The sequence below is a fragment of the Chiroxiphia lanceolata genome, chromosome 5 (genome assembly GCF_009829145.1).
Source record: "Chiroxiphia lanceolata isolate bChiLan1 chromosome 5, bChiLan1.pri, whole genome shotgun sequence".
Classification (NCBI taxonomy): Eukaryota; Metazoa; Chordata; class Aves; order Passeriformes; family Pipridae; genus Chiroxiphia; species Chiroxiphia lanceolata.
In genome coordinates, this window is record NC_045641.1 from 14,205,651 (window position 1) to 14,494,008 (window position 288,358).

The 288,358-nt window shown below is 39.6% G+C and overlaps 5 protein-coding genes and 2 long non-coding RNA genes across 13 annotated transcripts in view; 4 read left to right on the forward strand and 3 right to left on the reverse strand.

The window, feature by feature from the left end:
• Positions 1-18,281: 18,281 nt before the first annotated feature.
• CCDC71L (coiled-coil domain containing 71 like) lies at positions 18,282-20,505 on the reverse strand. Its single transcript, XM_032689201.1, has one exon. The coding sequence runs from the start codon at positions 20,376-20,378 to the stop codon at positions 19,539-19,541; it is 840 nt and encodes a 279-aa protein (XP_032545092.1). The 5' UTR covers positions 20,379-20,505; the 3' UTR covers positions 18,282-19,538.
• Positions 20,506-20,626: 121 nt separating this feature from the next.
• On the forward strand, positions 20,627-28,634 carry LOC116786907. Of its 3 annotated transcripts, none has more exons than XR_004357112.1 (4): positions 20,627-20,902; positions 25,191-25,466; positions 26,128-26,257; positions 26,444-28,634. It is a non-coding gene; the product is annotated as an uncharacterized LOC116786907 (long non-coding RNA). The 3 variants fall into 3 exon arrangements; XR_004357111.1 differs by having other exon boundaries at positions 20,627-20,845; XR_004357113.1 differs by having other exon boundaries at positions 20,627-20,845; positions 26,128-26,244.
• Positions 28,635-46,578: 17,944 nt separating this feature from the next.
• PIK3CG (phosphatidylinositol-4,5-bisphosphate 3-kinase catalytic subunit gamma) lies at positions 46,579-80,475 on the forward strand. Of its 4 annotated transcripts, none has more exons than XM_032688050.1 (12): positions 46,579-46,865; positions 51,745-51,983; positions 53,212-55,227; positions 59,501-59,566; positions 59,671-59,896; positions 63,735-63,838; positions 65,336-65,482; positions 66,711-66,801; positions 69,890-70,020; positions 70,632-70,743; positions 72,639-72,796; positions 78,468-80,475. In XM_032688050.1, the coding sequence occupies exons 3-12, from the start codon at positions 53,224-53,226 to the stop codon at positions 78,747-78,749; spliced, it is 3,321 nt and encodes a 1,106-aa protein (XP_032543941.1). In that variant the 5' UTR covers positions 46,579-46,865; positions 51,745-51,983; positions 53,212-53,223; the 3' UTR covers positions 78,750-80,475. The 4 variants fall into 4 exon arrangements, with proteins under 4 accessions (XP_032543941.1, XP_032543942.1, XP_032543940.1 ...); XM_032688049.1 differs by lacking the exon at positions 46,579-46,865 and adding an exon at positions 47,218-47,413; XM_032688051.1 differs by lacking the exon at positions 51,745-51,983.
• A 13,282-nt stretch (positions 80,476-93,757) lies between these two features.
• Positions 93,758-100,181, reverse strand: LOC116787153. The gene is made up of 3 exons (XR_004357192.1): positions 100,087-100,181; positions 97,365-97,469; positions 93,758-96,372 (listed from the first exon to the last, which is right to left on the reverse strand). It is a non-coding gene; the product is annotated as an uncharacterized LOC116787153 (long non-coding RNA).
• A 272-nt stretch (positions 100,182-100,453) lies between these two features.
• On the forward strand, positions 100,454-186,342 carry PRKAR2B (protein kinase cAMP-dependent type II regulatory subunit beta). Its single transcript, XM_032689052.1, has 11 exons — positions 100,454-100,953; positions 131,910-131,945; positions 164,849-164,901; positions 165,955-166,038; positions 178,078-178,184; positions 180,354-180,507; positions 181,715-181,816; positions 182,242-182,316; positions 183,068-183,133; positions 183,303-183,441; positions 184,130-186,342. The coding sequence occupies exons 1-11, from the start codon at positions 100,632-100,634 to the stop codon at positions 184,261-184,263; spliced, it is 1,272 nt and encodes a 423-aa protein (XP_032544943.1). The 5' UTR covers positions 100,454-100,631; the 3' UTR covers positions 184,264-186,342.
• A 7,083-nt stretch (positions 186,343-193,425) lies between these two features.
• Positions 193,426-211,027, forward strand: HBP1 (HMG-box transcription factor 1). Of its 2 annotated transcripts, none has more exons than XM_032688797.1 (11): positions 193,426-193,516; positions 197,424-197,616; positions 198,687-198,921; positions 199,838-199,970; positions 200,763-200,874; positions 200,992-201,104; positions 201,428-201,584; positions 202,148-202,292; positions 204,711-205,040; positions 208,305-208,446; positions 209,914-211,027. In XM_032688797.1, exons 1-11 carry the CDS (start codon positions 193,502-193,504, stop codon positions 209,929-209,931), a joined length of 1,593 nt encoding a protein of 530 aa, XP_032544688.1. In that variant the 5' UTR covers positions 193,426-193,501; the 3' UTR covers positions 209,932-211,027. The 2 variants fall into 2 exon arrangements, with proteins under 2 accessions (XP_032544688.1, XP_032544689.1); XM_032688798.1 differs by having other exon boundaries at positions 193,465-193,516; positions 197,428-197,616.
• A 630-nt stretch (positions 211,028-211,657) lies between these two features.
• COG5 (component of oligomeric golgi complex 5) overlaps positions 211,658-288,358 on the reverse strand; it is a 104,661-nt gene continuing 27,960 nt past the window's right edge. The window contains exons 2-16 of the mRNA XM_032688796.1: positions 274,062-274,227; positions 272,876-272,988; positions 272,704-272,781; positions 258,331-258,412; positions 255,767-255,971; positions 254,899-255,060; positions 253,048-253,147; positions 235,141-235,251; positions 233,861-233,923; positions 232,973-233,076; positions 231,416-231,653; positions 222,601-222,677; positions 221,989-222,115; positions 221,551-221,630; positions 211,658-211,889 (exon numbers count right to left, since the gene is read on the reverse strand). Of these exons, the coding sequence (XP_032544687.1) occupies positions 211,775-211,889; positions 221,551-221,630; positions 221,989-222,115; positions 222,601-222,677; positions 231,416-231,653; positions 232,973-233,076; positions 233,861-233,923; positions 235,141-235,251; positions 253,048-253,147; positions 254,899-255,060; positions 255,767-255,971; positions 258,331-258,412; positions 272,704-272,781; positions 272,876-272,968 (1,635 nt within the window). The 5' untranslated portion in view covers positions 272,969-272,988; positions 274,062-274,227 and the 3' untranslated portion in view covers positions 211,658-211,774. The remainder of the gene's footprint in view (positions 211,890-221,550; positions 221,631-221,988; positions 222,116-222,600; positions 222,678-231,415; positions 231,654-232,972; positions 233,077-233,860; positions 233,924-235,140; positions 235,252-253,047; positions 253,148-254,898; positions 255,061-255,766; positions 255,972-258,330; positions 258,413-272,703; positions 272,782-272,875; positions 272,989-274,061; positions 274,228-288,358) is intronic.

Sequence of the window (288,358 nt, forward strand, 5' to 3'; positions counted from 1 at the left end):
TTAAATTAGGAGGAGAGACCCCACTCCCCTACAGTAGGTGTTGCATTCGAAAGAATTGCTGGAACACCTGCCTTATAGCTCAGTAAGCACCAGAGCCCACAAAACATTGCTGAGGGCCTGCAGCAAACATACATGCTGGAGCTGAAAACCAAAAGCCACAGCCCTAATGAGCCAGAGGAAGTGAGCACAAAGATGAAAGGCATCACCAGCATCCCAGACCCCTGCAATGCTGAACAATGCTGTCTTTGTTACGAGTCGCTGTTTCAACCCTGCTTCCACTGAATTCAGAGGGATTTTCATCATCGATTTCAGTAGGGGAAGAAGAGAGTTCTGTGCAGAACAGAGCCAAAATCATCCTCCTTCTTGCGCAGAAACCATGGCTGTGTTGTGCTTAAGATAACCATTAGAACATGAAGATGATGAAATACTTGTGAAAGCATGTTCAAGTCTAGCTGTTGTCTCTAGAAGCAGATAATTTTCTTAAGGATGAGAAGCACAATATGCCAGGTGAAAAAAACCCCAACAAATAAGTCCTGAAAATCCTGTGCTTGATCCAACCATTAGACTTTAAAACAAATAAAAATTAGAATTGTCTTCTTTTTTAAGAGATTGGAATTCACATGCTCCACAGTTGTAAGGTCTGTGCATGCACCTTTTTTCCCCCTCTCTTAATCAAAATTTAGTCTCACATAATAATAGAACACTGTGAAAAAATATTTTGAAGTGTAAGACAGTATTATTGGGGGGAGCGACAGGACAACCACTCACACAGACCTGCTCATTGAAGGTGTTCTGTGGTTCACTGGAAATACTGAACACAGTGATTTTCTTGCATAACTGGAGTTCCTTATGAGAGTTCAAGGAAAGTCTTCTTTCTCACCAGTCCCTCACCACAATTTGAAATTTGTCAGTATATCACAATTTGAATTTTGAGTTCCTGTGCTGAAATAATAATAAAAAACACCCTCCATATTTTACTAAAATGAGTAAGAATTTCTCCTGGAATGAAATGCAGACCCTTTTTCCAAGAATTGCACTCTTTTTCAGAAAGGAGAAAAGACTAATAGGGACTTACTCAAAGGAGTCTTATCCTTTGCACATCCAATGAAAGGAATCCAAATCTAAAAATACTTCATATTAGAGCTGAATTTGTGTGAGGTATTTGTTGCCAAGAATTCTCAGACTCTGTGCATCTACTTTATTGTTCTTGGCACAAAGGGCACTTCCATTCTGTTGCTATTGTTATTTGAGCAGTCTGAAACAAGATGTAAAGTAATACCAAGTCTATCTCTATGTTAATTCTCCCCAGCAATGCTGTTGCCATAGCAAGGTTATACATGGGTTTCAATGGGCACACACAAATTGAAATTTATTGGCTTTTAAAGTCAGTTCAGCATGTTTACAAGTCCTGTATCTGCCTTTCCGATTCCTTGCAAACTTCACAACCTCATTTTCTGTATATAAGAATGTTTCTCTGTTTGTATAAGAAAATAAGTTATTAATTAACTACTTACTTTCTAGTAGAAAAGAAAGAATGAAAATTACAATGTCTAACATCTTGTCAAATGTGTAAAAATCCCAAACCTGATTTTTCATACCCATTTCTGGCATTAATTTCTTAAAGGAGTATATTATTTTTTTAGAGACTAGATGAACCATGACTTGTAATTGAAAGATATTCAATTAAGGAGGTGCTGTAGTCACCACATATTAAATCTGTCTTTATACGCACACAGAGACAGGCACACACACATATATATCTATAACTATTAATGACCAGCTATTTGAGTCATAACATTTCCCATATTACAAGGATTCTACAATGTGTTTTGTTTGTGTGCTGATATGTGAAATATATTCTGAAGTTTATTAGGCTTTCAGTATATTAAAAATTGCTACCTTTCCATTTTGAAAAATTTTTTGTGAGCTTTTATTTAATTTTGAATGCTTTATAATTAAAATATGAAAATACCAAAATAGAAAATGGAAGAAGATACATGTTTAGATTTGAGAAGATTGTATACTTACAAAATAAAATCTTGACAAGCTCCTAGAATACTTTTAGCCAATGTGGACTATTAGTGTTTCAACTACAGCAAAAGACTGAAAAGCTTCATGAACAAATATTTACTAAAAGGTGTTGGGTTTGTACTCTCTAGTTCATAAATCAAAGAATTCATTCTTGTTCAACCTTGTGTCCAAGCCTCCCACTGCATAATGATTCATTTTCTCCGAAGTTAAGAAGAAAACAGAAGAATTCTCCCACCAACAAAACCAAACATAAATTCTGAAGATAAATCCTATTTCTTTGGAACTTTCAGTCTGCAGAGAAGGAACACTATCAATTAGAGGTGAGTGGAAGAGCAAGGGCTGGCCCCTTCTTCTCCAAGATTCATGGAGGGTATAAACATGGACATGCCATAAACTAAACAAGATGAGTTTTCACTCCCAGGTTCTGACATTTTTTACTTCTAGATTGGAAACTATTTTCTGGTCTTGCTAAGGGATTCCTGAAACCCAGATCACACAAGTGTCTGAGTGCCAAATACAATACTATCTCATAGGATTACCATCACTGGAGCCTGCCTTTCACCACTCTAAGCACTGGCACATACTGTACTGTTGTGGCTCTTTCCCTGTAGATTTTTTTTTTAACTTGTTCCAAGTTCTTGCATCCAAAACCATATTCTTGAAGGGTAGATCTGGCTCTGCCATATGTAGTAATGACTTCCCAGTAAGGCATTACACAGTCAAGGGCCAGTGACCAAGGACACCTTGTCTCCAGTGCGGGGAAATTTGGCCTTGGATAGAGGGAGATGATGTGCATCAGCAGGCAGCAGGGGTCAGACCACAGAGATGGACAAGGACTGGGAATCAAGACAGAAAACAATTGTGTTGTTTGATGTCACCAGTGCATAAATCCATCATGTCTAGATGTTGTTTAAACTGGCTGAGAAGTGTAGTCAAGTCTTTTGGTAATAAATTATGGGGAAGCACTGCTGCAGCCACAAACCCTTCCTCACCATCCCCTTGCCAAGCCCCCAGTGCCCAGAGCTTGTGCAGTGACCATGTTTAGCTCAGAGATACAATGAGCACTCAGTCAGGTGAACATCTCATGCCTCATTCCTGAGTCAGTGCCACCCATGGGTGTCAAACCACCATTTCTCTGCAGACAGAAGGTGACACTTCTCACAGAGAGCCCCTAAATTCATCACAAGTGTGGAAAAGGAAAAAGCATATACAGCACAATGTAAGCATGTAAGAAACTGGGCAACTACAGACTGACAATTAGGGAGGATGTAAGAGCAATGAATCACTCAGTGATACATCTTTTGAAGAACAAACAGTCTTTAGGAGTGTGGCAACACTCAGAAAAACTCCTGAAGAAACACCAGTGCTGCCTTGGCTGGAAGGAGTGTGACAACTGAAGAACTCGAGAGAGGTATGCGCACACAAGTGCCAAACCAAGAAAAGGGACAGCCCCACAAGCTACATTTGATTTTCTTATTCAACTTGCATCGACTCATCAACTTGCCATCGACCAGGACCCCCAGATCCCTTTCCATGGCACTGCTTTCCAGCATCTCATTCCCCAGTCTGTACGGACATCCAGGGTTGCCCCATCCCTGTTGCAGAATCTGGCACTTCTTGAACTTCATATGAAGTGATTGTCCAGGTCAGGGTCTCTCTGCAGGGCCTCCCTGCCTTTGAGAGAGCCAACAGCTCCTCCCAGTTTTTTGTCATCTGCAAACTTGCTCAGTATCCCTTCCAGTCCTGCATCCAAGTCATTTATGAAGATGTTGAAGAGCACAGGACCCAAGATGGAGCCCTGCAGAACCCCACTAGTGACAGGTCTCCAGTCTGATGTTCCCCCATTCACTATTACCCTCTGTGCTCCACCCGTGAGCCAATTGCTCACCCACCACATGGTGTGTTTATCCAGCTGTGTGCTGGACATTTTGTCCAGAAGGATCCTGTGAGAGACAGTATGGAAAGCTTTACTCAAATGCAAAAAGATTACATCCACTGGCTTCTCTTGCCTTAAAAGGAAATCAAGTTTGATAAGCGGGACTTTCCTCTCATGAAGCTGTGCTGACTGTGACCAATGACTGCGTTGTCTTTCAGGTGTTTTTCAATACTTCCTAGAATAATCTTCTCTGTAACTTTACCAGGCACTGAAGTGAGACTCACAGGCCTGTAGTTTCCCAACAGCTGTTTCTAAAATCCCAGACAAAGTAACAGCCCACAAAAAAGTCTGGGCTAGAAGGAAAAGCTGTTTCTCCAGGATGTTTCATCACTCCAGCATAAACATGTTGGTTTTGGGTAATAAGCAAAAGAATAGATTTAAGGTAAAACCAAAGGGATTGGAATTGGCAGTTTAAACAGACAGAGGCTTTCAAGTGGCCACCATCACAGAAGGTTCAGGGGAGCAGACAGGGTGACAACCCATTAGCCCAACCTTAAAGGAAATTCTGAGGATTTGCCCTGGACAATGCAAGCAGAGTTACGCTTGAACTGGAGCCTCCAGCTAGGATAGAAGAAAGGATCCCAGGTGAAAGACATCAAGCTACTAAAAATGCCCCTGGTTGTTAAGGGTTAGGCATGTAGAATTGCATTTACTCAATAATTTTGCTTCCAGTCTTGAAACTAGATGCCATGACTTCAGCTGACACTGGAAGTGAAGTCAGCAAAGATGAAAAACATTTAAGCCTACTCTGCTAGGAAGCAATTTGTCCTCTAAAGCCACGTACCCATGGTGCCTCATGTCTGTTTGCCAGGACTAGGGTGGGAGCAGGTTTGGCCAAGTTAGAGTGAAAAACACTTCAAGCATGCTGCAACCAGCACACTTCTGAATACTGGCAGGCAGCAGAGGTACATGGCAATGGAGAAAGAGCCAGGCAAACCTCTGAGCACCTCACCAGGCTGCCTCTGGGTCCTCCCAGTATTTTTGTAGGAGGGTTTCACACCTTCTGCACAAGACTGAGATGGGCAAAAGTTAACTCCCAGAGATCAAAACATTTATGTAGGAGTGTAAAAGTTTGGCTACTAAACTGAATGTATCCATAGCTCCCAGTAACTAACTTTGTAGGCTGAAATGGAATTATGTCACTGCAATGTTTTAAGTTCTGCCTTATTTCTAAGGCTCTCCAGCAGTGCTCAGAAACTCAGTGTATTCCAACAGCCATCTTTAAATCCTTTAGATTACTAGAAACTACTCCCAAGAAATAGGGCTCCTGTTTTCTTGTAGCAGAGATTATAGGAGACAAGAACTAAAAAGTCCCTGTGAAGCCATGCATGAGCAGTATAATCTCCTCATAACACAGCCTTCCAGTTGTTCTCATATAACATTAGATGGTGGGTTTTGGTCTTTCCGGTCTGTGACCTATAAGAGGGCCAAAACTTTCTCTCAAAATGCACTACACCCAGTGCTTTATGGATGCAAGCCCAGAGGGGTGTAAATACTGAGGAAATATTTGCCTATTCTGCAAGAAGCAGAACAACAACCAAATGAAAAGATGGACTGGAAAAGCAAAAATTGTTGCTCTTTATTTCCAACAATTATATTCTCAGACCGTCTAGGTATATTCAAAGGTATTTTGCTTATTAAGGACTTGTACTCCTTTGGTAATTTGTTCTGCTGCTCAGAGCTTTTCTCTTGAGAACGTCTCTCTAAAATCTGTCCCTAGAAAACAGTGAGCTATTTTTATCTCCGAGCTAGACAAAATAATTCTGCTGGGGGAAAATGAGGATGGCTGAGAGGCTAGTTTAGCAGAAGGCAGGAGAGATGTGGCTCACATTTCACACTTGAACAGTCTGCAAGCTCTACTGTGCTTACAGGTACCAGAGTGGGGAAAGACTGGGTTGTGGCAGGTACCTGGAAAACCCTCTGCATCAGGGGCTGTGGTCTGCAAAAGCAGCAAAGGGGAGACTGACCTGTGCAGGAATGTAGAGGACACTGGGGCTTCCTAAGCAAATAAAAAATGCTACTTTATCCCTTTCCACTCTTTGAAAGCGCAAAAATTAGACTGTCAGAAAATGGTTGCCACTAGTAACAAGGTGTTTTAACATGATGGTAGTTTCAATAGTAGTGAGAGCTCATGAGCACAGTTTTATGGGGACATATATTCTGCCTGGGACACAGTCACAGCCCTGACATCAGTTCCATGGGATTTGGAAAGACAAAAGGAAAGCTCCTGTCTTTAGTCACTTTGTGAGACAATTTATATTTATCACCTCCTCCCCCATTTTGAGCTCCATCTCACCAGGAAGGGGTAGTGTGAAGGAAGGAAGAGAAGGTTGAAATAGCAAGGAGTGGATGGTGAAGGAATGGTGCTGTTGTCGCTCACAGATGTACAGCACCAGAGCTGATCACCAACATACTGCTGGGGCTGGAAGATGGTCCATTGATGCTGCTCCCCTGATTCCAGCTGGGTTGGGGAAGAGGACAAAAGATATATCCCTTGATGTGTCCTTGCATGGCTCTTCAGTGGAATCCAGGGGCCCCAGAACTGTGCCAGAAGAAGCAAGCCCCTTCAAACTCTTCCGGTACTGAACAGGCTGGGTGGTTTGCTCCCGCCAAAGATTGATTTGAGCTGTCTGCATTGGAGACACTTTAGTCATGCCACCCCAAACATTTGCCTGGATCTTCAAGAGCAAGGCCATCACCTTCCCTTCATTCCTTCAGTTTAATGAGGCAGCATTCAGCAGTTACAGGCCTCCTGGTACTGCTACCGGGTTATGTTGCTGTTGGGTACACTGACAGTCCTCTCAAAGCACAGTTAATGGGTTGCATCAGTTTCTCAGGGTGTACAGTTGCACATCCACTGTATTTCTGGGATGCTGATGGCATGGATGTCACCACTGAAGAAGAGAACAATAGGAAAGAGAAAATAATAGAGAAGAACAGCAAAGGCTGGGGAAAGCAACAGAAGTCAGGGTTTCCAAGAAAAAAGATAAGGTAGGTGGAAGGAACAAAAGGAACAAAAGAGCCACAAGGAACTGAGGGCTCACAGTTGCAAGGAAATCTGAAAATGCAGCAGGTCCTTTGTACAGCAGGAGACACATTCGGGGTTTTGCGGAAGTATTTTCTGGTTTCGGGAGATTTCTAGTAATTTGTGCATGTTCAGTACATGCCAGAGGGCTTTGTGGTTGTGCAGCCTGCTCATTGGTTCACATCCTAGTATTCACAAGGGGCTGGAGCACATTTGGTGTTGCAGTTGGGTTTCAGCTTCTGATTCAGCTCCTCTTAAAGGAAGCTACCTCACAGACACCAAAACTGTTTAGCATGCCAAATCAACTCACGTACTATAGCTTTGAACCAAAACATTTATGCAGACACAGCCTTAGGCATTTAATTCATTGCTTAATGTTAGCGAACATCTGAAAGCATCTGAAAATATCTGAAATGCCCATGTTCTCTGGTAAGTTACGGAAGGGAGGCTGGTGCTTTTCAAGACCTACTGGAGGAGATATTATCCATTTACATATCTGTACCTGTGTTGATGGTGTGGATCTTTCTGACAAATACCAGGAAAGATAGTAAAAATTTTTAAGTGGCTGCTTAAAGCGTGGGCAGATCATCAGATGGGTAGAGGAACAGGAGCTCTTCACTCACAGTACTCACACTCTACTATGGTATTATTAACCACATTCACAAGCTGCTGCCCACCTCAGTAGGTCACTATGTGAGCAGCAGTCATTGCCTTTGGGTCCAACTCTGCTATTTGCACTTGCACATGGAGGCACCATGCGAGTAAGAGGGTGCACATCCTGTCAAGCCTACCACACCCTCAGATGTTGTCCCAGCCTCCATGATCAGCCAGCTCTTTCTCTGCTATGCCTGTGCTCTTCATCAATTCTGGATCTGATTTTGTGCTCAAGCCCAGCACTATCTACCACACATGCTGGTTTTATAAATGCTGAACTCCAGACCTGTCTCAAGTGTTAAAGCTTAAACACTTGCATTATGCTACCACAAGGTTCCAAGATTTCCTTTACCTAGTCTAGACAAACTGACATCAGCTGGATTGAATTAAAGTGGTCCACACCAAGGGATGTCCTGAAACTTGGGTCTTCCTAAGCACAGCCCAGATAATTTATGTCTAAACTGCAACTGCCAAGAAGAAAAGAAAATGGACAGATAATATGGTTGAACCTCTTTAACATGTCCTCCAATTCATGTTCCAGTTAACCCCAAAATAAATGTTAGTGTGTTTGACGGGATTTCTGTGCACAAGATCCTGAGATTAGCTCAGTTGGTTAGAGCCTAGTGTTGATAACACCAAAGTTGTGGGTTCAATCCCTCTGTGATTAAGAAGCCTAAAGCCAAGAATGGGATGTGCTCTGGGGCTTTGCAAACCCACAGACTTTACAATGAATTTCTATAAGCATTCCCAGCTTTCATGGGAGTAGTAGAAGACTGCTTTGCTACCAAAGGTCACTGCACCTCCCTACAGGTCCTAACACCTAGGGAATCTTGGTCTGACCTCATTGCAATTGTTTAAAACTGTGCCTAGAGATAGGCAAATTGTGTCTCCCTACACTGGTACCCCCTTTCCTACAGCCTTGCTCTCCATCAATTTAAAAAAAAAAAAACCAACAAAACAGCCACACACTCATTCTCAAACCCCATAACCATGTCAACAAAACCTCTAATATAGATGCTTTTATACATGCAGCAACTCCCTTCTGCTCATGTAATCCTGTTCTGGGAGGCTGTCTAACTTTCATCTTCATGGGCAAGGTTTGCCAGTTGCAATTCTAACAGGAACCCCCTTTAAGTGAAAACAAGCTCTGATGTTACAGCTCCCACAGCAGCAAAAAGCTGCTTCCCTGCATGATTCTCTCATCTCCTGGGGTGCCTGCTGCCCAGACAGATTCCAGACAGCTGTCTCCAGCCTGCCGCTCCTGTTCACAGGCAGGCTCTGGCTCCCTCCCAAGCCTTGTCTTCTCTGACCCACGACTGCCAACTCCAGGGTTTTATTGCCAGGATCATGGTATTTGTTGTTTTTCTTACTGTCCCCATTCCTAGACTGAGAAAACTTATTTATCATTCAAAATTAAAACGAGATTCTGTTCTTCTTGAAGGCAAAGAAAATCTTGAAAAGCATGAAATTTAGTGGCTTGCAAAAGTTGCAAGCATACATATATCAATTTTAAATCTTTGACTTCTTTTTAAAGCCAATCTTGTGATGGGGAAAAGTGAGCAAAATGATTTACATGTTAATTAGCAACACTGCTGACATGAAATATTATTTCCTTGTCTGGTACTCCAGGTATTATATAGCATTCCACCGAGGCAAGACAGAGAACTGCAGTTCTGAAATGGTGGTATTTTACATTCTGTGCCCAAGAAAAAAAACCCGTATGTAGGAGGGCAACACCCTTTCAGACACAGCTTTCAGACCACCTTCCCTCAGAGGAGTGTCTTGAGAGAGGTGGAATGCTAAGCATCAGCAGGGACGACACAGCAATCCTGATATCCTACCATGCGTGCAAGAGTTGTACCCAATGGAAGGACTCTCGTGGCCAGGCAGTGCCCAGCTGACCAGTTCACATGTTTCACAATTCCTTTAGGTAGGCACCTACACAGCTTGGACTAGACACTACTGTGGCAGGAAATCTGCAGTATATGAGAAAACTGTGGTTTAAACATGTTTCAAAATGGCTTTTAGTGGTCTCTTTGCTAACTCATGCTTTCTTCTTCCCAACATCCCTCACGACAAGTGTTATCCCATGCAAGAATGTCCTGAGAAGATATCCTGAGGTGTTCTCATTGGCCCCTTTTAACCCCTTCTTATTGGTTGTTAACCCCTTCCTGCAACCTGTAATTGGTTACTCTGTGAATCCTCCTAAGCCTATAAATGTAACACCCCCAACAATAAACTCTCTCTTGCCTCCTTTCCATGCCTGGTGTGCTGTCTCTGTGCCGGCCATGGAACCACGTGGGTGGTGGAAGGAGGGAAGGGCACCTCTCCCCTCCAGGCTCAGGACCTGAAGAAACCCCTGATGCTGGAGTTCCCTTTCCCTGTCCTTCAAGACGTCGGAATGGTTCCTCAGATGGAAATGGAACTAGAACTGGGTCGCCCCACACCACGGGGGGAAGAGATCTAGACACTATTAGCAAGAAAACCATGTAGAAAATCACGGAAAATAAATGAGTTCCAGTGCTCATTGATACATTGTTCTGCATTTATAAACATTGAATTACTCAAATAAGGAAAACAAAGACTAAGCGGCTTCCACTTCCGTTATCTTTTCTACTTTTGCCAAAAATTGAAGTTTCTAAACATTTAATTTAATGAAAGACTGTTTGCAGAAATGAAAGATGTTTTGATAAAAATGTCAAAAAAATAAATCATGCAGAAACAACTGGCTGCTTTGGGCTTTCCATTTCTTTGAAACAGGACATTTTTCATTAAGTCAAATTTATTTTTCAAGATCATTTCAGGCAGCTCTCCAAAATCCATGAGCTTTTTGTTTCATTCAGATTGTTTCAAGTGGGAACAATCAAGTTGTGACCACTGCAATTATGATTTTTTTTTTTAATAGGAAGGGGATTTTTACATATTGTGGAAATATGGAAGAGGAAGCTGGGCATGAGGAAACAGCCAGTGATAAAAGTGTTAAGCCAATTCAGAAGAATACAAACATCGGGAGATTATTAAGACACCTGATCTGGTGGAAAGATGGATGAAAAAAACTTCCATTAGACACTGGACAACAAGGTGACATTTATGTGCAGATGGAAGTAATTTATGCACAGTTGTTACACAAAGGCTCATTATTTATTGCTAATAAATGAGCACATTTTATGGATCTAATCAATATTCAAATACTTAATATGTCATAAGAGCACCTCAGGTATATTCTCTGTAGCACAACTCATTGCACTCAGGAATTTTGTCAAATTACATGAGTTGCAGTGAAAGACTGGAACACGAAAGAAGGGCAGTAAAGTAGATGGAACAATTTCTCCTCTACCTCTTCCCATTTGTCCTGAACTAATATTGGGATATTTCTGTTTGGCAGCATTAATTTAACCATCCAACGTGAGAGGACAAAAAGCTCCCAATGACGTCATGAGCACAGTGTACACATTTTACGATATCAAAGATTAGCACCTTCTTTTTTTCATTGTGGATTTCAGAGTCATAGAATTGCTTGGGTTGGAAGTGACCTTACAGGTCATCCAGTTCCAACCCTGCTGTCATGGACTGGGACACCTTCCACCAGACTGGGCTGCTCAAAGCCCCATCCAATCTGGCCTTGTACCCTTCCAGGGATGGGCATCCACAACTTCTCTGGGCAACCTGTTCCAGTGCCTCACCACCCTCTGAGTAAATAAATTCTTTCTAACATCTATTATAATTCTTTCCTCTTTTAATTAAAGACCATTCCTCATTGTCCTACCACTATCTGCCCATGCAAAAACTCCCTCTCCCTCTTTTTTTATAAGCCTCCTTTAAGTACTGGAAGGCTGCAATAAAGTCTTCTGGAGCCTTCTCTTCTCCAGGCTGAACAACCCCAGCTCTCTCAGCCTGTCTTCACAGCAGAGGTGTTCCATCCCCTCTGATCATCTTTGTGGCCTCCTCTAGACTTGCTCCAACAGATCTGTTCCCTTCTTATGTTGGGGGCCCCAGAGCTGGATGCAGCGCTCCAGGTGGGGTCTCACCAGAGCAGAGTAGAGCAACAGAATCACCTCTCTCAACCTGCTGGCCACCCTTCTTTCGAGGCAGCCCAGGTTGTGGCTGGCTTTCCGGGCTGCAAGCACACGCTATTGACTCATGTCCAGCTTTTCATCCATTTCAATCCAGGAAAATTTCTCTCCAGTCTTATTTCTCCCTATTGCTTTTGTTTATACAAGTACTCGGGATGTCTTTAAAGGACCCCTTTTCAAGATATCTTTCATCTGCTTGCTTGTGGAGGATGCTGTTTGACCAGGTTAACCTCTGTAAGTCCCTTCCACCCCGAATTTTTCTGTGTTCCATAAGCACAACTTCCTAAACAATTGACGCACCTTTGGCAAGAAAAATAGTGCGGGCAACTCATAAAACATTTAAACTTCAAGTTTCTTAAAAGGTCTAGGGGTGAAAAAATGACTATTCTTTAGTATAACCTAAGGTACAAAATACTAAGAATTTCTATGAAAAAAGCCCACACCTGACATTTACAAACACATTAAAGCCCACTCAGAATCAGCACAGCACTGTTTCTGTACATTCACAGGAAGAGATACTCTGTGTTTCTTCCTGGAAAAAGCACTTAAGTGGAAGGAATTTTGTGCCTGAGCTGTGTGACGCTTCCTGCTGAAGGCCACTCAACAGCAGCAGGAACTGCACTTCAGTCTTTCTGCTAAGACAAAAGATTGGTTTTAAGACTTTCTGTCTGGTTGCTTCCTCTATCAAACTGGTACTGCAAGAGTAAAAGAAAAATCAGATCCCATTCTTCTGGAAGAGCCAAATTTCCCTCACGACCTCCCAAGACAGCAAGTGTTAAGTGGAGATTATACCACAACTTTTTAATATTAGTGGATTCAACATGAGGCAGAAGTCCAGCAAAATCTTACTGGAAAGGGATTTCCGGATGGAATAACTGTTACTAAGTACACAAAGTAGATTCCAAGAGGCACTGCTGTGGCCTTAGGACAGTTTTGTTGATCCTATATAGCATGGAAATGTGGGGTATTTTTAGAATATACGTGGGATACAATGGCATTGGACAAATAAAAACTACAACAGAAGCCTCTTTACGAGAACTGCTTTGGGGTTTGAGTGTATGCATGTGTGTGTGTACATATATACACTCATATTAATTACAACCTTTCATAGTTATCTATACCATCTATAAAGTTTATTCTTTGCTATACGTAATTATATTTGTATAATTAGGAAATCATTGCTATGTGGAACCTTACACTGGAGCTTGGCAAGAATGAAGGATAAGCACAGGATAAGGGACCATGCTTTAACACATGCTTTCTGCTCCATTTCAAGAAAACTTGCATCATTGCTCCCAAACTGTGCCACTAATTCCCAGTAGCGGAGCAGACACATTTCCTTAGAAGGGGTGAAATGTGTTGTGTCAGCTTCCTACACAACCTGTTCAATCAGAAGTACATGCTCATTATTCATCAGTTACCTTACAGAGCCATGGGACAAGTTCAGTTATAAATGATTTTAACAATTCTGGGATGTACAAAGTCAATCGTTGTTATTTCAACTGCTCAATTGGAAAGGAAAAGAAATATAATAACATAATACCCCCATTTTAGAATTTTTAGGAATTCGTGGGGAGATGGAAAGCAACTTTCCTTCTTTTTTAAAAATACTTTGAAAAAGCATCTTGGATCATGCAGACTGAAACACAGGGAATTGTCACACCATCTTCTTTCAGTTTGGTTTCTTACCTCTCATCCAGGAAATACCATCCATTTGGAAACAGCATCTGGTATTCTGCCAAAATGTGAGGTGAAGATAACACTTACTACAAGTATGTGTACATGTGAACATGTCCTCTCCATCTTTACAGATCATCCTATAGCAAGATGATTTGGCATAAGCAATGTAAGCTGAAGAACAGGCTGCTCAGTTGCACAAGGGAAGTAACAGGCAATTAGAGATGGCTGACGGCAGAGGAAAGACGAAGTGAAGACTCTCTGAGGAAGTGGAAAGCAGCAGCCAGCTACACATAAGACAAGACGCACACACAAAAATAAAACAAAAAAAAGCCCGCCTGTCTTTCAGAGCAGGAATTTCACCTCCCATCTGTTCTAGACCGTTCAAATCTCCTCAAAACCAGTCTAGGAAAGGAGGGTAGGAGAAGGGGCAGGTGCAGAATGTCTGCATTCCTGAAGTAGCAATGGGGAGAGAAACCCAGAATGATGACAGCAGTTCAAGGGATAGGGGCTTTCCTGTTGGCAGTGTTTTGACACTATTGCTTTTTCACATCAACACTATTGTCCTAGTTAGAACATCTGGGACCAGTTCATCATTATATGGATGTAACCCAAAACTGTGTATTCTATAGCCTTCCATGCCATTTCCCAGAAACTGTTATAAATGAACCATTTACACCATCTGCCCATAGAGCCTGACTCCTCAGGCTATAAACTAGGTGTTAAGAGGCCTGTGAGATAGGAGGATGCTCTTGTCCTCACACCCTTTGTGGAACTCTCCGACCTGAGGGAAGTACTGGGCATTCCTGCCTGAACTGGAGAATGTATAATCTTGGAGTCTTGGAACATTTTTAACCACTTGTGGGATCCAGAAGAAGACTGCAGACCACCACTCTCGACTGGACTGCAACTACCACTTTTCAACTAGACTGCAACCATCACTCTCGACCAGACTGCAATCACCACTCTTGACCAGACTGCAACAGCACTCTCACCAACGTTTTCCCCCCTCCTTTTACTTTGGACGCAGGGGGCCCAAAGAACACCACTCTGTTCATGCCCCAGGGTGCTGGGTTATACATTTGGGTTTTGTGCGTTAAAAACAATTGTTTGTCTGTATAATCGTACTTATTGTATTATTTTATTAAATTGTTATTCTGATTTATAATCTCCCTTTTGAGTTCATTTCCCCTGCTGGTTTACCTTTAAACCAGCACAGCTATCAACTCTCATCTTCTATAATCTCAAGTAAGAAGGCTGAAAGAGAAACAGAATGGAAGCTTTCTTAAAGGCCAGCAGAGAGTACATGGAACCACAAGCTTTTCTGTTCCACTGGGTGTCTTGCACACCCTTTTGAGTGAAAATGAACCACATGAATGAAGCCTCACTTCTTCCATCTTCCAGTTTCATGAGGAGTTTCATGGTAAATAAATGGATAAACAAGACTCCATTCTTGTAATCAACCCCAAAAAATATTTTCAGGTCCCTTTACATAAAGACATGGCCACAACAAGAGAAGAACTACAGATTTTTTTTGTAATTCTATGAAGATATTTAGGCCGTAGCACTGAGAAAATATGCTTTACTTTTACAGTATGGAAAAATGGCTTTGCTCTGATTAGGGATAAGACATGTTCCAAAATTCTCCTACATAGTCCTACCACCATACATACCGGATACCTCACTATAGTTTGGGAATAAGCCATCAAGAGCATCTCATATTTGGGAGTCACTGCCTAAGCAGATCCCCTACCACAGAATACTGTGGGATGGGTCTGCCTCAGTCTTTCCTGCTAAGGCAGTTATGCTCACCTGAAATAAACAGCAGATGAAGAACCAAGGTGTTCCCTAAAAACCTTGATATCCAGGATTTTTTCTAGCTTACTGAATATTTATTATACAGAAAGAAATGGTTCAAGCTCTTGTAAAATGGTTCTCAGGACACAGAATTTCAAAGCTCCCCTTTCAAGCATGACAGAGGAGGCACTGAAATTTGGGTTATAGAAGTCCAGGTTTTCTAATCTACTGTCTTTCTTGATATAAACTGCCTCACCTCTGTGAGGTAAATCGCTCTTGTCAATCTAGTCCTTTGCTTCCAGATTTCCTGTGTTTATAGACACAAGCAAAACCTGAGCAACTCAAGTTAAAAAACCCAAACATTCTGTTCAACCCCAAATCAGTGTTTTTGACTCATACATACCAATCAGAAAATTTTTTGTCTATCCATTAAGCCAAAAGGAAATAGAGGTGCTTTCAGAATTACTGGTTTCTTATGCATGCAAACCTTGGAGTCAAAGTACAGCACTGAGCCATCATAAATTACCATGAGTCAACTGTTTTAAACAGCATGAAGAGCCCAGGACTCTGCCTTGTGAAGACCCAGTAAGTGAAAAATTATTTTGAAGCTGAAGTCTTCAAACTCAATTCACTCTGCCCTTTGTTTCTGATAGGCAAGGAAATGCAGATACCCACAACATCCCCTACCCCTTCAGAGCAAAGTCCAAGTACCAAAATTGCCTTCTGCAAACACATACAGCTATGCTCTGCATGAGCTTTGGGTATATAGAGTTTGTTGTCTACAGGCCAGCAACAGAGAGTTTCAGGGACCAGTTGTACACTTTGATCCTTTTGATGTGAAAACTTCTACGTAACAGTAGTCAGGAGAATTCTTGCAAAGCACTGCATTCTCCTTTTGTGACTTTAGTCCTGAACAATGTATTTGTGCAATGACTCAGAGGAAGGCACTGCCTCTTGAATGTAAAGCCTGCACTAGACCAATGGTCTCCTCAATTCTACCCCTGACATCTGGGGCCATCCTCCAATGCTTTTTGGCACTGTGGCATTTGGAAGTTCAATAACCTTTGAGTGAGTGGTTGAACATTCAGAGCTGGTAAAGGAAACAGCCAAACTTTCAATACACAAAGTCATTCTATAAAGGGAGCTCATAAGGGAGGGAACCAGCTACTGCAAGAGAATTCCAGCAACAGAGGCTACCACAAAATTCCTGTTTAATATGAAACCAGTCATGCTGACAGAAGTAGACTGGGCATTGTACACTGGATTTATTCTGGGCCTGCATTTTGTCAGTCTCAGAAGTAGCCCAGTGTGACAGGATGCTGAAATCACTGAGTCAAAATCAGGCAAGTCACACCTCACACTGCTCAGTGTGTGCGTAGGAACAGCCACGTGGAGTCAGAGTAGAAGCCTGGCCAATCCATTACACTTTCTCCAATAGCATACATACAGGTAGAGTACAATAGTATTATTAGCCCTTTTTATAAAATAAACCCTACTGCTGCCATGCTTAAAATTATCTAACTCAATATTGAAGCAATACTGCACAGCCGTTTTCGATCTTCCTCAGCTCTGGTCTACAGCTAGAAGGTCGAGTAGAGGCCAAATCTAAATTGAAGAGTCTTCTGATTGCTTAGCTTCCTCAGATGAACACAGAGAGGTAGGTGGGAGTCACAGCTCTGAGAGAGAAAAAGAGGGGAGAAGCTGGACCACAGATCATCCTGTCCTGGATTGCCACAAACACAATCACAAAACAAGCTGGTTTAGCTTCCCTGTGACCTGTCGGCTTTCACACTCTGTCTGCCCTGTACTCAGATCCTTTGCTGAGTTATTTCAGCACATTAATTTGCCAGAAAACCTGACTAAAGATTTCCCCTTCTTAACTGACTTCACAGACTGAAATAGCTCAGTTAAGAATCTGTAAATGCCTCTGTCAGAGGAGTTCAGACTCCAGTGAAACTTCAACCCAATTTGCTAAGAGGGTATCAGCAAAGCACACTATACTCCCAATAAAGCTGCCACTTCTAAACCAAGAAGTCAAAGCACAACCAAGAGAAAAATAAGGAAGCCTTATGTATACAGCCCACACAGCAAGAGTCACTCAACAGAGTTATAAGTTACTTCATTATATTTTGTTCCCACACAGAACATTTCATGATATGCCTCCAAACAAATTTGGAGCAGCACAAATTTAACACAGTGTCTCCCATATCATACCTCTGGCAGCCTTAACTCTTGCCCTTGAAATCTGACCTAGCTTGTCCTGTGCCTGTTTATGAGTTAAGAGTTTGCACAAGACAACTGCTTACAGTTTATCATCTCTCTACACAGTTGAAAAGAATACTAAAAAAACCCCTCAACCTAACAGAAGGAGCACTGAAAGCACCTAGCTGCTTCAAGAACTAGGAGTGATGCTCTTGTGTTTCTGAAGAGAAATTTCAAAACTAAAACACCTGGAGCCTCAGCATTTGGTCACATTGCAACTTGCCTTACTGGGTTTTAAATCATCCAAATTTTGCCTCTGCGTTTAAGTAGGTATTATAGCAGAGAAACAGCACAACACTATGTGCCCTTGAACTTTCATTTAATTCACTTCTGAAATGCAACGTGGCACTACTGCAGCGATCAGCAGACGGTCTAACGTTATGTAAACAATTTCAAAAGCCAGATGGATATAGAACAGATTAAGTGCTAGTTTGGAAGAACTTTGCAGCTCCACTATGTAAGAAAGAACTACAAAATATACACAGATTTTTAGAAGTTGGATGCTTTAGGTTAGCACTAGCACGTTTTTACAAGCAGCCTCTATACAGCAAGTCATCTTATTGCCTCTGTTGACAGTAGACAACAAGGAGTCGACAGACATCAGAAATGTTAAGAGTCACCAAATGATTCTATAAGTAAGTTGTGAAGCTGTTCAGTCCACCATGAAAACTTGTTAGTCCCGTCTGCCAGGATAGTAGGGACATAAACTGTGTATTACCCAGCATTTTTTACTCCTCTCGCAGCATAAAAAAGTTAACATAAAAAGAAAATAATCACATTCTCCCTTCACACACACCCTTGCTCCTCACACACCAACTGCAAGGCGTAAGACCTAAAAAAAAAGCCTTTAATAAATCAGTTTAAAAGTGACTGCCTAGCGCACAGAATGACTACACGTTATTTTTCAGTCAAAATAATCAAGCTACATCATGAATTTTCACCGGTCTACTGCGAAACCCGTGAAAGGTTTATAAAAATAATTATGTGCAAATAATTATATTAAATATGATTATCCATCATTAACCATCTTCCAACTGCAGGTCAACAAGTGCTAGTTTGTCATGAAGTGATCAGGTATCAAGTTCTGCTCTTTTTGCAGAGCCAGGCACTTCAGTGTGATATTTATGTCATGCGAGCTCCCGACTTCTGGCTGTCAGCACCAACATCGGATCATAGTTCACCTCCAGATACCTACAGATTGCTTTGATGAGCAGTTACGTTCTTCAAAAAGGCAGAGCTCATTGACACAAAGCGCCTTGGTGGTGGTGTACTTCACCAGGAACCCAACGCTGTGCAGTTTCATTGAACTGAAACGCCACTTGTTCTTTAACTTTTATTAAGTTCACTTAGGTTGACCAAATGAGCTTCCCTAAAGTAAACAGGGTTATAAAATATCAGGATGATTCTATCTTTAGGTGCTCCATAGAAACAAATACTTAGTTCAACTAGAAAACTTTAAAAATGACTTTAGATACAAAAGTGTAACAATTATACTGCGCAATACATCTTTATATATCACTAAGCCCATGAAATTATAATTAAAAAAAAGTTTTTGCACCATCAAGAACAGCCACAAGTCCTGAACCTCCATTCTTTACGCATCCTTTATCAGAATAAACTGAAACTTGGGAATGCTTGGGATTCAAAATACCCTGAGCACATACTAGTGCAACACCACAAAGCATACATAATCCATCAGAAATGGGGAAGGGAGGGGGAAGGAAAAAAATAGCAAGAATTCAGATGGTGCTTTATTATACAAGCATGAAAGTAAGTTCCTTTGGAAAATAACTTCTTGGGTGGACTTCTGGACCAGTGAGGTAGCCCAATGGGAGAGAAAAAAAGTGGAAGTGGAACTTGGTCCCTATGCGTGATACCTGCCAGACGGTCCCAGACCGGGGCGAGGCCGGGGCCCGGCAGGCCGCCCCCCATACGGCGGGGGGCCCGGCGCCGCCCGAGCGGGCCATAAAGTGCTGCAGCAGAACACGATCCAGACAAAAGCAATGTAAACAGGTGACTGATACCGGTCTCTTTGTCCGCACCGCGGCCCAGGTGAGGCGCGGGGAGCGGGGCCCCCGCGGGCTCAGGACGGCGCCACGGGGAAGCGGCGCACCCGCACCACGGGGGACAGGTCCACGCCGAGGATCCGCTGCGCTCGCCGCCGCGCCGCCGCCAGGCTCCGCCGGCTCCACACGCTGCCCCGCACACGGATGGTGGGGAACGTGGTGAGGCGGGGGGTGGCCGCCTTCCAAATCTCCTCCAGCGATCTGCCGCCGAACGGCTCCCAGGCGGCCGCCGCCGGGCTGCTCCGCTCCCTGTCCGCCTGCTCGCCCGGCGGCTCCGGCGCCTCCGCCTCCTCCTCCTGCCCCGCTGCGCGGGGGCCGCCGACCGCCGAGCGCTGCCTGCCCCGCTCCCTCCTGCGGCGCCGCCGCCGCCGCCGCCGCTTGGCGCTGCCGCCCGCCGCCCCGGCCCGGCGCTTGGCGTCGGCGGCCGGGAGGCGCCGCTTGCCGGCGCGGCGGCGGGGCCGCTCCGAGGGCGGTGGCAGGTCGGGGACGACGGCACGGCAGGAGGAGTATCCGTAGACGTCCTTGCTGCGGAGGATGACCGGGGAGAACTCGTGCTTGAGGCTGCAGAGGAAGTTCCACAGCTCCGAGTCCGAGCTCATAAACTCAGTGGACTTGGGCATGAAGAGCTTGAGGGCGTCGCCCAGTGCCTTGGTGCCAGCGAAGGAGACCTGCGAGCGCGAGTACACAACTTTCTCCCCTTCCCCCTCCAGCCCCCAGGCGGCGGCCGCCGTTTCGCCGCCAGCTGCCCCTGCCGCCGCCGCCCGGGCTCCCGCGGCTGCCGCCGCGGCGCTCCCCGCCTCTGGGTTCATCTTCCCGGCTCCTCTCTCCAGTGCCGCCTGCTTCCTACTGCGGGTCATGGAGGCAGAGGGACGGGGTGGCGGGACAGACGCCGAGAAGGCAGCGCGGACGCAGCGCCGAGGGCAGGCTCCGGCCGCCGCCGGGCGCCCGCCGGGTGTGAGCGACGATCGATGTCCTGCGCCCAGCACAAAATGGCGCTTTAAAGTCCCGGGCGGGGCCTGCGCGCGCCCGCCCCCCCCGCGCCGCCCGTTGGCCCGTTCGAAACGCGTCGGGCGGACCCGGCCCCGCCCCGTCGGGGGCGGTGGCCGCGGGGGGCGCCGGGGGGGCCCCGGAGCCTCGGGCCCCCCCAACGGAGGTCCCGCGGGGCTCGGCCAGCCCGGACCCCAGCGCGACGCCGAGCCCTGAGACCCCCATCCCCAGTAGGGTGTCCCAGCTGGCGGCCCCTTCCCGCAGGGGAAGGGCGTGACAGTCCCGCGTGGCGGGGCGAGCTCTGAGCCGTGTGCCGGCGTCGCGCCTCGCTTCGAGGGTGAGGATCCTCACAGGGAGGTCGACGAAGGTGGTTTGGTGACTGAAATATGTTTGAGTAAGGGTCTGGTTGGACACTTTGATGGGCAAGCTCTCCAGAGGAGGAACCATGAATATACTGAGCGAAATGACAAAAATAGGTCAACAGACGTGATACAGTGAAGTCCTTCACATGATATTAAATACATCCGTCCTGTTGCAGTGGGGTTTTTTAACATGAACCTGTAGGTCGGTCAGTCAACAACATCATAAGTCACAGAATCACAGAACAGTCAAGGTTGGAAGGAACCTCTGGAGGTACCTGGTCCAACCTTCCTGCTCAAGCAGGGCCACCTAAAGCAGGTTATCCAGGATCATGTCTAGATGGCTTTTGAATATCTCCAAGGATGGAGGCTCCTCTCTCTGATGACAACTGATAGGACTCGAGAAATCGGAATGAAGCTGCATCAGGGGAAGTTCAGATTTGACATCAAGAAAAAGTTCTCTGGAGTGTAGTTGGTCACTGAAACAGGCTCCCCAGCAAAACGATCACAGCACCAACCCTGTCAGAGTTCAAGGAGCATCTCAGTTATAGTCTTTCTCATATGGTTTAGTTTTAGGTATTCCTGTGAGGAGCAGAGAGTTGGACTCTCATCTTTGTGGGTGCTTTCAATCTCTCTGGGCAACCTGTGCCAGGGCTCGGTCACCCTCACAGTAAAAAGGTGTTTCCTGATGTTTGGAAGGAACTTTCTGTGTTTCGGTTTGTGCCTATTGCCTCTGGTCCTGTCTCTGGGCACCATAAGAAGAGTCCAGCTCCACCCTCTCTGCTCCTTCCCTTCAGGTATCTGTGTACACTGATGAGATCTCCCGAGCCTTCTCTTCTCCAGGCTGAACAGTCCCAGCTCGCTCAGCCTTTCCTCACAGGAGAGATACTCCAGCCTCTTCATCATCTTTGCGGCCCTTTGTTGGACTCTCTCCGGTGTGTCTGTGTTTCTCTTGTACTGAGAAACCCAGAACTGGACTCCAGGTGTGGCCTCACCAGTACTGAATAAAGTGGAAAGATCACCTCCCTCAAGCTGCAAGCAATACTTTGCGTAATGCAGCCCAGGATACTTTTCCCCTTCTTTGTGGCAAGGGCACATCGCTGGCTCATGTTCAACCTGGTGTCCACCAAGACCCCCAGGTCCTTTTCTCCCAAGCTGCTTTCTGTCAAGACTGAAATATTTACAGCATCAGTGGAATTGGCTTGATATCCCAACAAAGCACGTCCCAAATGAAGCAATAAAAACTTGCACTGGTTGAGCCCTCTGAGAGTCACCACCTCTCTGAATCCACATCAGCATTTCTTCCTGCACAGCACTGCTACAATTGCACAATTTTGTCAGTTGTTGTGAAATCCCATCCCTCTAGATCATGCTTTCCAATACTTCAGAGATTGCTGTCATAGGGAGAGTGTCCTGTTAGGTTCTTGGATTGTTGCAATTAAACCAGAGCTCTTTCCAGCACCCAGAACAGCAAGGTGTCTGGAAGGACAGCGATGGTTTAACCTTTCACTACAAATCCTGCTGGGGGTTTGATTAGACCCCTAACTAATTACTTTCTCTCAACATTGGTAAAGGGTGAGGAATAACATTTTTCTTTATAGACAGTCTTTGTTCTGTAATTAATCTTTCAGTTTAGGATAGGGAAACCTTTTATTCTCAACTCATCAAGAACTTAAATTGGAATGTCTAGAAATCCAGTCAAGTAGGAGGCAGAAATTCTGCATAAGAAATTATTCCTTACTGCCAGTGGAAATAATTAATTTTCTTCACAGTATAATTCAACCTGTATTCATGGGAAACTCAAGAATATTAATCCAAATAACCATTTAGAGTGGATATTAACAAAGATATTTTAAATCTTCATGGGGACAATCTCGAGGTACAGCCATGTTCTAAATAAGCTTTATAAATGACCTATTTTTTAAAAGGAAACCTTTCCCAAAATGATGGTGTTAGTGCCATTTTTAATCGGATTCATTTCACAGCATACGGTGCTGTAAAGCACAGTCATGTAGCCAGATTGGTTTAACTGAGGGAGATGTCCTATGAAGCAGAGAATAAAAGCCCAGAGCTGAAAGTGTTAGGGACAGGCATCTCTTCATCCAGCCATGCTGCTGTTAGTCACACTCTGGTGTATGAGGGTCGCAGCCACGGGGTCACCACAGCTTAGCAAGTGGTTCATCACTTGGACCACAAGAGCTGACCTGTGCTCACGTTCTCAGTGGCAGGAGCTATCAAACTATCCGATTCAGCAGCTCACCTGACAAGAGGGCCCTCATTAAACTGCAGAAATCCAGTTGCCCATTGGCCATAACCTTTTTTCCAGAAATCACAAACATTTCTGGCGTATGACTCAAAAATCATGGAGACAGAGAGGGGGATTTTTCAGCAAGCAGTAAATGAGTCATTATAACTATAAGTGAAAAGAGAGATCAGCACATTTTTGTCTTAATCAGAATTTATTCATTATTTGGATTTTTTTGCTTCCAGGATGGACAATACCATTTTAAGGCATGGGATATAATCTCACTTTTACAACTTCATTATGAGTTTTCTGCAGTGTAACACTCTCATTTTAATACCCTACAAAGTCAGCTCAAGAAAATCCACAGTAATTGGCTATCTTTTAGTAATTTCCAATAGCTCAGTACAGTAATAACGATGATAATAAAATTAATAATCCTTTGGAAGTGCATAGCTCTTCATTTCAATCATACTACATCTTATAAGCATTAATTATCACTCACAGTACTCATGAGTTATATAAGTAAATATTGCCTTTCCTTAATAGATGAATAAAATGAAAAAGTGGATCAAAATGGCTTGACTAAGATGTGTAGACTCAATTACTTAATTTTCTGTAGATCTTCTAACAATCATTATTCTAAAAATACAGGAAATGTCTACATTGGAAAGAGAGGAGTAAAAAAACCCCCTGTAATCTTTGTTCTCAATTATTTGTTAGAATTTCTTTTCTTTATAGAATTCTTGAGAATGACGAGCGAAGTAGCAATTGAGATATTGGTACATTAATTGCTACACAACAAGGACACTATTTTTTTTAAAAATTCCTTTCTAGTACCACAAAAACTCACAGGTAACTGATAATTATTTTAAATGCTAACAATCTTATGATCCCACCATTTTGAGTCCTGTTGATGAATCCTAAAATTCTGGATATTAAGTCACACCACTTATGCTGCTGGGACTTTTCCTCCAGCATACTCATGCTCTTCTACCCAGATCAGCAAGAACAGGCTTACTGTCCAATGTCTTTTTCTAATATCTTTACCTCTGCTGTTGAGAGGTTGCATTAACTGGCAGCCTGCTTCAGTTAATTTGATTCCTAAATGTCTTCAGCATACTTTCAGGAAAGTTTGCATGGCAGTGCAAACATGACTCCACATCCATTAGCAACTAAACTTCAGATGTTACCCAATAGTCATCAGGTTCCTGTGTCTGAGAAGTGCTCAGACAAGCACTGGCAAAATTCCTGAAAATACTTTAAAAAACAGACAAAAGCAAATAATTTACAAGAATAGTTTCTCAAGCGGTTATTTGAGGGGGAAAAATGCAGAATCACGGCGTGTAGAAATCACAGCTGCAGTCAAAAAGGGAAATAGGGTGTTAGGAATCACTGTGGAAGGGATAGAAAGCAAAACAGAAGAGAGCATTCTGCTGAATGCAAGTCCATTGTGCCTCCAGGAATCTTGAATACCGTGCATTTCTAGTCTTACCATCTCTAAATGAATATAGCAATGATACAAAGAAGGGCAACTGGGATGAGTAAAAATATGGAACAGCTTCTCTATGAAAAGAGATTAAATAGGCTAAGACTCTTCAGCTTGAAAAAAACAGATGGCTGAGGATGAATATGATAAAGGTTTATAAAACTGTGATAGTACAAAGAAGGCAGATAAGAAATTATTATGTCTTAGTTTTCATAATCTAAGAATGACAGAGAAGCAGATGAAGCTATAAAGCAGAAAACTAAATGACCAAAAAGACATGCTTTTTTCTTTTTTTTTTCTGATGACTCATAATTCCTCTGTGGAACTCATTTTCCAGTGAAGTTGTGGGTCCCAAAAAGGAAAAATGTACCCTAGTACATTTACAGGCATTACAGAGCACACCATTCAAAATGATTAGACATGACTGGAAGAAAAAAGTCCACCAATAACTTGCACATGAAAACCTTGGGCTCGGAAAGGGCATAAGCCAACGGCTAGGAAAGGAAGGAAGAATATATCTAGGGAAGTAACTCTCAGTGTTTGCAATATTCTCACATACTTTCCCTAACCTTCCTCTTCTGGCCTCTAACAGACACAGAAGCTGGACTAGGTGGACCCTGGAGCTGGGCATCAAAGCTGGTTGTACTCTATGGACCTGTTAGAATATGGAAGAGGGCATCCACATCAATTAAATATAGTATTTCTCTCCCAGAGCTTTAGAGTTTCATCAGCTTGCAGCACCTAAAGAACATATTCTTGAGATAAAAAGTAACAAAGCATTTGCAGAGAAAGAAATGCAGAGGTTACAAAATCCACCAGCAGTCAAGAACCACACTCTGGCAGGGGCACAGCAAGGACTGAGCCTGAGGTAAAGTGTATTCCACTGGCTCTGATCATTACATACACATTATTCACATTGTCCATTGCCTCAATACAATTTCAAAATAGTCTTTCAAAATGATGACTGGCTACATCAGAGGGGAAGAAAGGATTTTTTTAAAATAAGCTTTTATTTTAATAGCATTCATTGTCAGTAACGTTTGAAAGAGGAAAACTAACATATTTTAGCAGAAGACTTTGGTAATTCAAAAAAACCCCAAAGGAAAAGTAAAAATAAAAATACATAAAGAAGTATGCTTTGTGATACAGAGAGCACTGCTGGAAGATATTTCAGCAAAGGCTGTTTAACATTTAACTTTTTTCACATTCTGGGAAGTTATCTGTATGTGATGCACATAACTATACAAACTCTGCATCACTTGTCTTGTCATTGCCCTGCAATTGAAAAATGCTGATAATAGCTGTGTCTGTGGTCACTACAGTCTTGAGGGTCGGTAATGGTCTCTTGGTCTAAAACATTAAGAAGCCCTTGGGTTTTACATCCAATGTGAAAACTTTTCTCGCTAATCCTGTTTTTATTTCATCTTATTTTTCTCTTATGGCTTTCAGTCCATCTAAGCCTTCTGTTTTACCTCTCGTTTTGGCTTTGACTGTATTATTACCAAATGTTCTATCTTTTCTACTCCTAGAGTAGTTCACGGGATGTTAACGTTACTGTAGACAAAGTAACACTAACCACTGTGCCATCTTTGGAAAGTCAGTGCAAAAGAGACATGCTGAGACATACATCGCATTATCTTCATCAAGTAAGTTGGTAAGGTGAGTAATCAAATAGTGGAACGTGGTGTAGATAGAGAATGCAGGTTTTGGAAACTGAATATGCTACAACCAAGGGGAAAAAGCCCACACACACACATTCTGATTATACAATAAATGCTTCCACAGATTAGATTATTTCACATACCTATTCCAATTTCTTTTGTGTTCTTACCTATTTCATTCTAGGACAGCTTCCAAATAAAGCTTCAGAAGGAGGTTTGAGCTCTGCACTCCTCAGGCTGCTGGGAGTGCCTGGAGCCTTTCACTGGAGCGGGAGCAGTGGGAGGTGGTCTCCTAGCCTGGAGGAGACGTGCCATTGTTGAGAAACTGTCACCATGAGAAGATGTCACCAGGGTGTGCAGCAACACAAGAAAAAATGTTTTTAAGGGAGATTGTACATTCGACCAGGTTACACAGAGAGGTTGTAGAGTCTCAATTCTCAGAGCTGTTCAGAAACCTACTGTACACAGTCCTGGGCAGCCTCCTTTTTCTGACCCTGCTCTGAACAGTGGGGTTGGAGCAGATGATTGCAGATGTCCTGGCAAACCTCCACAATACCGTGAATCTATGGTTCCACTGACAGAAAAGGCAAAGCCTTTTTTTTCCCGTTTTCCTTCTTTTTCTTTTCATCTTCTTTTTTAAAATTCTGGTTTCTACTGGTATTATTTCTGCTGGAACATTCTCCTTCTTCTATTTCTTCAGTTACTTTCTGTCTAAAATATGTTCCTTACTGTAGATCCTTCAAATGATAATCCTCATTTATAAAACAGAAATATAATCTCGACTACTTTCCAATATGGGACCAAGTGGTGTGTTTTCAGTATTATCAAAGGTGTAAAATGGGTCAGTCTAGTACTGCTTTCTGAATATAATTCCAGCATAAGAAATATGTTGCTCAAGAACATGGTTCTTACACATCACAGACCACGTCATCTTGTAATGTTGATCACACTGTTTCCTGAGGCAACCTATTTAAAGTACCGTCACTGTTAAAACAAATGTGAATTTCATTCACTTTTCTCAAACTAGACATTTTTTAAAGCCTACTAGCAATTATTTAATAACCTTATTAATTAAATCTTATTTCTTGATACCGTGTGGCTGAGCGCGTCAGTTCAGGAATTCTTTCCATGATACCCTCCAGCCTGTGCTGCCGTTTTCCTTCCTACCAGATTTGTGCATTACTAGATGAGCTGACAGGACAAATTCACTCCAGAACAGAGGGAGCGGCAATTGATTTTTTTTTGTTGTTTAACTTGCCACAGGATACAATGCAATGTTTATACTGGATTTATGTTTTATGCTGGCCTAGGGAGGACACAATACAATACACAATACATCCAGCATAAAGTCCATGGAGAGAAGATACCCTCCAAAATGCTTTGAGTGAATTAGAGCAAGGGAGTTGATACTAGTTCGGCTTTGTATGTCATATGGATGTAGCTTTATTAAATAGATACTTACAGCAGCTTTACTGTGTCACCGGACCACGTCTTAGTCAGGCTCGCTCTTATTTGTTCTCTTTGTCCAAATGAATCCCGCAAACCTTACTGCCCGCTGTGTTTGTTTTAATGGAAAGTGACAGAAACCGGTCTTTTTTTCAGGTCGCCTCTGGCACTTTCACAGGGCAGAGAACAGTAAGCTTCAGACACTTTAGGTGAAAAAGGGTCTTGATCTCTCTGTTTCAGTGAAAGTTGTAAGCAGTCAATTATCATGTAGATGTTGGCTGTTAGCATTAACACCTCCTTTTGAATCTCTCTTTTGTTCTCCAAGTTAGGCATGGGCTTCAAAAGCCTGGAAGGCTTATCTCCGAACTGCTCCCTTGCTCCTGCCAAGGGCCCCGTGTCCCCGCCGCAGACGGGCAGGGGCCTTTAGCGGCCCTGGGAGCCGGCATGGGAGACCTGGCGTAGGGAACGCGGAGGTGCCACGTCACCTCACATGAGCTGAATTCCTTTACTAAACTGATATCTTGCCCCAACTTACACCTGCTAGAATTCCACCCACATTACTTTTAGCTGTATCATTTTCTATTCCTTAAAAGTATTTTTAATGTTATTCAATGCAGATGCAGTTCAAACGCCTCAACTGTGATTTATAAAAATTTCCCAAAATATTCTAATAATTTATAGTTCTGTAACATTTGGTTGATAGCATTCTTTAGAATCCTTTTCAAATTCGTGTGATTTCATGCCAGCACATAATAAATATCAAAACTGGATAATGTGAACACGGTAATTATTTTGACCATTTTTAATAACATTTTTACGAAGAAAGAATAAAAATAGAATGATAATACCTTGAGAACTGGGGTTTTAGATTTTCAAATGAAAGAACAGATTCTCTGTAGCTGTAGATATCCTTCATTTCAATACAGGCACAGTGACTGCTACTAGCTGAGGTTCTGACCTTACACATGATCTGCATTATTATAAAGGTTCTATACAAAAAGGGCGAGTTCATTCATACTTGTGAACCTGAAATGGCTCCAGGTGGATAAGTAGCTCATTTACCAGTATTTTAAAATTATCTTTAAGAAATACAGTGAATTTCTTAATGTCTTTGTCCCCACAGAGATATATATGAGTGTTATTAATCAGCAATTGCATAAAATATTTTCCAAAATATAGAAGTGCCCCAAACTTTAACTGTAAAGTGAAAAAGTGAGTTAACAAATTGTGTATATTTGATTCCCACTCCCTTCAGCTACCTTTGGAAGGCTCCTCCAAATTAGAAATGGTAGTCATTTAATCTTTTACTGACTTACTTAAACCCATGGTAAGCCCTAGTGTGGTCAGTTACTCCAGTTTGTGTGGCATTTCAGTTTAGTTTATACTGGCTCCTATTCCGTTGAAGTTCAAAGAGCCATTGTTGCTCACATTTAAGGGTATCCATGTACAGGTTACTACTGGTTTAATTAAAGCCATCTAATTAAGTCAGAATTTTCACTGTCCATTAGCATTCTTTTACATCTGCATTTTGAGTTGTAAGTTTCTGACACTGGGAGCCTAAAGTCTGAAGTTAATGCATTGTCTGGAGGGAGCTGCTCAGCGCTTGGCATTTGCAATTCATGGCCTGAGCCATTCATTATTCCCTTGCAGGCAGTGAGAACTGCAAATGGCCCATCACTTTGGAAAAAGTGAACGTTATTTAGAAGCGTAAATGAAGATGCCAGAGGCTAACCTCAAGTCTTGTCCTAAACACAGACTGGCTTCTCTGCTCTGTAGCAATGGATTGGACATATCGTAGCAGAGAAATACCACATTTATCCTCAGCATTACATATTATATGCCCCAGAACCATCTTCCCTTTCATATTCCTCATACTCTCCATTCCTTTTCTGGCTTCTTCCTGATCCAGATTCTTCCTGGTCGTCCCTCCCTGACTGAAAGCTGAATCACTGAAATTCCTGTCCATTTGCTTCCTGCTAAAATGAGCCGGTATTTCCAAAAGCACCACTTCCTCCCATTGACTAATATAGTACAATATCCTACAACACAGGTTTGCTTTGCTTGCTGCATGTTTTGTTTTGTCCCACAATGCTTATAGAATCAAACAATTTAGTTATACAGTAAACATGATAATATGTAGATCTTGATAGGTACATGCCATGTACAATAGCAAAGGAAAAATAAGTTGGGGAAAAAACAATAGAGAAAACTAAAAATCTGAGACTGAGACTCCAGGACTGATGTAACAATTATCGATAATGAACCATTGCTGAAAATGGTTGCTAGACATAATCTCTCTTTGCATAAAATTTGGACAAACAAAACCAAAACAAATATCAAAAACCAACCAAACAAAAAAACCCCCACAAACTCACCAAGGCAGAGATTGTAGAATGGCTTTCCCCGGTGGCAGGCATTTCCTAACAGACAGTTCTTGTGTCAGGAGAGGTTAAAACACGTGAAGATGTAGAGCTGTCCAATTATACAGAAGTGGAAAGATTAGAAAGGGATTAGAAAATGAGCAGAGAAAGACAAGTGGATTGCAAGGAAATGCTTCACCTGATCGCAAACTAAATCAGATGTATTTTAAATCACTGAAGTGTCTGGTGTAGGCTAGCTGTCAGCATGGATATGGGCATTTCATCCATTTATCTCCATTGATTTTAGAAAAATGTTATGCTTAGTTTAGCTAGGAGTCCTCTGGGAATCCTGATTAAAATGAAATTAATTCTATCACAGTTGTAGATATATTTTCAGTCAAAACCGGTCATTTCCAACGACCAGTCTCTTCTTTAAACTAACCTACATCACTTATGTAACACCCAGAGCAGATGTGGAGAGATTGGTGGCAAAAACAAATTGGCCATTGATAAATCAGTTCAGCTCCTATGCAGCCTTCTCCCGTCCCTCCTTATGGACTGTATTCCAGTTCATTATCTTTCCTATAAGTCACTTACCACTTCTTACTTGTGAACCAATCCCTAGTTACTTCCACTTCAAACAGCATCTCCAGGTTCTGATCCAGAGCTGCACCACTTACCTATGGCCAGTAAAAAGGAGTTATATTTCAGCAGTATGTCATGTGATGATATTAAAGATGAACAAAACTAGCAAAACTAGGTTAAAGAGTTTTCACTGTGAAACCATTGGGACATATAGCTCCTAGTACAGACTAGAGCTACTGATTATCTGCCACGCCCATGTTTGACTTGAACTCTCCTGTTATCATTCAACCCAGTTGTCTCAAACTATGGCTAATATAGTGTAGGATTTCTTTAGTATAATTCATTGGCACTACTGCATTTTGTAGACCTGACTAATCATGCACTGGCAGAAAAACATGAGCCATGGTCTCCCAAAAGTGTTGTAAGTCCTGAGCTGTTGCTTGCTTTAAATTTATCACCAAAATAACTATTCTGAAAATTCTACTGTCTATGGCTAGATAAAATATTTTTAAAATTTTGAACATATACATATCTTCAGGATAAAACCCCTCTTTCCTGTCCAAGCTCAGTTGACATGGAAATATACTTTGCCACATCTAACAGTTTCTGCACTTCAAATGCAGAGCTCTGTAAGGTGAGAGAAATGGTGTTGGGGGCAGCACAGGCAGGCTGCTCCACCAGGGAAGGCATGGAGGCCTGGAGCTGAGGATGACAACAACACTGTCTCAGCGATAAGGTGTCAGGAAATTGAGATGATGAGTCCGGATCAGGAGCAGGTCTGGAGGCAGTGATCAGAGTCAGCCTCAGGCCACTGATCAGCCAAGAGTTCTGTGATGTTGAATCAGGTCTGAGGCCAAGCCAGGGTGTCAAGGTCCAGGTCAGAAGGAGAAGGTCTGAGAGGAGGTGCAGACACATCTGCAGACCAAAGAGCATTAACATAAAAGCAGCTCCAGAGGGAAGGAGGCTCTCTCTTCATTTCCTTTGCAACAGCTTCTACCAGTGAAGAGGCTGAGCTTGACTAAGGTTGCCAAACTCCTTGGAGGTGGGAGAGGCACTGATGGCTCTGACAAGAGCTTATTGGGATAGACTGAAGGTCCATCTGTGATAGTGGCCAGCTGTAGTACTGGCTTCACCCTCTTTTATTGCCCTGCAAGCCAAGTACTCTCAATGAACAAGAAGCTCTGCTCCTAGCTGTCTTCTGTATTTTCTTCTCCTCTAATACCCAAATAAAGGGAGGCAGAAACAAGTAGAAGAACCAGCACCACTATGGCTGCAGCCCTCCAACACCAGCATCAACAGTGTGAGAATTGCCACCAACAACATCTGAAGTTTCACCTCTCACTGTTTTTGAGAAGAGACAAGGACTGCAACTACTGCTGCACCCAACACCTTAGTACAGCAAGCCCCATAAATTGTGACCTGAAGAAATAGCTCCCACCGTTCCCAATTTTTCCCCTCTGTTCCCAAGGGCTATTGGGGTCAGCCTTGTTTTGTTATGTGTATCACTGCCCTTCTCAGCTACTACGTCTCCTGTCTGTCCAGTTAATGCCTCAATTTTTCACACGCACAAACCCCATTCACCTTTCATTTCCTCTCTCTGTAATATTTCTCTTGCATGCAGTTCCTTCTACTCTCAAACTGTTTTCGTTTTCTTCTTTGTCCCTTTTTTCCATTTTTCTTTCACCTGTCACCAAATCATGTCGCTCCTTTCCACCAGTCTACAGGAAAAGGGTTAGTTGCATTGCATCAGAGTGCACTTCTTGCCTTCTGCCACTTGACATGGTTAGGTGGTGGCATTGGTGGAGGTTCAGGCAGCAGTGGTAACAGAAGTGCTGTGAATTCAGCTGCAGGGTGAAAATTGTGTAGTGGCGTGGTGGTGCTCCTCTCTTCTTTCCCCATGCAAGGGTTGTGGGGGTGCAAGAAAAATGCTTCCATTTCCCTCTCTTAGTACTGGATGCTGAGGGAGAGAAGATCCTGTTACCACAGGTGGTGGTGGCAAGTAGTGGCCAGCAGCTGGGCTGGCACCAGCAATAGGTGGAGTGCTGCTGCTCTGGAGCAACTGAAAGGCCACAGAGTTCTCCTCCATGACTGTGCTCAGGCTTCCCCTAATCCGTGTGAATTTTTAGCATTCACAACATAATCTGCTCAGGAGCAATGTGAGTGTCCTGTGCAATTAACATGGTCTGGCAACCAGCAGCTGGAGTTTAGATTACTCTGGAAAGAATTTCAAGGAGAATAGGAACTCTTTTAAGGAGACACACAGAAAGGCTAAGGGCAATAGCCCAGAAGAACCTCATTTTATTAATAAATAGACTCCATTACTAGTACCACAAACTCACAGCCTAAATCTATCTGTCCAGTCAGGATAGAGCACAGAGTCAAACACATTATAAAGGCAAGAGATCAAGAGTGAAACTGAATGTATTGCAGTGGATTAACTAGAAATGTGGGGTTCAATCATTGTCCTCTGGAAGGACCATTTGTAGTTGCTGTTGGTGAAAACGTTCTCTCTGGTTTCACAAACATTGTACAAAAGATTCAGTGCCTCTAGATGACTATGAAAGTGCCTGCACTGCAATGGCAACTGCTCAGAAAGCACCACAGCAGTAGTTTCAGGTAGGCAGCAAGACACAGTACTACCATCCCTCTGCCAAGTATGTATTCACACAGCGTGCAAGCAAAGATTAACCACAGCCACCCAGTGAGGGACAATCCTTTCTGTGCTTGTGTTTGAGTTCATTGGCTCTAGTGCAGCACTGGACCATGTGTTGAGGATACCACTTCTCTAGCACCTAGTCTCACAGCTCTTCCTAAATCTTTGGGTAGCATGAGACTTAGCAAGGTGCGACTCAAATATCCTCCTCTCTCTGTGACACAAAGAAGTCCAGGTGATACATTATTTACATGAAAACGCATTATTAGGAAAGGACAGGAGAAGAAAATAGGAAATACCAATAAGCAACCATAAATCCATGGTGCATCCCTTTGGCAGAGCAGATCTAGAAAAGCTGTGAATGTGAAATTTAACATGGTGAAGAAGCAATGGGATGGTTTCTGTAGTAGGAGTGCTCGGACTTTTACCCTGTGTAACACAGTTTACGGGAAAGACAAATGGGGAATGGTTGTGGGCTGTTTCTCATCCTACGAGATCTAGAAGGCATAAAATCAAATTCTCAAGTGGCAAACAAAAGAGACACTTTTCTATGCACTTAATAATTGAGCTGTGGAACTAATTGCAAGATGCCATGGGTTTCAAAAGCCTACATCATTCAAAGAATAATTAGACAAATTCATGGCTGAAAATAATCTACCAGGCACTATTAAAAGAAATCACACCACAGGATCAGGCCTTGGCCTGGATGTGCTAGTGACAAGCCTGGTTGTCTCCGCAGGATTAAGCCTAGAGAATAGCCTTGAGATGCCGATCCTCCTCCAGGTACATAAGTGGCAGTTGCTGTACTGATGATGATGAAAATAATAATTAACATTACAGGGCTAGATAAAATTATAGTTCTGAAGGATACTGCAACAAGGTGGCCTAATTTGAGGATGGCACAGACAGGGGCCCAGGGTTCCCCTCTAGCATGTGAAAGCTAAATCCTATAAGGAAACTTGTGATTTTTGTTTACAAACTTTGCACTTATTAATTTTAAAAGGAATAATATTGGTAAAAGGCATCTGTCATCACTGAAGTAACCCATAAGCAAGCCTCAGAGACTATAATTAGAAGGGGGAGGGAGAAGAAAATTAGATTTTTACCATAACCAGTTTTAACTGGGAATATGCTAACATAAGGTAGTACCTACTGAACCAAGTAGTTTACCAAGAGGAAATAGAAACTTATAAGGCTGACAAAATATCCAACTTGTCTTGTCCTAATGCAGCAAGTGAAGGCTGTAATCACATACTTACTTTAGACATCTAAGTTAAATACTAAGATGCTCATGGAAAACACATGAATCTTCAACTGAAGGAAAAAAAAAAGGCCTTCTAGTTTCAGGTGCTCTGAATTTGTTTTTGAAATACACTACAGTAGGTAGTGTGCATGCTCCAGGATTGCTTTCTTGGACTTTTCCAGGCACTGATGTACAGTGTACTCTCCCATTTTCTAAGCATTAGCTGCACAGAGGTGACACAAAAGAATTCTTCTCTATCCTCTACAAGCATAAAAAAATATTAAAGGCCAGTAATGAAAGAGTAATCACACCTCACCCATGACAAATGGACATCAGGATCAACACAAAGCAAAGGGAGAACACGAGAGCTATCACCCTGAAGACACAGATGTCTGTCGCTTCCCTAAAGATTTTTTGGCAGAATGTGGGCCAACCAGGGGCAGATGCCGTACAGATGTTCACTCTGGTTACCTGTGGGAAACACTGGAAAATGCTGGAATCAGGTATCCTGCATGCCAGGACAGTCAGAGGTGTTCCAGGCCATCCAACTGTGCACAGTAAACCTTCCTACATTGTGTTGCTCTGAAAATACGGCAACCCTTAGGGATACTGTGGTTCAGTTAATGCCAAACAGCTGCAATCCAGTTTTGAGTTCAGCATACATACCTGTAGATAGTTGTTAGCAGCTGGCTAGCTGTCTGCCTGCAAAGATTTCAATAATATCAAGATTATTTTATCACCACTGAATTACTTAATGAATGGATTTGGTTATGTGACACGTGGCTATATGAGCACTTGCAAAAAGACAAGCCATTGAATCCAAAACATAAAATAGCTACCTATCATAAAATAACCGTGAGACAAACAGTAATAACACAACTGACTGAAAACAAATGGGAATATGCTGTCTTCACTGTACAGTGCTGTACTCCTTCACCACAGTCTAAAATGTCCTCATTCTAATTCTTACCGTTTTTCACTGCAAGGTTGTGAGCACAAGACATTCCCTGTTTGTGTTATATCCCAACCCACCCCATCTGAGTCACTGACCTCCTGGGTGTCTGTTGTATATCATCGATGCCTTAATCTAACCTCTGTACATAAATTTCTTCCTTCTTCTTACAGATACTTTGGAGGTCACTGCATGCAGCAGCAACACAGACAACACTGGCTTCACTAGTGTTGTAGGAAGAACCATCCTGCCTTTGGCACAGCTGTACTGTCTCCCATCACTGCAGAGTGGCTGAACACGGTAAGACCTTTTCCCCCACATGGGACAGCTCATCTGCCCGTGCTGTCTCTGTATCTGGTAGGAACAGACTGAAGGCAGGAGCGTGCCCTCGTGGAAAATCCTTGGCTGAGCATGTCAGCAAGCTACACCCACTCTAACCAAAACAGGCCAAAAGACAGGTATTTTCTCTTTCTAGAGGGAAACAACCAGCTTCTCCTTTCCTGTCTCTTTCTTTTCTCTAGGAGAAAACAAACTTTACAGCAGGTTTTTCTTCAGCTTAGGCCTACCAAGTGAGTGTCCAAAGCCACATTTCCCAGCAGTCCCCTGCACTGAGGCTCCCTGCTAGAAATAAGTTATTGTGCCCTCAGTGGTATTTGAGGTTTCTTCCTAAACAGTGAAGGATCAAGACCACCTGTAACTTAGCAAATACAGTCCCTCTTCCACTGCCAGTAACTGAGAACAGGGAGGGCTGTCCTACTACTACACCTCCAAAGGGTCTGCTTATGCTTCTATCTACTCGCATAGATTTTCTGGAAAATCTTTTAATCCAAGGAGGCTTTTTTTTGCATTTGGTACTGTTCTAAATATATTTTAAACTTATTAATAGAGGTCAAACATTTTAAAATTTTATCTTTCAACTTAAAGCTAGATCATCACAGAATCATAGAATCATGGTTACTAGACCATGGCACTAAGTGTCACAACCAGTCTCATCTTAAAATCCTCCAGGGACAGAGAATCCACCACCTCCCTGGGCAGCCCATTCCAATGTCTAATTACCCTCTCTACAAAGAATTTCTTCCTAATATCTAACCTAAACCTCCCCTGGCAGAGCTTAAGACCGTGCCCTCTTGTCTTACTGAGAGCTGCCTGGGAGAAGAGACCAACTCCCACCTGGCTACAACCTCCTTTCAGGGAGTTGTAGAAAGTGATGAGGTCTCCCCTGAGCCTCCTCTTCTCCAGGCTAAAGAACCCCAGCTCCCTCAGCCTCTCCTCATAAGACTTGTGCTCAAGTCCCTTTACGAGCCTTGTTGCTCTTCTCTGGACCTGTTCCAGCACCTCAATATCCTTCCTGAACTGAGGGGCCCAGACCTGGACACAGTACTCAAGGTGTGGCCTCACCAGCGCTGAGTACAGCGGAAGAATCACTTCCAGGATGGGAGTGAATCACTGGCCAGGATGCCATTGGCCTTCTTGGCCACCTGGGCACACTGCTGGCTCATGTTCAGCCTCCTGTCAGTCCAAACTCCCAGGTCCCTCTCTGCCTGGCTGCTCTCCAGCCACTCTGTGCCCAGCCTGTAGCACTGCAGGGGGTTGTTGTAACATGGGGATGTTTCTTAAGATGTTCAATTTGCTCCAGAAAAGCCTTATGTTGAAACTAGTATTGCTTACTGCATACCATTCAACTTCATATTGTTCATCAGAAACTTCTCTTTTTTTAAAGATCATTTCCCATAAGTCAGCATGCAGTTTCACTGGTATGCTTTTCTTTCTCTTTTGAATATAGAATAACTTGATCCCCTTCTCATATTACTGGAAAAGTATTTATATTTCATAACCATTTGACTTCTTTTACTGAACTTGATAATATCTTGACTAGAATCTTTACATCTGAATTTAATAATTTGTCCTGGACTCTGCTTTCCTGTGATAGGGATAACTATTATCTCATGAGCTACAATAGAAGCTGGCTCATCAGTAACCCATCAGATCTGCTGGTGCTGTGAGGGTGCAGAGTTTACCATGTTCCATGGTGATATTCTGGCAGATAATACTCTGTCATAGATATCCCATTGTGTCCAACAACTGAAGTGACAGCAGCTTTCATTTAAGAGTTTTCAAATACTTTTACCTGAGAAGCTGGGAAGAGAAGATGGCTGCAGAAAAGCAGAGGGTTTGAGAAAAAAGGCTAGGCTTCCATTTGATGCCTGACATCACACATGGCTGGCTCAGTATTTCTAATATCACTCACGCAGATCTTCATGCCTGGAATGGCTATCTGGCTATCTGGTTCACACAGCAGGAGAAGGACAGTATGTAAGTTCCTCAAATGTAGCCATTTGAGCAGCTGAGAGAAGGGAGAGTGCAGACTACGGAAAGGTTCAACAAAAGCATGGGCAGTGCTTATGCTCCTGGGTACATGTATAAGGAAGGAAATATTTTGCAGAAATAAAGTCAGGAAGATGAAAAAAAGGAAATTAAAATGGAGTCAGGAAGATTTACATTGCTGGGAGATGACAGCAGCCAGGAGGCCTGAACCAGCCCCAGCATCAGCAGCCCACCCTGTCAAGCAAACACATATTCCTCAGGGCCAATTTCAGACCAACCTTATGTGTGAGAGAGACCTACACGTTAATGTCCTTAAGATATCAGAAGTCTCACTGGTCTATGTGGCACCCTTGGATAGGTGGGTTTGCCAGGCACCCCCAGCTGTAACCCTGGCACAGGCAAGCTGAAAAGTGTTTGGAGATCCAGGTCCCCATCTGAGCTCCTTAACCCAAGCTGTCTGTTCAGCTCTAGCTAAGCTCAGCCCAAATGTGGTGGGCAGCTGGGAGTCAGCTCTGGCACAGCACCTCTGACAGACTGAGCTCTCGCATGGAGCCTGTCCTCAGCAAGAGAAGTCACTCTCTTTCCCATCCTGCTCCTCTCTGCCGAGAACTGGATGTCCAGAACTGGATTTAGGTGCTTTCTTGACACAATTTACCTGATGATTGGGTGGGATGTGAAAGCTCTGCTAACAGTCGTTTTGGACGACACACGTACTTGTAGCACAGATGCGCCAAAATCATGTCACCACCTCTCTTCCATAAAAACACACACAATACTTAGTATTTCCATACCCTAAGGATCTTCAATTACTTCAGATATTAATGACTGAAAAAAATGAACTATGGGTTAGATTAACTACAGGTTAACCATGGGTAACTCTGGTGAGTAACATTATTCTCCACATCCCATGGATGAGCCAGGGAGAGGCCGAGACAGAAATCCAGAGCCCTTCTGGCTGTCACACTGCCGGGACAAGGCCCCGGTGATGCTCCTGTCGGCCCAGCAGGTGTCCCCACTGCACCAGGGTCTCTGTCCCGGAGCATGACGCAATGCCACCCTGGACTGTGCGGTGGATGACGTCACACCCGCGGACGGTGATGCAGGTGGGCAAATAGAAGGGGCGACTCCCAAGGCTTTGCATTCGCAAAGCAACTCCGTAAGCTTTGCATCCTTTGGCCCAGCCAGTGATGCCGCTGTTTGTGGCACCGTAGCAGGGCAGTGATGGCTGGGGAGGGCCAGGTCCAAGGCTCGTGCCCACTAAAAGTGACCCACTTAATTGCCTCAGTGGAAAAGTGGGAGCAAGGGGCGTGTCCCTGGGGGGGATGGCAGGTCAGAGAGCTTCGGTACCAAAGCTCTGGCACAAGGATGTCACAGAGAGCATTTGTGGTCAGCTGCAAGGTCTGGGTTCGTGCCAGCTCTGTACTCCTCATAGATAGTTCTACATCTCCAAAGGCTGATCTAAAGCCTCTTTCATGGGCTGAATCTGGAATGGTGTTCAATTGCCTGGCAAGTTACACTGCTAAAAATTGCACATGTATCTTTCCAAGCACATCAAACACGAGACCTTCTCTTTTCCTTGACTGCAGGACCTGTGACAGATTTGCTTATCTCAAATTCCACAGCGTTTCAATATACATAATTTGGCTAAATTAGATTATCAGACTAACTCAGATGCAAACAGCTGGTTTCCTCCCTAATCACTAGCAAAAAGAATCCCTTCTTTTTGTACTCCTTTCATGGAATTAAGGCTGGAAAACAGGGTAATGCCAAGTTCCTTTGAAATGACTGCCAACAAAAATATTGCCATCATTGCACATGCACCCTGTATGCACCCTGTATCAATCCCTCCTGGACCTCCAGTATTCTTGGGTCTGCACTTTCATCCCTTAACTATATGGAACCCTAAAATATATCTTTTTTTCCTCTGCATGGACCATGTATCACCTAAATAATATTTTTGTTAAAAATGGCTTGTAGAGTTATTGGCCTCCATACATTTTATCTGCCATAAGTTTCAGTAAGGTTAGTTCATGGTACTCACCTCACTGGTCCTGGAGCATCTTACAAGCTGAATGTGGGATTTCAGATCAATCAGTTTCATGCCTTCACTCTTAGCAGATGGACGCTGCTATGAGTATCTTACTGTTTATCCAAGTGAAACTGAGTTAACTCAGCCAATACTGTTCCTTCCTGAGCTATTAACACAGGCAATTCACGTAATGGGCATGCAACAGTCAATCCATGGTCTTCTGGGCTGCTTCCCCTCATTAGCAACCTCCTGGATGCAAACCCTCAACTCCTAAAGTCCCAGTAACACCTTTTCAAATGTTCCTTTCATCTACGACTATTGTGATGCCAATTACTTGAAACAGAGGCAAAAATATGGAAAATTATTAATCAAAGTGTGGTTGCCATTTCCAATGCTCAGCCTGTCAAGACAGAGTAGTTATTAGACCCTTCCAGACTTCATTTTTGGAGGAAAGTCTGAGAAGCCCCATTCTCTGCACAGGTGGTGACATCCAAGGGACCATGCAGTCCTGTGCCAGCAGGTCTCCCTTCCTCAGGGCCAGCTCAACAGCACTGAGCCTCATTCATAAGGATCAGCTTCTCTAGTATCCTCCTGTGTGTCCCTCAGCTCTATATCCTTATTCACACCAACTTACCACATATTTGGGGGTACTTGTACTGTGGAAACACTGCAACATCCGGTCTACCCAGTACTAGGACACTCTCTTCAAGGAGGAAAATCACACCATCTCAGCCAAAGCATTTTGTTATTGAAGACACATGGAAAAAATACTGGAAAAGAACATCACCTGCCCACAGAACAATTGTTCCCCGCTGGGATGGAACAGAAGGTTCCTGCATGTCTGCCTCATTATGTGAATTTAGGAAGACTTCCCATAGCTTCTGAAATTCATCAAAGAGACTCTGAATGTTGTTCAAGAGATTATTATTGTGGGATGTCTGTTCGGTAGCTGAGAGACAGCCAGGTGAACAACTACGAAGAAATCCAGTGCCGTGCCCTGCCTGTTTTCAGCCACATAGCTGCATGCAGGCAAGCTGGCCTAACTCAACCAACATACTTGGGATAGGTGTCCTATGTGCCTTGGAAAGCATGATCTGGCCATCTGACATATTTTACCCGCAGAAATAGGAGATATAATTTCTAGCACACCTAGGCAGTGCAGCAGGTATCTAGCTGATACCCGAGGTGGTATGACTCCATCTGAATCGTGGTGCACAGGCAGACGTTGTTATGTTCCCTTTGGGCTTCGGGGTGCAGAACTGCAGATCAGGGGAGAATAAGTCACAGCTTACTTTCTGGGCACAGGGAGGGCGGGAAGACCAGACCCTGACCAGCACTTTGCAGCAGTTACTGCCTTCCACAAGGCACCCAAGCTGGGCACGATTACTATGTCCTCACCTGCTGAATAGCTCAGGCTTCATGCTGTGAAATGCAAAAGACTAAAGAGGCTTTGCAAAAGTTTGATGGAGAGGCCTGGCTTTCCACTGCTAGCAGGGAAATATGGGGACATGCATTTCATAGATAATGAAATATTTGTGATGATAACTCAGGGAATCCTAAAATACACAGGATGTCTGGCAATACCAGCTTTTTAGTATCTGAGTAATGTTCCCCTGTTTGTCTTTAACCATCCCTGGCTGACATAGACAATGGAGGGCCATCTATACAGACCAGACTGACATGTGGTGAAGCACTAATATCTACAGCACAGTGCTGTCCTCATTTTGTGTGTAAGGGTTGACACTTCCCATGTGGAAATTTTGGTTCACAGCTTTACTTAGCTTCTATTTCTAGGGAGCAAATATGCAAAGTTCAAGGTTTTTACTGGCTTTTTACTCATTATGGTTGTGTTGGCTGGCTGGCTTTGATTTGTTTGTAAAGAAAGAAGCTCTATATTTCAATGTGAGGAAGGTGTTTATTTAAAAAAGCTACCAGTATGATGTACTGTCTCCTGTATGTGAAGTGCTGTCATAGATTCAACCCTGACATCCCAACAGGATCCTCAGCCTCCTCCTGAAAGAGAGAGTCCTCCTCACAGGCTTCCTGTACAAGGGATCCAGTATTTTTTAACAAAATTCTTTTATTCGGTCCCATAAAAACCCCAAATGTGGTGATCCAGACACTCTGCTGAGGCCACCTGTTAAAGCTGTTTGAGAAGATTAAGGATGTGTTTCCAGAAAAGACCAGGCTGGGAAAGAGCTTTTTCTGAAGCTGAATTTGTATTCAACTAAACTCTGTGGAACAAATAGATTCCTCCTTGAACGTCTTTTCAGTATTCCTGAGTATTATGACAGCAGATCAATTAGCCTGTGGGGTGCCTGAAACTCTGGTAAGAAACAGTTTTGTGTCTGAAGGATATGCTACTTCAATGTACAGGGAGAGGCAATGAAGTAGTTTAAAGGGAAACCATTTTACATTACTCATTTACAACAACAAAAATACAGAAATTCTCTGATAAAAGTCTAGCCTTACATAAGTCCTGTGCAATGTAAATATATTTACCTCCTCATAGACAGGAGGATGCCACCAACAATGAGTACACAGCTGAGCAAATTTTCAAAGATTAAGAGCAATAAATATCAGGACAGGAAGATAACATAGCAACACGGTTCAGAGAGCTGTCTAGAGAAAGCTCATAACTATTGCCAAATTAGACTAATTATTTTCAGTGTCAAAAACTTCAGAGACTGAGGAATCCTGTCTGTACCTTATATTTAACAGTACTTAATATACTGGTATTAGACTAGAGGCCTTGTTGGAAGTGTGAACTCCTTTTCTTTACATTTCTATTTCTGACTTCTTTCATTTCCTCTGTCAAGTCCCAACACCGCAAGATGATGCAATATTGCATCACATCCCTAATATTGAGACTTTTGTCAGCAGCCACAAAATCTTTGAGTTTCCCATCCCTTTAGAATAACCAGTTGATCTTAAAGATCTGTTTACACACACTCTGGTACCATGAGGAGTACCTCTCTGACATAACTCATACACATATGAACAGACAAAAATAGGCATTCAAGCCAGTAAGAGGTATTACGTGAGTTTACATCTCAGCTGATGTGTGACCATATGTGGTACAGAGGGGAAACAGCTGTGCACTCCCACCCCTGTGCTTTAAATACCTATTCTGAAGTATAACAGCCTAAATCAATAAAATAGGAGACAAAGTCTTCAGCAGATGTACCTCTGAAGGCTTATGAACACCTGCTGTTTCCTGTTTGTGAAACTTAAGGTGTTTGAAGTGAGGGATTTCGTGCAGAATCTCGATCACATGAGCAACAGTCTATCAGGAGAAAAGGAAAGAGTGGGTATTTCTTGGAGGAGAAGGCAAAGAGATACGCAAGACTCCCCTTTTTCTTGTTAGAGTTTTCCCGACGTACTCTGCCTACAGAGATTCATAGAGATCATTTCTGGATCAGGCCACAAAGCTACTTTCACGTCCAGCAGATGTTAAAAGATTCCCCTGGACCCAGACTCTCCCTTGGAACCCGAGTTCACGATGCAGACATCTCACAGAGGACTTACTTGCCTGCTGGCATCCCTACAGAGGGGATGCAGCAAGAGCCTACCCTTAATTTGCTCTTCTCTGGATCCCCTCTACTCTCCCAGAGCCTTCTACTGCTTCCCCAAGCCATGACCCAGAACCAGCATAAGAAGAGCTGCCTTTCCCATGACAAAACTATGAATGGAGGACAGATCTGCAGGCAACACTTAACTATCAGTTATATCCCTTACACAAGCAGCTACCTCACCTAGAACATGACACAAAAGCCAAACTAAAATTCATCTCACTCCTGTTCTGTTTGTTGGCAAGTTATAGCAAGAAGAAAAACTTATTTTTGATACCAAAGTTACCATATGATTGTGCATATGGACAAATCAACAGCAATGATGTCAATACAACTGATCACATATTTACAAGATCGGTTTTCACAGCAGAGCTGTAAGATAGATTCTGTCTGTTTATTTCAAATCCTCTACTGAATGCACCATAAAGTATTCACACCCAATTAGAAAATTCCAGCTCATAAATTCTCCAAGAAAGGAGAAAGCTACCTACCATTCCAAGAGGATGCACAATGTATCCCACAACGTGTTTTTCCCATTTTCTTTACATAAAGAAGCAATTACAAAACTGAATGTAGCTATTGCTGGAATTAGGCAAGCAGGCTTTGATTTTGTTGTTAGAAGACCTACAAAGTTTCTGCATTTATTTTTTTTCTCTGCTGGCAATATAGAAAATAAAATCCAACCCAAACTACTAGATACTATTTCCTAAATTGTAATGAACCTAGTTTGTCAATGACAACAGAACAATCATATCCAGTTCCAACATATGTCAGTATATAAAGTTGTTGCTGAGCATTTAATGTGGCTGTTATTCTTTATCGCAGTTTTCCATGAAAGAACATAAAAACTGATGTTTGACTGTGCAGAGGACAAAAGATACCATCTTACACTTTTCCAACCTCCAAAACTCCCATTTAAGATCATGACAGTGATTCCTTGTCATATTTTTATTACAGCTGGAACATAAAGGAAATAATTGCATTTTGACTGCACACCACAGATTATATTAGCAAAATGATTGCTATCTTTGCCATAACTAATTTTGATTAAATCAGCTTCATTTAAATATCAAATTATGTTCTTCACCTTCCTTCATTAAGCTATGGTATTCCTGACTGTTCTAAAGTTCCATTTTTGATATGGTAAAATATGCACTTCAATCTATTGTACAGGCTGGTTTTGACTTAAAAAAAAAAAACCAAAACTCAAAACCAACAAATGAAAAGATAATTTATGAGAAAGGCTTTACATCCCATTTGGAAATGAATAGGAATAAAATAATGTTAAAATGTGTATTTCCAAAGAATATACAACCTACAAGGAGAGCATCCTTGCTTACAGGAAAATTTGTATTACTTGATTTGCCAAAAAAGGCAATAAAGAAAATTGTGTTATAAATAGACAAGCTGAAGATTAACAGCAAAAATTTAGTATTTTATTAACCCTGAAAAGACAAAGATTTTCAATTTACTGATCTTTCTCAAATATAATTAGCAAAATAATTTATTCTTGCATTGCAGATAACATTATGTTGACTTATAGCTATTTAAAAAATATGTTACACAATTCTGGCTGAAATCAACATGAAACGTGTCATTTGCTCTGGCTGTAAATTATTCCCTCTATAATTGTCTTTTGACAAATGACAGTCTTTTTATTCAGCTGCTAAAATCTCCATATGTTTGTGCATCCCCAAATAAAGTCCACGGATTTTAACAGGATTAGTCTCCAAACTGGCTACACTTATGTTCCCGGAGTGATCCATCTGGGGATCCAGCCAACAACAACAAAAAAAGACTTCCTATTTTGATAAGGCTTTTAAATGTCTTTTAAAGCATTCAGTAATACACATGCTGTGCAAAGCTGAACTTCTTTGACAGCTATTACCTACTGAATGAGGAAAAATCAGGCATGAAGTGAGTCTTCACTGTGTTTCCCCTATGCTGCTCACACATCACATGATAGCTGTAGAAGGCTTTTGCTTTGTTTTCACCTTTGTAAAAACTTGAGGAACTTGAGGCCAGCACAGAGTTATGATTCCTTATAGCCACAGTTCAGTATAATGTATATTCATTTAGAAACTCCATGTTTATACAATAGTTCCTCAAATACTTGCTGCTTCAGGCTGGTATTATGATTCTTAATGTCATGTAAATGATTTTTTAAGCTGAACGAATCCATCCATCCTATAACAACAATTATCCAACTTTTTATAATAGCATCTGTATGTGTAACATATTAGTTATTTTCTTCTGATATTTTGTTTCTGTGGAAGTTAATAATAGTCTTTGCGGCAACCTGTGTTCTTGTACAGTGCTGCCTGAAGATGTGACCTTATGTCAACATGGCTTTCAGGGCGAGTGTGTGCACACTGTGCCATATAGGGTTCATCTGTGACACTCACTGAACGATCTGGCTCAAAAAAAATCTCAACATAATCATGGAAAGTTTTGCTGTTCATTCCAAAAAGAGCTGCAGAGACAGAAACACTCAGCTCCATATTCAGAGCCAAACAGACAGCAGTCGGGGTGGGGAAGGAGTGGTGAGGGGGAGTTGTTTGTTTGTTTGAATTGGATGTGAATGGTTATTCCTGAGCTGCATTTGGAGCCCTGGCACCCTAAGGCTGATGAATTATTCCTCCTGCTGTGGGCAGCCTTGGCAAGGCCTTAGCTGGAATACTACTATGTCCAGTTTTGTGCAGTGCTTTCCAAAAACAATGTGGCCCATTTGGCAAGAACCCGGAGGCGAGCTACAGGAATCACAGGAGGTCTCAGGAACATGACCTAAAAAGAGAGATCCAGGACTGCCCAGGCTGGAGATGGGAAAATAGTAGAAAAACAATAACATAGCAACTTCGAACAAAAAAGTAGTTTAAAAAAAAAAAAAAAGCAAGATGCTTAACCTGTAGAAGACGTTTAGTCAGACAGTATGAAAATCATTCCAAAGGAGAAGGGCAGCTTAGACAAACTGATTTGTCCCTGCCCTGAACGAGCTGCCCGCAGCCCGAGCAGCCGGGGGTCACTGCGGGAGTGCCTTGGGCACGCCGGCTGCGGGGCCCTGGGCAAGGAATACCCAGGAAGCTCCTCCCAGGGGGGATTTGCTGCTTGTACTGACACCAGGGCCCATCCTGCATGACTCGTGCTGACGAGTAAACCCGCACCGCGGCTGTGGTGCTTCCACGCCACCAGCGGGTCTGTCCGCACTCCGGCTGATGCGGCCGCGCCGGGGGCAGGGGCCAGGGCCGGGTGCCCCGGGGCCGCGGCGGGGCCGGGCGGGGCGGGGAGGCCCCACAGCCGGTTCCCTCTTTGCCCGGCGTGTGATTGGCGGCGGCTCCGGAGCTGCCTCTCCCGCCGGCCATGGAGCCTCCCCGCCGGCCCCCGGCCCGCGCTGCTTCCTGCTGAGGCGAACACCTGTCCGGAGCCGGGGCCGCCGCTGCGGTGAGTAGCTCCGTGCCGGGGGGTCGCGGCGGACCCCGCCCCAGGTCGGCCCTGCCGGAGGCCCGGGCTCGCAGGTGGCGGTGCAGCTCCGCTCCCCGCGGCGGCCACGGGCGGACCTGCCCGGCCCCGCGCCCGCCGCAGGGCGCCCCCGGCCCCGACGGTCCGGGCGCGGCGAGGTTCGCCCGCCCGCGGGAGCTGCGGGCGGCGCCGGCCGCCATCTCGGGGCTCGAGCGGTGGGCCGGGGGAGGGAGGGAGGGAAGAAGGGAGGTAGCCCCGGCTCCATCCCGCCGTTCCCGAGCTCGGGGCCTCTTCCCGCAGGGCATGTGCATCTGGTCGGGGTTGCCCCGCGGTCCCGGCTGCCCCCGGCACCGCTGAGCCCCCGAGCTGCCCCGTCCCGCGCGGCCTCGGTCCCGCCTCACGTCATGGCCCAAACAGGAGTGACGGAGTTTGATGGAAAAGCCGCCGAGGAAGCTGTTGGAACATTGAAACAATGCGAAGCGAATGATCACACTAGACAGTAGCAGCAGTTCCCTTGGGTCTTAAGATCTGTGAGTCAGCTCCGCTTTTAAACAGTAAATAACTGTATTTCCTCATCCAGCAAATAGTAGCCTCTTGTGTCTGTCTGGTACATGCAGACCATAAAACCGTGCCACAAATCGTCTGAAATAATAGCTGAGGGCATTCGGGAGCTGGTTGTTGGTCTCGATCAGATCACGGCGTTGGGAATCAGCGTTGGGCACAGACTGACAGGACAGGCAGTGTCCAAATGGCGAGCGTGTCCCAGCAGGAACCATAGCTGCCATCTCCGTGTTTCCAAACTCTGTGAAGTGTTGCTTTGAAGGTAGATTATCCATGGCTTGTGTAACGCCAGTTAACTAGAACTTGGCTGAAATCCTTACCTAAATTTTCGGAGCCGGACAGAAGTTACTGTTTGTTCCAGAATTGGCCCCAAATAGATAACTCATGTAGAAACCAAAATATGCAAAGGGTCTGTAGTGAAGGCAGGAGGAGCCTGAAAGTGCTACAGCTGTAATAGCAGTCTGATTGACTAACAACCTCCGGACTAAGCTGTATCTGCTTAGTTGTATACTTTTTGATGAGAAATGTGACCGCATTACCTGTGAAGTTTACTTGCAAATGGGAACCTGCACTGATGTAATTCCCATGAGAGCTAGTAGCTGCTAGAGGATCTGACAAACTGAGCAAAGTGGGGTTTTGTTGTTGTGTTCATCCTTAATACGTTAGTGGTGTATCTTACCTGCAAAGTTCAGCACTGGATCACCAGTAGGTGTAGGAAAGATGTCCTCCTGTCCAGCAAATGCAAAGTTATCTCCTGCTACAGGACAGTGCAGGCAAGTAGATGTAGTATGCTGCTCGGAAAGCTTTGGGTCATGTCATGATAGTTTTGGGGGTTTTTTTTAAACTTATTTTTATGTTAACTGTGTCTAAAATTGCGAACATAAAAACCGTGGAGGTGTTTAAGAAGAGACTGGATGTGGTACTTAGTGCCGTGGTCTAGTAGATGAGGTGGTGTTGGGTCAGAGGTTGGACTCGATGATCTCACAGGTCTTTTCCAACCTAGTTGATTCTGTGATTGTTATATTGGCATAATGTACGCATGAGGTAATTCTTACTCTGGTAGAGAGTGCTTATATTCTTGCAGGTTAAGTTGTCTGGGAAGGAGTTCACACTGAAGTGAAAAGAATAATTTTAAAATAAGGTTTCCACATGATGGATTAAAGCAGAAGCAGGAGCTAATGTAGAATAAGCATAATAGTAACCAGCAGAACTTTAATGCAGTCCTAACAGAGCAGTGAAGACTGACAGCTATCCTAAATTTTTTCTAGCTGAATATATGAATTCATTCATCATAATATCACATTGTCTTTTCAAAGCATCTTTCATCCAGTGTTTTCAAATCATTTAACAAGTTTACTCATTAATTTATCTCCTAATTCTGCTGTGAATCATGTTTCAATCTCAACTGTACCGGCTCCATTCCTTTCCCTTCTCTTCCCTCACTGCCCTACCACTCCTGCAAGTGATGAGTCAGATAAAGGAACTGATCCAGCTGAAAATTAACCCAATTTTTTGTTGTTCTTGTTATGGTCAGGTTGCTGACCTGGGTGAAGAGATAGGAACAAACTGGAGACAAAGGCAAGACTGTTTACTTGCCTTGGTTACCTTCTACAGACCCACCTCCTCCTGCTCCATTGCACCGCATCAGGATTTATGCACCAGTGATAGGACAGTTCTCTTAATACAGGGATATTCAAGGTTGATGAGGCTCATTAGAATTAGAAATAAAAAAGGGGGGTTTTCCCTTTTTTGGGGGTGTTGTTGCAGTAGACATATAGAAATGTCAACACTGTAGGTAAAGCTTTGGCATGACAAAGGCTTTAGGAACTTATTTTAAATGATTTAACGTCAAAGTTTTATGACACATATGCGTGAGGCAAGATGGTTTTGCCAACACATAGAATAGCAGAAAATGGATATAGTTTGGTGTCACCTTAAGGATGGGGACACTTTTATGTCTGTCACTGCAGAGATGGATAAGAGACAATCGTCTCTCCAAGAGCTGCGTTCTGAAGCTAATGAAAAGGGACCAGAGCACAACTGGAGACGGAGATTGGATTGGGCTGGACTAGACATGACAGGTCACAGCTCAAATGAATTCGGGAGAAAAGACAGCCTTGTATAGGCAGGGCAGCTATAGAAGTGCCATGCATTTTGTGTTGTATCCTGATGCAATTTGGGGAGGAATATCTGAACCTTTCACTGTGTTGCACTACCTGCCTTTGTAAGTGGATGAGAGTGTGAAACAGCTGCATTTGTTGCGCATTGTGCAGCGTAGCTCTCTGCTGCATAAGGTAGAGATGCTGCCTTTTGTGGGAAACAGGCCCTCAGCGTCCCCGACAGCCCCATAGGAATGAGGGTTTGGACACTTCGACGTAGGGTGCAAAATGGAACACTTTATTAACATGGCTCCTGCCTTTTACAGGGCAGGAGCAGAACTTGCTGGAACAAGGGGAGTAACTGGGGAGGAGCAAAGGCAGAGTATGCAAACTAGGACCATATAGGGAGAACAAGGGGAGGAGTATATCTATACTCCAATGCAGCAGCAACTGGCGAAGGCATAAAATAGGGGTACAATGAAAGGGAATAATACATTAACAGTATAATAACGTAACAAAAGTCCTAAAACACATTTTCTCAAAAACTGGATCCTGGTAGCCTTTGATTGTCTTGATGGTCTCGATCAGTGGAGTAGTGCTAGAAGAGCTTAGCACTACTATGGACTATGGACTATTTGTTGTATATGTGTTTGAAAAATTAATCCTTGGGTGCATAGCATGTAGCAGCAAGCTGAGGACATTTTAAATCTGGAAGCTTTCTTAGATTTGCAGAACCTAATGAAACTGAAATGAGTCCAGATTTACTTATATAAGGGCGGAATAATGACTTTAAAACAAGGACTGTTTGCAAAAAATCTATGCAGCCTGTTGGCATGAAAAAACCCTTGATGCCAGTTGCTTATGTTTAGATGAAGAAAAATAAGTGGTGACTACACTGCATTTTAGAAATTACACAGTGTGAGAGAGGAACGCACTGTGTTGTGCTGAGATGCCACAGAGTCTGCGGCTGATGAATGCTGACAGGCTGCACATACGTGGAGGATGAGTGCTGGAAGTGTCTTGGCCAAGATGAGTAGGTTCCACGTCAGTGACAAAATGTTCAGGGTAACTTCGCCACTGCCATGAGAAAATTCAAATACTGGCTTTAAAAGGTAAAAGGAGCTGCGACAAAGTGTGTTTCCCCCAAACTCACTTCCGGAGAAAAATATCCTCTAAAAACAAATCAATCTTGATTGCCAAGCAGAATGATTCTCTGAGAAAGAAAAGCTTTGTGTATGGGGGAGGGCATTTTTCTGTTTCTTAACCCCTGTAAAATGTTAATTTCAGAGGTTGAGGATGGCACATTGGAGACATGTAAGAGGCACTCAGATTTCTTCGCCAATACAGAGGGAGGGTTATTTTTCACTTTTTAATAAAAAATATCTTACAAATAGGAAGTGTGAATATGTTAAAGAAAAGAAAAAGGCACCACCACTTCACTGTTGTTAAAAGACCTTTCAGTTATTTCATATTTTTTTCTTCCTTCTCCAGAATCATAATTTTTGTAGGATATGTAGCAGTGTAGGATGTGTACTACTTGTTACTCTTCAAAATGGTCAGTATTTCACTAGAAAGGTCATAAGGAAAAAGGATACAATTAGGGTTTTTTCTGTCTTTCTGTTTTGAGCATGTTTTCCCAAATATTTTTTCCTGTGGACATTTTTTGTAGTAAAGGAGCAGCTCTTCAGGTTGTAGTTAACCACAAGACTTAGAGTTGGAAGTATGTGGTTTATTTTCTTCCGGAATCTTAAGTCATCATTTCTAGTGGACTTCACTATGTGTTTGTAATCATAAATGAATGAGTTAAAAATTCTAGGGATAAGATTGCCCAGCAGTTCTACTGCTGAGGTTACCATGCATGGTCCTTGGCAGATACAACATCCACGTGATGCCTATACAGAGACTGGCTTAAAAAACTCTAGTGAATTTAAGTTGATAACCTCAAACAACTGTCACCATAAAAATAAAAGTAATGAAACATTGCAGATTTAGTTGTCTTTTATCTAGTATTGGTATTTATAAAGTATTGGTATTTATATAAAGTAATCTCTCAAAAATTTATTGATTTTAAGTGTTTTATTTGAATTAATTAAATTTGTTGCCCAGATTATTCTTTGCTATTTTTAAAAGGATTTAAGCATGTCTTCTGTGCGTGTATGTTAAATTGGTGTACTGTTGGTGTATTTTTACTGTTATAACAGGAAAAGCATTCTGACTTCTTTTAAAATGAGCAATCATATGTATAAGCAACTTGGTTAAAACTTCCTTCCTGGTAAGTGCAGCACTTCCTTTGCATCTGGATATGAGGGCAAGCAAGAAAAGCAGAACAGCTTAAACAAAGAAACTTTTTGTGTGAATGATCTTCCACTAAAAAAATCGGAACTTCAAAAATTAAACAAATGAGTCGTCTTCGGCAATTCAGCCTTTGTTTTATAAGCAGGTAATATTTCCTTCTACTTTGTCAGTTACAGAGGTGGTGTGACCACAGTCACTGCATTCCGGAACTTGAAAAAAGAATTTTAGTTAGCATGCTGTGTTGCTTCAGTTTAAACTTTTACATTTTTATCTGCTTGTTTTATTATCTGCTAAGGCATCATTACACCGATTTTACTTTTCTCCAGCAGTTAGAGAAAGATTTTCTGTGTAGAAAGTGTTGTTTGGAAAGGAAGTTCAGTATGTTGTGGTAGCTTGGCTTGTGCGAGTGTGCTCGATCAGCACTGCTTTCCGCTTTCAAGCTCTCGATGAATAATTTCCACTTTAATATTGTTTAATGGAGATTGACTGAGAGCAACAATATATTTTGTTTACTGAATGCTGATAAGGTAGGCTGCTTATGTTTGATATTGTTTTAGGTGTGATTTGATGTATAGGGTAGTAAATTGGCATCAGCTTGGGAGATTTTTCTTCTGTAATAAACTGTTAGTTCATACTGGAAGTGTGTACTTTGGAAATGGATAGATGTTATCGGTTTGGTGAATTGATTTATTCAAAAGAAGCATATCTAAGGACACTAACCTTGAATTTAGATGCATGTTAAATACCTGTCTTCAGAAATAGTTCCTGACTTTTGAATCCTAAGGGCTATTTTTAGGTGGAAGTCCTGATTCCTCATCAGTTAAAAGAGGCAGTGGAAACTGGGAATAAGCTCATGTCTGTCCAGTCTGCAAATACTGCATTTTTTGTTACTTTCTGCCATTCCTGGAGCTCAGTGAGATCGTGTTCTGCTCGTACACAGGAGTGTGTCTTTTGATTTCTATGTAAATCCACTTGTGTTAACATCAGCACCATCAAAACAGATGAGGCCGCAGAAGAATCAGTACTTGATCAAATAGAAGCAAGAACAAATCAGTGTGGAGGTCGTGCACTCAGACTGCTTATCCTCAGTATAATCTGGGAAGGATGTCTAAAAGCTCCATTTTAATTATTTAATCATTGTAGGGTTGATGTGTTTTGTTTTTTTTTTATGTTTGGTATTTAATTGAATAGACTACATCTGAGTTGATCCATGTAAATCAAGTATTTGTGACTAGAAATTAAGGGGAAGCAGAAATATGATAAGTGTATACATGGCAGGATTCTGACTGGCCTATGATTTTAATTAGCAAGACTTAAAAAATTAAAGATAAATGTAAATGAAAAAGTAATCAAGAATTTGTATGTTTTGCTAGATTACTTCTGGCATGGAGTTGGGGGATCATGAACAGCCTGTTGTTATGAGAGAGGAAAACAAACGAAGGAGAAGAAGAATGAAACCTCATTGTACATCGAGTAGTTTTTCATCAATGGAACTGATATCCATTGAGTTCATTTTACCTACAAGCAATAAACATACTAAAGTACCAGAAATGATGTTACTTGAAATAGCTGGCAACTGTACGGTTGAGCAAATGAAGGCTCAGATTTGGATGCGTGCAATAGAGATGAGTCAAACCACAGACTTCTACCATGCATTCACCCCAGATCAGTTTGTCCTGCAGTATCAGAAGAAAGGGCAATGGTATGAAATTTATGATAAACACCAAGTATTGCAGACACTGGACTGCATATTGTACTGGAAAGTGTTACAGAAAAAGGTAGGCAAGATTTATGTTGTCCAGAAACAAAAACCATCAGAAGAAGTTCAGGAATTTCAGCGGCAGCTTAACGATTTAATTGGTTATGATGTCACCGATGTAAGCAATGTGCATGATGATGAGCTAGAGTTTACCCGTCGCAGATTAGTCACTCCACGAATGATAGAGGTAGCCTGCAGAGATCCTAAATTGTACGCAATGCACCCATGGACTACATCTAAGCCACTCCCAGAATATTTATTTAAAAAGATCACTAATAATAACATTTTCATAATCATACATAGGGGAACAACTAGTCAGAAAATTAAAGTGTCAATAGATGACACTCCAGATATGATTCTTCACAGCTTTTTCACCAAAATGGCAAAGAAAAAATCTTTGATGGACATTCCTGAAGATCATAGCGAACTGGATTTTGTTCTCAGGGTTTGTGGCAGAGATGAGTACATTATTGGAGAGACACCAGTCAAAGACTTTCACTGGATAAGACAGTGCCTTAAGAATGGGGAAGAAATCCACCTTGTCCTAGACGATCCCCCTGACCCGAATGAGGATGAGGTTCAGAAGGAAGAATGGCCCTTGGTGGATGACTGTACAGGAGTTACGGGTTATCATGAACAATTGACAATAGACGGAAAAGACCATGAGAGAGTCTTTACTATCTCACTGTGGGATTGTAATAGGAAATTTAGGGTGAAAATAATTGGCATTGATATCCCAGTTTTACCAAGAAATACTGATCTTACTGTGTTTGTGGAAGCTAACATTCAACATGGGCAGCAGCTCCTTTCACAGAGAAGAACTTCATCGAAGCCTTTTACTGAGGAGGTTCTATGGAATATTTGGCTGGAGTTTGATATCAAAATTAAGGATTTGCCTAAAGGAGCACTTCTGAATCTTCAGATATACTGTGGCAAAGCACAGGGGCCTTCCACAAAGACGAACCTTCAGTCACATGAATCCTCCAACTCTGATACAAAATGCAAAACCCAGCTTCTCTATTATGTAAATCTTTTGTTGATAGACCACCGTTTCTTGCTACGAAGTGGGGAGTATGTACTCCACATGTGGAAAATTCCAGGCAAGGGGGAAGAACAAGGAAGTATCAATGCAGACAAACTCACATCAGCAACTAACCCAGATAAAGAAAACTCAATGGCTATCTCTATTGTGCTGGACAGATATTGTCACCCAATTGCCTTGCCCAAGCACAGGATAGCATCAGACCCCCAAGGGGACAGGACCCGAGCTGAAATGCCCAACCAGCTTCGCAAACAACTTGAAGAGATCATAGCAACTGACCCACTTAATCCACTTTCTCCTGAGGACAAAGAACTGTTGTGGCACTTCAGATATGAAAGCATAAAGCACCCCAAGGCATATCCTAAGCTGCTTAGCTCTGTGAAATGGGGACAACAAGAAATAGTGGCCAAAACATACCAGTTGCTAGCTAAAAAAGAGGTTTGGGATCAGAGCACTTTAGATGTTGGACTCACAATGCAACTTCTGGACTGTAACTTTTCAGATGAAAATGTCCGAGCAATGGCAGTTCAAAAACTGGAAAGTTTAGAAGATGATGATGTTCTTCATTATCTTTTGCAGCTTGTGCAGGTAAGGTGTATTTGCATTCTTGAACTCTGCCTTGCAGGAATATTTGCATACCCCATCACGATTCTCATTTTTGTAGGTCTTATTAGTAATCCCTAGGTTTGAAGTCTTCAGGGTTTAGTCAAAGCAGTGGTAGTAACCAAGTTAACACAAAACATACTTTTCTATTTCTTGTGTTTTGCTTGTGTCATTGTTTCTGTGTTATAATTGCCTTTTGTCTTACAATTTGCGTCTTGTGTTTACAGTAGTAAGTTTTTCTGAAAATTGTTAATGCCAGCAAAGCTATGGTGGGAATAAATCCTAACCGTGCTGTCTTTAATCCTGTTTCATATCAGGTCTGAATCACACAGCACTGAAGAGTTGTTGACCAACTTTACCAATAGTTTAGAAAAAAGAATGTTGACAGAAAGAAAGTAAAGGCAGAGGTTGACATGGGCAAGGCCTGAAGAAAAAAACCTGGGGTTGATTTTTAGGTCAAGAACACCAGTGTAGTTACACAGTATGTTGCAGACTTCAGTCTTGTTGTGTTAAGGGGACCAAATTTATCTAGAAGCTTCCAAAAAAATTTTTGAAAGTAATTAAAGAGTTGCTAGGACTACATAATAAGATTAAGTCATTCAGGGAAGTTGGGTGAAAAATTGTAGGTTTAATGGCAATGCTGTATTGATTTGAAGTGCTTTGTATGTGGATCTGCCAGATGAAACGTTGGGAAGGTTTATATCAGTTATACGTGAAAATTGGTTTGGTTGCTTTTTCTCAACACGGTGCCCTCACTGGGCAGCAGCAGTCTCCTCTCCTCTGGTGGCTGATGGAAGCTGTAACCCCGTGTTCTTCCTGGTGAACCTGGCCCCTGAAGTCACGCGACTCCACAGGCTTTCTGCACCTGGCAGGGCTCTGGTTTGCGTGGAAAGGCTGTCGTCCCTCAGAGCAGGAAATACTTTTTTCAGAGAATCAGAGGACAAAGTTGGCATTCAAAATTCAAAAGAAAATAGAGATGGAACAGCTACAGCTGGGGAAGCTGCAGGGTGGGGCTTTTAATTTCTGCGGGTTCAGAGAGCACCTGGCTTCCCAGGAAAATGGAAGTTAGTAGCTCAGATTTTGCTGCACATCAGTAGTGCTTTAAACAAAACCTTTCTAGCCTTGTATTTGCTTGTCTGAAGATTAGGCAGAATTTATGCACTTCTGCATTAACCAAACGAGTCGCTACGGTTACCTCATTGGGCCTCCCACATAGTTGCTGCTATATATATCTGCTTGGCTTGTGAGCTTTTGCTATCTACATGTGGCTCAGCAATTTTATTCACTTTTTTTGGTATCCAAATTAGGAGTTTGGGGTGGTGATTGGTTGCTATCCAAATGCCTGAGAGAATGGAGGAAGTACTGGGTTTTTTTCCATTTGTTTTTGAAATTGTTTGTTTTCAGAAAGTACAAATCTGGTGCGTTTTAAAAAGAATGAGTCTCTCTAACAGTTAAATAAAGTACCATAGCATAAAATCATAGTGGCTTAACTTAGCTGTGTCATTTTTAGGAAGAGACGTAAGAAATTACAAGATTACTATCCTTAAAAAGGGAAAAAATGCTAGATTCCAACTTTCACCTCTCTACTGCTATCCTTGTCTTTGTTTCTCAGCTAACAGTGGAATGTAGGCTGTCAGCATCCTGCAGCAACGCTTTGGTACCACAATGTATATAAAAATCTACGTTTTTCAGAGAATGGATGTCAGCCATTCCTTTACGTCAGAGGACACATCTGAAATGTCTATTTCGCAAATGGTCATCACCTTTCAAATGCATGCCTTTATGAAAGCTCTGTGGCTTATTGCCCTCTTTTTACCTCCATTTTACCTTCCCTTAGAAATCAAGCAAGCATTTTATTTCCCTCCAGGTTTATACCAAATAGAAGCAGCCACACCATAAATAAACCTATTTAGCTTCCTGTAATGGTCTGTCATTCTCTGTACGGTTGATAGAACATGGATAGGATAGTTAAAATGCAACAGAATCCTTTGTAAGACGAACACCAACGACTACAGTGCATGTATATGGCAGTGACCAAAGCTCTTGTGCTGAATTGACAAGGTAAAGATATGTGCAGGGACCCGATGAAGTACCAGCAGACATCTTTTCATGGCCAGCTTTTATTGTTGCTGTGCAAAAGTTGATGTTTGACTTTGTGAGGAAAAAAGAAAAATGGGCTTGACTTTTGAAAATAATTATTTCTAAAACATCAGGTCGATAAGAATGCTCATAATACATTTTTAATATTATTTTATGAAACTGTATTTGCAACTTTAATGAGGAGACTTTGTTTTGGAGCAATGTTGGTTATTTGGCTGTACTTCAGTCTTAAATTGTTTTTCAAGGATATGCACTGAGAACATTAAGCATAGTATATACCAGAATGAGGTTTTTAATAGGCTTCCTTGGAACTGTAAGCAAATCCATTTGAATTTATGTGATAGTTATTGCTGTTGGGCACCTTACTGCAGTGAAAATTAATTTTTATTAAAAACCCTCATACCTCCTAATCTCATACACAAAGTAAAAGGATCTATATATCATAAAATCAGTTTATGCTTGTGAATTCTTATCATCTTTCCTAAATAAGATGAAGTTGTTTGGGGAAATGGAACAGTATTGCGGAGACAGTTCTTGCAGAATTATGATACAGGAGAAGGGCAAGTCTGGTGCTTGGCTTTGTTGTCTGTCTCTTAACCAGCAGCTGGGAAGAACGTGTCTTTATGACCTTTTTCTAAGTTGGTTCATTCTAGAAGGTTGACTGAAAAAGCTTGATTTTTTTTTCTGTTGAATAAACCCACAGGAAGATTTACATTTCAGAAATCATGTTGATATTTTAATAAAAAAGCAACTGTGTGCCACAGCACTTTTAAGAGTTTATAAAACTATGGTTTGTTTGATAAATTGAGCAGACCTTTGCTGATGGCTTGGTTGCTTTTTTGCAAACTGCAGACTGCAACGATCTTGAAAGAGCCATTATATTCTGCTGAATAACTACTGCTAGAGGTTTGCATACTCAGTTGCTTCTGAAAGCTGAGCGTACTACATGCCCCCGGCTCTCTGCGCATCCCTTTGTTTTCCCTTAATCTCCCTACAGGCTGCTTCCTGGCGCTCTATTTCCAGAACCTGAAGCCATTCACCAACCCCCTCAGTCCATGACAGGATTTTCTGACTCTGTTTCAGAGATTGTATGCATCTTATTTATTTTTTCTTGCCATGGGATATACATGCATACTTTTTTCCCACCATTAATCTTAATACAAAGCTCCTATAAACTTGAGTTCCTGAAGCAACAGAAAAGAAGTTGCTGGAAAAATGAGTTGAAGTGGAGAAGTTCCCTGGCACAGCCCAGTATCTGGAAGTGCGATAGTTTTCTGGAAGACCAATTCACTTGGTTATTGGGTTGAAGAAGAGAATAACAGCAAAAAAGTTCCAATGCTCGCACTTGAAAAGCATTGTTGACTTTTTTTCCACACACTTTTTTGGCAGTAGATTGGAAATGTCTTTGGGCTTGGGTGGAGGGGAGCAGCTTTTGGAAGAGAAAGAATACATCTGCTCTCACAGAGTCATTAAAAAAAAAAGCTCTGGTGAAGTCTTCCTCTTAATTGTACTCCATTAGTACAGGGTGTGTATCAGAGCTTTTATTCTGTTATCGAGAGTTCGACTTGATGATCTCCGACGTCTTTTCCAACCTGGTTGATTCTATGATTCTGTGATTCATTTAGGGGTTAAAGGCCAGATAGGTGCTCTGAGAAGCTGCTCCTATATCCCATGCTTTCTGGAGAGCCCAGCAGTGAACCCTGGGGCCTTACTCCCGAAGTAGCAGAATGTTGTCCAAAACCAGTACTTTATTATTGATATTTTTATTGAAGAATGATTGCAAATATGTTATTTCATCTGGCAGTAAAAATTTCAAGTATTCTCAGCATCAGTCACACTGCAGACTGTTTCCTGATCTTGCTAGCTTTTTCTACAGCCTGGGAATGATGTTGTTTTGTTCACATTCCTTCATGTGCTCAGGTCGGCCCCACTGGTTAGATACTCCATGCCTTGCTTGTCACATTAATAATAAACCTGAAAAGAACCTGTTGCAAAGAAAAAGTGCTTCTTGAATGAGATACAGGGAAGCCTCGAAAAGACCTGCTTGGTTACACGTTTTCTACTCCTGCAGCAGTGTATTCTGTAGATGTCAGCATACATGTAAGTGCATTGGGATCTTAAATGTGTTAATAACATGCCTTCTGTTTGTATTACTCAGGCTGTGAAATTTGAGCCATATCATGACAGCGCATTAGCCAGATTTCTGCTCAAACGTGGTTTGAGGGTAAGTACTTCAAAATACAGCCAACTTACGCTGAAGTTGCTGGCATTATTAAAACCCTTTGTCAAGAAATGTGTGCTGATTGCAGTATTTTTCTTCACCACCAGAACAAAAGAATTGGTCACTTCTTGTTTTGGTTCTTGAGAAGCGAGATTGCCCAGTCCATGCATTACCAGCAGAGGTTTGCAGTCATCCTCGAGGCCTACCTCAGGGGCTGTGGGAAGGCAATGCTGCATGACTTCATGAAGCAGGTTCAAGTTATTGAATTGCTGCACAAAGTCACAATGGAGATAAAATCAGTTTCTGCAGAAAAGTATGATGTTACTTCTCAAGGTATTTGCTAACAGGCATTTCTTTGTTGGTAATATTACTGGTTTTTTTCTCTTTGGGTTTTAAAAACTAGATAGCACTTTTTATTTAGAAAATTTGTGAATAAATTACTGTCAAAGGGCATAATTTTCTTTTAAAATATGTGTGTAAGCTAATAATGATTGAACCAGTAATAGTTTTTTCCCCCAGAAGGGGAAGAATATCAATGTTCTAGACACCCAGTGCTTTCCCATGCTTTGGCTTATCTTCTTGAACCTCACACCATACAACTGGCAAACAGCTAAGTTCTTGTACATAACCCTTAGCTGAATGCCAGCACTGAAGAAAGAAACAATCCAGGACACAAATATCAACTGGAAATAAAAAGTGACACTTGCCAAGAAACACAGCCTTACCGTAAGCTCTCGCTAAAAGACTCTTGGCAAGAAGATGGTGGAGGAGTCCAGTACCGCTTCTGCTGTGCCGTGAAAGAAGCTGGTGGTGGATCAGGGCTGAATATACTGAGCATGTCTTTGAGGAGCATTTGTCCTGTGAGACACGGATGTGGATGTGGTGGTGTTATTTCTAGTTCTTGGAAGCACGGCTTTGGAAGCCACAGTAGGATCATACAGTGCCTGCTTACCTCTGGGGTTTGCCCACCTTCCCCCCCCCAGCTTCCCTCAAAGCTTGTCTATCATCATTCTTGTTACTTTCTTGGTGTTGGGGGTAAGTGCAAGAAGACATTTGATAATATTAAAGCTCTTAAAGCTGTGGAGAGACCACCTCTTCCTGCGTGTTCAGTATGGGATGTTCCAGGCCAGGAATTCCTTGGATTGGAGAGCCTTTCCACCCTGGCTATGCAGAAGTGGGTGTGGTGGTGTTTCAAAAGAAAATTGAAGGAAATATGCATTTATTCTTCAATATATTATGTAATATCTGTTATGTTACCACATAGTGTGAGTTAAGTGGCTTACTGAAGTCCCATATAAAACATTGTTTCTAATCAACTTCCTAAATTTATCTTAAAATACTCCGTAACCTAAATGTATTTAGTTAGAATTCCGTATTTTGGAAAGAAATTTTACATCCTCGCAGATGTACATGTCTGTAACAGCAGTGGATTCCATAATACGTTATCTTTGAAGGATATGTGGGCAAAGAAGAAAAGTTTCAAGAGAAAGCAATCACATTAACACCCACGAGGTTTTGAAGTTAAAGAAATCTTTGTATGTAATGTACAGCAGAACATTGAAAGATGACTTATATAATTGACATTTTCACTGAATAAGGCTTCCTGAAAATGTGGAGTGTCCTACTAATTCTATAAGTAATGTAATTTATTCTCAGATTATGGGGGACATAATTTTTCCTACAGGCCCCCTCTACTTCTTATGTTTTTAAAAATGTATATCCTAAAATTTATTCTTTCAGTTATTGCTTCTTTTTTGCCCTGTCATTTCTATGTTCATCGTTGTTCATATTTTCAGTCTGAATGTTCTGTTCTGTTTCATTTCATTCTGTCATGCAGTCTAATCTAATTCTTGTATATATGTTTCTTCCTCCAGTGTTTGTGGATTTTTTTAAAGGATGAATTCCTTCCTGTTAAGTCCATACTATTCCAGTAGCAATCATGCTGTCAAACTGTTTCTTTAACTTTTCATGTAATCTCTTTGCTTATATTTGAACATAGCAAGTAATAATAAATAAATAAATTCTTAAGATAATAATACTACGTCTTTCATGGGATTATCTGCTTTCATCACCACTGTGCTAGATAATTTGTTTCCCAGAAATGTGTCTGTGCAGCTGTTTCATCTCTTAAAATGCATAACACCTTGTTCTTAAGCTAGATCAACTTGAAAATTGTTTTAGCAAGTGCCTTTAGTTGTGTTTTAAAATCAGCTAATTCCTTATCTTTGTTTGCTTCAATTGGTTGGCCTACAGTTTTCAAATTACACTAATTACAATGAGGAGACTTACTTCAGTAAAGCTACATTTTTCTAGGAAATCTATAGTTACATTTTAGATAGCTGTTTCATGACCCAAGTTACTACAACCTAGGTGGGGGTTTTTTGGGGGGGAGGGGATTTTGTTAGGGATTTTACTTTTTTGTGTAATTGGTTTGGTTTTGGTTATTGTGGGTTTTGGTGGTTTTTTTGGAAAGTGTCTAATTGTAAAGTCCACTTAGTAGCTCCTGTGTATTGCTGTCAGATTTATTTTTTACCAGAAGAAAATGGTCACCAGGCACTGCTAGGTAATTCTTTTCTAAAACCTTGTAGTTCATGTGTAACGTTTGTGTTCTGTGAGTTCTTGGCTAATTCTTTTGGCTTGACTTTCTTAGTTTGATAACAGCTCTTAAACTGTCTTCATTTTCTGTCAATGTGCATTCACAGCCCAAAAAGCCAAAGTATCATGGGCTGCATCAAAAGCAGTGTGGGCAGCAGGTTGAGGGAGGTGATTCTACCCTCTTCTCTGCCCTTGTGACACCCCACCTGCATCACTGTGTCCAGATCTGGGTCCCTCAGGACAGAACAGACATGGACCTGCTGGAATGAGTCCAGAGGAGGGTCACAAAAATGATCAGAGGGCTGGAGCACCTCTCCTATGAGGAAAGGCTGAGAGAGTTGGGGTTGTTCAGCCTGGAGAAGAGAAGGCTCTGGGCAGACCTTACAGTAGCCTTGCAGTACTTACGGGGAGTTTATAAAAAAAGGTGGAGACAAACATTTTAGCAGAGGCTGCAGCAACAGCACAAGGGTTAATGGCTTTAAACTAAAGGAGGGTAGATTTGACTATGCATAGGGAAGACATTTTTTATGATGAGGGTGTTGGAACACTGGAATAGGTTGCCCAGGGAAGTGGAGATGCCCCATGCCTGGAAATACTCAAGATCAGGTTGGACAGAGCTCTGAGCAAGTTTTATTGAAGATGTCCCTGCTCGTTGCAGGGGGTTGGACTAGACGGCCTTTCAAGGTCGTGTCCAACTCAAACTAATCCATGATTCTATGATTATGATCCTGTTTCAAGTATCCAGGTCCATGTCTGGTTTTCTCAGTACAGTTTTTTTTGCTCTTTAATTTTTATCTCCAAAATTACTCGAACATGTGTATGCATCCTCTGCTGTGTTGCTACAGTTTCTTTTAGAACAATGTTCAGGTCTTCGTCCTAATGCAGGGTAATAGCCAGTGTATTGCTTATGCTGCTAACACCCGCTAGCTGAGATGAACAAAGTACTTCATATGTTGTGTAATCTGTACTGTTCTGAGCTGAAGATTCAGAAGCTTGAAGTTTTATGAATTAAAAGGTTGAGTTCAGATACGAACAGTAAAATTCTCGTTCATATAAACATGCAGCAAATTTTCTTCTGACTGGAATGTGGGATTAACAGGGCTGCAATATGAAACCAGTTTTAGGAGGATAAGAAATTCATACCTCTGTATTGTCTTTTACCAAGAGTTCAAAAGCCACGAGTCTGTCTGCATTTCTTGTCAGTTATAAGGGCAAAGTATTTTTGTGTGTTCTACTGTGTTTTGTTTTTTAAATGAAAGCTGACATTTTAATGTAATCTCTTGAGTTTTCAGAAGGACACCAAGCACTATGCAGTGCTTCTAACACTGCAGAGAAAGTACATGACTTGTGTGGTGCTGGAAAACTTTAGGTATCTGAAACAACCCTGACCATTGATAGTGCAAATTAAAGAGTCTTCCTCCATTCTTCAAATCGGGAGATCCATGAGGAAAGCAATTTAAAAAGTAGCTAAGCAGAGCTTTTTAACCAAATCATGATGCTTAACAAGTTTGATTACCTGTAACCTTTTTGCCATCCAGCTTTTGATTTCATTGTGGTTTTTTACTTGTCATTGCAGTTATTGCACAGCTGAGACAAAAGCTTGAAAAATTACAGAGCAGCAAACTTCCAGAAAGTTTTAGAGTTCCGTATGATCCTGGGCTAAGAGCAGGAGCCCTGGTGGTGAGTATATTCTGAGTTTCTGAAAATCCTTTTTAAAAAAAAAAGTATTTGCAAGTATGTGTCATTTGGTAAAAAATCTTGCTAATATGTCTGAAGGTCTTATTTCAGTGTGAACATGATGCCATTTCATGGACTCAGTAAGTTTTTGTTCCCAGAGCTATTACAATTTTTCTAAGTGTAATGATATTCCACTGTGTGCTACAAAAAATGCAACCCATGAAATTCTAATCATTAAATGGCAATTATAATTTTTCCATTAGTTTAATCCAGGATATGCAGTGAAAGGAAATTGGATCATGCATTTGCTATGCAATGTGAGGTGTGGGTAAAGAGACACAGTGAAGATCCTTGGAGTCACTTGATGTGCAGCAAGGACTCCACAAGAAAAGAATCCCTTGATTTTTCTCTTAGCCAAGGACCATCCAACTTAAGGAATTGCTGAATAGCCAGGTACTCATTTGGATATTAGGTATCATCAGGTCTAGATATGGCCATGTTTCTGTTAAATAAACCTGTGCCTTGGTAAACAGGCTATAGGCTCGTCTGTCTTCAAACTGAGAGAATTAAACACTTCCCAGTTGTGCATGGCTGAGTTACTAGTCTAAACCAAGTATTAGAAGCAAAATCAGTGTGTTTCTAGAAAGTTGAAAGATTTAAAAACTTCTTTCCTTTTTCAAACCAAGGATGGTAAAAACTGTTTTGCTTTAAACTGCAGACTCAGAACTTCAGTTTATGAAATGTGAATATTCTAAAATACTCATCTCCTATGTCATCTTTATCAGCTCTCAAACACTAATGTGCAGCTGCTTATTTTGTTGTTTTAGATGGCTTTATTGTACATAGTAATGTTCAACCATGAATCAGGAATTCCAGAATAGAAAGTATTGCATACTGCAGTTGTGTTAGCCATAATTACTGGAGTAAACATTTGAAGTAATGCAGTTTCACCCATTGCAATGCTGGTTTATCAAGATTAAAAATTTAATAAAACTAGGGAATTAATTTTCTTATTTTACGAATTATTATGTTTCATTAGTTTCAAAAATGCCATTTTCTCCATGAATTTGACCAATTTGCTAAGGTAATTGAGTCAAGCAATATGGAATGTAGTTGCTAGGAGTCACAAGGGTGGACAATGTGGTAAATTGCATTGGACAATGATTATGTTCTGTTTTTGCAAAGCAGCTATTGAAGTCCTGTTTTGAGGGTCCATATTTGCCAGTTTTGTCAGGATCTCTATTCCTGATTAAATCTGTCTAAAGCAGATTCACATGCCAAATCCAGTTTTGGAGAGTCAAGATATACTTTTTCCTTGTGCAGGTTCAGTAAGGCTTTATATGGCAATTTAACACTGTTCCTTACATGTACTTTCAGTGTGTTTTTTGTGGTATAATTGATGGGAAGTTGATAAACTATTCTGTAGCTGCTGTGTAAAAAGGTTAGTTGTGTTGACATTGGAGTACAATAGCTAGCAAGCAATAAATGTGTCTTTCACAGATAGAAAAATGTAAAGTAATGGCATCTAAGAAGAAGCCCCTCTGGCTTGAGTTTAAATGTGCAGACCCAACAGCTCTGTCAAATGAAACCATCGGCATAATCTTCAAACATGGAGATGACCTCCGTCAGGACATGCTTATTTTACAGGTATGATAGCTAAAACATATAAAGTGAATAATGTGAATATTTTACAATATTTTAACATAGTTTTCCTTTTCAAAAGTATGTGTACCTTATCTTTACTGTCCATATGAAATATGAGGTTGTCTTTTGTTTTTTAAACTGTGTATGGCAAGGTTCTTATCAACATTGGATCATCTTTCTTGTGCTGCAGTTTCTTATGTTACTGTTTTGTGGATTAGTGCCAATGGGATGGGGAAAGAGGAAAGGAAGAGTGAAAACAAGAAAACTTGTGGGTTGAGCTAAAAACTGTTTAGTAAGCAAAGGAGAAGTGGAAGAAAAGAGAAAGAAAACAAAACAAGTGATGCTAAGGCAGTCACCACATCCCATGGGTAGACCAGTGTCCAGCCAGTTCCTGCACAGGGGATGAGTAACTTACCCCCTTCCTCCCTCTTGTATTGCTGAGCATGGAGTATTACTTTGGTTGGTTTGAGTCATTTGCCTGGCTGTGTCCCCTCCCAACCTCTTTTACCCTCCCTGATCTAGTCACAGTGAGGCAGAGTGAAGAACAGGCAGCACTGACACTCAGCAAACACTCTTCAGCAATAGCTGGGACATCAGTGTGTTCCCTGCATTGCTTTGGTCACCAGCCTAAACCTCAGCACCATACAAGCTGCTCTGAAGAAAATGAGCTTCATCCCAGCTAGACCCAGTCCATACTGTAACCCTGTTTTTTCCTGCCATATGCCATACATCACATCTGGGTGTTCTAGAGATGGAATCTTACTTTGTGAAAGATGGCCTGTTTTTCTGATGAAGCGTTTTTATCATTTATTTATGCAATGGGTGAAGTTAAATGAAAAAGAAATTGGTAGGTAGGATTACTGTAGTAATATTTCAGTGATTGTTATGCAAACTGGTTTGTTAGTACTTTTGGGGATATTTATGGGGAAAAATGGACGTACTTACTAATGTATTCAACCTCACAGCATATGTAGAAATTATACAATATATTTATTAGTGCTTTATAAAGGGGTAGAGATTGCCCAGTCACAGGACAGATGAGGAAGTACAAACCCTGCTTCTGTTACTGATAATCTTGAATGGCTGCACACTTTCTGTATTTGTCTCTTAATCTGTCCAATAGCCATGTAAATTTAGCCCCATCTCAGAAATCTGGCTAGTGTTATTTGTATGAGTAATACATAACATTCAAATAATCTGAAATAACTTAGCATATATTTTTTTTTACTAGATTCTTCGAATTATGGAATCCATTTGGGAAGCAGAATCCTTGGACCTCTGTTTGTTACCGTATGGTTGTATTTCTACAGGGAACAAAATAGGTATGTGATCACACTGTAATTAGAAATTCAAAATATAATATTTACCAAAGTTGTGTATGGGAGAACTATTCTAATATGTACTGTAGTCCTAAGATAAATAGAACTTTATTACATTGTCTGTGAGCAGCCTTTGTTTGCGTCTTGGCAGTGATTTCTGCCCTTCTGATGGATGTCCTTGAGCTGCTGCACTGCACCAGCTTAACTGTGATTCCTGTGCAAGTCCAACTGCTTGGGTGGTGCTGCAAGTTTCTCTTTAATAACAATATTTAATAGGAAACAGCGGTAAAAGTGAGTGACTTATTCAAATGTGTTTTAATATGTTGATAAGAGTGAAACAGAGAAAAGAGCAAAACACCTACATTTTTTTCCTGACCTAAAGCTTCATACCCTATACTACATAGAAGCAACAACGTGATGATCTATTTTTCAGAATTCATAGTGAGAGAAATCAAGTAAGAAATCCCAGTAAAATGAAGAACTCTTTTTAATATGCACGTGTAATGCACTTGCTCTCTAAAATCAATTGGCAAATAAAATTTCAGCATATCTCAGTAATGCAGGAAACCCAAACTCACTGATAAAATACCTGGTAGTGTGACATAAGAGGGTTTCCTTTCTCCTAATAGAAATGTTTTAAAATTGAATAATACATATTGATAGAATTTTAATAATAAAGGAAATGGAACATTGTAAATCAGAATACTAATTAAATATAAGGAAGATTAGGGTTTTTTTCCTCTTCTAGATGTGGTTAAATAAACCTAATATTTTAGAGAGATTTTTAGGATTTTGTATGATTTTGTTTAAAATCATCTTAAGGCACTGTAATTTATTGAAAAAATGGAGGAAGAAAGAGAAGTTCTGCTATTGATCCCAGCATTCTCATATTCAAGCTACAGATTTAATTATTCTTTCATGAATTCTTAATTGATTCCCCATTCCTTTGTCTCTTTAAGGAAATAATTTTTTATTTTTCTATATGCATGGAAGAGATGTAAAAATTTAGCCTCCTTTTAGCACCACAGTAGGGGCATGGTTAATCATGTAAACACTCCTGCTCGGCTTGCTGGGAATACCTGCAGCCTAAATTAGTAATACCCAATATTGGACACTTTGATGTAGAGCTTATGCTTGTTTGGAACAAAACCAAAGAGTAGTGGTGTGCAAATGTTCTTTCACAATATTCACACGCAGTCTTCTTACAAGCTTCTTCTTCCCTCCCTCCTAATATTTCCATGGAACTTGGGCAGTTTCTGTGTATTGACACAAGGACAGTATCCCATGCTACACTGAGCACAGGGTGAAACAGGTGTCTTACACCTGGGGCTGACATCCCCTCCCTTGTAGGGCTTTCTCAGTCTGTTAAAGACATCTGCATTCAGTACAGTTTGTAATTTTGGAAACGTGTCCTCTCCACTGCTGCTGCCAAGTAGACTTCTGCTCTATAGGAGGAATTTTCTCTTCTGCGTATCACTAGTAAAAGATCATACCCTGTTCTCCCACCCTTTGACATGTCTGTATGTTCCTAGCTCTGCGAGACAATTGTCACTACTTACTGTGCTGCATCCCTGCCGAATTTCAGAGCAGTTCAAGCTGGCTCTTAAAAAGTCATCTGCTTTAGTACCAGAGATCCCCAGAAACCCATCGCATAGTGCATTTACTGCTGCACTTCCTCCCAGCTGAGAACCTCTGTCCTAGTTAGAGAAGATGCCTCCTGCGCCAGCTCTGCGCCCCCGGAATCAAGGAGCTGTTGGCCGGTAGAGGGAGATTTATGAGCACAGGCAGGGAAGACCTTTTCAACAGCTGGAATGTGATCTGGAGCTCACTCCCGGGAGGATAACAACAGCTTGGCAAGCACGGACCAAAATGCAGAGCTTTTTAGTTTGGTGGTCTTGACGGTGGGTTTCAGAGGTCATATTTCCACAATAGTTTTATTACAAACAAATCCAGGCCACTGTCAAGACAGAAGAGATACTTTCAGGGAGTATTCAGCCATGAATTCAGTCATGAGTGGAAGGCAGGAAGAGATTACTGCGTTGTTATTCTGTGACTGAAAAATTTGCACATAATGCAGTAATTGCAAAAAGGAAAAAGGTCTGTGAATAGAAATAAATTGATCTGTTTCAGAGAGAGTCAAACTGAAACCAAGTCAGAAACTGCTTTGAATTGCTCTCAGGAGAAAGGGATATTTTTCTTTGCTTGCTCATCTCTAAGCTGGACCTGAAGCTAGAAGACACTGTTGAACTTGAACCAGAGGAGGAAAATAAAATAGTTCCAATTACCTAATAACCTCAACTGAAATCTGACTTCCCCCCCCGTGCAAGTATGCCCAGTCCAAGGGGCAGACTGCATTTGCTAGTCTTGGCTACAGTGTAGAGTTGTGTTGTAGCCTCTGTTCCTGCATTTCCCTCTAGCTTCCCCTACATCACATGCCGTGTTGTCATGGACAGTATGAGGCCTTGTTTCTGCACCACATTGCTGTGATGTGCCAATTTGCCTTGGCGAGGGTCTGTTCAGTTTTGGGACAGACCTGTGAGCCCTGACAGCCAGAGGGCTTTCCACCAGCAATCTCATTACCATTTCTCACTGTGTACTGGTATTTCTGAACCTTTCTGTGTATATGAACACTGAAGCTTAAGTTGGATTTACTGAAGGATGGCCAGCTCTGTTCCTCTGCCACAGCCCTGGCAACACTTTCATCCCCAGACTGCTGCAACACTGAAACTTTTCTTCAGCTCCTCATATTTGTGAAGTTGGAGAGAAGCTGCAGAGAATGTGAATGGGGCTCAGGACAGGAGTAGTTCCTCTCCTGGGGAAAAGCTTTGTGCAGAGGGTCCCCACTCATCATGTAATACTTTCCATTATAAAAGAGGAGGATTTTAGGATGCCAGGCTATATGTGAGCTCTGGCTGGTTTCAGCTGGAAATGAACAAGAAAGAACCTTGCTTGTAAAATTAATCTCTGCTCGCAACCTATGAAGTTCTATAGTCAATTTTAAAACCCAGTTTAAAATTTAATTTTGCATATTTTTAATATGCTTTGATATAAATTCAATAACTTCTTCTAACTTCTTCCTTACTTTCTCTAGGAATGATTGAAATTGTGAAAGATGCTACAACAATTGCCAAAATTCAACAGAGCACAGTTGGGAACACTGGTGCATTTAAGGATGAAATACTAAACCAGTGGCTCAAGGAGAGATGCATGATTGAAGAGAAGGTGAGTTCTTTGAATTTTTAAGTAGGATTTTCAGATGTACCCTACTGATTTAGGAGCATAGAGCCCATATGTTTGTGTTTGTTGCTTACAGGAGTTTGAAAAATCCATTTGTTTTCCCTGCACTCAGCTGCAGGTGTCTGTGAAAGAGCCTTAGCATCCAGCTGGCAGCCAGACTCCTGAGAGACAAGATGCTTTTGAAATTACTTCTTTGTCAATGGAAGTTAGAAGTGATACATGAGGAGAAGATTGAAAGGACATCTAATAACACTGAAAGTCAGTGTAGTTTTAGAGGATTTAGATACAGTTTTGGGTATTCACAAGTCCTTTGCTTAGGCAGGTCCACTGACCAGCTAGAGCTTTCTGCCAGCTTTTCTTCCTCAGAATGTGTGAGCAACTGTATGCTGCTTTTCTCTGTGCTGAGGGATAGAGCCTGCTCACACAGCCCAGAGTGGGGCTGTGATCGTGATCACTGCTGTGCAGCAGTGTGTTTTATAAGACAGTTTGTCTAACTGCTGATAGATACATGTCAACAGAAGGGTACGTAACTCTGAGAATTATTGCATTTAGTGTCTAGCATTGAAGCATTTGTCAACTCTAAGATTTATTTTTAGTTTCAGGCAGCTGTGGAAAGATTTGTTTACTCTTGTGCTGGATATTGTGTGGCAACCTTTGTACTTGGAATAGGTGACAGGCACAATGACAACATCATGATTACAGAAACAGGTGGGTTATTTTGTGAGAATTTCATAGAAGTATAGACTGTCTATACTTAACTAGATTTATTTTTCATTTTAATAAATAAGGCATTTAACAATGAATGAAGAGACACAATCCAGTTCTGTCAGTGTTGCTTACATGTTCAGGTCCTCCTGTGACATAGAAATGTATTGTCACCTCTGTTGGCCTTCATACAGGCTATAGAGATATTATCATTAATAATGCCATTATTTTTCAAGGAGCAGTTTGATACAAACTAAGTCATGAGGAATGTAAAACAATGGGTTTTAGTGTCTACATCTAAGATCTAAACACCAGAAAAACTTCATAAAGCAGACAGCTATTCACCTGCTGATGTGTGGATGTGGTTCTGACAGAATTCAGTGGAACTGTATGTCAGAATTCAGATGTTTTCACTTCTGAGGAACATAATTGCTTTATGTATTGTAAAAAAAGCCTAGGAAATAAGTGTACATGGAGTGTATTGGTTTTGCTACTAAAGTCTGGGGGAAAGTTGCAATCCTGAAGAAACCTACGATTTTTTTGTACTATAAACTTTGGGAATTGTTTCTGTAGCTGTACATTGTTTCATACTAATTTTACTTACCTATGAAGTCCCAGGAAGGACACCAGAACAAGCAGTACATATGGAGAAGTTTTTTTTGGTCTAAGGAATTCACTTTTAGTTTCATGATCCTCTTACTTCATAATTAGTCTTCAGGAAAATTAGGAAAATACTTTAGGGCTTAGTTAGAAGGCTGGATATGTAATATTCATCATATTATAGCTAAAATTTTACCAGTCGAAGGCTAGAGAGAAGTACCCTGAAGGCAGAAATTAGCTAATTGAAGACTACAGTAAAAAAGTTCAGCAGAAGTCCTTGAGGAAAAGACAACAAAGGAATGCTTTAATTTCAACATATATATAATATAATGCAGTGTTAGTTCCTATAGGCAGAACATGAGGCATAGGTCAACAGACAGGGAAGCAGAGAAGTGTTATTCTGCTGTGGTCAGGAGCAGGTTTGCCTTTGAGTCTTTTATGGGGGCTGTCTTAAGCCTGAGAAGCCAGAAGGATGTCAGTCTGAGAGGTCTGCAGGGAGTCAGATTTGGTAGGTTGGGGGAACTTGGAAGCTGGCTTAAAATAAGGGTATTCCACCTACAGATCACTCCTGAGTATCATCTTACATAATTCGATGTTTTATCTTTTTTTATACATGTGTCACTGTTACAAATCTGTGTTTTTAAGTAACCATATTCTTTTATCCTTAACCTGGCTGCCAGGGAAAATAATGAAGTAATCTGAAGAGTAGCAGCAAATTCCAGTCCTGTAGGTGTAGAGATCCTTAAAAAGGAAGTTTTTTATTGCTTTTGTGGGACCTGATACCCTGCTGCTCTCTCAAAGCTATCAAAAGGGTGACAATACAGAGTTACTCTGCACATACAGAGTGGTTTAGAAATTGCTAATGCAGGTCTGTGAGGAAGAAGCATGTTGTAGTCAATGACATATGCCAAGGAGATGGGTAGTACCAGAATCCCATGGGTATTTGAAACACAACCCTCAAGCCTCTTCCATGTAGTGATGCCCTGATTGTTATGGATCTGAGGCACAGGCTTTCCTTGGTTGATTTTTGAAAAGCTGTGAGTGTACGTTTAGAAAATACAACAGCTCTGCTGGGTTTTTAACAACTGCCAAAGATAAATAAAAAGTAATTTTACCAAAAGGACAGAATTATCTATTTCAAGAAAAAAAAAAGAGAGAAAATTGTCTTTTCTGCTGAACTAAAGAGTGATCATATATACCAAAAAAAGAGGGTTTGGAACTACTGTAAATACAAGTAAGTGTTCTTGGCAGTTTATTGTATTTCAGTGTGACTCTGACTACGTCTTCTCTTTATGAAGGTAACCTTTTCCATATTGATTTTGGCCATATTCTTGGGAATTATAAAAGCTTCCTTGGAATTAATAAGGAGAGAGTTCCTTTTGTGCTGACTCCAGATTTCCTGTATGTCATGGGGACTTCCGGAAAGAAGACAAGTCTCCATTTCCATAAATTTCAGGTAAAAGAATGACTATCTAGCTGCAAATCAATTAAGCAATGTTTTTTTTATCCTTTGAAATGAACATAGTGCCTTGGTTTTCAAAGGTCTAGGCTCCTTGGCATTATGTTAGTAAAATGTAATGAATCATAATACAATTCTGGGATATTTTAAGCCCAACTAAGAGCAAAAATTATTTGTAGGATTATGGGAAATAGAATTCAAATATCCACAAAGCCACATTGAAAAGCTTGTTAGCAGCAGACTAGATAAGCAGTACTTTCATTGTTTCTTATCTCGACTGAAAATACTTTGCAGAGGGCTTCAGTGCTTGTGAAATTAGAGGAAACTCATGGCACTAAGCAGAGCCTCTGTGTAGTGCAAGCAGGTGTGAGGCATTCCTCAGCTGGCTTTGCTAGTGATTCCCTACTGATTCTGCCCTCGAGTTTTAGTGGTCAGACTGCTGCATCTGAATAAAAATCTGTAGTGACTCTAAGCTATGTCAGATGCTGGTTTCGTGAAGTGGATGGATAGATTTTAACTCTGAAAGAAAAGAATGGTGTTAAAAATCTATTCAATTGCAGCTTCTATTTGAAACTGAGTACTTCCAAAACAGTTGTGATTATTCAAGCAACTGTAGGACCTGGGCAAAGAGGGAGCAAAGCAAAATGCTGTTCAGCGTGTTTAGTGAAGTGGTTGAGAGCATGGCTAGTCTGAAGTAAATGTTTGTCTGCGGTGTTATTCCTGTGGTCATCTTTAGAGGCTTCAAATAAGTGCCTGATTTAGAAAGCAGGTTCCTTACAATATCAAAAGAAAAGTCTCCTGCAGAGTGTGAGTCAAAGCAAAAGCCTAACTTTTATGTTCTGGATTTGCTGTGGGTGAACCAGTCCCAGTCAGGAGTCTGGTTTTCTAACCTGAGTACCTAATTAAGATTCTCACTGTTGGATGGTGACTATGTCCCTTTGAACATATACATGACTATATAGCAGATCTGGGTCCTACACACACACATCCTCTCCCTTGCAATTGTCTATGATGAACAATGTGAACTGTCCTAAGATAAGAACACCAGGTGGGTCCTCGCTGTAACTACTTTAGCGTTGTATCTCAGTAAGTGACTGGATCTCAGCACTTTTACTCACTCATACAAAAGTGAGTGTTCCCCATTTAGCAGCTGGACATACCCTGCAGGTGTCCCTGCCAGGGGTGGAAGCTGCCTGCAGCCTCAGGAGTCCAGTTTACCCAGTTGGCCCAGTTTTTATACCCTTTTGCAGGGCGATGTGTACCAAAATCAGAGGATGTGTACCAAAGTTGATCACAGTCATCATCGCTGCTCCCCCATCTCTGGAGTGCATTCATTATGTGAGCATCCAGACAGTTCCCCCTGCAATTCCCACCTGGTATTCTTATCTTAGGACAATTCCCACTTGGTATTCTTATCTTAGGACAAATCACATTGTCCACCAGAGACAGTCACAAGGGAGGGAGAGGGTGTGTATATGGGAGGGAAGGACCCACAAGAAGACCCAACTATCTTTTCATTGAAGTCACTGCCCACACTTCTGAAAATAACTGAAGAACCAAGTACAATATTTGAGTCTTCATTTTGCAAGGACTAGCTTTATCATAGTGCAAGTGTTTTGAAGGGGGCTTGTAGCTCAAAAGATTTAAGGATGGGAAGGGGATGCTGAGCCCGTGCTCTCAGAGAAGCCTGTGAGCTGTGCTGCCTACAGGAATGATGCTGTTGCTGCAGATGTAGCCATGTGCAAGTGAGGGGCTGAAACACCACTCTCAGGTGTGTTATTTCAAAGACCTCTTTTCTGGAAGCAGAAAATAGTTCAAGTGTGAAAGTGGACTTTCAAACAGAGTTGAAAGACCTGTTGATGTCTTCAATGAATTAAAGTTGTGTTCATATATGTGGATCATCTGGCTCTTTAGGGAATATCTGACCTTTACTTCAGCAGCCCAAATACCAAAAGCAATTGGAGGTGATTTTGGTCTCAACTTCTCTTCAGTGTGTCATGCCTCCATCACCCCGTCTTGGATTTGACTAAAGACACATTTTGTTACTCTGGTACTAATTCTAAAATTAATTTCTAATTTCATCCCACTATGCAGACATTTTAGGAATGCTGTGATATCGCCACTGTCATTTCTGTTAGTGTCATTAACCAGATAAAAGGGGATTAATGTGCCTTACCTTTGTGAACTGTGACCATGATATGTGACCTGGGCATTTTAAGGGAGATGATTTAGGCACGGGCAATAATAAACTCACCAATAAATATAAGTTCATGTATAGTTATGCTGCAATAGCTACTGTTTATAAACCACTATGGTAGTACATTAAAAGGCTTTTCCATCTCAAAGACCACTAAAAAGGAAGTTAAAATACTTTCATACAAGCAAAATAGTAACATAGAGCAAGATCTGCATCATGTATTTTGCTATAAAAAAGGTATGTGTTAATTACATGGCCAGAGTAAAAAAAATAAAATTATAGTTTCACTTTTCAACTAACTTGTTTCATTATATTTCCTAATGTTGAGGGATTCATTCAGCGTGCCTGCTGACTCATTCATGTATTAATGGAAAAGTCTCAGCATTTATCCTTCATTAATTTTTAAGAGCATCTCTCATTATTTTGTACTTCAACTACATTAAAAGAGGTTGTACTTCAGAAGAATCCTTTGTTTTTTAAAGGCTTTGGTGTTTTTAATAACTTAAAATATCTACTTTTTAAAAATTTTATTTCTCTGTTACTGATTAGACACAGACCATACAGATGTAGCCATAGCTCATACTACAGACGCCAGAGGAGGTTAAAATGACAATTAATTTTGTCTGGAATTCACTGCAGAAGAGTATAGTTTGTTATTAGTGAACTTCTGAGGCTGTCAATGGCCTGGCAACCTTTCTGGAACTAGCAATGAAGCTCCTTTCAATAGAAAGTTCTTAATCTAAATTTTGTTTCCGTTTTTGTTTGTGTCCATTGTGACGATTTAATGAAAATTAGAGGCCAGAGGTTATTAATGACATCACAGAAATGCTTAGTAGGAAGCACTATTTGATGGGGTTTTGTCCTCATTACAAACATATATTTAAGCATAACTTAATCTGAGAAGGTAAGTATTTTTCTCTTTTGTCTATGAATTTTTCAGCTGCCTTAGTACTGCCCAGATTTCTCTTGCTGTGTCGTATGTGGTGGCATTTCCTTTCCAACCTTTGGCTGAAACCCATCGACTCTCTTACTCCAATGAACACATAACTTTTTCACTTCTTGCTTTTAGAAACGCTTGAGAAAGCCTCATCTGAGATCTTCGTAGTCTTTTTTGTGCTTTGTCCACCTGTCTATTAATAATTTGCCTAAAATTATCTTTGCTAGTTTTTGTATTAAATTTTTTGCATTAAATAATGCATTTTTACTCATTATATTTAATTTACTGAATTATTTCATTACTCTGCTGACTTGGTAATACAGAGATCTGTATTTTTAGTACAAACTCTTCTATTTTTTTGCAAAATCTCATGTATTTGATTGTCAAACAAAGGTGATAGAAAACGGAAGGGTAGACAATTCATCATTGAAAAATACTTACTTGGAATATACTGTACAGGGAAGAGATGTAACAGAATTTGGACACTTTATATTACAAAAATGCCTGAATTTTAGGATAGTAGTATTTAGGACAGTTTCAAGCTCTCAGAATAATTATTCTTTATCGTTTATTGGACAATGGGATTTTGGTTTCTCCTCAGCTCCTCTCATCTTGCCTATGGCTTTAGATTAGTCAGCAGCTTTCTTCTTAATCCCAGGGTAAACATGCACATATCCTTGACACATACAGACTGTCTGTGTTATTTTTGGTTCTCTCTGCCTCTCTCAGAAGTGTAAAAACTCATTTTTTTGGAAGATCCTAATTCAAAACTACATTAAGTTCTTGTCTGAATAAATAAGTGTAACAGGCAGATGCAGATTTTTCAAATCTTTTGAGTTCCTAGAAGGACTGCCTTTGAGATGCAGTGATGCCAGGTTCTTCTTGACTGCATAATTGTTTTTCTGTCTTAGACACCCAGAGCAGTGAGATGCATCATCCATACAGAGATGTAAAACCTTCTTTGGTGTAACTATAAAGAGCTTTCATGTCTTTCAAAGGGAACAAAACACAGACTAACTCTTGTGACAGGATTTTCCTGTTTGAAGTTGATAATGCATAAGTAAAATTTCTTTTTCTTTTTTTTCTTATTTTTCCCCTGGTGTCATGGAGAGAAACTATTCCCTGTGATAAGATGATGGTGTTTTCTGTTGTAAATTGTACTTTGACCATTGCAATTTATCTTCTGCTTTGCTAGAACTAAATTAGCATTGGAGTTCATAAATATGATCTTATTTCAGGACAGAATTTTTTTGGAAACAGAGTGAAAAATTTAAGTTTCCAGGCAATAGGAAAGAAAAGAAATCGTACAGACAGTTCTTCAATACATCATCTTCCTTCCTTAATATCTTCCTGACCTGTCTGGTTGGGTGTCCTGGTGTTGCTCATGTGAACAGTGATAGATGTTAACATTATTTGTGCACATCTTCCTGTTTCAGAGGACGAAAAAACCCACACAGCTTGTTAAATAAAAAAAAAAAGCATTCTAGAGAGCTGATGGGATTTGATGGAAGCTTACATTAAAATATTTAGATTTCCTAAGAATTCTTCGATAAATTAATATACAGTTGTGGAAAGGTTAAATTGAATATTTAATTGGTTAAAAATTAGCATTGCTTCAGCTTTGGTTTTATTGATAACAACCTTCATGGAGATATTTTTCGTGTTTTTACATTACTGCATTGCAGGCCTAGTTTCTACTTGATTGATGATTGATGTCTTTTTTGCATTGTTCTTATTTCTAATAGTAAATGCGTAATAAATTTAATAAAAGAAATAATTTCAGCTTATATGTTAGTCACTTATCATTAAATATTATTTTAAAAAAGCACTGCATGTTTTTCCAAGCTGTAGATATTTCATTCTTCTAAAGGTTATGTTGTTAAGCATAGATTATTTATACATGGAAATGAAAATGCTATAAAAGAAGTCTGTGGAATCCAGTTTGACAGTACATAAAGATAGAAGTCCTACAGCAAGGCAGAGTGCCTGAAGACTAGAGCTGTCAGCTGGAAATATATCTTAGAACACCAGGCCTGAAAAATCTTCCTCATTAAATAAACCGTCACCACTGCGAAGTTAATAGACATCTACACAAAATGAAGAGCAGTCCCCTGCTTTACCAGTATCACTTTCCAGCCATGGTCTTTAAATGGGAACATCCCAATTGGAAAGGAAGACGATGACTTATTGCTGTCTCTTTTAACAGCCACAGGAGATTATATGGCAAGGAAATTAATTTGAGATCTTGGTGAAGCTGAGGTTTTTAGTGATCAGTGTATGGTTAGGAAGAGCTGTTGCTTTGTACACCGAAACAGCACTCGTTGCCCCAGCGTGGGGTGATGAATGAAGTCACACTGAACACCAGATGCAGAGGTGAGCAGGTCGTGTCTCTGCTCAGGTGAGTGACTCTGTTGGGTCTCCTCCCTCTGACATGAGTGACTGAACAGCATTGGTTAATGGGAGTCCTGTGAAATTCCTGCCCCATCCCTCTCCGCTCTTCTCATTAATTAACAAAAAACTCTTCTCTCTTGTAGGACATATGTGTGAAGGCTTACTTAGCTCTTCGACACCACACAAACCTGCTGATCATCCTGTTCTCCATGATGCTAATGACTGGAATGCCCCAATTAACCAGCAAAGAAGATATTGAATATATCAGGGATGCACTGACAGTAGGGAAAAGTGAAGAAGATGCCAAAAAGCATTTCCTTGATCAGATAGAGGTTTGCAGAGATAAGGGTTGGACTGTGCAATTTAACTGGTTTTTACATCTTGTGCTTGGAATCAAACAAGGAGTAGAAAAGCATTCTGCTTAATATTTTATGTAAATTAGCAGTGGGTGTGAATAAGAGGTTAGTGAATCTACATGTTATTTATGAATTCTGAATAAGTGAGCAATCAAAATAGCCTTTACTTTGCTGGCAGCTTAAATGGATCATCTAAAAAGGCAAGGACTTTGCTCTGCCACTCCAGAAGATCTTCCTGCAGTTAATTTTTTTTTTTAATTTTTAATGACACTTCAGGTTGCTGGATGGATTCTATTAACCAATTGCTTTGCTGATGTGGCCTGCATTTTCCATGTTTTCTTTAGTAATAATTTCAGATAAATATGAGGAGCTTGAGTAAGATGGTAACCTACAAATCCCCTGTGACGTTACCTTAATTGTTCATGACAGTCAAGTCCTTCAAAACCAGAAGAATTTGTTTATAATCTATGGTTATAGTAAAATCCCTGTAGGCAGCCCATGCCTGTCTCAGGATGATTTACACTCAAGTGTTCTTAACCAACATCCTTCTCTTGTCCCTTCCTCAACATTTGTCCTTTCTGGACTTTTAATATGTTGTCAATAGAAAAGAGCTTTGGTTCTACCACTGGAGGAAATTGCCTTACTGTTACTGTATCCTCCTGACACAGACAACTCAGCTTGACTGTCCTTCCTGCCAGGACAACTTCATAGTTACCTGGAAGCTCCTCAGGCTTGAACATGAAATTCTGAAGGTTTAATTTTGAAAGATTTTTTTATTGTACTTTTTAATGGTGAACATCCATATTATATTACAGATTCTATTCTTACTGTGAAGTTATTAAAATTTCACCTGTATAGTAAAAGCTTTGTAGGAAAAGCAGTGGTAATTCCTTATCCCTCAGAGAAAACTCCTTATGTAAGAGTAATTGACATTTGACCAAATATTTGAGAAACCCAAAGTTATTTATTCTTTGGCAATATATTTTCGGGATATACCTAGAAGGAATTAAATGTATTCTTTGAAATTGTGTATATTTTGTTATTTATTTTTAAATTCCTTAAGAGACTATACTACTGAAAAGCTATTTATGAAAGAAAAAAAATCCTTATCTTTAATTCCAATATTTAAACTTAAAAGAGGAGAAAATGGGCAGTGTTAAGTAGAATTTTAACTTTTCTGCTGTAGGATGCCTGCAAATCATCAAGTCTGCCTATGGTAGGAAAGGAAAAAAGTATAGCCTGAATTAGTCTTCAATTTGAATTATTATGGTATACTTCCTGCTAATTGATTTTTACCAAAGAAAGAAGATGGCTTACAATATTGCTTTTTTGCACTTGTGCCCATGTAATTTCTTTCTTTATTGTAGTGTTACATGGGCTTTACATTACATCTAAATGATTAACTGAATTTTTTAAATTCTGTTATCATTTGCTTTGATCATTTCTCAGAATAGTTATGATTTTAACTACTGTTACTACTGAGTGCATTCTTGAAGGATTTTTAATAAATGTACTGTAATTGGTGTCTCAGTTATGAGATGTAGCCAATCTATTTTTGAAATGTAGATGTTTAATTGGTTACTGTGCACAACTATTTTTGATGTATATGGTAGACTCTAGTTAAGGAAATCTATAAAGTTAAAATCTAGACTGTTTTGTTGTTCTGCTACATTATTATTCTGTGCAAGGCTTAAGACCATACTGAAATGTAAACTAAATGGTGAATATTGTCTGTAAAATGATATTTTTAGATTTGTATTTTATAGATCTGAAATAAATGGACATGTTCTATTCATTTGATTATTATTTATGAAAAAGCAGCTTAGCCCAAAATACATGTAAATATTTTTTAATCCAGTTTCTTAAAGACTATTTAATCTCAGTTAGAAATCATATTCAAAGTCCCACTCAGAGGAATTGATTTAGTTCCATATTAATAACTCTGTACGATGTCAGATATCTTAAATTTTAATAGTGTATAGTATTGGAATTGCAGTTATTGTAATTGTAAAATTTGAATAGAATGTTGCCACTTTCTAAGAGCACTTTATTAATTCCTGGTTTGTTCTATAAAGAAAGAAGATTTTAGTAAGTTCCTGGTTTCAAAAAGTAAGTAGATCTACTGCTAAATGTAACTCTAGCATGGGGAAATAAATGCTAATCACAACTTCAAGGGAAATGGCACTCTTGAAGCAGCCTGCATTTGCAGGAAAAAGTCTATGAGAGATCTGTACCCAGAGGAAAGCAGTTTAGTGCAGGACTAAACTTAGGCTGATGATTTTTATCAGCACTTTACAATGTGCTATATTGAATTGTATACAATGTTTGTTGCACACATCTGGAGCACCTCCATGCTGAGCTAATTTGCAGACTTCATTACTTTCCTTGCCCATGAAGCATATGGTTGGGCTGCCTGGGCAGTGCTAGGCTGCCTTGTGTCTTCTGAGTGCTGGATGTTTGCCAACGTGACTTCTGGAGCTGCCAAATCTCCTTTTTACCTACAGAGCAAGCCCTGGGCACCAGCCCTGTGCTTGTACACAGCTGCACATTCTACGGCTGGTTATCGGTTGGATTTCATGTCCCTCTGGAAAGCTCCACCCACAACTGACTTTGTTTCTGGCAAGCCCTGACACAAGGGAGAAACAGTGCAGAGATGTGGTTTGAGGAAGTGCAGCTTCCAGGTGGAGTGGAACTGCTTTTCAGGTGAGGAGGTGGGCATGAGTACACGTCTGCATGTCCCAGTGCAGAACGCGGCCGTCCCTGTCTGCAGTGGCAGCTACATACCCAAGGCCTGGAGAGCTGGAGCTTTAGCACAGACACCACTGCCAGAACAGGAGGCTGAACCAGAATTTCCTGAGTCTTCCAGTGCATAAACACACTGACCCTTCAGAATAGCTGGGTTTTAGGGGCTATAAATCAGGAAATGTAAATTAGTCACTAACCATGTTTTTCAGAGGCTCTAACTCAGCATGCAGAGAGGTTTCAATTGTTATCATTGTCTCCTGAGTCTTAAGATTATTTTTTGAAAATTGCTTTTAAGTGCTACTTTGTCTTTAAGATGTGTTATATTTGCTTGGTAGCCTAATTCACATTACTACTGCACCTAACAGTGGAAATTTGAATCTATTCTTGGAGTCAGTTCCTCAGACTTGGTTGTGACTTGACATATGCTTTGGCTCCAGCAAGGTCATCAAGGTGCTGGTTAGTGATGAGTGTGTCCCCAAGGCTCCATCCTAATTATATTCCAGGACAGGAAGAGAAGTTGAAATAGAGCTAAGATGTACAGCATGATTATATTTAGATCTCCATTGAAAACACTGTTTGCACTTGTTAGAGGTATTTAATCATCATTACCAGAGTATTTAGCCTCATTTAACATGTTTAACAGGGGTTTTTTTTCTAAAATGTGATCAATTCTACAGAAATACAGATATGAACAATTGGTTGAGAAAAATATCAGTGGAAATTACAACTCTTGTATTTTCCATTATAAACCTTTTTCCTGTCTACCAGCAGCATTCTGCAAATCCACATGAGTGCCAGGGATTATGTAGATTACATCTGTGCTGATGACTTTATAATGTAGTTTGTGTAAAGTAGTCTTGAAAATAAGAAATTATTAAAATTAAAATCTGGGATACCAAATAAGATTCATGCTGGAGAAGAGAAAGCAGAGAGAAAGAGAAACTGTTTGTCTGCAGTTACATGATTAATAACAAGGACTGACCAAAAATAAAAATGACATGGTTATACCCACGTGAGATTTGTACATACTTATGTCATTAGAGAAAAGGGGAATTGGTGACCCATTCTAGTCTGCTGATACAAGGAGACAGTCAGAAGGATATGTTTTTTCCTGGCTTTTTGAGCATCAGTAAGTCTCATACCCAGTAAGAGAGAGGCTGATGACCTGCCTGTTGATAATAAGCAAGTGGATACTTGACAGGAAAAACTTCTTCCTTCCTATCCTGGGAATGGGGGTTTGTTGTTTCAGAGGGTGCCCAGCAGCACTCGGTGTGGCAAGAGCCCTCCCCAGGCTGGGGAAGGCAGGGAGGCAGCGTTTAGAGAAAGATGCACCGTTTCTCAGGTGTTCTCCTGGGGACGCAAAAGAAGAGGCTGTCACTTTGGAAACAGCAGCAGCACTGCCAGGAACATGTGCCAGTTAATTTTAGCTGACAAAAGAGACCTGTGTATGGCAGAAGTGCTGTATGTAGGAAGTGAGAGCACATCCCACATTCAGGTGCAATCACTCTGTGTTCAGCATTAGGAGTCACTGTTTTTAAGTGCTGGTCACACTCAGAGCTGTCTTTGGTCTAGTGTCTATGGCCAGAGTTTACCACTGATCCATTTACTAGGTGCATGAAAAAAAAAAGGAAAATAATACCCTGTAGATAGCAGTATTTCTTTATAAGATAAGCATCAAGTAGATACACAAAGAAAGGTCAAATCTAATGTAATGAAGAATACCCAGGCAAGAGCCCTGAAAGGAGAAAGAAAATAGAAATGTTAATGACCAGTAGTACAAAACAGTTTTAAAACTACTGCTCAGACTTTGTACCAGATTCTCCTTTGCCTTTGATTCTTCCTTTATCAAAACTTATCCTGCAAAAGGCTATGAGGCCTACGGATGTTTCAGAACCTAAGAAATCTGCTCCCGCAATGCAGTTCCATGATAGAGTTCATTAACAATTCAAGATATGGCCAGAGGTGAATTTTGTTCAGTATATTTACAGTTAAATAACCTGAGATTAACCATAACAACAACAACAAAAGCAAAAAAAACACCAAACAAAAACCCACAAACAACAAAACAAAACAAATGGCAAAGAAACAACTAGTCTAGTGCTTCTTCCCCAAATCAACCAACAAGTGTCTGGGAGTGGCATTAAGCTCATCACATGAGGAACATATTTCCCATCATGATGGAAATGCATTTTTCTCTGAAGCATTTGGAGCTGGCCCCTGTCAGGAACAGGATACTGGCCTGGACAGACTCTGTCTCTGATGCAGGATGGCAGATGTTCTGCTCAGCTGTCAGATGTCTGTACAAAAGAATCTTGGTGAAATAAACAGGTCTCCTCAGGAAATGCTCTCTCTCCAGCCAAAGTTATCCTTCATTTTGATGAAGTTCATGACAGGATCTCTCTTTTACAAACCTGCTGCTTTTCCCTTTTTTTTTATCGGTAGATAAAACCATAATATGGATGATTATTCCCTGCTGTTGTTGCTCAGGATTTTCACCCTAATTCTTCATTTCTGTTCTCTTGTTGCTGTTGATTGGTCTAAACCCAGCATGGACTGTCCACTTCTTATAGCCAGGAAATGCACAGCTGAATGTCAGCAAAGGAACCAGTTGTCAAAAGTACAGGTAGCTGGAGATGCTGTCAATACCTGCACTGGGAGGAACTTGCTAAAAATTCTCCTGACTCTGAAAACAAAAAAAAAACATCAAAAGGAATGAGGAAAAGCTGTGTGTATATGCTTCAAGGTGCAAAACACTGGAAGACCAAGCTTTCCCCAGTTTAATGCTCTGTATTTACCCTCCTGATTCCTATTATCAATGGGCTCAAGGTGGAAAAGGAACTTTATAGTGAATACACGTTTGGCTGGAAAAGCGGATAAATCTTAATGCCGTAGTAACAGAAATACAGCCCTTCTCCAGGATGCTCAAGACTCAAAAAAAAAAGCAATAATGTGCGGTCACAACAGTCTAGTTATCCCAGCTGCTATCATGTATGCATGCAATACAAAACTGATCAATCTACCTAGTGGCATCAGCAACTGGACCTTCTGAGAAGCAAGTTACTTGCTTTACTCTCTGTAAAGCAATACTTCCAAGAACGCCCTTTAGAATATCATCCCACAAGAGATAGGCCAACAAATATATATGGAAGAGTCTTTTTCATAATTGCAATATCCTAATTTACAGCAGCATCAAAGATAAAGCACAAGAAATATTTTTTATTTACAAGATCAAGAGAATATAATCTGAAACTGCATCAGAGGAAAATGATTAAATGCACCATTTTGTCAAAAAGACACAGAAACCACAGCACACCTTGTAACAGGATTTGTTGTAATACAGTAGATGACACATAGTTCACAGAAAGACCTCCCAAATACTTAAAAGGACACCAAAAGCCTTGAAACACAATTTAAACACTACTAGAAGTAGACAACTTGCTGGCACCACCGAGAGCAGCACTGTTACAGGGATAAGCTCTGTGAGTATAAATTAGGGCACAAGTACCCATACAGCAACATTTCCATTCAAACAGGGAAAAGAAATATTTGTAGATATCAGAAATTTCACAAATCCACAAAGGGAATGATTTAGAAGACATAAAAGTATGGCATGAAAACAGAGAAGTCTGTAAGAAAAAAAATATCATGATAGCTGAAAAACCCCCCAACATTTGGAGAAACACAGATAATTCCTCCCAAACTGCTCAGTGCCTACTAGAAATGAAGAAAAATGAGACCAGTGAAACATGGAATCTTTTAAGACAATCAATCATTGAGGATGATTTAGGAATGCTGGTTAACTTGCACAACAACAAAGTATCCTTGGCTACCAAAGAATTTTGGAAGGAAGAGGCAAATTTAGCTCTAGAATATGGACTGCAGAAACAGACTGCCTGGTCATTACAACTAACACACCTCAATGGCTCACAGAAAGATACGCAGGGGATCTCTCAAATGGGGGGGGTGGGCTGTGCACTTCATTGGCAAGAATGATCAAAAATAGAGACTGTTTTGCTTGTTTAAACCACCAGAACCAGAACTTGAGGAGCTTGCCAATGCCCAGTGCTCCCAACAGGGCACAGCAGGAGCTGGCGGCTACTCTTTCTTAACTCAGAGGAAACCGTTACCTTCTGATAGTTGATTACTATGGTAATTTTTCAAATTCAATCAAACAAATGAGAGCAACCAATACAGCAAATCAGGCTGTGACAGAGCCCCACAAAGCTCCCATCTGTGAGGGGAGGGTGTACAGTGCAAGAAACTTTGATCTTCAGTGCATTTTCACATCTATGTATCCCATTTAGTCTCTACAAATTGTCAGATGTAATATGTTTCTTGTTAATTTACCACATACCTTTCCCTAAAATCTGTGGGTATAAGGCAAAGCCTTATACCAGGCTAAAAAAGGAGTGTGTTTTAGCTTGTCCTCAAACAACTGGTTTGTGTCTTGCACTTGTCTCAATGCTGCTTAAGTCATGGGAAAAGGGCTCCATTGGAAGATGCAAGGAAATACCTTCCTGGCAGATGAATGGGCTAGAGAGAGTTTATGACCTTGAGAACGTTCATAGCCATGAGTTACCATGTGGCAGTGTTTGCTAGATAAGGGACCTGCAGTGAATTTAGTAAAGCAATAGACAACAACAAACATCTGAGGGATTTAACAGGTCTGCACAGGATGGATGTCTCAGACATGCACAACCTGCTCTCCAGATTATTCTTGGCCCAATGGACAGAAAGCTGAGAAATATATAAAAATAGTCAATCATCTGCTAATCAAAGTAAATTAAGGTTGCCAGGACCTTCCTGAACTAAGCAAATAAGCAAAAGATGTGACTTGTTTCTAATGCCAAGAATTGTTAATCAACATTTGTTCACTAGAAGACAAGCTAGAAATTGTAGCATGTTAACAGGTATCAAATCACTTAAAACTTCCAGAAGAAATGTCAGTTTTGTGACAAGAAGTCTAAGAAGATGATCTGTCCTCACAGTAATTGAATCAGCAGAACAATCTAATTTTTGTGCTCACAGAAGGGACATACAGGGTAAAAGGAAACACCTTGCTCTTTGTTGTGCTGCCAGCAATACTGAAACCACAAATGAAGAGAAAATGTGTGCCGTATTAGCCAGCCCTGGAAACTTCCTACTTAGCATATAGAAAACTCCAATACAGCCAACCCAGGCACAGATTATTTTTCATGTTTTGGCTATAGCTACAAGAACCAAAAGCAACACTTGCTTCAGATGGAAGAGAATATTTAAATGCCCAAACAAAGGATTATGGTACATTTTGACAATGTTTTTAAGGATAACTCCAGAACTCCTTTGCTTATGAGAATGTGTGGCAAGACACAAGCAAATAGTTACATGGATTTTTTTTTAAGCAAGGAATAGGAAATTAGAGCCCTCCTTAATCTTTTTTTCATGTATCTTCAGCTGAGTTGTGAGCAGAGCATGTGTTTGAAAAGTTTTGTTAATAAAAAGCCTGTTTAGTTTAGCTCATCCCATATGGATCTCCACTCCTTCACACAGCCTAAATAAAGGCAATAAAATCATGTTTACATTGGCTATTTGCCTTTTTTTTCCTCAAGAGGTAATTTCTTTCATACTCTTGCTAACACTGCTATGGATGCAAAGCTTAAGTACAGAGTTGAAAATGTAACTTCAACTTAATAGAAATAGTAGATAACCAAGACCATGTTTCCCGTAGGCATGGCCTTCCAGGAGAAGGATCTTCAGATGCTCTTGTTGAACAGTGAATGTCCCTGTGGCAAATTTGGGATGGAAATAAGATGAATAAGAAATATATCCCCATTTGAGATAATCTCTGCACCTCTTTGGGAGGTTCGTGATGTTGCTGTTTCACAAGGGGAAAGAACAGAGGAGGTGAAATTCCCACAGGGAGTGTCAGGACTCACATTGCCTTTGATCTCAGGAGCTTTTTGAATTGTACATAAGTCACGTGCCCATTGCAGATAACAGGCAAAGAAGGTTTTGATGAGAACAGTTGCTGCTGCTCTCTGGATCTCTGCTTTCAGCACACCTGGGAGCAAATGAGCTTTAGGTAGCCAGGACAGAACATGTCACTGATAGCAGGAAAGGAGGCAGCTGCAGCCGAGATTCAACAGAACATGGAGAGCAAAATTTTGGATACCAAGCTGTATATCAAAATAACCAGCTTTGTAGGAATCCCACCAATGCCAAATCAGAGTAAATGAGCTCTAGTTCAAGCTGCAACACTGCAGGCTTGCAGGATGGGAGCAGGATGTACTGTACCCAGACAAAATAGGAGCAACAAGACTCAAAGCTGGAAATTCAAAGCCCACTTCAACCATGTCTTCTTCAGCTCTTGGAAAACAGCCTCGGTAAATCTCTAGTCGCATCATCATGACAATTTTCCCAGATTGTTGGCTAAACAATTTAGTATCAGTACTAAATATAGGCTTCTTTGGCATGCCAGAAGGAGCTTGCCAAACATGAAGGAGAGCAATTTGTCCTTCCTGAGAAGACACATGCCACCCTCAGGCATATGATACCGAGCCAGAAACAATTCGCCCCAGAATGGCAAACTGCCCAATACCAGCCTCAGCCTGATGTGTTCCCACACTGCCATAGAATCATACTGGATACTATAACATGGAGGATAAGTGGCACTTTCCAGGGCAGTATTTTTTCCCAGATAAGACTCACTTTTGTAAGAGAACTCACTGAAGTGCAAAGTTAAAAAGTAATGTCATTGTTTTTAAAAAACCCGATCAGGTGTGAATCTTCACACCATGTTTTAAGGTCTTAAACCCACAAATAAGACTATTCCACCTCCAGCTACTTTTAATATCTAAATTTATATATACCAATGGGTCTGTGACAAACAGATTGTCACAGCTGTCAGAGTGGGTCACAGAAATGAGCTGCATTTGAGAGGGAATTGGCTTATCCTTTAAAGAACAGACCTGCAAATAAGCAATGGTGAGAGACCTATTTAATGTAATATATGGGTTTACTTTGTTCAGAAAATGAGCTCATCCAGGAAAAAATAAAAAAAACAACTTTGTGAATCTCTTATGATGTATTATATCCTTGTAAACTCACACAGACTGGTTCAGTTTTTAGTAACTTGGTCATCAAAAAAGTCCAAGAACAGGCTTTAAACCAACACAGGAACATGACATTTCCATTTCTTCAGGGCTTCTGATCTTTTTCCCAAGGAAACTAATCAGTTGCAGTCTTACACTGGAAATGGATTATTTACAAAAATGCTTCTGAGCAATAAAATGTCAGACTTCCATCCAACAGTGAAAGCTGGCCAGGCACAAAGGTCTGTAGGCACACAACTACTTAAAAGATCATGACAGAGAACAACAGAGGAAACCACTGAGATCTGGAGAAGGTAGTTGCTCTGATTTATTCCAAATAAAACAACTATGCTCAGAGAGAACCAGAAGTAAGGGAGGAAATCAGCACTGACTAAAATTAGGTCTATACATACATAAAGGGAAAACTCTCTATAGAGCTTTCCATGTAAGAAGCTACACTAGATATTGTCAAAGAACCATTATTTTTCCAGTTGAAAAGGTGGAGGAGAAGAAAAATCAAGTGCACTGGAACAACAGGAAGGATTTCTGTAATGCTGATTAACTTCATGAGAAAACCACTGATATGTGCTAAGCAAAGAGCTTCGAGCTAGAGAATTTTTTTAATTTCCAACCTACAGCTAGGGAGTATCTTCCACAAACAACAGGTAAGAAGCAATTTAAGAAGTTAGCTAATTATTCATAGGATCATCATCTTTCAGAGGGAAAATTAGAAATGTCTCAAAAGGAGCAAGGAGCAGTGGGACCAGCAATTTAGAAGTTTAGGTACCCTTTTGCTGGCTAAGAACCAGTGGCTGCAATTACATTAGCTCTGATGTTTTGAAGAATTGAGAATTATGGACTCTCCGCTATGGTAAATGCCTTTTGCTACAAATGGCTTTGAAACTGGCCAGGTGTGGCAGAGTCCTCATGCAGGGTTTGGTCACACCAACTGAGCTGTCCTTGAATCCTGAAAGTGGGGTGCTGCCTTTTCTAGCAAACTTCAGTTGAAAATCAGCATAGAGGTGCTCAGAACCAGAGAAGGTGGTGCTCCAGGTAGAAAAGGGCTAAAGAATAAAAGTTTTATGGCTTTGGGGGATTTTCTTCCCCCTTCACTTGGAGTACTGAAAGAAGAGAGAGAGTTCTGTAATCTATTTGATATTCTTTAACCTCTCTTGAGCTGTTCCGCTTTAAAACTTCCTTGACATGTACCCTGTTTCTTAACTGAGTGCTCTTTGTCTTGAAAACAGCTATTAGGCACTCACCCTTATCTCAAGATGTCCCGATGTGTTCATTCTTTTTACGTTTCATATGAACAAGCTGAATTGCTTGGAATAAAAGTGGCTTTTCTGTCCTACTCTGTCAGGAAATAAAGACATTTCTGACATATAATACCATTTTCTTAAGGATAAGGTCATCTTACGGTGCCAAGGAGACTCTTTTTAAGGCCACAGAATGAAGTTACTCCAAAAATGCACTGCTTTTTATTTATTTTAACACATAGTTTTCAAGCTTTCTGTCTAGCCCAAGGCATTATTAATATTGACATGAATACATAGTTGGCTTCCAAACAGGCCTCCAATCCCTGTGGCTCAGCTGTTCAATACAAAATCCCTAAAAAAATCCCAATTGTTAAAACATCACTGCAGTCTAACTGCTTAGCAGGAGGTTCTCATCTGTTTCCAAAACAGATTTCCAGTGAGTTTCAGCTGCGGTCAGTTCTTTAAAAGTCATGGATTTGTACACTCGGGCTCGTCCTGTTTCATTGGAGAGTGAATAATCTTTTCCATGTTTGAATTATTACCATTTTAGTAGCAAAGCTCAGCCTCATTTTGTAATTTCTACTGGGGGAGTAATTTCTCCTCACCCAAGTAATCCCATTGAGTTTCCATATGAGCAAGAACTTGCAAGATCAGGACCTTTCACCCTCAGCACTGCCTCTTTTTAGTGTGCAACTATTTTTATTCTCCAGCTTCCAGGCATAGAAATGTTGACATCTAAACTGAGGAATGCCAATGGTTGAAACACAAAAAGAAAATAAGAACCATCAATTAAATTATTTAGAATTTTTTTCAAGACATTGCATTATTAAGCAAGGAATTGTTTACACAATGGAGTAATTTAAAAATATCTACATGTTTTAAAAATCCAAATCTTAAATGCTGCACATGTTTAAAATTAAATAATGTTTCATCCTTTACTAAGTAGTAGATATTTTAAAATAGTAGAGATTTCAAAATAAATTCTAGCACTTATTAGCCTGTCTCCAACGAAATATGTTCTTCCATAAACATTTAAAAGAGCTCTTCTTAACTCTCCATCTCTTGAGCAGCAGAAATTAAAACCCTTCCAGGGAAAAAATCCTTACTTTCTCCAAGTTGAAAACAACTTGGGTACTGTCAGCAGTGATGTATCCCAGGGGTCACCCTGTACTGGGGTGCACTCTGTTAATGACCTGGGTGGTGGGACAGAGTGCAGCCTCAGCAAGTTTGCAAAAGATAGTAAACTGTGCAAAAGATAGTAAACTGGTGCCTTTGTGAGTTAAAAGGCCTAGGCAATGGTATCAGTTAGAGACTTGTTAAGGAAAATATGTATCAACTGTAACCTTGCAGTCTTTTTTCCTGACTCATTGCCACAGCAATGGACCCAGGATATAGTAATGGTCCTTCTCACCTTCCTGCACCTTGGTAGTCCGTGTGCCTTGCCAGCTGGTACCAAACCCATCTGCTTCTGGTCCAAGTCTCAGCGGACAAAGAAGCTGTGCCATCATCTGGATGGCAGAAGGATGATGATGAAATCCACAGGGCAAGGGAAGCATCCTTGTTATGTGTGTTACAAGAGGTTACCAACCCTCTCTGCAAGCATTCAGGCCAAACCTCCAGGAACAAGCTCACGTTTAAACTACCGGGCAGATATCGAGGCAGATAGCAGGAGCAGGAAGGACTACTGACGGAAATATCTGGCCTCAGGACCACATTTCTTCCTTTCCCTATTTGTTCGAAGGCTTTGCTGGAGAAGGCTGAGAGATAAGGGTAGGGCATTTATGCAGAATGTTATGGTGCAGGTTTTGTGGTGCCATAGTGCAGACGAGTTGGGGTTGGGGCAAGTATTAAAATGTCCTTTACACAGCCCTGCAAGGGACTTTGGGAAAGGTCTTCTTCAGTGGTGCCCTATTTATATGCAGAAGTGTCTGGGGCACTTTGCAAAGGGCTATGCTGGAACCACAACTCTCTCTGAATACAATAGTCCTTGACTAGGCCTTAAGGTAGTGATCTAACCAGGATGGTTTGTATGGATGTAAGGACATTGTCAGATTGATTTTGACACAAAAATGAACTCTTAAAGTAAATGAGAGAAAAAAATCCATGAAGTGAAAGTGATCTCAGTGCAGAAAATAAAACTGACCTGGAAAGCACCATACAAATTTTAGTGGATATGTTGACTAAGGACCATGTCCTCATGTAGGTAAGTTGTCCTTTTGGGGCAGATTCCACAGCTAAATCTGTTCTCTTGTACATTATTAGTTTGAACCTCTTCATAGCTTCTTATGCAATGGTTATGTTGTAAATCAAACTGAAGCTTGCTGTGTTCTGGCTAGCCCCAGCTCATAGATGATTCCCACTGACTACTCTGGTATGAATTTGAGCAGCCTCCAAACTGCTCTGCAATGTAGACAGAAAGAGAGGGATTTCAGCAGACCATCACCATCTTCCCAACAACTGCTGGACTCAGATACAAGCAGCAGAATCTGAACAAAGCAAAAATTCTGCCCTGAAGCCTTTAGGTGGAGTAGACATGAATAATGGCAGACCCTGAAAAAGGAAGAAGAACCAACTCTTACAGCCATTGTGGGAGGCTTCTGCTAACTTATGTGGCTGGCCTTTCAGCTCCACATATGTAACCATTGTCCTCAGCAAATGGGTTTAGTATAAGCAAGGAGCACTTACATGATAAAACGTGAAAAAGTGCTGTTGCAAAAGTACTTGAATCTGAAAAAAGCCAATTCGAAATAAATAAGGGGCATTGAGAAATTACATTCTGGCAATTGCACAAAGTGTGTGCATTTCCCATAGAACTGAATAAAAATAGATTGTGTCGAAAAAAAGATTAAAAGCTCATGGGAATGAATGTCTGGCACTGTTTATATTCCACTCCTGGGGCTAAAGTTGGAATATTGAAAGGGTGGTGCAATTATGAATTTTACTTTAAAAATATAAATATTTCTGTTTTTTATAAAAGTATAAAAATAATCACACACTTTCTTTGATGATTCATTAGTCTACATTAAATAGCGAGTCTCAATTCACTGCAAGTCAGCTGAGTTAAGATACTTACATTGCATTCATAGAGAGATTAATATGATGGAGTCTTTAGGTTCTGCCAAAATAGAAACAGTAGTGTCATATACAGACAAATGTGTGTGTATTTATTTATACATGCACACACATATATGAGAGATAAAAAACCAGTGCTTCTGTTCCAGGATCTGTAAAGGTCATTACATTTAGATTATTTTTTAATCAAATGCACATCTACAAGTTCATATAAACAAACCATTCTGAGACAAACTGGAGACTTTGCACTCCAGTGCACAGCTCTGACACATCCACATTTGTCCTTTGAGGTCTGCTAGTTTGAAACAAGGTTCTTCTCTCAATTGTAGCTCTTCAAACTAGAAGGACACATCTTTCCTCGCAGACTAGGCAAGACCTGAACCCATCTTGTCTGATGCCTTTAACACACTGAAGTGCCTGTCATGCAGTCCAATGTGCATATTTACCCAACCCAAGCTGTTTATAAGTGTGCAGAGACACCCAAATTGAGAAACACATTAGGATCAGAATGGTGGTTTTACTCACTGATGCTATTCTCAGTTTTCACCAGGACAAAAGCCTGTTGGAACATTACTGCTGCATTAAGGTTTAAACTAAAGAAAATATTTCAGCTGGTGCTTATTTGTCCTCTTTAACCAATCAATATTTATGCATACGCTTTATTCCTCTTGCCAAGAATAAATAATTATTTCTTCAAGAAAATAATGAGTAACAATTAAATCTATCAGGAAAAAAAACCCCACACCAAAACCCAACAAAACAGACAAACCAAAACAACCCCAGACAATCAAACCCAAACCTACAAAACCAAAAAACAATCCAAACCAAAAGCCCAACAGTTAATGTCCACTGAAAAAGTTGCCTCTTTCCTAGAAGACATCATTTAGAAGGAGAGACTCCACAGCTCCTTTTGGAAATTAGGTACCAAGAAACTTAAGTTAATTCTCATAATGAGTTGGGTTTTTTTGTTTTTGTGGAACATTGACAGTTAATGAGAAATGCAAGGCATGGAATTGTAGGATTGTTCTTCGTCCAACAGCTATTTCTACTCCTTTGTTCACTGTTTTTGCCACAAAGTAGATGATCTGAAGGTGCCATACCTAAACTCGGGACTAATAGGAGGAGAAGAGGCAGGGAGAAAGTTAATTTTTCAAAAATAATTGGATTCCCCAGCTCCATCAAGGGAAAATTAAACAAAACTATCCATTCACTTTTTCATTTAAATAATACCCAAGCATCCATGGGGGTGACTATAGGTTTTTAAAAGCATATTTGTACTATGATTTTCTAACTATTGCATCGTATTTTGTAAGATCTAAGAACTACTGCATGTTTTAGGATATTTATTTGTTCCTCTAGTGACATGAAAGAGTTTGACTTTCCAAGAGAAGACATTGAGCCATTTCTGATAGGCAAGGCTGATACTATTCTTTTCCTTAAAGGTACTATTAGAGTATCGAGACTGATGTCCTTCATAACTTAGATCATATAAGCCTCTTCTACCAAGCATAGCAACAGGTTTTTAGATAAAGGCTGGGAACTCTCACAGTCTTTTCACTTCAAGGCATTTCCTTCAGCTTATGAATAATTCCTGTGTCTCTTTTCTGCACCTCTCCTATTTATCCATATCCTTTTGAACATATGAACACCAAATCTGTACTTTTTTTTTACTAGTCTCAGGAGTGCTTTACAGAGGGAAGACTCCCAATTCCTATTTTTGGTCTCCCTCTTGAAATAAGCAAGAATCTCATTAGCCCCTTTCTCTACAGAATTATTCTGGAAATTGAAGTTGAGCTGTTTCTCCGTTTTGATCCCCAAACCCTTTTAGAAGCACTGCTTTCCAAGATAAAGTCTTTCCAGTCTGTAAAAACATCTTGCACTCTTTCTTCTGAAGTCAATGACTTAATATGTAGCTGTGTAAAGAAAGATTTAAATGGACAAGTCACCCAGATCACTCCATGCTTTCCTGAGCTCATTGACATGACTGTTTTGGCTGGGCTTTGTGTCATCTGGAAATTATATCAGCAACATTTCTGCTTGCTCCTGTGTGATTACAGGAGGTGTTAACAGAAGCAGCCTACTGTCAGTTCCTGGGGAACTTCTCCATCTGATGATGATTTTCTGTTGTCAACTACTTGGAGAGATGTCTCTGTTAGCCATTTAACAGGTTGTCTTCACAGTGTAGAATGCCATTTTTATAAAAGCAATAGGACATCAATGAAATAAGATCCTCAAAATAGCTGAAGTCTACTATATCTACATTGTCATTTTATTTTGTTGCTTTTAAAATGAGAAGGTTTACTTTTAATCCCAAATTCAGTACTGACTATATTGTCTTTAAAAATTCTAGAAACATTTTTCTGAAATTACAGGTGATTATGAGTGCCTAAAATGAGTGCCCACATAAAAAGGACCAATTTTCTAAGAGACAGTATCCAGTAGTTTCTAAATATCAAGGACCACAAACAACAGATTTCAATGGAAATCAACAGCTGTTCATTTACTGAATAATTAATACAGATATAAGCAGAGTTTGCAATAAGTCACAAAGCTCATACTTCCGGAAAATCCAGTTTGGGGTTAAAAAGAACTGAGGTGAATGGAAAAGTAAGGGACTTGATGTCAGAAGACGTGATACTCAGCAGTTCTCCTGAACGTATTATCTCAGTAGATGAGGTTGTTGGAAGACTTGGTTTCATGACCAACATAAGACAATCTGAATTCAAATTGCTGATAGTCTGATACTCCTCCTCCTGAGCCATGGTTTCTGCTCTTTTCTCCCTGACAGCATGATGACTCATCTCAGCTCCATCAAGCATTTAATTTCACTGACTGCATAGCCATACAAGTGCTAAAAAGGTGATACAAAGGAGAGGAAAGTAACACTCGTTCAAGGTTTAGCAGGTGACATTTTGTGTGAGGAAACTCCTCAAACCATATATCTGCTTAAACTCATTGTGCATTGGTACTGAAAATGGCAGGGGCTATTTCATTAACAGTGCTTTGCCACTATTCTGTTTCCTGATTTGAATTCCTTCCATCCAGGTTTTGAACTTGGCTTTTCTGTTTGCTCAGGAAAGACCTTTATTGGCATAAATAACAATTTTACTTGAGTATGTAAGTGGCTTCTTGGTTCTTGCCATTCTAGATTTACATTAGGCAGAGGAAGAGTTAAGTATTTTGAATCTGTTGAACAATAGGCACAGGCAGAATAAAGGTATTATAAGGAGAACAGGAGATTCAGTTGAAGGAAGAATTATGAGGAATGTGTTCAAATTTGATTAATGCATTACAGGCACTAGTTTCTTATATTGTTGGTAGAACTGAACATTTTTCTGATATATAGATTTGGGGTTGGCAATGGATTTTGTAATATAATAACAGTGACACATCATTCCAATGAGACAAGTAGAAAAGTAGGAAACTATGAATCTGCACAACTGCAAGTTTTGTTATTGCTGGAAAATCCGTGGCTGAATGACTGCCATTGAAAACAGTTAGTAAAAAAATTGTGTGAGCCAGATTTGCCTAGTAAGCCAGCAGGAGCTGAGAGGGAGGAAAAAAAAAATTAAAGAAGGAAAGTCAATGCATGTAACATTTTAAAGGTATTTTGGAAGATCAGAAATTGGTACATAATTATTCTTATGAACTGTGGTTGTTCAAAACTTACAAACCAGCTATTGCTTGATCAAGAGCCAGCAAGAAAAAATATTGCTATATAGCTAAATGGATTTTGAAGTAAATATAAAGCATGAAGGGATTTGCAGATGCATTCTCAGCAGCACCTTTTAGTCATGCAGTATGCAAAGTGCATCTGCATTTGAAATTTCAAAAGCCTGGACAAAAGATTTAAGATAACACAAAATGATTTTTAAAACACAGGAAATACATAGAGTAACATCTCCCAAAAGCAAATGTCAGTCTTTTCCTACTATGCTGTAATAGGTATAGGGCCAAATTTTGTCCTATATTTTCTCAAGTACAGTATAAACTCTTTCCATCGAGAACTGCAGTTGGAAGTTACTAGTCCCTCTTGCCTGCAACAAGGTAACTAAGAGCAGGGTTTAAAAGCCTGTACTCCACTTGAGTATATGGAGTGCTTGCTAAAGTCACTTTCCATAAGACAGAAAGTGCTTTATGCAGGCTTATACTAACGATGTTAAGTGCACACTTCTGCCCCCTCTATATGGCACCTACTGCATTGCAGGCTGCAAGTGGTTGTTTGGGAGCATGTCTGTAAGGACTGGAAAAGAATGTTCCTATAAGGCAAAACATTGAGCTCTGGCAGGAAAAAAAGGCTTGTATTTGATTGTAGGATGGACTTTGTTAGCTCAGGTTTACTGAATTTACCAAGTTTGCATTTACCCTGGTAAAGACAAGGTCTGGAAGTCTGACACTCCTTCCTTCTGCACTCTGTTCATTGTCCTTTGTGTGATCAGAAAAGATCTCATTCTCTGATCTCTGACAGAGCAGTTAGGCACTGCTCTGAAGCATGATGGAATTGTCCTGTGGGAGACACAGTGCTTGTTATTTCTCACCTGTTAGCTCTAGTCTTCTAGTTTTTCACAGCCTTGAACCAGGTGAAGGGACAGAGTGACATGCAAAGCTGGTAAGCAGTGTGTTATGAAGAGTGTATCTGTTGGCTAGGAGGAAAGAAGACAACAAAGTCTTTAGGTTGTTTCCTTGGGAATTGTGAGGGGAATGTTCTGTCCAATCTTTTTTCAGTACAGATGGATTTTCGTAGGTTTTATATTCTCTTTCATTTCAAGAAGATATTTACAGCTGAACTAGAATGACATATAAAAATTAGTGGCAACTAATAAAACTCATCTGAGAGGTGTGAACCAATACGATACTCTCATTATCTAACTGTTCACTCTGCTAGACATAACACATTTTTTCAACAGCTGTCCTCCTTATGTGGATTTAAAAGCAATTTAAATATCAATGCAAGATCCTTGGAACAGAAAGTATCTGAGGAAACCAGATGACACCAACTTGAACTACAAAGTTCACTGCGATCCTTTGAGATACACAAAACTCAAGTTTCACTAGACACAAATGTTTTAGGCTGTTTTGAAAAATTTTTTTAAGAGAAGCATTCTTTAGAATGCTGCCACTTAGGAATCTCTTATTCAAATTATCCCAGCTTTGCATAAAAACATCAAAGGCTAGCTCTTCAGGAAGTCCTCAGAGAAACAATCTCCTTTCACGTCTGGGAGGATGGGAGGCTCTGGCAAAGCTAGGGGAGTCCTTGATTAGACGGCAAAAGGCACTATGCTGCTGGTAATTCCTAGAAGAATAGAGTGCCCTGTCTGGCTAAGAAAAAATGTCAGGGATGACAACCTTTTTAGTCCCAGAAGTCTCCAGTAAACGGAATATTATATGCTCACAGAACACCTAGTGTCTAGAAGACACTAATTACTAACATTTCCCTTCTTGGGAGTTTCCTCAAAGCTTAGGTATCTCTGAACCTCGTCAAAAACAGATTAGCCCTCTTGGTGGTGTGAGAAGGTTTTTAAGCTCCTAAATTTGTAAATGAGCCAATCTGGCATTTCTAGCTAAACCACCCTCTAGAGTGACTACAGTATGCACCTGTCTGTAAAGTACAGATGTCAGCTCTCCTGCTGCACTTCAACCTCAGCCACTGTAATGTGTGTGGCTAGTTGCTGCACCAGCAGAGCTTTGTACAGGCAGCTGTGGTCAGGGCATGACAGCAGCAGGGCTTTGTACAGGCAGCTGTGGTCAGGGCATGACAGCAGCAGGGCATGGCAAGAAGTGGGGGTGTGCTGGGAGCCCCCTGGACACTGCAGCAATTCTTAGAGCCTGCTGATGGAGCAACCTTCTGCAGTCCAGAGAGCACTCGTGATCTGCCCCAAGATGACTTAGCTGAAACTTGAAGATGGTCCTCAGGCTGGACTGTGCTAAACATCAGTGAATTTAACTTCAAATAAGTACTTTATAATGGCTAGCTGTAGGCTTTTCCTGCAGGGTGAAACGAAGCCACAAGATGTTGCTCAAAGGTATTCCACAGCTCGACTGGCAGAGGTGTTTCTTGCCTGCTGCAGGGCAGCAATATCACCAATACTGGCATGGTTCACTCACTTCACCAATTCAACTGGTCTATCTACTTTGAAGACCCAACTTGTGAACAAAGCTCTATTTGAAAAGGCATACACTACGGGCATTGGGTTCTACCTGGAAACTAATTAAATTTAAAATTGGCTTTGAGATACCTATCTGCGTGAAAAGCATTGTAGGGATTACTGTATTTTGCTGTTACGTTTTCTTGAGGTCAAGTCTTTCAGTATCTTGCTACTACAAACTCACATTTTGACCACTTATCTTACCCTACGCCCTCATGAAGTATATTTCAAGGCAATTTGAGTAATGCTTAATGTTAACTGAAATAAATTTTTAAACAGCCAAGTAGTCCCAGCCTTAGACATTTTAGCAGTTAATTTCCTTGATGTGTTTAACAGAAAGAAAGCAGAAAGAATCGTGCCTTGCAGAATATACCATCTAAGGAGTCTTTCTGCTGTGCCTTTTGCAACCGGACATCTCTATCTCGTAGTGGCCTTTTTAGCCACCAACGTGCTTGCAACAAACGTGGGTAGAGCCCTTCTCAAATCTTTGTTTGCAAAGCCTAGCCATGATGATGATGATGATGATGATGATGATGTTAAACAGAAGACTCCAACAGATATTTCCAGAACCCCAAAACGTTGGTCAATATTTAGGGGTGATTCCAAACCAGGGGGTGATGCAGTTTTCATGCATTCCACAGATCTCACTTTCAAGAAGCATTTAGTGAAGCCTCGGAAAACATGGCACCCGTAATTGCTACTTACTGTACTTAAAACATTTAAGCTTCCTGGTGATGACAAGCAGCACCCACTTACTGCTGTGCTAAGTGTCTCTGCAGCGTGGCTTGGAAGAGTGTTTATGCTTAGCATTGGCACTCGGTAGTGTTTAAATTGGACTTTCCCCCCCTTTTTCTAACAATTGTTTCTTTCTCCAGCTAAATTTTTCACGGACCTTAGACAACCAGCTGACAAACAGGATGCGTTTGCTAGCACATCACCCCTCTCACCCTCCACATCATTCATATGCATAGATGTGCTGTCTATTTATATTCGTCTATATTATGTGGAGAACAGCTTTAAGGTGGTGCATGGCTGTGAAAAAGCAGAGCAGGAACCAGCTATGAAACGCTACATGCACTGCGGTCCTACCCTGAGCGGGGACACGTCCGCTCACCAGGAATCCCTGGATGCCCGGACCTCCCCGCAGGGAGAAGGCGCCCAAAGCGCGGGAGCCCCGGGGTGCCGGGAGGCCGCGGTGCCCGGCGGGGCGGGCGGCGGGAGGTCATCCCGGGGGTGCGGAGATGCCGGCGGCCGCCCTGCCCTGCCCTCCCTGCCGCCGGTCGGGGCCGCGGGCCCGGCTCCCCGCGGCGGCGCGGGCGGGGCGCGGCGGCCGCAGTCCCCGGCGGGAGGTTGTCATGGTTTCCCGGGTCACATGTGCGCGAGGTTCCCCCGGCGCGGGGGGAGGAGGCGCCGCCGCCGCCGAGGCTGCGAGAGCCGCTGCCCCCCGCGGGTCCGCCCCCCGCCCGCTCCCACCTGCGCCGCCGCCACCCGCCCCTTCCCGCTGCCCACGGGCGATCCGCCGGGCGCGCCTCGTCCCCGGGCCGCCGACCCCCGGCCCCGGGCTCTCCCTCCCTCCTCCTCTTCCTCCTCCTTCTCCTCTCCCCTTCCCCTCTCCCTCCCCCTTCCCGGCCGGGCTGCGCCCCCCCGGCCGGCCCCGGCATGAGCATCTCCATCCCGGCGGGGCTGACGGAGCTGCTGCAGGGCTTCACGGTGGAGGTGCTGCGGAGCCAGCCCGGGGACCTGCTGGAGTTCGCCCTCCAGTACTTCGGGCGCCTCAAGGAGGAGGCGGCGGCGGCCAAGGCGGCGGCGGAGAAGGAGCCGAGCGGTCGCAAGGCGGGCACCGGCCATGACAGGGGCAGCCAGCGCCGGGCTCCCCCCGACGCCCGCGGGGTCAACTTCGCCGAGGAGCCCATGCAGACCGACTCCGAGAGCGGCGAGGACGAGCAGCCGCCGCCGCCGCCGCCGCCGCAGCAGTTCCCGGGTAAGGCTCCCCCGCCTCGCCGGGCGGGTGGGAGGGCGGGGGGGTTCCTGCAGCCCCCGGGCTCAGGTGAGCGGCCGGGCAGGGAAGAGGGTCCCGGCCATGGGCCGCTCGCTGTGCCAGGAGCGGCCCCCGGGCAGCCCCAGCCCCGGCGGCCGTGCGGGGGTGGGCTCGGTGAGCGGGCACGGGCAGCGGCGGCACCGCGGGCACCTCCCGCCCGCGCTGACGCCAAACGGCGGAGCCCGCGGGAGATTTCCCGTATCCCGCGGCAAACTTTAACCTCCCGGGCTTCCCCCTGTTGTTCGGCGGTGCTGGATGCTGGGCACACGGGTATCACCAGCTGTATCTCTTGAAGTGCATGAGCCTGTGATAGCCCTGACAAAGATCTCTGTATTTCCTTTTCATAAGAGCAGAAAAGAGCAAATCTCCGTTCTGTAATTAGTGCAGCGGTAACTCTGCCTTAGAAAACACCTCTCATGGTCATGTTACTGTTTTAACGTACTTGATTAAGCATTTTACGTAGGCGTACTTATATGTGTTTTAAAAAGTAGAGCACAATTTAAAACACAATTTCTTCCTGAAAGCCAAGATGAAACATTCTGCATGTAGAAGGGCCTGTGGAGAAAGCGTGGTTGTGACTGCATAAAACATGTGCAGTATCTTTGTGTTTGAGGGTAACACCTCTCTGCACCTTATCTTTGTGTGGCTGACAGGCTTTATTTAGAGACCATGTCGATCTATCGGCTGCTGTGGGTTGTGGGACGGGTGGTAGCTGCCTCTGAAGGGTGTGTAATGCTTCATCTTTTTGTCACGAGCAGGCTGACTGAAGGGTCAGTCAGTACCGCTAGATGCTGAGAGGCCAGTCAATGAGGGAAGAGGCGGCGTCCAAGTATCTTTTATCTTTTTTTTTTTTTAAGAATAGCTTGAAATTGAAGTGTATCTCATCAAAGCATTCGTCCCTCCGGGTCGTGCTGGAGGTAGATTTACTTAGCAGAGTACAGAAGTGAGATGTTTGCTAATTGCATATCAGTGCAGTTTTTAAAAAGATATCTTCTGTGCGTTTTACCAGGAAATGTAGATAAACAAATAGATGTTTAAGAACTGGGTAAGTTTTCAAAATGCTTCATGTTACACCTTAAGGTAGTCACCATTCTTTTCATCTGTTATTTGCAGCTCTTCCATATGTATTTAATGCGAATTTGAATCTGTCAATCAGGTTCTGCAGATTTATGTGGTAATTTTAAACTCTAATGCTGATTACGTGAGATTAGCAAAAATCTGAAAATTTGCTGTCTTTGAAAACTGAAATGGTGATCATGGGGAAGAACAAAATTATCTTAATTCACTAACACAGGACCTGGGTTTAAAACGTTAGTTATGATTACACAGACTCGCTGGTAAATGAAGAACTGGAATGTTGAATGAAGGGAAGTGCATAAATGTAGCTTGATTTATTAGCATGTATGTGTTACATATGTAAAACTTTGCAGGGTGCTTTAAGAAGCTTGCTAACGAATACCTGTAATCACGATTCTCTTAATAGTCTTTTTGTTGTGATTGTGAAGAGGGAAAGCCATTATTGTCAATATTCTTATTAAGGGACATGTTAGAATCTCTTAGTTTAACTAGTTTATTTACTTATTTGACAAAAACCCTTTAAAAGGTCACATTTTTAATATATTTTGAAAGTTAAATTGTGTTATGGCCTGTAATTTGTCAATTTAATTAATTATTGATTAAAGTAACAAAAAATGAAAATATTTGTGAAACCATATGGAAGGTTAATAATAAGTAAATTATAGGAAATGATTACTAATGATGTGTTTGTGTATGTGTGTATTGTGCAGAAGTGTGTATTTTAAATTCAGATTTTATGTCTTCCCTAATATATTCTTCTAAGGTAACATAGCAATGCATTCACTAAGCCTTTTGTTAATAACTGAAGGCATAAAGGCTTGTACTCAAATAATTTTTAATGTGCTTAAACACCAATTTTAAAGTATATTTCTTTTATGCTTTTGCTCTCTGTTTCTCTAAGTAACAATTCTTGAACTTAAGTTTGGGGGATGTTTTTTTCTTTTGCCTTTATGAATAATCAAACTGCTTCTGTACAGTCCATTTGTCCTGTTTGCATACTGCTTTCTTAGGAGAGGACAACAAATTGGAAAAGTTGATGAGCAAATGTAAAATGAAAACCTCTGGGAAGGAGCTCAGACCTGGTGGTGGTATTTTTTCTTTGCTAAAGCAGTACACTTGAAATGTCAGACTGAGAGTATTCCTTAATTAATTCAAACAGAACATTGTTGAGAGCTCATTGTAAATGCTGTTGTCTCCAACCTTTTTTTTTCCTCACCAAATGTTTCTAAATACCTAAAAGCCCTGCAGTTGAACTCTTTGTCAGTATTAGTTTTGTCCTTGAAATGTATTGTGGAAGTTACATCAGCATTATCCTGTTTCAGAAATGATGAGCTGAGGCATAAGCTGTGTGAAAAAGAAAAAAAAGCTGTACTTGGGATTAAGAGTCATATGTGAACTTTGAATTAAACTCTGTTCAGGTCTCTGCTGCATCCTTTACATCAGTTACAGCCAATCACATAAGGGTAGAAGCAGTTACCTTGTCTGGAGGGAGAGCTTTGTTGTATTGATGTCGTAATTTTGAATTGGCACCTGGAGTTAAGGTGACCTCTGAAGTTACATTCTTTAGGTTCAGAGCATTTAGATTATCCCCTTTGGAACACACTGTTTAATTTGGGAATGTTTTTAGGTCTCTAGTTGATTTGTTGGTTGGTTTTTTAAAAATATATATTTAATTGTCCTATATGGATGTATTAGCAATAATCAGTGGCAACAACTAATTCCTACTAATACTAGTACCAATTACTGTATTGAATAGGACAGACATATACATAAAAATGAGCCCCTTTTTAGAAAATTCATGTAACTTTTTGCAGGTTTGAAGTGCGTATTAAGATTTTGTGTCTGCAAAATTTGAAAGTGCTCAATAAAACATTTGTTCTTTTACAATGACTATACTTTTGACATTACCACTTATATGTTGCTTTGAGACTTATTCTGATGAGTAATAACCCATGACATTTGTAGCAGCTGTTTTAAAGTATTTGCCATAGCTAAAAATTCGTATTTCATCTTGCCTTAATATGAATTAGTAGAGGAGTTTTTAGAGGTAGCAGTGCTGTTCTTTAAACTCAGAAATTGCTGTGCTTTATGTACCATTTGGCATCATGTAGCTCATGTTTATTTTTATTTTGTTTTATTTTACTTTGGTTTGTTTTGGTGTCTTTTCTGAGATAGTGATGTATTTTAACAGGAAAATACTACAGCTGTCCCTCTCCTCCCCCGTGTGCTTTTGTTGGTGTGTTGGTTGCTTTGAATTGCTTCTTTGAAAACTTTAGCTAGGAAATGCAAGTATGTATCTTGGTTTAACCCACTGTTTGTGCCTAAATGGTATGAAATCACTGCTTAGGTAAAACATATTCTAGCTTACAATACCCATTTTAAAGGTGTATCTTTATTTTAGTTCCTTTATTCAGTTGGAATTGCTTTACGTATGTACTGTTCATAGAAATTTTGAAATAGTAAGTAAATTGTAGCAACGAGAGCATCTGAGAAGACTCTGCACACAACCACATTCATGCCAGCTTTGTGATGATAAATGGTACTTCACCGGTACAGTTAAGCTAATTTACAGTTTTCTTCATGAAATTAAAGAAAATCAGAAAGCTCTGATTAGTTTGTAACTTTCCTGTAGGTCTGTAATGCGTAGATAATGGGTAGATTAGAGCAGTGGAAGGGATAAATAAGAGCAAGGGGAAGATATAAATATATCTATAGGTTGTAGAAGGATATCATTAAATCTCGGACCATATAGAAAAATGTGAATTTCTTAAAAATGTGTATATTCAAATTAAAATCTGGGTTATGATGAGTGGTGGCTGAAAGCATTACTATTTATTATGCGCTTAGCCAAATCTAGAAATGAAGTTCTAATAATTTCTACAGTCACTCTTTTGATATACAAAAAGAAATAAAGTATTATTTGTATGGTTATAAGGACAAACCTAATTGGACCCAGGTTGGAGCAGCCTTACTATGGGTGCAATTTAGGAGAGGCAAGTTTCCAAGCACAGGCAAGTCCCTTGTGAGTGTGTGAGCACGGCATTGTTGGTGCACTCCTTGGCAAGGCTTTGGGCTGTATCTCCTTGCAATTTTCCAGACTATGCCTGCTGTCAGCCAGAGCATAACGTGTGTAAAGAGACCATTCAGGATGAGTGTTTGGGAAGAAGATAGCTTCTGGAAGGGCGAAGAATTCCAGCTGCATGAGTGGGTATCTTGCTGGTGCAGTGGACCCTGGTGGTCAGGGGTTGGCTTCTTGCTGCTCTTCAGTAATGTACAGAGTCACAAAACCACAAAGCTTTCAATGCTCGTTGTAAATTCTCGGAATAATGTAGCTTTTTTAAAGAAGGGTTTCCAGTAATTTTGACAGGAGCAAACTAAAATATTTTCTTTCTGCTAACAGTTATTTTAGAAAGTAAACCTGAGCAAGTTGGCAGTTGTTTGTGTTTTTTTTTTAATCCCTATATCTGATGCAGGTGTTTTATTCAGATTGAGAGATTTGTAGTCCAAAAATTTAGTTTGACAAAATTATAAGCAACTAGAAATGTGAACTTGTAATACATAACATTTAGTAGTTTTTGTAGTAAGGAGTATGTTTCCCTCTCAGATGTGTATATATTTGTGATTGTAGATGAAAAGCATATTTTGCTAACAACTTCTTTAAGAAAAGTATATTTGTATTAATAGTTTAGTTGAAATGATAGCAGCCTCCACTCAAAAGTATTTGTGCATACCTGCTCAAAACAAAGCATGCATAAGTGAAGGTGTCTCTGATCTCTAATACTTCGTTAAAGTTTGTGTATCGAAGAGAAGCAGGAGAAAATTCCAAAGACCTAAGGACAGAAAAGTAGTAGAACGATACCAAAAATATTTGAATTTGTCTCCAGCTTGTTTTTCTGTAAAGAAACAACTCAAAACTGATTTTGGCCGACTGTTCAGCTTGGAAAAAACATTAATTCAGTAAGCAGAAAATTTTTTGGCATGGGTTTGTAATGATTGCATTATGAATTATAAGGTATAAACAGTGTCAGTACTAACATTTGCACACCAACACTCGGTTTCTTGCATGTATCATGTCTGTTTTAAAGGAAAATTGGCTTACTCAGGAATGCTCTGGGAGTATTGTGTCACTAGCTGACTTTGGTTCAGTTTCCCAAAGAAGCCTTGCATTCTTTGTTCCCTGTGTTTACTCCTGTTTATGCATTTACATAAATGGAAAAGCAATTTTTTTTTTTTCTCCTGCTTAGTGAACAGAATAAAGATACATCTCTGGACATTAAGAAAGTGCCTGTTTTTAGAATGTACTCCTACAACATAATGGCCTAGTGTTTGTAACCTGAACAGAGGTACTTCATGCATCTGTCAGGAAGTTAAGCTTGGTTAAATGCATATAGAACTTGGGGTTTATCCGAAATCTGTTACGCAAAAATATTTCATTATGTTCGCTATCTATCCCTCATCTGGGGGAAATCTACCTGAAATAGTCAAATCTCTGCAGACTAACTGGCCTTAGCTGCTCCTGTAAATCTGGAACATATGGTTTGGAAATCACACATTTAGGTCACAAGGTACAGATTAGTCAAGGTACGGGCTGCTGCTCTGCTTCTGGCATTCCAATATCAAAGATGACCTCTAGATTGGGAAATTTCATTTGTTGGAATAGTTATGAAAGAAACAAGAGGGCAAGGTGGAAGGAGGACATAGAAGTAGAATAGGACTCAGTGTGTGGTAAGGAAAGTACAAAGGTAAAAACAAGAGGAAGGAGAGGCAGAAGTGAAGTAAGAGGAGAAAGGTAAAAGAATAGACAGCACATGTGACTGAGAGAACACATTAAATTCTCTGCTCTTCCTCATGTAGAAGAGATCCCAAATTTATGTCCTGAATTTTCTATTGAAATTCTGTTTAGCTTACAGATGTATTTCAGAAGAACATAAATGCAAACTTAACTAAAAGTAGTGGTCAGTGAATTGTACAGATGTGAAGTTGGTCATTTGATGCTGAGAGATATTTAAAATATTTTGACATGGTTATCTGTGCTATTACCATGTCTGGAGCCTCGTAACACTTGTATTCTAGCGAAAGTTTCAACTTAAGTTTTTCATGGAGAATCCAGACTGTATTCAGCCATTTTCTGTTTCAAAAGATAACAGTAGTGGTCATCATCAAGAAAGTTGATAGACACGTCAGTGCAGCTACAGTCGTCATAGAGAGTTAACATGGTTTTAGTGCTGATGGAAAAATTAAATATTGAACAGTGCATAACAAACATGGTGAAATGTCCCTTTCTTTAGTGCTTAGTACAAATTACAATGGTTATTCATCAACTGTTATTTTAATGGAAATGCTTTAAAGTCACGCTGTAGAGAAACTATTCCCACTCCAGGTTTGAGCTCCTATTATGAGCTGCGAGTGTAATTATACAGAAGTTCTGTGCTTTAAAAAGGTAAGTGATTTTTAAAAAGTGAATGAAGGAGAGAAAGGAGTTTGAGAAGAGGAGCCATTTAAAATGGCTCAGTGTTCTCTGCTGCTGGAATAGGTCTTGACATACATGAATTAGAAGAAGAAGAGGTGATCTTACTAGGGTTGATACATTTGTCACAGTCTTTTTTATGTTGTATGTTGGTATATTGATGTGGGTGCATAAAAGATGAAGTCCATATATATATGTGAGAGTTACTACATGCCAGATAACCCTGTTAAAAGAAATATATTCATCTGTAAATAGGTATTACCATAAACATCCATCAAGTATGGTATTGTTTGAAAGCAATCTTATGAAAATTCTAAAGGAAATATATACTTTTTTCCTCCTTTTCTTTGGGTCATTGGGTGATGATACAGATAACTCTAGATAGCTTTATATAGAGTTTTTATGCTGAAAACCTTTCAGGGAACTCTTTCTAACCCTTTCATGTGCTGAGTAGGAATGACAGATAACCTGTTTACTGCATGGAACTGAACGGGATGTTCTCACTGTGAATTTTGATCCTGACAAGTAATTACAAACTTGGTTGTTTTATTTATTTATTTATTTTTTATTTAATCTTTATTGAATGTATTTTTTGGTCTGTAGATCAGTTTTCATTCATAGTACTAAACAAAAGTTGTTGAAAAGGATGAAATTTGGCTTTTTGTCCCTTTGTTTTTTTCTTCATTTTTTACTTTTCTAATTGTCTGGTATTATATTTTTCCTTGAAGAAAATCATCATGTTTGTCAATTTGGGTTTTCATTTAAATATTTGAAGAGCTCTGTTTCAAGTTTTTGTGCATTTGGTTATAAAAATAGCAGAAGTACTCACACAGAATTTCTATTTGCAGTCTCTAGGCAATGTAATACATGAATCCAGATTTAAATTGATGCAGCAAGTAACCCAGGAGACATACAGTTTTGGGGTTACATCAAAAAGATGATATTAATCAAATGTCCAATGCCTTATTCAGCATTTTAAATGATACCTTGTCACATGAAAACGTGGGAGATGTGAAATGAAGGGGGATAGAGACAGGCAAGGATGTCTCAAGTGCTTGGGAGTAAAATGCAGGTTGTAGGCACAAGGCATCCACAGAGTGAACTGAACAACCATATGGCAATTTGCCATCTTTTCCATAAAAGGCATCCTTTTAGCATTGTTGCTTAGAAAAGTAATTTGTGGACCACAGATAAAATGAGAAAATTATAAGGAATGGAACAATTAAAAAAATGGAAGGTAGAGTGGTAAAAAACATGTAACAACAGAAAGTGTTTTTCACTTGTGTCTTTGACTCTTAAATTGCTCTGCTTAATGATATTAAGGAAGAATTTGAAGCTGAGAGCTTGAGCAGGTAAAGGCTCATGATGAGAACAGCTTTCTTACACAGACTGTTCCAGTTACATGACTAAAGTGGTTTTTGTAAAGCTGGGCTAAAAGGACCAATTAGTAAATATTATGAAGACTTTCATAATGGAGGGACTAGAAAATTGCTGTATAAAATAGATTTTGAAGGGAAGAGAATTAACATGATCTTTCCTGCTCAGTCGTTCCAGATACCGTCCTGCTTGTGTAAAGATTTTTTTAACAGCATCAGCCCCTTCTGAATCCCTGTGATGTGTTCTTATAAATAGGGATAGTATTTTCATGTTGTAACTTTTTAGCAGACATGTCTATTGTAAAACATACCAGACAAGAAGAAGAGAAATCCTTGCCCAACACTGGAAAGAAAACATTCCTTGGAAAGCCTCAGTGTAGACTATAAATAAGATGTACAGAATTCTCAGTGTTGGGATGAATACAAGCTGGAACCAAGTGTAAGCATCCAGACTTGCTAGCCCGAGAGCACAGACTGAAAGGCTTGATGTGTTTTCTGATTTTAATGATAATTTGTAAAAAATAAAACCAAAATCCATTTCCATGAGTTTGAAGGCATTTGTAAGTGTTGCAGGGTATGGATTAACTTGAACTCATGTTGTCCATGATAGTAGCATTGTTGTGGCCTTTTTTTGGATGACCTCACAAATGAGTGTGTACTGTCACTGCACTGATCTGGTCCTAATTTGTTTTACATTACTTTTACCGCTGAACTTGTTCCCTTTTAGATCCTCTCTCTGAAGCTGTAACACTTTTCATTGATGCTTAACTCCATCATTGAGCCAGAAATTGCCTTTGCTAACAAATGCAGACTAGTATTAGTCTTTGAAATAGGTGTTGATCAAGAAATTTTGCTATTTAAGATTTTGGAAATTAATGTCTAAAAGCCGGTAAGTATGTTTAAATATTTGTCCTATATTAACAGTGGTTAATATGACAAAAACTTTGTCTAATGGAGGACTGGAATTGTCCTGAGATTTCTTGTTCTATTCCAAAACAATATTTGTCATACTCATCACACTTGCAGTCAGAAATAGTTAAGATGTGTGCTATAGACATATGTTTAAATTTTCTTAAGGCTTCAAATACAATGTTTTCTACCATTGTAATAAAACCGTTTTTTTCATCATGAATCAGTTTTGAAAAATGTATGTTCTCAATAACTGATGCTATTAAACATTAGAGGGATAGGTTTAATTTTTTTCCCCCCAGTCATGCCTAATCTCTGCTGAAACTGAGGAGTTAGGATCCAGTAGCTTTGTCGATCTGTTTCCTCATGAGTCTCTTTAGTATTGGACCCAGTCATCATTTTGGCTTTAGTTCTAGTTTTGGGGCTTTTATTTTCCTGTTTTGAATGCATAGTGTTTTTTCTTTCCAGCCATTTCGTTCAATACCTTTGAGTAATGTTCAGGCATCTTTCTCTAAAAGACGTCTTTTAGCTGATAATTTATCTCTCTCTATTGGTTTTTAATAGGTACTCTAAACATGAGAAACTTCGGTATCCCTTTCACCACTACAGTATTGAAGCATCTGTGTGGTAGTTTAAATATAAAGTTAACAGCCTGCATTCCTTCCTGTTGCTTCAGCCTACAGGAAATATTATTTAATGGCTAATGCACATATAAAAAATTGTTTGAAAGAAGATAGATGGTTATTTATTCTTAGATACTACTAAATTCACTTCTTGTTAAAAATTTATCTGCAGTATTTTTCTGCACATCTCCCTTGCTAATCTGTCAGTTTTGCCCTTCTACTGGAGTGTAGCTGCTGCTGGCAATAGACATGGGAGTAGAGGTAGATTCATTTCCATTATCCACCTTGCAAAAAGAAGTAATTTGCTCTTCTGGTTTTGCCTTCTTAGAATCAAAAATAAAATGGAATTGATTTATGTGTGCCCTAGTTTGCTGTCTATCTGGAATATATTGTCATATGAACATGGCTTGTCTGTAATTATTTCAGGTTATCGCCTCAAAAAAAAATTGAAAAAAGAGGAGGAACGATGTAATGCATTCTTTAAGTCCATCCTTCAAATTATTGCATTAGCACAGATGCCAGGTTTGGCAGGTATAAGGAGACTGGGAAGTCTTGGGATCTTGGGCAATCTAATCAAAGAGCAGTTGGAGCTTTTGAGAGAAAGATGTGTTTTCCATGCAGATGTGTAGGTGTTTGTCCTCTTCTCAGACTTTGTTTTTGGGGAGTTTTGGGAGTTTCTTAACAAGAACTTCTGTAGATATTGCTAGAAAGATATGAGTTTGATGCTACTGCCAAAGTTGGATGTCATTGATCCATTTCCAGCAAAGAGAGTTTTCCTGGGGAAGTTATATGGAGCAGCAAAGTACAGCAATGAGTGGCAACTTCTTCCATCTCAGCGTCTTTTTTTTTTTTTTATGAAGGATCTTTCTCATGCACTGACTGAAAAGAAAACCAAACCAACAACAAAAGAAAAAAAGGTAGTAAGAGAGAGTAAAAGACAGTAGCAGCATTTCTGTTTTTCACCTTTTGTTGCTGTTAAGAGAGTATCAGGTGTTTTGTTTTCCTTCTTTTGCTTTTTTTTTTTCAATATATGAAATTAAGGAGGTTCTTTATCCAGAAGCTCAAGCAGGGACTAACATCCATTTCTCTTGTTTTGAGATAGAGTATTATTTGCAATTCTGTTTGACAGTAATAGAAGATGAATCACAGAAATGTGTGTGATCACGCTTCTCAATTGAAAGGAGGCAGGTTGATATTTACAATTCTAGCATGACATTCACTGTCTTTACAGTTGTAACACCAAATAATGTAAGACCATCTGGGAGTGAGCTGATGTATAATGCATGTATAGGCCTTTCAGAAGAGGAGACAAGTACTCTTGGATCCAGATCATTGTAGTGATCTTGGTATCAGCCTGTACCTCTTTGGGTGCTTCCTGAAATATGCTTTTTCATGTTAGAAAAATGTCTAACTCTTGAAGAATTCTGCCATTATAGCATCTGAATCCTTGACAGAGTCGAAACAAAGCATGCCAATGAGCTTCAAAGAGAAATGTCCTTAAATCCTACAGGTTAAGGACCCTAATAGTACTTCTCCCCAATAAAGCAGTCCATTTGTTACCTTTTTGGCTCAGAGGTGACAGACCCAAGGTTCCTTTTTTGAAAGCTGGTCTGTGGTCCTACCCCTCAGGAGGTAACTGTCCCAGTGGGCACTACTAGAGGCCCCTACTTGCAAGGTCACAACCACAGTATCATTTCACTGTCGGGGGGGAAATTCAACCATTGAGCAAAACTATTTTTGTTCTTTTAATGAGACTAAAGTTTTCTGTGCTTTCTAAGATGTGTTTAACTTCTGAGGAAGAAGTTTCTTGAAGCTGTGGTCTGTAAGTTGCAATCTGTCTCACCTTCAGTATTTATTGCAAGGTCCTCTTCAGTGATTATTTATTTTTAAAGTTTGGATGCTTTATTTGCTGAAGCTGTTACACAGTTGCTTGTGAAGAACTAATAAAGCTGACTACACAGCCCTGAACATACAAACTGGCACCTGCCTTTATGGTTTCTTTAAATCATAGTGTCAAAATCATAGTCTGAAGTTAATATAGCTCTCTGGTTGGCTGGTACAGGTTCACTTCAGCTGGGGTAAAAACAAGCTAATCCATGTTTGGTGGCCTGAAAGAGCCAGTTGGTGTATGGCACGGAGTGTGTAAAATACCCTTGCAATGTTTAGTCTTCACGAAGAAGCAGATTACTAAAGGTGCACCACAGTGTTTAGGTAGGGGCAGCATCTGAGCCTGGTCAGAGCCACCTGGAACTGATGTTGGGAGTGTCTGGTACTGATCACCTGGCAGGACATGTGAGGCAGGCCAAGACTGAATTTAGGTGACCTTTCCTTCATGGTAGATACTAGTTTATCAGCTGCTAGTTTTCACAAATTAGTGGAAAAGTCCTTTCCTTGAGGGCTTTCCTCATTGTTAAATTCAGATAAAAATTGTTCAGCAAGTTCAGTTGGTTTGTGGGTTTTTTTGGTGGTGGTGGTTTTTTGTTTGTTTGTGGGTTTTTGCTTGTTTGTTTTTGTTGGTGTTTTTTTTTTTTTTTTTAAAGAAATTGATATATCAGTTGCAAAATGAAATTACCTTTTCTCGTTTCCAGTGTTTGAATGGTTTGCACTGAAACCAATTTAAAATTCGCAGGCCAGATTCAGTGGAAGCACACTCCTTCTTCCTAAGTGTTAAGAATAGAAACATAATTGCTGTACCACTTGAGGCAGTTACCTGACTGACTGTCACTCGGAAAGTAACAGGAGCCTGGTTATTGCCGAAAAGTATTAATTTGATTTTTTGTTTTCATCTGGAAAATGTACAAAAGTCAGAATATAAACATGTGTGCTGTTTCAAAAATGTAAAGGCAGAGCCAATAAGATTTACACATTAATTCCGGAAACCTTACTTTGTATTTACTTCTGGCGAAAAACTGACATTGTTTGACTTATTTTCAGCATTCCAGGACAAAACAGTTTATAGAGCTGTAGAACTACCCTCTTTTTTTAGTCAAAGGGATGAACTCAGCTTTCATCTTGGTGTTTGAGTTTTTAGTGGAGTACATTTCAGGTAGTAAAGTTTGCTTTTTCTGTAAAACTAGCTTTTCCTGCACAAACTGTATATTAGAGATTCAACAATTGCAATGTTTTCTAAGGATAACTTCTCTTCTTGCAGTTATTGTTTGACGTGGTATTCTGTGTTACTAGAGTGAGGATCAAATTCATATAACTGACTGTACTTAAGGAAGTGGGAAGAAGGTTCAGGTTTTGTAGTTTGTAACTGGAAAGTTAACACAAATTCCGGTGAGACTGTGAGATGAAACAAAACTCTTACCTTTTTGTGTTTGTATTGAAAGTTTAATCATAGTTCTCAGTTTAAAAAAAATTATTTTTGGTGATCAGTAATTTTGATATCTAAGATAATATGTATTACTATTATTTGACTGCTGTTTTCTATCAGTCAAATCCTACATATTTTATGGAAGTGGTTTGATTTCTAAGAACTTCTTGGTTTAAAAGCAAAGAGGAGAATTTTGCACTGGAGCTGTGAAGCAAGTGAAAGAGGCATGTTAATCAGAATTATTGGCATGTCTGCAAAACTGGACGGTGTTCATCTGTAATACTTCTAGAAATTTTAAGGTCATGATACAGGAACACCTATGGGGCTTATGAAACTATACACTTTAGGAAATACATACATGTCTATTTTTTATAGACTGGCCTGATGAAACTCTTGTAGTCTGTCAAATTACTGATAAAAACATTTTTAAATGAGTGTATGTAGTGCGGTATAGTAACTGAGGGTAACTTTTCCCATATCCTAGCAGTGATAAAAGATACTTAAAAATTGTGGGGGGAAAAAATTGTATTTTAATACTCTGTGGATCTGCATGAAATTAACAAGACAAAGGAATTTGGACTGAAGGCTAAGGTTTGGTCTGTTCTAATCTCATCCCTTGATAAGCATCCTTTAAGGAAGAAGAATAATCCAGCATTAAAAATAGGGCTCTGAGAGTTAAGACAACTTAGGTTAAATCTCCTTTTGTGTCACAGACTTGCTCTGTGCCTTTGAGTCATTTGCACTGGTGCCTGTAACGTAGTAACATGGAATACTTGCCACCCCCAACTTTCAGGGGCCTTGTAGCAGTATGTGTGTGAAGGGGTTGTAAGGGGCTCATATAGCAGTGCTAGCCTGCAATACTCTAGTATTTAGAGTCCCACCTGATGCTAGAATTTAAGACATTTTTGTCTGATGCATCATCGTTTTCTGGCGAACTGTAGAAAATAATGGATTTATCTTTGACTGAAATGTGCAGGAATACCTGAGCAATCAGCAAACTGCTTGTAAATGGAGGAAACCTATATGGTTTGTTTAGGCTAGGAAGATTACCCTTAAAAGTGTACCAAACCGAAGAGAGCTTTAGTGAATTTTGCCGTTGTCCTCCATAGATTGTATCTGGGCCAGCTTGACTTCTCCCAGGTTTTCTCACAGAAGGGTGCTGGGGAGGTTGTTGGTACCTGTAGCAATGTGTTCTGATGGAAACAGAGGCATATCCCCCACGCACAGGACACACTGGGGATGGAAGCTCTATGAGCCTGAAGGAGCAGGAAAGGGCAAAGCTGTTTGCCTGGCCAGCAGCTGCCCCAAAGCGGATCAGCTGTTGTGGGGAGTGGAACATGCTGGAGACGGCCTTGGGTAGCTGCATCCCCAACAGCCAGCCCTTCTCAACCGGAGCAGGCTGCCACAAGCTCAGCCTCACAAGAAGGAAGTGCAGAACTGTCTTGTCTCTGCACACTGCAGAGATTGCATTGCTTGATGTTCCTAACTCATACTGTCGTTTACCAAATTGTTTATACAAAAGGCAGCTTGTGGTTATTAATATGGACTCTTGCCATATAACTGTTACAGAATCCCGTGTTACCTACATGCTCTTCTGGTCACACTAAACACACTTAATGTGAAGGGCATGTATAGATCCAGCCTATAAAGGATGAATAAATTTTTTGTTCTGTGGGTTTTTTGTATGTTTGTTTGTCTGTTTGTTTTTAAATAAAGTTGTCTTTGTTTGTATGGGTTTTTCTAAATCCACTATTAGCACGAAATGTAGAATTTTTTTTTTTTTCCTGTCTGAAATAATTTTTAAAAGAATAGTCATCAGGAATACTCCTCATCTTAAGTTGTAGTAACCTAATGTGGATGCTGGAAATGTTTATCCTAAATTTATGAAGTTGAGTGTCCTTTAATTTCAGAAACATTCTGAAGCAGTCTATGTTTGGTTTGGGCTTTTATTTTTTTGTTTGTTTTGGTTTTTGGGGTTTTGTATTTTTTTTTTTTTTTTTTTTTTGAGAAAGCAAGGAAGAAAAGCTAGAAATTTTCAATTTAATTTACAAAAATGGAATTTTATTTTTGTTTCTGCTGAGAGTATAATGTAAAGCATGCATGTTCCAGTAAGTCAAAGAAGAAAGTCTATTCTGTCCCTGTGAGTATTTGAATATCCAGATCACTGGGTCAGAGTCAGGCACCCTATCTGCTTTTTAGCATGCTTGTTTGCTCATTGACTTTGCTTCAAGAGAAGAGCTTTTAGTGCTTGCTTTTGGAATATGGCATGGCCTGAAAAATAGGGCATATTTTTTTCAGAGGTGTGGATTGCTAGTCTGACACGTCAAGCAGACTCATCTTTGGGTCATGACCACATGCGTTTTTTATGGTTGGTTTTAGCTGTATTTCAGGTAATGGTGTCATTATCACATGTAATTTTGGTAGGGAATCCAAACTGGGAGCACAGTAAGTTGCTTTTTTTTTTTTTTAAAGCCGTCTATTGGAAGACTGTTATTTTATGCCAAGAATTATTTCACTGCCTGAAGGCGAATCAGCCTGTTGGAGAGTTTTTTTTATCAAGAGTCATGGAAAGTTGGCCCCTGGTAGGAATCTCACAGATAGTTACCGAAGGAAGTCAGGACAATGTTCTCAAGCTTTCCTAGCCAGGAGAAGAACAAAATGAATGTGAAAATGACTGTGATGCTGAAGTTTACTAACAACAGATGCAACTTCTCAAATGCTGCCCAAGCTATTGAGCAAAATGGAATAGTGCTGGAAAATCCACTACTTGCCATTACTAGACATTTCTGAATGTCATCCACAAGCAATGGAGCAATAAGACATAATGTCATTTAGCTTTAAATCATCTCTTAGAATGCTTTTAATGCTACTGCAGTATAATAAAAAGAAGATAGAAGATAGATCTTAGCATTTGTACTTTGACCACCCCCTTTCTCAGGGGCTGTTGTTCAGGTGCTACCAGTAATCTGTTTCACACTAATACAACAGAAGGTACTGAAATAAATCAGCATCTGCAGCTTCCTTTGCCATTCCTCCCCTCACTTGTGTGGGTTGATGGGTTGAGGATGGAAAAGACACATCCTGTTAGCCTGTCCATAAGGTCTATTCACACTGTGGGATCTCTGACCTCTCCATTCTCTTGAGAAAATAGTTTTTTGGCCTCCATAATTGAGGTACAGGTACTGACTCAGTAGGAAGCAGTTTGAGAATAAAAACAAGATATATGAAGGGGCTCAAGTGGCACAATTTGGCATCATTATAGACAAATTTACCTTTGGGGCACAGAAATCTCCACACCAAGTTAGGCAACTGAGATCTCTATTCATTCTCTAAGCACATTCTATGTAGTCTGGGGTATAATCCTGGAATATTCTGGGGAAGTTCTGAGTTGTTACCATGGAATAGAAAAAGTTTGATATGAGGGTAGGCCTGGAAAAAGATCCTAAACAAAGGCATTATACCATCTATATGCTATTTGCTGTTTGCATCTTGGGCACTGGGACAGTAACATGCAGCAGCTTGGGTCTGTGTTGGATCATGATCATATAAACGCTGGCACAGTTGTATCATGACCGGCTACAAGACAGAAATTGGGCTGTGCAACATACTGTGCTATGAAATGCAACATGTTCCAAGTGCCTACATGTATGAGAAGAGAGATAGCGACAATGCGGTATCGTGTTCCAAAACTGAGAGCTAGCCATTCAAGGGAGCAATTCGGGATCAGGATGGTGATGATCATGGAGATGAGGTCCATGTTCTTTGTTGTTCAGTAGCTAGCCATCACAAGGCAATGGGTCCAAGGGAAGGTGCTGCCTGGTCACTTGGAGAGTGGTTATCCCTAACTGCCACCATTCTTTACTTGCCCAGTTGAGGGGAAAATGACAGCCAGCTGTACCAAATGGCTGGGAGGTGCCATTTGTGGCACCTCATTTGATATCCTTCTGAGTAACAGAAAAACAGTAGATAATGCACTTTGCTTACATAAGTTTCTTCAGCCCTCTTGTTCACAGGATATGTCTGTGTGGTGCTCCTTTGTATGGTTCTTTATCAACAGAGAGAACAATAATTTGTTTTATTGCGAGTCATGTTGTTGGTAGATTTTTGCTGTTATCTGCAGTCCTTCGGTTGCTCTGGCAGATTTCACATGTCTTCAGTAGCACCTGCATTGCTGGTGCAATGTCAACAGGCCAGTGTGCAGCTAACTCAAGATGATGCCTGTGGAATTGCTTAGGTGTCACTGTCACCAGGGATTCTTTGGTGGCTTTCTCTATGCCCTTTCTTGACTCATACAGCCATTCATGAAGGTCAAACTGGATCACACCTGGGGTCTCTATAGTTAGGGCATCATCAGTAATCTTGTGGATGTGGGTAGGGGTTTTGACTGTCTGTCTGAAATGCTTATATTTGTTAAGGTTGAATCTGTATCCCACTTTCTCCCTGGGCTCATGTTGGCCTGCATGTTTGCAGGAGTAAATGAGAGCAGTTATTGCGGTGGTACCTTGGGCCTATGTTGAAGCGAGTGCAGCTGCCGGCACCAGCTGTGCTTCATTCACTTGCCCCTGAGAACTGTAAAGGCCGAATCAGGCAAGGTGCTTTGGCTGACAGCTTCACCATAATCCCTGACAGCTGCTTGCTGTCATTTCCATTGCACATATATGGGAAGTGAGCAGTAAAATATTTTTCATTTTCTCTTCTTTCTCTTCTCTTCTCTTCTCTCCTCTTTCTTCTATCTTTGACTCAAATTCTTAGATCCCTACACTATTTTTGTAGCCCAGGCTTTTGCTGCCAGGATCTGCAGCCTTAGAGTACAAGCATTAACTAGAAACAGAAAAACAACCCCCCAAAGTATCCCAAACTTGTTCTCAGAAACTATACTCAGACCTAAGGGGTCTGAGCTTGGGGAAGTGACTGCAGTGGGTGTGTTCCTAGCTGGTGGGAGGACACTGGGAGTTGTTCATTTTGGTGTTGTTTCACTAACTGGTTTTGTTGGCTGCTGACAATGGACAGTTTCTATAATGGTGGGAAGTTATTTGTAGTTAAACCAGTGAGATGTTGGACTAGGAAATGGCTGATATGCTCTGCCTGTGAACTGTTAGATGTTTCATTAGAGTCTAGGAAGTGCTACCCTGCCACCAGTATCATCTGCAAGCTTCTGTTATGCGCTAGGAGCGAGGGCAGGATATTCCTTAAGAGCTTATCTTTTTGGTCATGACTTTTCTAGTTAGGTGCTTGTATTTATTTTGTTTGGGGTTTTTTTGTGTGTTTTTTTTTTTCTTTTTTCTGAAACAGTCTCAATACTATTATTTCATATCATTATTATTATTCAAGCAGCAACACTTGGGGTTTGGGATTTTTTTTTTCTTTTAGGGTCACTGTGCTTTCTGATAAGGTACACCTCTTAGTCTTTCTCTAAAAACAAGTGGGGAAAATGTGCATTGCCTCATAATCTGAAAGCTAACAAAATTGTCTGGTTTACATCTGAGTAGCTGAGAATGAATTATCATGGATGCAAGAGAAACTCCCTTTAAGTACGTAATGTTCTTAAAATATGCAAACTTTAAAATACACATCAAGTCCAAAATCTTAAATTTCACCAGGAAGTGAATAAGCAGGCAATGCAGATTGCAGATCATACATATTCATATACTTCTCCATCGAGGTACTTTGTACCACACATTTCTGCCAAGGTAGTCCTAGGAACCAGGCAGAGTCTTTGTATAAAATCTTTGCTTCAGAACATTTTAATGGTGTTTGCCCATGTAGGATCTGTTGTAATAACCTAATAGCAAAGTGACAAAAACATGAAAAATAGTAGGAAAGCCTGAGTCTTAAAAGGTTTGAGGCTTTGGATTAAACACAGGTAGTATGAATGTGTATGGGAAAAAACAGTTATATTCACCGTTGTTAAACCATATAAAATAGATGAGATAGTTATAAACTAGGTGTACTCCTTCAGAGAAGAGTACTGACAGTCATGACATCTTCTCCAACCCACTTCCATCAGTGAGATTGCAACATTATTCCTTTGTAATAAATATATCTTGCAGGTACTGTCAAGAGACAAAAAAGGTAGGCCAAAATTTTGTTTAAAGAAAAAAGGGATCTAGAGTGCTGTTGTGTAATGGTTAAGGGAAGCTGTTGCCTATCAGGAAATCAGAACAGGTCACTCTTGTAAAATCTTTGTTAGTTTTCAGTTTGGCAGAAATACTGGTTCAAGGACAGGTACAAATTTTTCTTCATCTTACGAGATGAACCTAAAGCATAATGTCATATAAAATGTCAGTTTGATACTTTTACAGATGAGCAGCACCACCCAACTGATTTGGGCATTGCTGGTGGAGTTTTGGCAGAATGACCAGTTTTTCTCCTGTTCTGATAGGGAACATGCATACATTAGTAAATATGCTCCAGGCAGCAAAATTAGAAAGCAGGAGAGAACATGAAATGGATCTAAATGCCTACGCAGCACTGTTAGAAAGCAAATAACCACAATATTCTTAAAATAGCTTATGAAATTTCAAGTGGAAAGAAGCCATTTACAGATGGTAAGAAGATAAAAGCGTTACTGACATTGTGTCAGATTGTTTAGTAGCAATTGTAAACTATGCTATAGCTATAGCAGAGCATCCCTTGGAGATGATAATACATTAGCAGGAAGAATGTTACTGCAAGTGGTGTTGGGGTGTAGCGATCATGTTAAAAAACCAAACTAAACCACCCCCACCCACTCTGCTAGGCAGAAATAGGCAGTTTGGTGAATTGTTACAAAACAGAATCTATAAGTCGTGACCAAGCTAAAGCAGGGTGGCAGGTCTTGGGTTTTGGCTCTGTGGGAAGAACTGGGTCTTCATAGCCCAGGGCATGTCCCAGGAAGGCTGACCTCCCTCATACATATATTCCATCGGTATTTTTACGGTCAGTTTTATATCTCTTTTTTGATTTCAAAATGTATTTTCTCTGGTGGGTAGAAATCTTCTCTCATACATACTACTAGTTTTCATCATATATCCTGAGTAACCTGGGGTTGAGGGCAGCAAGTACTCCAAGCCAGAATTTCTTCACAGGTTCACATCTTCAGCTTGTGCCTAGACAAGTTCTAACACAAATTAACTTTTTTACCCCGTGATGTAACAGAAGATTAGAAATATTGCTGTGAATTATATATATATATATATATATATATATATATATATATATATATATATATATATATGGGTTTTTTTCCTTCTTATCTGGATCACTAATTACTTTTAATGAGATAACGACCAAGTGTACTGGTCACAAACAATAAAACGGATTAATTTCTATGGGGAAACATGCTCAGTAACAGAGTGCACATTTAAGATAAAAAACCTCAATACATCAATGTCTTCACTTTTATGTTTTAACATGGGACATAATTCTGAAAGAATAAATTTAAAAATCAAAAAAGCACCCCAAATCTTGGACAAGTTGCTTGGATGGGAAAAGAGCAGTGTTTGATTCCCATTAATGGGCTGTGACAACCCATTTCACTGTGTTGGGTCATTGGTCTAACATATCAGGCAGGCATTTCATCTTTTTATTTTCAGTGTCAGTAATTACATACAGCATCAATTATTCATAAGAGCTTAAATCTCTCTAACTGATAAAGTGGGAGAAATTTCTTTACCTCTCTTTTGAGGTTTGTGTTCTGACAGGTTAAATAACCAACTAACTTGTGGCAATATTCCAGCCAGTTAGGCGCCTTCATCGGGGGCCCAACTTTACTGCCTCTGTGCAAGTGCACACAGCAAGAGGGATAAACAAGATGTGCATGTGCCTGCAGGGCTGTGATCTTACTGGCATCATGGAGACATGGTGGGATGGGCCTCCGGTGACTGGAGTGTTGGAATGGAAGGATACAGGCTCCTTAGGAAGAACAGGCAGGAGAGATGAGGGGAGGGTGCTACCATCTATGTCAGTGACCATCTGTAGTTCATGAAGCTCTGTCTCTCAGTGAAAGGAGCCAACCAAGAGCTCATGAGTCAGAATTAAAGGAAGGGCAGGGACAGGTGACGTAGTGGGAGTCTGTGACAGCTGCCTGGCCAGAAGACTGAGCACATGAGGTCCTCTATGGGCAGATAGGGATGTTCTCGCATTCAGAAGCCCTGGTTTTCATGGGGGACTTCAACCACCTTGATATTGGAGAGACAGCACAGCAGAGCATAAACAATCCAGGAGGTTCTTGGAATGCACTGATGGTAACTTCTTCAAGTGATAGAGGAGCCAACAAAGAGAGTGCTGTGCTGGACCTTGTTCTGGCCAACAAAGAGGGGGTGGTGGAGAATGTGAAGCTCAAGGGCAGCCTGGGCTGTAGTGACCATGAAATAGAGGAGTTTGAAATCCTTGGGGCAGTGAAGAGGGTGCACAGCAAGCTCAATACCCTGGACTTCAGCAGAGCAGATTTTGGCGTATTCAGGGATCTGTTCGGTAGAGTTCCATGGAATAAAGCCATGGAGGGAAGAGGAGCCATCAAGATGGTTGATATTCAGAAATTACCTCCCCTGAGCTCAGGAGTGATGCATCCTAACGAAGAGGATGTCAGGTGAAAATGCCGGGAGGCCTGCATGGATAAACAAGGAGCTCCTGGACAAACTCAAACATGAAAAGGAAGCCTACAGAGGATGGAAGCAGGGACACGTAGCCTGAGAGGAATACCTGGGAGATTATCTGAGCAGCCAGGGATCAGGTTAGGAAAGCTAAAGCCTTGAGAGAATTAAATCTGGCCAGGGATGTCAAGGGCAACAACAAAAGCTTATACAGATATGTTGGTGATAGAAGAAAGACTGGGGAAAATGTGGGCCCTCTCCAGGAGGAAACAGGAGACCTGATTACCTGGGATGTGGAGAAAGCTGAGGTACAAAATGATTTTTTTTTTTTGCCTCAGTCTTCATCAGCAAGTGCTCTGACCCTGCCACCCAAGTTGCAGAAGGCTTCAAGTCCGAGAAGGGACTGGGGGAATGAAGAACCACCTGGTGTAGGAGGTCAGGTTCAAGACCGTTTAAGGAACCTGAAGGTGCACAAGTTAATGGGACCTGATGAGATGCATCCATAGGTTCTGAGAGAACTGGCAGATGAAGTAGCTAAGCCACTTATCCATCATATTCGAGAAGTCATGGCAGTCCAGTGAAGTTTAAACTGACTGGAAAAGGGTAAACATAACCCCCTTCTTTAAAAAGCGAAAAATAAAGGATGACATGGGGAACTACAGACCAGTCAGTCTCACCTTAGTGTCTGGCAAGATAATGGAGCAGATCCTTCCTTCCGTGGAAAATAAGGAGGTGATTGGTGGCAGTCAACATGACTTCATTGAGAGCAAATTGTTCCTGACAAACTTGATGGCCTTCTACAATAGGGTTACAGCATTAGTGAATAAGGAAAGAGCAATCAATGTCATCTACCTTGACTTGTACAAACCATTTGACACTGTCCTGCACCACCTCCTTGCCTCTAAACTGGAGCAGCATGGATTTGACTACTCAGTGGATAATGAATTGGCTGGATGGTCTCACTCAAAGAGTTGCAGTCAACGGCTTGATGTCCAAGTGGAGCCCAGTGAGGACTGGTGTTCCTCAGGGGTCGGTATTGGGTACTGTGTAACACCTTTGTTGGTAATGTGGATTGAATGCACCCTCAGCAGGTTTGCAGATAACACCAAGCTGTGTGTGTGGTCAACGCGCTGGAGGGAAGGGATGGCATCCAGAGGGACCTTGGCAGGCATGAGAGGTCAGCCTGTGTGAAGCTCATGGAGTTCAACAAGGCCAAGTGCAAAATCCTGCACGTGGGTCAGGGCAATTGCAAGCACAAATACAGGCTGGGTGGGGAATGGATTGAGAGTGGCACTGAGACGGAAGACTTGGGAGTGCTGCTGGATGAGAAGCTCAGCATGACCCCAGCGGTGTGTGCTGGCAGCCCAGAAAACCAGTTGTGTGCTGGGCTGCATCAAAACCTGTGTGGCCAGCAGGTTACCCCACCTGGATACTGTGCTCAGCTCTGAGGTCCCCAACATAAGAAGGACATGGAGCTGTTGGAGCAAGTCCAGAGGAGGCCACAAAGATGATCAGAGGGCTGGAGCACCTCCCTGTTAGAACAGGTTAAATGATTTGGAGTTGTTCAGCCTGGAGAAGAGAAGGCTCTGGGGAGACCTTACAATAGCCTTCAAGTATGATAGGATGGGGGGAAATGGCTTTAAACTGAAAGAGGGTAGTTTTAGATTACATAGAAGGAAGAAATTCTTTACTGCAACAGTGGAGAGGCAGTGGAACAGGTTGCCCAGAGAAGCTGTGGCTGCCCGATCCTTGGGAGTGCTCAAGGCCAAGTTGGATGGGGCTTTCAGCAACCTGGTCTAGTGGAAGGTGTCCCTGTCCATGGCAAGGGCGTTGGAACAAGATGATCTTGAAGGTCCCTTTCATCCAAAACCATTTTTATTCTTTAATGTTGCCTGTATGTTTATGTCAAAACGTGACAATGAAAATGTGCTGCTTTGTAGTATAATTTAAAAAAACCTTTATTTAACATCAACATTAATTATAACCTGGAAATAATGTAAAAATCCTGAAATAATATGTTAGTTTCTCTGTTTATTAAATGTTTTCAGAGACTTCATTTATAGCACTGATGTTTTCCTGATACCATAGTGATGTGTTTAAATGGATACACAGCAAAGCAAGTGCCAAGGTATTTATCCACATATTTAATTCATGTTCTTGTGTGGTGACAGCTTACTAATCAATGGATCAATTTGCTAAAAATTTTACTGAGCTTTTTTGATGTGAATTACCAAGCCAAGCTTTTTGGGTTTTGAAGAAATAATTTATGTCTTATTACTGTGTGGTAGTACAGCCCTTGGAAGTGTGTGATGCTGGGTTTGAAAAGGGGCAGTCCTAGTGAACTAGCACATAATTGTGGAAATCTGAGCTCCAAAGTTAAATCACAAGGAGCACAAGGTCCTTGCACAATATCTGGTCTAGTTTTCAAATTATTGTGACTACAAGGCTTTCCCAGCTTTCTTGAGAAAGTATTCTACAGTGAAATGGAACTCATTTTTCAGACTGGAAACTTAAAAGAAGTAAACTATAGAGCCAATAAAAATCTCAAAATTTCATTTAACTAACAAAATGTGTTTTAGGACTACAACCTCATGTAAGTTTAGTTTATTTTGTTGCATATTATAAAAATGGGAATAACAGAATATTCTGGTTTCTGTATATTTTTATTCTTTTACAGATGTGTTGATGTCTTCAGAGACAACAATAGTTATGTATGTATTTGTTATGGTACAGATGGTTTTAAAATTTGTAGATTTAATTTTTAGTTAAAAAATAAATCAATCTTACAGCATCCCATCAGATGTAGCTATTTTTCTGATGCCAACACCTACTTTTCTTGCAAAAGCTAAATTATTTGCTTTCACTTTTTCTCTCAGTAGCACATAAATACTGTCACTATAGCATTGTTTCTCCCTCATCTTTGACTTCTCGGACTGTCTATGGGATTTGCTGAAAGCCTGCATTTCCTTCATGCCTCGCTGCCTGCATGTTGCTGTGTATATGAGTGTGTGTCTGTGTTCACTCTGCCTCCTCCGGTACGCAGCAGTCCTGACTCCTTAGGGAGCACACTCTTCCTGAAAGCACCTACTTGCAGCGCCTTCCAGCAATTCACCTTTCTTTGGATGGAGCCAGATCCATCTGTGTGCAGATCCTACCCTTTGAGGAACTGTGGGTATTCTTCCCCGAGGTGTAAATCAGAGTTTGGGAGTCGACTTCAGATTTTCCTGATATGTTAAGGTTTGTTTTTTGGGAAATTTGACGGCAGTGTTGCTGTCTAACCTTTCAGGTTCTTTGGCTGACTGTTACTAACAGCTTGCACCTCTGTGGCCATGATTTACCCTTTTTCCTTGTGAAAAGGCCTATGTGCTGCTGTTCTTCAATTTTGTTTTTAGTAATAAAATCATCTTTTGAGACTGACTTGGTGAGAGAAATAGTAAAATATATATCATGTATTTCATCATTAAAATGTTGCTGTTGCTGTTAAATTTCCAGAAATTGAAACGCATTTATTTTGAAAGCTATGCTCTATCTAACTACTGTGTTGCCAGGGCTGTTTGTTTGTCTTCCAAATAATAGCTGTGCATTTGCTGGGCTCATCCCCTCTTCTCATTCTTCAGAGCTGTCATGACCTTTCACAGAGAGAAGACAAGAACCGTTCTCCATAGACCTGACAACTCCCTCTTTTGTCAGAGTCATTTCTTCAAATTGTCAGTGAATGTTTGTCCTGCCTTCCTTGAGATTTTATGAGGTCTTATCAGTGTGAAGGTACATGAACATAATTGTATGATCTTGTGTCCGTCTCATAAGATAAAAAAATTTGAAAAAATCATTCTACCTGAAATAATCCTGAACTAAGGTGAAAGTTTCCTGTGATGGAGGGAAATTAGAGGGGTTCCAAATTACTACTATTATTATTATTATTGTGTTGTCCCAGTCTATCATTGTCCTGGTTAATGGAGAGTTAACTGTATTTCTTTCATTTGGGACATAAAAACATAAGTCTGACTAAAGCATATATTTTAGAGTGGCATTCGTTTAGATTTGATTTTGTTCTTGTTCTGATTAGGTCATTTAATTAATAATCTGTGAAAGAAAACAAGCGAATGTTAATTTGCATAATATAGGAATATGATTGCAGTAAGCGTAATTCAAAGTTTTTCTGAAAGTTGGGAGACCTCTTAAAAACAGATATACTTGGAACTGAAAAGGTGGAGCATGTAGTGCCCACAGTTCTCATCGGTTAAAACTTGGCCTGGGATTTTGAGGTATATGATTAAAAGACATGGGTAAATCAGGGATAACTCTTCTGAAAACACAAGAGTTAAATGGTATAAAATCATATGGTCTATTGAGAGTACGTTCTCAGTATGTTCTTCAAATTCGGACTAGGTTTGACCCATTGGCCTCAGTGAGGTCCTTGAGAGTTTTAACATAACTTTGCCCTCAACAGGATAGAAAAAAAAGTATGATTTGGCTATGACATTTTTTTTCCTAACTTCACTTGGGGCATTTGCATCTTCCACACAAAGATGGCACACTGTGGTGTGCATGTTTCTGTTTGTGTCTTTCCATTAAGATATTAACATATTCCTGTTGTGTAAATAGAGATGGCTTTTTGGGGCTATGGGCTGCCAAATTTGAGGGTTTTAAACATGTAATAGCAGAAATATGTGTGTGTGTGGTTTTTTGTTTGTTTATTTTTTTTTGGTTTTTCTTATTTTTTACGGGGTTTAGCCCTTTGCCATATGAAGCAATTACAGTGGCTAATTGAAAGTGAGGCTTGTGGAAGGTGTTCTACTTTTTACTGATACTGAAGCTTAATCACTAATCTCCTGCCAACCCTTGTCACTCAGAGCAGGCATTTTGGCTTTGTGTGTTTTGCTCTAAAAGAGCATTGCCTTGGGTTGCCATGAATGTGACAGGAGACTGAGCAGTCTCCTGTTGCCCTCTGTGCACTGCAGGGAATGTGGTGTGCTCACCATTGCTTGGCCACATGTGGGGTTCTGTGCACTCCGCTGAACAGCCTGGGGCTGTGTATTTGCTGTGGTTTGCAGACCTGCAGAGATCCCCAGTTTGCAGGTCTGGTTGTCAGAGAGTGCTCAGGCATGTCCTTAACAGCCCCTGATAAGCAGAGCCCCTTGTTGAATCCCAGGTTGACAGTCCCTGACTTTTTAGGAAGGCTGCATGTCTAATGTCTGCAATGTGTTGGGCTTCTTATTCCAGGTGACATTAATGACACAAGAATCTCTGGCAGTTTCTGAAGCAAAAACACTTAAATTGGGAGTCTACAAAAAGGGACAGCTCAAGCTATCAGAACGAGTTAACCATCTAGAGGCTGCCCAGCTAGGGATCCTTTCTTAGTGTTGTCTTAGTCTTGGTGCTCTGCAAACCATCCCATAGACTCCCATTTCCTCCTCTACTTAAAAAATTTTGCTGCTTTTATGGTTTGCTTTGCAGGACTGTTGTGGTGACTACCTAATGCTCAGAAAGTACAGCGGGGAAAGTTGTTGAGTGATGGAAAAAATTCTAGTGTATGTTTCATGTACTTTGATGTTGTTTTTAAATCCTGTGTTTTTGGTGAACAGATGTATTAAAATATTTCAGCCTCTCTTGGTCATTTGCGGATGATTTCTGTTTATTTACTTAATCCGTATTGCCCAAAATATTTTAAAAGCTATACCTTTGTACAGTCCTCTGAGCAAGGATTTTCAAACATGAATTTCAGTTACCAACAGACGGAATTCTTTCTTATGTAGTGCTAACAGTGAAACAACTGGAACATGTCACGTAAGGATCTATAGCTTGTGCAGTTTCAAGTGGTAATTAAATCAAGACTTCGTAAGGATAGAAACCTCTGTAATTTCTCGCACACACACCCACCCCACCCCCAGATAATTTTCTTCTGTGAAGTTTGTAATAGATTTTGGTTGAGACTAAGTAGAACATGAAGAGTCATATTTAATATTGGAGTGACACATTGCCTCTAAACAAGATCCTCTGTGCACAGCAGTACATTATTTGTTGTGGTGCAGCGCTCTTTCTGTTACTGTAAAAAATATTAAATGTCACTGGACATGTTCTGAATTTATCTACATGCCAGTTTACCTTTTATTGGGAAAAATCCTTGACTTTTGCAATCATGAGGTTTTGCAATCCGTGGGTTTTGTTCCTCTTACATTTTGCATGAGTTAGTAGAGGGGTGTGCGTAGCTGTAAGTTACTGTGTTTTTTTTCTAGCAAGTTGGTTTATTGAATCATTTTGAGCAACCAGCCCTCAACACAATAACCTTTAAGATATTTTTTCTGTAGAGTTAACTTAGCCCATTCCTTAACTCAAGCCCATTCCTTTTCCAAGTTTCCCCCTGCTGGAAAACTGTGGAGATGTGAACTGGTGTGTGTCAACAGTGTTGCTAGTGGTATGTTACTGGGGATGGGGTAGCCCACTGATAAGGCTGCTTGGGTTTCACATTGTAGGAAGCAGTCCTTGGGCAGCCCCCAGAGCCTAAAGCCAGTTGCTTTCTGCTCTGCCTGCAGACAGACACTGAAAGTCCCAAGAACCTGCTTGTGGACATGGCTGAGAGGAGAGAGGAGAGCAGGAGTGTCGGGGAGCGGCTGAAGTAGCAGGGTGGGAAGCACAGTGCCTCAGCACCACTTCTTCTGCATGGGCGTGGCTTGGGGCTTGAACCCAAGGATATAAATGCAGTATTTCTGTGGCCTGTGAGTGGGATTTCAAAGCTACCTGATAATTCAGCCTGAATGCCAAGACTGTCTCTTGGCATCCCTGTCTCTCTGGGTACCACTTTCAGTTGAGCCACGTGAATCAAGATAGTCATCGTGGTCCAAAACTAAGTCAGCCTAACTCAGAACTCAGTCGGGACTGTGGCTAAAAAAGCGATGTCCAGGGAAGATGATGATCACGGGCAGAATAAGTAGTGTTTCTTCCCTTGGAATCTCTCTGCTGCTCTTGATGCTGTGTGGCTCCAGGAGGAGCATTTGATATCCCTCATTGAGTAGTTCTGCCATTGATTTATCCATTTGTTTCTGAGCCAAGGCTTTAACCTCCTGACATGTTTGAAAGATAATTTAGTATTTGTTTTAGGGGGTCTGTAAAATGCTTCTTAGACTTTTTTTTTGCCCACCTTACTATGCTTATCCTGCCAGACATTGTAGTGACCTGGTTGACCATGCATCTACTTTGTAGTGAAAACACCAGCTAAATTTCTGTGGGGCTGATGACTCTCTGAGACCTTCTTGTATGCTAACTCTTTCATCTTTACAACAAAAGAGTATTGTGATCTGCTACCAGAAAAATAGAGAGTAATTCAACGTGCTCCATAAAAAGTAACTGTGGGTGCTGCTTTTAAATCTCCCAATAACACATTTGGATGACCTCCATGAAATCCCAGTCTGAGCAGGAAGGCTTTGTCTAGTTGCTGCTGAAACACTGATTATTCACATGAGCTCAAAAATGGTTGCTAATCAAGGTTCTGACATTCTTGCTTTTTTTTTTTTCTAATGGTAAATAATTTGTAAAATCTATTGTACAATAAATTAAGCTCTCTGCAACCAAATAGAATAGTGAATTTAGAATTATGGAGCTGGAAAAAAACTTTCTTCTTTGACATTCCCAGTAACTTGTTTCAAATTATGTTAGTTTTGTGCTAGATGTTCTTTATTTTTAATGGTCTGGTTTTTTCTTGGTTTTGGTTGGTTGGTTGGTTGATTTTTGGTTTGTTTTGTGATTTTTTTGTAAAATGTGCTGAGGTAGCTGTCTAGAGGAGTTAAATCTTCATATCTACAGATTAGGTACAGAACTGACAACCAAAGCCCTCCCTGAGTTTGAGGAAAGCTTTTGAACGGGAGCAGAACACTATTTTATTCTTTCTTGTTAGAAATATGTCAGATTCCAGTTTTGGGGGTTTTTATATGAGCACATCTGCTAAGACCTGCTGCAAATTTACATGCTTGAGGAAACAACTCAACGATCTGATGGTGACAGTCATGACTGATGCCCTAAAATAAATTTGACCTGTAACTAGTGACAAAATAAACAATTTTGAGGAATGAAACAGCCCCTGTATTACAAAACAGCAGTTGCATAAAATACGGTGTCTGCTTTAATTGCTTTAATAAACATGTGTCTATATTTTTTGTCTTTTTTATTTAAAAAAAATTGTTGGGGGGAATTGAATTCGTGCTTAAAAATAACATTCCTGGTTACATTACTCTCGTGTTCATCTGTATGCATGTTTGGGGTTTGTGATATCTTATTAACTAGAGATTTCCTTGCTCATGACTAGCACTCCAAACCTCTATAGTTGGGTTTCCCAGTGTATTTTTTGCCACTTGGACCTGTCACTACTGTATCTGTTTGCACAAACCGTCTGCAACTGTGGTTCAGAAATTGTAGCTTTCCTCTGTTTTTTTCATCCCCAGAGGAATAAGAAATCAGTTTCTGTCTCAGGCTGTTACTGTCTCTCCTGTTTTCTCAGCAATTTTTTTTCTCTTTATCTTGGCTTAGATGTTCAAGAAATGATACATAACTGCCATGTAAAATTAAGTGGGATAAAATAAAAAAGTTTGATATTATTCATGTTTCAATTCTATGTAAACATGAAGAGCAGTTTTTAAGGCTGAATATTAATAAGCACTGTAAAGGCATACATTTTTAATGTAGCTGCTGCCCACATTTGAAATTAGGTCATTCGGATTTCTTCTTGCTGTTTATTCCAGCAGTTAATATATCACATGAAAGTAGAGTTCTAGACCAGTGTTTTTTACTAATTAGGAGAAGACTGAAGGTTGTATTTGGAAGGCAAAACATAAAACTTTATCTATTTTATCTCCAGTAGCTTCTTGAAGAATTTGGTAGACCTAGAAATGAAATAGATGCCAAGCCATGTGCTTTAAGTTGCATTTTGCAGTGTATCCCAGTTGGAAACAAGACAGGAGTCTGATTACAGATGTTTGCAGCATACAGTTGGAGATGTGCCAGGATGGCACTATGAAACATTTGCACTGGGGTTTGGGTGGGGATTGGCATTGTTATTGACTTACCCAAGGAGTTCTAAAGGTTAGCCAAAGCAAAAGTCAGTCTTCTAGATGGGATTGCAAATTAGTCTTTTTCTCTATAGGAGTATCATTAGTGCCATATTTCCAGTAGGTTCATTTTGTAAAAGTAAAGTAGATTTTTCTAAGTTTTTTTTTTTAATCCCTGCTTGCATTATTGTTTGCAAGATGCCAGTTACTGTACACTCAACAAAATAATAAAAAACGCAGATCTGAATGTTTTACATCCAGTCAAGAACAGCAATAAGTAACAGTAACTCTTAGAAAGCTGAAAATGGTCTTGAAAGCTTACTAGTTACTATGTACCATCTCTTGCAAAGCTGCTTCAAAGTTTCTGTGTGAATTTAACATGGGTTTCTCTAAAGATACAAAAATAATGGTTTTTTTTTTTTGAATGAAGTACTGGTACGTTGAATGAAGTATAACATTGTTAAGTTTAAAGTGTGTTACACCACTACAAAAATAAACAAAATGTTGTATTTTTTTTCAGCTCCAGCGATAAACCGATTCACCAGACGTGCGTCAGGTAAGTTGAATGAAATTTCATTTGTCTCCATAATAGTTGAAACAATGCTGACAGTGATTGTCATGTAAAACGTAATATGACATTAGTCAGAGTTCTTTAAAGATGACTGACTTGAGTTAACCTCTAATTTATTATCTGCTTTACTAAAAACTGTAGCCAAGGTTTCAGGTCACAGAACTTGCATGAACCCTTCTTGTTGCTGTGAAACTTACTGAAAACCTAAGGTGTTCTTTTCCTTTAGAGAAAATAATTTTAGTCCTAACAGAACTGAACTGAAAGGAAGACCTGAATGTAATCTGATGCAGGGTTACCTTACTTTATAGACGACCTGAAACTGCAATTTGGTGATCGCTATGCATGAAGAAATGTACAACTGTGCAAAAAATCTCACTGTTCTTCCAAACTGAGCTGGTTTGTGTACATGGTGCATTGCTTGGCAGAGCTGGCAGATGGGGTCTAGAAGTGCCATTGCTGTGGTGGTGGTGTGTTGTCCTAGGAGTGCACCTGCCCATCTTGGGGGGGGGTTGTGTTTTCTTCAAATTAAGTTGGTTCTTGCTGGCTCAGAGGACTCTACCTTATTCCATTACATGTAACAGATCCCTCCAAATTACATATAATTAAAAATTAAATTAATTAGTTAATTAAAAATTAATATTCTTGGTCTCTCCTTATTGTTCTGCTGTGTCATATCTTGCAGGCTTAGTATTTAGGCCTTTTTTTCCTGAAGCATGAGGCCCAGAACCTGAATCTTGTTTGTTTAAAGTACTATGAGTCTGAAAATATGGCACAAAAGTCACGACTAAATGTAATGAAACTCATGATAGACTCATAAGAGTTTGTTTTCAACTTCAGGTCATTTTTAAATAATAAATGTAATAAAGTTCATATTTGATAATGCAGTAAGTATATCCAGACTTCTAATTTTGCTGGTTACAACCTCAGTCAGGTAGTTCCTTGTCAATATAAAAATACTACTGGAAATGCTCAGGATTACTAAGGAACTGTGTAGAAAAATGGAAGTTTGCATTTGCAAGATTGGTGCATGATATGGTATATCATAGAATCATGGAATGGTTTGGGTTGGAAGGGACCTTCAGGATCATCTGGTTCCAACCCCTCTGCCATGGGCAGGGACACTTTCCACTACACCAGGTTGTTCAAAGCCCTATCCAACCTCGCCTTGAACACTTCGGGGATGGGGCATCCACAACTTTTCTGGGCAACGTGTTCCAGTGCCTCACCACCCTCACATATGTAGCACAAAGTAGGAAAATGTAATGAATTCCAAATATTCTCGGGCTTTAAGTAATGACAGTACTTCATGAGGTACTGTAGCTTGAAACGAAAGGAGTGGTTCGTTAACTATGGCTCAGTAACAGTGAGCAGGGCTCTATGCAAATCATGTTTCATGTTTTTAAGGAAAGTTCTACTGTGACTGATTGATAGCTGACTTTAATGAATGCAGCCCTAGCAGATGCGTGCTAAGCTTTTGCACTTCAGTAGGAGAATCTGATTGTTTGAAAAGCTAGTACATGCACAAAAAAGCCCTAGCCAGTTACTTTTAATGTTTCTTTAACGTTAAATTAACATTTCTTTTTGAAATTAAACTAAAAACGTTATAAGGCTGAAATTTCTGCACAATTATTGGAGAAATCATTTCTGTGGGCAGTTATTATTTCATGTGTTTTGGTCTTGTTGTGGAGAGATAAAATAGTTATCTTATTCAGAATAATGAGTCAGGTTGTATGGTATTGTCAAGATGTAAATCATGTGAATACATTTCAAGCCGGAACAAGGTAATACTGCAGTCTACTATATGTACTATTTTATTGAGTTGCTGGTAGCTTTAATAGTTAAAATAACTATTTTTCAAACAAGAAGGTCTGTGGAAGATGATAGTTCTTTTCTTCTTAAATGGTAAATGAGTACTGGAGAGGTACAATGCATTTAAGAAACATGATTGATCAAATATAAAATTAAAAATATAAATCAGACTTATTATCCTGATAATAAAAACATTTTACAGGGACATTTGCAGTCCAAACCATATTTTTAGATAGCTTTTTTTCTAATTGCACAATTGTTTGGGTAGATTAAGGTAGTCAGGATACCTTGCAAGTGGAAAAGCTGGATAGTAGCTGTTGGGGTTTTTTTATACTTGGTAGCTTCTGTAATCAAAGTTTCGGAAACGAGAAGCAGACCAAATGAAATGTAGGGGTTTTTTTCTCAAATATGAATTTCTCTTAGTTTTAGGCAGTTTGTCTAAGAGTTATTTTAAAATTTGAAATGTGCAAGATTGTTGATTTTTGCGCGTTTTTGAAGACTTGCTTTTGTTGAACATTACTCCAAGTTGGTGGTGGATATTTGGAGAGTTAGCTATAGCATGTGGTTTGATGTGCATCAGATCTAGTGATCCTGCAGACTGTTCTGAGAGTCTGTCACTTCAGGGTCCCTGCCCTTCTCATGCCACTGCCCACTGGTTGTCTCTACTTTCCTGGCATAGACCTGTTAGTTCTGCTGCCTGAGGGTGCATTGATTTTAATAAAACAGAAATAGAAGAGGGGTTTTTGTGTTGATTTGCATTGGGTTTCCAACTGTGGCTCCCGAATAACTATATCTGAAAGAGGGGAAGTAGTGTCTGCCTTGTGCCAGTGATGGGATAGAGAAAGAGCTGAACTGCTGACACCAGCTGAGGCAAAACATCCAATGATATCTACAGCGAAGGCTCCTAGACTATTCTGCTAAAAGCTGCTTTTTGAGCTCTTGCAATGATAAGCAGGGAGAAGCCAGATGACACATTTCCTCACAGAGAACAGTAATTCTCTACAGTGGATATCTTGATGTTTCTGTTATTCTTTGGGTAATGCCTAGTATTTTACTTGGTTGCATAAGATATAGTTATTTTTCCTAACTGAGCTGGAAATTAGGCAGCCAGAGTTTAATTGCTGAAGCACCCACTGAAAATAATACAGTAAGGCATTTATTATTTAACAGCTGTTCCTGCTAACATGCTGTGAATATATTAATGTACTGTCCTTGGTATGTAGAGAATAAAGGCATAAGTAAGCGAGGATCAATTAATTGTTCTTGAATTCTGATTCTTAAAATCTGTTGAGCTGCCTAGTATAGTATCTCTTATGTGTGTTTATTCATGTCTATGTGTGTATATGCAATGTGGGCTCTGTACATAAATACACATATACTGTAGTGCTGATGACATAGCTACACATGGGCTAGTTAATAATTCACTCCGTTGTTCTAGCCTATGCACAGAGAAAATAAATATCATAGTCTTAAATAGAAGAGTTTAGCAAGAAAAGGAGATTAGAAAGACTTAGTACAGCTAGAATGAACAATGACACAGCTGTAAGTAGCTAATCCTCAATTTTTCCTTTAAAATCTGGTGGCAATGAGATGAAGAGAAGGGATAACAACTGTTGAGGCAATCAAGAGACTCGGATGGGGGGAAAAAAGCGGAACATGGAGGTAGAAGAAGCATGAAGTGGAAAAGAAAGCTGTGAATATGTTCATGAGGTGAAAAATTAGAAGAAATTCCTGAACAAGCTGAGGTGGCCAAGAGAAGCAGTTTCTGAATATAGACAGATACTTTCTTGCTGTGGATGAGATAAATTTTAATTTCCTTTAAACCATGAAAGACAGATAAACAAGTAAATTATCTCATTAAATACTGGCAGGAGTTTAGACTAATGCAACAAAACCAGCATGGGTTTGCTGCATAATGAGCTTAAATTTATACTTGATAGACAATATTTACAGAGGCTATTTTATACCCATTTACTAGTATTATATACAAATGTATAATTTTTTAATTAAGAAATAGATAAGTCTATAAAGTTACTTCAGTTATGTATCTGTTTAAGCTTCTGACAGAGTGAAGAAGACCTAACTAGGTTTGCAGTGAGTTAGCCTTCTTAACCTAAGACATGGTAGATAGACTCAAGGGCATATTAACAACAAACATAACTTCCTCATTCCTCTCCTCCGACAATATCGAACTTCAAAATACGGCGTTCAACCTGTGGAAAGGAAATAAATGAAGTTTTAAATATTGTTCTCTCAACCAAATGGGAAAGAGAAGTAGCTTTATTTATTTGCCACCTTCTCCACAAAGCTCTCTAAAGAAAAAGAGAAGCACAATATAAGTAAGTGGATGCTTACATTATGCACCTACTGCGTCAGCCGTCAACCTAAGTGAGAAAGAGAGAGAATCTCATGTGACACTAGAGAAGATCTCAGTGCAACTTTTTTTTTATTTTTACTTTGAACCTTTTTTTTTTTTAAAATTTGCAGTTGTTGAAATTGGAAATATTTTTTGTCTTTCCACACACTACAAGGAGCTGTCACTTTGAGGTACATGGCTGATTAGCTGAAGAGGAAAGGCTGAGAAAGAAGGAGGCCGGTTTTTATACCCTGTGAAAACAAAGTGTTTAATTCATTTAGCAGGTGCATAAATTAAAATTATTTTTCTATGTACACTTATGTACTGTGATAATTTCTTATAAGAACAGAGCTACATTTTGTGGCTTGTCTCTCCCACCTCTTTTTATGGAAGTATGAAAGTTTCTCGAAGAACCAAAACTCATTTTGCTTGACTTGACAAATGTTAGACTTACAAAACAGTTGTAAGAAAAAAAAGAAGATGCAACGTTCTCTTTCTTCTCAATTGCTTGAGATGCCCAAAAGCCATGATAATAGAATTGTTTAAGACATATAGTAGTTAATTTGAATTGGTAAAGAAGTCATTTTAATTCATGTCTACTCAAGCCTTGCTATTATTTAAATATTTTCCAGCAAGAATTTCTACAGGTTAGAAATATTTTCTGTTAAACTCAGTCAGGAGAAAACAGTTCATGGGAAACCTATGATTTTTTTCAGTTGTTTTAGAATTCTCAGAAATAAGTAAATCTTTTAATCGAAACGCACTGATGAATTTCTAAGCCTCTTCCACCTAGTGGATGAGGGAAAGTCTATGGTGTTGTCTACCTGGACTGTAAAGCCTTTGATATGGTTTCCCACAATGTTCTCCTGGAGAAACTGAAAGCTCATGCTTTGAATGGGTGTACTGTTCGTGGGGTAAAAAAATGTGGCTGGATGGCTTGGCCCAGAGAGTGGTGGTGAATGGTGCTACATACAGCTGGTGGCTGGTTACTGGTGGTATTCTCCAGGGCTTATGACTGGGGCTAGTCCTGTTTAATATATTTGTCAATTATCTGAATGAGGTCATGTGCACCCTCAGTCAGTTTGCACCAAATTGGGCAGGACTGTTGATCTGCTGGAAGGCAGGAAGGCTCTGCAGAGGGATCTGGACAGGCTGGATTGATGAACTGAGGGCAATTGTTTGAGATTCAACAAGGTGAAATGCTGGGTCCTGCACTTCAGTCAGAACAACCTCATGGAATGCTACAGGATGGAGACAGAGTAGAAAGCTGCTGAATGGGAAAGAACCTGGGAGTGCTGGTCGACAGCCGGCTGAACATGAGCCAGCAGTGTGTCCAGGTGGCCAAGCAGGCCAGTGGCATCATGGCTTTTATCAAGAATAGTGTGGCCAGCAGGACCAGGGAGGTGATTGTTCCCCTGTACTCGGCACCTTGAATCCTGTGCTCAGTTTTTGGTCCCTCACTACAAGAAAGATATTCAGGATCTGGAGAGCGTCCAGGGAAGGGTGACAGAGCTGGTGAAGGGTCTGGAGCACAAGTCTTATGAGGAGCGGCTGAGGGAGCTGTGGCTTTTTAACTTGGAGAAAAGGAGTCTTAGGGGAGACCTTATCACTCTCTGCACCTGCCTGACAGGAGGTTGTATCCAGCTGGGGGGCAGTCTCTTCTCTCAAGTAACAAGCAACAGGTTAAGAGGAAACAGCCTCAAATTGAGCCAGGGAAAGTTTAGGCTGGATATTGGGAAATATTTCTTTACCAAAATGGTTGTCAAAGCATTGAAAGAAGCTGCCCAGGGAAATGGTTGATTCACCGTCTCTGGAGATATTTAAAAGACATGTAGATGTGGCATTAGGGACATGGTGTAGTAGTGGACTGGGTCATCGCAAAGGTCGTTTCTAAACTAAAATACTTCATACACAGAGTGAAACACTTCACACACAAGTTAGTGAGTACTTTACAGCATCATTGTGAATAGTGAGTACATAAGTGGTGGGCTGTCTTCAGGCCTCCAAGGCTTGTGACTGCACTACTGGGAGCAGGACAGTGTCACCGCGTCAGAGACCGGACACACGCCTGCACACTTTGTTACACACAGGTCATGTTACAGGGTTACAGGTTACAGGGCTGTCCCTAAGGTGCAATTGGCCCATGACCCTTCCTGCCCTAGTTGGCTGCACCCCTGTCATGCAGCTATGGAGATGAGTGTTCTCGGCTCTCCCCTGTGTCTGATGCACAGGGCTCATGCCTCTGCCTGCCGTACAGGTGCATTGTGGCATCCTTTCAGATAGGAGGAGGGAGGATCTGCACAGCCTTCATAAAAGGGAAAATCTGGGAGCAAGTTTGCCAGAACAATTTATACTTCATCTTTGTGTAAGGTGCCATTAGGAAGAAAGTGACAAAATAGAAGTTTCTGTCTTTATTATTCTGAACCATTGTGTGGACTGTGGATTAGTCATACCCACAGTAGCATTTACATATATCACTGCTAGCTTTCAATTTAATAATTTCCATAGAAAAGGTGACAACCTACTTAAGAAACACTGTGAATTTTACTGCATTTAGACCATGGGAGTCCTGTTAGTGAAGGAATAGCTAATTGCTTTCTGAAATTACAAGTATGGAAGAACATAGGTGATATTGAGTACAACGGTTAAATATAAACTAGTATTTAGGAAGAGCAAATCAATACTGTTAGCCAAGAATAGAAGATGTCCCTAGGAACAATACTTCACTTGTGATTTTTCAATCAACTCAATTATATTGAGTTTTTCTTAAAAAGATTGGCACCCACTTTCCTGTGGCATGTTAAAAATTGTCAGAGAAAGGCAGCTTACTGAAATGAAGTGCTATTCTCTTTCATGCAGTAAGGCATAAGATGGGGTTGTACTAAAAATAATGATGAGAAATGAAGTAACTGTAAACTCCCCTTGGAAATGCTTAGGTAGGATGCAGTGTTGTTGTAGAAGCACATCAAGTGATAGTGACAGAAGAAAGAATAATAAAGAACTTTTTTGATGAACCAGTAATTCCAGTTCTTCAAGCAGAGTTACTGGTTCTGCTTGTTCTGAGTAATGAATAATCCCCAATTGAATTCAAATAATGCTGACTTCATCTTTGTTCTTTGTCACACACATGTAGTCAATCCAAAATTTAAAATGCCCAATATGTCACATTTTTTAAATAAACAGGGACATAACTGACTAGTATCTAATACTAAAATTCAGTTAGCACTAAGGCTGTCATTGTCACAGTGAGGAAAACCAGAAGAAAAAGTGCTGTTAGAATTTGAGGGTGTATCTACATTGCATGAACAGAGTACAGTGAAGAAGAGGCACCAAAGCTTATGGCAGCACATCAGTGTGGCACGTTGTAGCTTACTGGAGGTCGGAGAAGCAGAATATCTTCCCTAAGTTCAGCCTGCTGAGGGGGATCGTAGGACTGTGCTGACATCCACAGGGCTGCAGCCATTCACGGATGCAGACATGTATTGTGCATTGTCGTGTGAATGGACATGCCCTTTGTTTACTTCATACTCCCCTTGCAAGGCAGTCACCGCTTCTGTTTCACGAAGCTTTCCTCTGCAGCCGTGCCTTTTCAGCCATGTTCTGTAATAGCAGCTGCCTCAATTGCTAATTGCTGAGAACAAGCTCCCGTCTTTATTTTTTGATCTTGCACAGTTGCATTGTATCATCTATACTCCCCAGTCCTTATAGAGAATATTGTCTTTCCTCTTACAGTTACCATCATTGTAACGCTCAAATCCTTTGCTGTATAACAATATGGTCATGGTGCACTGAGCTGTAGCACCTTATAGCCACTGGATCAGGGAGAATGCTGTGCTTCAGTCTGGTCCTGCTGAAAGCATGTGTTTTGTGGAGTATCCTGAGTTGAAAAGGACCCACAAGGATCATCAAATCCAACTCTTAGCCATAGGACCATCCCCAAGAGTCACACCATGTGTCCTAGAGTATCATCCAAATGCTTCTTGAACTCTGTCAGGCTTGGTGCTGTGACCACTTCCCTGGGGAGCCTGTTCCAGCACCCAGCCACCCTCTGGATGAAGAACCTTTTTCTAATATCCAACCTAAACCTCCCCTGACACAACTTCAGGCCATTCCCTTGGGTTCTGTCACTGTTCACCGGGGAGAAGAGATCAGTGCCTGCTCCTCCTCTTCCTCTCTCATGGAAATTATAACTGCAATGAGGTCTCCCCTCAGTCTCCTCCAGGCTGAACAAACCAAGTGACCTCAGCCTCTCCTCATATGGCTTCCCCCTCTAAACCCTTCACCATCTCCGTAGCCTTTCTTTGGACAGTCTGTAATAGCTTTAGATCTTTCTTGTACTGAGATGCTCAAAACTGCCCACAGTTCTCAAGGTGAGGCTGCCCCAGTGCAGAGCAGAGCAGAACAATCCCCTCCCTCGCCCATCTGGCGATGCTTTGCCTGATGCCCCCCAGGACATGGTCGGCCCTCCTGGCTGCCAGGGCACTGCTGACTCTTTAATTCTTGAGTATGAAGAACTGATCTCAATTACTTGCCCCACAACACTTTTGGGTCTGTGGAAAGTTAGTGATAAAAGCTGTTTCCCACCCAATCCATAATCGAGTGATCCAGCTTCCTTTAGTTTCTCTTGCATAGCTTATTTGCTGTGCACTTGACAAGTTCTGTTGCAAATGGGACAGTCCCATAAACAAGTTTAATTTGTTCTGTCTAGTCTCCTTTTATATTTTCTGGGAATTTGAGAAAAGTTCCTGTAGAAACATGATGCATTAATACAGGCTTAGGGATGCGTAGAGAGCATGCATATTTACTTCCACTTCTCACCACTGATTTTGTTCAGAATATCTGATAAAATAACATCGTGATGTTATACTTGGAGTACTTGTTCCTGACCTGTTGTTACCTTGAGATTTGTTGGTTTTGATGCAGATCTGAAGAAGAGCTTGTGTGCTCAGAAGCTCTTCTGCCTCCTTCCTGTTTCAGTTGTTTAGGCTGTTCTAGTGACAGATTGTGCCTGTGGACCTTCTTCTTCTGTCAGTTGCATTGCATGTGTGCCATAACTTTTCCAGAGGTTGAATATGAATTTTTCAGAGCCCATTTATGGAGCTAAGCTACAGAAATAGGCAAACTGTTGCAAATTAATGTCATACCAGGTTTTAGATATGGCCACACTTAAGCTGTTTTGTCATAACACTTTAACACTAAGCTTAATAAAAGAAGAAGAGATTTAGTAGGTGCATACTGTAAGGCAGAGTTTGAAGTGGTGGAGGAAGGGAGGAAAGAAGGCAAGAGAAGGGAGAGAGAGGTGATGGTAGGAATAAGTACCTAAACCTTGTGCTCTGCAGTAGGTTGCTATAGAGAGGATTCTCAATATTTGTCCCAAGGAGGTGACAGGGAATGAGGGAAATAAACAATAGTGATTGGCCTAATTTTCACACACACAAATATTTAGGCTATGCTTTGGGGAAAACTTTCTAACTAAGCACTTAGTAAAGCAATAGACTAAACTGCTCAGGAATGTTGTATAATCTCAGAAGTTTTAAGGAAAGGTAAGACCTTTTCTTGCAGGAATAGAGGTGTAGTTCATACTGTGGCAGTGCATAGATGATTTAGATAGATGGGTTAGCTGACTGTTGAGGTTTCATCTGTGTTTCATTTCTGTGTTTGTTTATATCTCCTTGCAATTTCTTGACTGCATTTTATAAACTAAAATGTACAGAGTAATTATTTTTAAATTGCACAAGCTGGAAAAGTTAGATTGCAACCTCTTTAGAAAATAGGAGAGTTATAAATGTGTTTTGAGTTCATGAATTACTGTATATGCCCCTTTATGGGAAATTGTGGATTTTCCTGCTGTTTTACTATTATCTTTGGAAAGTATTCTGCATGTGTTCTTGTATCAATAAAATTAATCATTGTAGTTTTTCAGCTACTTAGGCTTATCTTGTTTCAGATATATGAAACGTAAACCAGAGATTGGTATTGAAATATGAATCAAATTCATCTTAATGGACTGTTGCCCGCACAGTTGAGGAAGAGCTAGCAAGGTATCGAGTAGTTAGACTGATGGACCAATTCCTTTAAACTCATTTTATGTGAATAACTTGTAAATAAGATGAGTATGGGAAAGTGCCACAGTAGAGCTTGTGTTTATATGCTAAGTCCTTCCTTCAGCCAGCAGTGTGGCCTCAGACATACCACTGTTTGGGAACAGTCCTGTTTGGGACTGTGCCAGGGACCATGCTGGAGGTCTGACTCCTTCTGCTTTCTTGGGCACTCAGGTCAGCAGTCTCCTGCATGAGACTAGACAGAGGTCTGTCTAAGGAGCTCAAGGGTTTTTTTTCCCCTCTTAGTTCAGACAGATTAGTATTTGGCATTCTTGTACTTAGAATGCTTTAATGCAGGATCTAATATTTCTTTCATGACCGAACAAATGTGTTATAGACAAAGAGAAGATTGTCATCTTGCTATGTAACTAAGTAATAGTGAATAAATTCCAGAAAAAACACGTTTTTCAGAAAAACAGACTTTCTCTCAAAAATAAGGCCAAATGTTCATACTAATAACAATAAATATGGCTGTTATTTATCTGGAAGCAGTAGTTTGAACATGTCAATGACTGTTTAAATCTACTAAGATTTCTTCATGGATGCTCTCAGGTTGCAGTAAGTGATATGAACTAGTTGATATAAAATGCATTGTTCCCTGTATTTGAATTTCTCTTCATTTTATAGCCAGGTTTTTCAGATTAATAGTTCCTCTCTGGTCTCTACCTAACATTGGATGCACAACAAATTCTTCCTGTGTTCAACCTGTAGGTCATACTATATTTTCTGTTCTAACTTGCTTCTGTTTTAACCTTCACTGTTGATAACCTCAGAGATCCCAATAACACCCCAGAATCTAAACATGGTCGCATAAACTAATAATCTTCCAATGCTTTTATCAGGATGCTCATAACTCATGATTTTGAAACAAAATAATTGTTATTTTTTTGAGTGAGTGTGCATTCTCATTACTGAAAGAAAGATGAAGGATTTTAACATTATTTTGAAGCTGGCGAGTATTGATAGTTATTATTTAATAGTATAACATTTTACTTAGCAAGTTTTCTTGTAGAACACCATAATACAAGTGGTTTGGCCTTTGATTTTCAAGTTTGGCTTAGTATTTGGCAAGTACTGCTTCTTTTAAATACTGTGGAAAGAAAGGGGGAAATTATATATTTAATTATCTTTGCTAAATACTATATTGTTTAAAATACTAGATGCCATTTATGCACATTGTATAAAATTAACAGCAGTGTAATGTTTTGCTTTTTTACATTGACTGAGTCAGGAAGAGTCCTGCTCCCACCCATGGTGCTTGATTACATGGCAAATGGAGAAGAATCTGGCCATTGTATGGCAGTGGTGTTCATGTGTGTGTAAAGCAGAGAATACGTAGCTTTCTAGTATAAAATTTGCAAGAAAATTGTTGAAGAACTGAGCATGAACTTGAAAGTCTCTCCTGAGTTTGTTTCAGAAATTTCTCTGAATAAATACTATAATTATTTTTCTTCCTTATAACTCTCTCACCCAAATTAAAACCCTTTTCTTCTTTAGAGTAAAACAAAATTTAAAAATAATAAAATTTTGTTGTATTAATGCAATGCATCTTTAAGGGTTTTGTTTTTAAGCTATAACAAGAAGGAGAATAATTCCTGTTCTTGTCCTAAATCACTGTTTTGTGTGAAAGTGAGAAAGATTGATTTCTGGTGTCTTTACAATTATTGTGAAGAATTATTATGAGCATGCCAGAATGAAAAATTGCTATATGCCACAACCCACTCATGAAGAAAATTGTATGTATTTATTACATAGAATAGGTAACAGAACTTCATGAGAAAATCAAGACAAATGAACTTGTCAGAGGAAATATTAAGTGGAAATGTTAAAGCCTTGTTTAGTTTTCTTGTTAAATGTGAGATTGCATAACACTAACTCTTTTCCCTTTTCGTATGCAAGGAAATAATGAAAATGTAGAGATTCAGTTTCAAATAACCAGTCACAGAAGAGGGACCCCCACATCAGCCTAATCTTAAAGCTTCAGGCAGCCTTTGAAACCATCTTTCACACTGAACATCAGCTATGCACTGCAACAAAATTGGGAGTTTATACCCTTAAAATTCCCGTGCGTGCAGTCTAGTAAGTGATGAGTGTATCTTATAAGGCACAAATTCAACACCTACTTATCAGCCTTTATCTTCCCTGCTTTCACAGTGTTTTGGAAATACAGCTTCAGATTGGAGCAGAACTGTGCTCTGTGAGCTAGGACTTACAACACTGAAAGGGAGGAGTCCTAAACAATTACTTTCCACTCCCTCATATTCTTGCCGCTGAGCAACAGGAAGAGACATCCTTGTTTCTTTTTCTCCTGATAGCATTGGTTTGAGAACTACTTTCACACCTATTCTGATAGATCCAGAGCCAAGTACCTACTCTTTTGTTCAATTTTTTGTCTGTCCCATCATAGTAATATACTATGTATACTAATAACTCATCATACTAATATACTAATATAAAAGATCATACAGGGCACAATTTCATTTTTTCAGACGTTTTCTTTACTGAGAGGATAAACACTAATCTTATTCTTTATTTTAAATGAACCACCCAATTTGTGCTATCCATTTGGGAATAAGTTCCTAGGGAACGTCAGCCATCGCCAAATTGGAATTTAGGCTCAAATAGATGAAGTCAAAGAATCAACCATTAGCAGACAAAGATGTGTATGTATTTATAAAAACCAGCAAAAATGTCTCCCTATGTAATCTTTACCTACTGTTCTGTAGGATTTTTAGATGCATCACAGAATCAATCACATTTTCTCATGGTTAGTGGAAAGGAATGCTTCAAATGCAAGACAACTAAACAAGAAGAAAAGAAATACTTACGCCAACTGTGTGGCATAATTGCACTGAAAAAGATGAGATCCTGATCTAAAAGATCTTCCTAAGATGCGTTCCTGGGATCAGTTTGTCCATGAGTCATTACAGAGTAGAATCTAAATTGTCATTGTGGTTCAGTAGTGCCCAACAACATCGATATGTTATTGCACGTTGATGAAGACTGTACATTCTGCTAATTGAATTTTTTACCTGTACAAGACAAACCATGTAGGAAGGACAACTATGGAGTGCCCCATACTTCATCCTAATATGTATGGGGCTTATTAGACCAACCCAGTTGGTTTCTTTCATATGCCATCCAGGAAATTGGTTTTCTGCAAGAATGAGGAAGGGAAAGTGGTACAATTCTTATGGATCTCAAGAAGCACAATCCACGTATAAAACGTGGTGAGGAAAAATACTTAAAGGACTGTTGTAGAACTGTGGTCACGCAGCTGTCACAGTAGCAAAGGGAGGAGTAACACAGTGTGACAGTAGCTGATACACCAGATTAATAAGGGCCTGTAAGAGAGGAGTAGGAAGCCTGTGTTTGATGCAGTCAAAAAGAACACATTAAATGGGATTTCAAATTCTTTGTGGTACGCCTACCACCAAGTGCCCAGCAGCAGTGCTTGTTGGGTGTGAGACATCCTCATTGCCTGCACTGTGCACATTCCCATCTCTGCAGAGAACCTGGTCTTAAAAGGGAAAGAAGATTAAAATGCATGATGACATAAAAGCTGTGCTGCATAAAGGAGACAAAGACTGCCTGCTATTAGAGGCTGGTTTGCTGCCATCTGACAGAGGTGTTAACCGTGTATATTGCTACGCTAATACTCTGTGCTTGCTGATGCGTTCAGCTCATGGTATCCTCACACCTGACTCTGGATGCCAGTTGCTTAAAACCTTCTGCACAGAACTTGACTGTATAATGTTCAAGAGACTGTAGATTAAAAGTAACAGGAATAAGTTCATTCCTGTGAATGCTCTGACCCCATATTACTGTCATCTGACAAAACCCAAAAAGCTGTGCTGACAAATTTATATGTAAAGCACTTAATTGAATTCACAAGGACATTCAGCTGGTCATGACATCTTGGAACATATAAATGGTATCTTGGTGTCTTGAATAAATAAAAAGTTAGAAATTAAATAATCTGTGTAATTACTCTAAACAATTGTGAATGATGTACCTGGAATGGACTGAAATATTGTCCTCAAGGGGAAAAGAAAATAAAAAAAATTACTTTGTTTTAGATTTTCAGAACAGTGACCTTCTGCCCATCTAGCATCAGAGCATACATGGAACAGAGAGGTCTTGATCTGGGTTGATGGTCAGCCCATGGCAGTCTCTAAATACTATAGAATGTGTCTGGGGATGGAAGAGAGTGTATGAAGAAGAGAGAGGACTGTGTGCATGCTCAAATGCATGTGCTCACACACAGCTTTTGCTTCTCTTCTATCTGTTTAATAGTAAATCATGCCATTTTTGTGGCTGTGTGTGCACACTTGTTTGCTTGTTTGAAATGCTTGGTTTGACTTGCATTTTTTCTAGAGTGAATGTGCCAGCCTTAGATTTCCCAAAAAGTAGAAGTTCATCGAGTTACAGAATGTTTTTATTCTATTAAACAGCTCTTTCCTCCTGTACTCAGCATCGATGAGGCTGAGTACAGTGTTCAGTTTTGGTCCCCTCACTACAAGAAGGACATTGAGGTGCTGAAGCATGTCCAGAGAAAGTCAGCAAAGCTGGTGGAAGGGTTGGAGCACCTGAGGGAACTAGGGATGTTTAGCCTGGAGAAAAGAAGTTGTGGCATGGTGGGGGTTGGGCTCTTCTCCCAGGTAACAGGTGACAGGACAAGAGAAAATGGTCTCAAATTGCAGTGGGAAGGTTTAGATTGGATATTAGGAAAAATTTCTTCACTGAAAGAGTGGTTAAGCATTGGAAAAGGCTACTCAGGGAAGTGGTGGAGTCACTATCCCTGGAAGTGTTCAAAAAATGAGTAGATGTGGCACATTGTGATGTGTTTAGTGGGCATGGTGGAATTCGGTCAAAGGTTGGACTTGATGATCTTGGAGGTCTTTTCCAACCTTAATAATTCTGTAATCCTTTAAGCAACTGGACTTACATAATTTTGGTTACTGAAAAATGCCAATGATGGCCATATATCTGACATACCTATACATTTCTGGGAGATAATTTTTAGGATATAATATTTTGTGTTTCACCTCTGGCCATAATGTCATTCTTTCAATATCTGTAACATTTTCAAGGTTGAAGCAAAATCAGTTTCAGTGTTAGGTGATTTTTAGTTTAACGACTGGATATGTGACAAAATAGCTTTAAAATCTGTCGTTAAAAGCTTTGCATTAAGTTTGAATTATTAAGTAGAAAATAAACTTGTTTACCAAAAGTTAAAACTGACTGATTGTGAATTACGTTTTCTATCAGAAAAGTTATTAAACCTTTGTATTCAGGGCTAGACCTTATTTTTAAAAAGTGCTAAGTATGTCCCACCGATTTCAATGAGAATGAAGGTGCTCGGTTGCCTGGAGGTTGGGATTGCAAGTGGTTGTATTGTCCAAAAGAGGAAGCAAATTTCAGGGGCATTTCTATTCAGTTCACACTTTTCATACAGGACTCTTTAATCAGAACACGATATGACTGAGGGATCATTTGCAAAGACATTATTTATATGAGCAATTAGTATTGTGTCTATTTGTAGGCTGGTTGCAATCACACCCAACGACTGGATTTCTTAGCGCATTTATCATACAAGTGGTGCCAGCAGGAACTCTGCATTTATATCCCCATGTTGCCATTTTTAATGAATACTCCTTTTTAATGAAACCTCTCCGTTTTTCTTCCTTGTGTTGGTTTACTGACTGCAAAGTTAAAACTACCGTGGTCCTTCCTTCCTAAGATAAAATCAACACACTTTAATGATCAGGTTATGAAATTGCACACTGAGGCAAGTGGGTAGAGCATACGTAAGTGGCTTAACAGAAGGGAATAATGTAACACTGGGCTGGCTGGATTAATAGATGCAAATTGTTACCAGCCATCAGGGATATGCATGTACGCTTCTTTCCCTAATAAACAAATGTTTAGTATCAGAACTTTGGAGGTTTTTAAAAATAAAAACCTATGTTTTTATTTTGTGTTCTGTTTTTATTTTGAAATGGGATTGGCAGGACTGTTTGCTCCATGTTGTCCTCTTATTTTTGTGGAGGATTGTGTCCAGTGAAGACTTACAATTCTGTTTTCAAGTTGAGTCATTGATCCTTTAGTTGGTACAACACAGACATATTTTGGGAACTATCTGCTGTATCTCTTTACCTTCTGACATGCATACTGGGAAATATAGGTTAGAATTTTAATTTCCTTTTGCACACAACCACACTAGACACTAGAAAACTTTTTTTTTAGGCTTTTGAGGGTTCTTTTTACTTTCATGTCTTCCGATATTTTCTTCTTTCAGAAATCCAATCTTATTCACACTATCTCTTTTGTGCGTATCGCAATATATTGTTACAGTGATAAACATTACAAAACAGATTGGAACAAAAGTCTGTAGTTGTAATCCATTTAGCTAAGATCCCCCACCTTCTTGAAACTCTGTTAAACATAAGCATTTTGTACCACATCTTTATGGTCTTTAAACTTCAGAAGATTGTTCTTCACAATGGAGAACTTAAGGTGACGGAGTTGTTGGGTGGTACCTGGGTAAGGGAGTGGAGACCCAGAACCATGTGCTCCCATCTTCTTTCAGGTCTTGAAGGACCCTGTTATGTCTATTCGTTTTATATATTATTGTAGATATAAGGAATGGCTGGGGACTACAGGGGACAGACACACCAGCATGAGGGAGCAGAGGCTCTCTCCATGGTATATGTGCCATTCTCTGTGTCCAACGGGCTAACCATGGTGTCTGTAAAGTGCTTTTACTTGGTGTCTCTAATTCTTATATAGTCCTGCTGTCATTACCTTCATCCTTACAGGTGTATTATGTTAATGATATTTAACTTCATGAGAGCCTTAAAATTATTCTGAGAGTCTTCTCCTGTGCTCACTGAAACCTGTGGTAATATTTATACGTTTTTCTATGATATTTTTAAATTTATAATTTATAATTTTCAAAGGTCAGTGTAGTATACCGACAAGTTATGAATGGGCTTATATGATCAGGAAGATCTTAAAATTTTGTTTCATTAACAGCTCACTGAATTTTATCTTCCCTCTTACTCTGTACCTTTTCTAAGTCATTAGATTTTCGGTGGTGACAGCAGAGATGAACCACTTTCTGCTTAGGCAGATTTTCTTCTGCGTGGTAGATCCTGTTCTCTTTGTTTAAAGCAGTAATGTCTTTATAATTTGTCTATTGCTGTGGAACTTGAGAGGTTTGAATTCCATCTCTGATCCGTAGAAGTATTTTTATTGCTTAGAAAGTGATGTGTTCCTGATAAGTGCTCTGTTTGCTGTTCTTTTAAATTCAGCTAGGGAAGAGATCTGGTGCCTGTGTTGCACAGCAGTGGAGCTGAGAAAGCCACAAAGGCCTCACCTGGTTCAGGTGTCTGAGGTTTTGGTGAACCTCTTGGTCACTGCAAGGGACAAGCACTGCTTTGTGCACCTCTGGGCCCAAACTGATTGGGATGCAGTTCCTAAGATGACTCCTCAAGGAGGTATCTTTCTCCAGACTCGTCTTGATTAAGAAGAGACTAGTGGGGCCCATGGAGTTTCCACTAAGTCTTATGACATGGATGAAGCTTGCACGTTGCCACGGACTTCATAGCACTGGCTTACCAAATATACACCTTATATATATATATATATAAGGCTTATTTATATATATATATTGGCTTACCAAATATTATACCTTAAGCATATATCATCTTTCTCCAGTTCAGCAACTGTGTGATCTACAGCTCTGTCAGATCCCTTGGTACTGGGGGATACCTCTGTGGAAGTGACACTTTGTTCTCAGTAGGAACACACAGCACTTTGTTCAATAAAGTTCAGGAAAGTGAGTTTAACTTGTTGTAGTACTATGGTTCTCTGAGCCTCAACACTGATACCTTAACAACAGAAATAATGTTAGACCTCAGAGCTGTGATAGTCCTCAGGACGTGAATGTGGATATGAAAATTAATGTTCTCTCAGACATTTCTGTGGTGGGTGGTGGTGGTCATTTGGAAATGCATCTTATTTTAGAAGGGAGAAAAGCAGCTGTGGGTATTTTGAGGGACGTAATGGTCACTCACTGTTGGATTATTGCATTCTTGATGCAAATACTGAGGACTCAGTCTTTTCTGGTTTTAATTCAACCAGCGCTAGTATTGGATGCCTCAGGTCTACTGCTGAATTGCTAAGTAGGTAGGCATTTCTATCTCACTTCAGAGTGTGACCTCAACCATTCTTTTCCCCTGTGTTCTCTGGAGACAGTGACGCTCTGCCTGGGTGTTCTCCACCTCATGCTGGAAAGGAGAGTGTTTAATGTACTACATTGGCCAGCATTCTTGTCAGATTATGTTCAGGTGAGTGGAAGGTTAGCTTAAGATTTCTGTAACTGAAACATATGGAGACCCCATGGGTATTTTGTATCAGTTGTCTGCAGGTCTGGTGTTGCTCTCCAGTAATAAGGTCATTCTGAAATCTGTTGACTTTCTTAGGAGAAATGCCATCTTTTGCCATTTTACTGTAGAATTGCTGAAGAAAAATCATAGTTTTTTGAATGTGGACTTTCTGTGCTCTGACGTAGTTTGTTCATTCCTGATGATGTTAAATGCCCGACCATCTGAAAAACAAAGAAAAAACAAAAAGTGTGTGTTTATTTTCATCATTGTGATTCTAACTTGCAATTTATCAGACTCTTTGTTCTGAAAGATGGCAGCTTATGGAGAGCTTGTGTTGTCTTAATACAATTTTCTCTGACTAACAGGCTTGGTTAAGAGTGGTTGGAAAATGGGCCAGTGGAAATGGACCTGGGGATGCTGGTCAATAGCCAGATGAACATGAACCAGCAGTGTGCCCTGGTGGCCAAGAAGGCCAGTGGCACGCTGGCCTGTATCAGGAATAGTGTGGCCAGCAGGACCAGGGAGGTGATCATTCCCCTGTACTCAGCACTGGTGAGGACCCACCTCGACTCCTGTGTTCAGTTCTGGGCCCCTCACTACAAGAAATACATTGAGGTGCTGGAGCATATCCAGGGAAGGGCAACAAAGCTGGTGAAGGTTTTAGAGGGTAAGTCCTATGAGAAGTGGCTGAGGGGGCTGGGGTTGTTTAGCCTGGAGAAAAGGAGGCTCAGGGGTGACCTTATCACTTTCTACACCTGCCTGACAGAAGGTTGTATCCAGCTGGGGGTGGGTCTCTTCTCCCAGGCAACCAGCAACAGGACAAGAGGACATAGTCTTAAGCCATGCTGGGAAGGTTGAGGTTGGACATCAGGAGGAATTTATTCCCAGAAAGAGTTGTTAAACATTGGAACAGGCTGCCTAGGGAGGTGGAGTCACCATCCCTGGAGGTGTTCAATAGTGCCATGGTCTAGTTGACAAGGTGGTGATCAGTGAAGTGTTGGACTTGATCTCAGAAGTCTTTTCCAACCTTATTGATTCTGTGATTCTGTGAAAATAATAATTTCAAATGACTGACACAGAAAAAGAAGTTTCTTTACCTTAAAACAGTATTGAACTTTGGTCCCTCTAATATTAGGGGCATTGGAACATAAACATCAATAATGTGCTCTGAGCTACAATCGATACCATTTTTGTCTTTTATGCATTTGGCTCTCTACAGTTCCTGCAGTTTCCACCAGCATGCTGAAGGTAGATACTGCTCATGTTAAACATTTGGAAATATTTCCATATTTTAATGATCATGCTTTTGTACATCCCATTATTATTCAGACTTTTCAGTTTCTTCACATTATTGATTTTGCTTTGTGCATCTGGTTCTGAAGGCAAGCATTTGGAAATCAAACCCTGTATCATCAGTTGTTGACTTTAGAACATGAAATTCTCGTTTATAGTAACTGGGAATCTTATGGTTTACCTTCTGGTCAACTACTCAGTTTCAGTGTCTCCTGTGACAAGTGGTGTGCTGAATTTTTCTGATATTTCACACTAGATTTTACTTCCAGTTCTAGTTTCACTGTAGTCTGATAAATCTACACAGCAAGCAGGTCACTATTCTCTAGGTTCTGCAACACTTTCCATGTGACAGGATGAGGCCAAAATCTGACAGGAAATGTCTGCAGTTTTTTCACCTGTCTTCAAGAACAGTGACATCAAATGTGTCCTTCAGTTAGTGATGACCAAAGAGCCTTGAGCTTCACTGTGACATGCTCTAAAGTGGTTCCTGTAGTTGCTGGTTTGGATAACTGTTAAGGTAGCTTTTGCCAGGTAATTGATGGCATCAGGGAAATGACTTGAAACTACAGATAATACTTGTGGACTCAAAGTAAAAAAAGATAATTTCCCAATGATGGAATTCTTTTGGATGTTAGAATAATTCGGGTTGGAGGGGACCTTAGGAAGTCTCTGGTCCAACCTCCAGATCAAAGCAGGCCAGTTTTTAAATCAGACCAGATCAGTGAGGGCTGGTTCTTGAAAACTTCCAAGGACTGAGAGAGACGGCACAACCTCTCTGGGCAGCCAGCTCCACCACCAAACTGGCCTCATGATGAAAAGTTTAACATATATCCAGCCTGAAACTCTCTTTTTTTCAACTCATGCCTTTGCCTATCATCTTTCCACTATGCACCAGTGTGCAGAGAATTAGGGACCTCCCCATAGGTACTGCCAGGCTGCTGTCAGACACTGCAAAGTTGTCTTTCTCCAGGCTGAGCAAACCCATCTCCCTCAGACTCTGATTGCACAGCAAGTGCTTGACCATCCTGGCGACCCTCTGCTGAGCTCGTTACAATTTCTTAGTGTCTTTCCTTTATTGGAGGCCCCCAAATTGGATCCAGTATTGCAGATGTGGTCTAGTAAGTAGCGGGATGATCACTTGTCCTGTTCCTGTAGCCCGGGAGGCAGCTGGTCCTCCTTGCTGCTGGGGCACTGCTGGCTCGTGGTCAGCAGCTGCCCACCAGGACCTCCAGGGCCATTCCAGGGGAGCAGCTCCCTGAGCAGGGGATTTCCAGGCTGTGCTGTTGCAGGGCTCAGGAGGAGAATGAGAGATGTTTGGGTGCACGTGCTTCTTCTGAGGGTAATCTAAGATGAAAATTGTTCACCAGACTTGAATGATCTATACACTGGCTTGTGTGTATTGTGCGACTTCGAGAGCTTCAACTAGTTGTAAGTAATGTTACTTTTGCTTTACCGGTTGTACACTGAAAGGTCCCTGAGAGTGCAAAAAAACCCATGTTGATGTGTAAATGGTTACACCAGGTGTAGTACCTTCAAATTCATTTATTACAGCAGTCCAAGCCTGGAACTGTTTACTTGCAGCACTTTTAATTTTTATTGCTTTTTATTGTTTTCTCTTTCTTTAGAATTAGAATAGCTTTATTTAGCATACTAGCAGTGGGTACTCAGCAGTCTGGTTCATTAAACAAGGATATTTTTGTCATCTCCTAACTGTGCTGTTATCTTGGTAACTTTTATATGAAATGATTATTTGATCATTAAACCTGAACTCTCTAGAAGTCTCAAGGGAACTGTATACAAATTAAATCAAGAAGTTCTTTAGCATTGCTACTTAGACACAGGGCATTTATAAAGGAATATAATTTCCTTGGGGTTCCTTCATCTTTCTCTATGGCCTTGATCATTCCCTCTAAATTTGATCCCTAAAAGAACATTCTGTTACAAATAACTGTTTTGGCTAAAGAAGCTAGATGTCACTGTGTCTCACCCTAAGGGTTCATTTATTCTTTGATATTTAACAGAGTTGTTGCTGAAAAGCAGCTGTAGGTACTTCATTTTCTGGGAGAAAAAGACTTCACTGTAAGCCTGAATTCTAGCACCTGGCAAAGTGAGATGTTAACTCTTTGTTTAATTTGTGCTGTAACTCTAGGAGCTGTTCTGAAAAGTGGTTACCTGGGATACATGATTTCCTAGGATATTGGTTTCAGTAAATGTGACATATCTGGCTCACATTAGGGTTTTTATTCCCCCCCCTCCAAATTTAAATGAATTAATTGTAGTTTACAGAGGAGATATGTGTTATTATCTCTCCTCTCATGAAGTAAAAATAGAAATAAAAATCTTTCCTTCCTTCCATTCAGTAAGAATAATTCATATGTGGATCTGTTTTGCATGCAGGGTTGACCAAAGGAAACTAGCTTAGAATTTTATGTTTCATTTTCAAAATGGTAAGTCCACTTTTGTTCAGAGGTTTTCTGATGTGGATTCAATTGCTGAGAAATTTGCCTGTATGTGCATTTGTGAGCTTTCTTCTGTTGTCTGACAGTTTCCTTTTCTGCTGAAACGGTGCAAGGCCGTGGTTGTGCAGGGGAATGCAAGAGCTGGTCCCAGTGGAGATCCTGTGTATTAAGGCAAGAGACTAGGGGTTGAGGTTTGTGTAAACAAGGAACTCTGCAGAAAGTGGAGAATACTGGAACAGGGACGGGAATATAGCAGCAAAGTATTTGTGGAGATGTGGTCAGCTTTTTCCAAGATAATGTGATGTAATTATTAGAGATTTGTTGCTGAAGTGAGGAGGCCATTCATGCAGTTTAGTCCTTTCTTCTTCTAGTGAAAAAAGCACTATCTTTCTTGGTCAGCTGCAGGTGGACAAGGATGCTTTTGTCATCACAGTCATTTAGGTATGGAGTAGACTAGGAAATTGAAACCAACTGTCTCTTGCAAGTCTGATGCTGTTTGAGGTCATATTGTGTTCATCAGTGAACTTCTCCTACATACATATGTTAGTTTTTCCTGGGTTCATCTTTTCTTCAAGTGCAATGTGGTTTTAAGTAAGTACTGAGAAAATGGAGTTAAGTGGTGGTGACCAGCATAATATATCTTGGAGCATCCTATGTGTGTTGGTGACACCTCATCCAGCCTTTTTGTGTCTTCCTGTAATAGTAGAAAACAAGGGAATGAAACAGCACTGTGGATGTCTGCAATATCTATAGATAGAAAAAGAAATAAATCTGGCTTTACAGTATGCAGGAAAAAGATTGATCAGTGTGTGTTTAGATCCATTTAGTCTTTTGAATAGAGTAGTATTTAGTTCATTTTAGTCATTAGAGTGCACTGTCTGTATTTACCATTGACTAAGGACTTTCTGAGAAATATAGTTTCAAGTAGTGACAGGTTGTTAGCTGAAGGAGTGGAGGCTTGAGGTTTCTTACCTTTTAGGAAAAGATCACTTCTGTGAGACCTCAATGCCTTCTTTCTTGTTCTGATTGATAAGTAGTCACACAGTCATGGACAACTTGTATTATTAAGGAATATAAATGTGGTAATCTGTGTTCTCAGGATGATTACAGTCCCTGTTCTTGAAATTATAATATTTGTAGGCCATCTTTTGGCTTGTTATAGTTGTCTGCATTATTACAAATGCAGGTGAGCATGTACTGATTGCTATGTGGGTGCTTGCTTTCTTACCTCAGTATGTAGTTACCAGTATTATTTCATAACAGCAGTTTATATTTTGACTACAAAAAAGTAAACCAGTATATATATTATTTTATAGTTTTGATTTGTCTTCTGAACTTCCTTTGTCTCTCTGAAAAGAATCCTGTCAGCAAAAAATCTTAAATTAATTTTCTGGAATTGTTGAGAAAACAGATGTTCAAAATCAACCATTTCAAAACTTGGCAGAAATATTTTCCATAATGTTTTTGTCTACCTGTCTTCCTGTTATATCTGGAACCTGTTTAGTAAGTTTGGTTTATCATATTTCTTATAGAGGATTATGTGAGCATGACTTATCCATTTGACCAAAGCCACCTAAGATCAGCACAATAAAATTCCAGGAGACAAGTTCCATTAGCTTATTCCCTCGTTTCATTTTGCCTAGCATCCTGGGCCAAGGAGGACTGAGGAGCATCTCCTTACAGAGTACTTTGTAATGTAGAATGTAGGGCAGTTCTGGAAAATGGGAAAGGTAGATTCAAGCTTCCTTCCCTTGGTCCCATAGCTGTGAAAACCAAAGGTAACTTTGCTAAGCAACCATTCTTTTAAAAGGATAATTTGACCTCTCTTTTGGGTGCCTATTCTCAGTTTGCTATTCTGAATGCCATAAAGATGCAGGGTATTCTGTGAAGCCTGTTAGAGATTGAATTTTGCACTCCCTTAGCTGCCTAAACCAAGTCTACCCCGTATGTGGGATCACAGGCTTTGACATGTGCCTCTGAGGAACTCTTGCATTTATGCCTTAGATATCATCCCAGAGGTTCATAGGAGTATTCTAGATTTGTATTATCTCTACCTTCCCCATTTTGCTGGATGATTGATCAGACTATATCAGTTGTGCTATATACCATACTATCATACTGTAATACCTGCTATTGGCAGGTTTTTCACCTTGTCTTGGTCAAATCAGTTCAGTCCGCTGGCAGGACACTGAGACAAGCTTGTCAGAGTCAATAGTTTTGACCTTGTCTCTACTCTCCCTACAGTCCCTCTTTGCATGAGTCTTTATCTTAGAAGTCACCTTCTGTTGCCTGCCCTTAATCTAAATTTTTTCTACTTTCATGAATCTTCTCATATCTTTACATGTCCAGTCACCAGTAATTATTTTCCTTGTGTGTCACTCCTAATAATTTTCTTTCCCTCACTATATCCTTCCTATAGCATATTGTGGTAGTTTGAAACTCCCAAGGATCTAATTTTTAAGTTCAAGCCCCCCCCCCCCCAGTTTGCCCCTGTGAGAGGGTTTAGTGATGGTATGGACTTGGTATCTTTTTCACCCCATGTGGAGAGTTTTCAGACAAAATACAACCATTCGTTATTGGGGGAAGGGGAAAATATTTACAAAGGTTTATTTACACCCACATATATATTTACATTAAATTAAATTTCTCCTCTTCTTCAATAAAAGTCCAAGAAGAAAAGAGAAAAGTCTTTCTATCACTTCTCAGGCCACAGTTCCTTCATTTCAGTTTTTGTGGCACTGGTTAGTGTCCTTCATTTTCCTGAGGCAGCAGATTTACATATGGCAGTCAGGATTTTGTTCTTACTTTGTGGAAATTTCAACCCCGAGCCCGAGCCTTCGGATCTACAAGGATTTCCTTGTAGATCTTCACTCCTCTTGGCTTAGAACATTGAAGGCAGCTTTCAGTTCAGTCTTACCAACACTCTTTTGCTCTGTCCCAGCTCGACAGCTTGATAGAAACAGCAACAGCAGCAGCAGAGGGCACGGCCACCTCCTCTGCATTCCGTCCTGGCTCAGCTCTCAGGACAAACTCTGGGTTTTCAGCTCCTTTCTCCTCTCTCTAGCTGCTGCTGTATTTCAGGACTCCCTAAGGGTTTGGAAGTCCACCCCTCCTCTTCAGAAAGTCTCTGGTTTTGGGAAAATAATACAATCTTACCCCAAACCAGCTCTGTTGAGTTTACCTCTGGTTTGTTGCCGGCTCTCCCTCCTGCAGGAACATCTCTGCGTCTTTCAGCCGGCCTCACGTTATCTCGTTGCTCCTGGCTATCTTTTGGCTTTCAGCCATCTCTGTCTCTGTTCAGGGCTGCTCCGCTGCCGCTTTCAATGTCTTCTGCTGCTGCTGGCAGTAAGGAAACTCTTCCAGCTCTTGATTACGGGACCTGGTCCAGCTTTGACACTATACCGGGTCTCCCGTAGCCTCAGCTGAGGGCTGGGGGCCCTTGGCCCCCAGAGGGGCTCACTGGCCCCCTGCCTCCTCATGGCTCAGATCATGGCTACCTACCTACTAAACTATCTTCACAACCTTCTCTTCCGTTTCTGTGGGCATGTAATTTCCATAGAGCGCACGTGGACTATTGATTGGTCCAGTATTATCAGTGGGGCAAACCATTCTTCATTACTACCTCAGAGAAAAGGTTTTTCAAACAACCACACATATCAAGATCTTGTGTTAGTCTTTAAACAACAGCATATAAAAGCCATTATATGTGGTTCCTTAAAACAACCACCACCTTTTTGTTTCATAACTCTTTGCAGATCTGTAACACAGATTTTCTCATGTATTTTCACTCCTCTCTTCTGGCTGCTGTTTCACAGCAGGTTCTTTCCCCTTCTTAAATCCATTATCCCAGAGGTGCTACCACTGTCGCTGATGGGCTCAGCCTTGGCTGGTGGTGGGTCCATCTTGTAGCCGGCTGGCATTGGCTCCATCCAGACATGGGAAAGCTTCTGGCAGCATCTCACAGAAGCCACCTCTGCAGGCCCCCCCAGCTACCAAAACCTGTCCAGATAAATTTAAATTACTTCTATGATTTTAGATTTTTTTTTCTTTTTCCCCAATAATTCTTAGTTCTTTCTACCCACAATGTCCTATGTCTTACTTATTCTTACATTTGTCCATCAATGTCTTCTCATAACGCCAGAATTTGAGTACTTCCTTTTCTGTCTTTTCTCTCTACTTGTACTTTTTTTCCCCATTTTCTATTCTTTTGTTCTGCTCTATTGATAACCTAATGTTTTACCTTGCTAGGTTTGTAAATTGGTTTCTTTCTGCACACAGTTTTCATTTTTAACCCACTTGAAATGGGTTACAAAATAGCAAAAAGATTACGTTTCATTGTTCAGAATATGTTTTCTTAATAGCTGCATTTTATATTTGCTCACATTGTAAGTAAGGCATGACTTTTCTGGTGGGAAAATAATGTAGACACTGATATCATTCTAATGCTGACTGTTCAATAAGAAAAAATACCTGCAATTGATGTCTATGAAGTGCTAAATATGGCAGGAAGAGCTGGGTGCATTTCTGTTTCTATTCTGTAGTATTAGCAAATATAAAGTTGAAATGTATGCAGAGCTCTGTGTCTGCTCAGAGTTTGTCAAATATTTATGCATATTTTAGCTACATCCCAAATAACACACTGTAGCACTGTGAACTGCTGGGACTTGTATGAGAATGGGAACAGAAGGTTATACGAGTCAACATCGGAGTACAATATGTTGCTATATGTTTTGCTACTCCATATGCTATATTGGGAAAGCTTATAAAGTACTATAGTCCATGGTGTATACTGGCAAACTTTTCTAGTGGAAGTACATCTTACTTTTATAATGATTTTATTGTTTAATAACTACCTGCAGTGTTCTGGACACTGTAATGTGTGTTTGTGCTGGTTTTCACCAGCCAGCCAGATGAAATCAAGCACGTCCTGAGATGCCAAGTGAAACTGTCTCCTACCATCAGCCAGAAGCCTGGCTGGTTTTTTTTAGCTCCATCTTGACAAATTACACGATTATGGAAAGAACTGAAATAGTACTAGAAAGAGGACTGAGTACTATGCAAGTCCTTAGGGAAATTCTGTTAAAGGTCCTTTCTGCTGCCCTATTTAAAAATAGGAAAGTCTCTTAGCTCCTTGTGCTGAAGTTCGAATAGACGGTTTCTGTGAAGGAACCTATTTAGTGATTCAAACCCCTATAATTTCAGGGCAGAGTGTGCATCTTTGACCCAGCAGTGAGCGTGCTACCTGTGATGCAGAGTGCTTTGGACTCTGAAGTAGAAAAAGGTACTGTTGTCTAATACATCTGAATTTTCACTTTTACATACCAGATAATTTTAGGGAACTTGTGCAAAGGTTGCCCACACAAGAATAACTTAACAGGGATAGTTATCGAAAAATGTCTTGTGTGGGCTGTCATGTTTCTTCAAATGGGCTTTCATAGTGATCAGTACCATCTTGATGGAATTCCTGCTTTGTTGAGAAGATTGGTGAAATATGAATAAACCCATGTGGACTTTTGAACAGAGAATCCTTGGGAGGCTTTGTGACTCACTATTGGCATGGACCTCATTCAAGATGCTACGTATTATATTAGACACTTCATGTTATTTAGAAATGCTGAAGGAAATAGCTTGTGGTTCTGCTCATTAGAAATAGCATTGGTAGCAGATGGCCAAGAAAAAATGCTGTAGAAAAGTTGGTTGTGTGAGTCTTTTGATTTCTTTCAAGCATGTAGTGCAGCCTGAGCAAGGTCTTCCAGGTCTGGCAAAGGTTTTGCCACAGAGCTGCATAGCGCTGAGCACAAGCCTGGTACTTGGTGGATGTTCATGACTATGACTATGAGGCAATCTTTGGAGAATTTGAGTCTGTGCACTGAAAGCAAGAGTGGAACTGTCCTGCATGAGCAGCCGATCCCGAAACAGACTGCCTTGGCAGTGCTCCCAAGACTCTGATTCAATCAATTCCTGCCTAATGAACTGAAGACCACCTTCCTGATAATTAAGAAGAAACAAACTGCCTGGATTTTATCCAGCTCTGGATTTTTAGACTGGTATTCTGAGCACTTAGTGATTTGTGCTAGGTAGTCGACCACTCAAAAGTTATTACCCCCTAAGTCTGGTAGATTGGAGGGGAATTTCTTCAATTTTAGTTTATTGCATGTGAGGAAATCTCTAGAATATGCATGTCTCTGTGTTTGCCAGACTTTTTTTTTCTGAGTATGAATACTTTTATTCCAATTTGGTTAATGTTTGTGATGTAAATGGTCTATGTCTAAAAGAATAATGACACAGAATTGCAAAGTATTAGGCATTCTGTGTATTCACCTAATTATGCCTGGATAAAGTTTCAGTATAGTTACCCCATCAGGAGTAGGCTCCTTCTTTCTGACAGTATCACGGGAAATGATAGCCCCACCGATCCTGATTTGTTCCAAATGAGCTTGTATTTAAAGTAAATTTCTTGAAATATGTCCAGGGTTTTGCACAAATGGTGGGTCGCAGCAGCAGAGTCAGTTGGTATTGCCTTATTATATCATATGTGGAATCAGATAAATTATACCTCATCTTAATGTATGCTCAGATAGAGGAGAAAGTTGATCTCCTTTCTCTGGGATGTTCTTCAGTCCTTACGTTTACTTACAGCTCTTCAATTTCATCTTCCATATGGTCCAGTCAAAACCAGGAAAATAGAAATAATATGGTACTTGATAGTTGCAATCATCAGAGACTACAACTGGTTATTTCTCATTGCCATCACCCCAGAGGGTTGCTTTTGTTTAAATAAAAACTAATTATGGAATTGGGATTTTGGGGGCTGGGGCTCTCTTCCTAGTTCCTCCTGTAGTGGTAGGAACCGGTGAGATGTTAAAAAACTGGGTTTCTGACACAGAAACTTTGGAGATCCAGTAGTATTTGTCTAGTCTAGTTTGAAATTACTATCTGCCATGCAAGGAGTCTCTGTGCACCGTGTTTCTCATACAGGAGAAATAAATCCTGACAAACTGGAAAAAAATCTCACGCTGCCATTAAGTCACCTTAGCAATTCTCATAGAGTTAAACGGAAGTGGTGTTTTTGCTGTGTGAGGGGATGGGCATAGCTGTCATAGTTAGGGATGTTTGTAGGGATGTAAGACATGCTGGTGTAGCTACAGCAGGTAGAGGTGGTCTGTTTTCATGCTACACCCTGATAGTCATGCTGGCAAAACTGTGGTCTTGATTTGCCCCGAATGGGATGAAAAAATATTTCCACAGCTCTTCTTCTCTTGAGAAATTCTTTCTAATATGCTTTACGACTCAGAGGTTCTGTAATTTGGAAAGGGTACACACATATTGACTATTTTTCCTGCCATGTTTTGCGTATAATAAAATATTCAGTAATTATACGTGAATTTTCATTCATTTATGTATTGATAACCTTATTTCCTGATACATCAAGGCACTAGAGAGAGCATGACTAACATGTTTTGTGATCTCACAATTACTAACTGCGTGTTAAGTTTAATTTTAGAATTCATTCATGTCTGAAGTGACTGTGTTGCTGATTTTGAATATAACACATATTTACCAGCTGAAAACCACTTGGAGTGATGAGTTAGAAATTCTAAAAGCTTACCTCTTCTTACTGACAAAGCAATCCATCTTTAGCTGTGTGCAGATTTCAGTGCATGTGTATTTTCATAATGCACTGCCTTTTGACAGTTCAGGTTTTTTCCTACAAATACTTTGTGTTGATGTATTTGGGCTTGTTTGTGTTTATATCCATCTTGGATGGATATATGTGAAATGTAACCCTCACCTGGAAAAAGCAAATAAAAATAATTTCACTTAGTTGAGCTTAGCAACCAATGAAGAAATATGTACAGTGTTTGTATCACTATTTGTTAATGCCATAATTCTGCATGGGATGAAATAGGTCCCTAAGAACAATATTAGGACTGCTTTTTGAGCAATGATGTGAGTATTGCATTCAGCAGTGACTTGTAGCAAAATGTGGCAGGACATTTGAGTGTGATAAAGTCACCAGGTACTGTTGGAAGTGTGGAATGAGCTAGAGAGGTAGAAAAATAAAATACTGAACACAGTGAGTATTGCAGCCACCAGCAATGCAATGGTTCAGAATCATTAATATCTGTGGTGCCAGTCAAGGCTTAGACAAAAGAGATGGGGACCACAGAATATACAAAATAAATACAGGTGTGCTATCACATGAACAACCTGTCAGCATCATCATATGATGAAATTCTTTGTTTTCCAGGAAATATATGCTAAATGGAGAAGTGGGGAAAACCAGTCTTGCAGCTTGTTGTAACTACTAGGACTCATCTCAAGAGGGATAGTATTTATCTCAGCCAATTAGTCACATTTTTAATTAATCTCATCTAGTCTGGACATGTAATACAGATCATATAAATCTGTTCATAAACGTGCTGGTTTCTCTGCATTAACTGTAGTTGGAATCCAGATGACTTGTGCAGATGTGGATGTTTACCTAAGAGGCATCTCACTTAGCTTTAGATGGTTTATGTCAGTGGGATTCTTGTGTGCCAAACCCCAGTGTTCATGTCATGAAATTCAGTGCACCATAGTAATGTCAGAGACTGTATTTTAAGAACCAAAATAAAATGCATCAAGCTTTTCCATGAGACATCTAGTGGTATGCACTTAGAAATTAATGTTATTGAAATAAGCAATGAAGGAAAGGAAATGCCGTAAAACAGCAGATCCACAGCATTGGTATAATTTTTAAGTTGTGACTCTAACGAAAGATGCATCTATGATTATCGCAAAAAGATAAGCCAAGGCAAAATTAATACAGATTTGTAACCAGAAGTGTTAAGTTTCTTATCACAGATGATAAAAAGAAATCCTTTTAGAATTCGGGCATATGGACACTAGCACGAGAAACTGCAGTTCTTAAATATATTGTCTGTAACCAGTGATAGAGAAGAAATATTTAATGAAGGCACCTGCTGATAGTAGCTATTGAGATTGACTGAAATGAGTTGCTAGCAGAGAAGAGTGACCTTAGAGCAGACACACAAACTGACACAGAATAGTTCAGGAACACACTCCGGGGGATGGGGGAGCTATGGAGAGAATACGCCTATCATAGGTTTACAGATCATTTTGTTCCTAGAAAAATTACAGACAAATATTCATTTTGTAAATGCCTGGAGCAAGTTAACAGATAGCAATCAGCATGGATTTGTTGGAACTATCTAATACCCTGTAACAAGAGATTAAAACTTGTGGATAAAAGAAAAGGAGCAAGTGTCCTACATTTTCATTTTAAGAAACTTCTGAATGCTGTTTTACAAGACTGCCCTATAAACAAGCTAAGGAACATGAAGCAATGTCTCAATGTAAGTTGCATGGGATGTAGCTGTGAAACTGGTTGGATAAGGTAAACCCCAAGCAGCTACTGCTGTTTCACTCGTCCATATTCCGCAAGAGGTTTTTTTAGACGCTATTCTGTTTTTTCAGTAGTAATCTGGATTATGTTTTAGAGAATATGCTTATTAAATTTGCAGTTGTCACAAAGTTGAGAAGGGATTGGAAGGATGCCAGGTAACAGGATTAGAATTGAAAATGATCTTGAAATGGCTTTGAAAATAAGGTAATATTTAACAAGCCTAAGTGCATGGTACTGCACTTGGACAGAACAGCCTTATACAGGCATAGGACAGATGGTTAAGCAGTGCTTAAGTTTTGAAAATTATATATGTCATAAATATTACATGAGTAAATGTAATCAACCTGTTGTAAGGAAGGCATGATGGATGAAATAGTCATACAGCCTGCAAAATATGCAGAGTAATTTATGTGTTATACTCAGTGCTCTGCTCTGTTCAAATACTGGGTCTAGATTTGAGCATCACATTTCAATGAAGAGGGCTAACTGGAGGGAGTTTGGGGAATGGCAATAAGGAGAGTTAGAGAGCTGAAAAACATGCCTTGTAAGGAAAAAACCTGAAGAACCAGAATTATTTAGCCTAAAAAGTGAAAGGTAGGAAGGAGTGAAAAGTTTTCAAGTATACAAAAAACTCCCAGTAAAATAGCTTGAGCCAGCCAACCAGCTAAAGAAACACACTCTAAACAACCTTGAACCTACACAGATGAAGGGAATTATGTCATCTCTCCATCCTATTTGGATAGCTTGAATTCTAACGTGAAATAATTAACTTAGACATCAGAAAAAAATTCTGGTAAGGTAAGATCATTTAGAAGAAGTTAGGTGAGAAACTTATATTAGAGGTCTTTCAAACCAGGGAAAACATGTCCAAAAATTATACAAATGTAGCTTTGTTTCATGCGCAGTTTGGAGTTGACCTGCTATGGACCCTCTCGGCTGTATCTTCTCTATTGAGTGTATTACATTACTGCATATTATTCCTGTGCCACACAATGCATTTTCTGTTCTGTAAATCTTGTGAAACAGTATTGTAATTTGAATTAAGATTATGCTTTTTTTTTATTTTAGTGTGTGCAGAAGCTTACAATCCTGATGAGGAAGAGGACGACGCAGAATCTAGGGTACTTAATGCTTAGAGACAAATACTTACTTTTTCAAGTCTTGGGCATCAAATTTAGGAAGAAAAATGCAACTAGCATTATCATTCCTTTCTAAAAGCATCCTTATAGGACCTGATGTATTATTCTAAATTACCAAACATGTGATATGTGGTTAAGGAAACATTTTTGTGCAATTATATTTACGTAGAGAGCACCTGCTCCTCAAAACACTTATTTGGTGTCCTCACAATCTTGCAGTAGTTTCCTCAATATTCTAGTATTTTTCATAAGGCAGAAAAAGGTAAACTATAAAATTGCAAAGATTTTTAGGTGTACAATGCAATAACTAATGAACTGTGTTTATTTCTTTTATTTGTGTCACCCTTTGAAACACATTTATTTAGCTTTTAAGATGAAATAGCATGACTTTAAAGAGAGGTTTAATTGTTTATGTTCTACCTAATTTCTGGTTTGTAACACTATCAAAAAGGTTACCCTATACTTTCACAGCTATACTTAGCATATCTTTTGAAGCATATGAGTTGAGCCACTTGATTGATACTCACATGAGCCGCTCATTGATAATTTAGTAAATCTCTGGCTCGCTCAGATAGTGTCAAGTCTGTTGTTTACTCTGTGAAATTTCTGATATGAATTTTACACACATACTATTTCACAAAACACTCTTTAGGAAGTAGTCATGGCAAATGACTGGATATAACAGTGGTGCTTTTTATAAAACGTACGTGTCCCAAATAGATCGGAGAGTAGTAGAGTAATGTTTATGTAACTATAGTGTAGATAAAAAGTATCCAGAATGGCTTGCAGAAATGAAGTGGATTCTACAGTTGTAAAGATCTTGTAAGCTTAAATACAGCAGTGTCACATTTGCTAATGGTGTGGTGATACCATGTTATCATTGAGTGTTTATTCAAATCCTGAAGGTTCTGAAATGAAAGTGTTATGAAGCATGGCCAAAATATTGTGTAAAATGCATAGCTGAATTAGCTCAGTCCTTCAGCTAGTGCTGCTATATGATAACCACCTTAAGAGTTTTTGTCTTACATCCCTCAGATTATTCACCCCAAAACAGATGATCAAAGAAACAGACTGCAGGAGGCGTGCAAGGACATTCTTCTTTTTAAGAACCTAGACCCGGTAAGAAATTCTTTGTAATGAACGGCATTTAGCAGTGCTGCTAAGAATTAATTCTTGAGCTTTTGAGCAGAAATTTACAGACTTTACTTTTGTAAGCTCTTACATATGCTTTCTTGACTGTTTCATAAATTCCAGAAATTACATTTTTATAATTGATACATCATATAGTCTTCTGTTCACCACCATAGATGATAATCTTGAAGTACATTAATATGAATCTATGCATTATTATGATTGTAAAATGTTGTATTTTGTTATTTTAAATCTTGCTGTACATTGATGTGTATAAATGCATCAGTTAACTGGAATGTTTAAGTTGTCTCTGCTAGTTACTTTTTAGCATCCAAAAGGTACTGAGTGCTCCTTCAAAACAGAAAATTACACCTAAAGCCTACAGTTTAAGTCTGGATGTAATTGAACAAGCGAGTTATAAAATAGGGGGAAAGAGAAAGGCAATAGCGAAGTGTTTACATTATTATTTCACTTAATGCAGATAGCATAAAAAAGCTTCAGATAACGTTATTCTATGCAAATAATTTCCTTCTGTTGCCTACAAGAATAACTATGGGCTTTTATGAAAGCTTAAATGAACTGAATGAGTGATCTGGATCAGACAAAGGTGATAATGCTACCAAAAAAAAAGGCACAGGATTGTTTAAGGGAAAAGGTGATTGTATCAATCAAAACATACATACTGAGGTTGGAATGACTCACAGCACACTAAATGCTTTCTCAGAGGAATTGATTTGATGCTGTCAGGGGAGGGAGCATGGAGGAAATGAAAATAATTATGTAGTTCTAAGTATTAGAACAGAAAGTTTAAAATTTGATTCAAGAAGGAGCTAATGGAAAGGCCAGTCTGCAGCTCTGTTTGGAAATCAGGTGCTCTTACAGAGGATCACATTAATCTGTACTGCAGGTTTCCAGCTCCTGATTCTGTCTGCATGAAGGCTGAGCCCTGACCCTAGGTACCTCTTTCCAGAGAAGCCCTGAGAAGGGCAGCGAGCCACAGACTCCCAGCTTTGCAGAGCCCTGGAGTCAGCATTATAGGAGGGCATCAGAAGTCTCAACATGGGTGCTAATAATACATGTGCATTATTAGGACACTAGGGATCCTAACACAGAAGATTTCCTAATTCCGTCATGCTATCTATTTAATAGGTAGTTAATCAGCTGTTCCACTATACTTGTTCAAGCTGAAGTCATGCATGATACCCTTCTACTCCTGAATTATTTTTCTGAATAGCTTCAGGGATACAAAGTTGTTTGTGGGCGTCTGCTCTGGATGTGAAATTGCTTTGTTATATATTTTCCTTATTGTTTCTGTGTCCTGGCTTCCACTTGGCTGGACCGTCATACATTAGTCTGCCAATGGCCTCTCTTGGTTAGTCTCTGAGCACCTCTCTGTTATGAGCCCTGTGACCCAGTGGATTATCGTGTACTCCTAGAACCTGCTGTGATGTTAATAGTGCTTACAGTATCTATCCTCTGGATGGGATCTGCTTGCCCTTATAGCAAGAATGAGATCTTCTGTCTAAATAGCCATCAGCCACTTGGCCTGCAGGATAGGGATCTGTTGGCATCAAATCAGCTATATTGTAACCTTGTGTAGACACAATGTCCAGTGTGGATGCTTGATGGACTTTTTCCAGGGATGGATTCTTCCAAGAAATATTGAGGGGTTACTCCTGTTTGTGAAGGTCTTCTCAGGACTGTGCTTGCTGTCTCAATACTGATGTTTTGAACATTTTTTTTTTAGGTTTTGCTTCTGAATCAGTTACTTGTAATTGCTAAGAGTTCCCATAGCCTGTTCCAGGTGTTTAGCAGAAGACTTCTTAGCTTCCTTAGATCCCCTGTGGATCTCTGCAATCCAAAGCCTTGAAATCCACTCCTGGGACCTCCCAAGTCTTGTTCACCCACCTTTGCTTAGAATGTCCAGTGGATTAAGAACAGTTCCTCCTACTTGAAATTCTTTACAGACAGCATTCTGGGAAGTGGAATAAGATAATTTTTGTAGAAGAGTTTTTCATTATAATCATTTTACTCATAAAAGACATTGGAAAACTACTGAGCTCTGAAGACAGCAAGGGTATTAAAATATAGCCTTCTTAAGTCTGGCGTGCTCCTTCTGTGGAGCCAGGATCTGTAGTCCTCAGGGGACTTCTCCCACTCCTCCTTCTTGTTCTCCTTCTATGCAGTGACTCAAGGGCTCTGCCACTGTAGTTGCAGTAATTTAAATGTTCCTATGCCAGCTCTCTTCCTCCCCTCTGCTTCTCCACCCTGCAGCTTGAGAGCTGCTGCAGTTTGCAGAGTGGTGTATTAGCAAAAACCTCCTTCATCTCGAGAGAGATAACATCTTCAGCTGCTAAAGCTCAAGTCTCTGGAACAAAAGTCAAGCTTTGTATTGATAGCATCTCCCACTCCCACTGTTGCATTTTTTTTCCTTGCATTGAACTTAAGCCTCTTTCTGCTATAGTTCTGTGTATCAAATTCATTATTTCAGAGATCAGTTATGGAGGTAGAGGCAATGTAAAGCACTTAATGGCTTTTCCCTGATGGCCTTTTAGCAGGGTGTCAAACACCATTCTCAAATACAAAATATCAATGTCCTACAGCATGATCAGAATTGTGTTCAGTACATGATGCTCAGTGGAGTCCACATTTTCTTAAAATTTCATCCCACCCTCACAGACTGTATTGTAATTTGAATGGAAGGATAAGATAAGGGTATCATCTGAACAGACAAGAGCCATCACATAAAATTAAAGAACAGCAGAAACATTTGAACATGAGGCTAAATGAGAGAGAGGAGAAAAAGATGACCTTCAGACTTTGAGACAACTACACACAACACTGTCTTGAGCCTGCATTTACCTATAGCGCTTTTAGAATATCAGACAGGTAAACTTACACAGAAGTATTTATAAATATCAATATTTCACATATTGGCTTTGGTTGAAAATATAGTAGTGTAAAGGAACAGCAGTTCTGGTACATTTCCGTGAGCCACACTTATGTTTTAAAGGCCAACTCTTTTAAATCCCCTAAAGCAATGTTAGCAATCTTTTTCCCTTCCCATCTAGTTGCTGTTACTCAATATCAGTTTTAGATAGTGTGTAACAGTATTGAAAAAATTACTTGAAGAGAAAAATATTGATTGAAACATGCATTTGCAACAAGATGGGGGAAAAAGGTTGTGCAGAGGTGTTTGGCTAGTTTTAGAGGACCATATCAGAAAAGAATTGAGAAATTCTAGGAGCAGAACCATGTGGATGAGTGAATTAGAAGAGGAAGGTCTATTCAGATGTTTGTATTCTTCTCCTCATGCTGTTAATGTAACCTCATTCCTCTTCTAAAACATCTCTTTCTGTTCTTCTTCCCAGAAAAACCTCCTTCTCTTAGACCATAATATTATTTATTGTTCTTCTCAGTTGCCTGCCAGCCCATTGCCAGAAACCATATTACTTTTGTTTTCCTAGGTTTGCCATGGTGTTCCAGGCTGCTTATTCTACCTGCATGCACAGAGCATGTTACCCGACAACCTCCTTTGTGCTCCAGGTGCTGGAGATTACTAGCAGTGGAATCTGAAGTTGCATGCCCCCTTTCCCCTCCACTTCCACTTTGTGTAAGCCAGCAAGGAGAAAACAAGATGGTGAACAAATGTCTTGAGCCATTAGGACAAGCCCTAAGTCGCTATTACTGAAATTTCTCTCTGTTCATTCAGTCTAACAACTGTTTTGTCACCAGGAGCAGCAGCTCATCTAGTGTCCAAGGCAGCCTTCTTCTCTTCCTTTTTACAATGCAGTTTGGAGTTGTTGTTCTGTTGGGTTTGTCTCTTAAGAGGAAAATTTGCTGGGGTGATTACCAACAGGCTATTTGGTTTGGCTTTTATGGCCACTAGGGCAGCAGTTAAAAAACCCAAGGAACCTTTTATCAGAGTAACAACGTGGCTCAATGGACTGGTACCATCAAATCTGTGCCGCGCCCTCGCACTTAAAGATTGAATCCTGTCTTTTGCAAAAATTCAGAAACAGCGTTAGATCATCTATTCTCTTTCAGGGAAATTTTATGTTGGAGAGCTTTGCCTTGCTAATGCTTGTAGAGAATATTTAAAATAGGTCTTGACCCTTTTACAAAAGGTAATAAATTATACATATTGTTCACAAATAAACAGTAGCAATTTCTGGGCATATTGCCACTCATATACCTGGGGAATTAGTATAAGAGAGCACAAATATTGATTAATCAATTAGAATTGATTAACTTGAAGGAAGATGAAAGAGAGCATAATGTAACTGTTTTATGAATAGTGGATTCTTATACTGAAGGCCAAAGCATTCCTTGTAACTACTAACAGAAGATCTTCACCAAAAGGGTTGTCAAGGCGTTTGAAGAGGCTGTCCAGGAAAGTGATGGAATCACCATCCCTGGAGGTATTTAAAAGATGTGTAGATGTAGTCCTTGGGGTCATGGTTTAGTGGTGGACTTGGTAGTGCTGGGTAATGGTTAGACTCAATCATCTTAAAGGTCTTTTCCAACCTAACTTATTCTGTGATTCTCTAATCAGCTGTTGAAGATGTTCTGCAAAAGAATGGCACAATGTAAGGTACCTTTATATTTGGCTTAAGAATTTTGGAAACTATTTGCAACTCTGAATTATTTCTGCTCTTTTTAATTTTTTTTAACCAACTGCTTAAAAGAATCAGTCAATTAGCTCAGGGGGCTAGTTACAAAGTATGAAATGTGTTACTGAGCCTGACTGATGGGCATGTGCATGATATTTGAGAGGCAGAATATTATTTTAACACATGTGGAGAAAAGTCAAGGTATATTCTCAAGAAAAATATTATCGCTTGAAAATATTGATTATACATTGAAATACAAAGTAGATTCTTTGATAGTGAATAAATAAATGCCTTTTAATTAGTTTACAAGTGGATATTACACAATGGAACTAAATATTTTGAATTGGATCAATATTGCTGCTGACATTTATATCAGAGTTCTGAGGAGTGTATATACATGGTTTTGTTGTGAAAAACAAATGCAGAGAGCTGTAGACATGAATTCTGTGATCTACTCTTCCTCTACAAGGTCCTGACTTGTTTATTAAGAAGTCCTTTTCTTCCCATGATTTCCTTGCCTGTTTTACCAACATTTTCTCCCGTTCTTCCCCCCACTCCCCTCACCCTCCCCATTTCTTGCTCCCTATTTTGGTATTCTGTCTGCTTCGTTGACTTCCTAATATCATGTTGAATATTAATTCACTGATATTTTGTATTGCACATAGTGAGGATAAGGTGGCCAGCAGGATGCCATTTTTACTGGGGCTCATTTTAGTAGAATGGTTGTAGGAAGAAAGCATGAAGTGGTTTATGAACTCAGGGACAATAGAAGTATGGATTCACTTTGTTCTCATGGTAGTTTTATGATTGTTTCTCAACATTATAATTTTTGCAAGTCATATGAGATAGGCAAGTCTTCTTGCTACTGTTTTACTAAAGTGCAAGGCAATCCTATGCCCACTTAATTGTGCAGGATGTCTTGGATCTAAAAGGGAAATTAACTGAGATTTCCTGTGTACCAAGGAGCACTCCAGCAGCACACTCATCCTTCTTTTTGGGGATTTCCAAGCATATGTAGTCCCAATATACTATCCATTACTTTAGAGATTTATTGCACTCATCTTAATATCTGGATTTTACCGGCTCCTGTCAAATGCCAGATTAAGATTGTGTTGGTTTGCTGTTAGACACTATGCCATTTTAATTGTAGAAATGTAGCTGTGCCTTCTATCTCTCAAATTCCTTTTCTTAAATAGTGGGGAAGGAAAATTTTCAGAACTTACTTTCTATATTTGTCATTGTCATGACTACCAGTGATGATTATGTCCTACTTTCCATTTTATCTACAGTGTCTTCATTGATTCAGGTAGCACTTTGTCAAACAACAAATGTTTATATCAGCAGTTTAAACATCAGTGCTTCTTGGAAGCCCCAGTGTTTGAGTTTAGTGCGGAGAACTTTGTCCTTTTTCCTTTACAAAACAGCTCACAGTAAATTTATAAATTGATATTAAGAAGACGTACCTGGCACAGCAGTAGGAAAGCACTTGATAGTTTGGCAGTTAAAAGAGCCTTTGACATTTGGGAAGGACATGCCATGGTCTACCAGCTCTCCTGAATGAATCAAAATCTGTCTTGCAAGGACATACAAGTGACTGGATTTTTAATCTGTGAAAGTTTTATACTAAATAAAATGTAGTTTAAACTATACTTAATGTCCATTATCTCACTGACTATTTTTTTTTCAAGGAATTATCTTGAGATGTGAGTGTTATGTTTGTTTTGTTGACTGGAGAGAAATTGAGGTTAACGTACTATTTCAAATAAAACAACGTGCATCTGGAGGACAGTGCTTTTTGTGTGATACAAAGATAGGAGAGTGAGTGTTTAGTTACAATTTTTCACTTGACCTGGCAGGAGGGATGGGATCACACATTGTTCCAGGGGGATGTCCTTGGTAAAGCAGTTGTCATTCCTGTCTGGGGCTTTGTTCTTCTGGATCTCATCGTGTCTTTTATAACTGATTGTAAACATGCACACAATTCTGTACATTTCAGCTATGGAATGGCAATACAATAGGCTTGCACACACTTTATTTATGCAGGGCTGTGACCTTACTGACATCACAGAAACATGATGGGACAACTCCTATGACTGGAGTGTTGGAATGGAAGGATACAGGCTCTTGAGGAAGGACAGGAAGAGGAGACAAGGAGGCCGTGTTGATCTCTTTGTCAATGACCAGTTGGAGTGCACGTAGTTCCATCTGGAGATGGATGAGGAGCTGACAGAGAGCATATGGGTCAGGATTAAAGGGAAGGCAGGGACAGGTGACATTATAGTGATGGTCTCCTACAGCTGCCCAACCCAGAGGACTGAGTACATGAGGTCCCCTACAGACAGATTGGAGCAGCCTCGCATTCCCTGGTCCTCATGGGGGACTTCAGCCATGCCCAACATCTGTCGGAGGGACAACACAGCAATACAGGAGGTTCTTGGAATGCATTGATGTTAATGTTCTTCTCCAAGTGAGGAGGAGCCAATGAGGAGAGGTGCTGTGCTGGACCTTGTGCTCGCCAACAAGGAGGGGCTGGTGGGGAATGTGAAGCTCAAGGGCAGCCTGGGCTTCAGTGATCATGAAGTGGTGGAGTTCAAGATCCTTGGGGCAATGAGGAGGGTTAGGAGCAAGCTCACTACCCTGGACTCAGGAGAGCAGACTTTGATCTCTTCAAGGACCTCCTTGGTACAGTGCCATGGCGTAGAGGGATGCCCTGGAAGAAAGAGGGGCCCAAGACAGCGGGATGATACTCAAGGATTGTCTCCTCCAGGCTCAAGAACAATGCAACCCTACAAAGAGGAAAGCAGGGAAGAATGCCAGGAGGCCTGCATGGATGAACAAGATGCTCCTGGACGAACTTGAACATAAACAGGTAGCTTACAGAGGGTGGAAGCAGGGGAAGGTAGCCTGGGAGGAATACAGAGAAATTGTCCAAACAGCCATGGAGATGGTTAGGAAGTAAGGTTCTCTCAGGAAGGACAGGGGAGACCTGGTTACCCAGGACATGCAGAAGGCTGAGCTCTACAGCTTTTTTGCCTCAGTCTTCACCAGCAAGTGCTCCAGCCATACCACCCAAGTTGTAGAAGGTGAAAGCAGGGATTGGGAGAATGAAGAACCACCTGCTGTAGGAGAAGATTGGGTTCAAGAACATCTAAGGAAGCTGAAGGACCTGATGAGATCCATGGGTCTTGATGGTACTGTTCAAGGAAGTGGCTAAGCCACTGTCCATCGTAATTGAGAAGTCATGGCAGTCCAGTGAAGCTCCCACTGACTTGAAAAAGGGAAACATAGCCCCCACTTTTAAAAAAGGAGATAAGAAAGACCCAAGGAACTACAGTCATATCTCAGTGCCTGGCAAGACCATGGAACAGATCTTCTTGGAAACTATGCTAAGGCTCATGGAAAATAACGAGGTGATTGGTGACAGCCAACATGGCTTCGCTAAGGAAAAATCATTCCTGACAAACTTGGTGGCCTTCTATGACAGGATTACAGAGTTGGTGGTTGACAGAAGGGCAGCAGATGTCATCCACCTGGACTTGTGCAAAGCATTTGACCCTATTCTCCATGACATCCTTGTCTCTAAAGTGGAGAGACATGGATTTGATGGATGGACCACTGGATGGATAAAAAAAGTGGCTGGATGGTCACACTCAAAGAATTGCAGTCAGTAGGTTGATGTCCAAGGGGAGAGTGGCATTCCTTAAGGGTCAGTATTGGGACTGGCACTTTTTAACATCTTTTTTGGCAACACAGACAGTGGGATTGAGTGCACCCTCAGCAAGTTTGCCAATGACACCAAGCTCTGTGTGTAGTCAACATGCTGGAGGGAAGGGATGACATCCAGAGGGACTCTGACAGGCTCGAGAGATGGGCCTGTGTGAACCCTATGAAGTTCAACAAGGCCAATTGCAAGGTCCAGCAAGTGGGTCAATGCAATCTCAAGCACAAGTACAGGCTGGACAGAGAATGGATTGAGAGCAACCCTGGGGACAGAGACTTGGGGATGTTGGTTGACAAGAAGCACAACAGGACCTAGCAATGTGCACTTGCAGCCCAGAAAGCCAAATGTGTCCTGGGCTGCATTAAAAGCAGCGTGGCCACGAGCTTCAGGGAGATGATTCTGCCCATCTCCTTTGCTCTTGTGAGACCCCACCTGGAGCACTGTGTCCAGTTTTGGAGACAGATTTTTTTTGTTGGGAAACTAAGAAAGATGTCCAAAGGCAGAGTTTGGCTGACTGCAGTAGGTTATTTTGAAGTTTTCCATTCTAACAACAAACTAGATCAGAGGACATTCTCTGCCCGAGACTGTGCAGTGCAGTATGGCATACATACACACAGCTAAACTCTCTTGCACCTTCCTCTCCTCCCAACACCACCAAACCAAGCAACTAACCAGTGTAGCTTTGCCTTTACTGTGCAGAAGCTCTGGCTCAGTCATTCCTCCAAGCCATGGCTGTGGTTTGTCAGGAGGGGTGATAGTTGGCACAATCCGGAACTGTACCGGCTGTGCTGACATCTGCACCAGAGCAAACCAGCCCAGGCTATATCATGTCAGTGCTCGAGTCCATCCCCTGGTCCTGTTGAGTTTGTACTTCATAGTTGTAGTGTCTGATTCTGACTGATCTAAATATGCAAAAGAACTTCACTAGCACAGTTCAGTGCATAGTTAAGTTGGTATAAAACTAGGGTAGGTACCATCTTCGTCTAAGAGAGGGAAGAAAACCATGTCATCTCCACTTTAGGTGAGTGAGAGGATATATTATGTTGGCTGATGCTGCATTAAGATAGTGAAATTTTAGCAGAGGTCACAAAGGTTGCACAACATACATATTTAATACTTCAGATTCTTGTATTTCTTTTTAAAAAATTACCCTGTTTTTAAAGTATCAGTCTTTAAAATATAAATTAACAGATTGCCATAACATTACATATAGTATCTTTACAAATACTGATAAAAAACTTCATCTTGTTTTCATTTTATATATATTTTTGAAGATAGAACTTCTTTAAGGAAGAAAAGAGTTTAGATTGCACCATTTTCCAAAATACGAGAATTAATTCTGTTTATGAAACAAATCTGCTTTTTAAATCTAAAATTACCCATCTTTATCTTTTTAAAGTAACTACAGAGGGTGCCAGTAAATTGAGCCTCAGTCTGGCAGAGATTCAAGAGGATTCACATTGAGCAAACTGGGCAAGCAAGTTGTGTAATTCTCATGGTGAAAGTGAAGACCGTGTTCCTGGTTTGGTTATTGCAGTCTGCTCTGGTTTAGTTTTAAATAGAAAGTTTTAGAAAAGGGACCCCTTGTCTTTAAGTTAGTTGGAATTTATTTAGAAAGTTAAAATACATGTGCATTGCTTCAGCAGATAATGGACTGTTCTCAAGCTTATTAAATACCTCCAAGTGTATAAAACATTTTTAAAAGGCAGTTGTATTGGTGAATTCTACTCTGTACTCTGAATTCTACATTCCGGAGAAGTTGTAGTTTAGCGAACTTTATTCATAATTATGAGATTCAAAATGTTTTAATCAGAAATCTGAGATGAAGCACACTGCATAAAGATTTTAACTGTATGTATTATTCCTCCAGTACCTCAAATAACCATCTTTTTTAAAGTATTTTAATTTCCAAGGATTGAGGCTCATATAATGCATTTTTCTTGCATTGCTTGCATTTAGAGGATAACATATGGCCTCTAGCCTCCATGAAGTGTGGAGCATTCTGTATATTCTTACTTGTTTTCAAAATGGCAGCCAAGGGCTGTTGGTTGGAGAGCCACTTTGAAAACTCAGATGTAAAGCAAGAGAAAGGGAAGGTGCTGCTTCAAATGCTTCAGGCAACTAACTGATTAGGTCAGTTTTGCAGATTCTGTAGGAGTTTCTTTTAGTTCACATAGGGAGGACTGTAAAAAATGAAGTAATATTACCTATTAATTTAAGCATGAAGGTTTTTAAAAGGCAAGTCCTGCCCCTAATTTTCAGTCTCCCCCAATGGCACCCACACACACTTTTTTCTCTTTCTCTGAAATGGACTCCAGCACATTCACTGATACCTACAATGATCCTTCTTTTTGCAAATACATACCTGTCTATACTAACAAAGGTACCGGCTAAATAGAGACATAGTTAAATGATTCTTTGCTGGCCTAGGAGGGCTACATGATGTCTTACTGTACTTTACCATGATCAGCTGTACAAAGGATGGATGCTGCCATTCCTTTGTTCTTTGTGCCTATACACAGTGAACTCTGTGAAGAAAAATTTTATTTAGCTTCCATTTTTCAAAAAGACTTGGATAACATGGTACTGCTAATATTTTTAAAAGGTTTCAGTAAGTGAAGAAATTCAACAGCACAAGGATGAAATTCATTCTGAACTATCTTATATGGTTATCTCTGTCCATGGGCTGCACAAAGACTCTACAGGACTGGCTTAGGCTGGTTGTCTCCAGAAAGGGAAATACCATCCATCTTTCAGTGACTGGAAAGGCTGTGAATTGAACCATTGCAAATCTACAGGCTTTTCTTTTACCATGGTTTTCGCTAGAAACTGCTCTTTCCAGTATGATACATACTTAATAAGTTTCAACAAGTAAAGTATGATTTTGTGGTTATTGGTAGAATTTTAGGTATATTGTGGGATAAACTGAAAATAAAATTTAAATTTTTAAATTATCTTTTTAGAAGCCACATTGTTAATCTGCAGTGAGCTGTGTTTGGTTTTTTTAGATGTGAATAGTCAAGTTTTAGCAAATTTACAGCAAACAACACAGATTATGTAATTAGTGATTTGGTTTTGTTATTAGACAGGTGTAATTCAGATGATCACATGTTGTTGTCTTTTAACATTTCTCTCTAAGCATTTGTATTCCATTCAAATTAACAAAGTAGTTTTATAATTGTGTGTAAATTTCTACTTCCCAATGAGTCCAACATTTACATACTTAACCAAAGCACTGCTGACCTTTATTGTTACATCTGGCCCAACATTCTGCAGGCATTATATAATTTAGATTTTTGAATCATTTTGAAACTTTAAATTTTGTGAGATAATTGTGAAGACAAAATCAGGTAAGTTTATCATATTCAATAAGAGATACACTTTTTTCTTTCAATGGTATAACATTACTCAGTTGAGAATTCTCTCTGGATGGTCATGAGTAGGGAAGATCTATTTTATTACTTGCGAGGACAAGAAGGGAAGCTGCGCTCTGAACAGTGGAAGAGGAAAAAGATAACACTGAATACTAAATGAAACTGTCTTTCTTGTTGATCCACACATTTCTGTAGCATGAATATTTTCTACCCATTAACATTTTTTATCTGCATATTGGGAAGCTGGCCAGTTAGTTAATTTGAAGAGTAAAGTTTAAAAGCAGATGATAATTTCTTGTCTTTGTGTTCTTTTAAACAGGAACAGATGTCTCAGGTGTTGGATGCGATGTTTGAAAAGCTGGTTGAAGGAGGGGAACATGTTATTGATCAAGGAGATGATGGTGACAACTTCTACGTCATTGATAGGTGAATTGCTGTGTCTCATTATAGCACAAAGTATTATGCAAAAGTCATTCAGAAAGACATATTCTGTGAACTTGTATTTAACTCTTACATATATTTGCATGGGAGAAAAAAAAAGAGCACATGTGAACCAGTATGGCTCTGGTTTCTAAAAGGCAGTTTCTAAAAGGTGGCAGCTTTTTTATATGGAAATATGTTCCTGTTATGTATTGCTAGATTCCAAAGATGAGGGTTTATTTTGGTTTGTTTGTTTGGTTTGGTTTTTTGTTTGTTTGGTTTGGTTTGTTTTTTAACATGGAAAGAGATCTAACACAAAACACAATGCTAGAAGTTTTACAGCTCAATATTTGAAATCTTACTGCTTTTCAGTACTACCTGTAGATTTTCTTGCTTGCAAGAAAACTATTAGACCTTGAGGAGCTAAGTCTTTACTTTTCATTTGGAGATCTGTATGGACAAAGCAGGTAACCAAGATAATCGTTACTGTTGAAATCAGTGAGCTAGGAAGAGCATTTATTTTGGCATACTTCACTAGTCTGTTGGCACAAGTTCCAGCCAGGCTGTCCCAAACCACCTTTTCTTAATTGTACCTGTTGTTTTAGGCTAATGCAGTGATTTCTAGGAAGATTATGCTAGAACTCTAAAAGAAATGCAGAGGCTGTTGATCAGTGTAGATCAGCACAACCAGACGGTCAAAAAACATGATTATCCCACTGTATTCAGTGGTGATGCAGCCTCACCATGAACACCATGTGCAGTTCTGGGCCCCACAATTTAGAAGGATGTGAAGTTACTTGAATGTGTCCAGAGGAGGGCAACAAATCTGATGAAAAGGCTGGGAGGAATGTCCTGTGAGGAGCAGCTGAGAACTCTGGTTTTGTCTAGTTTGGAGAAAAGAAGGCTGAAGGGTGACCTCATTGCTCTCTGCAGCTTCCTGAGCAGGGGAAGTGGAGAGGGAGATGCTGAGCTTTTCTCTTGGTATTCAGTGGTAAGACTCATGGGAATGGTTCAAAGCTGTGCCAGAAGAGGTTCAGACTCGACATTAGGAAGCATTTCTTTACCACGTGGGTGGTCAAACACTGGAACAGGCTTCCTAGAGAGGGTGTCGTATGCTCCAAGCCTGTCAGTATGTAAGAAGTATTGAGACAATTGTTTTAATAACGTTCTTTAACTTTTGGGAGCCCTGAAGCCATCAGGTAGTTGGACTAGATGATTGTTGTAGGACCCTTTTACCTGAAATATTAAATAAGGAGATCTTGGAAGTGTGTCAAGATTCTGTGTGGAAAGACAGTATTTTTCAGCTTTTGTGAGATTACAGTTTGTCATCTCTTATGCAAAAGGCTGCAGGGACTTCACAATATTCTGTCAGCCTTGCAATTTTTAGGTGCAGTGAATCACCTCTATGTCCCTTATCAGTGAAATAATTGCATAGATTTTTGCATTACATTCACATGATTTATCAACACATAGCATACAAATATTCAGCACTGAACAAAATGATGGCTCAGCACTAATGGGGGTGGTAACATCATGTTTTACAAGATACCAGATTTTACTGCATTCCCAAAGCAAAAAAAAAGTTACTGATTTAATGCTGGGGAGAAGAAATGCACAATATATTAGACACATGTATATCTTTATTTCATAATCTTATGTTGCTTTTCAGGTACATTCCTTCTGTTTCCTGCTTCTCCTTTATTTATTTCATTATAAATTACTACTGTAATTTATACTGTAATTTTTACTGTATTATTTAAAATAATAAATAACTTGAATTATTATTTCAGTGATCCTGTCATAACAATTTTTGCAAGGACTTGTGACATTTGTGTTTAGTATGGTTAAAGTGAAATTAAGAAACAGATAGTAAGTTAAATCTTAATTTTTAATAAGTTCTGATGATCAATAGATCACTGTACATCCAGTCTGTCTTTAAACTGAGTTAATGTAAAAACTAATAGCCCTATCCTTCCCTTTAAAAAGAGACCCCTTTTATTATTTATGAAAGTCATTGAGATGTCTCTACAAAGTATTTAACACCATATAAACAAACAAATGTGTATTTCAAATGCTTTATCTTTGGAATTCATGGTATAAAAAATATAGTGAGAGGCTGCTTAGCAAAGACCAGGGCTGGATTCTACTCACTGTATTTATGTATTTTATTAACAGAGGTACCTATGATATTTATGTAAAATGCGATGGTGTTGGGAGGTGTGTTGGAACCTATGATAACCGAGGATGTTTTGGTGAGTTGGCCTTAATGTACAATACACCCAGAGCAGCTACAATTATAGCTACCTCTCCTGGTGCCATCTGGGGTTTGGTAAGTGGAATACTTGTTTTAAGCTATTTTAAAAAAAACTATTTTATATAAATTGCACTGGCATGCTATTATCAGCATTTAAAAAAATTATAATTTCAGAAAGTTTAATTCTAAAAATTCTGAGAACTCCCAACACAATGCTGGGTTTTTTTCAGAATCTGCAGATGCAAATCTGAGGCTTAAGAAAACACTGATTTTTTTTTTTTTTAAATTTTATTTTAATTATAATTACCCAATTTGCAATTGCATATAATTTTCTTTTTCCCCCACATCTTGATTGGAAACACCTTTGGTTCCAGAGTAAAGTTCCCAGTATGAGGTTATACTACCTGGATCTTTGACAACAGTAATAGAATTTACCTAAAGAGTATAACTGCAATGGCCATCTTCTTCAAGATATGCATACCAATCTAATGACTGATCCCAAGATTACATTTTGCCATTGAAGTGAAACATGGTTTTCCACCAGCTTAATCCATGTGACTTCTGGGATTTTATAAGGGCACTGTGAGAATGGCTTTAAATTGGATTGGGTTGCATTGACCAGTAAGTCCCACCTGTATCAGTGAAGGCTTGCAGTGCATTTCCCCTCTGTCACCAGGATACAGTCATATGAAGTCAAGAGAAGAAAACAGCATTCATGTAGTTTTTGCATCTGTCTGGTTCACTTGCATGGCCAAATACTAAGGAATGTCCAGTTGGCTGTTTAGGGCAGCAGCGAATCTTGTTCTGCTGAAATAGCAGAAAGTGGACTGTGACCCAAGACCCAGACCCACGTATTTTGGTTTTGTTTATATAATAATATAAAATCCTAATGGGGTACATATCAATATGTGCGGGACCTCAGGATAATGAATAAACTTTGTAAATGAAACGTTTAAATATTGAAGATTTCTTAAATTGCACACTAAGTGTTTGCAGTTTAATGTAAACTCTCTACCCTCTGTATGTGAACTTAGCATGTACTCTCTGTCAAAGGGCAGAGATTTTCGTAACATAGATCAGGAGCTTAACTTTAGGAGCTCTTGATTGACCTCTAGAGGAATCTTTTGCAACTGACTGTAGGGAGAGACTGGCCAGCTAGTCTGACGGCTATATTGAGTGACTAAAATGGGGTAATTTGAACATATTCAGCCATTTCTAAAGTATTTTCTAGCACACACATATTTTCTGTTAATAAACTCTCTTTTTCTCTTTGTGTTTTCAGGACAGGGTAACATTCCGAAGAATCATTGTAAAAAATAATGCCAAAAAGAGAAGAATGTATGAAAGTTTTATTGAGTCATTGCCATTCCTTAAATCTTTAGAAGTAAGATTTCTATCGAATTATTTTAATGGCTGTATCAGAGATGTCTGATAAGATTCTGGTTTTCAAGAGTTTAAATTTGGAATTCAAAGTTTCTCCACTATAAAAGTTTGCATACTTTTGGGGTTTTTTAAATTTTGGATAAAGAATTATTGTTAATATTGTATTTAAAAATAATTTTTGAAGAGTTGGAATATATAGACCTCTTACAAAAATGGAAGTTCTATCAAAATACCTGACTATTAAAACTGTAATATACACTCTGGAACATTGTTCTGCAGTTCTTTTTTTAATGGTTATCAAAACAGGAAAATCAAGATACACTATTCTATGCAAAGATCCATGAAAAGAAATATGAAAGTGTTTTCTAAATATATAGTATAATAATGTTAACTAAATATTTCTACATTTTCTCTTTTTAAATGAAGATGTCTGAGCGTTTAAAAGTGGTTGATGTGATTGGTACCAAAGTGTACAAAGATGGAGAACAAATCATTGCTCAGGTACAGTTTATTTCTAGTTTTAGTTTTTCTTTTCCAATAGGTAACAGTAATCATGTTATCTATAGACAATGCATACTTCTAAACTATATTTTTTCTCACCTAAACAAAACCAATGAATCTTGTATCTAAGAGAGGTGATTATTTTGTTTCAAAAGCTAACTTTTCACTTACAGTACTTTGAAAAACAGCCCTCTTTGCTGGTATAGTAAAGGAGTCAACAACACTTTTAGTATACTTAGAAACTCAAATTACATAAACATGTTTCCAGTGAGGAACTCTGAGGACTTAACTTGTTTTTATTGTTAAAATACGGTAGTATTTTGAAAAAGAATGCAGAAATAAACTCTTCAGAATGGGCAACTGAGATTGTCTTCCCCCAGATGAATACTGGATATCAAATAGCCCTTGGAGGCTTTTTATACTGGAAACTCAGTAAGTGAAATAATTTCAAAGAAATACAGAAGTGAAGAAACAGTAGTAAGGATCCTAAAAATCTTCCATAACATTGGGTTTCTGGTTTTTGTGTAAGGCACAATTGGCTGTGTCATTCCATGAAAAGTCCTTGCTGGCAGTTCCATATAGATGTTTTGATTATGTGCCTAGAGTATGGTTTTCAAATTAAAAGTGATTTCTTTTGCAACAGGTATCAGAAAGATGAGCTTCAAGGCACTGGTTGCAAATATTTTAGTGTTAATGAAACTAAAAGGGAAACTATATTTCCTTTACTCACTTTATTTTTTGTCTTGCACAGGGTGACTTGGCTGATTCTTTCTTCATTGTAGAATCTGGAGAAGTAAGGATTATAATGACAAGGAAGGTAAACATCCCGAAAACACTGAACTTTTTTTTTTTTTTAAATATTGATTTGTTGTAAGTGTTAGATGGTGATGCTACCATTGTCACTAACTTCACTTATTCAATCCTGAGTTCAGCAAGTCTTTCCCTCATACTCATAATTTTCTTTCTTTTTTTACGTGATATTTCAGGGTAAACAAGATCTAGAAGAGAATGGAGCAGTTGAAATAGCTCGATGCTCAAGAGGACAATATTTTGGAGAACTTGCTCTTGTAACTAACAAACCACGAGCTGCGTCTGCATTTGCTCTTGGCACTGTCAAATGTTTAGGTATTGTTCACTAATATTTTATATCTAATATAAAATGATAGATAATCTATTTGGTTGGTTTTATTTGTATTTATCTGTCTTTCTCCAGAATATAAGATTTAATAACATTTACCTAGATAAGGCTGTTTAAGTACATCAGCTATTGCTGTGCATTCCTATTTATGTTATTTAGTTGCACAAATTATTTGCAATTGATAAATACTATTAAACACAAATTCTCCAACATTTCTCTTATTGCACAGAATTAAAAATTGTGCATAGTATTGCTGCAAACCATTTATAACTATCAGAATAATGTCTAATAGTCTGCAGAAAGCTAAAGTACTTCTTTTCTCAGTAGACTGACTCATCTAAGAAATAACTCTTAAAAGTCCTATCCCATTTTATCACCATGATTTAAGCTCTTAACAAACTCTTTGTCTTCACCAGCTGTTAGTTTAATCATTCCATCACACTGTAGTCTCAAGCACAGGAAAAGTGAAGACTATAGGAGTTGTGCTCCTAGACAACCCTTTGCATACATTGCTTTTCAGGGTCTGATGTTTAGCTCCTAATTATCTTTTTCTAATTATACAGTAGTATCTGTTTTGTTCTCATTTAAAATTTTACATTGGAATGTCATAAATATCAGGGTTAGTGTCTGTAACTGATGAGCACATCATATTCTTTCTCTCCCTTTTTATCTTAGTTATGGACGTGCAGGCATTTGAAAGGCTTTTGGGACCTTGTATGGAAATTCTGAAAAGAAACATTGCAAACTATGAAGAGCAGCTAGTTGCTCTGTTTGGAACAAACATGGACATTGCCGATACCAGTGCATGAACTAAACAGTGGAGCAACAAGATCTGTTATGAGAATATAGCACAGTAGTGGTTAGTCCACTGAGAAATTGTCTCTCTTCCTATAGATGCCAAGCATTTTCTGTGATTTTGAGAGTGGGTTTGGGGTTTTTTGATTTGGTTTGATTTTGGTTGGGGGTTTTTTTGTTTGTTTGTTTTTGTTTTGTTCTGGTTTTTTTACTTATTACAGTGGGAATACTAGTAAACAAAATAGCAATTCATTAAATTGTGGACTTGATTTTTAAAAGTGCTTAGAGTTGATGGTTCCACCTGCTATTAGGACGACATGTATTAGCACAGCACCTTTGGAAATCAAATCCTTTAACACAGCATTTCCATAAAGAATAGATTTAAAAAGAAAAACCTCACATGCGATGAACTTGTTAAACCAGCTTCTGTTCTTCAAAAACGTTACAACTTTTCTGGAAAGACTGTTAGTTTGAATGTGATATGTTGAAAGTATTAGTGCACACAAAGTGTTTATATGTATTAATACAGAAGATATACGGTAGATATTACTTTCTATTACAATTGTCATGATTTTATGTTGCATTTATCACAGATGTAGTGAATCACAAGATTAATCGTAAGATAAAGCATGACAACGCGTTTTGTGTAACGCTCATGACCCAAATCTGATTTTTAACATTTTGTAATTCGTTTTAAAGTCCTCTTTGTTTAATATGTCATGTTTCAGCACGACATTGTAATATCTTATGCAATTTAGAGGACTTGTGTATCTTTGCAATAAACTGCATTTTTTATTAGTTATACGCATTCTGTACATGAGTGAGGACAGCTGACAAATTAACCTTAATGCTTTCAAAGCAAAGGCATGGGTCATTGTCATGTTCTACCTAATCATACATAACCTATATTGTTTTCCTTCTCCCTTGTTTTATATTTATGCATTTTGTCTTCTCTATCTATGCTTGTTCTCTAGTTAATTGTTTTTTAGATCTCACCTTTTTTATGTTAAATCTTTTACCTGTTTCATATGAAATGTTCGCTATATATCTCTCTTCTTGCAGTCTAATCTTAGCTATCAAAGATCAGAATCAATTACTGAAGTGATTGATATTGAAAGCCATGCTAAACTAAGCTTGTCCTTGAAAATCCTTATCAGGAAGTGTAAAAGTATTCTTAATTTAAAAGATCAGTACTTCCAAAGCTTTGCACACATTTATTATTGTTAAACCTAACATGTCTTGCTTTCAAAAACGTGTAGGTCATCATGAAGTAATGTCTTCATCCATAATAGCATGGGATACCTTCTAAGACTGAGGAGAGGGAATATCATCTTAATTAGGAGCACAGGGCTCATTGCTTACAAGGGTCTGTGACTGGAAATTTCAGGCACAGCCCAATTTTAATACTGCTTACTGACCTGTCTGTTGATGTACATGGAAAACTCGTGCACATACTGGCAACGGGCAGTAGTTCTGCCAAAATAACACTGCAAGAGTTGGTGGAAGGCTGCTTATGCCCTGTTTCAAACACCTGAATTATAACATCTTTCCTTCTTAGATAATGACTTTTCTAATGCCATACATTTGTGTATGTTGATGCAATCATTACCCTACAGTTAGTGATATGTTCTGACAATTTATATAATCATACCTGTATATGAAATTATGATTATATAATAATATACCATTTATATCATGCAGTATGGTATAAATTATAAGTCAGATTCGTAAAAAAGTACAATCTGAGCAAAATTTACCAATGTAATTTTTTTTTTACCTAGAAACCTGGTGTGAATAATTGCACATATGATAACTTGCCTTTGTACTTTTGATTTATGGAAAAAAAGAGAAGCCTGTTAAACTAGAAGGAAATGTCAGGTAACCAAAATCTACACTCTTGTCATTCTGTATGCTTAACCTCTAAAAGCTACCTATATTTTGCACTGGCTTGATGTGACTAAGAAAAATGCTAGAAATTACTTGTACGGCAGTAAACTACAATCAAGGCCATAAATGCCAGTCATGATATTTTCAATATTGTTGGTTATATTTAAAGTTTCCTTACAATAAACAACACTTTTATATATAAAAATCTATGTTTATTGATATTGTTGTCTTTTAATTCCATTGTCATAAAGTTACAAGTGACCTATTTATATTCATTTATTAAAAAAATTCATAATTCTTAACACTTTCATGTTGATTTTCGTAAATGACATTATGCAGATGCTCTGTCTACTCAGAAGAGACAACATCTTCGTGTGGTAATTGTCATAAATACTTTGTATTTGATGATTTGCTCAGTAGTTTATAGCTGGGAAAAAGCTGTGGAGTGACTTTGGATTTTCCGAGTCCCAAAGTACAACTTCATGTTGCAGCAGTTTTATGGTGTTGCTCTTGGCACTGGATGGTTTCTGGAATTTTCTTTGTCGGTGAATTCAGGGGGTCTTAACCGACAGTAATAAATTGTCAGTTTTTAAGTTTCATCCAAATCATTATATCGTTCATCAGTCAGCACTTGGGATCTCTCCTGGATCTGTTCATATGTACACTTCAAACATGCCAGTCTTCATGTCATAAATGTGGTGAGTGTTCATCCTAAGAAGGAAATCATACCAAGTCACTGTTTTTTTTAAAGACCTTTCAAGAAAAGGTAGATAATTCTAATAATTTTAAACAATACTATGTCAGGTTTACCTTATGAGACTATCTGTGTTAGTGCTTTGGTCATTAAAGATTTTTATCCTTGATTTGTCCTTGTTTGTGGCCAGGTAACTAAAGGAATGGTACTTTGGCAATTACTTGGCACGTATGTGTTGGTTTGTCTCTCTCCTTTCTCCCCAACCTTAACAGTGATTTATAATTCTGCACATGATTTAAATTAATTTCACAGATAGTTAAGTTCTAAATAGGAAAAAAAAAAGGGGGGGAAAGCTCCAATTACTTTGTTGAAAATATGCCCCACTGAGTGAGGAGAGAAAAGCCTGAGAGGAATCCTGTAGGAGAGGCATTCATGGCTCACATGTTACTAAGAGAAAGAGAATCCACATGGCAGCAAGTGTTTGTTTACAAATGCTTTAATCAGGGGGAAAAGAATTTGACCACAGCCCTGCAGTCAATCACAAGACACAAACCCTGAGGAAAGCAAGCTTCCTTGGTCCTAGTGCTGATGCCATCACTTTTTAAATGTCAAATGACATTGTGCTCCATGAGATTTAATTCAAAGTCATCTGAAATAAACAGTTCTGAAATCATTCCCTTCTGGATCTCCTGTATGAGATCCAGAAGTGACCAGTCGTGGAAGTCTTGAGGCAAACCTCTGAAGAGCGTTGTGAAACCATTTACTACCTAAACCACTGTCACTCCATCTTCTTCCCTCATGTTGTCTTTTTTATTCAGTAAAGAGTATTCTGGTCCTTGCTGAAATGGTGTGTTTGGTTTTAGTGGTTTGGGTTTGTTTTGCTTGAAATGTTTGGTGCTTTAAGCTTTCTGTAAGGTGACTCTGGGATAGTTATGTCATGATTGTGCCATTTTGTAGTTCGTGACACACTTGCCATGGCAAACATTATTGTTTATTCAATATCAAGAGTTCCCAGATGTGCAAAATCAGTATCTGCTGGTCATCCTCCACAGAACTTTTATTCAGATGCTTACTGCATCTGATAGCTTTTGCTGAACAAAGTGCTTTGCTGAAAGTCAATTTGCCACAGCATGGACATTCTTACATGCTCTTGCTAAAGTTTTTATGTTAGTTCAAAGCTCTTTTATCCAATTATATGTGTGATGGCTATAGGTGTGTTGTTTGGTGGTTTTTTTTGAGTTTCTAAGGCTATAGGTGTGGGGGGTTTTTTTGTTTGTTTCTTTGGGGGTTTTTTTTGGTTTTTTTTTTTTAGTTTCCTGGGTCTGTAGTTCTCAATTATTACTTGGAGTTTTATCTGGGAGGAGTAGCCTCTTTGTATGCTGAGTACATACAGATCTCTGCTGTTGACTGCCTGAATAATCTTGGTAGGATATGAAACGCCCAAAGAAAATTAAATTTTAACATTTTCTCTTCCTTCACACCATTTCTCTCTTTCCCTCTAAAAGATCTTTCTTCTGACAGCCATGTGAAGAGCCAGTGGCAGTAGGGGGATGTAAGGCAAGTGGAGTAACTGGCTAGGTTTGGTTCATTGGGCAGAAACCTTCTTTTCCCTATCCCCTTTGTCCCGCTCTTGTCTCTTCTCTGATGGCAAGTCAGAATGTGCTGGAGTGCAGTACTGGCATTGCCATGGCTGTGGGAATACCGTGGGTAGGGTTGTGTTTCTTCCTTAGAACTGGTAGAGGCATATGTATGTATGGGGGGAACAGGGAAGAGACAAAGACCAAACTATTACACAAAAGAAGCTGCCCAGTCAAAAACGTGAAGAGCTCTGACATTAGGTTATACTAGGCCATTGTGACAGTATCTGCTGACTCAACCTTTTCTTACTGACATAGATTAAATCAGGACAGCCTAAAAAGAGCATAATGGCATGATATGAATACTTTGTTCTTTCTTCTTTGAAGGTATTGAATTATTTCAGCTGAGCAGCTATGAAGTTTTGGGAGATGATAACGCTCTGTGCAGGTCTCTGTGGATGACTAATGTGTCCTGGCAGCCAAGTGAGCCTCTGGGACCTGCTCCCTCATATCTCTAAAGATTCTGGAAATTCAGTTCTGATAAATGTCTTACTTGGAAAAAGCCATCCAACTTATCATGAAGCTCTATCTTCTTTTTCTCTTTATTGCTTTGTCCTTGTGGAGTCAGGTGGTGTGACTATCTTATGCAACCTTAGCTTCACTCTACCTTTAGTTTTTTGCTGCATCTGTATGGTTATATCTATCATAGGAAATCTTATGTGCCTGAGACTATTTGCTAGTACAGAGGCATTGAATGACCAACACTCCTACTTTTTTCCAGTATTTGTCTGGGCTCGTGTATAAGCTGTCTTGGAAGCTTTTTTCCAGCTTTCCATAAGGGATGGTCATACACAGATGGCCAACTGAGAACAGTCCATAGCCTATGGTAGCTCCCAAACCCTATCCAAAAATTATTTATTATTGGCCTGCAAAAAAATTTACCATTTACAAAAAAAATTCTAAAACAAATTTCATTACAGATGATTGTATTCCAGAAACACTCCTGGGCATTTTAATTTACCAGTCGGCATAAAGAAAACCTACAGATCTTCTATAATCTCTTCTTCAATTGTTTTTCTGAAAACTTTGAGCTGGGATAGATGGTTTTCTTATTTATCACTCTTCTGGATTGTTTTTACAATATATCAGGCCTTTAGTTTTTGCCTAATACTATTGTCACCTTTGTCTTGCTTTATTTTTGTAGGTGATACAATTTAGCTAGAACTGGAATCTGTGCCTTAATGACATGAAATAAATTTCTCATTAATTCCTGACCTGTCTTAGAAGAAAAAATCATCTCTGGCCTGTTATTTATTCCATTTCTTCCCCACCTTGAACAGACTGCAGGAAGCAAGTGAAGTTTCCCTTCTAGCACTCAAGGGAAAAATTAATTCCTGAGAGCAACAAGTTCTTTGTTCCTCTGCTTTTCACTCCCAACAGCATCTTCTGTGAAGAGATTGAAGAGGTGAAATGTGGGAATGGGCATGCTTAGAGTTGTCCTTGGAAAGTGGAGGGAGCCTACCACCATTGTAGTCAGTCACAAACAGCTGTGAGAAGAGAGAATGAGTACAAATAGCTTTAGGGAGATACAGGAGTCATTGTGACAGGAGAAAACTGGTGTGAGACGGTCTGGCAGAACAGAGGCTGCCACGTTGGGTAGGAGTGGAAGCTATGGTGAGCAGGGTTCCTCTGATGTTTGAGGGAGTATTAGTTAATTACTGAGGGTGAATGTCTACATGTGGATGAGAAAGCAGCTGTAGTAGAATTAAAATAATGATATGCTGTATTTTCAGAGAGTCAGCAGTAGCAGCTGTGTCATAAGGGCAGGATTGGCTTTGGACAGGAGGGATTAAAAGTGGAGATAGGCACAAACCCAATATATGACATTTTATTAATATGACTTTGAAATATTACTCATTTTAAAAATCTACCTTGTGATTTCTTAACTTTGTGGATGGCAATTTTAAGAAGTAAATAGCCAAGATGCAAATTAATCAGTATTTTCTAATAGTGTAGACTCTGCTAATTGTTTTGTGCTTCTTGTGCTTCTGCACCCATAATGTGACAGGAACTCATAACTAACACTTCCCAATCCCCCACCTTATTTTCTACCTCTTACAACAGCAGAAGCAACTGAATCAGCAAAGCTACCAACAGTGTCTGTGTTACACAGTATTGATTCATTCTCTGAGCACCCATTCATTTTGGGCATGGACTAAGGCGAGGTAGGGTGTGTGGAGGGGGTGTAATGATTTAATTAGAGACTAGACATACAGCTCAAGGAGTATGGCATTGACATAATCTTAATTCTGAAATTTAGATGATACATATTTGCCTTGAACCAAGGGGGTTAGTAAATGAGCTTTGATAGTTTTCTGCTGTCATCTACTTCATGGACTACCTGTCCTTTGACTCATTTTCTCTTACATCCCACTGAGTAAATGTTAATTTACTATATGCAAATAAAAAAAGGTATATTTGAAAATAAGAAAGGTTTTACATGTCTCTTTTTAGAATCTCAAAACAATTCAGACACTCATCATTACAAGATTGTAATCTTGGTCCTAGTTAGGATTCGTACTTTTGTGCTTTCTGGGTATGCTATAGATTCCAGTGTGATATCAAGGCTCTAATTCAGCAGTGGTATTTACTTGTCTAGACCTATGTCTGGAATCTGGGCCAGTGGATCTCAAAGGACTGGGCTTCACATCTAACAATTTTGTAAGGTTTTGTAGAGAACTGTAAGCCTTCACAGCAAATAGCTGTGCAGCTATTTTGTTTGGGTGTTTTGGGCTCAAAAAGTACATAACAGGGTGGAAATGGGCTACATAACATGATATGAATCTTTAGGCCAACAAACTTGTTCTGAAGAATCTGAGGGGACTTGAGACAGGATCTTGTATCTTCTGTAGATGCTTGATCCAGCCTCTACCCTTTCCATCTTTCACACTGTGGCAGGGAGAGCTTTCAGAAGAGTAAATTGAGTTTTACCTTGCAACTGGCTGTACCACAGGCAGAGAAGCCTGTTTGCAGAAGGGAGACATCTGCATGCACAGGTCTTCTGCCAAGCCTCCATCTGGTGATGCAGGGTCAGCAGTGAAATTCGTTAAAAGCCCCAGAAGCTCAGGTGTCTCTCCAAAGGGCTTAAAGGCTGTTTAGATACATAAGGGAGATCAAAAGAGAAAGGGGAAGGGAAAGTAGCACAGCTTTAAAATTAATTTTATTGTGGAGTGGTGTAAAAAAGATGATTCCTGGTTTACCAGTTTTCTATTTATTAAAAAAATGTATTTGAGAGAGAGGATGCCACAAAATCTTTCTTATATAAAGATATATCAGTTATTTAGGAAAAGCCTAAATTGTAAATATAGGAAAAATGTGAGCTTGTGGGATGTGGGGTAGACAGTTGATATTATAATAAGCTGTCTCGTTGCTTAATATTTGAATCTCAATATTAAGATTTTTGCTCAAGGCACTTGTTTAACTCGTGTTTTCAAACTGGGAAAATGTTCTGTAAAGGGTTGGTTGGTTTGGTCATTAAGCACAGAAGATTTTGAATTAAATTCCATGGCATTGGCTTTTCTACTCTTTTTTTTAAAAGCTAAACTTGCATATAAAAAGTAATAGTTTCCAGTTCACAGTGAAGAAGATACTTTGTGTTTTTCAAAGTAATGTATCTCTCCAAACAGTGCCTAGAGATGGCAACGACTTTACTAACAGACAAACTTCTTGGAAAAGGCAAATCTTAAACTGATGTGCCAATGACATCTGCATACTGAGTGTGTTTCGATGCTAAGTACAATTTCAGTGTACGTGATTTAATTTTCTTTTTTTCTTTTCAATTTTGTTACCCTTGTAGGCCTGTGGGAACAATAATCCAGCATTCCCTCTAGCGGCCACTAACCACATTTGTCATGGGACAACGAACACGGAACCAGTTCTTGTTTAAATTGTGCCTTTTTTTTTTTCTTGTTTTCTCGCACAGCTGTGTTAGCGTGCCTGAAAGGCAGAGCTGTTGCAGATAGCAAATTACAGCAAAAGCTCTGAGACAGGATTTAGGACACATACTCATTATTGGAATGATATTGAAAACAGGATAAGAAAGAAATACTTTTCTTGAAAAAATCCAAACAGCTGCAAAATGTTGAAACTCTCCATCAGTTTCTAAAATATTGACTGTTTTTGAATTGTATATTTGCTTTGTATCACATCATGCTTAGTAATTACTGTATTTTGTGACGAGGATGTGGCCTCGGGAGGAGCTTTGTCTCTAAGATCTCCCAGTCACTGGATAAGTGGGCAAATCTCGTAGTATCTGTAGTTTCATTTCTCTGTCAAAAGTAATGTTTAACCAAACCACGTTGTTTTGGCAATAAATGTATGGGAATGTGCGGGAGACACTACTAGACTTATAAACCTGCATGAATTTAATTTATTTTTCTTCCTCCCTCACCAACTTTTATTTTGGGCCGGTGTTTTTTCAATGGAAGGGACGTGAGGGCCGAGGCCGGGGCAGGGCCGACTGTGCTGACTCACTGCCTGACCTTTAGTAACTTCCCTCACCCCCCGCACCGGGGCGGTGCCCGGGGCGCTGCGCGGCTCGTTTGGGTGCAGCGATGACAGGCGGGGGTGTCCCGGGCGGCCGCGGGGATCCCACAGAGCCCCCTCTCTGCGGGCAGGGGTCGCGGCGCGGCCCGGGCCGGGTACACGTGTCCCTGCACCGCTTGTTTACCACCGCCGGGCGCCGCGTGGGGCACCCTGGGGGCTGTGGTCTCGCCGCCGCCCCGCGGGCAAGGAAGGGCGGCGGCGAGCACTACAGCTCCCAGAGTGCCTCTCGGCGCGCCAGCGGGGGCACTGGCCAATCGGGACGCCGTGTGCGGGTGATTGATGTGCAGCGCGGTGCAATCCGCTGCGCGGGAGAGTCAAAACATGCCCGCCCTCCGGGTGCGTTCCTGACAGGCAGGCTGAGCGGCCAATAGGAAGCGGCTACGGCTTGAGCAACGTCGTCTCTGGCCACTCAACGGCCGAGCAGCGCTGGGCGTGGGCGGGACCCGCAGCGGGGCCGGGGCGGGGGGGGCAGCCGAGGGGAGCTCGGTAATGGCGACGGGTTCGGTAAGTGCTACAAAGTTTGCAGCTGCCGCTTTTGGGGGCTGCGAGGCGCCCGCGGGGGGCAGGCCGGTTCCGCGAGGTTGGAGGGGAGCGGCGGCGGCCGCGGGCCGAGCCGAGGAAGCCGCGAGGGCAGGCTTTTGGCGGCGAAGGGAGCCCCGGACATTGTTTACTGGGCGCCTTCCATGACCGGCCCGGCGGAGCTGCCACCGTCCCGCGCCGCTGGGATGAAACCTGCGCGGTACGCCGGCCCCCCTGCGGGCCCTCCAGACCAGAAAACAAGTGGAGCAGGGCGGGTGTCCCCCACTTGTTTTCCCTAAGGGAGCGGCTGCCCGCCACGATCTGTCAGAGCGAGGGCGCTGTGCCCGGCGCGGGGGCAGCCGCCGTGGGGGCAGGGGGCCGGGTGCGGGGTGCGGGGGGCCCGGGCGGCCCCGCGGGGGGAGCGGCGGCCGGGGCGGGGGGGCCCCCCCGGGCCCCTGTTACGCAGTACGAATGAATGGGGCCGAGCGCGCACGCGCCGTGTGGCCGCGGGTGTAAACAAGGTCACGTGATGGGTGGGGGGGCGGTGGGAGCCGTGGGGGCTCCCGGGGGTGTTTCGGGGGAGCCGTGAGGGCTTCCCGGGCGTCCCCAGAGCCTTCCGGGCCCAGATCGGGCTGTGAACGTCGCCCTCAGGGCCCCGGGGGGTGTCTGTGCCACGGGGGGAGCGCGGCCCGCCCTGCGTCACGCGAACGGGCCGCTCGGGCTTGGAAAACATGGTGAATCACGCTCTGTCTGCGCTGCGCTCCCTGGCACGGCCGGGAATGGGGAGCGGGGATCCCTGATCAAAGCAGCTGCGCCAGGAAAAGTCCCTGGGATAGATCCAGTCTTGCTAGTATGCTGTGTTTTGCTTGGAGAAGCTGTTCAAATTAAACTCCATCCAGCGCGTTGCTCAGGCGTAGATGTTGCCTGAGACTTCGGCGGTGGGTTGGGGGAAGGAGGGCAAATACCAGGAGGAAAAAAAACCAAGGGAAGCACTTCCACCCAGGCATTCCTGCGCAGTGCGGTTTGGGTGGATACTGCCCAGTTCCTGCTGAACCCCTTCTCAGCCACAGCCTTTATTTACTCTTGTCACACGTTTATTTTTGTCCCTCAGAAATAGACATGGTTCAGTTAATAATGTCTTTGTTAATACTGGTGTTTGTTTTAGCATGACAAGTTATTTTAAAGCACAAAACAATAAATAATTTCACTTAGCATCTAAAGACGACAGTAGTAATTACAGTCCTGTGAAGCATGCTTCCAAAAAACATCTGACACAACAAGTTTTGAACATGAAGTTGAATTTTAAAAAATCTTTACAGACGAATTAATGACCATTCTGTTTCATGTTCTAAATCATTGAAAGGCTAAGGACAAGAGAAACATGTGATGTCCAAAACAGGCTTTAATCAAGTAGAATAAAAACATTAAAAAGTAAAGTTGGGCACTTTCTTTGTTTTTCTTTGTAAGTTTTTTATGATTTCTTTGTAATTCATTTGTTAGAGGATTTTTTGGCTTTTGTACATGGTTGGCTTTGGTTTAGAGAAATTCTTTTGACTTGGAGGAACACTTCATTTCTCAAGCAAGTATCTTGTCAGATTAGCATGTTGTGTCTGTACCTTATTGCTGACCTTCAGTGTGTTGGGATAGCAGCGCAGGTACTTTTAAATCTTGGCACCTGGCAGGAAGAAAGGAGAAGGTAGCGTTACAAAAATAAGTTAGCTTGTTCATTTTGGCAGGAAAATGGGAAAAGAAGAGACTAAAAGATAGAGCAAAAACCAAAGCAGAAGGGGGGAAAGGAAGGACGTACACAAGCCAGAAAAACAAGGAGTGGCTTTTCAGAGTTGATTAGTTGGAGATAATCTTCAAGGTCCTGACCTGTTCTACTGAGGTCTGAGCTTTCTGCAGAAATGGCTGAGCTTTCTGCTCTCATGGTGTTCTGTACTTCTGTTGTCCCACATGGGTGATAGAGGAATAATTTGCATTAAAGATGTTTCTTGGAGGTGAAATTAATGTCACTGACCGGCCACACAAAAATGAAAACAAATTCAAATCAAATAAACTTTCTGCTCCACCTCCTTAAAATCAGAATAAACTGACCTAGCTTTGTAGTAGTGCCATTTGAGTAGAATCAAACATTCTTTTATGTGTGGCTTGCAAGTTTCTCTAAGTTTTGCATGTATTTGAAAGATTAAGAGATGAGAAGGTTAGAAATTTTCTAGTCAAAACTCTCCTGGACACAATCCCATGCAACCTGCTGTAGGTGAACGGGCTTTAGCAGTGAGAGGGTTGGACTAGATGATCTCCAGAGGTCCCTTCCAACCCCAGTCATTTTGTGATGTGAAAATATTAGGCTGTTTTTAGCTGTTGTTTATATTTCTTTAATGTACCTTACTTAGTGGATGTGAACATGGAGGTAGACTTCTCAGATTTTCTTTCTTACTGAGCTGTGTTTCCTGCTCCTTTATGAGGGTCTTGTGATTACTTTTTCAATGACACTTCATTAAAGTACAAGGTAATCATGTTATAGTAGCTTTAATTCATCATCATCTGAAAAACCCCAGTAGATAATGAAATTACTAAAGATTGGATAACCTTGTTTGCCAGCTTTTAGAGGCAGTGGTTGTGTAGAATAAGCACGCAGTGCTCTGCTGAAGATAATTTAAAATAATGCTTTTGAGATAAATGTTACAGTACTGAGATTTAGGGAAATGAAACTGCAGTGAAATCTACTGGTAAAGACTTCTTTTTCTTTCTCTTTGCAATGCTGTTCAGGATGTTTGCAGTCCACTGTGCTTGAGACTGCACCTGGAGGCAAGGGATGTGAAGGGCACTGGAAAAGGCTTCTGTGGAGACACCACAGTGGTGAAATGGTGACTAGGGAGAATTTGGGGCTGGTGCTAAATGGCACAGGAGACCTGATGTCACAAGGTTAAGGGCAACATTTTTGCTTTGATCTTTATTTGCAAGGCCTCTTTCCAGCTTTCTCAAGTCCCTGGGTGCAGCCACATGAGTCTGACAGAGTGAGACACTTCTTTGTCTGTGGTAGAAGAGGAGCAAGTGAGGGGCAGGCCGGTTCTGTGAGGCATGCACTGGATGGGATGCCTCCAAGGGAGCTGGCCAAGTGTCATTCATGAATTGTTTTGGGCTTGAAGGGACCTTAAAGATCGTCTAGTTTCAAACACCCTGCTGTAAGCAGGGACACCTTGTGAGAATGGTCTCTGAAAGGCAGTGGATTTGTTGGCAGGAGGGCTCCCAATGTCTGGAAGAAAGAAAATGTCACATCTGGCTTCAAGGAGGAAGAGGATATGAGGAAACTACAGGCTGGCCAGCCCAACCTTAGCCTTGAGGAATATTATGGGGCAAATCGTCTTGACAGCCATGTCTTACAAGGCAAGAAATTGTCTGGGTTAGGGAATAGCTGGAATGGATTAGCCAAAGTCAAATCTTGTCTGACCCATCTGATTGCCTTCTGTGATGGGATGAGAGGCTTAGGGTACCAATGAATGTTTTTACATTGGCTTGAATGGTGGTTGAGGAGATAACCTCAGATCTTGGAGGCAGTGGGCACAGGCTGTGGCAAGCAAAGTTCAAATGTGTGTAAGGAACGGCTTCTTTACAGCAAGAGTGGTCACTGGAACAGGTTCCCAGGAAGTGTCAGGGAATCTCCATCCTTCAAGATACTAGAAACTCAAGTGGCCAGGGCCCCAAGCAGCCTCCCAACTTCAGAGTTAGCTCTGCTTTCTGCAGGGATTGTACAAGATCATCTGTAGACTTCCCTAAATTATGCTGTGATACTCAACACACTGTGGAGTTCTGGTAATGAAGTACCATATCAGATGCAACTTAAACCAGTTCCCATGCATACAAGTTTTTAACCTCTGTCTCTTTAAAGTCAGATGCTTTGGAGCATCCTAACATGGTGTGGGAAGTGAAGACAAATCAAATGCCTAATGCAGTTCAGAAACTCCTTCTGGTAGTGGACAAGAGAACTTCAGGAATGAACGAGTCACTGGAGTTGCTGAAGTGTAATGAAAACCTACCCTCTTCTCCTGGATATGCATCGTGTGATGAGCACATGGAACTTGGTAAATAACATGACTTTTTCAAGAGAAGCTGAATTCTGAAGTTCATTGCAGATTTCCTATACTGAAATTACTGGAAACTGATGCTGATTTTTAACTTAAGTAGGACAGGGAATGTGACAGTGAATTGTGACATCTGAAGGTCTTACTTTGAAGTCACTTTTCCCTTTAACCCATTTCCAGTTCTTACACGCTGGCCTTTTGACTCAAATGTTTTCTTGAACTCAGAGCCACAAATTTCTGCTACTAATTCCCAGAGAAATAATTTTTTGGCACAAGAATAACAAACACAACGCTCAAGAGCTCCTCCTAAAGAGAAATTATGCTGGTTTAGATCTGCTGCAAATAAAGATTCTGGGCTGGAGGAACATTTAACTTTGGTTCTTATGTACTGGAGAAAAATAGCATGTACATTAGAAAGTATTGATATAATCAGTGAAATATTAACACATTTAATTGAACTCATGGAGTGATTAAGAATAATGAAACTTAGTTACATGGCAGTGCATAACACAGGCTTCTGTTAACATGCTGGGCTCTATTCTACTATTCTGTATGGGATGTGAAAGGTGTAGGTTACTGACAGGAATTTACCCCTACCAGGCTGTATACTCAGCTTTCATGATTTCTGACTTAATTCCAGTTCCCTGGTGGAATGTGGAAAACTTTTATCTTGAATAGCCTTTGATATTGATAATTTTTAGTGTTACACCTGCTAGGACAGATTAATTTAGTTGCCTTTTGTTGAATGTTTTAATATTTCAGTTAAGCGTGTAACTATGCTACCTTTTGCATAGTTCTGCAGTACAGTTCTGTGTAAACTGGTACCAGAACTACATTTTTATATAGTTAACTTATTTTTTTCTTAAATTTCTTGTGTGACTGTACGCTAGACTAGAGGCGTTGCTATTTCTGTGGCCATTTTGTCAGGATTACGAATAGGATTTGTAAAATGTTGGTAGTTTTGATACAAAAAAATGGAACTATTGTGGTTCCTTTTTTATTTAAATTTGCAATATTTGATGTCAACTAGAATTGGGTATAATTGTGGTAATCTGTGCTTTTGTTTGTAGATGATCTTCCTGAATTACAGGCTGTGCAGACAGATTCTACCCCACCTGCACTTTTTCAGCTTGGTGCTGATGTTTCACATCAGGAATGTTCAAGGCCTTCATGGAGCCAACATACCTCAAACAGCAATCCAGAAAATGCTTATTCTTGTGAGAATGGGGTGAACTGGTTGACAGAATTAGCAAATATAGCCACAAGTCCTCAGAGTCCTTTGATGCAGTGCGCTTTCTATAACAGGTACTGACATTCTTTTCAATTTTGAACCGCGGGGATTTGTAATACTGTACCTCCAGAAACATTTCCTTCACTCTTTATACCTTCTGAATTTGAACTGGAGCTCTATTCTTTGATCTGTTTAGTATCTTTATTGTTCTGTGAAAGTATGCACGGGACTCATCTCAGAGTCTGGTACAAAAGCTGCTTAGTTTCCAGCCATGAATGAGGCGGGATGATATAACACATTGATATAACGACATTGCCTAGTCAAAGCAGGCCCAGAAATTATGGATGTTTACTTCATGTGAAGCAGCAGATGAAAAATTAAAAAGAATTTGTTGTGTTAAATTCTTAATGCTTTCTAGTGCACTGACTTTGAAATTTTTTTTAACAGAGCTAATTGGAAATCTAATGCAAAGTATATTTTAGTTATAACTGTTTCAGGTCTGTGATCTGTAAATTCCATGAGGCTGTGAACAGCAGTGCAGAATCTTGAAAATTTGTGGGCTTCACTTCTCATTTTACATCTTAGTCTTAGGTTTATATTTAGAAAATTAAATGCAGTGCTGTTAATAGTAATGTAGTTGAGATTTAATTATTAGGGCAGAGCAGATGTCTTTGTTTACTCTTAAGAATGGGGTATTCACTTCAATATATTTGTAAAAACTTCAGCATTGTGACAGTGAGATGCTGTTGTGGAAGTAATACTGTCATTTGGGTGCTGTATAGAAGCTATGCAGGAGTTATGCTAAATATTCTCTTTGCCTGAGCTTGCACCTTTTAATCATCCCATTTGAATACTACTGTGTGGGAGGTTTATTTGGTGTTCAGCTCACTCAAACAGAAATATTTGCAATAAAAGCATTTTGGAGTAACGGCAGCGAAGTCTCAAGTTGTCTTAATCTGAGCTATTTTAAAATACTTATTTTTATTGTAGATCATCTCCTGTTCACATAATAGCTACAAGCAAAAGTTTACATTCCTATGCACGTCCTCCACCAGTATCTTCAAACAACGATCCCAACTTCTCCAAGAATGATGTGGACGAAACACCAGTCAGACACGAAAGGGTGAGTTGTTCTGAAACATTTTAAAATGAAGATGTATGAGTAATGAGTTAAGTTCTTTGAAAAGGGAAACTGATTTAAAAAACATAATCTGTTTAGTACCAATAGCGTTTCTATTTAAGCTGGATTTTCTGTTTCTTCTTACCACACAGGGTAGGCTTGTAGTGCTGCTTTATACAGTTCACATTTTTTCTGAAGAGATCCCATTTTAAGAATACTTTGCTACTACTGTAGTTCCCTCTATAGCAAGCTTTAAAAAACTCTGTTAACTCATTTGCAACCTGAAAAGGAAATATGGATCTCTCTCCTTTTAGGCGCACAAATACTGTCGGTCCCATGTCTCCCTTTCCTGAGTATTAATTTGTGTCTGAAACTTGTCTGTTAACGACACTGAATTTTTCCAAGTGATTTATCTGGAACCAGCTTGAACCTGCAGCTTTCCAATAATTGGACCATAGAGTAACATGTGCTTTGAGTGAGTCTGTGGATGACCAAAGAGTGATAGCTTGTAAAAGGCTTACACCTAAGCATAAAATAATCCATAGGTGTGTAAAAATGAATCTCAGAGAATGAAACCCAAAAATTTCAAGATGCATCTCAGAAAAGGAGATGAAAACGCTCCATTTATATTTACTGCAGTCCTTGAATCTCTGTGTTACATTCCTATTGGTATTTGAGGCAAAATGATGCCACAGGTGCAAATGAGTGACTGTGTCTTAAGACATATAAGACCAACCCTAAAATCTTAAATCTTCTGTAGTAAAATATCAACACCATTTTGGTTTTTTTTAACAGGCAAATAGTGAATCAGAATCTGGCATTTTCTGCATGTCATCACTTTCAGATGATGATGATTTAGGATGGTGCCATTCCTGGCCTTCAACTGTTTGGCATTGTTTTCTAAAAGGTAAAATAACATGTACCATCAAATAAGTATTTGTTTTGTCTTGTCTTTTTTTTTTTTTTTTGTAAGAAAGACTTTTTTACCTAACACTAATTTTTTTCCCTTGAAAAAATCTGTTAGGCTCTCGTTTGTGCTTTCACAAAGGACGCAATAAAGAATGGCAGGATGTTGAAGAGTTTGCAAGATCTGAAAGCTGTGGAAAAGAGGAAGATCTCCCAGTGAGCCCTTACAAGGTAGCCATTACTTCTAATAAATTTATTTCAATACCTGTAGCAAATATTTAGCGATTCTTATATTATCCCTGTGCCTTTAATTACCATCTCAGGAAGACAGGTTGACATTTTAGATGTCTAGAGCTATTCGAGTATCTTACTATAAGGTACTTGAATTTAATTCATTTAGGTATGTTTTAAATGTTACATCATCTTTACCAGCAAGATAGAAATACTAATTAAAATGTTGGTGTACAGTGTACGATGATGAGTATACACCTGTAGTATACACAGGTATAGGCTTTTTTGGGGGGAAGTTTTTTGAACTGTGTGTGTGTTTACAGGACTATGGTTCCAATGGTCTAAAGTTGATTTCTCATGAAGAAAGTATTTCCTGTGGTGAGTCAGTGCTGAAGCTGACTTTTGATCCCGGCACAGTGGAGGATGGCTTGCTTACCGTAGAATGCAGACTCGACCATCCATTTTATGTTAAAAATAAAGGTATGAAATACTACAAGTACAGTTGGTTGTATATTAAAATATTCTCAGAAAGTGATTACAGATTTTATTGGCATCCCATATTGTTCACGAAATTGATAGAAAGTTGTGGTGTAGAAACAATTTACTCTCTTTGTAAAGAAATCCCAAATTTGAACAAACAAAACTGTAAAACCATAAAGGTACCAGGAAGACTGCCTATATCTTAAGGGAAGATTTGATCAAATATATAAATGGAGCTCAGGAAAACAGAAAAACTGGGGGGGCGGGGGAGAAAGAGCCGCAAATAAGAGGCTTTTCTCACCTGCTAGACATGGAACTTATGATGGTAAAAGTTTCCAGGTTTTGATTACTTTTTTGCTAGAATGAGATTTTATTTGAGATAAAAATGAACTGTTTGCAGTAAGAATTCCCTAATTAAGTGTTTCTGATTTTTCTTTTGGGTGAAAGAAACTACATCAGAACATTTTTATAAAATTATGTAATTTAGAGATATAGGATTGCTCCAATGAAGAACCGGAGAGATTGTCTGGCCGTTTGTCTAATTTAACTCTTTACCACTTCAGGTTGGTCATCTTTTTATCCAAGCTTGACTGTGGTACAGCATGGCATTCCATGCTGTGAAATGCATCTTGGAGATCTGTGTCTACCTCCTGGACACCCTGATGCCATTAACTTTGATGATTCAGGTGTTTTTGATACATTTAAAAGGTAATTTTTGGATAAAGTGGCCTCAGTGGTTCTTGTATTGAATGAGTAGGCACCTTAAGTCTAGAAGAATTTGAAGCATTATATAGAGCAAAGAGAGAATAGTTTTGGTAATATAAGATAAATGATAGGGAAAAATGAATACTCAGGACTAGAAAAGCTGTGTAATTATGTACTCTGCTAAACTGCAAAGTAGTACCTTGAAATGAAATAACTTTTCAGCCTCTTTTTATAATATTTTAAGACAGATTAGATAGAGCAGTAAAAATATATATATTACTTGTATAAATTCTTCAGGTAAAGTGAATTATGTTTGAAAAACCTAGTACAATTTTCCCATAGTAATATGTCTGCCAGCTGTTACCTTGTGCTTCCTATGCAGCTATGTATCTTAATTATCTGAGTAGTTTCTTAGTGATAAATGCTTGTGCTATGGCTTTAGAATACAGTACTTTCATAATTACTTCCTATTTTTGTGTATTCTTTTTCTTTGGATTCTTTTGTATTATAGCAAACCTACCTAACTTCAAAGTTTGATTAACTTTGAGGTTTTTCTGAGCTAGAAGTTCAACCAGATAACCTTCAGAGGTCCTGTCCAACATAAATGATTCTAAGATTCTAACCAAATACTAAAGGTTTTTTTCCATACTATTTTGAGATTTCTAGGTTTAGTAGAATCCATCTTCTCCTATATGTTAGTGCCTTTTTAGCATCTGTTTTTAGTCCAGTTACTTTTTGGGGTTTTTTTACAGTAGAAAAAAAGGAATTTAAAATGCTGTTTGCAGTTCAAGCCCTGGGAGCTCTTGTGTGATTTCAGTCTGGCATGGAGAGCAAGTTCAGATTGCTTGGCTTCACTCCTTTGCTGTCTGGGTTTTTTTTTTCTTCTTACTAACTCCTGTTCTGAACTGCATACATAGAGAGCTGTTAGAATCACTATAGCTACATCTCACTGAAGAAATTGGACTTCTGGCTCCTTACTAATCCTGCAGCCCAGCTGAATTCTGCCTGAACACTTCAAATTCCTTGCCTTTCTTTCTGGGCAGAAGGGAGTAAGTGACTGAGAAGGAAGTGTGCAGCAGCAGCTGTGGTTAACAGGACAGAAGAATTAAAAAACAAAATCCTGTTGCTGTGTTATGGGAAGGAGATGAGGAGTAGGGAAGGAGATTAGGAATAGGAAGAGTGTTGGACTGTTGTAGAACAGGGAGGTCATTTCTCCTTATCTTGTGATAGCCTGCAGGGTTGTCAGCATTATCACTTCTTCGCTGCTTTGTACTTTCCTAAGGGATGTTAGAAGCAACTCTTAAGGCTCCACTCTTCCTTATGGTTCTGTCCCACAAAAGGAGCTACCTTTGCAGATTGGGGCTGGACTGCCACATGCAGTTATTTCCTTGCTAGTAGTTCTACTTCGTGTTCAGAAAAAAAGCTCTTCAAAGCCCTTATTTTGACCTTCAATTATGCTATTATTAGACACATTGAGCAGTGTGTGAGTGGAGCCTTAGCATATATATGTTTTGTGTTTATTTTGTGGTGGTAACTTAATGATTTATGATTGAGTAGCACCTTTCCAAGTGTGTTTTATCCATATAGTGTGCTAAAGGCAGCATAGCCTTTGCTTCCTAGGCTGTATCTGCACACCTGGAGATAGTCTGTGGAATTAAACTTCTTCGGTAGCGCTTAGAGGTTAATTGTAGTTGTCAGTCAACTAAAAATTGCAAGAGTTTGGAGTATTTGGAGGTCTAAATTTTGTGGAAACAACTCCTCAAAGCTGTTCAAATACCTTGAAATGCCGAGGCCTGTCGCGGTTTTGTCACTAGAGGGCAGGCATTTGTCAGCGCTGCACCAAATGGTGCGACGTCACGGGGCTCTAAGAAGTGGTGTTATCTCAGTGGAAGGTTTGTGTGTCACACAGTGTGTATTTAACTGCCGAGAGAAGTTACTTGCACAGTAATGCATGTAATTTATTTTAATTTAGTGCTTTCATATCTGTCCTTAATATGTGTATGCAAGTGAACTCAATGCTTATTTTTTCCACATCACTTGTCCCTTTCAGTACCTGTCATTCACTGACCAGGCTTGATTTATGGTAAGGACAGAAGCAGAAAGAAAGAAGTGTATTTCAAAAGAGGATGGAATTTGAAGACAGTGTATAGCTAATTGATACACAGCTGGGGAGTTGAAAGTACACAGCAGAACGTGTGAAGTTGCAGTCTGCCATCACATTGAAGAAAATACTAATTTATCTGCCAGATTCTTGTTGTGGTTTTTTGTTTTTCACACTGACATCTGCATCAAGCACAAATCTTTATGTCACACAAAAGAGACCAGGATACTAGAAATGTAGTACAGTTGAAGAGTGAACAGATATTTTAGGGATTTTACGTGAAAATTACTCGATCACTTTATGATGTCTTTTTCTTGTAGTTACGATTTCACACCGATGGACTCCTCTGCAGTGTATGTGCTCAGCAGCATGGCCCGCCAGCGCCGCGCGTCTCTGTCCTGTGGAGGATCAAACAATCAGGATGCCGAGAGATCAGAATGCAGTAATAAAAACTGTGCCTCTCCTGCATCGTCACATCTTTCCTCCAATCCTTTGTACAGCAAAGCTGGCAAAAGCCACAGCTCAGGGACTGCAAGTACTGTGAGTGCCACTTCTCCAAACAAGTGCAAAAGACCAATGAATGCCTTCATGCTTTTTGCCAAAAAATACAGAGTTGAATACACTCAGATGTATCCAGGGAAAGACAACAGGTAATGATATAAACTGTACTTTTGCTGTTATGGGTGAGCTAGCAGAATATCTCTCTCCCTCTGTGGCCTAAATTTTGCATTTAAAATACAATGTGTGTATATTGTTTTAAGAACAAGTTTTGAAAGATGCTAACGTGAAGGGTAATTTAGGGGTGGACTGTAAATATTTACAGTATGCAGTGAACTTGATACAAGCCAGTTTTGGCAAACTTAATTTCTGAGAAAGGATTTGGGTAAAGCAACAGATACATGTATATATGTGCATCAGCAGAGTCACAAATACAGAACAGTCTTTGTTTTCACTGATGAGTGAGGAAGTGCTCTGCTTGTGTGCTGTAATGGAAAAAAGGGAATTTCTGGTTCTTCTAATTATGTCTTGACATAGTATTGGAAATTGTTCATGAAGTTAGAAGCATTTATTTCCAGTCTATATATCCTTTTGAATAATGGAGTACTGATTGTTAGGATATCTGAAAGATCTTAATCCGGACAGTACATTGCCAAATTTTGCTTGTCCTAAAGGCATTCAGCAATCTGCTGAAACTTGCAGGAAGAGTTGTATGACTGGGGATGGGTCTTTGTTAGTTTGTTCTTTTGTTCTTAATCTATAGGTACATCGCTTCTAAATGTTTTTTTATAAAGATCTCTAGTACATATGTTTTAAGTAATATTTTGTGCTAATTATGCATATGTAAATAGAAACTAAAGCACATGAACATGCACTGATCTTAGATTTTTTAATGTATGTAACGTTATGAAAACTTTGCATTGTGACAAAAAAATTCTAGTACTAAATCTGGAAAAAAAAATTAAAGTTGACAGTGCTTTTAAAGGGGTTTTGGCTATTTTATAATGTTCTAATAAGAGGCTGTAACTGCTATTGAGAAATAAAATCCTGCTTTATAAATAGCCCATCCTTAAATCCCAGCCAGTCTTGTGTGTCCCAGTGATGATGTTCTGTAATATTTATAATAAGTTCAATGAATCAGATCTGCTGCCTTCACATTCATTGCAACTATCAATGAGAAATGGAACTGAATATCAGCCAGGAAAGTTTATGATGGTTATACATTTAATTGAGAATGCTGATTTCAAATGGATGCAGTGACCTGGAGCTGCAGCTGCATGGATGTGAAAATAAGCTGAATATTTCAGTGAGGAGGTTTACCTTGAAGGAAAGTGATGACAAAGTTACAAGTGAGCTTCAGAATGCATTCACTGCTCACTGCCCCGTTTGGAAGGCAGTGCATTTGGGTGCAGTTTCGTGGCATCCATAAAACACAGTACAGCACAAACAGAGTTAGGGATAATTGATGTTGCAGAAATTTCGCTACTGTTGCTAAAGTGTTGCTGAGGCATTTATTTGGCTGTTCAGAGACAACTCTTTTTTTAAAAAAATGTAAGTTTGTGTCATTTTCAGATTACTGAGTAGATGTTACAATGTAGTAGTTACTTTTATACCTTGGAGTTATGTTTGTTACAGTTACTTTATTTTTCTTACCCCTGTAAGACAGGACAGAACTTGAGGTATTCAGAGTTACACAGTCTGTTCCGAGACAAAGAAGGTCTCAAGCCATGTGAGCAAGACAGAGAGCTGTAAACAAAGCAGGAGTCAAGAGTCACGGGATACTTAAAACTGCTGTGGGCTGTAAGACCATGTTTGAGAAACTGGTGTTAGGGCTGCACTTGTTTATTTTCTAGATATTCTCACTGTAACTGTTGTTGGACTTAGTTGTGCATTCAGAAATCCTTGAATAATTTGAGTAGTGAACCTTCTAAAGATGAGGAAAATAATATTTTTGATTTGAAATACAAAGATTTCATAGTGCATTTTGATTTGCTTTTTCAGCAAACCTCCTCTCTCTGGGTCACCATGTTCTTTCCTGGGGGTGTGAGTGACCCAGTACAAACTGGTGACCCAAAGCAGACAGGTTTCTGTTGATTTGCCTCTGGACACTGTCAAAACATGAAAAATCTGCTAATTAAACTGGGGTTTGTTTGCTTCTGATGACAGACCAAAGATACTGGTTCTCAGTTAGGATATAAAACCAGAAATTCCATCGCCAAAGAGACAGGCTGTGCAAATGGGTTTGATGTTGGTGGGATCTGGTGGCAGCTTGAGGAGTTTGCTCTGAGTAGTCACCAGAGCATGTGACAGCACAGGCTGAAGGGCAGCCCCAGTGCAGGTCAGGCTGTGCTCCCTGAGTGCTCTGGGAAAGTCTGAATGGTACCAAAAGGTCTTGCAGGATTCAAAATCCATTTTCTTGGTGTGGTGCAGAAAAGCCTTCAGAATTGCTGTATGTGCCATGTTATGGAAATGGTTGATGACACTCCACAGTCAGTTAGAAAGTCTGTGAATAGCTTTGCTGCCAGCAAGGAACTTGTTAATAGTAGAAAGTTAGTTGTGTCCACCTTTTTGTTAAAGCCCATCATAGAACTCATAGAACTCTCATCACTGTAATCTGAAGCCAAAGTGTTCAAACTACTCATTAGCTTGTAATTGTCATTGATAAAAGAGCTGTTGTTTAGAGATTTTTGTTCAGCTGAAGGATGGAGTTAAAGCTTTAATGGGATATTGATCCAACATTTGGGAGTGCAGTTAAGCAATATGGCATGATAATACAGGGAAATGTTCTCAAAAGATTTAGAGTTTAGAGAGAGTAGGAAAGGAATTAATTTAGCTTCTGGAAATGGTGATAGATGTATTAGAACAAACGGTTCCCTTTGCATAGGAATGGGAACTTACCATTGTGTTCTGCCCAGCATGGATTAAAGATGGAGGAAGCTACACATATTGATTAAATAGACATGGGGGCTTGGTGTTAATCAAATATTTGTTTGGCTGAGGTCATATTCAGTTCATTGCCCTAATTATTAGAGAACATATTTTCAGCAAATCTGTCATATTATCTTTTAGTATGAAAGTAGAGCAAAACAAATGTGAGTTACCATTTGGTGGTGTTTTTTTAACATCCCTATTTTGCTGGTTTATGCCAGTTGCTGCGTATTCAAATGTACACCCTTTGAAATGTTAGAATGTGCATTGACCCATGCTCAGCTAACACAGAAGTCTCAGCTGTTTAACGATTAAAAGAGCGATGAGAATATAACCAGAAACATGATTGTTAAAAATGTTAAGATACACTTGATTTTTTCCTTCTGTCCTTAACTTCTGTCTTCTTTAAAGTTCTCAGATAAAAAAAGAAAAAAATCAGGGTATTTCTTAGCACCATCCTGACCACACTGTAAACATTTATCTTGCAGAGCCATAAGTGTGATACTCGGGGACAGGTGGAAGAAGATGAAAAATGAGGAAAGACGGATGTACACACTAGAAGCCAAGGCCTTGGCAGAAGAGCAGAAACGTTTAAATCCTGACTGTTGGAAAAGAAAACGAACGAATTCTGTATGTTTGTGAAGCAGTCTTTTTCACTATGCACTTATATGTGTTCATACAGGTAGCTACAGTGGAGTTTGTGCAGTATAAGTTGAGTTCTTGGTAGCCCAGACCTTCTTCAGGAGAGGGTTTCTCTCAATATTTTATATGAGAATTTTGTGAATTCTGTTGGACTGAGAAGTGAGTGTGCTCGTGGAATGTGGAGGAAGGGTACATGACCTTTTGTTTGAAGTAACTAAGTTTATAAGGTTGTACCTAAATTTTTTTTGTTCAGTAAAAGCTTTTTCTTTACCTTTTTCTGTTTTTTTAATCCTTATTTATACCAGCATATATGAAGATATTAAGGGAGCAAAATAATTTTTTCCTGGTGGATCCCTTTGACTTATGACTGTGTTTAATTGTAAAATAAATACAGTAGATAACACTACTTCTGTAGGGAAATAAATTGTTTTGCACTTTGTAGAAAGCCATCAATCTAAGATTGTAGGTGTGGATTAGTAGGTGGTGGATGTATTAAAGAGAACAGCTTTCAAGCTGAACCATCATATAAAGCACACATCAAAAAAAAGGAGATTCAGCTTGTTCTACTACAGGAGTAGGTTGGAAGGAGAGATCACTGAGGTGCACAGAATGCCAAGTGCTTTCATCAGCCATTTTATGCCTGGACAGGAGCTTGAAGTGTGGTGTGGACTTCATCTCCATGGTTGGTGAAACCATCCACGTAGTCTAAGATTTCATCCTCAAGTTACCCCCCTTCCTTTCATGTGTAAATGAGGCTGCTTTCTCAAGAGCATATGCAAGTGTTGCCTTAAGACTGAATAAGAAATGCTCCTACACTCAAGTTGCTTCTTTCTGCTCTACATTGTGCTGAGTTCCCAGTCCCTTGTTGCAGAAGGTTCCACCAAATCCCAGCTGCTAGGAAAAAGCTGGTTTTCTTTTCACTGCATTCTGTTTTTATCAACAGTGTCATCTTATGTTAGATTTCCTTGTGGGTTTAGTTAAAACACTAGTCTTTATTTTTATCTGCTTTTACACTACTGCAGTCTTGGGCTTTGGATGGTGAGATCACACACTCACCTGTGAGCTTCAGGCAACTCAGAGGCATTTCTGTAGCTGAGAGGAGTAGTGATGAATTGGCCTCAGTAGGAAGGATGGCTTTCTTACACTGCCTTGTAGTAGGATTTTCCTTGTCCTTAGGGACTTCAGGCCAAGAGAACAGGATCTGTAGAACCTCAGTGTTACATCAGGAAATGCCTTTTTAAATTATTTAATTCAGTGAACTGAACTGTTTGCAGCTTGGTTACCTTACTAATGACTGGTGGACTCCAGGCTGTGACAGAGAAGTCTTGATGTCTGGTTTTGGCCTTTTTGTTTTCTTCTGAATAACTGATCAGTGAAAAGTATTTGTGGCTTTCAGAACGAGCGTTTGCTAGTTTTTAGTTTCTGCTAACCTGGTTTTCTCTTCTCTTTTCTCAGGGCTCACAACAGCATTAAGCCAGAATTTTTCTGTTAACTCTGTGTTTGCAAAATGGCTGTTGCTCAATGGCAAGAAGATGCAAAAGATCAAGGTCTTACTATTTTTTGTGACTCTGCGTGACCATAAAATACTGGCACCATCAAGTCGGAAATGATCTGCGTGCAGATTTGCTTTTTACAATAGAACATTAAGTAAGCTAAAACTATCAGCATTTTAAACCAAATTGCCTTATTTTTCTTCCAAACTTCATATATGTATCAGGTAATATAGGCTTGAAAATGGATATCCTGTGGTGCTAAAGTACTTTAGAAAGAGGCGAAGGAGATGTGTATAAATGTTTATTTTTAAAAGAAAATGTACAAAAAGGGGAATTTTAAAATATGTAACAGCTGTTTATATACATTGATTCTTATTGCTGATTAATATGTATTGCACAACCATATTATTAATTGCAATTCTGGGGCCTGGGGTTTTCTGAAATGGCAAAGTGTATTATCAGTCTCCAGCTTCCCAGCCTGCCCCGCTGCCAGCAAGTTACCAGAACGTGTGGGAATGGAGAGCATGGTGTGATGTAGCAAAGGAGCTGCTGCTTGGGATGCCACTTATAAAACCTGTATCCACAAGGGAGATATTTTTGCATCAGCTGGCACTAGTAAGAGCTGTCATTTCATGGTGGAAACAATGGCCTGGGAGAGGATGAAATGAAAAAATAACGTTATCTCAAGAAAAATGGTGCTGTTGATACCATCACCATCATAGTTATAACTCTGTGTTTTGTCTTTGCCACATATTCTACAATATTTTATTTTGCCATAAGACATCTTTATGGTGGGGGCAAACTTTGCACTTAACTATACGTGCAACACTTGCACTTTACTTTTTTTTCTCCTCCAACTGTCTAAAATTAGAGCAGCTGCATTAGGATTACAATTTGCTTCTGCTGTGAACTTTTACAATCATGGCTTTTCCTGTACTAAACAGCTGTGCGTTGGTTTTTTTTTTTAAGAATCACAACTGTAAATTTCAGTTTATGACACGTCTACATGATGTTGCCCCTAAGATTTTTGCACACTATATTCTTGTATATTATTTCAAATAAATTCATTAAAATTTGGTGTTGTGTATTTTATAAAATGAAGAAGACCAATCACTAATTCAGCCCTGCAGCAGTGAGCATGTTCTGCCTGGAAGTCTTTACATGAACTCATCCAAAGTATATTTTTATGCTTTGCCATTAGGAAGATGTTGAAGAATTTCAAATACTGATTTCAGGATTCAATAGTCAATGTACTTTATTACAGTTTAAGCAAAAAGAGAGTTGAAATAAATATAAATTATTTCTAAGCAAGTAGCAGTGCAATAGAGAATCATTTAGGTTAGTTATAAATATTTTTCCTTCTGTTAAAATTAGTGATTTTTAGATGGAAACTGATGATTCTAGCATTTCAGAAGTTCAGTTTTCTGAATAAGGCTAAAATGTATCCAACTGTTTAAAACCATACTTGTAGGAAAAGAGCTGCTTCCTTATTTGAGATATTCAGCAATTATACTGTAATATTTGAGTTCTAATTTTACACTTTTCTAAATTCAGAAGGAATGCTTAAGAATGTTTCAATGAAATGTAGACTTACAGCACATAAAAGTTGTACAATTTCCTTATTAATATTTCTGTATAAGTTCCTGTAATGCGAAAGTAAAGCAAGAAGACAAGTTTCAGAGAGGAAGTAGGTAAACACATTTCACTGTAAAGCTTCTGTATTTGGGAATAATTTACATGAACTGTAAATACATGTGTGGCACCAAAGACCCCCGACTGTGAACGTGTCCATTTCATATGTCGAGAGCGTTATCCAAGTGTGCTCACTGAAGGGTTGACATGGCTTTCTGCAGCAGCTGAACCATTATGGGGTAGACGGGTGCAAATTCCTTCCCCTCTCTTGTTCTGACTGATTGAACATAAGCTTCCAGTGCACCACTGAAAAAAAAAAAAGAAGAGTAGCTAAAGCAATTAAGTTCAGTAAATTCAGGATCTGCAACTGAAATTAATTGCCTTCTTCCCTCCTGCAGAATTTTCATCAGATGGTCCTTACTTGTTTCTGTGGAAGGAAGTGAGCAAGAAAGGCCTTGCAAAGCTCTATATAATTGTTTCATGATCTTTTTCTCCTTTCTTGCATGTTTTGAGGAGCAAACAAGTTAACATTTAAATAAGCAGCAGCACGTTGCAGATGGCTTGAAATGACAGCTCTGACGCACAGACTCGGGCACAGTGGCAACCTTTAGAAAGGGAGAGAATAGTCCCCAGCTGCTGCAGACGCCGAGAGTGCAACTTGGAGCATGAAAACTGGGGCACTGGTGAACAACTGCGGTGCCCTCAGGTGATTTCCTGGCACAGCCTTTTGAACTGCCGCGGTCCTCGGGGAAACGCTGTGCTAACCACAGACAGCCTGCGTGCGAGGTGCAGCTTGGATGTGGCTTTCTTAGACCTTGTCACAGGGTGTCACCCGTAGGGTCCTCTGGTGTGAGCTGCACAAATAGAACACTGCAAAGCTAAAAGGGGCAACTGTGATGACATCTGTACATAACCTGCTTTACAACATAGGGCCACCTTTTAGCCAACGTTCTAGTACACGGTATTGTTGAATGACAGCATATTTGTAAAACAAAGACTTTGCTGGTCTGTTCAGATTCCAGCTTACTGTCTCATTAAGTAGGCGAAGTTAGTCTTGCCACACGTAAATATGGCTTCTAATTTAATTTTCCTTTTCTGCTTCTCCTATTTCTTCATGTAACACATAAAATAATCTTGGAGTTTTCTTCTAAAACTCTTTTTTACATTTGTGCTATTTACAGCAAAATTGTAACATTAGGAAAACACATGCACAAACCACAGACCCCACTTCAAGTTGAGACTTAAGACAGCTCCTGGTACTTAGCTGTTCCTGTTCTGGTTGGTGACAGCAGCAGTGCTAATACAATGCGTCATCACAGCCCTTCCCAGGCACCATCCCACAGGGCAGCAGGTCCTGCTGCTAAGGTGAGCGACAGAGCTGCAAACGTCACTCTGGGTCACTGAGTGGGGGAGCAGTCCTGGGTTTTGTTACATGCATTCCTTCATGGATGTGCAGGACACACCAGCACAGCTGCTCTGCCAGGGAGAGGGCCCACTGGCTTTTGGTAACACGACAGGAACATTCCCAGTCCCACTGTGGGAAGGTAGATGGTTGTCCTGCACATCTGGTGAAGGGAGCGGGGGGCACAGGGGTTAAGGGAGATGGTAACACAGAGCAACTGCAGTGTTATGCCTATAAATACACATAAACTGCTGGAAGATGGTGGGCTGCTGAGGCAGAGCGGGATTTGTTTGCTGCTACTCCCAAAAGATGAGCTTTTGGTGAAACACTGCATTCCCACCCAAAGAGTTCATGGACTGAAGGCAGCACTGCTCACCCATACGTGCCTGCTGGCAGCTGGAGGCAATAGGCAGTAAATAGGCATTTAATTAGACAAGGCTTAAGGAAAGCAGAAGCACTAAAGAGTGAGATTCAGCCCATGTTTCACACATACAGAGGCTCCTCCTGGAATAATATGTTAAGAGAGGAGCAGCCAAGATCCCTGTGTGGTGCTGCAGCTCTGGGTAGGGTCAGATGAGCGCACCAAACCTGGCAGAGCAGGAGAGATGGAAGGAGGACACAGGGTCACAGTACACTTGGTTGCCTGTGAGTAAAGCTACTGCTGAATCAGCAAGGGCTTGACCCTTCCTCAATGACTCAAACCCATCCGTGTCAGAGCACTGCTGGGAATTTCCAACAAAGTTCAGTTATTAACAAGTGGAAGATGCTCCTGAGGCCAAGAGCCTGTGCTCAGTTTGCTGGAGAGAGGAGTTTGAGCTTTGGGTTCTGAGAAGCCAGTGACAGCAATGACAGCCTGGCCCCTTGAGCTGGTCCTGAGGCTGCACCTGCTCCTGCCAGCACTTCCCAACCCCATCAAATCGAGGCGCTGATCCATCAGCCTCACTGCCAGAGCACAACAGGAGGAGTTGGGTGTCCCCTCGTGCACTCCCTGCTAATAGAGTTTGACAGGGAGAGAGTGAAGCAACTGTGCAACCAAAGAACCTGAGGCAGCTTTCCTTCTGAGCACAGGATGGAAATGAAACAAGCATAGGCCCGAGGAGCTGCCCACCACCCACCACAGCTCCTGACATCCTCAGGCAGCAGCTGGACTTCAGAGTCGCTCTTTGCTGAAGCCCAGGGCATATTGTCTGAGACTGAAGGGATGCAAAAGGAGGATGGACTGGATTACTGGAAAGTTCAGAGGCTTCAGAAGAATAAAGTGACTGAGCACCGAAACAGTCTCTAGTGTTGGCCTTAGTGCACTTGAGAGCTCTACAGTTTTGATAACTTACCAGTGAGCTACTGCTGAGTGGTCCACACTGTGACCACACAGTGTGAGGAGTCACTGAATTTTTTGCACATCAGTAAACAGCAAGAGAGAAGCAATCCCTTGTTGCAGTCAGAAAGGCAGGGAAAGAATATTTATTTTATCTAGCCAAAATAAAGCTGACTTTTTGTACCTGGTCAGCGCCCTGCAAACCTTCAGTCTGCTCCTTCCCAATGGTCCCTGGGGAGCAGCACAAGGTCTACAGGGAAAGAAGCAATAACTAAAAACCTGCTTGCTGCATCCAGAAAGTGCTTTGGGTGCAGCTCACCTCACTCTCAGCAAAGGCCATCAGCATGATGAATGGCAGAGAGATTATGCACATCCACAGGTACATTTTAAATCCCAAGATTTAAAAAGAAGAAGTAGACTTGGGGAATGAAACATCAGGAAAGTGTGCTTTTTACATGAACTGGCCTCTTGTGGCAATCAGATGTGACGAGCAAACTGAGCAGAGGGTGGGAGATGGAGGCAAAGAAGGCAGGCACACAGATGCCATCACAATGAGGGGAGATGCTTCAGAAGAGTCAGAGGTGTTCCACATTTCCACTCAGGTCAGTAATCAAGTACTCTGGTCAGCAGTTATCAGTAAATATGTCAGATGTTAGTTGCTACAAAGAATAGTCCCTTGTATTAAAAAAACAGTTGAGAAACTCCTGCGACAGTTTTCTTACTGTAACTGGCATTCATCTTGCTAAATCCTTCCCCTTCCACTCACCAGTGTCCCTGTCTTTTCCTTTCTATATACTCCTCAAAGTTTGTTGGGCCCAAATCGTTTTTTGAAGTCATCAAAAGCTGAAAATAGAAAAACCATATTGACCTGCTTAACTTAGAAAGCTCTGACACCTCTTGGTGAAGTTGTGGGTTGGCATCATTATCCAGATGGTAACACTGCTATCCCTCTCTGACTTATCTCCTTGCTTTGAAAAAGCCCTTGAAAAAGATTACAGAGATAACCAGAGAGATGAAAGGGAGAAGCTTTACCCTAAAAGCAGCACCCAAAACCACTCAATGTCAGCCCTTTGATAATCCTTAGCCAGACTGTTATTCCCATCAGATCAAACAAGATGGAATGAGATTTAGGCTATGCTAAGTGCCAAACACCAGTATTAGAGTCCCACTGTCACACCTTCCAGCAGCTTTTATGTCTTTTTCCTTCTCTCCTGCCCCAAAAGAATCTGATTTAACTGGCAAAACCAAGTTCATCAGTGGCAGCCACTGTCCTCTTGCAACTTAAAAATCAGCTCAAAGGAATTGTTTGGTGACCTCAGAACTGCCCAGATCCTTCTCCAGGAGCCGACAGAAGTTGTCTTTGTCAGCTCCCTTCTGCTGCACTTGCTCTTTTAGTGTGGCTTTGCTTGCATTGTTTCAAAGAGACACAGTCAAACTTCAGCAGTATGACCCACCCAGGAGCATTTTAACTAATTCTCTTACCCACTCAAAAAAACAACCAGTAATTACTACTCCATCAATATTATAAGGTGAGTTCTCAGGCATTTTTCTAAAACAGACCTTGTACATCTTTACACTAAACAATGAAAATAAAGGCTTTCTGAACACACTAACTGCATTCACTGTTTTCCTGTGTCCCACGCTTGCATGTCCAATAAAAGTATTTAAACACTCTGAAGCTGAATGTTAAAAAGCCATTCATTATCAGTAACTCTACCTGAACACTGAAAGAACAGTGTTTTCAGTGAAGTGAACTGGCCTAGAGTACTCCCTGCTCCCCATGGGAAGGCTGAGAACCTGCTCCCATATGGGCAGGCGTAGGAAAGCAGCTGAGGGGCCTCACACTGAGTGGGAGGATGAAAAGCTGCTGCAGCTGCTGAAGGCTGGGAGTGAAGAGGCAGTGCAATCACCTGAAGCTCCACACCCTTCCTGGTGGCAAGGGAACCTACGGGTCAAGCTCAGGAAACTCTTCTGCATTGCTGGCTGTGGTAATGACACCATGGTGGAAGGCCAGGAAGTCTGTCCACTCTGTTAGGAACAACAAACCTGGTAACAAAAGGTCCAGGTAATAAAATTGCACAAATCACAAATCCAGGGAGAAAGGATGTTTGGAGTCCAGAGAATAATGATGAGGTTGCTCCAGAGTGAGAAGGAGGAATGGGCTGGGAGAGGTATCTGAAGGCAGCAATGGTCAATAGAGTATATATGATTCCTGAAGTTCATCTGGGATGAGAGTTTTGTTTCTCTGAAGACAGTTACGAAGTCTTAAGGGGGGGATTTTGGGACTGCAACAGAGAGGAATATGGACAGTGCAGGAAGTTGCTAATGGCAAAGCAAGACTGGCTGGCTGAGCTGGGCAACTTGGAACAATACACATCACTGGAGCTGTTGAAATGCCTACCTGACTGTACCTCATTTGGGGAGATAAATGAGTTTAAAGGCTTAGTTAACGCTTGAATTGCAGAATTTATGATGAAATTTTTGTAAACTTTACCAATCCTATCTCAAACAAGCTTTTGTACATGCTGGCAGTACAGAATTCAATTCAGATGCACCAGTTTAGCATTAAAATCTTGTCTTTAAAAAGGTAGGCTCACTCCTGTAGAGGACACTGTAAAAACACCAGTGCCTGAGTAGTTCTGGAAAAATAAACAGCACCATGGGTGAAAGCAGTATCATCAGGTCTCCAGCACAGAAGAGATCACAGCTGTTGTCATATAAAAAGATGTAATTTATAGTTCTATTATCGATGTTTAAGATGGAAGAAACCCTGTTTATGTAATATACAAAACATACTCTTGAAGGGATTAGACTAAATAATGCCCTAAATTCAGCATCTTCCAGTCTAATAAAGGACATAAAACCTGTTCAGCAATCTGTTTCTATTTTAAAAGACAAGCTATGGTATACATTACAAATATTGTTTGTAAAAGAGAGCCATGGAAAGAGGGTTGGTGGGATGTTCTGCATATATTAATGCTTCATTAAAAATGCCATAAGAAGTAAGGAAAAAAAAACCCCTAAGTTTAAGGTGCCCTCCCACATAAGGAAAAGGATTTTAAAGCACTTATTACATTACTTCACTTGCATGAGCAAAACCATGAGCTTTCTTGGAAATCAGGACAAGCTGATTATATAAGACCCAGATAGTTCTTCTTTAAAATGTTATTTCAACCCATGAAGATTTATATCTACAGTTAAAAGGGAAAAAAAAGTACAATTTGGGTTGTGGTTCTTAAGGGATCTTAATGCATATAATTTAGAATTACTCTAATTACACTGAATACTAGTGCTCCCCTCCTGGGCTCTGCCTCAGTCAAATGAAGCCTGATTTACTCTGGAAGCTTTGGAGGAGGCAGGGATCACCCTCCTGCTCAGCAGTGGGGTAGTACCCTGTGCACTCCTGTCCTGAACCATCAGCAGAGCAGCGGAAGGACACCAGGGCCAGACTTTTCCTTAGTACTTTGTTAAAAGTCTGTTTGCTCTGCAAACTTCAGGGCAAAGCAGAAAATGGGAAATACGCTGTGCAAGAGCACATCTGTCTGGCACCAGGTCTATTTAATCCAGTGCTATAAAAACTACCGTAAAAACGGACAGTAAAATCTCCAACAGCATCACCTGCAGGACAACAGACTGGCAGGGGACATCTCCAGGTTACTCCAGAGTGCATAACAAAGAGATCAAAGGACCGTGCACCGACAGACAAGCCTTGGTTCCGCTGAGGCTTTTAATGAATGGCCTGGCGCTGGCCCGGAGCGCTCGGAGGCGCCGGCAGGCTCTGGCCACCCCGCCTGGCTGCTCTTGCTTGGTGTGAGCAGAGCACTGACCCAGCGTGGCTCTGCTGCTCGTGGCAAAGCTGTTGGGCTGCTGCGCCCCCCGAGACTGAATCAAGTGCACAGATGGGGCTTTTGTGGTGGCCCATGAGCTGGCATTTGTCCCTGCCCCTGGCTGGTTAGCGGTCAGAGCCAATCTCCAGATCAGGGTATCAGCTCATTATGAAAATGAACCCTTCACTGGGCCTGCCTTTCAACTCTGCTCCAGCAAGGGTGAGCTTCAGTAAGGGGATTTAACCCACACTGTAATGGTAAAGGTAAGAAAGTGGCCCTTGAATGGATAAACTATTTAGGGTGGCTCAAATCCTGCCATGTCTAATAGGGTTTCTTTTATGGAAGAAAGATGGAGTTTTCAAGCTTAATTTAAAAAGAAGAAAACACCCTGGCCACTTAAAGGAGTGCTCCTTTCAACACAATCCCTACTCACGGAGGACGCCTGCAGCAGGGTTATCTCACCTAACTTTAAACGTCTACAGGGCTGCCTGAGAGTGCTCCTGTGTCCCAGCCCTCACTCCCTTCACTGAACAGAAAAAATGGAGCTTTCAGGACACAATGCAACTGACCTATTTTAGGTACCTGCTTCAGGATAAGATGAATCATCCCCAGCAGCGCCTGTTTCTCTCTTGACCATAAAGGGATTCTAGCAAATACACCTCTGGCCAGGTAAATCCCACCATTCATGCTGGATACAAGCAGAAAGAAATGCACAAAAACGCTCAGAATGGTACTAATACCATTCACACCATGTTGCCAATGAGGCATTTAAGACCTACAGAGCGGAAGAAGCACTCCAATTAGCTTTAATGTGAAGCTGTAAGGATCCTGGTAACACAAGTAAATTAATATCTAAGCAGCAGGTCCCTAGAGTAATTGCACAGTTGTTACAAAGGGAAGTTGCAGAAAATTACCATTTGCAAGGTTGCAGCAAACGTGAGATAATATCTTGATGTAGTCCAGTGCAGGGATCTGAAGGCTCCAAACATCCAAAGTTCAATTAGCACAGCTGAACTACTACAGGCAGAAAAAGCTTGAAGAGGGTGATTAATAAAAGAGTAAGACTCCTGTAGTTCAACTTAGTAGTTCATATGAGACACACGAAGAGCAGGCTCTGAAGTCTCTCAATAGAATATTAAAGAAAATATGAGTGAGAGGTGGTCGTACCAGTGACTGACGCTTGCTTGCCTGTCTTACATATGGATAACCGGCCTGTTCAGAAACGTCTTACAGGCGTGAGAGGAGATGGTGAAAAGGAGAGTGCACAGAGAGGTACCTACAGAAATGACTGGTCTCTGCAAAAGAGAACCACTCCCTTCCCTCATTGCATCTCAGTGCTGGCCAGCCCCAGATCCTTGCTCCCAGACTGCAGTGCTACACGAGCTGCCAACTAAAACACCTGAGGGATGAGTCTGCTGGACAAACCCAGTGCAGTTAACTCAAGTGGCTCAGCAAAGCTGCAGGAGTGGTGCCTGCAATCGCTGAGCTGTGGGTGGATGGAGCAGCAGTCAAGCACAGGCAGTGACAAACAGACTAGCTGTGGCATAGCAAGAGCAGGGAAGAGCCACTGGAGTGCCAACAAAGGCCTTTGGGAAGGGTGGATCTTCAAAGCTGCCCTCTCCATGCCCTGGGACAACGGATGTGCAAGCAGTGTCTGAGCACTCCACAGTGCGAAGCAAAGGAACCACAGCCTCACTGCAAAATGCTCAGGTGATAACCTTGCCAAGTGATAACCTTGTAGCAGTACATTATTGACATTACAAAGTTAAAATATTTTAATAGTGCTATCTCATGCAAAATGAATAAAGGATTCAATGAAAGGATTGAAAGGAAAAACTCAAGTATTCCAGCTTCACTATTTGGTCTAATGTCTCTGCCTAAAACCACTCTCCCAAGGTTTGTTCCTTAATACCTCCATGGTCAGAGAAATTTATCAATGTCTGAACATGACCACCAGCAAGCCCATTAACTGAATCAGTCTGGATGAAATTTAATTGCAAGTAAAGACAAAAATCTGTGGCAATTTAAGAATGGCATTTTCGAATTTGTGAAAAAGGACTGAAGAGAACAAAATCCCACCAGTTCTCAAATGATTCGCATTTTTGGCTTTCTCCAATATATCTGAAATTCAACATCTCCAGTTTTGTCAGTACTATCAGGATGGAAATTATAATCAAAATATTCATAACTAATTACATATACAGCTCTATCAGCCCTGTATCTATTACCCATGCCCTTGTAATTCAAGGTGTCATGGCTGGAGATTCAAGAAAACCTAGTTTTGTAAACAAACGAGATTAACAACATGTATGGTTTTCAAAAAAATACACGTATGAAGAGACACCATTTGTATTTTAATATTTCAGAAATAAATCTACTAACATCTACTGGTGATCAACTAGTATTTCCTTAACTGGCCCAATCACTACATGGGACTGTATGGTGCTATCATCTTCAGGAACTGTAAATATTTATAGCAGACTCCTCTTGGCTGCTTCAGAAGTGTGGACAGATAACGGTTGACTTTCTCAGGCACAACCATTGCTGGCTGGAACTTAAAAGTCAGCTTCTATCACTTCAGCAAAAGCTGGCAACATCCACGCACATAAGTTCAAGGACAAGTTGGCTCCCAGGCCAGATGGAGCCTGCTGCAGCTATGTGTGACAGCTTTTCCCATCCCACTGGAGTAGGTGACACTGAGGTCACTGAGAAGATGGCTGGAAAATTTAGGGCATTAGGAGCCAAATGATCACCTGAGCCTTGAATCCTAAGGATCCCCAGGCTGGCTCTGTCACATTCATACAACTCATCTGTTCTCCCTAACATACTTCAAAAATCTGCTTGTTTTGAAAAACAAGAGTCTTCTAACTTTTCCTAACATTTTAAGATGCAAAATAGTATTTAGCTATAAAGCAAGATTTTAAAAATCTGATGTAATTGTCACTTCCCTGTGAATCATGGGCTGATTTCCTGAAGAGTAACATTACAGGGGTGTAACAAGGGTCTCCCATTTTTAGATTTCTACCTACATTTACACTGGTTAAGCTTTCAAAGCTTCTCTTTCCTTATACAGAAGACAGGACAGCTGCAGTCTTGACTTTCCAACAGTAAGAGAGGGAGGCAGTTTTGCTAAAACTCAGTATTAATTTAAACCTTCATTGTGCCTGGTTTCCCTCCTTTGCAAGATGAGTATGCGCTCCTTACAAAAGCACTGGAGGGCTTGGGTATGGGAGGGTGGAGGGGAAAGTTCAGTTTACATATTCTGCCATTTTGCAACTCATCCCACGAGTAGAGAGAGGGTAACGGTATTTATGACACATCTCCTCAGGCACATTTTTTTACTTTTCAAGACCAGTCTTAGTGTGCAGATAAGTTACTACTCCATTATCATAAATGTAGAGAAGAAAGAAGCATGATTCTTACCGTATGAGAGCAAGCCTGTCTTTTTCAGATGGATGATCATCAAGCCACTGGGAGTAACGGGCAATGGACCACTCAGCCCTCTGATACAGAGAAACACAAACACCAATTACACACAAATGTGAAAAAGGAAACAGATACACCAATTTCATAATCAAAGACAACATAAATGAAGGCCACATGAGGCTCTCTTAATACTGCAGTGATGCAGAAAGAGTTAAGGAATCAGAGACAATTAACAGAAATAGCCCAGTATGTTATCTGGGAGCCAGAGGTGATCTCCTACTTCAGCTGATGACCCATTTCTGACAGGGCTTTTTATCTAGATTTCTTGTAACTTAGACGAGTAGGATCTAGGCAATTTGCAGTCTGGGAAAAGATCTGCGATTTCTTGTTTCTCCTTAGGGCATCTGAAAAGGAAAGACAGGTTGATCCTATTACCTGGAAGGGTGATTTTAACTCTGGTGGTGCTCTTGTAAATAAGAACTGAAGAATAATGCTGAATGGAATAACCTCTCCCAGAGCTGGGCTACTGGCAATATGCTCACTGGTCTGGAACAGCAGTGGTCTGGAAAAATGTAACAATATACTTGTGAAAGGAAGAAAAAGCTTATCTTATGCATTAGAAAAATGCTTCTATGTGGTGGTAATATTGCATTAGGATTGAATAATCTAATTTTTTGCCGCTACTCTGCATCTTGGGTTTCCAACACAGGTCCACTTTGTAAAAATTTACAGCAGTTGCCTATTGTAATTAATCAACACAGGACTATAAATTTTATATTTCAGTGAAAACATTTAAGGTAATTATAGAACTCACTGTCATACAGAAGATGTACTGAAAGCAACACAAAAAAGTACAATTTGGCCAACATTTGCATGACAAAGATTGTTAAATCATAGTTATACTCTGCATAAAATTTAAAAGAAATTTAATCTATTTCTAATTTGCAGGTGGGTGTTGTCAAAAAAGCTCTCAGTTCAATCAGAACTAACGCAAGGTAATAAATCAGTTCAGAAATGTAGTTTAGTCATACTGCGACTGCAACTCACCTGAATGACCTCAGCTGTCTGTAAGATTTTCCTAGGTCAGAGACTCGCCGACACAGCGGTGCTACTGCTAACTCCATCTGTAAAAACAAACATTTCCATTTTAATTAGATTCTCCCAAAACATAAAACTTGGTACTGAAGTGGCCTGCCTTTAACCAATAATCCAAACTTGTGGACCAAGTCAGTGACTTCTTCCCAGTGGCTGAATTAAGACAAGAAGCAATCTTTTCCTTTCAATACTATGTTGTGCAAGCCAAGACTTTTGCCTTATTCTTGGCAACACAGTAAGCATTTCATGAAAATCAACAGTGTCAGTCTGTGGGTAAGAACAGAGGGGGTCTCATGAGCTTTCTGAGACTGAAGCTTTGTTTCTTGCAGCAAGTATATTTTGTTGGTGATGAGCTTTCTGCTGCAGCACTTATGTCAATCCCCAAAAATCTGACCACAGATGTGGGAAGAAAGCAAATCTAGGCAGGTCTCCACAAACCCATTTCAGCTGCGCACCCTTTCCCTTGGTGAAGGACAAAGTTAAAATGATTCCTTCTTGAACACCGGGCCCCAAATTTTGGGGCACAAAACCTACGCAGATTAGAGAGAAGGCAGCTGGGACCTATTGCCACAGGGTCATATGGAAAGAATAAGAGCATTATTTTCATACTTATTTTCGTACTGTTTGGTTTCTGAGTTACAGCAGCCATCTTTAAAAAAAAACAAGTTTAAAACACTTTCTGTTTTTTAAGCACTGGAGTTCTCCTGCTCTTTTGAACAAGAGCCGGGCTCCACTTGGGTTTTTACACCTAAATTCTGTCACAGGCTCTTCATTAACAGTGAAGACACAGAAGTGAGAAAGAACAATTTCTGTTCTGGATCCCAGACTGAACATGAACATTACACAGCAAAATTTCAGTTAATATGAACATCAATACAAACAACCCCACTCAAAAAATCCCACAGGTAGTTTTAGTCAGATATGGATTAAGTCTTTATTTTTTGCATTCCTGAAGTGTCAAGCAAGTGAGGGATCAAGCTTTATTCTCCACGTACGTTTTCTAAAACCCCCAACTTGAAAGACTATTCAGTCTTTGATTTACACATGATGCACAATTAAACTAAGTTTCAAAGGATGACAGCTAAAATAAGTAACAAGATCAAAACCACCATACAATGAGTTTCCCGTTTAAGTAATATCACTGAATGAGTTTCAAAGTGTTTGTGATCTGACACTATTTACAGTGAAGTCCTTAATGTTATTATATTATTCTTTCCAGTTGCCGAATTTCCTCAGAGCTAGTTGCTGGGTCACCAGCTTCACCAAGAGCATGTAACTATCCTGGGGTTCCAGTATAAACAAGAAACATGGTGTAGTGAACTGTGATGCCACAGTTCATCTAAACACAGAAGAAATTAAATTAGCAATTAATGCAAATCAAGGCCATATATTTCAGGCACCCATCCCTAAAAGCAGGTGGCAGGATGGGAGTCATCTCACCTACTTCTCAACATCTACTGGTTCTCTTCATACTCAGTGGAGAGAAACACCTCTTGCGGGGTGATGCATCTGTCCCCGAGGTGGACACCTAGAAAAGGTCAGGTGGTTCATGCTGTGGGAGTATCCACCTACACAAAATTCACTCAGACAAAGCTGGGAAACCCAAGCACCTCGGCTTCCTCTGCAGACCTGGAGAGGTTGGTGCCTTTGGAGGGCAATGGGCAATGTCCCAGAGAGCTATCCTAGGGGCTGTACACAGCCACTGCCTGAGCCTAGGGCCCTTGGAGTACATGACTCTCATCAAGCACTTCTAGGACACTTGAAATCTGCAGGAACTCCAAGGAGCAGAAAGTGAATAAAAATCCAGGAAGCAGAAAGAAGGCTCCAGCCCGGGGTAACAGCCCAGCTTCCTCCAGTCTGCTGCCCTCCTGGTCCCCAGATCTTGAGGCTACGAACAGGCCTCTCTCTACAGCCAGCTGGGAATCCTGACTCATCCCCCTCACAGCCTGAGGGGGAGGTCACCTCTCCCGCCTGCAGGTGCAAGGGGTACCCAATCCTTGGGCTGCAGAGCACGTGCAACCTGGTTTCACAGATCCTGAGAAGGCACGTTGTCCACCACACCAGACTGTGCCCAAGTTAGGCAGGTGGGAAGACAACACCCCTGTGCCTGAGGAGCCATCAGGTGCTGTGCCGTGCGCTGAATCCAGGGGAGTGAGGTACAGGGTACGCACTCAGGAAAGGCAAGTTCTCCTTGTGGATTGCTGCAGGGAGGTGCTCCAACTCCAGACTGTGATGAAGCTTACAAGTTCAGTATGTTGCTCCCCCAGGTCTCCCCAGACATTTCTGAGCACAAATGGGAGCCACGAGGCCGGTCTGCCACACAGAATCGGGAGCAGGGAGCCAAAAGGAGGAGATAATTAAGTATGCTTTGCTGCATCATGATACAAGAACCCTACAGACCTTGAAAACCAAATGGGAGCAAGACTCTGATTTCTCCAGAGCTTCTTTTCAGGCGTCAGTATTGGCTGGGGGCAGCTGGAAGTAACTGATATCCTGCAGGAGCTGGTGTCCCAGCTCTGGTGGGAGCTGCAGGCTTGTAGCTGTGAGGGACCAGGGAGAACATAATTCCTTTAGGTTCTTTAGAGACTCTGATAAAAGGCAACAAACTGCCAGTCTGACTTGTGGAAACAGAAATGTGTGGATCAAACTGTACTCATGAGGGGAAGAAATAGCAGCACAGCAAAAATATAATTTTGCTTAATAAGTTTTAAAAGATTGTTTCACTCCTGAAACATAATATGAAGCAATGATGTGTAAGTGAAACTTTCTACAGTTTAACCAATTCCTTATTAAAACAAATTTAAATGAGTTCCCTTGAATATACTTTGCTGTTTCCATAAATCAACATTTTTAGTCTTAAGTACTAAAGAAGAAAATTTACCTTGGAAAATTCTATTACTTCATCTTCAACCTTATTAACTGTAAGAAATTATTAGTACTGCTAGAACTAGATAGATTTAATGGCAGCAGATGGTTGATTCGTGAAGTACTAGTTGCCAAAGAAAAATATTGTTTTTAAGCTTTGCCACATACTATACTATCTCAAATTGACTCATGAAGAGTGGGAATGAGCAAAAACTAATGTGGTAAAAATGCACAGAAACCACAGAAACTCTTACTTTAATTTACAGTACTAGTCTGCTGTGTGTTATAACCCAATCTCTCCAATAAGAAGTATAATATGCATAATAACTAAGATTGTTTTCTTCATTTTAATTTTAAGTATTCGTCTGAGCCAATGATGCTACAGCATCCTTCTGCTGCTACATTCATTTCTGCAGGCCAGTGAGCGGGGTTTTGTGTCTCTGCTGAGCATTATGCCAGCGATGGGAGCAAGTGCTGGGGAGAAACCATTCGGCTGCAACAGCTGCTGTTTTTAAGGTGCTGGAATCGGGTGGAGGATCGAGCGTACTTCACTTCTGGGTTTTGCTACCTGTCACCACCTGAAATGGCATCAACTGTTGATTCATGCAACATGTTTATACCATAGCAGCTCTTGCTATGATACACAGCTACAGTTTCCAAAGCATTTGGTGAGCTTTTACAGGCTGGGTGATGGTTTCGGCTGTCGGCAAGCCAGTACTTGTATTATGTGTGCAAGGGCTTTCACACAGCCACGTCTTGTGGAATTTACACATAAAAGGGTAAAGCAGTATTTTTTGTTTCTTTTCCAAATTTCCCTTCCAGAACTGCAAATTTGAAAATTCAGATATCCAGGTTAAATTCAATGATAAATCGGGTGTCCAAGCAGTAATTTGCAACCACAGAGGCTTGATGTGAGATAATCATTAACACAGGATCCAAGGGAAGCAGTAGGGAATGTACACACTTGCCAAAAGGAAGCAGCAGACAGAATAGAAGAAGGCCTAATGACTTGTTTCTTCTAACTTTGTTCAAAATTCATTGCTTTTGTTCATGGTAGTTTGCTATGCTTTGCAGAACACAGTGGCAGACTCCTGCCCAACATATGCTTCCTCTCAGTGGTTCTTGCTCTCTAAGCCCAAAAAGGCTATATTATCTTTTCTTCTCACATGACTCTGCCATAGCCCATGGCTAGGTGGTCAATTATCTGTTGAACTATTCACTGGATAGCCATACTGTAAAAAATATATCACATGCCTGGCTTCTCTAATTGGATTATGTTCAGCAACTCAAGGGTGAAGTTAATACGCAGTCTAGATACAGATAATGCATATATATTGAAGAGTGCTTTGAAAAACCCCATAGTGAAGTTATTGTTTAGAGCCTATTGTGGTATTTTCAAGATTTCTCATTACTAAACCGCTGTTTTTTCAGCTGGAAAATCTTAGCATTAAATTTTTAGCAATTGCATTTCCTCCTGGCCAAGATGAATTCCAAGTTTTTAAATGTTAACTCAAAATGCTTTTTCTAGCCATTCAACAGAACAGAATGCTTTAACAAGCAAGAGAGCAGAAGAGCCCTGAACTATTACACGAAAGAAGCTGGCCTGGAAGGGAAGCGGAATTTGATTTCTCCCCAGTGCAGCAATTCCAAAACAGCTGATGCTTAAGTAAATCCTTCAGCTGTAACACCTCTAAAATAACACACAACAGAAAGTAATTCCTTCTTTCCAGGAAGATAATTAGCATTAAACATTAAATGCATTTTAGCTTTAGTAGTTTCTGTCCTTATGACTACAACTGTGATTACAGCATCCTGCTGCTTTCACATTTCTGTAACAAACCAATAAGGAAATTTTTTAAGAAAAATGAGAAAAAACACTTTTATACTTTTATCATTATATTTGATCAAATGAGCAAATCTGTTTACATTTTTTAAAATCCAAATGCCTAATATTCTTGCTACTTTTTAATGCCACATATTGAATCAGGAAATCACATTCTGACCATAGGCTAGCCTGCAGATAGAAACATTTCTTCTACACTAGAGTTTAGCATTGTCAACTTCTACCACAAAAACATTTTTCTAGGAAAATTCAACAAACCCCAAACACTTTGCAGCAATTTTTTGAGAAAGACCTGAAGAATTGATGGCAGTGTTAACTATATCCCACTGAAACTAGCTGAACACAGTACTTGAACAATGCCAAAAAACCCCAACTATAAATCACACCTAGATAAGAAATATAGGAAAGCATATGCAGAAAAGTATCACCTCAAAAAGGACCAATAAAAATAGTTCACTCTACAAGGCTGAAAATAATCAGTCATGACATGAGAGGGGGTTCTTGGCACAGACACTGGCTCCTGCCTTATATGTCGCTCCAAAATAGATGGGAAATCATGTCATGCCTTCATGTCATGAAGTATAATGATTACTTTGCACTTACTAGACTAGTTTGTTTCAATGCAGTTGTGATTTGTATTTGCTACTAATAAACAGCTGTATCAGTTTACAAACTCTGTGTAGCAGACTACTAATTTCCATGCCAAATATTACTGTAGATTCCTCATTTCTTCTAAATAAATTCCTCAAATGATTGTGTTTATACTTCATTCTTTGCTGCATTGTCCAGCACTTCCACTGGGCTTTAGGAAGGTCTGAACTACAAGCCACAAGCCAAAGTATGCCTAAGTGCTATAACAATTCTGAATACCAAGCAAGTTAAAAGGTCCTCTGGGAAAGAACTGGTACTCCCCAGAAACAGATATGTTGAAAACCACCAGGGCTTGCTGGCTTGCTTGCCTCCAGGAGAACATTTTTTTCAGTCTGACTAGTAGTGAATTAAAAAGTGAAATTTGGTATTAAATTCATGAATACTGAATTCTGGGTATCTTAACAATACAAAACCAAATAAAGCAAACTCATTCGGGAACACAGAGGAGTGAACTGAAAAGCAATCTTGTGCAATTGCCAGCATAAAAACGGAGAGTATGTAAAGAGGTGAATTCAGCCTGTCGACTGGAAATATTTCAAATGAGACTCCCAAGGAACTGTAGCATAGTATGCAATAAAAACCTTGTAGTGCTGCACACATTTCCTAGGGCTTGCAATGTTCCCGTGTTCCCGTAAGCACTCATTTACATGAAATCATATTAACGATATTCAGGCATATTTCAAGCCTCTCACAGCTCTGCCTACAGCTGCCACACTAGCACACACCTAGTCTCACTGCTGAAAAATCTGTAATGCATAGGACAGCCAAATGCAATACTGACACTGGAAACACGGTAAGACAGAATTCAACAGAGCTACAGCAGCAATTACTGACTAAGTAGTTGAGCCTCACTGAAGAAAACTGGCTGTTATGCACCTCACCAAACCCAGTTCTGAATGAAGAGAACTTGAAATCTGTTTTCTCCCTTCTGTGTAGACACCTGTTATTTTGTGGCAATTTATCAGTAAAACACATTTCCAGTTCAAAAATTTTCAAATCTGCCTCTTAGCCAAAGCTATTCTGCTGAGTATAAGGCAGCTGTAACTCTGAGTGCCCTGAAAGAAATGTGCACAAGCACACGAGATACCCAAAATGTGACAAATCCAAGATTATTTGACTTATTGGATTTATGTTTATAACCAAACCTCAAATTAACCAAAACTTCTGGACAGATTTCTGCCCAGGTCTTTTGTTTCCATACAACCCCAAAATACCAAAAGAGGTTTTAGATCTCAAAAGTCAGTTCTGAGCAGGAACATGTAACCCTTTTTGAGTAGAGAAAATTCAAAATAACTCTACAAGACAGAAGAAAAGTTAAAACAGTTTATAAACAAACCACGACCTTCACACAGTGCCTTTCCAGGCAGGTCCTTCCCTCTGGGTTCCTCTGGAACTGAAAAGAGTCCTGCACACAGCATTTACGGCCATTTGGAAAAATTTATACTTCCCATCAAGCCAGCAGCCCAGCTAAATAACTACTCCCTGCTCTCCTCAGCCCAGAGCAGCAGCAACCTCCTCTAGTCCTGATCAGGATTATAGTTGCATTTAGGCAAATGTGCCCAGAACTCCTGTCTGGGTCAGAGCAACAAGAACCTTCCCATGGGGCTACCAGGATCTGGTCTCATGGGCCCATGCCCAAAACCCACTAGGTTTTTGGGAGGAGCACATACATCACAGAACACATGGATATAAGGCAGTTTCCACACAAAAAATGTTTCAGTACTTTTTCTGTTATGCCAAGCAACAGAATATAGTGTCCAGGCCATTCTGGACACTACAACTCTTGTGCAGCCTGGCACACCCCTGAGGAGCTCTGTACAGTGATCTTCAATGGTGCAGAGTGAGCACTGAGTTGGCTGTATGGGGCTGGTTGGACACAGACATATTTCTTAAGCCCCTTTTTAAACAAGGCAAGAATATGGTGCAATGTGAAGATAAGAAAAACACAAGGCAGCCCCCAGATGAAGCAATAGTTGAAGCCAGGAGACAAGAATAAATTCAACCCCTTTTTTTTTTTGATTCCATGGGACAAAAGAAGAGAAATCATATCTTTACACAGTTGTCCATCCAGGAGTTATACTCAGCACAGTGGGGAACACCATGCAAATTTGTCTACACTCAGATGAAAACATACCTTCACTTTTCACTTAAAAGGCAGCCTATCTCAGAACAAGAAAAATCAGTGTTTAAAAAATGATAAATAAGCAATATTTTTAGATTATAACAGCTGCTTAGATCAGATGCTCTTACTGTAGAAGCAGGGAAGATATTTCCCAAATTCGTATGACTTACATTAGTTAAAATCAGTATAAATAGCATAAATTACAAAAATTATCTCTATTCCTTCCACGCGAAAAGTCAAGCATCCTTTTTTTTTCTTCCAATTTTATGCCATTGTCTTCAAAATATAGAAGAGAATGGAACCCTCTCACTGAAAGCAATTTAGAACTTCCCCTTAATTTCTCTGGTTAAAGGTTGATTTGCTACTTTTGAGTAATGAATAAAAAAATTTTACTCAGGAGTATGTAACTCACAGGCAAATGATACAAAGAAGCCACAAGCAGGAGTGGAGGTGGCAGCAATTTTTCCCTCCCTGCCTTTCTCTCCTACCTCACTTACCTACCAGCCAAAAGCAGCACTCAGTATGCAGACAGTTGGTGCTAATTCCCTTTTCCACTTGGATAATAATAACCGGCACCCTCGGCTTAATCTAGTGGATGCCTGATTCTCTGGCAAGTTAACCACACAGTGTTACTAATTAAATTTTAATATAGCAGATAACACAGACAGGGAGTGGATATGAATCTGGCAATTTCTTTTGCATTTTAGTCCAGCGTAGGAGTTAGGTAAAGCTGAGAGGCAGGTAAGTGCATTGGATCATGAAGAGAATTCCACATGAAAACTGCCCTTCTGTTTCCGATAGGGCTGTTCTTCCCCAGGATGTTGGTATTCCTTTAGCTTGTCTCCTTCACTGCAAAGCAGCTGAGTTAGCCATTAACCACTGTGGGCACTGTGATATATGGAGCGATTAAGAAAGTGACACACCATTCCATTCCAAGAGAGAGAACGGATGAAGGAAATGAATGGTGGCAAATGATGGATGTGCCGAAGAGGTCAGCCAAGTGGGATAAAATGTCAAGATGCAGCTGTCACATTTAAATGCAACAGTCACTTGACAGGAAGCTGTCAGATCTCCCTGAATGCACCTTACGGTGACGAGGGATCTTCAACTACTTGGTGGATGCATTTATCAGGATCCAGTATCCTATATCAGAGAGGATGTTTAGACCTGGAATGCACCAATCTCTACAACTGCCTGTTTATACTTTGATGGGGGCAAAAGTATTGACATTTTTCACTGAAATCAGTGAAGTAACACTAAAAACCAGAAATCAGTACTGAGGGTACCTGTGCAAAATCCGCTGCAAGCCGCATCTTCCCACCTTCACCGAGGGGCCTTATTAGACTGGCATTGCGAATGAAAAGTTCAATTGCTCTTTGAGCCATGGCTTCAGTGTTATCAAAGACAAAGTCAAAACACTCAAAATGTCTAAAGTAGTCGCTCATGACTCTTGCTATAAAACCCTGTAGCTCTTTCATGTAGAGAGAACAAGGGACATCTGGTTTTCCTGAGCCGGATAATGATCTGGTAAAAAAAAAAAAGAAAAGAAATAGGGGCAGCTAAATTCATCTTTAAAACACAGCTAAAACCTATTGGATTCTTTTTAATTTTATTCCTACTCCATGCAGTGATGGCATGAATTTGCAGAGTCTAATTTCTACTTAGCATAAGGAGCATATAGCTCTCTCAGACACCACAGTCAAAAAACATCTCTTTATCAGCCATTCTCATCCTAATGAGATAAAGTAAATCCCCCCACTCCTACTCAACCTGAAGAGCTTCCATCAGTTTAGACTCTAAACCCCAAATCCAGCCCCTAAATTTAAATGTCCCAGTTGCTGATTTAAAACTCTAATAATGGATCACAAAATACAAATCCATGTCACAGGGTTACTAGTTTAGCCTATACCAAACCTATTGTCTGTAGAGAATTAGTCTCCTAGATTCCTCCAAACCCAGCGTTATAAAGCCAATATCAAAGAAGCAGCACAGAAGCCCCTGGACACAAATCAATCCCCCTTCTGTTTCTCTGACTCACAGTCAGGCAAAAGAGCTCTTCCAAACTCAGGAACCTGAACATAAAGGCTATCTAACAAAACACAGCCTTTGGCTGGAAACAGTTTATCCACCTAGAGAGATATTTTGCTACTAGTGCCAAAAGAAAGATGGTGAGAATAAAATATTGTTTAAAAAAAAAAAATCAAAGGGAAAATTTAAAACGCCTCTGAAAATATACTATTTTCAGTGAATTTCCAAGACAGAAAACAGGGCAACTGATGATGACATAAGCAACACCAGAACAGACAAGCCAACCAAAAGAAAATTCAGGGAGGAAGTCTCAATTATAGATAAGATTCTCTACACATAAAGAATGAAATCTTAATGAAAATGTTATGGGAAAATAGCATAACATATTGAATTTGAGATTTAAATAAAAAAAAAAAGTCAAAATTAACTATTTCATCAGAGGCTATATGCTTTGAGACGCAGGAGTATTGACAGTTCTCAAGACTGTCCGCCAAAAATAAGTTTTGAAAGCAAAAGGCAGTTTTTAAGCACAAAAATGGTCTCTGCTTGCTTTCTTTTTCTATTTAAAATTAATTTTACTCAATAGATATGAAAAAAAAAAGGGGGATGGAGGAAGAAGACAGGCACTACCTGATTAATTTGTTTCAATAGGTAGGTGTAATTCTGCTTTCTCTGTTCATTGACCATAAAGCATCACCTTCCTCTCAACAAACAAGCACTCTTGCTTCAAGGACATTGTGGCAATAACAATCTATTACTCATATGCAGGATATCTTACTAGAGCAATGGCAAATTTAAGAGATATTTCTAGTTACCCAGAAAAATCTTCCTGGTGCATAGTGATGATAATAGCTTCCACTGAATCTCCCACTGAGTTCAGTAACGGCTGAACAGCACTACCCATTAGATCATGGACTGCCTAAAATAGAAAAAAAAAGGCACAAGTAAGGAACCAAAACTAGAAGCATTTGCATTTTGACACCTCAAAAATACCTTGAGAAACAGTTTGTTTTATCAGTCCTTTTTATTATTCTGCATTAAAAAATGCTAAATAGAAGGACGAAAGCCTAACATAACATTTCTCTTTAATTGATTTTACCAGTAAAGTGCAGAAATGAAGCTGTCTGCTACTTCTGTGTAAAGCCTTCCTTCAAAAAGGAAGACTCTCCTTTTTGGCATTCTTGATTTGGTATACATGTTTTGGTGCACACACTTGATTCAGCTGTTAATTCCCCAGACACAAGCTGCCCTTCATTCCCCTGCACACAACCTCTCTCAGGTCAGCGCCCAGCAGGATGGATGTGGAGAGCTGTCACCCACAGAGGCTGCACTGCCACCTGCATTCCCCTCCAGGAGGGCACCAGGTAGCATAAAAATCATAATTTGATGTATCTGTCAGGGGGAGGAAGGGGGTGATGAAGGATCCAGCAATTGCTGTGTGAATGCTGGAAAGAGAGACATTTATTTTCACAGTTAAGATGACATCTGTGTTCTGACCATTACAAGAATATTCTGAATACAAACACTACTCATGCAATACATATGTAGCTGCAGATACAACAAATTAGAAATGTCAGAATATTTGTATACCTGTTACTAAATATACTGACACAAAATAATATGTGGGGAATAAGTGTCCATTTTAAATGTAAAAACAAAGCAAAGCTCACCCCTATCCCTGCAGCACATGGACATTCAATTACCTTTAAGGCAGTTGTGACTGTTTGCTCAGCGGCTACTGGAAATGAGCTCTGATTGGTAACAACCTAAAAATTGTAAAGTAATTGTTAACAGTCAGAATTCAACAAATTATTAGAATCCATAATATTCAGCTTCATTGCAAAACATACTGAGTTATCCCTAGTAATGAGTGGTTTACATAGGCAAAACATATAAAACACTCTCATATGTGTTTTATACAGACAGAATTTTCAATGCACCAGTATCACTCCTTCGCTCTCAAATCTCCTATCAACTCTGCTTCTGCCTTGGCAAGGAAATGATTCAATGGAGTTAAGGCGAAATTTAGCTCAAGGGCTAACAAAATCAGAATAAAAATAACTGGTGTATTCTCCCACTGCTAAGTATAGAATTCACGGAGGACTATACAAGCAAGCTCTGTGGCAAATAACTGAAAGAATGGTTGTTCTTTCTCAGTATTATGACTATTATACTGCCAATTGTAAACAACTGTTTATGTACAGCTACAAAAATATTAGAATTGAAAGTCAAGGAATGATCTGAAGAAATATTCTACCAATTTTCTTGCAGTTATGAACATGCTATACAATAGTATTTTTAAGCCAGATAAGAACTGAACTCAAAGACTGAATCATATCAGATCTCCCTCCAACACTAAGACACATGAGGTTCATTACTAAATACATCAGAGAAAGCAGAATTAAAAGTTGATCTACCATCTGTTTGCAAAATGAAAGCAAATTTTATGGGCTTTTTAGCATTTTTTAACATTCTTTAAACATATCCAGAGTCAGGAGTACTCATGATCTTTTTTCTAATCAGGCTAGAATTCAAACACAATTAACTGCAACTATCAATATATCTGTTTATTTTAGTTTACAAAGACTGTGTACCCACTGGCATCACTAACCAGTAAATTGGAATTATTCATAACTGTGCTTAGTCCTGAAAAATTTCCAGGCTAGACTTTGGTCACAGTAATAATGTACAGAGGTGTCACTTTTCTTGATTTCACCCTTTTCTTCACCTTTCCAGTTTAGCCACAACTGTGGGAAAGCAGTGAGGGTCTTCTGAAAAATATAAGCTTGGGCTGAGACAGACGCAGACAAGGGCTATCAGGCTGACCAGTACGAAGACAAGAAAAAGCAGGAAGAGTTCAATTGTTTATGTTCATAAAGTAATGGTTGTGATACATGATTATTCTCTATAAACACATCTTTCACTCTGCTAATATTGACTATTTGTCACAATGGCAGGAAGAGGAATACCAAAAGAAGCCTACCTTCAGAACTGACTGGTGCAGTTTGTACAGCGAATTAACTACAGCCACGTTCCTCCTCTGTCCCTCCGTGAGTGGCCCAATCACCTGGCTGGCATCTCCTTGAGTAGACAGCTGCAGGGATCACAAAAATTGTTACTACCAACTTTTTAAACAGTGCATCACCTCAGACTAAACTTAGACCACAGCAGAAAGCCACAGGTCTTCAGTACCCAATATTCTTCCATTTAACTCTTGCCTAGATTCATAGGACTTCCACCTCCAGATAAAAGAAACTGAACAGCAACAGGAACCACAAGAGACTGTCTCAGCTCCCAGACCCCAGCGCTGAGACCCAGACCTCCCGGAGATACCTAGTCCCAGAATAACTTCAACTTTGTAATCTAAGAGTCAGGTGAAATCACCTACTTGAGGATGCATGATAAACTAGCAGCAGCTTCTCTGTATAATAGTGTACACTTTTCTGTATATCCTCAGTGTGTCCTTCTGACAACCATTCAAACCTCTCCTTAAAAGCTCTGTTTTTTTCAAATAGATGGCTTAGAACTTTGCACACATTAGAGGTTTATAAGTCAACAGAAAAGTAGAACCACAAGCACCAAAACTGCTAGATCTGTCATTAGAGAGTTCTATCCATGAATCTTTCAGCAAAAATAAAAAAATTATTTCTTCATATTTAAACTGCTCAAAGCATGCATTTTTTATTATTACCACAGAAATCAAAGTTCCAGGATGATACATAAATAGCCATTAACTATGGAACAGTCCCGTAAGGATACCACAGCATATATTTATAATTTAAAACATGATAAATTGTAACAGAGAAACAAATGGAAATTTTCTTGTGCACTGAAAGCTGCAGAAATACAAAGAATTGACAAAAGGCTATGTGAATTCTAGAAGCACATCTAAACATTAAAGCAAGAATGGCTATTAATAGAAGGCTTTACTGAGATATAATTATCTGACCAGTTATATATATTTCAGAACACAGAATTATTCTCCAGGAAACCTGTGAAGACGCCTAGCTCCAGAAATCTCTCAGTAAAAATATGTTCAATTCACTGAACAAGCGGTCAAGAGACTTTATGGAGTGCATCTTTAAACACAGGTGTAGGTCCTACAGAAAGCTCCTAAACTAAAACTGAATATACAATAATTGTTTAAGAACAAAAGAAACAAACATAATATGAAATTTTTTAAGGATCTTTATTAGTGAAAGACTATTCCTGTACTTCCCATATCTTCCACACAGCATAAACACAGACACCATACAAGCACAGTTACCTAGTATTTCCCAGCACTGCTAACAATGAAGATTTAGACAAGTTCTTGCAAGCACAGAGAAACTCAAATTTATTCACAGCACTATAGTAACAATATCAGTTCGTTTCCCTTTCTTCAAATTCAGGGATTATTTCAGGATAAATAGGTTTCTGAGGCCTTTGCAGAGGGAAAGATCTTTTTCAATGTATCTTCAATTATTTGACATCAAAGTATAACTTTAAACTAGCTGACAAATACATCGTCTCAGCATCTTCCTGCCTTCCTGATGAGAACAGTCATGTGAGCTATGAACATCTCTGTTTCCTCCCATATATTTCTATTTGACAGACCTGACTTGTTTTGAGAATTCTGCTTCTCACACTTAACAGCCTCACAGATTAATAACAAAACAGCTGTGCAAAGAAAGACTGTACTGTATTTGAGTTTTTTGCACATTTACAACTATTAAACATAAAAGACACTAGTAAACTGTCAAAGTTTTACATCCCAATTACACTTAAATTTCAGTTCCTCAGAGTTCATTGTGAAGAAATTTCTTTTTCTTAGACATTAGACTGTGTCTCTTCTGCTGGTGAAGAAGCTTAACTGGTAAGTAAAACCATTAACAAGTACAAACATAATCCTTCTGCAGTAACAAGAAACTCTTCCAGTCAGCAATAGGGCACAGCAGCTTCACAGGCAAAATCTAAAAATGCCTTAAAACCAACCAATCTTTCTAAAATTGTTTACCATATTAAATTTCCTTAAACTAATCAACTTGAACTTTGTCAGTTAAGATGTGCTGAACCCTTAAAATCAGTGGTATAAAGCCAAGAGGACTGAAAAACTCTACTCTTGTAGAGCTGGAACTGGGCAGCCCAGGGCTCCTAGGACCACTTCTCCTGAAGGTGTGCCATGGGGACACCTGGCACCTACATGGGTAGCTGCGTCCTACCATCATGGGAACGCCTGGAACCTTCATGGGGTACGTGTACCCTATCATTTACAGGAGAAGTCTCTCTTGCTGTCACCACAAAGACCTTGCCTCGAGGCAAGAAGGTTTGCACTCTATCCAGTATGGCTCACGTACATACTTTTTGTCACTGGCATGAATCTGGATTTCAGATAGTTTATCATTATTCCAATATTCTAATATCTCAGACTGAATTCTTGACACATCTTATACCCATTGTAAGATCATGCATCCAGTTAGGAAAAATGCCATCACTGTATCTCCCGAGTTCCCACAAACCACGCTTATGGCCAATTTACTATAGTCACAAAACCTCCCTCAGTTTACCTTCCATCATACCAGGTTCTATCAATGATTCACATTCATCACTCTCTTTTACATAGAAAGTACTTTTAAAATTCTGTGCTAGACACAGGTTATGCAGTTAAACCTGGTAGTAATGTAACTCTTCCTCTGTTATCTGACCACTGGGGATTGCATTGTGTAAATAGGTTAAGTCAAATAAGTGTGAAACCTGGCAACATCTACTCAGCTGAAAGACAGAGTCCACAAGCCTTCTTTTTGATGACAAAATCTGATGCCTTTTTAATCAGTCAGTTATATCCTGAAATGCAGGAGGCCAGGAGGGTGAATTTATGCTCAACAGAAACAGGGAGGACAGGAGTGACTTCATCCCAGATCAGAATCTATTTTGGGAAACGAGTAAAAGACAAAGCGCAGCTGAAGGCCAGATCTCATCTCCAGGGAGCTGTCAGTCACGCTGGGAGTTAGACTGGATTAAGCCTCCTAGCTGAAAACAGGAAAAGAAGCTATGCTGAAGCCAGATCGGAATGAACAGTAACAAAAAGGACTGTAACTGTTCCACTCTGCCTTAAGTATAGCAATTGATTTCTTACGCTCTTCATTTTAGTTGGTTAAATTGTTTCTGCTTTTACCTCCAACCTGTCTACTATTTACAGTAATTTCATGGGCAGTAGCAGAGCACTGACACCCATTCCCCAGAAAGCAGTAATTCTACAATGGGTGACACGTCAGTGTGGGCTCCCTTTGCCAACAGGAGATACAATCACACTGCCAAACATGAGACGCTCATGAGGAAGAGAGGGGTGAGGTAGAGAAGTGTCCCACCAGCAAATACTAGCCAGGACTTTGTATCGTGCATCCAGGCACTAGGACAAAGGCTGTGTCTTGTGGTGCCCTAAAAAATGTGAACGTGAGCTTCTGTCCCACGCAGCATTTAAAGAAAACTCAAAGGGCAGCTGCTAAACTAAAATGAGAAAGAAACACTGGAAAATACTGTCGTTTTGACACGTATATGAGGGTGTTCTCTGAAGTAGGAGGTTGTAATTTGCAGGTTCAATCCAGCAGCTGACTAGCTGGAGGAAGCTGCACAGAAGAGTTTTGGGGTTTTTTTTATCTAATTCAACATTTTGTGAGGCCTAAGCAGTAGATTGAGATTAGGCAGTTTATTAATCAAAAAAGGACACTTCCAGAAGCCAATACACAAAGAATGTGTCATGAAGCAGAACAAGCTGACTTAAGGCCATCTAATTTGCTTCAGCCTGACATGGTGGAGAAACTGTAAGCCATGACTGGCACTGTGCTCTCACCGAGTCCAGAAATCCTTCTGAAAAAAAGTTTCTTTTAGTTTGTATCTGTCAATGCATCTACATGGTTACAACTGCTTCACCTGCAGAGGCTGCAGGTGCCTCATCTTGGGTCAATAAATTGCCCAACACAGAAAATTTCAGGAATGATTCACCTGACCACCCGCAGGAAACCAATAAGCAGAGAAATAAGAACGTCTATTGAGTAATTCACCTTTTTAAAGATTCTGCTTTAGGGAGAGAGTAAATGCACCCTGTGTGGACCTACTTCTCTTCATTAGTTATAAAGGGAATCTAAAGCAGTACCACAGATACATACAGGTAGCAACAGTGCCTGAAATCATGTCAGATGTATTCTCACCCTATAAATGTATTTGCACTCCTTTGCATAGACCTACTTTAGAAATATGTCTTGGAAATAATGAGATCAAGTGTTCTGGATTTTACACTTTTCTATGTTTAATACTTAACAACAGACATGAAATTTGACAGCATGGATTTGATCTCACATGTTGAGACATGTGCTATGGTAAGACTGCTTTTGGATTAAAATCTTCTTTTCACTATGAAGCAATGAATGTAGAATTTAGATTAGGCCATTAATCAAATCATCAGTTCTCCCTAGGGTTATAAATAATGCTAACCAAGTTTGTCTTTTTCTTATAGAAAAGCTCAGACTATTGATACATATTTTCCTATAATTTGTTTAATGCTTCAAAGTGACTAACATTCCCCTCTTTCAAGAAGTGGAAGCTCAGAAGAGACACTGATTTGTGAACTGCTTTGCTACTACTCCCTTCACAGACTACACATTTTATGGAAAAGCTCAGTTTCACACTAAGGTCTTGTGTGCATCCTTACAGACAGTTTTGGAAAGCTCCATTTATTTGATTTCTTTAAAATAGCCTCAGCAAACACATTCTCTTTAGAGCAGGAAATAGCACCATAATTTAGGAGTATGGAGAAGACCCTAAAATAAGACTAAAGCAGTGCTTTTCCACAAAGCATTTGATCTAACTCCAGGATCACAAGATTAACATGTTTTGATAGCACAAACTGAACTACAATTGCCAAGCTGACACTGTCAACAATAAATACATTCCTAATAGAGGCAGCTGATATTGCCATACCTCTGGCAGAAGGCAATCAATCCATCTGGTTCTTGGCCTCCTGCCTGATCATAACAACTTATTATAAAGCACAGAATTCATTTCTGCATCAATAGGGCTTGGTCCTGGGATTTCTCCCATAAACTACAAATAATTGGGATGATTTACTATTAGGTTTAATGTTTTCCATACGGCAGAAGGAGGCTTTTACAATCTCTTTCCAGCTAGGAAAGACAGAAGTTTGGTAGGATCAGTTCACTACTTTTTGTAAAAAAAGCACCATTTAGCAGAAAAACACAGAGGAATCTGAACTCCATTAGCTATGCCACTTAATATATTAGCTACTTAAAGGATAATTTGCAAAAAGCAGAGACATAATTTAGAGGTTCCAAGTGCAGAATTTGAATGAATGTGTCAGAGCAAATAAGGTCCTTGACTGATGAGGATGAATTAAAATAAATGTTTTGCTTTAAAAAAATACATTAACTAAAATTTAAGAATAAATCATAAGTAAGAATTTATGTTCTTGGAATGGCTTCTAATTTTGCAAAGAAGAAATATTTCAAGATGTAAAGAAAGCAATAAGCTCTGAGTTCAGGTAATAATTTAAAATGTACATAATAACACTGATATTGCACCTTCAGGATATTCTTGTAGCTTCCAGAATATCTCTTTATTTTACTTTTTTTTTTAGCTTCATCAGAAAAATGAAAATTTAATATTCTAGGAATATAGAAAAGGAGCTCTATAGTGAAGAAATTAAAAATCTTATATAAAACACAAAAAAGAAGAAAAATTTGAAGGGACTGTTAAGTCCTTGACCAGGAAAAAAGACTGAACATCATACTCCTACTATTCATGTTAGAACAAGCAGCAATCATTGAACTATTCCCTCAGGGGTATTTCTGTTTTGTTTTGGTTTTTCTTCCTTAATATTTTCAAAAGCCAAAGAAATGGAAGAAAAACAGCAAATGCTCTCTGTAACAGAAAAGACAGGATTTATCTCCAAGTCTTTGAATCCTCTGAGAAGAAAAGCACTGTACAAGTAATCAAAAGTGGGTAATGGTTCATGGTGCTTAAATAATGAGATGCTTTAAAACAACTGCTATCAGAAATCCTAAACCCGAAACACTTGGAATAATTTCTCAACTTCTGAAAATTATTTTCCTTGTATTATCCAGCTAGCCCAAGTCTGAGAAGGATTTCAAGGACAATGTGTGTTGATCCTGATACCTCTGACTGTAACAGCTTATTGAATTTTTCATGCTTGCCAAATTAATGACTGAATGATTAATCATATTTTATATGTAATCCCATTAGCTGCTGGTTTCAACCAACTACTGAGAATGCATCCCCAAAGGTGAAGAGCAGACATCCATCCCCAAGACACATGAGAAGGGTCCAACATGTTAGGGTGATATTCACCTACATATAAAAAATACAATCAACTTATTTAATTGCCATCTGCCTTTTGTGGTATCATGTCCAGGCGTTAATTGAGATCAGAATACTTCCACCCTGCAGAAGTTTATAACTGAACTTCACATGGTCCAATTCTCATTACAGTTGTTCCAAAATTGCAAAATTCCAAATCCTTTACCATATCAACATACATTTAACCGAATCCTTTTCTGAATCATAGAATTTAATTTGGTATGAAATAACTCAGAGCTTAATGTAACAAAATACTGTAAGGATTGTGCAATCATGCTCTTTTTCTACCTGTAAACAAAATAACATACGAGATATAAAGAAATCTTTTAACCACTTTCTTAGCAAGATAAAATGAAGTACACAGTACTCCTAAAACCAGCCTTTTATGCTTGGATGATTTTTTCTGGAGTTTAGCCAGTATATCTTAAAAAAAAAATAAAAAAATCACACATTTGTTATGTGAGTCACGATCTAACCAGCAAAAGACAACATGAGAAAGAAGAGAATGTTTCATGAAGTTATTTCATGTAACTCTCTCCTCTAGATTTTTAATTCCATTTTTAAAAGTTTAAATGCTTTTTGAAGTGATTTATCAGATAGATATTTCTAAGTATTCTCTGACCAATATAAGTAGCTTCCTAATGACTCTTTCAACAAAGCTCTTCTCATCTTTCCATCAAAAAAAATAAATTACAAAACCTTACCTGACTTTTGATTATTTTTAAATTAGACCTACTGCCATCTTTAGCTTTTATTACTGTACAGTGAAATAGTAATTATTCTGAAATTATTTTATTATATAATAGCCTCCCACACATTCTATTTAAATACCTATTAATGAATTCCTTTAATGTACCAAACACTGAATCCATATTTTTCGGTTCTCTCATTTAAATAGCATGGATACAAGTTTTTCATTGACAGTAATACCATGTCTTCAAGGTACTGGTATAATACAATTAATTCGTGTATCTCAAAAAAGAAGTGGAGAAAATATAATCTTTCACATTACTTATACCATTGTAACTGACCTTTTATTTACATAAACCTTTCCTGAGGTGTCATTTCACTACTGTTCCTGATGATTTGTGAGTTTATTAGATTTCATACTTCCCTCCGAAGTTCACAATATTCGACATTGAGACAGGAGGACTAGATACATTTCCCTGGAACTGTCAGACAAATCTCATTGTTGGAATATGTCCTGAATAATGATTCACCCGCAAATGAAAGCTCGCAATTCAATGTAACACCATCTAATAAGAGACATGGATTAATTCTTATAAGATCACATAATAAAAAAGGCAATCGCAAATTCACTGTATGCCATTACAATGAGGATTCATCATGCTTTTCAATTCAAGCCTCATAATTTTTTTCAATTTCAGGCCTCATAAATTTGCTGGAGTTTAAATCTGGTGCCAGAATTCCAGTGCATCTTTATCCCTTCACTGGAAGAATTTGGTTTCAGGAAATCTTTTCTCTCTCCCTCTCCACCCTATTCTCCCCTACTTCATTGAATTATTCAGCTTGTTAAATTTAGCTATGTCAAATAAGAGGATGGGTGGGAAAAAAAACCATCACAGATACCCAAAACCACATAAACATCCTAACAGAGATGCAGCTCACATCCATTTGCTTGCTACTGTAGCGTATTTCATTTGAGGAACCTGTATAAATTAAATGGGCAAAACAACGGATTTGGGAGTTGTAAGGTACATTTCTCTTGAAATACATATGACTAATGCCAACTGAAAGAATGCTTTTTTTCATAAATGAGATCTTAATTTTTTTTCATTTCCCTAAGAAGAAACCAGAATTATAGCCCTCCTAGATCAACATTTGTCTTTTTTGCAATATGTTATGGATATTTTTCTTGTCACTAGGCAGACTGGGGCAAAATCAATGGAGAACTTGTTTAGTCCAACCCCTCTCTGCCTTTTTCTAGTCAAACACTAAGGATAGACCAAAAAGTTCATAAAAAAATTCCTATCTCCATGAATACTCAGAGAAAACTAAGAACTGATCCTTCTCATCCAAGTGTTTTCTCATTGAAATATTTTTAACTTTTAAATCCCATCCTCCTTTGCATTTCTACTTTTCTTAATAATTTCACTGATTAAGCCAAGATGTTCCAATATAGTCCCTGGATAAGTTATAATACACTTAGCCTTTTAGATTCTGCACAAAAATATGCCTTCATATTGTTTATCGTCTCCATAACTCCCTGAAAACAGATTATTTAAATCTTCGTTGCCCTGATCAAGCATGACAGACACTTTCTCTTCTACAAATGACATTATGAAAATTCCTTGTAAAGATTCTGTCTCTTTCTCAGCTCAATGTTTTAAGCTGAACTAATTGTTGTTTCTGTATTCCACCTGGCATTCTAGTCTTTCTTTCTTCATTCTCTTCACTGCAACAAATGTTTACAAACCACCAAGGAGAAGCATTAATAAAGTAGAGATTATTTTTAAACAGTAATAATATAAACCAAGATCATTTAACTGCAATCTCAGGAAGAGAGATGGTGAAAGATCTGTAAAGCCATGGCATGGTAGCATTACACTTTCAAAACTACATCATCAAAAACAAACAGCAGACTTTTTTCTATTGACTATCATATATCAGATGCATCATAAGAAAGAAGTAATGAGAAAAAATCAAAACTCATCTGCTACAAATAGTTATGATGATGGGATAGATGTGCAGAAAGTTGAGATCTATTTTAAACCTCAGTAATTACAAACTAGTTTTTAAAAACGCTCCAAGGATCAGCTTTTTTTCCGAAAATCTGAAAGACAAAAATAAATTTTCTAGAGTGGTGTGAAAAGAATATGCTCTGTTCTCTCAGTCTGCCTCTTTAAACTCAAAATAATCTACTCCTACCCGAAATGGTTAGCTAGTGGACTAGATATATTTCACAAGGAGATATTAATTCTGAGTATCCACCAAAAGTGGAAAATTGAAAAAATCACCATGAGTAACTGCAAAAAATCAAGCCACCCGAGCAGCATTAAAGAACACAACATTGGCTGAGGATGTAAGTAAAGCAGAATTTGGAATCTTGCACCTGCAAATCACAAATTCAAATATAAACTGGATTGAAGGATGATGAGAGATAAATTGTTAGTCTCAGTCCTGGTGGAAAGTGGGCATTTATTAAAACCTTTGTAATGTGTATCACTGACTGACAATCTTATTTGCAGCCTCAGGAAGGAGACCTGTGATTGCAAAGGTCTGAGAGAAGATAAATTAATCTTTTAAAATTATTCCCACAGAGCAGAGACAGAGCACAACAGCGGAGCAATGCACTGAGCTACTCAAGTTTTGCGGGCAATACTAAAAATAATTTAAGAACAACTGCAGCAGAGCTGACTTTCCATTGTATATATTTTGATGCTAATCTTATGTAATACATTTGGTGCTGATCAGCATTACAAAGATCAGTGCTCTAAAAATATCTGAACATGACAGATAGATAGATATTCTCCATCCATTACACTCACTAAAAATAGAATATTAAATTACAGAAGGGGTTGGTTGCACTGGCATCCAGAAAGGTGTCATCGGAGTTGGCTCAAAGAAATACCTGGCTACTTGAAGAAAGTGTAGAACTCTGAAAAGAGTTAATATCCAAAAGTTTTCTTGCATCCATCCAGCAGTATGTGCAGTTGCCAATTAGCCACAATGTACTCTTTTCAAGGACTAAACTCTGGTAGAAACACCAAATGCTGTTTGAAAATAAGTCAGGTACAGCTGACAATACATACAGAGGGAAAAACATGTTTAGGAAAGCATGTATTTTGTAGCTCTGTAAATCTAAGAAAATATTAAGACCAAAAGCAGTGTTACTACAGAAGAAATCAGCATCTCCTAACTTTTGCCTTAGAGATTTATTCACAGCAGAAGGAAAAAAGTATGAATTCCAGATGCAAGAAAAAAAATTACCCCAATCTGTCAACATTTTAAGCTTCCTCTTGAACAGATTTTGCATGTCTCTCTTGTTCAGTCTCATTCACATATTGGCTACACCCATAGCAGTAAATCAGATGGTGCCAGGAAAAGTCCCTGGATCTGGCACGTGACCGTCTGTACCGCTAAGCTCTTAGGACAGTCACTAGCAGGTTCTTGGCCTGGGCCAACAACTATTTTCCCCAATCTCCAGCCACGGCTCAGGAGAGGCAATATTGCAGAGACTGTTGCCAAAAGGGCTCTGGCGGCCACAGTGCTTTGGGGAAAGGGAGCCCTCCCCAGCTGTGAGGCACTGCCTGGCCCCTCTGGCCACAGGGGTGTTCCCAGACCCTCTTGCTCTCTGCTACAGACATCACTGTTATCTCCCATCTCAGAGAGATATTCACAGCTGGGATGGCAAATTAAATCCTGAGTGTCAGTCATAAACCTTTACTGACCTTGTCCTCTGAACTGAGAAGCAGACATTAACATAAACACCAGGGTGACCATGTGGAGCGATTCAGTGCACAGCCTTTCTGCGGCAAAAACAAACACGTTTTGCTGATCCTTGAAGTGAGGCCAACACTAATCAGAACAAGCCTCAATGATACTAATTTGCCTTCAAACAGATGAGATCAAGCTCGTTTACTTACTTACATTTACTGTTCTGAGGACAGTTATATGTTTTTCTTTCCACAGCCATACCCTCTTTGAAAAACAAACCCAGACCATTTGGGGACAAGCAGTGAGTGATTGGGATATATATGTATATAGTGTTTGACCCTGAAGAAGGAGCTGACACAGCAATGCACAGTTACATTTTTCTACTTCTTATGCTCTTTTTGGTATTTACTTTCTTAAATACTAATGCACTAAAAACATCTGTCATCAAGTACATGCTACTCATCATTATGACAATAATACTTTTCAATAACATGGTCCCAGTTACAGCATTTAGTACCAGTTAATTGAAAAGTAAATCTCAGCAAACTTTTAGAAATTTAGAAATAATGTATATTAGTTCTAATAATAGAATTTTTTATGTTATAGTCACTTTACATTTAAACATTAATCCAGTTAAATATTCAGAGTTGTTTTACACCTGAAATCCAGTTTCACCATTGCATTCAAAAACAGGATCAGGCTAAATCAAAGCTTCCCAATTACTTCCCAAGAAACTTTTTGTACTTGGCAGGGTACTCACATATTACTGCTGATATCACTGCTCTAGTGCTCTGCTACTGGTGCACACTCTAGAACCATGCATAACAATACATAACTCAATTATTTACTTAAGTAGATGTAAATAAATCTCAATATACCACTGATATCCAGGGTAGTGAGAAAGAGGTTGCCCACTCTGTATCACAGATATTAGCTGATGCTGACTTTTCCCTCAAAACAATCCAGAATCTTAAAACCTTATTCACCCAAGAAAATCCACACAAATTTCTTTATGTCCCAAGTGTACACTGATCCATTGTTTTTGGGATCAAAATAACAAGTTCTCTCTCATTTTGCTATTTGGTATGTCCAGCAGTAGAGGTTGTCAATATGTGGATCGATGTCCTGCCATGTGAGGATATGTGACAACCATTTGAACCTTGGTGCAGGACTCTTAATTTTTGAGACAGTTACGTATTCTGTTTAATCTTTAATCTCAAAATTCGCTTCTATTACTCAGTCTTTAGCATTTTAACTTCAAAATATGTAAAATACACCAAGCATCATTTTCTGTTTTCTTAAGAAGGCCAGGGAAGAATTCTTCAAAATGCCAGGAAGGACTGTGCTCTCTGCACGGTGCTTAAAAATTTCTGAGTGGCTTATGTTAGGCAAACCTGATAATCAGAAAATGCCACAACCATTGCACAAGCTAAAATGCTTATGAGAATCCAAGCCTCTATCATGACCTGTGGGCAAAGGATAGGTTAGTAGCTCTCCCAGAGCACTGCCCACAGCCTGTGTTTCAGTCCTCCATCTCAATTCATCAGCTTTTGTGAGATGTATGGCATCAGTTCAACCACATTTAGTTAAGAGAATAAAAAAATTATTCAAATTCTCTATTTCCTTCCTCCCTCATTACACCCACTCTCCATCTCTACCTTTTGAGGGCTTCCTCTTTATGACTGCTTACAAGTCTGACTGTGGTAAAGATCTCCATTATATCATCTGCCTGCAGCCTTTTGTCTGTTGGAAAGATCCCTTTTTTTAGACAAACATATTACTCCATAAAATACAATATTCCATATTTAGGAAACTCTCCAATTATAGGAGATCACAGCTCCCACTGATTTTAGCCCTATCTACCCTAACCTTAGGATAAATCTGCCTAGTATAACATGGCCATGCAGATTCTTGCTTTGTCTGTACTTCACTCAGATGTGAACTTTCCCTGCTTGTGCTCCAGGCTGAATGAGAGTGTTGTTGCAAGGTGCCACGGCTGAGCTGGTCACTCCAGACTGGAGTGGAGTTAAAATGTGCTCTGCCATCTGAGAACACAGTAGAGTGAGTTTGTGTCTGCCTAAATCACGTAAGCATATCATTACATATCCACATACAAAAATGTTTTTAGAGATAGCTCGATCCACCAGAATTTGCCAGCACAATCACCCTTCCCTGTTCTGAAAAGCAAGCAGGCAATCTGATTTTTACAATCCTGCTTCTGCAAATGACTCTTTGCTTGTTTATTGGCTAAAATATAACAGGTCACGTTGTTTCTGATGACTTCTCTAGTGATGCCCTGTGATGGGAGGAGGCAGCAAGACACAGCCTCCATGTGTCTTGTTATGGGACTCTGATCACAATTAATAAAGATAGTCTGATTGCAACTCTAGGGAGGAAACTAGTAGAGGTCTCCAGGTTCATAAAGTAGGAGAATCACACCTTCTCTAAACAACTGCATTTTCATGTTCACAGCACAACACATTTCATCTCTGTGCACTTGGTGGGTGTGTTAGTGTATTTCGATCCATCCACATGACAAGCTGAACAAAACCAGCACAAAAGTAAGAGAACATACAGTACTTACATTTAGATAACTAAAATCATCACTCTAAAACCAGAAAGAATGCAACAAAACCCCCAACAATAAATATTGTTTGAAATAGTCCTGTGCTAGGAAGGGAATAGACTAGAGGACCAAATAAGGCTCTTCTATCTTCAGTCTCTAGGACAATGGATCTTGCAATTTATTTTTCTGCTTGTTGGCAAAATCACATATCTTGTAAACTTTCAGAGCTTTTACCCTTCAGTGTTTCATGACTTCTCTCAATGAGACATCCAGTTCAAGTATCAATAAAAGAAACAGTTATCAGCAGCAAACCAAAACACAGTGATTGCAAAGTTGCAACAAAGAGATTTTTAATTATAACAGAAACCAAGTACATTTAAAATTCAGCTCAGTAAATGACAAAATTACAGGTAATCAACCACAGAAACACAGTTGTGTTTTAATTCCAATCAACAGGTGACTCTCTTTCTCATTTTTATATAAATAAATGAGAAAATCTGATTTAAAGTAGTGCATGAACGAAATCAAACATGAATTCAAAAGATTTCTGCAATCAACCAGGCACCCTTTCCAAAAATGAACAGACAAATCTGTTCACTTATTATGGATGATTACTGCAGAGCATTACACTAGAACAGTGGTCTTCAAAGTGGGGCACCTGCACCACAGGAGTCAAGAAAGAAAATCCAGTGGGACGCTGCATGAAAACATCATAACTTCAACAGTACATCTATAAAAGTTATAAATAAATAAATATATACATAATGAAGGTGCATGATCAAAAAGTTTATACTGATAGGGATGCATAACCAAAAAAGTTCAGAGACCACTGCCCTAGAGAATCCTGCCACAAAATTACTGCTGCAATGCCAAAGGCATCTAATGACGATGTTGGTAAGATATAAGCTCTGTTTTGCACTTCTCAACTATCAGTTATACAAATGGGTAAAAATGTCTCTAGGAAGCAGGTTTTTGAGCTCCTATCTTTTGTTAAGAAACATGGATTCTCATAAAATCCCCAAATTACTCAACTTTTTCTTTGTTTTCAGGAAATGCAACTTACTGGTTTCTCACAAATCTTTTCCCTCCACTGTACTTATTGTAACCAATTGATGAAAGAGCTAATTTTCCTTATGCGACCAGTTAAACAAGAGCACAACATTTGCATGTGTCAATGAAGACAGGTAATTTAAGGTATTTGCAAATGGGAATGGATGGCCCCTCTGGAAAACTCTTAAATAAAGGAGAAAAGTTAGTGTTCTTTTTATCTGGGCTACCTCACTTGCAAGAACAGTGGCCAGTGAACAAAATCTGGCTCAGTAAGCAGCCGTTATGTTAAAGTTTAAGCAATGGATTACAAGAAGAGGAAAAACGCAAAACATGATGATCAGATTTGTTAATCTCTTTTCCAATCTGGAATGAGAGGGATGTAGAAATGGTGACTAAACAGAAATCTCGTGGAGTCTGTAATCATTATGAAGATGTTTGGGCTACCTCATTTCAGGAAAATATGACTAAGAAGAGACAAAATTATAATGGAACAGAGAAAATATAACAAGCACCCTTCCTCAGCATCACCTAACAAAACACAGGATAGGTGGTAAAGATGAAAGCTATTACTCTTAAATTAACAAATATTTTTCCGAATTTAGTGCAATGTATAAATACCCTTTCAAACTCTGTACAGTAAGAACATCTGCAATTACACTGAGCAAAATTAGGACAATAATTCTGAATGCTACACGGCATACACCAACCATATCAAGCATCAGCAAGGGGTTAGTGAAGATTCACCCAAAAGCACAATGTATCTACCTACTGCTGCCAGAGGGTTACTTATATCTGCTCTGAAAGCTTTTGAACTGGCTAATATAATAATAGGTCTCAGGCACAGCAAGAGCGAGTTCTTGGTGTGAAGAAAGATGAAACCCAAAAGCCAGCAGCATACAAAGCCACAAGTAACACAAATGGATTTACAAGAAGATTGGATTTACAAGAAGAGGCCATTTTTTCTTACTCATTTTTGCCTTAGTACTATAGGTACAGACTGCTAGAGGCTGCTTTTGCTCAAAGGTAAAATCTTTGAATCTTAAGTAACATTTTTCTTGTTTTTTATCCTATCTAAAGGTATCTGGAGAAACAGTGATGAAATCTAAGGGAATTGCAATTCCTTCTTTTCAGAAATTGAATAAATAAAAAACCTGATATCAGAATGTTTCAATATTTTTAGGACTGCACGTTTCAGTTTTTTACCATTCAAATCTACCTGCAATATTACAACGACATTAAAAATATTTTTCTAATTACTTTTAAAAGCCTCACCCCCATCTTCCTTCACTGAGAATTCTGAGGTGCTTTTGTTTACTTTTAATTTGGAAGAGAACTCAAATCCAAATTCCTCCAGGAAATTAAATTTCCATCTTTAGCACTGCTCTACTACAGCTATCAGACACGAAGCATCTGGGCGGATATGTTACATGGTCACCCTTCTCAGTTTTAGAAAGCTATCGTTGGAGGCTGGATTGAAAGACTGAATTAAGATTGCATTCTTGGCTGCACCACTAAAACATAATGAAACAGTGCTGTCTGACATAGCTCCTGTTCTACACATGGTGCACATTTCAAGCTCAATCTGTCTGCCCAAAAATAGGTACCAAAAAAAAAGGCTAAGATGTTCTAGATTATATCCACAGGGCTGGCAAGCACGGTGCAGGACAAGTGGGAGAGCCGTAACCTGCTGGAGAGGCAGCTGGAGGCTAAGAATGATATTCCAGCACTTCAGAGATGGCACTCACACCTATGCCTTGGCAACTGTGTTGAGCACTTTTGATTTTTAAATTTGTAATGTGTATCAGCAAGTAAAGAAAAGAGTTTAAAAAGTTGCTGCGTAATACATTTTTGATATTGTTTTACAGTTTGTAGGTATGTGCTTGAAGGACATACGTGTTCATCCTGCTAGTCTGACTAGTTCCATCACTTAGCTTTTCAAAGTTTCAGGTTTGCATTTTCAGTTGTCAAATTCAAGAAGTTTAAGGGCTCAGACTCCCTCTTCATTCCTACGTTCCCTTACTTTAAGGTCAGCTAATATAAAGCCACAGATCATATAGTTATTAGCTTATTTCTATGCATCTTTTTTTCCAGGGTTTCTTAAGAATTTGCCAGTTGTCTGATCACAAAACAAGCAACTGGCCATGTTCAAGCTCTAAGAGAGATGATGAGCACAACAGACCCTTGTCCTTCCACAGTTACAGCTGATATGTCTTTTTTTTTTTTCCAGTTGAACACCGCTATATATCACCTTCCATGATATATAGACACAAATGTAATTTTTTTTACTTATGATGACTCTTGCAACCTACTAAAAATCCTCATTTTTGTCATAAGCAAATTTCACTCTGAAAATACGAAGTCATGATTTGGTGCCTTTAAAAGTAGAGCCAACTAAAGCATTACGCTTTAAGTAGCTAACAAAATACTGTAAACACATATTTTTACTTGGAAATTTAAAATATTCTTTATGGCCTTCATAACTGCTTCACCTATGTACCTTTTCCATACACTAGTTTGCAAACTTCTAAGACAATTCATCCAACAGACAAGGTAAACAAGGATGTGCTATGGAATTTCAACTTTTTAAAAGCTATTCAGAGAGAGCAGGTGTGTAAAAGGTAAATAGAAATCATAATAATTTAATTGCTGCAATGTTTTGTAGCCAATTGGTACAGAAAATTGTTAGCAAGCATCTCTCCTTAAATAAACCAGATAGTAAATGAATGTTGCTGGAGTCTGAATCTGCTGTCAGAATTAATGTTGTTTATTAAGTGAAAATCTTGTTTACAAATACAAGTAGTTAGTCATTTCTTGTGGGTCTGCATATTGCAAAAATTAATTTCATCTCTTCATAAAAAAAGCATTAGAATTTCAGCAACAGACTTTCAGAGAAAATTGTTGATCTTAATTTTTTTTTTTTAATGATGACAACATCCACTGTACTTTTCACTGGCTTTTTGGGGCCTCTTAACCAAAGGATAAGGCTTTCCTTTATTCAATTGAACACTAGATACCAGTGCATGGCAAACAACTGGAAACATTTGACAAATGTGAACAAATCAAAGGTCAGTTAAACATATAGCAAATAATAAATATTTGGGAAAAAACCCACTCCAGAATTCTTGCAAATAGTGAAAAATTGTATTTGAATAGTCCAGATTTTAATAACATAAAAATGATGTATCATATAACTGATGTAATATCAAATGTTGATTAATAAAAAACTGGATTTAATTGTGTATTTTACTTAATGACAGCTACAATTTTGATTTTTTAAAATTAACATGGCAAATTCAAATTGGAGTTATACCAACAAATTTTACTTCTAACAATAGACTGTGTTTATTCGAAGGCAGAATTTAACTGAAAATGTTTCCAATTACAGTGGAAAGCCAACTGGAAGCTTTTGCCTATCTAAATTGCTTTATTGTTATGTTGTAAATCTACAAAAGCCAAAACGTTGTACATAAAAAACCCAGCAGTTTTTAGAAATTTAAAATTACTTACAAGCTGCTCAGACTTTACACCATAAAGCTGAATGGTCTTTGCCACATTTTTTGCCACAGCTAAACTCAGGTCTGGATCAACAGCTGCCACATTTAGCTCACTGGAAGCAAAGATTACAAATCTTAATTAACAACTGAACAGTGCTGTATTTAAACGATAAAGAATTAACTATGAATACGTAGTTACGTGGCACGTCAATTCAGAGAGAGTAACACATACAACCAAGTCTTTCCACGCACAGTAATTCAGTTTACAATTTAACAAGTCATTTGGGAATTTCACGTTCAATGTTCCTATTCTAGTAAAAATGAGCAAAGTTTAGGAATGACACTTCAGTATGAAATCACTATTAGTAAGCCATTCAAAAATATTGACAGCAATTAACTACATTCAAGCTTTGGCAGCTGCCTTCAAACATTACAGGTGAATACACAGTCATTCAACTCCAGAATTACATGAGCTGTGCAGAAATACCCAGGGGACGCCTTAGCTTGACACAACTAATAAGCCGTGTTTTAGGCAATCCTGTATAGTAACAGAGGCCCCAAAGGAATGAGAGGGAACAAACGAAGAAGGAAAAGACTTCTAAATCACTCCCATCATTTCTTGTTCAGGAACCTCCCCAGATCTCCATCGGCTGGGGCTGCATTCAGACCAGCACAAGAACTGCCATGTTGCTGGTGATGAGATTACCCTCTCCCAAGAGCTGGAGAATCACCAGGCACCCTGACCTAGAATAATCTTCTCCGAGAACTCAACCTGCAGGACCCCAAGCTAAAGGTCACTCTGGAAAACTCAGCTGGGATTTCATAATTTTCGTGTTGTTTTCCTTTCTTCTTTGCAAGGAGCAAAATAACATCAATCACCACAACAGACATGTTCTGAGCATCTGCAACTCCCAGCCACAAGTACAGTGTCAGTATTTAATATTTTATATACACACACACATACTGTGAACACTGCCCATCATTTTCAGAATTATTAAACATAGTAGTCCTTACCAAAACCTTATGAGGGAAAATGCACCACTGGTAATTTATGTATCTCATTCTACAAATTCTACCTAGTCATCTCTACCTATTATCTTGCTGTTTTACTCTAACAGAATACTTACACGAGGTATTATCACTTGCAATCAAGTAACTATTATCTTCTCTTTGACACAGTCAGAATAATTAAGATATCAGACATTTACAATATCTATATTTACAATATCCCGATCTTTTATAAGCTTACAAATTAAAACCTAAATTAAAATTTCATTTATTCCAGAAAATAAATAATAAAATGTAGTATTTTTTATAAATAATAATAAAGAGGGGTGACCTCATTGCTCTCTACACCTTCCTAAGCAGGGGAAGTAAAGAGGGAGGTGCTGAGCACTTCTCCCTGGGATCCAGTATGAGGAGGTGTGGGAATGGTTCAAAGCTGCACCAGAGAGGTTCAGACTCGACATTAGGAAGCATTTCTTTAACATGAGGGTAGTCAAACACCAAAACAGGCTTCCCAGAGAGGAGGTCAATGCCCCAAGACTGTCAGTGTTTAAGAGGCATTTGGACAATACCCTTAACAACATGCTTTAGCTTTTGGTCAGCCCTGAAGGGTTCAGGCAGGTGGACTGGATTATCATTGTAGGTCCTTTCCAGCTGAACTATTCTATGCCATGCAATGCTATTCTAGACTAACCTAGCCTATCCTTAATCCTACTAAATTTTTATATTAACCTGTTTTATAATTACAGAGTAATCAACCTTTTACTGCTAAGGAAGTCTCATCTCTAAAATGGGAACTTATGAAAAACTACTGATACTTGTTGAGTATTACATTTTGCAATGCCTTGCATGTGCATACCTGGCTATAGTTTTAATGATGCTGTCAAGCTCATCAGAAGAGGGAGGATTCCGACCTCCAGGAGGGAAGACAAGATTGATGGGGTCAAAGAGTCGAGACAAGGATTTTGACAAATAAGCAGCTTCATATTGTTGCAGTGAATCTTTCAAGGCCTTTTCTGGACTTTGGGTACAAGAAAAAATTACTACATTTTAAATTAAAATACACAATAGCATTAAATCTTTCCAGACCATACAAACCTTGCAATACTGAACCTGTTTTTCCTTCTGCTCTTTAAACATATACACTTGAAAAACATTCTTATAAGTCTCCCACTGACTGCTCAAGAACGTATTTAAGCCAATAAAATTCTCATATTAAATATTCATTTTTTTCTTATATAAGCCTAGAAGTCCTAGACTTGATGAACCTGTTTCAGTTTGATCTTTCTGATATCTACCACTTAGATCACATTTATTCTATGATGTATAAACTAAAAACTGTGAATCATAACAAGTGAGCATTTGTCACACTCAAATGATTGCAGTGTCATTAGCAGAAAGCTACTGCTGTAATCGCAATGCATACAAAACTGAATTTTCAGCATTCTGCTATTTTTTTCACCCAAAGAGACAAAAAGATAGAGCCTGTTCACAGAGTCAGAGACTTTGTAAAAGACAAGACAACCCAACACTGTTAATTACATAGCCATTACATAGCCTAATGAAAATCCCACAGCTCTAAAACAGCAACAATGAAAGAGGGGGAAAAACCCTTAAAAATTTTCCCACTCTGACAATTTGAGTAACAGTAAGTTTATAAAAATATTCTGTTTTCTTACAGGGTTCAAAGATTTATGTTTTATAGCCTTACAGTTCATAATACATACTCGTAATCTTCATTTTTTTGTATGAATATGTCCTGTGCATCTTCTTCCATTTGCTGTAGCTCAGCAAAAAGATCAGTAGTTCCACTTGTGTTAAAATTCCTCTGAATATTTTGACTATATTGTTGGAGGCGCTTCCACAAGTCATTATAAAGCCTCAGCAACTTAGGGTATTCTCCTTCAAATGCTTGTTTCAAAAACATAGAGGCTGCAAAACAAAGCAGTAAGCAATACACAGTGTGAAATTCAAACCAAATTTTTTGACTCATATAAACAACCTCTATCCTTGCATTTATATCAATTAATGTTACACAGTGTTGTCCTAAGTTTAATATTAATAATTTAATAATTTAATATTAATTTCAAAGTGGCATGAGCTATCACATTAAATGCACTTGACAAACATATGTATCTAAAGTAACAGCATAAAAGTCACAACTGGAAGACTAGAACATGAAAAACTTATTTGTACAATAAAGATGGTAATCATGGTTGTGAAAAGTTTGGTATCAAACTTAATTATCATCATTCATTTAAGGCCAAAGTGTGATTAGAACTCTCTAAATCTAGAGATTTTCTAACAATAGTTTGATGGAAGAAAAGTGTGGGGCTGTGCTACATTGAAGATATCCATTTAAAGCAGAAAAAGATAAGTCCTATGAACCAAAGGCTTCAGAAATGTGATGAGGGAAGCATATGCTTTTGCACACAGTTCTTAAAACAAGGTACTTAACATGGAATTCCTAAACTTGTCAAAGAATGACAAAGCCAGAAGAAAAATCAGCATTATTTTCAGTTTGAAAGGCTTGCCACAAGTAACAGGAAATTAAACAAATGTACAACTGTTTTAGCAACTGTTAATCTTGACCTAACATCTCTCATACTCTTTGGATTTCCCATTACATTAGGAGATTAACACTGTTCCATTCATTTGTAGGTTTTTCAGGTTCCAGACATCTGCCCCATTTCACCCAGCCTGTGCTTTCAACTCAAATATATTCTAATTTTGAATACTGGAGGATTCACATTATTATTATCAAGCACAGAGTTACTTTAGGTCATGAAGCTAAGTTTATGAAGACTGTCCCAACCTCACAAAAGCAGATCACAATCTATCAGCAAACACTATAAACTGCCATGAATTCCTATTTTTACACTATTTTTTCTGATATTATCTAAGCTTCCTCTGATCTCTACAATCCAGAGTCTATGACTGATGTCAGTTGATTCAATCACCAGGAATCTGCATGTTAAAAATGAACATTCTCATACAGATGCCTCATTTAAATAAAAAGTCTACTCACTCTAAACATTTTTTCCCCAAAACTCAGCTGTAGTAAAAAAAAAAGGTAAAGTAAAAAAAGTAAAAAAAAAAGGTAAAGTAAAAAAAGTAAAAAAACAAGTAAAAAACATCATTCTCATTCAAAACTACCTCTAAACATTTATATAAAAACCATGTTTAAAAATAGCAAGTAATAAAATAGTTTTGGACAGATGTTAGACAAAGTACAGCTGACAAAATGTAAGAGTTCCCTCAGTTCTGTAATGTTGGTTGATCCCATTAATGATGTCACAATTTTATAATCTTAAAACTGAGTGCTGAAAACAGGTAGCACATGTTTGGTTTGAACACAGAAGTTTCTGGGTATGTACATTCTGCTGTTAAAGTAGTGCATAAGGAAAACAGTAAAATTAATGTGTTTTCACAGAGGATGAATACATTTTCTTTTGGGATCATCTAGTTACTTAGCAACCAGTGAACATGAATCCACCAGTTAGTTCCTCAAAATTATGCCGCCGCTATAAAGTCTGGAAGGACCAAATTTTGAAGGGCCAATGCAATAGCTGAGATCACAAAGATAAATGCACATCTTGTGCACTTTATGTGCAAAAGACTAATTTAATACACTGCATGCAAACGTGAAAGATACGTTTATGAAAGCACCAAACTCACTCATGATCCAACTGCATGCTGCATTAGTATGTACTAGTAACAGAACTGTCTTATGTTTACATTATTTTTATTTAATATTCCTTGTTTGTATCTGCTATCTGTACATATGTACAGAATATTGTGTATAGTCAGAACAGCAGCCATTTATCTTATTCAGACACGAAGTCTTGAAGAAACTCAACTCCTACTTATAAAGGTATCCAAAAAATGTCTAAAATCAGATTTTTACAACCAATCAGTGTATAACAAGAAAAGACTGTAAGAACTGCTCTTTAAAATCAAATTACTGTTTTGAATTTGGCCAACCTCTTTGCTTTAGGAACTACAGTGTACCATTCCAACCATTTTTACCTCCACATAAAAATACTTTTTTGTTATTCAATAATAACTACCTAATGAAACAGCAAATACTTCTTTCTGAAAATTCAACCACAGTTTAGGAGGATCGTCCTGTCTGGTTACAAAATCAGGAAGTTTTTAATTCACAGACCTTGTTTTGAGGGAACCACTGCTATGGTTCTGATAGAGGAGATAATGAGCGATGGACTTACTGAAAAGAGAGATTCAAAATAACTACAGAACACATTACACATCATTTATAGTGAATACTTACAGTCTGTTGCTGACTGAAACTGAGAGGAAAGTGTCTGAGTTACTGCAGTCCAAAATTTGTACAAAATATCAGACTGGCCATCCTGAGAAAAAGGGACAAAAGAAATACAAGTTTCGAAACATATTCTTTTAAAAAAATCTTAAAAAATGCAAATGCTTCCAGTCAAAGCTGCTCTTCATCATTGAGAATAAAAACAAAGTAAATGAAATCTGAGAAGTTTCTCTCAGGTTTAGAGCTAGAAAAAGCACTGGAGGAAACAAAAACAAAAGCTTTGGTCTTGTCTCCAACGGAATATTTTCCTCCACATCTGACAGAAATGCTCCCAGCTCTCTAGGGGTACGAGTGCAGCCCAAAGCAGCACACCTCAGGAGATGTGTTAAAAAATCTCTTTGCACTGCAGTGACCTTCACATTCCGTGGGGGTTCTCATGCCAGCTACATCACAGCAATTATTTCCTGCCATTAAAACGTGCTGGCAAACTCCGACCAGGGACCAACACCACTGCATGTTGCTCTGCTGCACACGGAGTTCCTGTTTCTAAAAACATAAACCACATGAAAATACAGCAAACCTCACAGTTGACTCTTCACTGCCTTGTGCCAACAGGGCTTGCTGTCAGAAGTGGAAACACTGTTGCCAAAAGGACAGGGAGGCAATGGCTGTTTCCTTACTGCTCTCAACATCTGGCACTTACGGTCATGTATTGAAGTATCATTTTACTTTCTGGTTTTTTTGTCCCTGTTTGCATGCTTGAAAAACTACAGGAGATGAGGATGGGTATACTGTCCTGCCCACTACTTGGAAGACTGTCCAGTGTTTTCATGGGAAGGGGAAACTTGCTCTTAACAGAATAGTTTTCTTCACTGCAAGGTACACGTCATCCACTGACCCTACTGCATACATTAACCAGTTTGACAAAATCACTCTAGTAATGATAATCAGAAAAAAAAAAGAGGAATATCATGTCAGTTCAAATTCTGCACTGCCCAGCACCACAAAATGGAGAAGATAATCTATTAAATATAAAAGCCCAACTACTCTAAATTCACAGAATGCTTCTTGAAATGTCAGGCTTGGCACTGTGACCACTTCCCTGGGGAGCCTGTTCCAGCACCCAACCACCCTCTGGGTGAAGAGACTTTTTCTAATATCCAGCGTAAACCTCCTCTAACACAACTTCGGGCCATTCCCTTGGGTCCTGTCACTGGTCACCACAGAGAAGAGATCGGTGCCTGCCCCTCCTCTTCCCCTCATGAAGAAGATGTAACTGCAATGAGGTCTCCCTTCAGTCTCCTCTTCTCCAGGCTGAACAGACCAAGTGCTCTCAGCCACTCCTCATATGGCTTCCTCTCAAGGCCCTTCATCATCTTCATTGACCTCCTTTGGACACTCTCTAATAGCTTAATATCTTTTTAATATTGCAGTGCCCAAAACTGCACACAATATTCAAGGTGAGGCCACACCAGTGCAGAGCAGAGCAGGACAATCCCATCCCTCGACCAGCTGGTGATGCTTTGCCTGATGCCCCCCAGGACACGGTTGGCCCTCCTGGCTGCCAGGGCACTGCTGACTCATAGTCAACTTGCCACCTTGAGGTCCTGGTGGACGGCCCTGGGGAAAGCAGTGGCACTGCTTTCCAGCATCTCATTTTCCAGTCCGTATGGACATCCAGGGTTGCCCCATCCCTGTTGCAGAATCCAGCACTTCACTGAACTTCATATGGTTGGTGATTGCCCCCCTCTAATTTGTCAAGGTCCCTCTACAGGGCCTCCCCGCCTTCGAGGGAGTCAACAGCTCCTCCCAGTTTTGTGTCATTTGCAAACTTGCTTACTAAAACTGAGTTACCACTTAAGATGACAAAGGTCAAAAAATGCATTCTATTCACTTGCATTGACAGTAACATGCAAAGCAATGAAGGTGTTTAAGATTTCATCCATAAGCACATACCACTGCATTCCTCTTGAAGATCTAGTCTGCAAGTTCAAGCTCAAGTTGCAGTAAAAAAAAATTATCATCTTAAAGAATTAATATAAAACCTAGAAATCAGTCAAAAGAACACTGATACATTTAAAAGTAATAATAATAAAAAGTAGGATTATCATCACAAACTCTGTGATTACATGAGGAATTCATCCAATCCTACCCCTTATCTTTAAAGAAAAAGAAAAGAAAGATAAAGTTTATGGGTCATGGGTTAAGAATTGAGAGAGAATATCTTTTATGTTTTGGACTCATAAAATGTATGATAATTAACACTAAATGCTAAAGTAAATTGGGATTATGGAAGCTCATTTTTGACTGCTTGAGGACAATAATGAATTCAGAAATTGAAGCAACTTTTTTATAGCTATGTTTGTATTTTCTGTAAAATTGTACTTGACTTTCATAAACGGGTAAAGTAAAATTATTATATCAGAAAATGATTCAGAAGGTTCTCCACACAGAATCTCTTTTTTTTGGTAAATTTATTGCAATAGCATAAATGTGAAATTACTTCTTCATTTCACAGTTTCAAATTTAGAATGTGAATATTACTAAAAAGAAATAGCCTTTTGCATTAGTTATATATTAATTGGTTTTCATATTCTCTATTCCAACCTGGAAAAATGTTTGCCTATTCAGCATGGTAACTCAATTTAAATTCTAAATAATCAAACGGAGGTGGAAAAATATTTACAGTGCATTTTCAAACAACTTTTTTTTCATTACTGTAATCGTCATCTACATCTCTGTCACAGTCTCAGCAGAAAGCATAATGATTAAAGGGCCCAGAAAAAAAACCCAGGTATGTACCCTTCCACATTGACATTCCCGTCTGAGCTGTCACATTCAACATGATAACAAATAAGAGTAACATACATGTGATGACATTTAATGTTGCAGTGAAAATATTTAACTTTTGTATATACCACCCTCTTTCTATCTATTATAAGTCAGACATACATACTGATGTTGTCATGCACGTATTTGCATAGGTAGCCACAGCCATACCACTTAAGCCTCTGCCCATTAGCTTGTGTCTTCTGATCCGGGCAAATGGTGTTCATTAACTGTATCAGAATTTTGTAGTGAAGAAGGCCCTCATGTTGTCTCAGCTAGACAACTGTATTATGTATGAGGAGAGAGAGACAGGAAAAGCTACATGGAAAATTCAAGTAACATTTCATACTGATTGACTACTCAGTCAAAAATGTTCAGGGGCAAAAATAATTAATGTCCCAGTTTTGAATCAACTAAAACTACTATCTACAGAGTCATTACTGGCTGCTTCTATAACCTGTGATACAATATTTCACTTTGCCCAGTGCTGAGACACAGTCTCTCTGGAGGTGAAATATAGCTGCTGATTAATAGCACCGAGAAGACCATGTAAGAGTTTGTGGCAGAAACCAGAGAATACTGTTGCCTACACATACACCAGGGGGTATTTAAGTGGGTGGACTGTAGCTACCAGAATTGGAATACAGCAAGGCATTAGCATGAGATACTCCTGCGAGAGTAAGAAGTGCCATATGTAACCATGAGCATCCAGAAACGATTTATTTTGTTTAAATCTGTAATTTCTTTTGCACAACACAATACTTCAATATATTACTTTTTAAACTATTTTTAAGTGTCTCACTGCTTATTTTTTAAATAATGTATTCTAACAGAGATTACATCGATGCCTGTAGTTCACAATGAAAATTATAATTTAACTATTTAAAATGTAACGTGCAATACCATTTGACAACAATCAATACTAGTAAATGACACAAAAATGGCAGCCAAGGGAGCGTTTTTCTCCAGTTCAGCAGAAAATTAAAGGAATGCCCCTTGTACTGGACAACTTCTTCAAGGACTTAACAAGATAAGCAGGATGAAGCTGGAAGAGAAATGGTCGATATCACTTCCCTAAAATGTACACAGTCAACCTACTGGCTCATCTTAATGTCATGGAAAGTTTATAAGCCTTCCCCTATGCTTCATATAGCTTTGTGAGCAACACAGTATCAGAAAGTAACTGCTCTTTTGGGACTTTCACTTTTAGAAAATGCCATCTAGCTAAAACTGCATTCTTGTCATCTTCCCATCTGCAGAGCGTTAACTAACGGATATGGTCCTCCTCTACACTTACACCAAATATCCTCACTGTAGACAATGTATCAGAGCACTGAGAACATCCACATTAGTGATCCAATGTGTAATTAGGACTCTTACTGGTCTAAATCTGTCTTGTGTCTATACTATACTTGTTGGCTTGCAGAACACACTGAAGTGTGCTAGCAGACTAACTTCCACTATTCAAGGTATACTCAACCTCATAATCAGCTTAAAAAGAACAACTTCTGCAATTAAATAGCTTTTTGCAGCATATCATCATATTTTTGTAACAGAACCCACAAGGATGTACTAATATTTCTATCAATTAATATTCTGAGACTTTAAATCAGGAATTTTCCATTTCTCTTGCTTCTGAAAATGAAATAAAATTGAAAGATGTTAAATTACATACACCCCCTCCAAAATAAAAATGCTTGCTTTGAAATCTAGTCACAAGCAGATTAACATCTTGTGATACAATCCCTTGTAGCAGGAGCAGCTGACAAGATGAGTAATGAACTGCATCCGATTATCTTTTCAGCTCTGTAGCAATCATTTTCCAACAGCTTCCTATGCCATAACCAACAATGCTGGAAAAAGGTCATCGTTCTGTCATATTCCCCCCTGCCCCCCATCAGTGTATGTGTTTAATAACACAGAGAACACATAAACCTTTGGAAGTTAAGAGGTACTGTTATCTGCTGCAAAGCTGTTTCAGGTGCACACTGCATATACAGAAAGCCTACATAAAACATCCATACATAATTGAAAGTCTCTCAGAAGGAAATTATTGCACTTCAGCATAAAATAAAATGCTATTTCCTCTTTTCAGGCAATATGTTCTTTCTTCAACAAAGGAACCTTAACTGTAATTGATGGTATCTAAAACTCATGATGGGCAAGATTCAGGTTGACGAATACGTATTTTCCTCATCATGAAATACAACCAAATTAAATCTATGAACATTAATTGCAAGCAAATGTAAGACTATAATGGCAAACTAGAACTTTCCCCCAAAATCAGATCCATTTAACTCAGCATTTTTGAATTAATGGTACTATCTGTTCACAGCTTTATTGTGATCTCACAGCAGAGAAAATCTGCACATAAATCATACTTTGCACCACTACAAAATGGTTGGGAGGTTAAGATCAGCCCCATAAGTGGCTCCTTTCTAATATAAAAATCTGTTGTAAAAATGCTTCTATACCTAAAGTATACCTACATAAACTAATGATCTACCAACCCAAACTGGGAATTAAAAATACTCTCACTGCTGTTCCTGTGCCCAATGACCATTTTATTCCCTAAAACTGATCAGCTGAGCAGACGCTCATATGATTTAGTAGCCCCTACGCAATTCCTTAAGCAGTGCAAGACAGCTTAGATCTGTCTTCCCCTTGTTAATTATTTTCAGAAATGAACTGAACAACTGCCTAGTAACATAAACTAGGACAACTCTCTGTCATTCTGACCTGCTGGACATCTGCCCACAACCAGGGAAACAGAAAGATGCTTTTGAAAGAGCTACAGACTGTAAGCACTCAGCTACTTTTGAAAATGTTATTTCTAGGGAACCCACTTGCATCTGTGTAGAGTGAAATAGAAAAATACAACAATCAAACTCCACTCTGGCCTATCCACTGTAATTTTACCCTTTTCCATGCTGTTTAAAAATTTGGTACTCAGTCACACACACTATTCACATAGGAATTACTTGCTCATGAAAATTATACCCATAAATCAGACAAAATATGCCCAGCAGGCTAGATCACAAACGGCAATGCATTTTCTCAACAGTGGGGCTCATTTTATTGTGTATGTGAACTGGATAAAGTTTATTCTTATTAGAATAACAGACGGAAGCAATCTGTTTGACTTCCATGGAATACCTTATTAATGTAAAATTAAGAATGTACTTAAGTGCTCTGCTGAATCAGGGCCATAACCAACAATCAGTTAAAAATGTTTTCACCCTATATAACTACTTCATTTCAACTATTACTATAAAGTTACTATTGTCAATACCCTGCGCAAACAGTAATACTGTGCTATTTTCCTACAACAGAAGTAGGTTTAGATAAAATAATTAAGACTGTGTAATAATACTGCATAATGCCAGTGCCAGGACACATTTAGACAGTGCTAGCTCATCCTGCTCTCTGTCCCAGCCCAAGAAGGCAAAATTGAATGTAGACTTCTTATAGGTGAACACAAACTAGCAAACTGTATTTTAAGATAAGGTTTTCTTAAGTAAATCTTTCTGTTGTAAAATAATAAAATTGAGTCTTCCCCCAATAATACAAGCAAAATCTAATATTTAATTGTAAAATTAAATGTAAAATGTAATTAAATGTAAAAATTTAATAGTTAATATTTGCTTATTCAACAGTTTAACACTTTTGCTAGTCTAAGGCAGAAAAAGTCCCTATTTAATAGATGCTAAATACAAAGTAGCATCCTGGCCTTTTAGGCAGAGATTTTAAGCTGCAAGTCAACAAATCACAGAGTGGTTGAAGTTGGAAGTGACCTCTGGAGGTCATCTGGTTGGACACCCTTACTTAAGCAAGGCCACTTAGACCTGACTGCTCTGGACTGTGTCCAGGATGTTTCTGTACACTTCAAAGATGGGAGACTCCACAACATCCCTGGGCAACCTGTGTCAGGGCTCTGTCACCCTCACAGTAAAAAGGTGTTTCCTGATGTTTGGAGGGAACCTCCTGTGTTTCAGTTTGTGCCCATTGTCTCTGGTCCTGTCACTGGGCACCATGAGAAGAGTCCAGCTCCACCCTCTCTGCTCCCTCCCTCCCTTCAGGTATCTGTGTACACTGATGAGATCCCCCCAAGCCTTCTCTTCTCTAGGCTAAACAGTTCCAGCTCACTCAGCCTTTCCTCACAGGAGAGATGCTCCAGCCTCTTCATCATCTTTGCAGCCCTTTGTTGGACTCTCTCTGGTGTGTCCATGTCTCTCCTGTACTGATGAGCCCAAAGCTGGACGCAGTATTCCAGGTGTGGTATCACCAATGGTGAATAAAGGGAAGGATCGCTTCCTCAAGCTGTGGGCAATACTTTGTCTAGTGCATCCCAGGATATTATTAACCTTCTTTGCCACCAGGGCACATTGTTCAACTGGTGGATCCCAGGCTCTTGTCTGTCAAGCTGCTTTCCAGCTGGGTGGCCCCCAGCACGTACTAGTACCCGGGGTGGTCGCTTCCCAGCTGCAGGACTTAGCACTTTTCCTTGTTGAACTCCATAAGGTTCCTGTCAGCCCATTTCTCCAGTCTCTTGAGGTCCCTCTTGATGACAGCATGACCCTCCGGAGCATCAGCCACTACTCCCAATTTTGTGTCATCAGCAAACCTGCTGAGAGTACACTCTGCCCCATCATTCAGATCATTAATAAAGGTCTTAAACGGGAACGGACCCCGTATTGACCCCTTACGTTCACCACTGAACTCCTGCTATACTTTGATCGCCGCTCTCTGGGGGGAAATTATACTTGCCTATTAATTTTTTTTCAGTAGTCTTCATATCGTTAGTGTGTTGTATCACAGCACATAAGGAGACTTGTTAATAGTGTGAAGCGACATTATTACTCAGCTGTATAGATCTGAAATTTAGATTCAATGTTGCCTGCTTGCAAGACTATGGAAAAAGCTACAAACTGACAGAATTCATGTGCTAAACCCCTTCTTACTCACATGAAAGTAATTTGATTTCCCAGTTCAAAAAGTAAAACCCATTTTTCCTAACAGCTACTAGTAAGCTAATAAAACCACTGAACAATAGTGGACTGAGTACCAGCACCATCAGAGCAAAGATATTAGAAGAACTGTATTCAGTTACTACACAATAATATTAATGCTGCATCCTGGAAGACTGATTTCAAGCCTCCTCAAACATAAAAACAGAACAGCTTACCTCAATTAACAAAAAAAAAAAAATCGAACTACTAATTAACTTTGTTATTATTGAAATGAAATGAAATGAAATCTCTTCAGCTCTGTTCTTAATATAACTATTTAGTATCCGACATTAAATCTAAATTCAAGGAATGAGAATGAAAGTACCCCCCTTATTCAGTAAAAGACAAGAATGTAAGAAGATGCTGAAAGGACATATATTTATTTTTACAAATGTCTCTATTTCCTCCATACTGTAAATTTAGAACTTAATGAGTATAATTTCCCATCTGTGAATTATCATATTTGTGTGTGTCTAAAATAGCTATTTTAACATTCAAATAATAAATCTGACCCAATGATTCTAAACTGGCTCCCACTTCATGACAATCACTTCCAACTTATTTTTCCCTGTAGAAATTTCGATACTTTGAGTAGAATGTGAAAAACATCTTTATTGTGAAGCCTCTTTGAAATGTAAAACAATATAGTGAATATTACCATGCAGCTAGTTGCTGCAGGCTCCTGAAATCAGGCTTTGCATACTAACATATACAGTGTTTTCTATCTGTAATCAAAGGCTCCGCCGTAAAGAAACACGGGACTTGTGAACATTGCTCTAAAAACAGAAGACATTTAAAGGACAGTCTAAATATTTTTTCTGTCAATAAAGCAACAATACAAATGATTTAACAATTTTGTACAGCAAGATCTTTTGGGACAGAAATAAGGAAATCTACTTGCACTATTTCTATAGCAACACAATTGCCAAATGTTAGACTGTGAACAAAAAGCCATCATCCTCAGTAGTGCAATTAATCAGTAAAGAAACAGACAAATTCCAAGTGTGTTTTCAATAAATCTTTTCGTTATTCTTAGTCAAGATTAAATTTCTTAAAATAAGAGTGAATTTAAATTTCTAATGTTGTTTACATTACACATTACAGGTGAACAGATGTCAATAAATGGCACTGTGATTTTAAAAATGACCTTGATTTTTTTGTTTTACTGCAGGGCATAGAATTTCATTACACTGGGTTGATCAGTTTATACCCAAGGTGTAATAGTTTCTAGACTTCCAGCAGTAGTGCAACATTTTAAAAAGGTCTCTTTATGCAGCTGAAAAAAAAAACCCAAAACCTGTTTTACTTTTTTTAAAAATATAACCTTCTTAACTAGAAAATAAAGTTAAGACTGTGCATTTTCCCAAGCAGAATACCAGAATTCTTATGTGATTCCTCAGAAAACCTAATACGTAAGGAACAAAAATACTTAGGTATTAAACAGTGCCCTATATCTTCAAAACTACTTAAACCATTAATTAATCCTTCCATATTCCTGCAAGATATGCATCAACTGGAAGTAAATGAACTTAATGTTCAAAAGCCAGTAGCTACCCAAGGGATCTGACAGCTTTATTCTATCCCGAGAAGTGATTTAGTATGTACAGCTTCAATTCAAACTATGCTTTCACCTTGACTACTCCATCCCCGCTCCAAGGATGAAAGGGTGGTTCATTACCACGTCCGCTCAGCCCGTAGCTGTTCAGGTAAGATTGACAAGAACGATGATAAAAGGCGGCACTTCGGGTAAATGTGTTTCTTTTCCAATGGCAGGCTGACTGAACACCAACCAACTTAATGATTTGCAGTCATCACCAATCTGCAATTTGCACAAACGTCACCAAAACAGAAGTGAAAAAGAACGAAGGTCATTATTACCTCCTAACTCACACAACCTCCACAGCATCCCTTTTCTTCACAGTTGCATATTTCTGTCAGAGAAACAGAATTAAAGTTCTAGAGAAAGCGTAGTGTCATTAGAAAACCATTGCACAGGCTCTGACCCTCCCATGTGAATTAGAATCAAATTACTTTTAGTGTGTCTGTCTGGGCACACGGATCCATTCAAAATGAGAATCAGGACTTTTAACTGGTATGGCCTTCTTGGTTTTTTAAGAAAGTGCTCAAAAATCCTGCAAGTGAATTCCTCAGGGCAATTCCTAGGTCTGAAATAAAGAGTATCTTTGATATTTTGTGGATCAAAAACCTGCTCATCCACTTGTGTTTAGATCTCCACAAAGTACCACATTATTGCTTAAATAACAGAAATCACACTAGAAATGATAAGCAAGTAATCCAATTCTGCTCCTATAAAAAACATTGAAAAATAAATAACATACTTGTAATAATAGGTGAAAATCATATTATTTTCTGAATTCACATAAGGCAATAATTAGATTATTTTTCAATTTTTTCCACTTGGGATTATTTTTTAATTGGGTCAACTGAATGTGAATATGTGATGATAGACGTGAACAATTTCAAAGCAGCAACATTTTTTAACAAGTTTGGACGGGGAGGAGAAATAAGAAGGTGAAATGTAAGTGCACTCTGTCAATATACATCTATATTTTCCATTTATTTTCTTTATCTTATGTAATGCTGAGGACATTTCCTTCTGTATCGTTAACACCTCATACTGCCAGTGTTGACAACTCAGGAAAATAGCCTGCTTACTCACCAAACGTTCATCAGCAGAAGCAATGATAAGAGCCCTCCACAAAGTACATAATAACACTCCCTACAACTCTCAGCTCACTTTTTCACCCAGAGGCTTACATAAATGACAGGGTTTGTGATGTGCCTCAGCTGCTAACAAATGGGACATCCAAAGGCAACCAAGGGCATATCTGGCCTCTCACAGGGAGTCAGTACCTTTCTGCCCAGCAGAGAGACCCCAGTCCACCCTTTCTATTGACCACCTCAAATCCCCCCTACAAAATGATTTGCTGCTTTTCAGGCTGCTTCTCACTTTACAGAACTGCTCCCTGATGCCTATGTAGGAGTGAAGGACCCAAAATAGATGAGGATCAGAGATCATTTTCAACTCTTTTACAAGGGGCTTAGAGGGACTCTTATCTCTAATTAGGAAGGTGGCTGTCATAGAAAGATACGTTCTGCTGCGACTTACGCTGAAGTCAATTGTAGTTTAGGTATTACAACAGCTGAGGAAGGATTAGTCACCACACATTGAAAGAGAGAAGCAATAAAGCAGAATAAACTGGAGTAGCCTATTAGCTCTCTGAAGGTGAATTACGCAACTGAAAGAAGTGATATAAATAACCAGTCATCAGGTGGACAAAAATATCAAATTTACATTATTTAAATTTTAATTGGAATTTTAATTTTTACCCTTAACATAATGAAAGCAATAATCCTATTTTTTAAAAAACGTATACAATGAAAGCTCTGTTCATTTTCCCCCAAACTCAAAATCGAAACTCCACAAAGTCTGAATTATTTTAGCCTTGCTCAACTAAAATCTAATCATCAAAGGCCTTTTTTTCTTTCATATAACCCAGAAAAATGTCCATTCAGTCTTGAACAAAATGTATTTCTCCTTTAAATAGTTCACAGATTTTTTAAAAATTAAATATGTAATTTTAATATGTACAGATTAATAATGAATCTATAGTTCATTACTAGTATGAAATGCAGCAGTTTTTAGAAGGTACTATCAAGTGCATGATTGCTTTTCAAAATGACATTAAATTCTTATTGTGGAGAGGAAAAATACCAAAATCTAGGTCTGCAAAGGGAAAGAGTGGAAAAAAGTGCAGTATAAATTTAATCTCCAGATTCTTCCACGATATTCAAGTAAGCCTGAGTACGTCACTTAACTCTTGGACACATCTAATGTTGGAAAAAACTGAAAGGGAATTCTGTAAGAGAAACCATAGGGTAGAAAAGATGCAGGTGTTGTGATTGCCCTCTTGCTGAACTCCAGTATTTATAAATTTTCCAAGTTCTGTACCTCAGTTTCTCCATCTGTCATATTTTGGTTTGTTTTCTTCCTTTTTTTTGTTTTAACAGAGAATTTTTGTGAATCCTTTAATTAAATAGTTACTGTTTTTAAAATACATTTTTGGATACAACATGATACAACACTACTAAATGTTATTATGGTAACAGGTAATTAGAAGGCCAGAAAGCACATATTTGAGATCATAATACAAAATTAGAAAAACTGCAGGCTGTGCTATCTGTGAAGAGAAAGACACAAAAAATCCCCAATAGAAAAGGATAATGATGACTTCAAAAAATAAAAAAAAAGGCAAGTAGCTTCCTTGCTATTAAAGGACTTGTGCTTTAAAAAGGCTGGGTCTCCTCCTCTCTTATGCTTCCTAGGATGATACTTGCACTGCAGTAATCAAAACAAGGAAGCAGATGGACAGGCAAAGTGGTACTGCAGCTGCTGCAGAAGATGACTATAATAATAATGTTGACATCAGTAACAGTAATTAGTGCACAGACTGTAGAGTAGATGATTCGTTTTCCTATCTTCTGGAGTGGGCATGCTGCCCTAGCAAACGGGTACAATGTTAGTACCTTTAGTTTGTTTTGTTCATTTGCTCAGTTTATTAATGGAATTGAATACAACAAAGAATATCCAGCTTTTCTCCCTCTCCAAAACATTTGCTGACAAAAGCATGTTTCAGTTTGGTTTAATGGAGGGAATCTTCATTAGTAAATGGTAAACCACCAATTTTTTATTTATATCTATTTTCAATGTACAAAACAATTCATACTCTCCCATACAGCCATCTGCACATATACTCTTGAATTTCAGCAGCATGTAGTACTTGTATGGTTTTGCCTAAAAACACCTCTACTGTTTGGTGTGACCTCACTCATCTGCACACTGGTGCTGTACTTTCAAGAGAACACTAGAACAAATGGTGTAACTGTGAGAATGTCCAAGAAAAAAAGTGTGCTATACTCTGAACCATCTCAGGCAAGAAGTAAGTAAAGCATCAGTGCCATCAGCAGTACTGTGTCATGCTGAGAGAGTTCTGCTAGCAGAACATCAGATTAGGATGTACTGATGTACTGCTCCTCCTCAGTGGCCTCACTGAGAATGGCAATGTTCAGCTTGGTGTTATACTACACCAAAACACCCACTGAAGAGCAAAGTGATTGGAAGAGTGATAACTGTGGAGAAATAAATAGATGGATTTTATTTGGGAAATACAATTTGTCACTTAGATGCAATCCTGCAATACGAAGTTAACGGGAAGGAAGGGTAATCAGAGAGATCATGGAACATGTTTAGCATATGATAACCCTTTTATCTTCTAATGAGTTTTTCCTTACTCTGCTTCTAATGAGATGTATTTTCCCTGTGCATTTATTCTCCAGGTTGATAAAATATTTCCTTTGGCCTCCCTCTATTATCAACCTCAACAACTGGAAAAACTCCTTTTCAAGTGCTGTCCTACCGAATGGAAGAGTGAAAGTGAGAAGCACAGGCACAGGGTGGGACGCACTCAGGAACACCGACAGATCATTTCTCTAAGTTCCCTTTCCATACAATCTCTTTCTGAGCCTTTTAAGTTTCTAGTCTGTCTCCAGGTTTCTCTGTTTCTCTCTAAACCTGCTGATCCACTGGCAGGCCAATCCATCCAGGTAGCAATAAATATTTTTTGCCAGATTAAACCTTTTAATGAAGAAAATATGCTAAAAGTTTATAAACTTTTTGAGGAGTTTTGTGGGGGGTTTTTTTGGTTAGGTTTTATTTTTGTTGGTGGTGGTTTTTGTTTTGTTTTTTTTAAAACAGAAAGAGAAGCTTGAAGTGCCTCATAAAAAAGTGATTCTCTGTGCAACATCTTCTGGAACAGAGATAAAATTAAACGCTGTATTTAACCTTCATTATTTGCTTTCACTGTTGAGAAGACCACGTTTGCATATGAACAGCTTCCCCAAGATACTTAAAAAATTAAGTCAATGTAAATTAAAAACCCAGTAACGCTCTTGAAAAAGAGATGTCAGCAGGAACACTGCTTTTACAAAGGTAGATGAGATAGTTTCAGTAATCCTGTTCCTAACACTAAAGGAGACCATTAATCAATTTATCCCAAATATGAATATAAAGCAATGCAATTGAATGGAAATAATAGGTATTCAAAAGAACAGCCATGATTATTTTTCAAGGAAGAAATTGTCAAGAAGTGAGAAACAGATGGCTGAAAGTGATGGATGAAGACGCGTTCTCCTATGCAAACTAACAGACTTAATTAATTACTCAAATCACATGGTATTATGGAATGACATTAATGATCCATAATAAAAACTGACAGTGGTGCCTTATCAGCTCCCTTTAAAACAAAACAAAAGAAATTATTACAAAAAGAACATGTTTATATCCTACAGAAATAACCCACAGACCACAAATATATCTTTCAATGTTAGTTTGACTTTCAACACTTTTCCATCAATTTAATTTAAAAAAAAATACGGAACTGCAAAATTGTAAACAAAACCATTGTCTCACCACACTCTCCTTAACAGAATTACTAAAGCATATTAAGCTAAATTAAAACTTTACCTTAACTATTTCCTCTATGAAGCAGACATGTGACACGGGATCTCTTTTCTTTGTCAATACTTTCTGCAAATGCTGCACCTGTAAAAAAGAATTTATCGAGAGGAGAAGTAACACCTGAATTCTTATATCCAAGACTGCATGACCAGACAAACAGGAATTAACTACAGAGTACCTGTCCACATGCAGCACAGATCTGATCCATGAGTTTCTCCATGTTTGTCCAGAGGGCTGCTCGAAAAGCTGCTGTGTTCCCAGGTGTTGGCATAGCAGCTCTACCTGGGCCACCTAAATGGTTTTTAAAAACACAAAGCAGCACATTGCAGCTTTTACATGTGAAAATTAAAATATTAAAAATATAGATCTCTGTGCACTTTGACAAAGACTTATTTTTTTAAATCAAAGCAGCCTAAAATACCTTCAGAATAGAGCTTTGTGAATTGCCTCAGTTTTCTCAATTGAGAAGTCAACTAAACTCTGAAGATCAGTGGAGATATTTCAGTGTTTGTCACTGTTACACGCTCTACAGTTCAGACCTCCACACAAACACCAAGGTAATGCCAGTGAGCAGTTGTGCAGGATGTAATACCAAAGTGAATGGCAGACAGATCATAGGTAATTACCAGGTAATTACCATAGGTAATTACCAACTCAGTACTTAAACGCATAGATCAACTCTAAAAGAAGAGATATTCCAGCTGGAGGGCATGTAGCCTCTAAACCATCACTTCCATTCAGAGGGGCTGCATTTCTTTATTATATTTTTGGACCCCCAGCTTGTTGCAAAACTTTTTTTTTTTTAAATTTAGATATTCATATTGCCAAAGTTCAAATTTGCCTGCCCACCCAATTCCTCAGTATTCTTCGGTATCTGAGGTAACTGGGAACTAAAGGTTAAATAGTGCAACATTCCTTCATATTGAATGTTCTGCTTTGAAACAATTTTTATCTGACAAAAGCATCAGAATGTAGTTGCAGGCTTCTTCCACTCCTTGCAAATAATTTCTATCTGTGATTCTCCCGCCAATACAAAGAAAGCAGAAAGTAATTTCCATGAGAAACTGCTAAGAAAATGCTGCAAAGTTGTAAACCAATAAGGACAATTTTCCGGGCAAGTTAGTAGAGAGAGACAGGGAGGAATAAAGGTAAAACTCTGAGCCCCATAACAGACAGACCCAATTTTGTCTTACAAAGCCAAATTAGATGATTTTTGAGATATGCCTATTCCCACCCTCTACTGGCTAAAGCAAGCAGGGAAACACTCCTATAACAGGCTTGGATGTGACAGTTTCTTCCATTTGACAACATATTGTACTCCTGTCAAAAAAAATCAGATATTCTCTGTAAAACAAGTATCACACCTCTTGTAACAGTTTGAGATGGCTGGGTCAATACTTTGATATCCAAAGCATTTTTTATGTTCTCCTCCAGAACTGCACAGTATCCATCCACCACATTAGCAATGGTATCCTTCAAAGTCCCAAGGTTATGGAAAACCTGAAGAGCAGTTCCCACTTGAGTAGGATTCTAGAAAAAGAACATATTAAAACATAACTGTTATCTTTAACTGTAGTATTGGGGGCTTTTATCCATGATGAGGCATCGTTTTAGTGGGTAAGTTCAACTTTTAAGTTCAGTTCTGCTAATTCATCTCATTTAAGTAACCAGTATCCTTACTGAGTAACAGAGAATAGAGAGTAAAGGAGAGGACTGATTTCCTTTGATTGCTTAGCAATGCTTTACTTGGCTTCCTTTGGTGCTATCCTCTGAATACAACAAACGGAAAAAAAGGAACTGGAGGCACAGCTGGCAATACCTAACCTGGGGTGGGTTATCAGTGATTGATCCAGTAATTCTGGGGTTAGAGCACAGCTGTGTGCAGCTATGGTGTAGCTAGTAATATTGTTTTAACATGCAGTGTTTGTTACAGTACTGTCAGTTAAGTACCGAATAGTTAATTAAATGTGATACTTAAAAAGAAGTATTAATGAAGGATAGGCAGAAGCAAGCAGGTCAAGCCCCTACTACTGACTACTGTAGAATTTAAGCTTGTATCTCTACATTTCTAACACTGATTATAACTTCATCTTCCTCACAGTAGAATTAAGAATACAAAGCAACACAGTGATTATTTCCAAAGCCTAAAACCAAAAAAAAACAAAACCCAAAAACAAAAACCAACCAAACAAAAAATCAACACAGGAGAGTGAAAACTACCCCAAAACTGTTCAAGTCCACTGTTTAAGAGACCTTTGATTAAGATTGAATCTGATGATAATTCTACTGAGCAACACTAAACACTGGCATGGGTGCTATTTAGCAAGAGAAAAGCCTCAAATTATTGCCTTTGAAAACTAAGCACTGTCATCCATACACTGAATACTGCTTTTTTAATTAGCATTCACAGGCAATTATTGGAGGGGGCGATCAGTTGATCATACACACATAAGAGATGCAGTCTTTTGTCATTTTTTTAAGTGACTTCTGCCAGCAGTAAAGAACGTGGTCTGACAGAAATCCTGGCACCCAGACTGGATAGAAACATCTGAGACCACAGGCACTGCTCACTACCAAAGTCCATTTCAGCTTCGGCAGTGAGACCTTTCACCATTGCTTTCTTCCTGCTTGTGGCTGCAGCAGTAGAGCCACTAACATTGAAAGGGTCTGCTGCAGAACCAACACAACTCTGCTTCATCTTCTCCAGGTCACAGTTTTTTTTCAGACACACACTTCTGAGTCAAAGAAAGAGGGTGTGACCATCTACCTTCCAATTAGCACTGAAACTAGGGCAGTAAAGACACAATGCAGCTTCTGTGCTGAGGATACACCGGCTGGTACATCCACCTACTGCAACAGGTTTCCTGACCCGTTGGTGAACAATGTGTTCTCCTCAAACCTAATGTTTCAGAGGTCACACCACTATAACTACATGTTCATGTCACTCTTTCTAGGGTTTCTGGAAAAAATCAGCAGCACAGTTGAAGCAAAAAAGCCAGATCCCATCTTCTTCCCCAGCTCCAGCGAGGAGTTTCCAGGTTTAGTGGAACATTAGGCATGTATTATGGTTTGCAGACCTTATACTAACTGTACTGGTTTCTTTTTCCAAACAGTGTGGGAGTTAATGAGCATTCCCAGAGTAGTATTACGGGTCTGGGACTTGTAGGTTTAGTTTTTTGACAACTGGGTATGCTGTAAAATTTCTAAGCATCCTGTGGGTGTGCTTGTGGAGGTGGGAAAGTAAGCCATAAAGACTGGAAGATTAATGGGATGTCAGAAAATGAAGAGTAGTATAATGCAAGGAGGGAACTTGGGGACAGAATGAACAAGAGAAAGAAAATATAAATGGGAAGAGGACGGGGAATAGAATGAAAAGACTCTGGAAGGAAGAATGAGAATGAAACTGAAAGGAAGAAATCGAACACAGAAAAGACACACCTCATTTATCAGCCTTTTCTAAATTGTTCTAATTTTTACAGAATATTTACAAAATTATAAAACCAGGTAGAGAGTCAGTAATACAAAATCAATACCTTACTACTCCAGTAAGAGAAAGCATTCAACCGGATTTCAGTCAGGCTCTAATGTTCATATATAAAATAACAAAAAAAAAAGCAGAACAGCATCAAAGGGTGAGCTGGGCACTATCCAGCCTTGAATAATCAATGGCCACATATTTATTTTCCTGTCAAACAGGCAGTACAGGCACAAATAATTACAAGCAAAAGACAAATCTCAGAGGTCCCATATCATAGTTTAGTAAACTAACTTTGCAGCTACTGCTGTGTCAGGAAAGACACAAAACCATGCTCTGACAGAGCCTGAACGACATTTCGAAAGAACTGGTTTTAGCCAAAGGTTGTCAAACCAAAACACATCATTATAGGAAACCTGCTATTCACTCAAAGTGTCTTCCAAATCTAGTACCAAAATCAGAATGGAATAAAGATTATGCAGGAGACCTATTTCTTATTTGCTTTAAATTGTGGACATGGCCACAGACAGAGGGATTCTAGCTCACGTATTCACCTTGCATAACAGGAACTAGAGATACATCAAATTCCTGACAATGGACAGCAAAGTGTCTTTTTTTTTTTTGTTTCATATATAGTAGTTTTCTCACCTCAAAAAACAGTTTTTGTTTTATATGCCCCGTACAGGCTATGTAACAGTCCATTGCTGGTTTAAGACTAATCCTCAGAGAATGGCAATTTTTATGCACAGCTAGTTTCTAGGTTTAGACAATATGCTAAAAAAAAAAAAAAAAGCATCTCTTGAGAAAAAAAATTATGTGAAAAGAGAACATTGAAGACCAGGAAGCAAACAAATGATTGTATTTTCATGCTTGCATACACACCTTAAAATTAAACTGTTTATCATTAATACACACTGTACAAAAAGTTGTGAACCAGTATTACAGAATTTGCCACTATCAACAGATTTTATTGATAAGAATTTGTCCCTAATATTTTCCTTCTATTTGACAAAGCTTAAAGCTAAACAGTTCTGAGATTCAGAGGACTGACACAATTTTTATCAAATGAAAAGCATGCATTCAGAGTTAAAAAGAACTGACTACAACAGTGATTTACAATGGAAAATGGAATCACATCAGAGAATAATATTCAGAACAGCCATCCAACAGGAACAATAGGGAAAATAATATAACTATTTTTGAAATGGAACTTAATGAGTTCATCAGCAGTATTTCATAACCAAGTTGTCTGCCACTGCAGGCAACTACACTTAGCAATTTTAAAGTGTTCTCCTTAGAATTTCTGTCTATAAAATCCTGTATTACTTTTTGCTTTAAGTGTCTTATTTTATAAATAAAGACTCAGAAGCAGTAGTTTTTACCAAACACAAAGTAGATTGGTTCTACTTTGTAAAAATGTATGGATAGTTAGAGCAACAGCAAGACTCATTTCTGCTTCTCACAAGGTTGTATCTTACAACAAAAAACCCTTTTACACAACAAATTAGTATAGTAAAAAAATTTGTACATATGCTATAAACTTTAAGCTATGGCAATCAAGAGAGCGGGGGGCAAAGAAAAACAGAACAGCATTTAGTAATATGTTAGCAACAGAGCATAATATAAAGTGCATACACACAACCATACACAAGTGAAATAAAACAATGACCCCACAAACTGTAAGCCTACAACACTAACTACTCAAAGATTAACGACAGTGATCCTCAGATTGCAAAAATCATAATGAATCAGGGAGTTAAGGAGTGACAGCGTTAAGTCCACCAATAATACCCTTCTCCACTCAAAGCACTTCTCCATCTGGCATGTCATAACATAATATGTTACAGATACATTGAAACTGAATTCCACAAATTTAAGAGCTTAAGAAGGCTCAGTGAATCATCAGTTCAACATATGAAGGAAATAAAAGAAAAATCAGCTTGCTCAAAAGCTAGTTCTACCATGAAAAACTCTCTCGAACATTTTAAAACATCAAGGTTTCTCAGCATCCATCAGGGAATGCATTAAATAGCTTGGTCACAAGGGTGGTATCAGCCACCACTTGAAAAAAAGGCCTGGGTACTTCAATTTATGTTTTAGCAAAACATAAAGATACTCATTCAGCAGCAACTCTGAAGAGATGTTCATACCAGATACATTTGCTCATTTTCCCTATCAATGAGAACTGTTCATTTTATTAACATAATTTTTGATTCATTTTATCCCATCTCATCCTATTTGGTTCTTTAGACAATCACAGACAAGCAGAAGAATAAGTGTCATGCAGTCATTAGTACAAATGTGTGTTTTTCACAATTATATCACGTGGCTGTTTTCAAAAGCAGGTGACCAGACTCAATAACCCAGAAGATGCTGTCCAGGCCAGCATGACAGTTTACAGTCATTCTGCACAGCAGAACCCCTTTTGATCACTTCCTTTCCCACAAAGATAATAACCCTGTGAAGACTAAATAGAAACGTAATTAGAGATTTAAATAAATACATATCACAATTCTAATTTGAAAATACCTCCTAAGAGGGAACCAAGTAATTTTTTTTCCATCAACTGCCAATATTGTAACTATTGTATAATGTCTAAGATTGTAATCTTTTATTTTACAATTGCCACTAGTGTTATCAGAACAAACTCACGAAAGTATGGCTAAAAAAAGCAAGATTCTTTTTCATCATTAGAAATGCAGCTTGGATGAGCAAGCCTGGTCCTCACAAGGGAGTGTGGTAATGACACTGAGCTAATTTGGGGAGAGGAAGATTCCTAGCATAAGGTCAAACTAAAACCAAGAAACTTGAATGACAGGCAAAACTGATTGGCTCCAGTGCTACAGACACAGCTCCCAAACTCACAATCCACCTTCTCAGGGTATCAGACTCACCATGTGGATCTTTCTTCTCCACTCAGTTCTGTCTTAGGGAACTTCACATCATTATTTCCTTATCCAGTGAAAATCTGTCCCTAAGATCCCATGCCTGATGATTTTCACCTCTGCGGACTATCAACTTCCCTCTCAAATGAAGATGTGTTAATTGGCAAAAATATTTACAGTCAATATTATCTGTGACAATTACTACAACTTTCATGAAGAAGTAGTGTTACAAATGTAACTAATTGTTAACTTTCATGTAGTTAAATTTCACAAGTACCTCCACTACCGATAATCAGAACAGCTCTCCAAGGAAATGCTCTCTCACGTTACAGTTTGGAAGGACTGCATACAGAGAAGTCACACTCAGACTAGTTCCTCACTTAGAAATTATGTTTCATAGCTACCAATGTACACAAGAACATTTCTATTTTGCTTATTAAAATCAGAACACTGACTCTGACTGAATATCATTCTGCAGAGAACTGATGACCCTGTTTAGGAAAGGCTGTGGCAGGAATTCAAATGAAAATTTTCACTATACACACCCCCACACACCCCTATGTATATTTATGTATGTATATACACTACTCAACAGCTGTGATTTTAGTGTGCTGCCACATCCTTACCTCTCATATAGTAAAACGTTTACCATGTCTCATACGCAAGCAGTAAAAGTGTAACACACCACAAAAAGAATTATATATGTTGCTTAGCTGAAGGAAGATCCATAATTACTAATTAGTCCAGGAATAACTTAAACAGAATGGTCTGACAACATGGCAAGCAAGAAATACCACAACATTCTCTTGCCATCAAGAAATAATCTGCATTAAAACACAGTAACCCTAGAACAGGACAGACATTGAAATAACCAGCTGATAAATTAATGTGTATTCTCTGACAGGGACTACAAAAGGCTATTGCAGTCTTTCCAGAGTAAGTGTAAAAACAGTTTCCAGATTATACTTCTGAGTATCTTTGACTGGTACTTAATATTAACTAATTTCATTTGATAGAAGATTTGCTATATTGGGAACTATTTCAGTTACTTTTCTAAGTTTACTTCACACAGCTCATTTTGTTTGTATGAGAGACCAGTTGCTATTTATAAGGTCCAAAAGAGACCCCTTTATGAGACTGAAAATTCCCAGTCAGATCTTGCTTTATAGTATTTGTCCCTTCTCCCTGTCTTGCTACCATTACAACACGCTGCCTTCGTCAAATAATTTTCCTATAAATAATGACTAGTACTACTTGAAGATCAAGGGATTGAGAAAGGTTTATAAGCACTTGAAGCTACCAATTACAAGTAGTTCTTAGTCATTTCTTACAGACATCAAAAGTGAAAGAATAAGAAGTTACTCCACAAAAAGCTGCAGTTCAATTTAAAGAGCTCAAACAGGTAGGTAAGCAGTGAAGAAAATTTGGCCACCTCAGTCACAGTCAAGACAAAATGACCTACTGAGTAGAACTAATAATTTACTAAGAATTGTTGGAATTCTTGCTTTGAGATATCACTCAGCTATTTTAATTTCAAGAAAAAGTAACAAAAATCTAAAAATAGAAATTAAATGGCAATGAAATTCAACTGCAGTGTAAAAACAGTATTTTATTTAATTTCCAAAAGTCCATGCCTCAAAAAAATTAATTGGTATATCACTACTCCTGAAAATGAGCCTACTTAGGGAAGCACATCTCTATGTTCATTATCATCCCATCTGTCTTTTACTCTATTCATCTCTAAAATCTGAGCAATAAATGAAAAGGTCAAATTGACAATGTAAAGCCAGAGAATACAGGCTTCCTTCTAATGATATTCCAGTTCTTCCCGTTTTGGCCTTTGCAGTTTTGGGAGGAATGAGAGGTTAAGATATCATGATTTTCTACAGAAATGTAATAGGTAATACTGACGTAACACATTTGCTAGACTAGAAAAGCACATTTTAAGCCTTAAGAGGCAAGAGTCCCAAAGCTAAATATTTAAATATGGTTAGGTTATAATATCTACCTTCTGTGAGCCCATGTTTGGAATACACAACTTCTTGTGGTAGAAGGACTTTCACATGAAAGGAAAGTAGTGATAAAGCACAGTTATAAACCTAATCATGGCCTCAAATTAGGTCAGCCTTTTGTTTCTTAGAATAGCAAGAAGTAAATAGAAAGAAGCATTGCACTACAAAGGTTGAGGGGGAAAAAAAAGAAACAGTAGCAATAAAATACTAGAAAGCAAAGAAACAAGATTTTTCAACACAGCTAAATAGCTTGCCAAAACACTTATTCACTATAATAGTGTAATCAAAGCAACAGATGGCTAAGAGCTAATGGAACAGAAAGGCATCAGGAACTGTTGTAAAGAATTATCTCATGAAACATCAAGCAGTGTTCCAAAGTTTACCAAGCCTTAGGCTATCAATGTGACAGCAAATTCAAAGAAAGTATCTGGCACCTCTGAGGACAGATCAGCTAGATCAACTAAACCATAACAATTACAAATTTTGTCCTACAATGTTGTATTTGAGTGTAGGAAGAGTATAAACTCAGAGTAGAAATGATACAAAATTATAAAAACTAACAGGCAACAAGGAAATGCGGGTGTTAGAGCCAAATCAGGCTTCTTAAAATGTTTCTCTCACCTCTTACACAACTTGACCAATCTCTAAAGTCCTTATTGATAATGAAGCAGTTCACATCTGAAGATGTGGTGTCTCTATTAAAAACACAGTTGTCCCTTTCTGATGAAGGTTAGAGAGCAGAAAGAAGACAAGGTTGCAGCACCTCTCCTGTCCTTGTGCAATCTCAACTTGCACCTGCCGACTCAAGTCCCATCACTGAAGAACAGAAGTATAAGGACACAAAATCTCATTACTAATTCTGATATTTGGACAGAAGCTTGTGACCAGATGTTTTCTCCTACCTCACATCATCATTATGTACATGCTCACTCCATTAGCTGGTTGAACAGAGACATTACAAAACAGAAATGTCAGGTTTTACTTTTAACTCAGTCTTAACAATTAACATTAGGACTTAGCGCCTGAAGGGTTATTTTCTTTCTCTGTTTACAAAAAAACCCCAAAATTTCAAACAGAATATCCTAAATGGTATGCTCTGAATGATTTAAATATTTACCAAAACCCATCTCAGTTTTCTTGGTCTCCTGCTAGTCTTTGCGACAAGATAATAATTACCTATGCAAATGACATCTCATTTCTGGAATCTGTGCATATATTGCCAACAGCCCTGAAGTGCCCTCAAGTATTTAAAAGGAATGAACTTTAAGAAGTTATTTTATTTTAAATTCTTTTCAGTTAATATTTTCATAGTCAGTTACAGATAGACCTCCATCAAGGTCAGATTTGCTGTTGGATCACATTTCAAAATATTTTTTTTCTTCTTAATACAAAGATCAAATTCATTGTATCACCCACCTACAAGACAGTCTGCAGGTAATTTGGTGAAGAACTGCAGCACCACAGAATAGCTGAGGTTGGCAGGGACCTCTGGACATGAACTAATCCACTTGCTTGCTCAAAGGAGGGTTTATGAGATTGGCTGCTCAGGAACGAGCTAGAAAACATTCTTTCTGCTCCATTTTCCCTTCCTAGTTCTTCTCACTCCAGGAAAATGCAACAATGGACTTGTGCAGTCATTTTCATTGAGTTTCACTGAGGCCAGCTTGAAAGAGAGTAAGCACATGTATACACACCAAACACTTCTTCAGTGCTGGTAGTGTTACTCATGCCCTGACAGCAATATCAGTCTTCCAGGCCTTCTTGTAAATTTGTCCACTGGGAAAAGCATGACAAGATTGGCCTCTTTTTGCTACAGATTCTACATTTAAATAAATACATTTTATAATTCTAATATTTTTTAAAAAATAAATGGTCAATCTCTTGGAAAACAAATGGGCAATGCTATATTATGCAAAAACTTTACTATGAAGGAAAAAAAAATCTGAAGTCATCTAAAGAAAAAGAAATACTGCAGGTAGCTTTGCCTGCAGCTCGCACATGCACTGGGATCCAGTTCTGTTAGTGAAAAAAGGCAAGTCCCCACCCCTCACTTCAGTTATCAGCCAGTAATGCATTTTGAAACCTTCACATAAATGGGAATTTACTGGGGGTGCTACCTGCAGAGGGACAGAAGAGAGGTAAAAGAGGAGAAGAAAAAGCATTTAAGTGCACCTCTTTTTCCATACAGAGGACATCATTCATCATCTAAGAACTGCACCATTTTGATGCAAGATTTCTCCTTTCTAATGTAACATTCTGTTCAGTTCTCTGTGCCACTTCAAGCTAACCCAAAGGTTTAAATCTATTTTACCATAAGAACACCTCCAAATATACAATAATGCAGAATTTCATGTGGCATAGAGTAGCAGATCAAGAATACAATGAAACACCGTTTTTTTCCCAAGAAGATTAAGACAAAGATTTTTAACCTGAGAAAGAGGCAAAATGAATTATATTATCTTATTTAGATGAGTATCAGGGCTAGTCGATCATATTTTTCACTCTGCTCTATGCAGATGTGGCTTATTAATGCTCTGTATGTTCTTCTTGGATCATCTAATTGCATTACTGCAGAACCTGTTAACAATCAACAGCCAACAGTACAAACCACAAATAAAATTACAGTCTGGGAGAGGCGTTTAACAATAACATACTATCTTATCTGGAGAAAAAGAACCTCAGAGTAGCTTCAGTTTTGAAGAAAGACAGATACACAAAAGTACCAATTAAAAAGACTGGGATGGATTATACAGAGACCCAGCCAAAGCCAAGATCAGTCTCTGCTCAGCTGCATCCCTGGAATTTAGCAGAATTTCATACACACTTTTTACTTTTGACTATTTAAACCAAATCAGAAATATTTTAATCAATTTAGTATAAAACATCGAATGAACAAAGATTTTGGAAGAAGACTATCTTATTTAATCTCATTCTTTAATGACTAGACACATGTAATTAAAACACTGCTATATCTGATAAAGAAAAACCTTCATGGTTCTCATTCCCATCTTACCTCAACTATTTTCAACAAGATCTAATCTTAGCCTGCCTTTCTTCATCTGTAACAAAGCAAACATCACTTCTTATTTCACAGCTCCACCTTATCCATCTCTGACTCCATCCTCCAGCCTTTCTGTAGTCTTGTTCTCATAGCAGCTCCTTTCATTCATCTTTCTCTTTGGAGTTACCTTCAACCCCAAAATTCAGTTTCCAGTTTCCGTCCTGACACAGACTGTTCCCAGTGTCCTCCATTCTACCCCTACAGCATATTTTATTTACAAAGCCTTTCACAGCTGAGCAGTTCATAGCAGTGACCCATGTCTCTCTGCAAATAAATAGATGAATCAATTATCATATTTGCATTAATTACCGTAAAGTATTAGAATCAGATACATTCTTGCCCTTGTAGGTATTATCTAGTCTTACTGCAGTTTTAGTTTCTCAGTGTGGTCAGAGCTGTACAAGACATAATGGTTGACATGTTTCCAGGCCAGAGAAACCACCTAAACAGATGGACAACCAGAACACAGAAGCAGACTATGCAGAAGCCTCTAATTTGAAATAATTTCTGTCTGCAAAAAAAGCTGAACTCAATATTATTAAACATTCCTGTGTTTTCACGATGGATATTCTATGAGGATTAATTTTTAGTGATCACAAATGACATTTACGAATTGGTATCAAACCAAACTAGTCTTAATGGGGAGATCTAAAAGACAAGGTCATTTTTAATAGCTTTCTAAAGTGTTCTTTTTCTTTCCCCTGCACAGCTCCTAATTTCTTAGAACTTATTTAGTATCTAAAATTTTTGGACCAGTGACACTATCCAAATTCTTCAAAAAGCATTATCAAACTCTAAGTTAATATGCATTTAAAACATCATCTACAACTGAAGATTACGTTTTCATGTTTGGTTGACAACCGGCCAAATTAATTGTTATGAATCTTCAAAGAAAAGGACCTGGAGTGAATTTAAAAATTATCCAGCCGATCCTCATAAAAAATTGTTCACTAAACAGAATACAAAGATTTTGGCAAACAGCTAAGTGATGATTCATAGCAGAGTGAAGGGATATAAAACATTAATGACTTCTCAATTTTCACCTATTACTTTACCATAAAAGACAGTTATATAAAAATATTGTTCAGATCAGACACATTTTCAGGAATACCCATTTATAGAAACTATTTATAAACCACTTTCTTGCACTATCATAAAAACAGGAGTAGAAATTATGAGATTAGTAGGGTCACACAATAATAAATCCTTACAAATAAACGCTGGAAAGTGAAGGTTATTTGTTGTGCTGCACTGAAAAGTGCAATAAAGTGCTTGCAAATACTCCATTATCCAGTCACAGATTTTCGGTCTAATTCTGCATTTATGAGTCACAAACACCTACACAGAAAAAAAAAGAAAGAAAAAAAAAAACCCAGACACATAATCTGTCAATCCACTTTGATTAACCATTTACACAGGCTAGGAGCAGTGAAGAATTTTCCTTTTACCATGTCACAGTTGGACATCAATTGCATTAGGCTTCCTAAATTACCTCTATATAGGGCAAGTGCACAATGGCAAAGTGATACAAAGCTTTCTACATCACAGCTGAAAGCAGAGAAAGTCTGCACAATCCCATAATCTGTTTCTAATTCAGTATACGTCTTTTAATAAATGGCACAGACTCATCAAAATCTGAAAGATCAGGATCTCACAGGACAAAAGAGCCTATCACCATCTCTTATTGTCAAGGCTTTATAACTCAGCAGTAAAAAGTTGAAGTCAAAATGTGAAAATAAAACCCCTGTTAATTTTAAAAGAAAGCCTCTATTTTCCTCAATTTACACAGTATAAAAGATTAATCTACTAGTTCAGAATGACTTCTCCACCAACAAGTCTTTTTTTTATGTTAATAATCCTTGAAGAATAGCAGTATTTTTAAAATTTTTAAAAAAGATAAATCTTCCTTATGTATTCTCTATTTATTAGATATTTCTTTCTAATACTTCTAGCAGCCATGAACACGATGACCAAACACTACAAAATATGCCCAGAAACTTCAGTGACCACAGGAAGATGAAATATTTGGGTATTTGAATTTACATTTTTGGAATATCCCCAGGAAGTGTCATATTTAAGTGACTAATCACTGGCATTCCAAACATTTGAATTCAGAAACAATAATGTTCATAATACATATAGACAGATCCACACTATTATGCATCAGCATAGTGCTGAAACAGACCAAAGCCAATCTATCAATCATAACATCACTAGCAGTACCATATTTGTGTCATTTTTTACCTTCTGCATGCTATACTAACAACAATGAAGCATATTTGATGGTGTTTTCTTTAGCAAGGGCACAGAGAACAAATATCAACTGACTTGGGATCTAATACATTCACATCATGCTTCGCATTTTTCATCTGGAAAATACATATAATCATCCAGAATTGAAATGTATGCTATATTTATTTAGTTATTGCTCTATGCACCACCTTCTCTTGAGCTTTCTGAATATTTCCTCTGCCTATGTCTACTTTAAAAAAACCCCAAACCAATCAACAAAACAGCTGGAAACACTTACAAGCTAGATTTTGTAGCAAACGTGTCTCACCAACCATAAAGGACAATATCCCTACTAGAGCATTATAACACATTACACAACTGAGCAGTTTTAGGTCCCAGGTAAGAAGTCTATTGCAGGATATACAACAGCAAAGCTGAGCCCAGAAATGCATTTCCCCCCCAGTGAAAGGCAAGAATATGTATTTTCTTCTCAACACTGCTTTATGCACTTCCTTCATCTTCAACTCTGCCTGTGGAGGAGACACTAAAATCTGACAAATACATGGACTTTTTAAACAGCTGAAGATTCACTTTCATTCGAAACTGTTGTCGTGACAGGTTTCCATAGTACTTTCTTGCAGCAATCACTGCTTCTGCCTTCTCTATTTCTATTTTAAAAAATAACTTTGAGTAGCAAAAAAAAGGGGAAATTAAAAAAAAGAAAGCAGGGACGAGGGGAATGCCTAACTAAACTGCTTCTGCATCACAGCCAGAGCAGTAGCAGAAAGGAAGCGATACTAAAAGATGCTGTTTGCTGTCCCTTCCTTCTTTGCAGGTTTAAATCACCAGAGTATGGGCATGCTTATTTTTAACATCAACCATCAATCAACCATGTGAATTCCTAGGTAAGAAGTTATAGCAGCACAGTTAATGAACAGTCTGTGAAATAGCAGTTTTTTCAATGGCTTAAGTCTGTTTTTAAGTTATAGGGAGGAAAAAGAAATGCATTTACTAGAGTTTGGACTCAGCCATATATGATGTGATTTTCAGCAAGTCACTGAGGCCTAAACTCACAAAATGAGCCAAACACTTCCCAAATACACTGCCCGGACTGAACTACAGTTATTCTTCCCTTTGCCACATGAATATCACATCCCTCGGGTGTACACCATCTTTATTAAACAGATCCAACCTCTAAGCACAAATGAATTATCTCGTCTGCACAAGTAAATGATAAGCATGTAAGATCACATAGTGCCATGCCCTAGACCCAAGCCCTTTGGCAGCCACAGCAGTGTGCGAGCACCCCAGCTCTGCCTGATGTTCAAGGGCACCTCACTCCCTGCCAAACGAGACATAAGGCAAAGCCCTTCAGGCTTAGGGTGACCCCGGCCTTTGTTCCCACTTCCTGAAAAAGTGCTTTAACACTTCTTCACCAGCCCTTTCATTGTTTTCCTCACTTGTGCAGTCAAACAAGCAGACACCCAGGCCTATAAGGAAGCCCCAGGTACTCATGTTCAGGAAAGGCAGCGGCTGGTGAATCCCAGCAAAACCACCCCTAAAAGAGCTGCAAATGCGTGCTGAGGTTCAGCTCTGATATACTGACATTCTCTGCTGCAAATCTCATTCTCTGGTGCTTAATTCACCGAGTGCATAATTCAGCTCACTTAACTCACATAGAAGACTGAAATGGTACTGCAAACCCCACTCCTGCAGCCTCACACCACACTCCCTACTGCCACAATCCTTATTGTGCATGGTAAGACCCGGGAGCTTTTTAAGTGGGGTGCATGATATCTCTCTCTCTGGGCTTCTGTTCTTTACCTGCAAAACTCAGATGTTGCTACTTCACTTCTGTCTCAAAGGTGCTATAGGGACAACAGCAACAAGAACGGTAAGGAATTCTGGTAATGTGGATTATCGAGTTATCTAATGTAGAGGGACAGATCAAATTCAGGTAAACTTTTACTGAAAAATGCCAGTCTCTCAGCTCAAA

Bases quoted from the DNA above. Each gene is read 5' to 3' on its own strand.
- HBP1 (XM_032688797.1), top strand. The intron at 201,585-202,147 runs GTATGAAATACT...TTACCACTTCAG, and splicing joins ATTTTATGTTAAAAATAAAG to GTTGGTCATCTTTTTATCCA. The intron at 202,293-204,710 runs GTAATTTTTGGA...TTTTTCTTGTAG, and splicing joins GTTTTTGATACATTTAAAAG to TTACGATTTCACACCGATGG.
- PRKAR2B (XM_032689052.1), top strand. From the start codon at position 100,632: ATGAGCATCTCCATCCCGGCGGGGCTGACGGAGCTGCTGCAGGGCTTC. The intron at 180,508-181,714 runs GTAAGTGGAATA...TTGTGTTTTCAG, and splicing joins CTGGTGCCATCTGGGGTTTG to GACAGGGTAACATTCCGAAG. The intron at 183,134-183,302 runs GTAAACATCCCG...GTGATATTTCAG, and splicing joins GGATTATAATGACAAGGAAG to GGTAAACAAGATCTAGAAGA.
- CCDC71L (XM_032689201.1), bottom strand. From the start codon at position 20,378: ATGACCCGCAGTAGGAAGCAGGCGGCACTGGAGAGAGGAGCCGGGAAG.
- PIK3CG (XM_032688050.1), top strand. From the start codon at position 53,224: ATGGAGTTGGGGGATCATGAACAGCCTGTTGTTATGAGAGAGGAAAAC. The intron at 59,567-59,670 runs GTAAGTACTTCA...CTTCACCACCAG, and splicing joins TGCTCAAACGTGGTTTGAGG to AACAAAAGAATTGGTCACTT. The intron at 70,744-72,638 runs GTGGGTTATTTT...CTCTTTATGAAG, and splicing joins CATCATGATTACAGAAACAG to GTAACCTTTTCCATATTGAT.